Source organism: Aythya ferina, assembly GCF_964211825.1.
Source record: "Aythya ferina genome assembly, chromosome: 3".
NCBI classification, from domain to species: domain Eukaryota; kingdom Metazoa; phylum Chordata; class Aves; order Anseriformes; family Anatidae; genus Aythya; species Aythya ferina.
In genome coordinates, this window is record NC_140298.1 from 34,037,050 (window position 1) to 34,286,180 (window position 249,131).

The following is a 249,131-nucleotide window of genomic DNA, read 5'->3' on the forward strand; positions in this document are numbered from 1 at the left end:
GGCAAGCAAAGAGCAGCAAAGCCAAGATGAGAACCTCGCAGCCTATTCCACTTTGCTGCCTCTCTTTCTGGAGCACCAGCAGAGGCATACAGAGGAAGTGTAATTGCCCTTTTTCAGGCAAGTTGGGCCCAAAACTGCTGTCTTTCCTGATACTCTGCCTGACCCGACGCTGAGAGATAACAATTCCAAGCAATCTCCAGGCTATCTAGAAGGAGGGATGTGCATCAAGAATTGTCCCTGAACCCAAGCAGGTCCCAAAACACCCACAGAGCTTGGGAGACCCATGAGAAAAGGATTTAAGGAGGCTTTGGCACAGGATTCAGGGCCAAAAGCATCAGAGGGGAGACACCAGAGGGACACACTGGCACAGCTTGCTTTGCCTGGGAAGTTTCTGGTATGGATGGGCTTGAATAATACGTTGGGCACATATCTGTCAGGAGAGACTGGCCCTGACTGACTCTGCTGGTGTATGAGGATGGACCATCAGATCTCATAAGGTCCTTTTTACTGCCATTTTTCTGCCATTGCTGTGAAACCGGCTTCTTTGTGACTAAAACAAAGCATCACCTTAATTTTTCAAAAACCATAAAACAGGCTTAAGCAGAGCAAATAGATTTAGATATAAAACCCAAGGGACTGGCAGCTCTATTGGAGACCATAGCTTTATCCAGAAACCCCAGCCACTTCCTCCCCTGCTGAATAATTCAGAGCTTCATTTTCTTATCTGCTTTAATCTGGGTTTGTACAAACCAGCCCTGCTGTTAAGTAACATGAGCGAGATAAAGAACAACAAGGCGTCGCTGTGCAGGGGGAGCCTCAGCAGGCAACACACATCTCTTCTTTGCACTGCCACACTCTGCAAGAGAGGAACTGGCATCTCCACTCCACTCTGGCCCACTTGTTTTCCTCCATCTTCTCTCCAAGCTCCTTTCCCCACAAGGATTCAGTAGGTGCCTGCCTGGACCGGCCTCTACCTGGAGCAGGGAAAGCCAAGCAGCGCTAGGGAACAAAAAAAAAAAAAAGCCCCCAAGCTCTGTAATAGACTTTTCATGACATTTACTAAATCTTTTAGAAGTTTTCCTTCTTTCTGCACTAAATATCGGTTGCTTAAGATAATCTGCAAACCTGTAGAACGGCCATTAGGAGCTCCCTGGTGACTAGGTTAATTCACAGTAAATTACAGTCACTGCCAAGGAGATTGCAGGGAGGTTAGGAGGAGATTGGAAGCGGCAGGCAGTAAAGCACTGTAGCATTTACCAAAAAAAAAAAAAAAAAAACAAAAACAAACAAAAAAAAACAAAAACAAAAACAAACAAACAAACAAACAAAAAAACAATAATCAAAACTCTCCCTTGTAAGGAAGGTACAAGGAAGCCAGACACTGAATGCATGTTGGGATACAGAGATGCTGGTAAATACTGGGATCGACCCTGGGCAAGTTCTCTGAGTGACAGACCAGCAGCTGCCATGCCTGGGAAATGTGAGGAACAGCCACAGAGAGACTACCCCTTTCCTGACATTTTTATTTTAAATGAGGTAGCACCCAGTAGTGCCAGGCAAGAACCAGAACCTCAGCTGCACCGGGCACTGTACACATGGGAAGATGTTCTTCAGACAAACAACCTTTTCCACCTTCCTTTCCCCTTCCCATCCTTCCATCTTTTCCGTTTTCACTGTTTAAATGGTGGCAGTGACCTCTCTCCAACCCCAGTGAATCCTAGAATCATTAAGGTTGGAAAAGACCTCCAAGATCACAGAATCACAGAATCACAGATCATCCGGTCCAACCATCCCCCTACCACCAATGACACCCACTTGTGTTGCTGTGAGTACACGGGCTATTTAATAGCCCAAATGTTTGCTAGTGCACTGAGAACACCACAGCTTAGAGGCAGGTCCTCTAAGTTCCTGATCCTGGCAACAACAATGTATTTTTAAGTATAAAACAGCACATTCCCTGTGCAAGTCACAGCTCACTTTACCTTCTTTCTTCTAACTCATTTCAGAGCCCAAATCTTTCTCATCCATTTGGCTACCTTGATGTTGAGAATAAATACATTTCCATAATCATACCTCAGAGGGGAAAAAAAACACAATCCAGGCAGCCTCCATATTACACAAAAGGTTATTTGAGCCACATGCAACACTTAAGCTCTGTGACAAAATTGTGCCTGGAGAGCTTCTTAGAAGATGCCAAACAGGGGTCTCCACTGTAGGACCGTCCCCAGGACCACCACCCTACCGTGCCTTCTCTTCAGCCTCCCACCCAAAATCCATTTCCCTTCCCTTGATATTTCCAAGGTGTCTTGCACCAGCTGCTGCTCCGGCTGACAGTCAACATTCAGATCCCTCCAATACTCTGGCTGTGGCTTCCTTGCTTACAAAGCCCTGGTATTCAACACAGTCATGTTAAGTTGGTAGTAGGCCATCCTCCACAGTGCTATGGTCTCCTGCACAATTCACCTGGATTCATACCTCTGCCATCTACCCCAGGAAGATGTACCAGGCAGCTGCTTTAGAAAGAATTTAGAAAATTCCCTGACTGCAGACAACAACCTCTTCTCTAAAATGGACACCAGGCAGCAAGGTGTAGAGGCCCTGGAAATGCAGACATCCACTCTTCACTCTCTCCCTTCACTCCCTCTCTCTCCAACAGCCTCTGGTTCTTTGATGACAAACTTTCATTTCTGCTGCTACTAAAATTTAACTGTACCAAAAACTAATTTGTGCCTTTTTGTTCTCTTCCTGAAAATATACATATTAACCTATCAGAAAAGCTTCCTTTCTGCTGCCAACCGGTATCAACAGTCAATCAGAATCTGTCAACATAGCAATTTTATCATCTCAAACTCTGGTAGCAATGCAGTCGTCATGGGAACCAAAATAGTAACTATGGAATAGCTGCCTTAGTAACAACAACAACAAAAAATGTGTTGGCATAAAATTGCATTTGTAGTAAATTTCAGTTAACACTTCAGAAATTAAACAGTCGCTGTGTGAATCCTGGAGACTGTAAATTCAAGGGCCCTCTCCAGGGGAACGGTGGCTTTCAGAGTTCCCTGAGATCTAATCTTGCTGCTGGTCCATTGTGCTGCGAGTTGAAAGAGGAGGAACAGAGAGAAATGGGTCTTTTTTTTGATATGGACATCTGTGTAACATGAGATTAAGGATGCAGCAGCTTTATCCTGCTTGAAGAGGCAACCTGCATCTCTTATGTAGAGTTAAATTTGTGATGCTGGGCAGAACTGCTAACTACAGAGACTTTAAAGGCAGCCTGCTTTAGTCTGTGTGAAGATCCGAAAGAACATGACCATGGGCAAATAGCAGGAAGAGAAACATGAAAACTGCTGTACCAGAACAGACCCATGGCCCAATGCTCTGGGGTGTATCAACATTTCAAAGTGAAATGCATATTCTCCAAATGCTTTTGGTCACATATGCATAGATATTCATCTTTGCAGGGTGGTGGGTCATTCCTCTAGCCCATTTGATGCTCACGCTGTATTCCCAAAAGCAAGAGAACAGAAAGGCAGATTATGTCTGAGAAGAGCACTTGCTGAGTTTTTCTTTTCAGTGTAGGTTTAATACACTTGGTGCTTTTATCCCCTCCAGACCTCTGGTTTCTGTCCTGTAACACCTTTGGAAATGGAAAAAGTCAATCCTAGTTTTATTTTGTATGTGGCCTCTGAAGATTCTGCCAGATCTCTTTGCATTGCATAAATGACCAGGACTCTTTTAACAGCGAAGATGAATAGCTAATTTCCAGGACTGTTTTTTAAATTATTTGTCAAGGAGCTGAACATCAGGACCACCCAGAACAGCAGGTTCAAATCCCTGCATTGTCTTCTCTTCCCTGTATCTGCTAATGGATAAGTCGTATTCCCTGCCACTGAAGACATTCTGGACAGTTGAGGGATGAGGGTCATAAGAGTCCTCAAAAGAGTCAAGAAGTTCCTTATGAATGGTTTCAAGGTCCTTTTTGAAATGAAAGCACCGTTTGATGCAGTTTGCCAACATCACCAAATAAATAGAAACCACATCTGGCACTAGAAGTGTTGAGCCGTAGGAGGTTGGAGGCTGGAGAAGAGGCAGGGAAGTATCACTAGCTGCTTACACCAATTTTATGTTCTTCAGAAGTCCAACTTTTGTTTCTTGACAGAGAAAAGATACTATGCTATATAGATCTTTGGACAGGCAGTTTACGTTTTTTAATACTCTTGCATTCACATGACTAGTTTGTTATTGGCCTCCATCCAAGGAACAGTTTTATTTAATCTGTGCTGTATTAAAATTGTAAAACCATTCTGATAAAATGGGATGGATAGCTAGTTAATATTAATGTTTGTCTGCCTAGAATAAGAGGTAGTTTAAAAGTTTGTATAATTGATGCATCACAAGATTACAATCCGTTCACTTTAGCTTCAAGACTTGTTCTTCGGAACAAGGCCATTGAGATTGCTGACTTGCAACAAGGGCCAGTGACCCAACCATCAACCTCCTGCTCCAGCAGACGATGGTCTCAAACAAAACACAATCATTTAGAATCATATAAGTGGAGTACACAACTTAAGTGACCTTTTAACCAGATGAGTTTGTCCTAGTGACTAGTTACCTGGAGAGAGCACGTCCAGAGGAGAGAAATGGTCAGAAAGGTCAAGGAAACTTTCCACTCGTCACTGTTCTGATATCTTTTTGAAGCCTAAAGATGTGAGGGTGTCTTGAGATGCTCCAGAGAAATCAATAAGAAAATCTGCTGGAGCAGTAACAAAATCTGTGTCATGTAAAGTGAATTTAGACCTAAGGTTTAATGTCTTTATCTTAAAGGGCATCTCTCTACATTCTTCCCAGCACTGTGATAATACAGTGAAGAATGGTCAGAAAAGGTGTTTCTCAAGAAGAGATGTGAGTGCTGGAGGGTTTGGAGGATTAACCTTTCAGTTCTGGACACCAGGGCTCAAATACAGGCTTTGGCATTAGAAGTGGCTACGAGTAAGTAAGGGCTGTAACATTACCAGCATGGACAGAGCTGACGAGGTTACAAAACAGTTTGTGTGATTAGCCAGGAGCCACAGCAGAATCAGGGACAGAAGTGAAAACAGATTAGAAACGATGCAGCTTTGAAGACAGGAACAGGGACATTGGGTAGAGAATAAGGTTAGTTTTCTCAGATGTGTTCCTGTATAAATAAACAGGAGACAGGGGATGGGGTTGAGGTGGTAAAGCTGATCCCAAAGTAAAACTGAATGTGAGAGAAGGATTGGCCTTGGGGGCAGTAGCAGGCCTAGGAGGCATTAGCAGGCCTAGAGTGTCCCCATGTAAGATAAGTTTATGACCATTATTTCTTTATTTGACACTTTTACCAGTCTCTCTCTGTCACTTGTCCCTACTCCCTATCATCCTCACATACGGAAACATTTTTTCAAGCAAAGGTGGGGGTGAGGTGAGACACTTTCCCAAACATACCATTCAGGAGAGTGGAACACTAACCAGAGGGGTTGTATGAAACCTTGAAGGACCATTCAGCTTCAGTGACTGTTTGCCAATCTTATTGTGCTCTCCTGTGTATATGAACCATGCCCCTACAACCCCTGAAAGAGGACTGCTACCATTCTCACTTCCAAAATGTAAAAGAGAATCACGACTTCTTGTTGTGTCAGGGAGTTCAGGGTTGCCCCTGGTGTTAAGGGTGCCTCGCTACTGCCTACACTGCTCACATCTAATCCTTGAAGGTTTCTATATCCCCTATACACCTCAATTAAAAGGTTTTATAGAGAGATTTAACTCCAAGCAAAAAGAGGTGGGAATACTCCATAACCCCACTAAAATCTACCAGGATGAAGAAGGCTTCAGGAAGGGCAAATGAAGAAAACAAAATCAGAGCTATTTTAGGAGACAAATGGTACATGTGAACAACAACCAGTTTGTCACTGGTCCTCAGTGCTACCCCTGGCTCAGGAGGTACTCTAGCTGCAGAGCACAGACAGCTGAAGACAGAGCACGAAGGAACATCATCACCTAATGGTTTATTGCTGATACTCTTCTCCAGGCATCAGCTACTGTCATATACTGGATTCTGAGTGAAGTGGCTCTTGAGTTGCACCCAGAGCAGCTGTTTGGGTGGTGGTCGCATCCTGAATTCCTGGAAGACAGTACTGACTACATGAGCTAGAAAGGAAATATCTCAGTCCAAGATGAAATGCTGTAAGTAGTTTGTACTGACTGCTGTCTAAAAGTGTGGGTTTACCTTTGACATTTCCAAGAAAATGATGCTGAAATCAGGTCTGCAACTGCTTACTTACATTTGCAGTTACAGAACATGTGATTTTTGAGGAAAACTGACCAATTGGTGGCAATTTTCCCTTATTTCAAAGTAAGAAACCAAACTGGGAAGGCATCTCTAAAACACTCTACATGGCTATGAACAATAATCCCTGCGATGCAGCAGCACTCAGGTGAGGGAGAGGGCATGAATCCCCGTCTCAGCCATGCACCCACCCCAGCAAAGGCACAGACCCCAGCTCCAGTTGGGTGACAAGCTGTCTGAATGCCACAGTGAGAGGAAACCCAGGCCTGAAATGGTCTCCCTGCCTTGCTTTGTGCGGCACCATACTTATCATTTGATGCAATTATGTCATTAACTAATTTGCAAATTTGCATAGAACCATTAATTTAATCTTTAAATAAATAGTATGGATTTAGCGCTGGTGAAAGCGATCCAGATTAACTGCTCCATGAATGAAGCCCCCTGCTTATCTGTGAGACAGCAGCAGGACAAGCTTTATCCACACACTGCCCTGCCAGCAGACTGCAATGCTGATTTGACAGATACACGCACAGCTTCATCTGAGGACTTTGAGGAAGGAGCTCGGCTCCACGGCTCAGGCACCTCACCATCTCTCTTGGGCCAATTAGTGCACATAAAGGCAGAAAGTTTGCAAGGAGGGCGGTTGGAACCGAGCCTCACTGCTTGAATTTCAAAATCGTCGGAATTAAAGTGATGAGCAAGTTGTCACAGGGAGCCAGAAATGGCCCCTCTACAAAACGAGCCCTACACAGCTGTGAGCAGCCACAGCAGAATAACGCTTTCACACATCCTCCCGCTGCCTTATTGTCCTATGCCACCCACCTCACCGGAGCTATTTATACCCTGCTCCACACAAGATGCTCACACCTCCCTAGAGACAGGGAAGACAGACAAGGCATCTGATGGGTGCATTATGACAGCTCAACTGATCGGATTACCCTGGCTGCTGGGGAGCTGCCCCCGCAGCCACTGCTCTCTTGCCAGTTGCACAGAGGCAGCAGTTGGGTTGAGGAGGGGCAGAAGATCCATAGATAGCTGCCTGCTGGCGGATGGAGATGGATTCCCTCATCTACATGTAATAGCTGGGTGGACTGACAACTAACAGCCCTTCTCCCTTCAGCTGGAAAAAATCACAGGGCACGAGGAGGAGGATCCATGCTCTTGCTCCAGTGCATTCATGAAATTCCAGGGCAGTGACATAACCATGACAACTACTGCTCTGCAATCACAGCCGTAAGGACTAGGAGACAGCTGTGGCCAGCCATGAGGAATGGCAGACAAAACCAGAGGAAGAAAATTGACAGGAAGGGAGTGAACTCACAGCATGTGCTGTGAAAGCAGACCTGGCTTCCTTGCACTGCTGCCGAGGAGGCGTGCTCAGTGGCAGGGCACACCTGGACCAGCCAGTTGGCTCTCGGCTGCACTTGTTATTCTCTGCGACCTTTCAACATGACTCTTGACAGAAAAATTACCAAATGCAATGCACTTGTGACTTAGTTAATTTGCACCTGCATCTAATTTCAGACTTGCTAGAATAAAGAGCGGTTCCATAATCAAAACAGGAGGAAAAAAAAAATAATAACAAAATAAAGTCAGGTCTGCTACACACCAGCATCCGTGGTGGAAACTGTCCCTGCTACATGCACAGCCTGGTGCAGGAGCTTTGCACTGCTGGCAGACAAGGCAAAGAAGGGATGAGGTGAGACCCTGGGACTCAGGCACGACCTTCTGGGGGTTCACAGTGGTTCCTGTTGGTGCCACGCTCCTCCCTGGTTTCTGAGGTAGAAATTGCTTTGGACTTCTGAATACCTCTGCATTTTCTTTTGGGGACATTGTTGTGAGTGGTTTACAATGGCAAGAAAGTCAAGAACACTTTGGATTTGGCAGTTCTTGCATGACTCTCAGGCCTCGTGGCACCTGCCCCCAGGCTGCTCCTGTGCTGGCCCTGTGGAACCCAGGGCTGGCCTCAGCCCACCCAGCCAGCCACCTCTCCTTCAGAGCCTGGGGCAGAACTGTGACAGCAAAAGTGCTCTTTCTGAAGGAAAACAACAAGGATGATCTTTTATTTTCCTCTTATCCAACTCCTGTATCCAGCTCTCCCTGAAGAGGGCCTATCTACCTTGTGTCCTGCAGTATCCTCCCTGCACAGACCCTCCTGCAATGTCTCCAGACACCCTTTGCATCTTAATGACCCCATACCACATGGCCTAGCTCCAGCCCTGCCCAGAGGCTGTCATACGAGTCCCTGTCAGGCTCCATGCTCCCAACCCATACCCAGCCTCCTTCCTACAGCCCACCTTCCCTCAGTGGCTCCAATGGCTCCGTTGCTCCTTTGTCGCAGTCGCCCAGCTCCCTCCCCAGTGAGAGCAGTGACTAACCCCTGCCACCTCCTCCCTGCGGGGAGCTGGAGGCCATACGGATACACACACAGTACAGAGAAGCCTGCACTTTTCCCCTCTGGACAACCATAAGCCTACAATAAAGCTGCATGGGGAAAGCAAATCAGGACATAAAACATTTTGAGATCTTCAGATGAAAGGGGTTAGTACATCATTAACATCAATTTCTTTGCCTGAGACACATGTTAAGCACAGGATTGGGAATATGTAAGTCTGATGTTTCAACCTTGGCTTTCTCACTGACCCCTCATCTCTAACCCTGGTCATGCATTTTAATACCATTGCCTCCATTTCGTTTCTAAAGGAAGGTGATCCTAACTGCCCTGCCTTGCAAGGCTGCTGCAATTGTGTAATTAGGTATGGCCTGTGGGTCACCGTAAATGTAAAGAGCAATATGTAAGCATTATCTATTTATAATAGCTTCAAAATGCAGTGTCCTATGACAGCGGGTGTACCACTGCAATGTGCTCCCAGAGGAAATCAGTCCTTCCACCTCATGGCCTTGCTTCTCTCCACACTAAAGTGCAGTCTTCGGCAGTCTGTGCAGGGAATTTCCACCCATTACACCTGAAGCAATCAAGAAAAAGGAATTTCAGATGCTGTCTCAGGATGTCCTCATACCACAAATGCATTTATCGTGCTGTTATCCAAAGGGATCTCTCTGCACTAGAATACACTCCCAGGAGGCAGTTGCTCACTCACCGAGGGAGAACTGTGCAAAGCATAACCACTGACCCATGCTGATCTTCCCATCAGTGCTGAAATTTCCTACCAGTGATATCCTGCAGCAACAGAGCTTGGAGGAAAAGTCTGGGTGAAGGATATGCGCTTCTGTCTTCAAAGTAACAGTTGAAGCAGACTGAGGCAGATCTCACACCAGAATCATGAGAGAGAAAGACTACAGGGAGCAAGGCAAACTCAGGGCACTGCCTGGTGTAGAAGACTTTCTTCATAATGCAATTGACTCTAGCAAAGCCTTCGCTTTGGTCAGCTTTTGAACTGTTTCACATTCACGGCGCTTGTGCTGAAATTCTTTCTTTTGTGGTTTCTGTGCCAATTAGCCTTTATGTGATATGCTCTGAGTGTTTAGAACAACTTGCACGGAGATACTGGAGTCTTCTCAAGCCACTGTTACTCCTGCCTAGGTAATTACCTACAGACCTGCTCCTGTGAGACGAGCACCCACCTTCCAGTTGGCATCCATCCGTCCTCCTTCAGTCTTAGCAGAGGCCAGGCCCTGAATACACCGAGCAAACCAAACATCTAATCCCTCGAGGTGGTGCCTCCTGGGTGAGGTTGAAGGCGTATTAGCGATGCAGTGTGGGAGAGCTTTAGTTTATCTCAGGTTCCAGAGCTATCAATCCAGCGCTGCGGTTGTGAGATGCAAAATCTTTAATTAACTTCTGCTCACTTGCTACCAGCGCTGGTGGAGGTGGGTGGATGTGATTGTCGCTCAGGGGAGGATTCTCCCCTCCCCCTTCTTTTGAATTCCCTGGCAATTAGTGCTCTGTATAGAGCAACATAAATAGAGCTCCTCCAACCCCAAGGGTTTAGCTTGGTTTTGTTTTGTTTGGGGTGGGTTTGCCCTCCTACCTGTTCTATCAAATACCAAGCAATTTATGGGCCACTTTACATTTATTTGCACACCCTTTTGCATCTTAACTGACAACCTACGTGCTTTTCTAATTAAAATTTTATTGGCTTTTCTATAAGTGATATACCTACAGTAAGTGAGCACAGTTCAGTACAGATAACATGTGGTTTGTTTAGCTATCTTGCGGGAGATTATTTCTGTTATCATTGTAAGTTGATTATTGTAATTATTGAAAGAGAGAAGGCTGAGAGAAAGAGCATACAGAAGGAAAATGGGGGGGGTATTAAAAGATAATAATAAAAGATAATAACAGTCTCCTTTGTTCTTACTTCTTTCTCTTGACAGCCTACTGTACATGCTAAATTCCAGTTTAATGTTAGAGTCAATCCCTCCTGTTGCTAACACACCCCCATCAATAACACAAGGTCTTTAAACCCTCAATGCCTGCAATTAACTTCAATACCAAAGAATACTGGGGATTGTCTCTCCCCTCAGTACTGCCAGCCCTACTAGTGTCACAGAAGGCTTCTTTTCACCTCCTTATTCTGAATTCACTTGATAATTTTAACACTCTCTAGAAAGTGTATGGCTTAAAGATACATGTAATTGAAGATAAGAGTTACATAGGGGGGCATAAAAAGATGGGGGGGGAGACAAAGATTATATACTGAATCAATAACCATGCTATTGGGCCATTACTTTGGGGCCAGCATGTGTGATGTAGAAACCCATGAAGGCCCTGAAGTCTCAAGCAGTTAATGAAACACTGCTCTACCTTGCTGTAGTCACGAGGGACCTATTTTTCAGAGGCACTTACATCCCCTGCTCTTGTAAAGTACAAAGCAATTGGAAGATGCTGGGCAGCTCTGCAAGGAAAATCCTAACTGTCCCAAGTGAGAAGATTTTTTTGCACGCTTCAGATGGATGCTGGCCAGTGCTTAAACATCTGGGGGAGGATATCAGAGAGCCACCTTTTCCCCACCTTGCTTTTTGCTCTCGTGGGAAGTGGAGAGATCCTCTTATAATTCAGGTGGTGTTGATAAGTTGACTTTTTTAGATGCTTTGATCAAGGCTGCTGAGGTTTTCAAGGTCCCAGACTTTGAACTTGACAATGTGTCCTCTTAAAACTTGAGGGGAAGATATGGCACAGTGAGCTTGTGCTCTTGAAGCGGTTGGGACTGCATCGGTGTTTCTCACACCCTGATGACTTTGTGCCCAAGTGGGTCAGCAGAAAAAGGAAAAGCATACATCCCTGTAGGGCAGCACCACAGTTAGCAGTGGGGGTGCATGTTCGCATCACTATGAACTGGGTATGTCCCTCCAAACCTTCCCCATCAGTCTGCAACCCCCCTCCTCAACAAGGGCTAGCATGAGGTCATGGTCAACAGAGTCAAACGCTGCAGAGACATACAGCATCTCCCTGCAGGAGGTCTGTCCTCCGGCCGTCAGAAGCAGAAGTGCCACAAAAGCAGCTTCATTTAATGTCCTGGCCTGACTCCAGACGGAGCCCCTGTGTCATTCCAGGAATACTGCGAGCAGCAAACCTCCCTCAGGTCAGGGGGTCAGCGCTGAAGCTATTCAGCCATCAGCTATTCAGATGTTTCTCAGAAAATCCTCCCAACAGGCCAAGCCCCGTGAAACCAACCTGAAAAATAAAAACCAAGAAATCAATGCTGTGCTCTTTACGGTTTCTTTGCGGTAAATAAATACTGCATTACCTACACTGTGCTCACATGAAAGGATTTTCTTCACTATGGGTAGTTACTTGCCTCAGAATATTCAGCATTTGCTTCTCCTCTTTGCCAGAGGACCTGATTTGTGATGTCGCATGAAACTTCAAAATGAACTGCTCCCACACACAGAAAAGGAGACTAACAAGCTGCATACCCTTGCCCACCTCTCACAGAGAGGGAGAGCTACAGCCCGTGTTATTGCTTTATAATGACACGACTATTTATGGTTGCAAAGGTTCTTGCCAGGGTTCTTCTAGTGAGGAGGAGACGGGCAAGGCAGTGCTTTGAAGGTCAAAATAAAATGGGCAAACCAGACGAGTGTTTGTTCCGGGCAGTGTGGTGGGAACATAAGCCCCTTGAGATCATCTGTGAACCATAAAAAGCACCAGGATCAAAATATAATTTTCATTTGAGAGGTAGAAATCTGAAGAACAGACTGAAAATAATGTAAAGAATAACCAATTTTACCATGTTTCTTTATATAGCAGTGCCCATCCTGACCTACATGCAGGAAGCAAAGGAAAATAAGAAAGTGAAGGGAAAATACTTTTAAATTAACCCAGCTTTCTCAAACCATTTCGAATAATCAAACAAACAAGAAAGCCTGAACCGTCACTCACTCTTTGGATGCAAGCTCACGTCAACTTTTATTTTTCTGAATTGATTTGCTTGTTTGTATTCCTTGCCATTTTTATTTTTTTGTCCCTGAAAGTACCGTAAAAGCCAACTAATAGGGGTACAAAACGGTAATGTTTATGTTCATTGCAGAAACTTGTATATGATGCAATTTGTTAAGATCTTTGCCATTCCCCCAGCAGTGCGTCAGGTTTGTCTAACACCCAGCCCTTGAGTTACGGTTTTACAGTGCCGATTTACAGCGTTATAAGTTTAATATAGTGGTGCATTGTAAAAGGGCTTTTTTTTTTTTTTTTCTTTAATTAATATTTTAGATCCCCCGAGGAAAACACCACAGGGGCACGTGGCAGGAGCGGCGGCACGGTTTAGGGCGCCTGGAGCGCAGCCACGGAAAAATCACCTCCTAGGGGAGCTCCGGGACGAGTCCCGGGGCACGGCTCGGCCCGGCTCGGCCCGGCTCGGCTGCCCGGGGCAGCGCTGCCCCCTGCCGGCCCGGCTCGGAGCCTCGGCTCCCGCTGCAGCGGCTGCGGCTCCGCTCCCAGCGCCGTGCGCCCGCTGCGCGCACCGGGGTCGTGGCGGTGCCCAGGGACAGCGGCAACACATCCCTCCTGCCCTCGGGGGACCGAGCGAGCATCCTTCGCAACCCACAATCGGTTTTAAAAGCGCGCTCTCGTTAATGGAAAAATTACTGACCCCACCCAAGATTATAGCAACCAGAAAATGAGAAGAAATCCACAGGCGCATCCCCTTAATTCCCTGTCATCGCCAATGCTAGCATTAAATTGTAAACAAGTAAACAAGCTCGCAATTTAAAAGGTGCCAGCCTGTGTGTGCAGGATGTAAAACACCAGCCCTAAGCTCTGGAGTTATCTCCTTCGTGGGTCTGGTGCTCCTGGGAAGACCTTGCTGCCAGGCTTGTGCCAAGCGCTTGGGGTCCCTCTGTGAAGCCTCCACCTCTCCAGAGCTCACCTCCAGCCTGACAGCCCTGATAGACCTCCTCTGAGACAGCTGGCAACATCTGGGCAGCCCAGGGAAAAGCAGCAGCATCGCCAGTACTTTTTTTAGCCTCTTAATTTGCCATTCTCCAGCGGGTTGTTTTCCCAACAGACTAGTGGGATCTAACAATCATGCTTGCAAAACCAAGCTGTATTATCTCACAGTGGAGGTGGTGCTGCAGAAACAAATTGCAGAGTGCGCTTCAGGGATGGAAGAAAGAAGAAATGCTTTGGCTTTTTCTGTAGTCCTTCTTCCATTGAGCCCCCCCAGTCCAAACAGCACCCACCACCAGCCGGGTCTCTCATTGGAGTCGGCTCCAGCTTCAGTCCTCACTTCTCTGTCACCCTTCTCTCCTTCCCTAGAACACCAATTTGTCTGATTGTTTGTAATTAACTGCAGATTATTGTGCACAGAAGTCCAAAGAGGATAATTAAAAACAGCTCAACCAGCGGCAGTGGAAAGAGCCGGCTGCCAAGGAAGAGAGAGCAGCGCACAGCAAGCACACCCACGCTTTCTGTGCACCCAAGTGAGCTGGCAAGGACCAGTGATGCTGGTAGGCACGGGCAGGCTGCAGGGTGCTCCCATCCCATTAAACAATGAGACCAGCGGCCCTGCGAGCATAACACGCACCTAGGTCCATGGCAGCAGCCTCGAAGCCCTGAGCAATTTCCTCAAAAAGTCCACCAAGCGGATTGGAGAAACCCAGCTTTTCTGCTTTCCCTAGCAGCATCTCTTTTCAGACAAATTGTCGGTGGAAAACCTTTCAAGAAACCGTCTCGCTGTGAAATACGCTTTGGTTGTTTGAAATAAAGGACATGGGCAAATGCTGGAGCTGATAATACAAAGTGCCCACTCAGTCCTGTGTCAACACAGATCATTTTTATACACAGTAACAGACAACTTGAAGTGTTGAGGAAAAGCCTGAGCAGGAGAAAAGTACACATGATAAATTTAAACCTTGGAGGACAGAGAGCTGGAAGTGGAGTTTTATTGTAGTAGAAGGATTTTTTCGCCTCTTCGTTTATACCAAAAAGAATTGCAGGTCAATTAGAATGAAGAAAAGTCTTTCCAGTTGTATATGGAAAGCTGGCTCTAAACTCGGAGCTCAGAGCCTCTCTAAGATGCCACCTGTGAAAAGGAACAGCCTATGAGTGTGCAAAAGGAAGGAGGATGAAGGAGTAGAGAAGAAGGGGATGTTTTCAGGGAGGACTGCCATTTACCTCTACTAGTATGTCAGAAATAATTAAAATAGCTTTTCCACTTAAAAAAAATGAACCATTTATTTAGAAGGGGCTACTGAACTTGCCCCACTATAGGCATGGTCAGGGTTTGGTTCAGGGACAGCTGAGACAAGGCAGTTGTTTCTGCCAAAAGGAAGGGACTTTTTGCCTTGCCCTCTTTCTGTTTCTTTCTCTCTCCCCTTCTCCTGGCCCTGTGGGAATGCCTTTTCCCTCGAGACAATTTCTTTTGCTTACCAAACCCTCCAGTGTATTATGTGAATTGTTAACCCAGCAGGATATGATCCTATTTTCTGCAGTGTTTTCCTGCTGTCTTGGTGAGTTAAGGTCACTCAGGGTATGACGCTGGCAAAGTAAGAAACTAAACAAGAATCTTTCTCCAAAGGAATACCAAAAATATGCCAAAGCCTGGTAAAATGGTTCAGTATTTTGCTAGAAATAGACCTTGAGTTAATCCCAACCCTGATCTGTATTTTGGTGATCGTCTTGTTCCCCAGATAAAACCAGCAACGCAGAAGTGACAAAAATGAAGAATAAAAAGAATAATTGAACTGCTTTGATTATCAAAGAGAGGTTCAGGATGGTCCAGCTGTGAATATAATGAGCATCTTTTGTTTCCTCCATAGGAGACCTGTAGGGATACTGTTGGTATAAAGGTACCAGCTCAACAAACCAATAAGGCATGACTACAGGAACTGTGCCATGCTGCTACAACAAAGTGTACTTCAAGACACAGACATAATATTTTCTCTGAGAAAGGTGGAGCTAATTGCAAATTCTCTTAGTTACACTGAAATCTGCTTCTTGGCTTCATTTCTTAAAGCTGGAGCCAAGGAACTCTGAACAGCTGGGATACCGGGGGCAGAATGGAAAGAAACGGGAATTCTGTGCAGGAGAAAATGCAAAAATCGAAACTGAATAAGGCTTAATACATCAAGGATGAACTCTGCTTTGACATTTTTTAAATAATATCCCACAGCCTGAAGACACAATGCTAGATGCTGTGAGAAAATAGCTCTCCTCTGAAGCTCCATGTTTCAAAAGAAGCAAGGCTTATAATCCCATTGGATGTTTGTTTAAGAACTAACACATTTAGTAGCTGTAAAACCTTACTATAATGTATTGCTGTTTGTCCACTAAATCACATTACACTCTAGCAGTGGGATGTATATTCTGCTTTGCCATCCTGCCTGTCCTCAAAACTGGAGCTTTTTCACTGAGTGTACCACCAGCATTGTACTGACCGTGTTCTAGACCTTGTATTTAGGGCTGGTCAAAAGGGTTGTAAGAAACATCTCTGAAAAGTCTGACCTCCTGCCAGGCAGCTTGGGAGCAAAAAGGCAAGACTTGAGCTGAGGTTAAAAAAAAAAAAAAGGATTGGTTTTGTTTTTGTTAGAATTCAAGAAGCAAAGCTGACTCCTGAAATAGGCGACTGTGGGCTGCTCATTGATTCCAGTGATGCAGTGCCTTCCTCACAGGCTGCTGCTCTGTGCCATGCTACAATGGGCAGGTCTGAGCCCTGAACCAACAGGCTTCATTTACAAGGAGATTCTCCCTCTTGAAGCCACCCTGCTTTGTTGCATTTGCATGGATCTTTTCCACTGAAGACTACTGCAAGAGTCACTGATGCTCAGCTACACACTGAATCTGTTCTTGGGTGGACTGGTAAGTCCTGATGTCCCAGCATCTGGGCTGCTAAAATGTGACAGTTTGAAGCCTCAGATCTTCAGGTCAAGCTTCTCATTTACACCACTCCCTGACAGGCTTTCATCCCATCCAGAGAAGCTGCTCTCAGTGCTTAGAAAGTCATCCTCACAGCCCAGTCTTCAGTCCCTCTGATGAGCTTCATAGCCAGTTGATGATTTTATAGCTCCGTCCCTTGCTGTGGATGTGCCAGATCCAGAACTGACAGTCCTCAGTATTCAAATCAATAAACAGTGCCCCGAAGTCGTGAGTTTTGTCCAAAAGTTCCACGCTCAAATAGACTACTTAGAGATTATTTCAATTCACCTCAGTCCCTATTTCCCTATGAGTAGTTGGCTGGAGGTTTGCTTTTTTAGACAGAAGAAAAGAACAAAGGCATTAATTCCTTGTAATCACCCGGCTCCAGGAGACAGACCTGCAAGACATCAGAGATCCAGCAAAATCCTGAGCTGGCAACACCCCAGCTCTGTGGCCTCTGAAGCGCCGCTGGGTGAAAGCAGGCTTCATAGCTCATCAGCATGGAGCAAATACAAACTTTATTATGTAACCATTGTAGCTGGAAGAATTATCTATTCTTTATCTCAGTAAGAGCGGGAGAGATTAAGCTTGGAAGCCTATTAGCCACCACTGAAATGCCATTGTTATCATTCGCAGTTAATCATCACGCCCAGCTCGAGTACACTTCATCAGAGCAGCTGACACTTGGGCTCTAAATGAAAGTCAGCCAAGCGGGAGAGAGGAGGAAAATGCCCATGGCTGTTGCATGGGTCTGGCATCTTCTGCTCATGGCAGCTTTCGATTCAAATAAACACCCCGGCAGCAGGGTGGGAACTCCTGGCACATTTTTCCAGATCCATGACTGATTACAGCTGGTCTTGGCAGTACAATTAAATGGCATAGAGAAGTTAGCAGAAAGGCTCCCTGTCGCAAAACATCCAACGCAGGACTAACAGACACGTTTAGGAAGCCAGCCCCTGGTCGAGGAAAACACTTTTTTAGGGTCTTTTTGGAAACTCCTGCCTGCCAGCTGTTAATGGCTGGGGTTGAACTGCAGTCTGAATGTTAATGAGCTTATTATGAAGAGCACTTTATCTTGTGACAAAGGTGGATTTAATGGAGTTGAAAGGTTTCCCAGAGTAAATTTCAAAATGTCCTAATAATGCAATGAAGAGTCCATTAGTGCATTTATTAATTACATTGCTGCCACATTTCAGCAAGGCTGCTTCAGCAACCCAGGATGTGAATCTCCCAGCAGAGGAAGCTCATGTGGAAGTGACCTGCAACCTGAAGATGTGGATGTGAGGGTCTGTGTCACAACGCAAAGGAGCTCCTCATGGTCCTAGGCCTTACTGAAGGACTGCAATAACAAAGTATCATCTCCAAATTTACCTTAAAATGTTTCACTTGAGCAGAGCAAACCAGAGGGTGGAGAAGCCCTCTCTATCCTGCACAAACGTGGAATCCGAGGCCAGAAGAGACTATTAAATAGTTCAGTATGACCTTCTAGAAGCCCTTAACAAAATGTTTCTTATTTCTTCTTCCACCTTTACTTCCAGTCTGCTTTGTTTTGTGATAATTCTGGCCTTGATACTTGCCATGCACTCTGGACTCTTATCATCCAAACACTTCTAAAATACCTGCTCAGCCGATCTGTCACTGATATGGATTTGGAGTGGGATGAGTCCCTGTCTTATATAGGTTTGCAGGTTAGGTCCAAATCTCGCAGCTCCCTAAGCATAGCTCTGAGCTATTTTGGCTACACCTTTGCCTCTATCATGAATCTTCCAGCAAAAGTGATAGTCAAGTCAACCTCTCTGGTGCCTGCTTTTAAGAGCTAATGCAACACGTATCGATACTTTTTCTCCACATGCCTTGGCTCAGATCCTTTAAAGAAAAGGTCAGTCTCAAGGCTAAGATGAATCCCTTTGTCTCAGGATTGATGCTGTCCTTTTGACCCTGCTGGTCAGAGGTCTCTTCTATCTTAGATGCTCTCGCCTGCTTTTCGTGAAGATTGTCCTGAGAGGTAGGGAGCATGTTTATTGTTTTACAGCACTGTCAGGTAGAGGACATCTCCCTCTGCCTTTCAGCTTATGGTCTGTGTTAATAGTCAAGTGTGAATGACTGCAGGCTTTCTGTGAGTTTGATGGAGTCAAGCTTTTGAACTCTTTCCTCTCCTAAGAACTAGCACACTCGGAGGTGAGGAAAACAAGTCATGCAATTAACATAAAATTCTGGCACAACATCATGATTCACAGTATCACCTTTTATTTTCTGTGCTCATCACCTCTGTCTCTTACTGAATGTCTTACCTCTACAGAAGAACACCTGTGTTGTCAGGCTGTAATCCACATCTCATTCAGCAAACACAGACCAGATAAAAATAACAACAACAAAAAAAAAGCCAACAAACAAAAATTTCAACTCAACTTTTTACTGTCAAGGAAAATGTGATCTTTCCTACTTCAACCAAAATCTCCAGCTGAACCCTTCTCTCTGAAATAAGTTGCACCAATCTAACAGGAGACACTCTCCTTCATGCTACCTGGCTCATTACTCATTTTAAAGCAGGGTTTTTAAAGGCTATTTCAGTTGAAAAAGGGGACTAAAGTTTTCTTCAACCCAGTCTCACTCCAAGCACTCAGCTGCATGGTAATTACCTTCACTATCTCCTGCAATCAAAGGGCATCTTCAGTCAGAATAAGAAATAATACTTTTTCTATAGTACTTTCTGTCCGAGACTGCTAAAATCCCAGAATTATTTCTCATATCATCCTAGTCTCTATAACCTTCCTTTTGCAGATGGAAGAGCTAATTCAAGGTGATATGAAGCAGCTTGTCTCCACTGTGGTGGGACAGTCAGACTCCATCTCACTGGCCCTGACTCACTTCCCATTCCTATACACTAATGTTTGCTGTCTCATTTGAAGACACCGTGAAAGAAGCCACGGTGTGTGAACTCCATTTTTTGGTGATTTTCCAGGTCTCATCAGAGATCTAGCAAGTATTAATCTAGTTTCCGGAAGAAAAATGACTGCATTTTTGTTTTCTAATGGGAAAAACAGGAAGAAAAGTTGCCTCATTCAATCCTTTCCTCACATGGAAGAAGTTACTCTGAGAATGCAAAGGACTCTGTCCATACCATCTGGCTCACATGCCATCATGCAGTAAGAGTGAACTTCAACATCATTACAGAGGGGTATCATTAGAGGAGGTGGTCCTGGTTAACATAAGCATCCACACACCTCTGAGAAACAAAAGGACTGTGACAGGTCTGGAAATCTGTCTTACACACTGCTCCAGGTGTGAATCACAGGAGCCTTGGCAGACTTCATGAGGAAAACTCTAAGTGTGTTAATGTTTGTCATAAGTGACTAGAGAAGCACATAAAACACAAATAAAACCATTTGTATTGCTAAATGTGTCCTGAACATGGTGTTTTTCTAGAAAACACTAATAATAGAAATTAATTTGTCATCTCTTGTTTAGGCCCAAGCCTGTTCTACAGCAAAACATTGAGGAAAGCTGGTTGAAATAATTATTCTTGATTTACGCAATCATTCTTTTTATTTCTGAAGGCTAATGGAGTGAAAACATGCTTTCCAGACCTTTGCTAATGACAGAGTCAGAAATAATGATCAGGGACCCTTATGTTCCTCTCATAATGAGGAAAGCAACATGAAATGATAGGGATGCAAGTCCTCAACAATCACTTATTTTTTATTTAAAAGGCAAATGGAGAATTCAGATGAGTTATTTAGGTTAATGGAGCCACAAATAAGGTTTGGGGGCAAGAATTTTTCATAGATAATGCAGCATGGGCAATACCTTCTCTGGAGATTGTTGAGATTTCACCAACGTAGAGAGGCAATGTAGTCCCTCAGGGTGCTGAGGCACTGTGTGCTCAGCCTGGGTATCAGGTGCTGACACAGTGCAGGAAGGTCACAGACAATCCCAGCCCCTAACCAGGGTCACAGAAGGAGCCACAGCAAGTATGAAAATTACTCCCCACATGCTGGTCACCCTAACCTCACATGCCCCACGTGCACTTTCCTGCTCACTACTACATACCCTTGCCTAAGACACAGATGCCGGCACAAGACCCAGACTACATAATAACCCCTTCAAGAAGAAATGACCCGGTGTCTCCTGCTCCACTGATGTTTGCTGTGGGTGGCAGGTTTGGACTGGCCAAGTCCAAGAGCAGCAAGCAGCAGCTCCAGCAGTTTTACCCCACATCCATCCACAACATGTTCAGCTGATGATCAGGTAACTGACAATCAGGTAGGAAACAGCTACAAATCAGCTACAAACAACTGGAAGGAGAAGAGAGAGCCTGGGAAGACTTGTGTCCTGCAAGGTCCTTCTTGCTTCATGACATTTGTAGCTGCTGCCTGCCTACAGGCTGGTGAAGACAGCAGCAGAGCGGAGCCCCCCTAACCTTGGGATGGCAGTTCAGGTCCAGGTCTCCAGTGGGATTTATTTTTTCACCACATCACCACATGAAGGAGGTTCATGTTTCCATCCTGGTTCTTTTCATACTCATCAGTTCTCCTGTGAAAAGATCTGGCACAACAGCAGCAGACAGAGGACTTTTAAAGAGAGAGACCTTAACTCCTTTGTCACTAGCACATAAATTAATTTTACACCACTGCTTTCACTTCTGGTGTTGCAAGAGGACAGCCAGGCTTAGACATGATCTCTGCCACAGAGTCCTGAGTCACTGCTTTCTACAGAAACACAGGAGGAAATACAAATTCCCTCCTCCACTCTTAAAAAGCCTATCATGCAATGGAAGAATCATCACAATCCTCAGGCTGCTGGTTCAGACAGTTAAAAAAATCCAGATATGGGTACATTGATACCACTGATTACTCAGAAGTAGGAAGCAGTACATAATCTACCAAATAAGTTCTGAAAGATGCATAATTAGTACAATTAACAGTCTCTCATTCCTTTCAATATGAGACCATCACAAGGGAATAACAAAATTTAACAACCACTGTGATATTTATATCACAGTATGTATCGTGAAGCAGTCTCCTGGAAGGAAACAGATAATAGTTCACGGATACATTTGGTTGTTTTATCAAAGCCTGTGCAGCATTTATACATTAGAAAGAAATTTAAACCCATTGATCTGTCAGGGTTAATGACAAGAGAACCAAATTTGAGAAATTGGTTTGATTCTCAAGTCCTTATTTTAATAAAGCTAACTGCTTTCCCAGGCTGTGATCTCATCAGTTCTCACAAGTTCAGTGGCAGGAGCTTTGTCAATGTGTTCAAGACCATGATCGTGCTGGCAAGAACCTTGTAGTGATGGAGGAAATCTTCCCCACCCTGCAAGCCAGGATTTGAGCCCAGCAGCCTCAGTGACATTTACCTGGTATAGTCATCCATGAAAAGAGATGTGAAAACAATGTCCTAAAAATCTGTGTCTAAAAGAATTTAGTAGGATTTTATCTGTACAAGGTTTTGTCTGTACAAGTGATGTTTGATTTTAACAAACAAACAAACAAAAAACTTCTAAAATTTAGCATCTACCAATGGATCCAACCTTCAAATGCACAAATTCTCCCTTAACAATTTTTTTGACTTCACTGGAGTTCCTGGGTGAAATCAACATATTCCTTAATATTTAACAGGAAGCAGATTCCCCTTCTATCGTCTTTATGTTGTTCTATAGAAATATGTCTTTGATGCTGCAGAGCAAGCACCAGCTGGAGAAATTCTGCTCCTATGACTTTCTCTCCCTACTCTGACCAAGACAGTATGAAATGCTAATCACCCTTCAAACCTCACAGCATGAAGATCGACTCCTGAGAGTCTATTAATGAAGGCCCAGCTGCAGTAAGCTGGGCTCATGGTTTGGACAGATGGTACAAGAATGCCCAAATAATGAACTGGGAAGGGCAGTTGTCCAAGAAAGTACTTGAAGAAACTTTACATGCACATATGACTACGTGTAATTTATCAGCCAACACATGAATCTTCAGTCACAAGCACCAAGCTCGAGGAAGATATAAGCCACTTAGATCAGCTTGCCCCTGGGCAGAAAAAGCACATAAGGAAGAGGATATCATCACTAGCAGAGTGACACATGCTGAGAGTACAATAGGTCTCAACAGTCACCTACACCCCCACCAAGTCTGATTCACTCGTCACTTGAATGACACTGTCACCCTCACCTGTAAGAGACTAACACTGACATATGCAACCAGTGAAAACAGCCTGTGCTGGCAAAGACCATTGGCAACACCATCAGTGATAAGATCCAAATGCATTACCCTCATGTAACAGAAATTTCAAGGGAGATAAATAAATAAGTAAATAAACTATGTTATGGCTGCCATGAATAAGAGTCGACCAGACCAGAACGACTCCTTGTTCCTGGAGCCCAGGTGAATGACCTGGCATTTGGCAACATTAAAAAACATTTCATTGAAATGGGCACTGTGCACTGCACCATCCTATCACGCTGTGCAACCACTGTCCCCATCTTTATTGGCTACTACATCAGTTTGTGTGTCATCCTCAGATTTTATCTGCAGCAATTTTATATTTATTTCCAGATCACTGGTAGAGAAATTGAAATAACACCAGACACAGACTATTTTATATAAACCTCTCTCCCATCAGTCAGCGTGCTCTGCCTCTTTTGACTCAAGTCAAAATGTTGTGTTGGGCTATGTTGAACACATTGCAGCAGCATATTATCTCTCTGCAGTCACAGTTGACAACTAAATTTGTAAACACAAAAATGAAAGCCATTCTGTTTAGCAGGCCCTACCTTCTTATGTTACCTGGTGTTAATTATATTTCTAGCTAGCAACTGAGTGTCATTTTCCTGTGCATTATTTTGACAGGTATTGACATCAGGTTGCTTAGCATATAATTATCTTAAACACTCCTCAAACTCGTCTGAAGTACTGGCAAAACCTAAGACCTTTGCAGTCCTCTGTAATACTGCCAGCACTCCCAGGTTCATTAAAACCCAGCGTTTCCTCAGCCAATTCTCTTAAGACTCTTAGGTATATGTTATCCTAACAGATTATGTTTAACGAACTCTTTGGTTACCTCTTCTTGGAAGTAATCATCCTTATCCAGGCCCATATGCTGTAGCTTTTAAAATACAGAGTGGAAATCATGACACAATGCTTTTGACTCCTTGGCTTCATTACAGTATCTTTAATTATTGCTGCCTGATAATGCCAGAGCTCCTGCTTTTCCTGAGCCTACTGAAAGTCCTTTACCTCCTTTTGTTGCCTTTACCTCCTCTTGCATTTATGTGCTGTGTTTATCTGTCGATGTCTCCAGCAATCTCTTTTCATGGGTGTCATGGACAAGGAACAAAAAGTGTATCCTGGAGGAGGATCAACAAGGTGTCCCAATAGCTGCCTACAGATTTGGAGGTTTTCTGTAATTCACCTAAAAGTTAATAGGGCCAAAAGCCCTGTCTGCAATTAGGGGAAAATTGCATGAGGACTAAAATTTGCTCCCATCCTAAGAGTCTCCAGATTGTTGTATAGGGTTTCTCACTTTCCTGACCTTTTTGTGGAAGGAAAGGTAAGAGCTGGCACAGAGCCCATAACAAAGACAGGAGCAGAAGTCACCACTCTGAACTACTAATTTTGAGTCTTTTTCCTACTCCATTTTTTTTTTTTCCAAATTACCTGCCCCATCTTGTCTATGCTGCCACACGCACAAGTGAACTAAAAGCCTTGCACTCAGAATAAATATCTACTATGAGGAGAAGCTTGTTATAGTAATAACACATTCTCTGCACACACACCGCATTCTAATAACTATGGTTGTGCAGAGAAATCCTCTTAAACCAAAGAAATACCACAACGAATAATGAGAATGTTCAACAAAACTCTCTGAAGCAAACAGGGAAATAGAAAGATTGTTTGACCTTTTAATACTGTAAATACATCTACAGTGCCCAAGGAATAGCTGTGTCCCACAGCCTCCTGAACAAATACCTGATCCCCCTAATAACACCGCTCTCCTGCACGTCTCTGTAACAGCCACATGGTTCCTCTTAGCAGCAGGACAAGATAGTTGGGATTAGATGAAGAATCATTTCTCAGGTTTTGGTTTTGTTTTGTTTTGTTTTATTCTTGGTTTAGATTTTGTTCTGTTTTGTTTTGCTCTGTTTTCTGCTGCAGGAACTCTCTCCATTGAGTAGGCTAGGACATCAGATGGAGCATCCACTTCTTTTCTGAGTCTACCTTGTTCCCAAGCTGCCTGCAGAGGCTGAGCTGCTTCACAGCTAAACTTGTGGTTAGTGCTGGGCTAGAAAACAAGTCGATAGAGTTAGGCACTAGCAGGACACCAGGCATCCACAGGTCTGCATTCCTAGTCACAACAGCCTGAAGAACCAGCTGCAATGAAACACGAGTCCCATCAGACAAACCACCCTCCGCTGGGAGAAGCAGAATTAACGGTCTGATATTAAAGGTCTCACATGCCTGAAGATGCCTGACAGAAGCCCTGAGGGTCAGAGGGGAATTTTGATGAGTGCCTGGGGCAATGACATCCAGCACCTCCTCAGTCTCCCTTGGCTGACAGCGGAGACAGCCACCATCAATTTTGGGGTTTACTCCATGCAGAAACAGTTGAGGAAAAAGGTTCCTCTTTATCTGGGACAAGGGTGAGCCTATCTATACACACCCAAATCATTTTATGTGAGCATCTACATGGCAGTGGTAGATACAAAGCATAAACTTGTCTTCTCCATGCATGGGGCAAAGGTCATCAAGATAATTCTACTGCAGCTAATTCTCAGGCTGGAAGCAGAAGAATAGCTGTGAAGCTGCCTTGCCCTACAGAAAGGCTAATTTACTGGGTACTGAAAGATCTATCAGATCTCCAGGAGCTGAGCTGTTATCTGCGCAGAGCCACACTGTGCCATGAAGACTCACCAGCTTGTTAAGAGGTGTCACCGCACAGCCCTGGGTCAGATTTCCAAACAGGTCTGTGAAACTCTAGTCCCAGGTATGAGTACTGATCTGTTTGGAAAATCAAGCCTTAAGCTCCTGAAATCTGCCCTTTCTCATGTTCTTTCAATTACTACTGAACTCATTTAAAAGCCTGGTAGTGCTGAGGGATGGCGTGATCAGCACTGTAATAGAAACAGGTTTTTGGAGTCTGCAAAGCTACCTCTGGTCAGAATATATTAGCCATTCTTCTTTGAAAATAACATTAAGGACAGGAAAAAATAGTGTTTAGCATGATGCTCACAGAAAGCAAAACTGCCTCACTAATCTCTCAGAATTTGCTGGCCATGTTAAGGGAAAGCCATGACTTGTTCAGACTGATAAAATGCTTTTGAGCAAATGTGACACAAAGAGAAACTATAGGAATTAAGACATCTTTGGGAAAGGGGTAAAATATATTTTGGATGAAATTCTAGAGAAGAGGAAAAAGCTAAGTGACTTATCGGATGGCCCAATTTTCACCTTGGCAAACATTGTATGCCTGAAGGCTCCACCCAGGATCCCACACTGCTCAATTTGCATGTGTTTATGAATGGTCTAAAAAGGGATTGAACTGAAATAACAAAAATGGCACCAGACACATTTTTTTTTTAGATGGGTCAGTACCAGGGACAATTATGATGACATTCAGGAAGACCTTAGACAAACAGATGACTGGCCAATGTAATCAAACAGCAGTGCTGAAAACACCAAAGATAACAGCAGGGCAACATCTCCCCTGCACACCTCACCTCCCTGGATCACAGCATGGATCTCTGCTGGCTCATGGAGGTGGGTGCTCCTCTGCCTTCTCTCACCCACCACACATATGCACATGGGTCCCTTGGGTCCCTCTTGGCCTCTGTCCTAGCCACGAGCACAAAGAAGGAAAGTGGAGAAGGATGGAGGCTGCATCAAGAAAGAGAAAGGCTGCAAGGTTTAGTGGGGACTGTTAGCGTTAGGTCAGAGGTTGGACTCGATGATCTTGAGGTCTCTTCCAACCTAGAAATTCTGTGATTCTGTGAAGGAGAAGGAGAAAAAAAGGACATAGAGCAGGGAGTAGGTATGTTAAACAGGTGGGGCTACAGAGAGGATGTTGCACTGCAGGTGGTACAAGGATGCAATGTGGGTAACGCAATGAAATACTCCAGGACACCACCATAGATGTATTCATGTACACTCAATATGTGCACAAATAATAGCAGAGAGACAATATGAATTAGAAATAAAAGACTAGAAAGTGTTTGAGCTGTTCTACATAAGCACTACAGACCCAGCTGAAATGCCACACAAAACGGCATCACTTCATAGGCTCTAAAAAGTTCCTCAGAAATACTGCACAAGTTAAGTAGGGTTATGACAAGAGAAAAAATATCAAAAAAATCCCATTATAGCAAAGTATTAAGAAGGCATTCTAGGAAAAGAACAGCAGATGAGACTAATGGCTAGGGTTGGGGTTTAAAAGAAAAACAATAAAAGAGTTACAGATAGAGTAGGGCTCAAAAAAAAAAAAAGCCAAAGGAACAGGGAGGCTGCAAATGTGTTCTCCACTGAGAGCCTTTACACTTTGGAGGTGCCTGAGAGTCTGGGGTAAGGCTGTGCTGACAAATAGGGCAAGGGCGAGGGTAAGGGTGAATGCTGGGAGAGAGACAAGAACTACTGCTCTAGATGGACTAGGGCAGAAAGAGGGCTACCAAGGGACAGGCAGCAAAAAAATAAAAGCTCTCCTCTGAGAGCTTGCTCATCATAGCCATGACTGGAAAAGCTGGAACAAAAGCCAGCCAAAATCTGTAACTAGGATTAAGATACAGATTAAGTTAGGGTTGGGAGCCGTGCAAAGACTCCCTCTATTTTTGAGATACCAAACTGGTGCTTAGGCAGCCGAAAAAATTCATCCCCTGAGACCTTTTTTCACAGTAATGTGATGAAGGAATGTATCATCTTTAGAGTATACTGAGTTTATTCCTACTCCTTATTTCGTAATGGCTGTAGAAGGGACATAGAGTGAAGAAAAATCACAGGGAAATAACCACAGATAAAACCTATGTATTCATTGCCGTACTAGACCAAGGACACAGAATGATTCAAAATGAAAATATATTTGTCTATGGACAACATTAGTTTCCAGAGTCATGGGAGTTAATGATAACAACAATTTTCAGAGAGTATTAAATGCAGTACTTCAAGGCTTAATCCAACCTCGAACTATTTAGGGATCAGGATGAGATCTAATGGGGCTTGAGAACAAGGTTGAAAGGATTGATTATCCTGCATCTGCCTGCTGTGAGGTTCTTACATCTTCCTCTGAAGCAGGTAGTGCTGGCCAGGGTCAGAGGCAGGATGCAGAACTGGAAGGCACCCTGGATTAGCTTGTTTGTACTCCCTCTGCTCTGCCTTGGCTGCTAGCTATGCAAAGGTTTTATGTCTGTAATCCACAGCTCTCCTTGAGGAACACAGAGGGCCTCTGAAATGCTAAACAATCCAGGGAAAGAAGCTTACCTGAAGCCATGAGTAAACCCAGCAGTCAAACCTCTGGCAGAGATTTTGGCTTCTTCCTCTTCTAAATGGCTCAAGGTTTGGATGTCTTTGTTTTCAGCCCTGTATCTGAAAGATAAAGGAATTAACAGGATTTCTTTAATCTTCGTGTTCTCCCAGATAAGTGTATTAGAGGAATTTTGTAGCCTATGAAAATATTTATTTTGAATTAAAATTAAAGCTGCACCACACTGTGTTTTATTATATCTCAGTGTAGGACACGGCTGAGTCATGCAGTCTCCCATACCCTGACTGCAGCAACATCATTTCCTTTGCCCAGACCTGCATAAAGGAAAAAAAGATGCTCTCTTTCCAGCAAAACCCAGTGTATATCTGTTGTGACATGGTATAAATGAGGTCCAAAAATTCTCCTGAAATCTGTATTTTATTTTCAAAATTTCATAGGGAAATTGATTTTGGCTTTCAAACAGCAAAGAACTAGATATGTAACCTAGGGCACTCTAGAGTCGGTGTGCCCTGTTATTGACAGAGGAGACCAATAATTGTATTTCTGTGTAAACTTCTTTTAGTGAATATAAAAATATTTTAATTGGCTTTACCTGAGTTCTCTCCAGACCCATTTTACTCTGATTTAACTGGAGGGAAGGTTGCTGTTACCTTCTACCTAAAAGAAAGTAGAAAAATGCTAGTTTTGAAGTCAATGACCATGCACACATGCTTCCTCACTGCAGGCAGAGCCGGTGCTGGTGTCTACAAATTTCACAGAATCACAGAACAGCCCAGTTTGGAAGTGACCTCAAAAGCTCATCAAGTCCAAACTGTCATGAGAAAAGGGAGTATAGATGAGATCACCTAGCACCTTTCCTTCCCTCCTTCAAAAGAAATATAGATCTTAGAAAAGATCAAGCCCAAAACGTGCTCTAAACTTCAGAGGCAAAGACTCGTGAACAAAGAAAAGCTATTTCTCTGGAACAGGGGTTCTGGACAGAAGGATATGGGGAAGGTGGGAAACTTGGTAGATCTCTTTCCCATTTCAGCAGCTATGAGCTTCTCTGTTTCCTTCTCGTGATCATATGAAGCCCTCTCTGAACATAGCCACGCACCAAACAGTGTAACTCCAGTACCAGCCAAACCATATACCTACAGCCATGCAACCCTGTCAGAGCCTTCAGCAAACCTCTTTCACTCTTAGCCCAGGCTAGCCTGGGAAATGCAGTTTCATTAAGCCTTTCTCACAAAGACTGCATTCAAACACTCCATCCTGATGTTGGCTCGAGTCCTGCTGCACAGTATTTCTATGCCTCAGTTTCTCCTGCCACTTTTTTTTTTTTTTTTTTTTTTTTTCCCTTCTGCTTTCAGTAAGCAGAAGAATTCAAGCACTTATCTCAGGCCATTTTTTTTATTATTATTTCAAAGCTGTATTACTGCATTAACTCCGTCTCCCCATTTTTCTACCACTTATCTCAATGCTCTCTGACTGTGAGGATGTAACACAGCAACAAAGGAACAGGAAAAGACAAGGGATTAAAGTATAAATGAATCTAAATTCTTAATAGCTGGAAGGAACAAAAGTGTGACCTACATTAATCAGAGGCAAAATAATGACAATAGGCTTCAGCTGGTTGTGTACCTTATATATATATATGTATATTTAAAAGGCCAGGTAGCAGAAAAGATGCTTGGAAAGATTTCATTCAAATGTGAATTCAGCCATAATTTGGAATTTTTCTATGCCTTGGAAACAATCTGACAGCATATGAGAAAAAAAAATATATCAAAAATACTATCACCTTTATGAGGACCAGCACACCAGGCAAGAGACAGCCAAGAGTTGCAGACTGAGCCCTCCCGTGTGTAAATTACTGAGATTTCTGTTTAATTTCACCATGAGGATCCTTGCTGCCATTTCTTGCAACTTCCTCCACATGTCTTTCAAACTGCAGCTTAAAGCTCCAGGCCCTGGAGTCAAGAGATGATATGAGAGTCTCTGTTTCTATTACAAACTAAATTGAAGCCTGGCCCTTGTGATAGTGAAGAGAATGTTGAATGGAGGAAAGGTTCAGAAATCAAAAGAAAAAATACTCTTCCATATTTCTTGACTTCTGATTCTTAAGGCAAACCCATAGAGATGGGATATCAACTTGTTTTCTGAGTTGCTGGAGTGAGCAGTGCAGTAAGCAGAAGGCTGCTGTTAGCATGCAGATCCCTCAAGGATGTTGGCTGCATCCTTTTATTTCTCACTCCAGCTGCTTCTGGGAGAAAAGACAGAAAATGCAAATGGCCAGTGCAAAGAGCTGGGTATGTGCCATCCGTTCCCTTCTGGGAAGTCTGGGAAGACTTGCCTTGCTGAAACTTCTTGGCCATTCTAAACAAATGGTTTATTTGGGGTCCCCAAGCCTGAAGCAGTGAACAGCTGGGGATGATGCATTAATAGCTTCAGTTTATATCTTATCTGCTCCCCTCCTTGGAAACATTACAGCTCGAGACGTTGACTGTACTCTTGCCCCAGCAGCCTCTTGAGCTCTGAACTGGATTGGTTTTCCTTTAACAAATCAGCCTCCTAGCCCCCGTTTTAACATTAATTGATTGGAGATGCTTTTAACTGTTCCTTCTGGGTGTATTAATTTTTTACAGATTGAATTTGGTTTGATGAGGCAGGAAACATGAAACTATTCCTGGCATCTCCTGCATACTCAGAATAGCCACTGTAATGCATTCAGAGAAGCACACAGCAGCAGGGTGGTAACAGAGCAGGGTGGGGAGGGGGGCTACGTAGTCACCTATCCATTTCCAAAAGACATCAGTAAGTGATTGCTTACCCGTGTCATCTTTTATATTAAACATTTTTTCCCGGCAATGCAGGTATTTCGATCAGGCTGGGGCTCCTGACATTAACAGATATTAAATACACTCAGGAGAAATATGATCAAATGTTTGAAGTGTCTAGTAAATGTGCTGTTAACCGCCCTCCCAGGGAGGCTTAGAGCAAGCTATTGTGTTTTGCTGAGCGAGAGAAAGGCTGGAATATTAGACAAGGAATCCAAAGGCAATTTTATCAGCAGTGTTATGCAGCTCTGGAACACATTGCTAAAGGATTGGAAGCTTTTCTATTACAGTCATCAAATTACTTGCTATTCTTAAACATTGAAATGCCATTTTGCATTTTAAACCCTTCTAGCTGGCACCTGTAATGTATTGCCATGCTCAGCAACAAAACCTCCTTATTCTGACACTGTGGCAAAGCTCTGGGCAGGGCTGGACTTTGACACCCTATTAGACCAGGCAAAGGCTTCATCCTCCTTGCTCACCCATACAGAAGTGGAAGATACACTTGGCCAAGCCCCTCTCTCTTGTAACTCTTCTCAACTCAGCACGTTTAACCCATGGATGAGGTTGACCAATTCCATTCTTATCCACATGTCCTGGATCATCAAACAGGCCTTTTCCATCTCAGAGAGCTTTCATTTCTTCCTCCAACAAGATTTTCTATATTTTTACTTCCAGAGATGTCATACCACCAAACTCCATCATCACAGCTCAACTGTTCTTCTCCTGGAGCAGAGCAAATATTAGATGGGAAGAAGACAAAGGGCAGGGAAGAAAGGGGGGGATTATGTGAAAGAGCAGAAGGAAAAAGCACTGGGAGAAGATCCTCCCTGAAAGTATCGTGTTATACTGTGGCTATTTCTCTTCCATTTTTCAGATTTCGGTTTCATGAGAAGGAGCCTGAGGCTGTTCTTTCCTCTTGACAAATCGGGTGTACTGTGTCTGAGCCTGTGAGACCTTTGTTAGGCTGGGCAATGTAAACACTCCCTTGCAGAGGTTTTCTTATTCTTCGAAGAGCCTCTTGATCCCACAGGACTCTTCCACAGGGTCACAAAAAAGAAAACAAACAGAAAATAAAAGGCCACTTTCTTTGGTAAAAAGCCAGGTTCCCCTGGCCTTTTGGTCATAGTTTACCAAAGAGATGCCATTGATCACTAATAAATAAGTTACCCAGATTAGTGACATATAGAGTTTTCTATCCTGGAAAGCATCCTCATTCTTTAAATCTCTTCAGTATACAGGAATCAGTTCATCTAAATACAGTCACATTCAGACTAGATAGAGCATCTCAAAACACTCCTCTCCGGCCCCAGCCAAATGGGTTTTCAGTTCAATTCAACTAAATTAAAGAAGCAACTTTTTTTTTTTTTTTTTTTTAGATAAAGAAATTGAACGACATGTTTCTAGAATACATCCACACCTTAACATACGTTATTGGTGCTACACCAGTGCTGCATAGCCAAGCACCCTTGCACATGAATTGACTTCAGACTACGACACATAAATGTTACCTGTCCTTCCAGCAGGCAATGTTAGTGTCCTGCTGGGAAGGACTTGGACTATTTCATCTGCCCAGCTTGTTATGTGATGTTGCCACAAGGCAGATGAGATACACAAGGAGAGCTGGACCATGCACATCATGCTGGGGTCTCCAGGTCTGCTCACCCTTTAGCACACATGCCATGTCTCCTTTCTCCCTTGACCCTACAACCCTGAGATGAACAGGACATCTTACTTCAGAAGTACCCCAAGGTAGCAATTCAACAGGCTAGGCAGTCAATACATTTAGCTTCAGTCAAGGCTTTGAGGCCAGTCGTTAATTTGACCAGCTGTGATGGTCAAAAAGTAATTGGTAAATGCACTGCAGAGGATTTTAACCCACCATTGAAGCACTGGGTACCAACTGCTGCTGGCTTCGGTGAACTGGTGGTGTCATTCAGCAAAGCAAGCCCTAGGCCCTCCTGTTTGTTAGAATACTGTGGTTGTTTTAAATTCAAACCTGCTGTCTTTTTCCTCCCTTCTTTTTCTATTGCTAAAAATGGTTTTATGACAGATCTTGATGGATATGAATTGTCTGCCATATGCTGTTTCCTTTCCTGACTGTTATCTCCATATGTCAAATGTACTTGCATCTGATGATCTCCATACAAACGATAACAAAACAAACAGACAAGGAGAGGCCAGACTGCAGGGGAAACAGAATCCCAATCAGGGAACTGAAATACCAGCAGACAGGCTTTCTACTGGAGACTGTACAGTTTACAAGCTGTCACTCAAAAACAGTGACGAGTTTCTCCTTCCAGGCATTCTTGCACATTAGTTGCTCTCTGACTGCCGAGAAAGGATGTGTATGAGGGGGAATTCCCCAGGGACCCACCATCCCAGTTAGGATACAGACAGTCTAGCAAGAGACCTTGCAAGTAAAGGTTGTTTTGCCTACAGCATAATCATTGCCAAGCTTATATCCTGTTTTTATTTTTTTCCTGCTAAATTGGGTAAATTATGAGAATCACCCCCAGTGACTTCAACCTACAAGAGATTTGATCTCATAAGTCCCTTAGACACTTAGGAAAATTGGATCTCTTCTCTGTTACGGTGGTTGCCTTTCTTTTCATTTTCTCCTCACCACTTTCACATTATTCTCAGTCTCTTTGAGGTTCCTCTCATAATCCAAGAGGTCCAACATTAAGGATCATTTAGAAAGCAGAGGATGATAAATATCTGATAATCCAAGACAGTGTAAGGGGGGGGGGTGGTACCATGTTGTCCTTAACTACTTTTTCCCTGTTGACCCCAGGCTAGGCTGTTCCCAGGGAGGCTGGTGACAGTGAGGACGGGTAAAGCCATTCTCTACAAAGTTTTCATCTTTGTGGTGAGCTCCCCACAATGTTTGTGCGGTATGCAGTCCAGGGACCTTCACAGAGACACCATCCACACCAGAGGGGGCTTTCTCTTAGGTAACACAGATCCAAAGTCATACTGTGCAGCCCCCTGTGACAGCATCACTGCAAGGAATCATCTTTCAGAGGAGAAGTAAGACTGCAGCCCTGTCCCCTTGCTCCTGTTTTGCTTTCTGCACAAGAGCAAAATGCAGTGCCTTGCATCACAGCTGAGTCCACTAGGAGTGAAGTTCTTCCTTCCTGGCCAAGGCAAATCTGTGCAGTTCCTGAGAACAAATTCACCAGCAAAGTAAGTATTAAAAACTCACATTCTAAATATGATAGTTCTTGACTTCCTCAACTTCTACTTCTCTGAATTCTTCCTTCTTCCACCCCATGGCCAAGAAAAAAAGCACTTTTCTTCCCCTCACAGTTATTGCCCAGATAAACTGCTCAAGGAATGAAGAGAAGTGTTGGAAGTGAGATCCTTGCAAGGTTAAAGAAGACACCTTTCACTTTAACAGATGATGGTCTCTATCTGCTTAGTATCCCTCTCATGTGTCAGTAACAGATACAGGCAGAATTGATTATCTTTACTTCAGACCTGCTAATTAAAGCCCTCTTCTGATGTAATGGTACTACTAAAATTTCCACTTGGGTCATCTGTGCTTTTCTGTGGAACCTATATTTTTTCCAGGACAGAGAAGCTAACATTTAAGTATATATCTATTTATCTATCTCTCTATATATATTAAGGGGAGGGGTGGCAAGGGGGGTGGGGGGACCAGGGAGAGAAGAAATTTAAAAGAGCTGATGAGTCAAAACAATCAACACAGACACGAAGTTTTAAGATTTAGAGTAATATAGATTGGAGGGATTTGAGTCTATTTAATCCAATAACAATCTTAAAGTCAGCTTCAGAAGTAGATTATGTTGCTCAGGGCCTCATCCAGAAGAGCTTTAAAACTTCCAGGGATGGAGATCCCACAGCTTCTCCGGACACTTGTTTCAGTGCTTGACCACTCAACTTGCAGACTGATATAGCAGCTGAATAAAGGCTTTTATGGTTAGTATCTGTCTTGAGCTGTCCTTTCAAGGAGAAACATGGAAAGCACACCTGGCTGTGGTCAGTATTTGCTTGGGGCTCAGCATCTACTCAAAAAAAAAAAACAAAAAACAAAAAACTCTAGGGCATACAAAGGAGCTGGTGATGTTGTTTCAGGTCTTTGTTATACACAGAATGTGTCCAGGATGCCCGCTCATGGGGAAGCATTAGTCAGCCTGTACAGCCATTTGGTGAACAGTGCTGAGAGAAAAAGGTCTGTAACACAATTCACCTTGGAAGGTCCATTGCTGTTAGTCTGACACTTCCCAGAGCATCCCTTACCAGGGGACTAGCCACAATGCACTTCAAAACCAAGAGGATTTGGGGATTCACCCATGTCCCTGATGCTTCCAATGTTTCTTTTAGGCTTATAGTCACACACACTTGCTTTGGTGCAAAAGGTATCTGAAGAAGATTTCCTAGCATCCCCCCTCCCCTTTATCTTTTCAGAATCTTAGTGAGCGGTCCAGGCCTGCAGTACAACCAAGAGGGCAGTCAGCTTCCATACAGAGGCAGAAATGAGCAAAAATGAGCAGACCAGGTCAGAGAAAATAGAACAGGCTATGCAAGCTTCAGTGCCAAAGCTGACGTTCAAAATATGGTCCAAGCATTAAACCTCAGCTGGGGGAGATCTCAGCAGCTCCTTGGACCTGTCCCATGGAAGGAAAGGAGAGGGCACAGGCTGCAGCAGACCTTTAAATGCATGGGGAAAACAGATTTGTTTAAGAAGCTTCAATACATGTGTATTTGTCAATGCAGTAATGCCTGAGATAACAAAGAGCTTGCTGCTACTCTAAAAATTTTACTAAAATACTAAAATTTTAGTGGTTGTCTTAGGCCAGTACTGTAGCAGATCAGTTGGGTTACTACCATTCTACATAAGCATTGTTACTAAATGTGTATTTAGAATATTTTTTAAAAGGAACATGATTCATTCTTCTGGGTTAACTGAAACAATGACTTGACACAGGCAGAGTGATTAGACAGTACACCACCCTTGCACACACTGGATATTTTCTTTATCTGAGTAATTCTAGCATCAACCAAGCCTAAGATTCCAGATTTTAGCAGTAAAGCTCACGCTTTTCAGAATTCAAGTCTTCTAGGTCACTTGCTCATTAGCCACAAAAGTGCTCTGCTCAGAAATGCAGTATAAATAAATAAAAGATAATGAAAGTAATTCAATTTCAATTCAAGAAACATGAATCTGAAGAAAATTTTTCTTTTTGAAGTCTTTCAGCTTTCCAGGACTCTGGTCTTCTAACTGCACTTTAACAACTGGTGTTAAAGAAACAAGTAGTTTAGCAAGAGACACTGGAATATGAGAAGGACTGAGGACAAGGAAGAGAACAGTTTGGGGGGATGATGGCCATCTCAGCATTAGATCTGAAAGAAAGCAGCAATTTCAGACCCTCCTTCACCACAGCTCCAGGTATCAGAAGCCTGTCTGTAAGGATTTACGTAGTAAATAACTCCTACTTTTGTCTCTTGTACATCTCTGGCCATTAAGTACCAGTATCATTGCCCTTGGGGAGCACTTAATGTCTCCATCTATTTTAATTTCATATCATTTCGCACTGGTTCTTTAGAAATGCAATTGCATGGTTTTCTTTGTTTCAGTCAATATCACCTAGACAGCTTGAAGTCAGTACACAAACTCCTTAAAGATAATAATGCCCTGAGATAAAAAGAAAATATTTCATTGCTTCATACGCTTGAATAGGAAGGAATTGAAAGGACCTCTACCAACATCAGACAAGCTCACCATTTAATGTTATATTTTAAGAGTCTGATTATATTTTGTTGTCAAACTCTTGTAGTTCAATTCCATACAGAATTTTCTGACAGACAGAGCACTTCAAAGCTGCTAGTGCAATTGTTTCTATTTAGATGATGCTCTTTAATCAACATAAGATCTAGTGTTACAAACAGCATATACATGTATGTAGAACTCATAGAAACCTTACCAAATCAGAGCTTGTGAACCTCCACAATCTCTGAAAGAAAGCAGGCCTGTTTCTGACTGGAAAATAATAGAAACCATAAAGCTTCCCTAATTAGTGCATTCAGTTTTGGTGCCATCTAAAGACTGAAGCACGTAAGTCTCCTTGTTTAAAGTTAACTCTACAGGACACGGAGGAATCACAGCAGTGCACAATGCAGAACCAGAAAACGTGAGAGAAAAGCAACTTGATCAGCCAAATGACCATGTCACTAATGATTGTGACTAATGACAAGATGTTGCAAGACCTAAATCATCCAGAGTGAGTGATCCAATGAGCGTGTGTGTGTGTATGTGCACACATGTATGAGTTCATGGGGCTAGAATAAAAAGGGTGGACTGCTAAGTGTCAGTGGAGTTGAGCAAATTATTTAATGTACATAAGTTTTTGAATGTAGTTTATCTTTTACTCTATTTACTCTTTATGGTGTGTGTCCTCACTGATGTGAGATTTTCCAGAAATAAATTCAACATTTGAAATTGTATCCGGAAACCTTTAAAAAATTCAAGTGATCTGTAGTTCATTCACAAGTTGTTTGTTGCAAAAATTATGTAGCTGAAATTGTGCTGGTTATATTTAGATTTCTAGATAACTTAATATTCATGTCTATCCCTAATTCCTGCCTCCCATTAATTGCTAAAACAGGTTTTCAAAGCCAAGTTCTATTATTAATTCAAAATTTGTGCTCTCTAAAAAATTCACACACCAGGTAAATTTTCCAGTAAAATATATCCAAGGAAGCTCTTCCTTTTTACCAAATTTCTGTCTGCACGTGCACTACTGGGAACTGTCTCTTCCAGCTTCCCATGGCAGAACATGGGAGGAACAATGACAACCAAGTCCTATACTGAGAAGGAGTTCTCAACATCACAGAAAGGACTAGGGAAATCAAAATGAAGGGTACACTTGTGAGGAGAGCAGACATTTGAGCTTACACTGAGTGGCTTCTCTTAAAATTGGAGATATTTCAGATAGATGTTTTGGATACCCTGAAGAGACATTCTAAGCAAAGACAATCCCAGCAAACTGATTTGAAACTACAAATGTTGAAGACAAGTTGATTAAAGGAATCCCTTAACTGGTTGATTTTGCTCTGGTAGTAATGACTGGAGTCATAGTAATGACTATCTTGAGTCTAAGTGCTACATTTCTCTTGTACAAGAGGAGGATGATTAGATCCCATCCCCCTAATGCAATAAATCTCTAAATGACATGATATTTGGGATAATTACATCAATAGGGATACTTCAGCAAGTGGCCACAACTCTGCTGATGCCATATTTTGTTAAGTGACACCTAAGGAGGACAAAATAACTGCCTGCACATATTTGAAGTTCATTTATAGCACAGTTGAAAAGGGACAGTGTGAGAGGTACCTAAATATAGCAATATATCTGTTTTGTGCTAAGACAAATAAGTCATTGAATCCAGTTGTGACCCAGCGAGGACTCATGCATGCCATATGTTCCAGCTACATTACGGGTGAGCTCCCTGACTCAGCTGCTTAGATGGGCTGTAAAACTAAAGTATTGAAATCCTACAGAGGATATGTAATGCTAGGTATCAGGAAACAAAGAGCTTGTAATAATGAGATCTGCCAAGCCAAGGGACAGAATCGTAGAAGAAGAGATAGGAACCACATTTTCTGAGACACAGGCATCGAGTTTGATAGCTGCTCTGCACAGAGGTGACTGGAGGGATGCTGAGTCAGTCTTTTCCATGTATAGCTATGATTTTGTTTCTAGCAGCCAATGTGAGTGAAAAAGAAAGTTGTTTTCCTCAGAATGAAGAAATATTCCTTTTCAAATTCAATTTCTGGGACAACATTAGTGAATGCTAATGAATGGACAGACAAGTTCCCCACTCCTGTCAGTGACCCTTCATCAGATGATATTTCCAATGTCGGGCACCTCTTTTTGGTACATACTACTCCCTTGTCAACAATAAACCTACATCCATTGCTGCTGCTGTTTCTGGATAGGTTTGGGCATCAGTCAGGACTCCCAGCATGAGAGCAAACCCATGGAGGCATGACTGACAATAGGCAAAATTTTAAATTAATTGAGATTTCCCTCCTCATTTGGAAACAACTCAGCAAAAACATAAACCTTGTCATATCTGAAGGACGGCTTAATACTACACTTCTAAATGAGACATGACTGAGTCTTAATCCCACTGAGTGAAACTTGACTAGTTCCTATTAATAGTTTATTATTATCTCTGATACTTTTCCCCACTCCAAATCCTTTGTGCATGATTTACATGGGATTTTTAAGCGGTAAAGCAAAACCCATTTGGAGAGACATTTTCCCATTTTAATAACATTTTCACACACATCAGCTAAGTCAGTCACTGTTGCAAATTCAGCCTCCTTTTTCTGCAGTGATCAAAATTAAATGCCAGCTGATCCCCAGGGAGGCTACAGACTGAGCCAAGAACAGCAAGCTCCTCTGGTATATACCAATGCTCTTGGTGAATCCCCTCACTACTTATTCGTGTATTTAGTGGTAATTCAACACCATATTTTTACACAAATCACAGGATCCCAGCAATCTGAGCACAGTTTCTCCATACCCTGAGATCTGTCCTCAAGCCTCCTCACTTCAGCCTCACCATTACTTAGTGCATAGTTAGATCCTTTCTCCACACTGGTTTGAGTGAAGAAGCGGCCACAGAGTTTGCACATGAATTTACAGTTAAAATGTGTGCTCTTTCAGGTCAGAAACCTAAAAATAAAATGTCAAATTCAGGCTTTGCTGTTGCATGGACAAGCTCAACAAGAAGGGGCAGGATATAACTACCTTGCCAGAATTTATTCATTCTCACTGATAGAAGAGGTGAGGGCAGAAGTCTCCCTTTATTTTGCCTTGCTACAGAACAGGCCTCTGCCTGTCTCTGCTGGGAGGAGCTGAAAGGAGAACAACAGACATCCTGCAACCTCTGTAATAGCCATGGCCAGCACCACCTGGGGTAACCACATCTGGCCAGGATTCATCCAGGAAGGCGCTGGGGACTGATGGCACTAGCTGTGTCTTTGTACAGGTGAGGTCCTTCTTCCTAAAGGCTATGATCCCATAGAACACTTTCCAAAAGATAATGACCTTTCATAAAGATAATGATCCATCTTGCTAAAGATAATGACCCACAACACCAAACAATTCAAGACCTTCTGTTATCGGGATCTCCAAACCCAGCCAGGCAGACCGTATGCACACATCCTTCTGAGGACACCAGAGGGAGATAACACTGTTATCAGAAGGAGGAAATACACCCTTTCTAGGAGTTCTTCCACAACAACTGGTCCCCTTGAGAATATCTTGCTTCTTAATAACCTGAGCCCCAGCCCCTTCTGTGCTACAACATGGAGCTCTTGCTTGGAAAGTAATTCTTAAGGGAAGGCACACTGCTGTCAGCACTGCCATCACCCAGAACATTTTGCAGGACTATAAACCAGTTGGGAAAAAAAATAATATGGGACTACTGTGTAACAAAAACCTTTCATTCCCTATTAGGTATGAAAATGATGGGTTGTAGAGGGTATTTTAATTGTAACTGCATTGTTTGCCAACCATTCTGTGCTCAGATATAGGTGATCACAGGACACCTGAAAACTACTGAGGAAATAAACTGGCAATGTTACAATTCCCATACGGGCCCAGCTTTGAAAAATTAAATTGTATTTGTAGGTTGCAAGTGAGCAAGACCACAGGTAGTGCTGTTTTACACTTAGCTTTCTGAACGTATGCCAGTTTGGTGGGGTGAGGATTACGATCAGTTTCAGTGATCCTGTTTTCAGACAAGAGGCAGAAGAACTAAGGAAATGTGCTGCCCCATTTCAGCATTTGCTAGTAACATTCTCTGATTGGGACTGTTGTAGCATCTGAGCTAGTCTTGCTTTGCACCTTGCACAGGCATTCATGCCTGAACAAAGAACATACAAAATGCTACTCTCTGGATTTGGCAGCATGTTATAAGCATTTGGCACAAGCATACATTTCAGTGTAAAGTGCAAGGCAACAAAGAACCCAATCCCATTCACTTCAAAAAGAAAAATAAATAAATAAATAAAGAGAGTATTTTGTACTTACCTAATGACAAAATTTGCCAGGTCTGAAGAGTCTTTTTTTTTTTTTTTTTTTTTTTTAATGTTCCTATCAGCCCTGCTTTTAAAACAGGAAGAATGGTAGCTGAGGGCAACTAATAGCCTACAGGGTCAATCTCAGCATTAGGATTTGAATGAAGTGATGAAAGAGGTCTAAAGGGAATGAAATCCCTGGACACAGAACTATGATCCTTTTGGGAATCATTCCCATGGGGCCACTTAGCAACAGGCCACCATCCAAACACAACACCCCTGAGAGCAGAGTAAAAACTTTCTTCTTTGTATTTTGCCCTCTCTGCTGAAAATACTGTTTCAGGCTCATTCCCTGGGGAGTCAGTGCCTCATCAGGAAGAAATAAAGCTGGCCAGTCTGAGAGTGATTGTGTCTCATGCTCTGCAAAGGCACACATTTCTCTTATCCCCAGGAAGAAAATTGCCTCATTTCATATTCAGAATCAAATGTACCGAAATTATAAGTGGTGGAATAATTACGTTCAACACGACACACTAGATCTGACCTTAATAAGACAGCCCGGTAGCCTTAACGGTTATGAGACTGGCTGCTTCCATTTGAAGACCTGGGCATCATTTCTGCTTTTTCCCTCCAGCAAAAATAAGTTATGTGTTTCTTGCACATGTCCATGGGCTCTGTGTGACCCTGGGGGCTGCAGCAATAACTCGTTTCATTCTGATGCATCTGAGTGTTGACTTGGCCAGTGCCACTGACATAGAAACAAAGAGAGTAAACATTTACTTAGAGAGAGGAATAGACCCAGCTGTGGAGTTATTTTTAACCTTTAATTGTTTGATATTGAATTTTAGCAAATCTAGAGGAAACTGTGGTTCCTCTGACAGAATGAAGTTGCCCTGAGTGTTGATGGCGCCGATGCAGCAAGGACATACCTCTTTGATAAAGGTATTTGGTATCAAAATCTGTCACAAACCAAAATCTGTCAGCAGCCCTCAATTCTGACCTTCAGGTCACATTGGTATTCAAGTGCCACCCTCACACATCTCTGCCGATGCTTCTCAGTCATGACCTACACCCCCTACCATTAGAGCACCAAGCACCCAATGCAATCCAGAAAACACATTTTTCAGATGGGATAACTATATCACAAAACCATTACACAACTTGGAATTGTTTGCCTTTGCTCAGAAACCTCCCTGCACTTAGATGATAGAAGGTCACAGGATGGGAGGAAAGGGGAAATGTCTCTGTCCAGGACATTTCCTTGGCAGCCTGCAGACATGGCTTTTTATCCCTCTTTTCCTTTGGGATCAGTCAATCAAAAGCACATAAGAGATGAAAATCAACATCCCATCTTTCTGCTGAGTAACAGCAGCAGCTGGAGAGAAAACTGTGGATATAATTGAGAGCTAACAACTATGTGCAACTTCTATTCCCCAGAGAGGTACAAACATGAAAGTTTGATGGAGAGTCTGGCCCCTCCCCTGGCAGAAGACTTATTAAGGTTTCTGCATCTAAATATCCAATATCAGGTTACTACACTGATTTGTTGCAGGACTTGTTCAACCATTATTTATACCAGTTCAACTTTCTATATAATCTAGGATTTCAACACATTAAAGGCAACAGCACAAACCTTAAACCCCCTGCACTGTTATTCCTCAACTATTAAAGAAGCACTCTAGTACTTCCTTCACAGGGATGCTGGAAGGAAAGCACTACAAATGCTTGGGAGGTGTCCAGAAGCTGTGGATGTAGATGTTGTACACCATAAGGACATACAAAAAGAACTGACTTGTGTCTTTATCAGGAAATTGCATGTGAAGGGTTAGACCCGGAGACCTGGAGAAAGATATCCATGTTATTTTCCCAAGTCTGTCCTTGATCTTCTAGGTGACCCTGGGAAAAACACTTTTCTTTCCAGGACATCCATTTCCCCAGCCATAGTATGGGAACAGTAATACTGACCTTACAACTCAAGACATCAGAAAAAATGAATTCACTCATGTAGATTGCTTCACAATTTCCATCACAGATTGTGGCTGAGAATTAGTAATCTTGTCCTGGTACAGCCCCAGTGCAGCTGTTTCTGAGCCTCTCAAACTCCAGTGCTAAAGAAAGGAAAGAAAAAGTCCTTGTAGTCTTAACCACCCTTGTGCAAAACCTGCCTGCACACCTTAGATGACGTGGCTCATTGTAGCCCATGTTGCATGGGGCCCCATCCTTGTGCAATGAGCTCTGAAAAACAAACCATAAGCAGAAACAAAGACTGTAAGAGAAACCCCATTGTACTTTTGTCCCCCAGAACCTCCTCTGCTCACCCTGTGCCTGTGAGCTGCCTTGGAGGATGGGGCAGGACAGAGAACATCTCATGGCAGTTTGTCACTCAGCGCCGCAGGTCAGGGACTCACATTCCCTTCTCCGTGGTGTAATCCTTTGTCCCTGAGGAAGGTCCATAACCTGAAGTAAGAGAGGGCCTCCTACACAGCAGGAACTATTCAGTGCCCTGCTGCTTCCCAACAGCAGGCTTTTGCTCCTTGTGTTATTTAGCATGGCTTTAGCGTTTATGGTCTGTAGCCCTCTATACACCCTGCTCTTTGCAGTGCCACCATGGAAATGTCTATATAAATGTGAATTTCAATAGCCATTATACTTCCAGCAGCAGCAATCTGTGTTCGGTACCTCAGAGCCTGTTAATCTGTAGTAGTCATAAGGCTACTTATCTCCTGCTCTTTTCAAATACCTCAGCAATGGATACAAAAGGGAAATGGCATGAGCAATTCTCCTCTGGAGTCTGAAAGGGTGTGTGTTTTTTTTTTCCTTTCTTTTTTTTTTTTTTTCTCTACGCTCTACTGTTGCTACATTACCAAATGTCACATTCAAAACTGATGGCAAAGTTTGGAGAGAGATAAGAGATGACAATCTCCTAAGTTTCTGCTCGTGTAAGACTCCTGGCCTAAGAGAGCAGCTAGCTGCAGGATGAGGTCGCAAGGGCCCAGTGCTTAGCTATCTGCTAGCAAATTAAAGCACCATGGTAAGAAAGCTTTGAAAGATTCAGTTCAGATCACCTTTGGGCTCATTTTTAGCTCTACTGTCTATTTGCTGGTGAATCTTCAGCTCCAGCCTACAGGCGCTGTGCTACAAAAGAAAGGTGGGAAAGGTGTGCTGGTACGCCATGGACATAGGCATTGTCATAAGACAAAGAGAGGCACGGTTCCAGAGAGACTTCTAGTGAAGATAACAAGAGCTAAAAATGTGAAAGAAACTATGAAATAAAATTATCATCTCAATTGGATTTGGGCTGCTGCTTCTAGAGCTTTCTGGTGAAAAATCTTTGGTGCTGATTCACTTAGCCTCTACCACTGCTGAGATCCAAAGCTGAAGCCATTTCAGCAGCCAAAATCTGGAAAACAGCTTTCCCTGAGAGTCAGACATCATTCCTTTTTGCACTCCCAGGTGGAAGGCCATGGGGAATAGAGCACATTACCCAGCCCCAGAACTCACCACATGGCCAAGGCCTTTTGGTCCACAACACAGCCACAAAAAAGAGCAATAAAGGCACAAAGCCCATGATTAACCTGCTAGGTAAATTGGATGCACTATGTTTAATGAGGGACAGAAGAGCATTTACCTGGAGGATGAAGTGTCCCAGGTGAGAGAAGAGCTCTGTCAGGCACTATCACTATTTAAGCTGTGGCATCAGCTTTGCAAAAACAAAGAGTCCAAACGTTTCTGGGCAGGGAAGAAAAAGGAGAAAAAGTAGAGCTGAGTCCTGCAAATGAAGAACAATTATGCCAACTAAGGCAGGACAGACTAATCCAGATGTGAGGAAAAGAAGAGGTTGCTGCAGGCAAAGAGCCCCAAAAGATGGGGATGCCTGGTTCTTCTGAGGAGATGGTAACAAAACAACTTTATTTTCTATGTATAGTAATGAAGATACTCATCAATTCTTTCAGGTCAGTTTTAGTAAGTTGGTAGACAAGAGGCCCTCACTCAAGAGACAGAATGCCAGGAATTAAATCTTTAATACTTATTGTTCATCACCCAATCTTTGCTCTGCTGGCTCATTTATCACAAGGTATTAGTGAAATCAGCTGTCTCACAGACCACAGTGGAGAAAGGTTCAGGAGCACATGCCAGAAAGACCAATACAGAGAGGGATCTTTGCAACTTTCTGCTTGGACTTGCAGGAATACTTCAGCACTGGCAGATCACCCTCAAACTCTTTATCTTCTTCCACCTTGGAAATAAATCCTTAGGTCTTTCCCCACCTACATGTTTGCCATTTTTTTCCTAATTGTCATGAAGGTAAATGGATCCCATCACTACCAGCTGAGGAGATTAACTGCCTGTACAGCTGGGACTGGAAATCTCCAGGACCTAATTGCTTGGAATTTGCTGAAACAGAGGAAAAGAAAGGGCCAAGGACAGCCAGTTTATAGTGCAACAGCAGGCAGCTTCCTACACTGCCTGATGTAAACAAGACATTGCTCAAATACTCCTTTTTTTGTGCTACCTCTCATACCTTTATACATCCCTGAAAAGCATCCTCATTCTGCAGGTTTTGCTGGAAGGTGCAATCTTAGAAATAAATCCTAGATTAGCAAAATGGGAAGCTTTTCAAGTGCTGACTGCCAGAGGCTGGGGAGATGAACCAGGCAAGGCATAGATGCTCTGTTCTTACATTCATATCGGAGCATCCACCACTGCTACTGATAGAAAGGCTGCTGGACTGAATAGGCTTTTGATGCAATGCATTGCAGCTGTTTCTCTTTATGGAAGGGGTCAATAAGTAAATTTATGTGCTAAAAGTTAATAGCTTGAAATTTCATTCAGATTTCCCTTGCCAAGACAGCTAATGATAAATTTGTCTTTTAAGCAGGAGAACAAGCTTGTAAACCTCTCCTAATTAGAGGAATAGAAAGGCACACTGTTGCTTTCACTTAATCCAGTCTGCAAATCTAAACAGAAATTCTGCCTTTCATGAGCAGGGATCCATGTAGACCAAAATATTCATAGAGCTTCACTGATCTTTTATTTATTTATTTATTTTTGTTAAAACTGTCTTTCACTGCTGTCACCTGTGCAACTCTACCAGTGGCAGCAACAGGGCTAGAAAAGACAGAGCAGCAGAGCTGCCTATGCCCTATTACCACATTATTTTGGCCCCCACAAATCAATTTGAGGTGATATTACAGTGCAAATGTCAGCAGCCAGGGCTGTACTGTTGGGAAAATTTAGGGAGAAAGCATGGGGAAGCAGTCATGGTTTCTGCAGAGTCGAACTGGCATTTTACACCAGGGATAATGAACAATGGGACAGCACAGGATCTTCTCTCTTCCTGCTGCCCCAGGTGCAAGAATATTCAGTAAAGGACAAGGCTGGGCTCCTTGGAATGTACCTCTAATTCCTATTGAATTTTTGCAGGCACAGCCATATATAACAATAATCAAGACAAGACAAAATAAAAGCCAAAAGCAAGGCCCGGCAACCTAAGATAAACTGTGCTCTTCTTGGTATTGATCACCTCAACTCGGCACTTTCATTCCTAGTCAAATGTGAACAAAACATTTGAGAGAGAAGTAACTCCAAGAGTTCTGAGAAAACAGGACAAATACCATATACTTGGGGATATACTTGGGGAAAAAAAAAAAAAAAAAAAAAAAAAAAAAAGTCTATTTGGAAATCCATTGGCCAGGAGCAAAGGAATAAAGTTGAATCAAAATCTGTCTTTCTTCAACCCTACTCACCCTTCTGCCACTGCTCCACTGAGCTAGGAAGTTTACAGCATCATCTGCTTATGGGAAGGCAAAGGCTTCAGGCACCCTCCGTAGTCTGTGCTGTATCATTGTAATTACATGAGCAACCATCAGCGTAGTAAAGCAGTCTTGCATTTTCTTCAGTGAGTCAGTCTCTTTGTCCAAACTGGAAGAAATGTGATTTTAGTGTCTTTCCACATGCATCCACATTTACAGCCCACTGTGACTTCACTGTTATTTGCCTTCCCTGCCTCACGGGGACAGGAGGAAGTGGAAAAGTGCCCAAGGTGTTTCAAAATATGGTTGGTTTGACTTCTGAATGATTGCTGCCAGAAGCCAATGAGCGTTTCACCCCAGACTCATCTCACAAGGCCAGAAAACTCACTTGGTTTAACAAGATTTTCCACATGCCTGTTGTTGTGTAAACAGACTACCCAAAGCAGAACTGAGACATAATTTCTCAGTTTAGAGCAGCCACACGAAAGCAAGAGAAGCTTTTGCAGAAACCAGGAGATGCAGCGAATGAGCTCAGATTTGCATTCAGACTTAACCTTCCATTGTCAAAGCGAGAGAAATTTGAGGTGATCTTTCCAGCATGTTTCCTTGACGCCTGTTGGCAGTTCAAGTGCATGAGTACAATCTTGTGGCATGTGCATGGGTGTGTATACACCTGCTGATTATTTATGTGAACTCCGGCGTGTGCATTTACGCATATACTCAGGGCTTGCTCCTACCCATTTGACAATACCAGTAAACTTATTTTCCAGTGTTTGCCTATGCAAAGAAATAATCCAGTTGTAGCATTTTGCAGCCAGGACACTTGGGGCACTGTAGAACAACAGTAGGAACAATTCAGAGCACAATACAAACACAGTATTAAAATCATCTTATAACTCAAACAAAGCATGCTGAGTTCCTGAGGGGCAGAGCAATGGAGATGTCAGAAAGGAATAAATGTGTGGTTACAATTGTTTTGTTTCAAAGCACACTGCCAGAAAAGTGTGTTTTAGATGGATTCTGCACTGATGTGATGGCGGGGTGAGCTCTAGTGCCGGAGCCCTTTCTGACAAAGACTCTTTCTAAAAGCTAAGCTGTGTCTGGGCACTGACACACCGTCAAATTAAGCTTGAAGGAAGCAAGGCTGGAGTACTGCAAGGATCTGTGGTGAAGGGCTTTCAAGCCACAGCACCAGCAAGTGACAGTCACTCTGGCCCAGAGGATGCTGCTCTTGTGCTGAGCACAGGGCACGGGGGATTTGAGCAGTGCTCATTTCACATCCTAGCTGGTACTGGGGAAATGACCTCATCACACTGAGGGCTGCTCCACCAGCCAGCAAAGCATGTGGCCCATCACCATGACAAAGCAGAAGCCCCCTGCCTCTTTTATTACACCTGAGCCTTATGCCCCCATGATTTTGCCCATCAGGAGCCATCTCCCCAGGTTGCCTGCCGAGTGGCGGAGGGGTCCCCAGTGAAAGTGGTGGGAGCTGTTATCATTCCTCACATGATTCTGAGCACAGCACAGAGATACAAAGCCAGCAGGAGCCCTGCAGACCAGGGGCTCGTGATTCACTGAGAGCCTTCTCCAAGGCTAGCGCTACGTAGAGGGAGCTGCATCTGGTGATAAGCGCCTAGCTCCAAGGCTACTGAAAGCTAAATAAACCTATGTTTGTTTTGCAGCAAGCAGAGCTCAAAGCCAGCCTCCCACTGCTGCCCGGTGCCTTCCCCATGTAAATCGGGGAATTCCTGCTCAGATGCTGAACATTAGAGCTGCCTTTAAGTGCCTGACATTGATTTCAATGGGATGTAATCGCTGGATCTTGGCTCTCAGTGAACAAATTGAAAGACCTAAGCAAAGTCATGCCTGGTGGAGCTGAGTGGTGTAGCAAGAGAAAGGCTGAACACTGCCCTCTGGCTTTTCAGCTCTACGCAATAGGCACTTCACACTCCCACACAGGCTCCCATAGCGTCTGCAGCAGTATTCCAGGAAAAATGCCAGGACACTCAGAAGAAAGAATTTGGGGTCAGGGCTGAGACCTGCTGTTGGTATGCACAGTGATCTAGGAACACTGGTGGGAGTAAAGAGTACTGGTTAGGCAAAAAACACCAGAAAACAGTAGTTCATACTGCTTTGCTCTGGGAGGTAGCAGGAGGCTGTGGATCTTGTTCTCTGTCCCACGGGAGTCCCAGTGCCATCACAGCAAAGGACCCCACAGCAACCTGTCTGGCTGTTTTGACAACTGTGTGTCAGAGTCCCGCAGTGCATGAGGCTTGATGTAGTGTAAAAATAAACCCAACCATTTAATATAATCCCACTGACATAAATACAATCATGAATTTCACGTGCCAGTTCAATCACGAATGTGACACCTGTATTTTCCCTCTAATTTAAAGCACATCAAATGATCCTGGTCCGAACTTTAATTTAATATTACCAGATAGGGAAAGAGCCTTCAGTGTATAAACAAAATTACTTGTTTGCTTTATCAGTATAGCACAGAATACAAATTAGTTACCAATATTTGTACAGTGCTTAGACAAGACAATGGCTCAATGCTTGGATAAAAATCCTCTTGGAGTATCCACTCAAGAAAAAGAGACAAAAGGCACTGTTCTGCCCACTTTGTCTTCCCTCCTGCAGCTGTCCTTGTGTGATGGGTAGGATGTGGGTCTGGCTGGCAGGGACCATACTGCAATTTATTTTCTCCACAACAGCCGTACCTCAAAATGCCTAATTGTTACCTGGAAGTGAAGGGTGCTGTGTATCTCAGGGACAGAGCCCAGAAGTGGTACTCCCAATGAAGTCATCAGTGGCTGAGAGGATGAGACCTTAAGGTACTATTGAGTAAGAAACCAGAAAATCTTAAAATGTATAGTATCGGAGTTATTACCAAGCTTCTTCAGACAGGAAGAAGCTGTCTTCTTTAGCTGGAAAAGTTCCCGTGGCAGTAAAAACAGCATCCCTACAAGATTTGGACAGAGCCTGAGACTCGAAGCAGACCCACTCTAGTCTCAATTTATTAGGCAGGACTATGCAAGAACAGCTACAGCTGCTCTGTCCTTTCAAGGTTAAACATTTGAAATGATCTAATATATCAAAGGAGGTGAAACATCAGGATAAATTGGACCAATTTTTGTAATTAACCCCCAAAGGACAACTGAATTCCACCTGTCCAGAATCCCTTAAGTGCTGCCTTTCTCTCCAAAGACCTCCTGTTATGCTGCCTCATGTATTATTAGTGACATTAGACCTATATCAATGGCCTCTCTCCCTGACACTGTACATATCACACGCTGACACTGTCCTTTCCTCCCAGCTTTCATAAAGAGTGACATTTTTGACATCAAGCTATGAGGAAGAAGTAAAGAAGTAGAAGCAGCAAAGAAGCAAGCTATTCCTGGATGAAAACACATGGGTCCAACTAGCTAGTGATCTGATACTTTAGAAGATGGGTGATGTCTCCTATAGATTCTATCTTCAAATGGAAGGAAAAAGGCTATGTGGGGGACTGTCTCTCACAGTCTGGGGCACCTGGTGAGAAAGCGATTGAGAATGTCCAAAATTTGTTTCTTATAGGGCATGCCTATACTTTTGGAGTATTTGAATTAAAAATCTTCCTGAGGCTCCCTTGCCCAGTTTGAGAAAGTCCTTTCTTCTGTGAAATGCTTCCTTCAAGCATTTGGGAATGAGGAATTGTGAAAAATGTACAGCCTGGGAGAGAAGCTGATGATCAGCAATAACACAAATAGCACAAAATGACAATACCCAGAAATTTAAAGAGGACGCACTTTTCAGGGACTGGTCTGGAATCCAGTGTTGGAAGTCACAGTAGAGCCTGACTGCAATGTTGCTCAAACCTCTTGGTGTCAGTTTCTCACCTTATGTTTCCTTGCTATCAGCACTATACCTATATGACAGTGTTATATGTAAATGAACAAAGAGAACATTTAGTGCTGCCTAAATTTCTGAGGTCATAACTCAGTTTTGACTCAGTCTTTCCTTAGACTCCTTCCGGAGAAAGAGCTGAATCATGATTAAATAAGGAGCACGTAAATAGGCAATGGATAAACAGAGTGTGATGTGTTTCTCCTAGAACTTTGTTCATTCTTCAGCCATTGCCCTCCATCTATGTACAGAGGTGTAAGGTTGGGTACAAATGTGTTCCAGGCTAGACAAAGTAAAATTGATGAAGACTACAGATGCCAGAGCAAATGAGATCTCTGAGGGGTCTGAAAGAAGCTCACTGACATATCCACTAAATATTCATTGAAATGAGCTTGGGGAACTTCGCTTCATTAAAGTCTGGCTGTGGGGGGAAAGCAGATCCCAGCTGAACTCAGAAGTGTTTTTCTGGACCTGGGAGGTCTAGGTCAAAAGAGACATAACTGGCCAAGGGATGCAATATATTACAATGACATTTTCCTGAAACGGTGTTTTGGAGCACTCCAGCTTAATGATGCTCATCTCTCATAGTTATACCAGTGATGCAGCTTAGTATCAGAGCTTTACCTGTAAATGCAGACTCCCACAGACAAAGGGGACTTTTGACCCTACTAGTCAGTGAATAACAATTAGGACAGTCTATGGTCTTAGTGACAGTAAATCTGGAATAAATCCATTTAATTCCTTGAAACTTCTGCAGATTTACAGTAACATAAACTGTTTTCACATATTCAGTTGTGATACTGCAGGTTATATCGATATCATCATAAAGCCTGTGTCCATTTCATTTGGAAAGAGGAAGCTACAGACAACTGGAGTCAGCATTACTCACTACCTCCCTAGACATGCATAAAAGCTACAGAGCAAGCATGACTTTACCAGTGAAGGTGAAGCAAACAATGCCCTCTGCATTATCATTCTGAACAATGCTTCCCTCATGGTACAAAGCCATATTGATACAGTCAATTGCAATAACATCTTACAGTTCTGTAGCACCTTTTATCCCAAAGGAGCCAGTGAGGGATCCAGTTTAGAGGTTTTGGTGAAATTCTTTGAGTTGCCTTTGCTACATATAAGCTTATTAATTAAAGATTTCTAAATCAGCACCTGCAGCCTTGCTCTGCCCATGGAGCCCTTTCCTGGAGTCTACACAGCTCAGTCTGAAGCTCTGAACAAGAACATCACCAAATGACCATCCAGAAAATACTTTCAATGGAATCTCTGAATGCATGTCAAAGACTGTCAGAAGAGCCACGCTTTGTAGGTGGAAGTCATAATCCCAGACTAATCCCACTGCTGGAGCTGTACTGTGAAGTATAGGTGGGTGACAAATCTCCACACAATGAATAGATGGCCTGACCTATCAAATATAAAATTAGAAGAAGCACATTCAGACACAGTCTGAGAGAGAATCTAGGTCAGATGGAGGCCAGGCAAACGTTGTGCATTTCTATGAGGCTGCATTCTCAGATTAAGCTGTGAATATCCAGTGTGGGAAGGAAAATCTTCCATGTAGGATATGACTCTCCTCTGCCTCCATTTTGGATAAACAGTTCTCATGGCAGTGAAGGCAGAATATCGTTTAAGTAAATATGATACCAAACTCTGGAAATAAAGAAATTAGAGCCATTCATAAATCTTCTCACCTCAGAACTTAAACAAACAGGATCAAATTGCTATCTGGTGTAATCTAATTGAATTTCATGGATTTACAACCAGAGACAAATTTAGCCAATAAAGAGAAGAATATAAATGTTTTATTCGACATTTGTGACATCATAAAGTTAATATAGCTGTGCAATGAAAGGAAGATTTTCTGAGCACATTTCTCTAATTTAGGTCTCATTTATAATAGAAAGTAATTAAATACATTCCATGAAATTGGAGAAAGCAGAAGAGAATGCTGAAGAATGTTGTTTCATTCCTGGGACAGAGATGTACTTTGTTGTTTCCTGCTGTTTATCTTTCTCTTTGCAAGCGGGAGTTCCCAATTATGTTCAGCTATCAGCTGCCAACCCAGAGCCCACTGGAAGATGCATGTCATTTCCTGAAGGATCTTAATAAACACCACCAGTAGAGACATTTACACTTGGCAGTTTATATGTCAGAGCAAGAAATAACTTCAAATAATTTCCATGACCATTCTGCAAGTATTTGTGGAAGGATGCTAACACCGAGAAAATAATACTTATGGAAGATGCAAAGCTAGGAAGAACTCACTGGCTTGATTAGGTGAGAGCACGATTCAATGAGCTTAGGGGTGACACTCATCTCACCGTTGATTTACTACACCAAATTCATCAGGACAGTGAATAAAATGGAAGTAAATGAACTTCCTTGTAATGAACAGCACGGTGCTACCAATGGTATCCCACAGCTTTGGGGTGCCACTGCCAAATGTCCCTTAACAAGGAGCTGAACCTCATTGTGAAGGGCAGAGCATTTGTGGGAGGAGGTAGGACCAGACAAGCATTGGAAAGGTAAGAAATCATCCCTCAGCCCCCATAAGATCCTTCCTCCACAACAGTATCAGAAAGATAGACTTCTCTTTCTCTCAGAAGCTCTGGAAGGTGCTGAAGATGCTCCAGCTTAATTATAAGGCCATGCAGCAAACATTCTCAGGAAAGGTGTGCGTATATGTAGTGTGTCTAAGGAAAAGCATGACCGAGAGGCTTTCTCCTGCAGCCATCTGGCAGAAGCTCCTGGCAGCATTCCCCATGGCACAGCACTCCTTCAGCAGCTTTCCCTGCAGCGTGGCTCCGCAACCTGCCCTGGGCTGTGCTGCCTTAGCTTGGGGGTGTGCACCACAGTCCTAGCCAGCAGTGCTGAATTTTGGTTCCTGCTGTGCTACTCAGGAGCAGGGATGAGAGCAGGGAGAGGAGCAGAGCACAGGCCCAGCTTGGGTCCTCTCCTGGAGGGGCTTTATTCCTTGCACATCCTTGTATTTGGGCTTATGTGCACATGGAGCCCAGCATTGCTGAGCAGGGAGTCCGTGCATGTAAGGTTTTTGCTCTGGTTTTGACTAAACCTAGTAAGTGGGTTCTCTCTGACCAGGATTGACCGTTATTTAGGAGAAAGGGCTTGATATTGAGTATGCAGCCGCAGACTTTTGGTTTTGGAAGTAGGGTTGCTGGGAATTTTTTCAGCCTTTGTTCTTTGCTCACAACCCTTGCTAGTGCAACCGCTCCAAGCACAGCATGTCCATTCACACAGCTTTCTGCTCAGTGCCCCCACAGCACTGCAAAGCAGCACCAGTCCTTGTGACATAGGAGCTCCATAATTCTGGGCACGTATCCCAGAGGGTTTATTCCTCCTCTGCTTATGCCCATGGACGTCATTACATCATTAAACTGCAAAAACGTCTTGCAGCTACTACTAGCTGGGAACTACCCAGCATGGGGTTAGAGGAGCAGGTGCTGGTGTTGCTGTCAGGGAAGCATGTATTGCTGTGGGAATGGTGCTGACAGTCCAAAGCAGGCAGCTGGGTGATGCACAGGTTTCTGACAGATTTGTACAGCTAAGCTTTCTGATTGCAGCAGAGCTGCTGAGAAGACCCAGCTGATGAGTCTTCACACACACATACACAGATACTCGCACAGAGCAGCTGTAAGAGTTCACCCAAAAGCATAAATCAAGAGCCTGGATCATCACTAGAGAAGGTCTGCCCATGTTTATATGGTGCGGCTAGCAGAGACCTAGGATGCCAGGACCTACCAAAAGCTAGACCTGTTTCATCTAATGAAAAATGTAGCTCTTACTCCAACAGCTTTGACAGCAAGGGTCACGCGATTTTTTTTCTGTTCTCAGAAAATGATCCCCCCATCAGCTTTCTCAGCTCATGGAACTTTTCCCTGGGCATTTCTATGAGACTGGCTCCATTCTACCAAGAGTTAATGTGGAATGAGTAGAAAGTATATACTTGGAAGGCTGACAAGGATATGACAAAGCTGGATGCTACTGAGTGATATCTGGTCCTGTGAAATGTGAACCTCCTGTATTTTTTGCCCCATAGCTAATCCTAGCCCTGAAGACTCAATGACTGGTAGAAAGGAGAAGCCCAGGGTCTTGAATGTGTTAAGGTCAGCAAAATGCAGCAACTCATGGCTCAAAAGGGAAGGGGGTTTTGTGTTTCTTCCTTAAAGGTAGGTGCTAACCATGCTGAAATGCAATGTTATTATGCAGCCTGGCAAGATTTCAGTGATTTTATTGACAGGGCATTTTGTTATGTTTATTAGATTTGTCAAAAAGGCATTTTACAATGTTTATGAGCTAGCATATAAATTTATAAAACTTTAACACTTTTGTCAAAAATAGCCTTTACTGAAAATCAAATACTGCAAGTAGTGAAACCTCCTATCAGGCAAACCCAGGCAAAATTTTCCAAGAGCCCAGGCACGGACTCATCCACAGAAGAGTCTGTCAAGCACTGTTGGCAAAACCTGTACTGTAAAGCACTTGAATAGCTGCTGGGTACACCCTGCAAGGCTGCAAGGCTCCCAGGTGGGTGTTCTGGCACAGCTCTTAGATGTGGCACTTCTGTCTGATGGCCTTGCCTAAATACAAGCGTGGGAGTCACAGGGCATTTGCTGGTTTTGTTGCTGTAGCCTTGCAGGAGGAAGGAAAGAGCTTCTGGGTTGTGTTTTGGCGTGGGTACTGCTGTCCTCAATAACAGCTTGTCCCTGTGGACTCTAGAGCGCAACAGGACTGGGGCTGATGTACTGCACAGGAACAAGCCACAGGCACATCCTGCACCAGCTCTCTGCTTCTGTTTCCACTCTAGAAGCCCCTTCTGCAGGCTTTTTTTCATTACTGTTGTAGCTTTTAATTTTCTGCAGTTCAATTCTGTCTTCTGCCCCTTTCAAGGAAAAAAAAAAAAATCAGCAAGCTCCCCTCTTTTTGCTTTGTTCATCCTCTGCAATACCATCAAGAGGATGTGAAACACTGGTTCTCTTCCCTTCCCCTTCTTTCTTAGGAGGTTTATCTGGCACTCTGCCAGTGATACTTTCCCCATTCTTGTGGGCTGTGATATGGCAGCAAGGAAGGCTGAAGAAATGAGTAAATCATTACTGTGTCAGCTGGGATCTCTGTAGCAGCCATGACAACACTTTCAAAGTGATAATTTTGGAATGCCATCATCAAGTCTCTTCTTCACGCAGGGGGAGGCTTATTGGCAATAAAATGTTCCCCATACTGCTTCCCTTTAGAAAAAGAGTCCTAAAAGGAAGGCAAGGTGGAGGGGGTGAGAGGTATTGGGAGGTTATCCGTGGAGAAATCTGTGGAGTAAAGGGCTGGAAGAAGAGTGAGAAGCAGGAGTCAATGAAGGCACCCTTGCATGTGTGTTGAAGCAGGTTGTCTTTATGCTGGAGGAGTTCACCATGGCATGAATGGGGTCCTAGAAAACAGAGAATCTTCATAACCCTGGCCAAGTTAGGACTAGTCTCCCCTTTGCCACCAGCACAGGCCAAAGTCTGCACACCCCCTTCAGTACCAAGTATCAGACCCAAAGCCTTGGAAAAGAGAAAGGTACCCAGAGCATTGCCAGAGACTTTGTTTATGGCCTTGGGGATTTTCCTCCATTTCTGCCAGAACTCTATTCCTTCATTGTTGCAATGAGCTATGTCCTAAGGGGATTCTTCTCCACTCGTTCATTTTGGTATATACTCATATAATTCCAGATCGCAGGCATCAAGTTTAGGGCAAATCCAAGCAGCCTGCTCGTCCCCCTGGGTGTAGGATGACCCATGACTTTTGGATGGTACCTCATGTATGCTGGGCAATGACATTGCAAGGCGTGGCACTGTATATGAGATTTTGAGAGTAAGATTTTTACAGCCTACTGTCGGGTGCACACACCATTAGCCAAATCACATTAGCTTCACCTTTGATCTGGTGAGACCCTACAGGTGAACAGTGAAACAGCCTTAGTGTGAAGCAATATCACATGGGACATCAGCAAGATGCTCTACAGAAGGGTTCAAAGTATAAATGTGCCCACACAAACCTTTATAGGCTAGAGCTCATACAAAGATTTTTGCAAAAGACATTTTTGTATTGAATCCAATCAATGAAAAATGAACATTGACTTTCTGTAGTTCACTGTGAGAATTCAAAGTGTTTCGGGTTTGTAAGAAGAGCGTAGTACAAAAGCATAAATAAAATAAACTGGCCATTAGGTAGCGTTTGTCATGTGGCTGTGAATAACTGAAAGCATGTGAGCAGCACATGCAAGACAGCCACATAACAAAGGATTTGGGAGAAAGGGTTGATCTCTGGGAGAAGATCAGAAAAAAATGTTAGAGCTTATTCGTCTTATGAATTTATTTAACCCTCTGACTGCTTGTTTTTTAAATCAAAATAAAAGATTACTGGTAGACCTCCATGATCCATGGATGATGTACTCAGGACACCTCATTCAGCACTTTAGGATGGACCCTTTGGACTGAATATGTTCTTGGCATAATCCCAGTGACTTCCACAAAGATGTACCCCATTTCCACAGTGCTGATTTTGTCCACTCTTGTTGACCCCACATAACTGCACACTGCACTCTCACAGTAGGGAAGAAGCATATTGCGTGCCAAGACTGCAGATTTAAGGGGTAAACAGAATGAAAGGCATGACTGCAATTTCATTAATTTTACTTATGTCTGGACAAACTCAGAAAGCTTTCTAGGCATGGTTTTGAAATGAGGAAATATTAAACCACTTTCTTTATTTTATTATTATTTTTTTTAATCTATCAACTCTGCCCCTGATTGAATATTTTCCACGTCATTTCAGACTCCAGGATACATAGTCAGTCAGACAGGACTTTCAGAGAAGGCTGTCCAAGTACCTGGAGGTCAAAGCATAAAAGTCTTGGAAATGAACTCTCCTTGATATCTGAATGTTGTTAGCAATTCAGAAATGTTTCTTGTCCACTGGCAACCACACTGTGCCTATGGTCTTCATGATTTCAACTACCTCAACAAAGAAATTTTGCTTCACATGTAGAGGTGGCTAATGCCATAACTGATGAAGGCCTGAGATCCATTCACGTTTGGAGCAGTGTTTACTGTGGAAACAACTCTACTGCATTATCCTTTAGGGCTTATAGAAACAAACCAACAGGGGTGGAAGAAAATAAAAGCTGATCAGCCCTCCCCAGGGCAGCTTTCATGACTTGTGGTGGGATAGGAATGAGTCTGTGTAAGCTCAGTCCCACTTCCCTCTTCCTTCCCTGTGTGCTGTCCAAGATACTTGTGCATCTTTTCCCTGAGTCGTTGAATTCTCTGTCTGTATATGATGAAGTCCTTGATGCTCCTGTAAATTATGCAGAACGAGTATGTGAGAGACTGAAAGTACTCCTAACTACTCCCTGGGCTGGCAGCTTGAAGCAGAGCAGCTTGCAGGGGAACAGACGGCAGCGTTCAAAATATTTGGGCTCCCCAGAGCCAGAGGTTTGAGTCCCAGCAGGGCCAATTCAGCTACTTGTTCCCAGTTGCTTTACTGCAGTCCACAAATCTTCTTGTCCCTAATGCTCTAGACAAGACCTTCAAATCCTGAGACCGTGCCTGGTTTGTATGCCTGCAATACATTTTGTAGCACTCCTGGTGAAGGCTGGGGTTTCCCCAGTGTTTTGGGGTAATGTTTGCACCAGGAAAGATCCAAATATCTAATTGGCAGGAATCCTAGACCTTCTGGGGAATACATTTCCTGGGGAGGTATTCAACAGATAAAATGCTCTGCCATGTATATATCAATATTTACAATTCCTAGGACCAAATCTGGAGTATCTTCTTGCATAATTAGAACTCACACATATTTTGACAGTACTAAGTAAGCACGTTGGGCCTCAGCTACAATTTATAATGTGCTTTGGGATTAAAGGTGTCCTATAAATGTAAGATTATTATTAATAACAATATCATTGCAAATCCCAGAACAGTGAGCTAGGAGCAGATACACAGTATTTTGCATGTTTGTTAAACCAAATATAACCACTACAGGAGACTGAGTTATTCTCACCTTTTATTAGACTGAAGCAGAGAAGCAGTGTGAACAAATATGATTAAAAAGACCCTCTGGATTAAATGTACCCCTGATTGCTCTTGCAAGCCAGATATCAAATTTTGTGCTGTTTTGTAGACGTTTTTTACTCTACAGTCTTCATCTGATTTTACAGTCAGCACTACTTCAAGCTTATTACATTTGTAACAGGATACAAATACAGCACCATTAATTTAATTTTATTTACATTTCAGAGTTATTCAGATAGAATAAATTGAATGGAATTTGATTGAAACTGTCCTGCAGGACTGACTTTAAGCACATTCAACAAGAGTGCTTGATAAATAATGGCAGCAGTTAGTACACAAAAGACACCCCCTTGGACTGGAGGATTTGCAGCAGTCATTAACAGATGAGAGAAAAGAAACACTGCCAAGAACAGAGCTAAGCTGAACACTTCCTTTTGAAGTCCAGTTCTTACTGCAGCCATCTTCAGATGAGACCTCTCCTACAGAGGATGGTGACCTTCCACATACAGCTCTGTCTGCGACCTACAGAAAGCAGTCGCTATCCTGGGTGTTTCACTAGCACAGCACTCAGTGTTCAAGTGAACATTTATATAAGAGGAAGGAGAAATATCAGTGCTCGTTTTGCAGTGACCCTTGGAAATCCTAGTTAATGATGGAGAAGCTGTTGTATAGACACTTTGCGGAACCAACACGCATTCCCAAATTCAAATCAAAAGGACAATGGATGTGTCTGGGCAGACAGGGAAGCGGAAAGGATGAATGGACTCGTGTTTGTCAACGTGATGGGGAGTGGCCAAACCACTGTCAAGCTCTTCATAGGCAGCATGGTAAAGGTAGGGTTTTAGAAGAGGTTTTGCAAAAGGATAATGAGGGGGTTTCACACTTCTTTACCAAGATTCCTCCCAGTATCACCAGGGAAGACAGCACAGAAGTGTTTCTATAAAAATGTTAGCAAGTGAGAAATAGAGACTGACAGAATGATAAGAAGGGAAACGACATTGTCATAGCAAAGGAGAGCTCTTTGGCAGGGTGGGAAGGGCCTGACAGGAAAGATAAATAGCTTGTGTTTGATGGGGTAAAGAGGAGGAATGTAGTAGGGGAGCAAAGAATGTATAAAATCCTCAAGCTGATGGATTAGGAGGATGATCTTTACAGCAGTATTTTGCAGGGATGTGCACAGACTGAAATTACACTTGGCAAGACCAAAGAGAAGGGTGTTTCAGTAATCAAGATGCAAGGCAGTTTAGTTTTAGCCAGGTTAGATGAGGCCTTCTGATGCTTTTAAACAGGGAGGCTAGGCTACTGACTGCCATGATCTTTCCTATCTTGCCGGGAAGTGAAAGGCAGAGTTTTGAACCATTTTTTTCCTATTAATTATTTTTGTTTAATTCTTAGCTGAATGTGTTTTGTTCCTGCTCCTGTCTGCCTGTAGCATTCGTAAGACAATCCCATTCACATGTGTGGGAGAAGGACATACCCTCAAAAGCTGTGGGCTGTAGAGTGTTTGGCATCCAGCCACCCCTCTAACTGATCTCATGTAAGCCCTGCAGGAGATTTTGAAGGTATCACAGTTAGGATAGACACATGAGATGTGTTAGTGACTATTTGGTGGTACCTAAGAGGTAGCGCTCCAGATCAACCTTCTTACAGAGCTAGCAGAAGGACAAAGAGGTTCTGTTTCAGACCACTAGGATTTTTGTGATCTGTCACAGTGGGGCATCTGGTTATGAAGAACTGAAACTGCTTTGCAATACCAAACAAATTGTCCATATAGTTTAATAATCCCTCTGTGATAGTGCCTGGTGAAATGCTTCTGATTAAATACAGGAAATGAAGCAGAAGACAAGTAGGAATGACTTGCCAACAGGGAAAGTTTCTTTCTAATTCTTATCAGTTAACAACTGGCCTAGGTCCTGAAGCAAGAGGGTTTATATCCTTTCATAACAAAAGAAAATATGTATTCTATTTAATGAGAACATCCCCAATTACATTATCCGTATAAATGTCTAATCCTTTTTTTGAATCCTACTAATCTCTTCGGCTTAATGTTATCTTATGGGAATGAGCTAATTAGGCATTGTATAAAATGTATTTCCTTTTAACAGTTTTATATGTGGTGCTTTTTATTTCCATTGAAAGTCCCCTCATCCTGGTATTCTGGAAGGGTGAATAGGACTGTCTATTTTTCCTCTTTCTACCACCCGCATTTTCCACAACCCAACCAGGAACCAGCTTCCTGATGTGTAACTTTTGGTGTTTTCCATCATTCCTCTGCTGAATAAAACATTCATTCACATCCTTTTACAATCTCTGCCACTTGTATCTGGGAGCCTTATTCAGTATCCTTACTGAAACAGGAAACCAGGGCAGGACAAGATCATGCTGCTTTCTTCAGCAACAGCATTACCATGATTGCAAACTGACTTGCCCCATACTCTAGGTAGATGTACTTTATTTGCATATTTGCTCACCCCGTTATGCCCTGAGCAAGTGAATCGCTTAAGCTGTCCCTTAATTCCCTTCCTGTGATGTTACAGCTCAAGCAAAACTCATGGAGGTGTCTGGGTAGTTTCCATGACCCCTTCTGGAGCATCGCTGTGTGCCTGCTGGTGTGGGAGCTGGCCCACCACCACTGCCTGCTGCCAGGGATTGCCTCTGCCATTGCTCCATCTCTGCCAGGTTTACGGAGACTATGGCAGCATCAGATCCACCTCTTACACCTCACGTTTCCCTCCCCTTTCCAAACCAGTGAATCATTGTCAGCTCAAAAACCGATTGCTTGTTCCTATGTTTTGTTTCCAGCTCTTTTGCAGGTGTCTGATGGCTCCTCCTCTCACCTTTCACTTGCTTTTTTAACAGTGTCATGGTATGGGGTTTTGAAAAGCATTTTTAAAGATCCAAATAAAATCTGACAACTTGTTCATATCCTATAACCCTGCAGTGGTGCTGGAGTCATGAGAGCAAAGCTTAGTTCTCACTAGAATATAAAGAGCCTGTATGGAGCAGAATATAGAAATTGTGAAGGATTTCTATACTCTGGATTGAGTACAGCACTTCTGGCTCTCATCCAAGTATCCTCACATCGATTTTTTTTTTTTTTTCAGAGTTTGTACAGGAAGCCAAACAACCTTTCCATTGAACCTAGAAGTAAACTGATCACAAGCCAAAGATGAGTCCTCTCTTTGCAGCTATCTGAACCATTGCAGCAACATTTGTTGAGTTTGCCTTTATTTTTCTGGTTTTAATCTACAATGTGTTGACAGCCCCAGAAAGATCCTTATTAATGGATTTTAATAGCAATGCAGCACTAAACATATATAGCACCTGCCACACCAAGGCATCCCAGTAGACCTCCCAAATAATAGAGTTTAAAGCTTCTGCTTTCAGGAGCCAAAGGCAAGGCTCAAGAGAGCAAAATTAAGTCTGGGTTTTAAAATATTGACAAGCTCGCCATTATTAATTTCAAGAGGAGAATTAATCACTGATGGACTGGATTGCAGAGGAGAAAGCAGGGCAGGATCGGCAGAGACAGCACTGATGAACTTGGAACCACACTGCTGGATGGGAACCTTTCAAACCCCAGGAACAAAAACCTGTGTTCAACATGCAACAATTGCATGATTACAACCACTTAGCACACTGTAATTAAAATTAGTCATGCAGAAAAGTGACAAGAAGTCTGAAGTTGGCCTCACTGTATGCCTTTTTGAGCTTTCATGGGGTGCCTTCTATGCAGTGGTCTCAAAGCATTCTACAACTACTAATAGGTTACACCACTCTGGTAGCAAAAGCATTAGAGCTATTGCAATCCAACACACACAAAGATCAAATGATCTGTGCAAATGAACTCATAGCAGTACTAACAGTGAAAATCCAAGAGCTGTGATTCTGTTTCCTCATCTGCCCGTTAGACAATGAAGCTTCCTGAAACTCCAAGAGGTTGAAGCATCACTTGCATGACTTCTCTTTCACTTTGCTCCTAATCCTAGGAACGGTTATATGTGTGCTATTAAGGCTATTATAACATAAATTATGGTAGCCTTATCTGACATAAAGCAGGAACCATTTCCTTTCATCACTAGAATGTCATGGTTTTAAAGCCAAAGAAGCAGGAGAAGAATCAAAACTTGTTTTTCCTGAGCTGCCTGATCCTTCAGCAAAAAAAAATTAGAAAGTTAGAAACAGCTTGCAGGCCATCTGAAAAAAAAATACAGGGGGAAGCTGAAATGTTTAGAACATTTATGAACACAGCTTAACAGACCCTGGTAAGAGATTTTACCCTTTTCAATGGAATATGAAATCTATTTCTTAGCTATCTGCATGAGCTCATGAAAGCTGCTTCTGAACTACAGCTGCACAATTCTAGACAGGTCACCCATTCCAGTAGGAAATAGGGCACATGCACTCTGAATATTACAGACAATATATACTTTTTGCTTCCATATCTTTAAAACTTAAATGCATCTTCAAATGATTACAGCTATCTTCTTATTCTCAAGTTACTTATCACGTCTAATAAATCTGTGAGCACCAATCTGTGCATCAAGCCACAAGTTCCCATTTGAAACTCTTAAAATATTTTTTTTTATAATGGCAATAAATGATTTTGATTCAGGCAGCATAAGTAACTGTAACTTATAGATATTATGCAGAACTGAGCTTGGAAAAAGGCATTTTTATTTCTCTACTGTAAGATTGCCCTCCTTGATTTTCAAACTATTCTCAGACATTTTGCTGCCAGGCAAAAGGTGACATGTAAAATAAGTTATTGGAAGAAAAGGGTATGACTGAGCGAAAAGTACACAGAGAAAAGACAAAAAGAGCTTTTCTTGCCAAAGAAAGTTTATAACTAAACTCAAGCAGTGCAAAAAAAACAATAACTAGTCTGGGGATTCAAACTAGTTTTGTCATCCAGTACACGAACTTCACCCGTCTTCAAGGTCATTCTCTCCTTCTGTCTCCTAAGAAGCCTACTTACAATCCTTTTTTTTTTTTTTTCTTTTCAGCCTCTGTTGAAGGTGTGAGTAGGAACATAGCTCTGACTGAGCTCTTTTTGGCTAGGAACCAGTTAGTGCCCTTGAGCTTATCTACAAATCTGTAGCATGACTATGACTTCCTTTCACCTAGAGAGCATCTGACTCTGGAAACTAAAATGCTGAACTGGTGCTCTTGGGCTCTGCCACAGTTGTTTGGTGTCAGGAGAATCCAGTTGGGTAAATCAGGTAACAATTAGCAAAGACACACTTCTGTCATCTTCAGTTCAAGAAATTATAGGACCAGTGTCAATGTTGCCTAATGAAGAAGGTACAACTCAAAATAGGATGTGTTACAGTTAGTTCCTTCCAGCATTCAGATGAGAAAATGTAGATGTGTGTGTTTTTCTAAATTCCTAAGCACCACAGATGTGCGACATAAAACATGAGGCACACTGTATGTCAGAGCTCCCCCTGGTTCATGCACCATCCTGCGCAAGCCACGAAACAAGCAGTAAAAAAACTGCATGCTGTCCTTTCTGTCACCACATCCAAAGCTGGTGCAGTCATCAAAAACAGCTGACACTGATACTGAGTAGAGGAAAAAAAAACAGTCTAGTATGGATCACAAACATCCAAAGGGTCAAACAGATGAAGGGACAAAGAATATTCATAAGTATTGCATCAGACTGATGTGCCTATTCGGCTGGCCCTTCCTGAGGATGCTGCCCTCTGGGCAGGTGGTTTAGCAAGGAACTGAGAAGCAGCTTTTGCACCTTGCAGCTTAAGGGAGGAGAAGGGATGCTCACTGATTCTCTGGGAAAGAGCTGAGCTTTTTGTTAGAGGTTATTCAGGGCTAGCATGGCATGAGAGAGGAAGAGAAGGGAGAGTGAGTTTAATAAGTGGGTGCTTTATCCTCTTTTCTTTGATGGTTTTATACATGAAGAGGACTGTGTGTGTTTCATTCAACAGCCCAGTACTGCTAAGCGTTGTCATAACATAAAACACCAAGGCAGTTCTGCCTTGATAAAGTTACCAGCCAGAAACAGCGAGCGCAGAACAGATCAATATATAATGTGGGAGTCATCGGCAAACCACCTGCTTAGCCAATGTCTAGCAGCCTGTCTCCAGAAATAGACTACATGAGGCAAACACGGATGTAAGAGGTTCTGCAGTAAATAACTCTAGATGAAGCTCGAGCTAACTACTGGGAGTTTGTCTCTCACCCATTTTTCTACTGCCCCACCTGTGGCTGTAGTCCTTGTGCATTTTGCTTCAAGGTCGATTTTCAGCCCCATGGAAAGAAAAGAACAGAACAGAACAGAACAGAACAGAACAGAACAGAACAGAACAGAAAAGAAAAGAAAAGAAAAGAAAAGAAAAGAAAAGAAAAGAAAAGAAAAGAAAAGAAAAGAAAAGAAAAGAAAAGAAAAGAAAAGAAAAGAAAAGAAAAAAGAAAACCTATACATATTTTAGGATTAAAAAGTAGAGCCTAGGTTTCAGTGTAAGCTGAATCCAAACTGGACACAGCTGAAACCTAGAGAGCGGAGTTTAATTTTAGTAGTCCTTCAATGCCACCACACAGCCTCCTAAGCCTGTGCTTTCCTGTCCCTCTATTGGCCCTGCTTCTTCACCGGCACACTAGAAGCCACCTGCTAGTTTCTAGCAAAGCTTGAACCCAAAATATCACAACATGCTCTATTTCTTCACTGCTCAGCTCTCTACAACAGCCTGAAATGACACGATCTGAATGGGTGGCTCGCTGGGCTGAGCACTCAGCCCTCAGTGCTCGCTGGTGAGAGAAGGAGAAAAAGTGCATGGCTGGGGACATGCACCGACACCTTCATGAAAACAGCCATGGAGGCTGGCAAAGGAAAGCTTTGGGCAGGTGGATATCCTGCATGGGGGTAGGTTAAATACAGTACCACCACCCCACTGCCTGCTTTGCAACAGCAACAGTGGCCACGAGGTTTTCCCACAGCAAGGAGGTGCATGGCCAGGTGCTGGTAGAGGGTCGAAGAAAAGAGAGAGCAGACTACCTTGAGAGAGACCTTGGCAACAGGAGGACCAAAAAAAGCAGGAACAGACCTTGGGACAGATTGTGTGATCAAGTGGAGCTGGAGATAATTGTATTTTAAAGATCTCCTGGGGAATGGGCTTAGAATAGAAGTAGCAGCAGGGTTGGATCTGTAGCTATGTAAATAGCTAAAGCTGCATTTGTTAGCAGGGAGAGGGAAATGGAGAGCTGGGTCTAAATAGGTAAATTTCTTTGTAACAGGTCAGTGCGCTGTTAGACAGATGTGCCAATACTAGTGGTGTAACACTGTCCCACACAGGCTGTTATAAGTCCCAGGGCTATACTAAATGAAATTGTTGACAGAAATACCAGTCTCCAGGGCTTATTTGTTCACAGCCTGCTGTTTGGGAATAATGCAGGAAGCTGGAGAAGAGATAATTTTGTAACCATCTTCTGGTATCTCAGTTCAGCACCATCTGGATGTTCACCCCAGTTTTTCCTTATTCCTGACTGAACGCTTCAGATTTTTTTACAGAGGAGAGACTTGCTGCAAGCTGTGATATTCATAAGCAGGATAAATGTCCAACAGCTGCCAGTGAGCTCTCCCAATTCATTCATATGCTGATCACTCAATAGGTGCCGAAATCTCTCTTCAGAATAAGAAGGTGGTTTTCTGTCAAAAGCCCAAGAAGAGTCATGCCGTCTCTTTTTTAGGGCTCTATAGGAAAATGGCATCCTGGAGGGTTTCTGTAGGCTAGAGAAGCATTAGAGCAGCAGTGGTAATGAGCCACACACCTGTTTTCAATCTGCCCTCTCCTTTTTTTCCTAAATTTGTTTAATTAAACCATTTGAAACCAACATAGTGGCATACGTGTGGCTGGTATTGGTAAGTAGGCTACTAATATCTTTTGAAAAGTTTAAGCGATTAAATGAAGGCAAAAACACAAAACAGTGGCCATTCCATGCTGTAGGAATTAAAACACAACTTTCATTCTTTCTCTGGACAAATAATAATAAAAATAATGATTTTTTTTAAAAGTATGTTGTTGTGCATGTGCTGAGCTCTTCTCCATTTTTCTTGGGTATGCATACTGCTTACTGGCAGCTGTGAAAACCTGTGGTATCACATCTGTTATTTTAAAACTTTGTGATTTCTTCATAAATTGGTCAGATTGTACCATGGATCTGTACATACATGCTGCAGAAAGAAGGAAGAATAAAGATGTTGCACCCAAAGCTTGTAATGAAATATTTAACTCTTGTAATGATAGAAAGAAGGGTAACACCTTCCTCTGCACTTGACAGACAGCTCTACAGAGCATCACCTACCCCATCACAGCATGGCACAGCCTTCCTGTGATGGTGATTGTGAGGACACGGGTCCCCACTTTGTCATTTCAGTCCAGCCACAGCACAGACAAGTGCATTTGCTAGCTGCCCCTGCATGCATGCAAACCAACAAGGTTTTGAACCCCTTGCTGGAGAGCCCTCCCCATCTTCTCACAGACGTTGCACAGATGCAGTGTGCTGCAGAAAATAGGAGCCGCATCCAGCAGGCCTTGCAGGCAGCACAGCCATGCCTTCAGTGCACCAGATGTGTGCTCCAGCGATGGCTCAGCATGCATCCAGGTGCTTTGATTTCGGCATTTAACTTCTTGAACCAGAGCAGTGCATCTGGTTTTCTTTAAAAAGGGATGCTTGGCCTGACTGTGCTGATCCTGGATGCAAGAGCAGCTATCTCACTCCATGCAATAAGTCAGCATGGCCAGAAAGCACTGGGGTAGAAGGGAGAGGGACACAGTGTGTGGCCTTCCCTCTGGGCCCAAAGGAGGGAGGTGATGGGCCCACCCCAGAGAGGCAGGAAACCACCACTGAGCATGATTAATGGCTATCAAGACTTACTCACAATCATGCTGTCTGGAGGATTTGTCTGACCTCTTGATCAGAGAGATGAATGAGTTCATGTTAAGAAGACCCTTCTATGAATTGCAGGTAATGATAGCACTTCACTAATTAGCGCAGGCAGCTCCCACCTCAGAGCTCTTGTCTATAAATTGCCTCCAAAAGCCAGTAGAAATTCCTGGATAAGGTTTTTTAAGCTTTTCTCTGAAACCAGGAAAGCAGAAGCCTTTCTTGCTTGCTAGAGAAATGATTAGAAATAGACCAATAGAATAGGAAAACAAAGCTGTTTGACCCAAATCCCATTTTGAGGTGTCAAAGAGAAACTGTTGTATCACTTCAGAAATATACACTACTACAGACAAAGCCACTATTTCAGCTTTTCCCTCGGCCTCCTTGTGCTTCTCACATCCCCGTTAGCCACTGCTGTGGGGGTTAATAAAGGAACGAGTAAGCTCAGCAGCAGGCAGTGCAAGTGACGGTCCCAAACGTGCAGACCAGCGTCAGGAGGCTAATTGCAACAGTATGAGCTTGAGGATCCCTGCTCAGAAGTCTCGCAACTCTAGTATTGCTTGCCAAGAGCTCACTGATACCTTCTCTTTTCCTGTCCTCCTGTTACTCTTTTCTGCATTGCCATGGTTTCAGCCTGTGGTATTTCACTGAACTATTTCCAGCTTGTTAACCATTGACCTGTCCCTATGGTACACCTCCTCCTGTCTCCTGCCTTCAAAATCTACCCTGTAACCTGTCCCTCTGTTTAAAAGTTGTCTGTAAAATACAATAAACCTTCCCAAAAGCCATTTACCTACACAAATAGTGACTCATGCTCTCTCCCCTACAAGACAGAAGGGTGGCTAGACATACATGATCATCCAGTCTCTCCTTCCTGTGTCAGCCATCAGCTCCAAACCTCAGCGTGGGTATTTGCACTGCTCTTCTGGCCAAATGTAACGCCAGACCCTTACTCCATTCACATTATCATTTGTCCTGTGAATCCACACATTTGTAGCCTGAACAGGCCAGAGTCACTCCTGAATTCAAAGAAGGGTTTGGGAAGCTGAAGGGGTGAGTGCACGTTCAGCAGGTGAAGATAAGAAGATGTAAAGAATCCATCTCCCCTCACCACCCCAGGACCTTTACATCCTCCAACCACGCACAGACATGTAGAGCTACTTTCCCTCTTACCTGCTTATAAGCAATCCTCCCTCTTGCAGGAGCTGACTGCCTCTGGGACCATCTGTGTAACTGGAGTGTGTATTATCTGCCATGCAGTTTGGGACAGAGAATCCAAGAGCCTTTGAGCCAAGGCTTGCCATGCCTGCTGCTGCAGAAAGAAACGGAGGGTGCTCCTTGTGCTATGGGGAGACATCAGCCCCCCCGCAGCATCCCCACACCACCCATTCCTCTTTCTGCACTGGTGGCAGCTTCAGCAGAGCTGCACAGGACCAAAACAAGGGCCAGCAGCTGGAGTATTGCCTGCTGCTCACACAGGGTGCTTCGGCCATTCAGCTCAGTCACTGCAGCTCTTCCCTCTCCCAGCCTGCTCTCTGCTTTCCATCTCATCTATAACTACAATGTTGTTGGGCAACCCAACTTCTTTCTCATTCGTCATGGGTGAAAGCTCCTTCCCGTCTCCATTCTCAGCCTGGAGACAGAAGAACAGAGCACATCGTGAGTGCATTACTGCTGGAGGGGGAACAGGACTTAGCAGCAGCCCTCACCAATTCACCTCCTCTTCCTCCCTCTTCAGCCTCAGTCCAAATCCCACCTGCAAGTGCACCCAGAGTCTGCCAGCCATTTGCAGCCAGCAGCTGGCATGATGTTCCTCAGAGGTGACCTGAAAAGCAAGTGTACTGAGCACAAATGTGACTGCCCGGTCATATAGCATAAAGGAAAGCTCTAGGCATGCACACAGCAAAGGAAATTTTGCCATGGGTACAACTGTTAACACTTTAAAGTTGTTTTATAACAGCGTCAGACAAATTTGAAACAGCTGCTCTGTATGCTATTCATTTCCAGCGGCAATGTCTGTTTTTTTTTTACTTGCTATAAAAGAAATTGGTGCTGCTGTTGTTTACAAAATTACCCAGGCTGCACTTATGACTTCTAACTACTGATCTTGCTGTGCTCACAGGGACACCAGAAATGGCAAGATCAGGATTTTCTCAGCTAATGTTGGGGCCGCATCCCTGGAAAAGCTAACTGTTGAGTGCACTGTGGAAGGGAGCAAGCAGGGGCAGAAGGGGAGAATCACAGCTCCCAATTCACATTTTCCTCAGACCTTTTGTCATTGAACTACTGAGCACTTTCTCATGCCGCTAAGCAATTAAGCCTCCCTGACATTGTGGCGCTTATGAGGGAATTGCTGCTCATCTCAGCTGTGCTCAGAAACACCAGGTCAGGAGTCAGAGAACTGATAAACCCACTGAGGGGCCTGGAAACGCGTTCTGATGCAGATTTCCCTATCCAACATCTTCAGAGATGCTGAGGAAAGAGCAGGAACAGCTTCTCTTCAAACAGATTGCTAGGGGCAGGCACCTTCCAGTTTAATGAAGATCTGACTGCTTTATATTTATACAAGGTCAAGGCTTTATTATGCTTGTTTATCTACCTTAGAGTAGGACCCAGAAGACCTACGTGCAGACGAGGACCCTTTGGTCTACTATTGTGCAAATACTGAAGAGAAGCCAGGAAGCAAAATAAATAAATAAATATCACGCATCTTCCACCTTTCCATTTCATTATATTCTTTTGCCCTAAGTTCCCTTTTCAAATGAAAGGAAGTTTCTAGTGCTTTATTTACTTTTAACTCTTTCATTTATAAACCAAGTAGTTGCATCAAAGATGATTTGGGATGCTGCTGTTAAGGGATGCTGAACCCAGGGCAAAGGAGGAAGGTCTTGAGGGTTGCAAAGGAAGCAGCCATGGCACTAAGGATGCTTTTCTCCTGGGTAAAACTGCTGTGATAATGCCTTTTTTTTTTTTTTAAAAAAAAAAAAAAGTGCTTGGAGATCATTTGCTAAAAAGAGCTCTCAAAGGCTAAGAATGGTTTTTGCTGAATCTGCTGTCTATGATTAGGAAATGCCTAGCATGATGTGACCATCATTACACATTCATGAATCTCACTGTTTATAACAAAAAAAAAAAAAAAAAAAAAAAAAAAGTATAAGCTTATATAGAACATCTGCAGGTTTATTTTTCTGTGAATGATTTCATTCTTAGTCACTGTCACATCTGTGTGGGGTCACTATTATCCCCTCACCTTTCATTAAATCACGACAAAAGTTTTGCTGTTGTTGTTTTAATATTTGATTTGTAATTTTTCAGATTAGCCTAGAATGTTTTGTTTAATTGCACTATATATATATATGTATTCTATATATACATATATATGTATATATATATATATACATAATATACATAATACACATATATATATATGTATTTTATTTATTTTTTGCATTTGTGCTTTTCTCAAAGTGTCCTGGATTACATAAAGGGCAGGAAGAGGAAGTAATACATATGTGAAATAAATAAAAGTATTTTAATAATAATTGCCTCCGGGTTAGTCATATCCTTGCAAATTACATCTGGCTGTGTTAAGAGTTATTGCTTTCACCTTGGATTCTCCGTCCAGCCATTAATTGCAAAGAAATGTCACTCTTTTAGTTAGAGCAATAATAACAACAAATTCTCATTTCTAAAAATGCCACCCAATAAAGATTCTGCTTCCAGACTGTTGATGAGATGTATAAGCATTTCCATTCGGAAAGCAAAACTGAGAGATTTAAAACAACAGAGATTTAAAAGAACATGGAAAAAACGTCAAAGTTCTGACTCCAAATTCTGTGCTGTGACAATTTAAACCTTTCCTTTAGCGCTCAAACTTATGTTTTATGTTTCAAAAAGACGTAGCTATGAAAACCTTCTAATCTACATGACTCATAAGTTGATAATTCACATATGATTCTATTTCTTTTGCTTCGTCAACACAACCAATGTTGAGAGCCAAGATGAACTCAGCTTGCCTTCTTTAATCTGGAGGCCTCCTCTGAGTAGCAAAGAAGCCTGGAGTCAGATTCATCGAGGCCCAAGCCAGAGGCTAAGGTGCGGGCATTTCTGTCTTCAGATTGCTTGCACTGACACCTAACTCAGACTAAACGAATAAGCAAATCTTGAGGCACTCAGCTGGATCACACCCTGCTATGCCAGCTGCATACAAAGAACCAAGACATGCTTTTCTAATGTAGAAAATGAGATGAGCTAAGCATTGCAAAGCAGGCATTTGAAAGGCTGACAGCCCTGGTCCTGATTCAGCCAAAAGGATGTGTGCCAGTCTCAAGCAGGGTTCATTCGCCTTTTGCAGGGTCTCATCTGTGATGCTGACTTGCTGCAGGTTAATTTCTTCATGGGCGATAGCCTATGCCCCTGGGCTCCTGCGAATCATTGTAATTGTTCATCTTTATAGCTAGATATGACTACGGCTCAGACATGTCGTCTCCATCGCCCTTTTCCACATGCTCGTTTTACTTTTCAACCTCAGTAGAGGGTTTAACAAGAATGATCTTCCAAAAGAAAAGATTTTGCTACGAAGCATATCAGCCTACTGGAGAGGAATAAAAAGTGGTGATTATTTCAATCAGCTCAAGAGTCTCTCTAACAGATTGGCACCACATGAGTCACTTTTATCATTTTATGGTAATTTAGATCTCAAGATGAGAAGGAAGATGTACAATACTTGTGACATTCTCCACCTGCTCTACTTCACGGTTGTGCACATGTATCTCAATCGGACAATCATGTTTATACCAAAATAAACATCCCAAAACGTTCTGACTGTACACAGGTACAACTCTTTCTAGTACATATGAAGAAAGGGAACACTTGAAAAACAACGATACTTAATTGTTGCTTCTAAATCTGGTAGGGTTCTGCCTCCTGATCCTGAGAAGTCTGTTACCTCATCTAATCCTGCATTGTGGCCCCACTGAGAATGAGCCCGAAGCACCTCAGTAAGAGGTAAAAAATCAGACTTCACTGTGAGAACATTTTCCTTATTTGACCTAAGTATTTTTTCCCTTGGAAACATATCTTTTACATCTTTTACTAAACTCTGTGTGTCCTGCTGGTAAATACCTTCCATGTTTGTTATTTTAAATATGAGTAAATGGCTATGACCTCTTTCCAAACGTAATCATTCCCTGAGCAAACAGTAAACATTACATTTTTTAAGCATTTCATTGCCTGCAGACTACATGCATTTTGGTTGCTCTTCTCTGCATTCTGTGATTTTTCTGCAGTAAGATGCCCAGAGAAAAGCTACAGGGGTGGCTACAGTCTCATTAAACATTACTACCTTCCCCATCCATTTCATGCATTTGGATACGCAGAACTAAAATTACATTAGCTGTTTCTGTTGGCATAGAGTTAAACTGTTGCTCACTGCTCTTCTGACATAACCACTTTTCAAGTTACTTTCCTACTACTAAATAGTTTTGTTTTTTTTCCCCAACTAAATACATATTTCCTCACCAGGGTTGAAACATGCCTCCTTATAACTGGACCATATGATGACTTCCTGAGCATGAATGTCCCCACCCCTATCCAACTAATGTCTTGCATAAGCTTCCTAGGTGCTGCTTATCCATTTGGTTGCACATGCTTGTACATTAGTTCAGAAAGCATCCAGGGCTTGGATTCCCTGGATATAAAAAATAATAATAAAGAAAATGTCAGTAACGAAGCTCCTCAGGACACCAGAGGCCTGGCTCAATAGATGTGTTGGAAGAATGGCTCACACACTGCATGGAGGTTGTGAGGCCCTGTTCATGACTGTATTAATTTTAGATCAGCTGAACTGGTTTTCTCCCAGCCAGCTTCCAAAGAAGCATCGCACACCAGGACTTTCCCTTGCTGTGATGTTGCACTACAGAAACACTTTCTGGTGGTTGCAAACGGACTGATAAGACTAGAAGAAACATGGCACAAACCAAAACATTTAATGGTTTAGAGAAGCAAGTTCAGATTAAAGTAATATTTTTTTCCAGAAGCAATTCTGAATGATACATCAGTAATTTATACCTTCTGCTACTTAAATAAAATAGGAAATACCATGATTATTGAAAAACAGTGTGGCAGAAGTTATTCTTTAAAAAATTCCAAAATATTGTTTTAGACATAAGACATTACAGCACCAAGCACACATGCTCTCTCTGTTCTGTTCCAGAGTGTTGAAGAATACTAGAATCCTAACGATTTTTTCCCCTTCAGATTATTCCTCCATAGGGCATCAGTGTTGGGCAGAGCTAAATTGTTGTTGAGGTGTCCTCACTGTCATCATGTTAAATATATAGATACTTCTTGTAATCCCATTATGTCTGAACTCATGCTTTTCTTGTGTTTAACTTGGAATGAATTACCAAACCACTATAGGATTTTTAAAAATCTGAATTGCTTCCCAAACCAGAACTTGGACATTAAACCCAACATAACTTTACAAAATCAAGTTTATTTGGAATGACACAAGCATACTGAGCAAGATGACCACAGAGAATGCTTCTCCATGACATTTGTAATGGCTGAAAGCTGACTCCATCTTAATTGCAAATCAGGATGTATGAACTAGCTATCAAATCATCTTTAAAAAAAGACAGAATGTACTGCTTAACTGAGGGGAGTTTACAGCCTCCGGTAGCACTATAGGTAGCCAGCACATAAGGCACAATTTTAATATTCAGTTGACTTACAGGTTTAAAGGACTGAGTTAACGAAGCCGGGACTATTTTGTTCAAGTACTCACTTCTGCCAGTGCACTCGCAGTGCTGCCTCAGCAGCAAGGCTCCTCGAAGAGCTGTGCCAAGAGGAAGCTCTCACACCCCAGCGCACAGGGCGCTCGCTACGCAGCCACAGACTACTTCCAGAGGGCTTGCACCAGTTAATCTGTCAATGAAAACTCTCAACACAGGTCCTGTCTCCATCGTACCACTTCAATCTTACACTCAGTGATGTTTTTGCCTTCAAAGTTTCTGCTGAGGAAGAGCAAGGCCTGGCTGAGCTGCAGCCCGGCTGGTTCACCGACAGGGAGTCAGTCGGTCAGCCTGAGCCTCAATGGCTGTTGGATAAACCAACTGCTGCTAGTGAGCTCCGTCACAAGCCTCTCTTCAGAAGCAGGCTGTTTACATTGGTTTAATTAAATTTCAACACGTAAAGAAGTTTTAGGCTCGTCTCTGTGCATTCCATAACTAGTTTTTTTCCCTCTTTGATACAAAATTCTTAAAGATGATCTGTATTTAAGCCAAAAGGGTTTTGGCAGAATTAATTAGCTGTTCACCAAGACCTACATGCTCCAGGGTTTGTTAACAATGTTTATTACTTTCGATGTTAACCATCTTTGGGTTTAGGTTCAAAGTCGAACCCTAAGATAACAGCACCTCAAGAACGTGTTACAGTTCCAACTGCAGAATTACCACACGCCATTTTTTCCACAAAGAGGTCAGAAGAGCCATTTCTGGCAGGGGGCCGGTGTTATTTCCCCTTCACAGGGGCAACCAAGGCACCGTGAGGCTGCCACTGAGGCCGCCTTCACCCCGGCCATTCCCCCCCCAACCCGGGGCCAGCACAGCAGGGCCGCGCTGCCCCCATTCCCACTGCTGAGGCCAGCCCTCAGCTCAGCCGCGCACAGAACACAGGACAGCAGAGTGCTTTAGGAACGGGGCCGTTTATTATTTGCTGTAATTATTATTTGCCCACAGAGGGGCGGGCAGCAGCCGAGCGGCCGCCGAGGGGCTGCGGGCTGACAGCGGCGCGGCCCCACCGGGCCCCGCCGGGCCACCAGCCCGCTTCCGCGTCGCGGGCCTACTGCGCATGCGCCGCCACGGCCGGCCCCCCTCCTTTCCTCCCTCCCTCCCCCGGCGTTCGCCGGCTGTACCACTACGGCGTAACGTGTGGGTGGAGGTGAACGTGGGGTAGAGGAGCCAGCCGGCCCTGATGGCCCTCATGGCCTCTTTATAGAGATACCCGTTCCCTTCTAGAGTGTGCGGGTGTTTCCTAAGCTCGCTTTCCCCCTCATTCCCACTCCCTTTCGACGCCGTCTCCCCCCGGGGCACCACATTGGTACGGGCCGCTCCCAGCTGATCCGGCGGCTGGGCGCAACCATCGCGCTCAGGCCGGGGGGGAGGCGAGGTGCCGGGGCCGGACCCGTGCCTGCGGGGAGGGGAGGGGAGGGGAGGGGAGAGGAGGGGCGGGGAGGGGAGGGGAGGGGAGGGGGGCGCATTGTTGAGTCAGGGGCCGAGCGGCGCGGACGGGCGCACCTCTCCGCGGCGCCGGGGGGGGGGACGTCACAGCGGGCGGGCGGCACCGCGGGCCCTGCCGCTAGGGCGCGGCCGCCCCCCCCCGGGAGGACACCCCTCCGCCGCCTCCCCGGTGGTGGCGCCCGGCTCCAGCTGACCGGCCTGGAATCCCGGCTCCCAGCCCCGCCGCCCCCCCCCCCCTCCTCCTCCTCCTCCTCCTCCCCCCCCCACCGCCCGCCCGCCGCCGCCCCGGCCCCGGCCTCGGCCTCGGCCCCGGCCCCGGCCCCGGCCCCGTCATGGGAGACGCCGGCAGCGAGCGCAGCAAGGCGCCCAGCCTGCCGCCGCGCTGCCCCTGCGGCTTCTGGGGGTAAGCCAGGGCCCCGCGGGGCCGGGAGGGGCGGCGGTGGGGGGGGGGGTGGGGGTAGGGGGTGCGTTGTGGCCCCCTCAGTGTGTGTGTGGGGCCGGGGCGGGCTGGTTGTGGCCCTCAGGTGGGGGCAGGCCCGGCTGTGAGCCCCCCCCGGGTCCCTCCGGGTCCCCCTGCCCAGCCCCACAGGGAGCCGGGGGGTGTAGGGGGGGTGTGGGGGGTATGGGGGGGGCAGGTGGCGTTGCTGCCCTCATGTCAAGGGGCAAACGCCGTGTGAAATGGTGGTCCCGGCCCCTCCGGCAGCCCCACGGCCTGCCTGGCTGCTGGCCGGCCTCCTGCCAGGAAGGGAGAGGTAGGGCCGCTGCCACAGAGCCGAAAGTGGGGTGGAAATGCAAAGCCGGGCCCGCACTCACCCCTTACCCACCCTAGGGTGCTGGGTGCGCTCCCATCGCCGATCATTTATAGTTAATATCAGGGGTAGCGTGGCAGGTGGTTTGCTGCCAGGCACACGCCATCACAAACCGCCCCTAATACACACACATATATCCATATATATATCCCCTATTAGTCCCTAACGCTCCCGCTGACGAAATGCTCAAAACCTACAGGACTGTGCAGGCTTCTGGGGGCTCACCTGAGCTTTGGGCTTGCCCCTGGTTGTGCCTTCCTGGGATCTGTGGCGTGCAATGTAAGGTGCTGGGAGGAAGGAGGTGCGATGAGGGCGATTTAGCGGTGTCGCTGTACCTGGGGTGCGCCCACTGGAGTGGCAGGATTTCATGTGAAATCCATTTTCGTGAGTTATGACCAAAAACATGGAGTGCAACGTACGCCGTGGCCCTGCCGGGAGTGATTATGCAAGACATATTACAAATATGCAGTAAATTGTTTTTGTTAATTCCTGTTTTCTTAGGCTCCCATGTTTGGAGCTGATGCTTGCTTTCTGCAGCGTGGTGGGGAGCAAGTCGCTGCTGTCTCTAAGGCAGCGCACCACCCGCCTGGTGTAACCTGATCTTGGCGTGAAGGGAGAGTCACCGAAAGTTGAAAGTGAACTTTTCCTCTGGGCTGAACTTTGGGGCTAGTTCAGAGGGTTGTGATAACGAGACAAAAATCTGGTGCATCGTGTTTGAGGATCTGGTTAATGGTGACAGGAGGCCCTCAAGAAAACCCATTGCCCTTTAAAGCCATTACTCTTTTCTTAAAACCTACATTTCCCTTGAACAAACAATTACCAAAATGCTATTTGTTGCTCCCTTTCTACCAGGTGCCTTTCAATACTCATTGGCAAGCTTTACATCTATATTTTCACTGCAAAAAATGAGTAAATTGCACCATCAGCTTCCAGTCTGATGGCTTGTTGTGCTTCTCTGTCTTGAAGAAACTTAAGTGATGTCTTCTCCTTATTCACCTGGGCCTTGGCAGTGCTTGAAAAGATCTGCTGGTAAATCTGCATGGACATGCCCTTGTAGCAGCGTTGCACTGGCAGGAGTACTCATGGTGTCACAGTTTTATGCCAGCATTCTGAAGAAAGTAAGTCATGCTAGGATAAAGAGCTGTATGCCTCTGAAGCTGGAGTTCTGCTGCTCTTGGTGTCAGTTAGGGTTGTGCCAGCAACGTGTCTTAAAGAGGATGGAGTCTTCCTGGTGACCTGTATGTCGATTTGACACATGGAATAACAGGGCCATGCTTGCCTTTCTCTGCAAGATTATAGCATTTAATCCTATGAAAAATTCTAAAACTTGTAACTTGATGAAATAATTTCAGTAAATTTTCTAAAGAAAGGCATGTAGAGGGATAGCTTTGCTTTGTTTCCTGGTCTGCATCACTCCAGTGGTGGAGAATCTTCAGATGCCCACTCTTGAGTGCTCCTGCACCACGCAGGCTGCGTAAGAGTTCGTTGCCAGCAGATCAGACCGTGGGGTCTAGATGTTACGTCTTGTGGCTGAGTGTAAAAGATAGCATTGGGGCTCGGTGCTGGCAGTTTTGTTTGTTTTATTTTGGCTTGAATTTTATTTACTGCTAGCAGTACCATTTATGGTGAGGTGAATACTTTTCTGCAGTAATCCACAAACAGCCCTAAGGAAAATATTGAGAAAAGCAATAAGAAGGCCACTGAAGTAAGCTGTGGATCTGTGGGCTGAACTTTGCCTATCGATGCACAGTCATAAAGTAGCTCCTGAAGTACACGTTGGTCTAGTGGTGGTATGTGAAGGGTTAGTGAGAGGACTGTACATACTATTGCATTAAAGTTGGAGGGGTTCTTTTAAAATGCTGGGTTTTACATTAGAAATTCAGATCCTGTAGGTTGCAGGAATCTCTGGTGACTGGAAAACTACTAAACTCTTGATGTTTCAAGATCTAAGAGACTGAAAAATGAACAACTGAAAGAAGGGACTTGAGTGAGCCTGTTCAGAACTTCTGAAACATCTGCTTAAGGTCAACAACTAACGTTTTCTTACCTTTTGTGGAAGATCACAGAAGCCATCTTTAAATCTTCTGCAGACTTCCCCTTCTCTTTAGTATGTCCAGTCTGTCATTTTTGCTCCAGTGAGGTTCAGATGGAACACGGAGATCATCTTTATATTTTTACAAAATCATCTCGCACAGATAGCCTCAATTGGGCAAGCCTCATCTGTATTGATTTATTTATGAAAAATTCACACAGCTTGCTGTTTGGAAATATTTTACCCCCTGCTCTTTCTATTTTTATATCTTAAACTTCAGTTAGTTGCAACTGTTTCACTTTTTATTGGAATAGTTTTTGTGTATAAAGGTTGGAAAGGGTGCAGTGTGCAAGATGTTATTTTAGATTACTTCATTTAGGGTTTATGCTGTGCTTAGCTTCTCATTCTTATGATCTGGAAAAATTCTTCTTTTTCTGATTAACAGACCATGTAACATTTTTTTCTTAGATGAGTGGATTTCAGAAACCATCCTTTTCTGACATATATAAAATCTTCAGCTCCGTGTTAATAAATACATGAAAATACTACTATATATATATATTCCAGTTAAGCCACTTTGCTTATTAGAGATGAGGCATAATCCTTTAATGAACTTCATGTTGGCAGTTCCCCATCGGCTTCTGAAGGGCTCCACGAAGGTTTCACTTGAGTATAGCTCATCAAAGGGCTGGGGCTTTTACTATTATACTGTTACATGCGTGGATGAGACTTGAGAGCTAAAATACTCCTTGGCTGGTAGAAATGCACATTGTGAAGGAGCGAGTCAGAGGGCAACGCTGCTGGGATTCAGATTGTACCATAGTGAATGCTACTTGGTTTTCTTACGGTCCAGATGATGCCAGACCATCGTGCTTAGTGCCTTCGAACCAGGAAAGAAGGGAATATGCTAATGGACATAAAAGAAATGAATTCCACTCTTGAAATGGTGGCAACCAGCAGGAAGTTGATTGAAAACACAGTATGATTAGTTTCATCTCATCTTATTTCTGGCACTATAAGGTACTGTAGTCAGCTGAAACTGATGGCGATGCTGTTTGAGAACACGCCAGCAGGGGTTTTGCAGGATGATACCATTTGTTCTGCCTTCTCTGACGCTGCATGCATCATAGGCATGGTGAGGCATTGTGCCCCAAGCATGGTGTGCAGACCCAGTCCGGAGTTTATTTCGGAGTCTGGATTTTCCAGTTACTTGTGTATCACCAGGGCCCTGCCATGCCAAACTGGCTCTTCTCTCAATTTTGTTTCCTAAAATTAAAACACTTGATGAAATGGTGCATCATTTAACCTAAGCATGATTAGCTTGTGACTATATATCACCAAAGCTTTTTTTTTTTTTGCTTATAAGCAACCAATGACATGTATGTATGTATGTATGTATGTGCCGTTAACGAGCTGCCTCTTTGGCTAATCTTTTCCTTCTTTTTTTATGGGTGATTGCAGCTGTTCATTCCATAGGAGCTCTCAGTGACTGTCCATTTATACTTTCTAATCTCATAGGCTGTGTACGTCATCCTCAATGAATAATGCCTTCATAAACCTAATTTGAAGTACTGTTGAGACACTCCATAGATGTTCCGAAGTGAGGCTTGATGAAACTGTAGAAATAGGCCCCTTTCCCTCTGAGAATTAGTTTTTGCTGGCCTTGAATCATGCAGTTACTTAGGCTTTCACTTACTCTATCTTTGGATCAGATGCTAGAAAAAGTAACGAAGTTGGCAGCTTATGCAAGTCAGTGCATCCAGTACCAAACAAGTTAGCGTTTATTAGCCCTCGGTACTAACTGAGGTCTTTGAGTGCCCAGGGAGGACACAACAAGTGCCTGGGGTAGCCGTGTGTGGGTAGTGCTGTGCGAGGGGCAGGGTGTCTCTGCAGTGCTACTGCTGACAAGAAATGCCAATTCTTTCAATTGTGATATGCTGATTTGAATCAATAAATACATTAACGATGCTTGTGTTTTAGGAAGGCTAATTCTTACTGTGCTGTACAAGACCCAAAACGTGTTTTTCTAAGAATAAAAGCTTACTTGCTTTTATTACTTTCCAGTGTGCTATAATACAAGTAAAATTAACTTCCATAGAATTACACGAACATTTATAGGCCATCTATTTCAGTGAGCTAGAGCTGGTTTGAATCAGGTAATTAATTTGCCTGAAGTGGTCCTTATATTTTGTTTTGGCTTTAGCTTATGGCTAAAATACTTGAATTTCTTTTTATATACTATAAATGAACTTATTAAATACTATGTTAAATTCTTGGGTGAAAGTGAGTGGAGCAGTTTGTAGTTAAAGCCATCATTAACTGCTGTGAGGTACGTGTATTGCACAAATTGGAAGAAGAAATTATTTAACTAACAGAAACAAAAGGCCTAATGAGGAATTGGTCTAGTCACAGCTTTTCCAAGGAAATGCTGCAGAGGATGTTGAGAGACTTTGGACAGACAATGATTTTTTTTGCTTGGATTTAAATTGTAGAAGATACTGAGGATTATGAGACATGGAGAAACTTCAATCCAAGGAGACAGCGGAGAGAAAAATTAGACTTTGTCACGTTCCCTGTTTGAGTAACAATATACAGAATGAAGAACAAAAGCTTGTGAGGTTCTTGGGACTTCCCTCAGTCGTAATACAGCTAGCAGAGCATCTCAACTAAAGTCAAAAGGTAGACGTTTTCTATCCAGCGAACAATTTCTTTTTGCAACCACAGTCACCAGGAAGATACTCCATTTTGGATCGAGGCTTAGTTTTCTTTTTGCTGCAGAAGCTGACCTTTGGGAGTAGGGGTTACTGGCACTTGAAGTAAAAGCAGATGAATTGGATTTGATATTTTAACTGTAATAAGCTCTCTTCTAGGAATGTGAAAACAATGCTTTCTTCTGCAGTGCTTAGCAGAATAGACAAAACAGAAAGGAGATTTTGTTATTTAATAGAAAACAGCTGTTCTGGATCATGCCAGGGATGCATCCAGCCCCAACTCTGATTTTGGGTGATAAGTGATGCTGGGGAGTAAGTGTAAGAACAGAGCAGGCATGCAGCGATGCTTATCTTGGTATATTCCTCCTTTATGTCTGGCAGTCTGACATGGGGCTGTCCTCCGTTTTATAGGTGTATGGCTTAGCATGTCTTAATTATTTTTATGAATTTGCATAATGACTTCTTGAATCCTTATGTACTCTTGACCCTCACAACATCCTGCAACAAGTAGTTTCATAATCTAGCCATGCTCTTTATGGGGGGGGGGGGGGGGGGGGGGGGGAGTAGTTGATTTTCTTTCCTTTAATCTTGCTATGTGATAATTTTAAGGAGTGAATAAATTCAAGCAGCTGGTGTATGAGGGTGTTTTGTTTAAGAAGATCCAAAAATAGGCCTGCTTGATTAAAACTGTCTGTTTACTTCTTCAGGGAAGCCAGAATTTGAGAAAACAAACACTTGTTTAAACTATGAGTTTATTCAAAATCTTTATATAAAATGTTGTAGAAATACTTCCTAATTATAGATCGATGTACTGCTAATTATAGACAGCTGTATCCAGCACCTTTTAATCTAACCGAATTCCTCAGTGGTCAGAATGAAATTTGGTTTCATTCTGCTGCTTCTACTGGTGGAGCAAAGAGGGATGAAGCAGGTTTTGTGTGCTGCTTTTGGAAGGTTGGAGGAGTTGAGAGTAACAAGTTGCTGTGTCTGCGTCACCGGCCAGGTGTCCATCTTTGTGTCAGTTAGTGTCATCTTCGTTTTGTTTGTAAACTGTGATTAGCTGAAGGTATTGGCAATGATTATTCCTCAGGTAATGCTACGAAATATCTGTCATGCTAGTAAAACGTTCAACTGTTGTGTGGCTGCATAGATGTATCGTGTTTTGTGTATTGCTTCACTTCACTGAGCGTGCTTCAGGTTGTCTGGCGTTCCTGATGGTAAGCCCAGGCTGTTTGAAGGTTAGAACACAGGTATCGGTTTTGAGGACATCCTGCTCTTGTCCTTCATTGCGTAAGCTTTAACCATTTCAACATCAAACTTCCACAGAAATGTTAATGTCACTGCTGCGTGTCGGGCCCACGGGGCCCAACGTGTAATATTAAAGCCTCAAAATGATGGAAGCCTCACAAGCCAATGTTTCCTTTAAGATGTTGAAATCGCAGCGATGCAAAGCATTAACTTCAGAGAGTGATCCATGATGGATGCATGCATTGGAGATGTTTGGTTTGGACTGGAATATTTTCATTAACATGCTATGCCAATTATTAATGGGTTTTAAAATTATTTTAAATTAGAAGTTTGTGTATGTAAATAAACACAGGCTTCTTAAGAGGCAGTTGGTGGAAATTACCAATGTGATATGTTTTCTCAATTAAATGATGCTTATATTCTTTGAAGTTTTAAATGCTACAGTGCTCCTCTATCTCCTCAAATATACAATCCTGCCTGGCTCGCTTTGTGTCTTCAAAGTGTTGGCACAGTATCTCATGGCAGTTTTTGGACAATATTTGACCTTGACTACAGCGAAACTCTTATCTGGATCTCAGAGAGAAGCTTCATATTCAGTTCAGGCAGGTAAATCAGAATGATCTGTTCTCTCCCCCCTTTTGCTCAGATGGCACTATAGACGCCCTTGCTGTCTGTTCAGTGTCATCAGGGCTCACTAGCATGGAGTCTGTCCTTTATTTTTGGAAGAAGAATTAAAAATCAGGCATATATGCAGCATGGATTTACTTTCCTAGTTGACAGATTTGTGGAGGACTTTAGGTTTAAGCGGGGGTTTAAAATAATTTTTTAACACTTCTCTTGTTATACATGATTTAAAAAAAGAAGTCAAACAGCTATGTATACATAGATCCATTTACAATAAATTATTCTTTACCTGTATTTAGGAAGATGTCTTAAATGAAGGATTTTAACATTCCAAGAATTGGAGACCCAAGACACTTGTAGACTGTTCAGTTTCTCTGTTAACAGTATCTGAACAGTAGCATCGTGGAAAGTGCAGCAATACGTATATGGAGAAGTTGTATTAGGAACTTGTGGATGGGTTTTTACATTGAATGGGTTCTCTGGGGTCTTCCAGTTATGAGCAGCAGCGACCTGCCCTATGCCAGGCTCACAGGGATTTGGTTCAGTTCCTGCCACTTAACCTGGCCACCATATGCCTGCTCTGAACTTGAATGATGTAGGTCAATGCGAGGAAGGTAAATTTCAGTTTCTTAATGATGTAATATTTTCATTAGTGTGCTAGGGGAATTCATTTTTAAAGTGACTTTCATTGACATTGTCATTTAATCTATATACGTTGGCTAGTGTTAGATTTACAATGTTTATTTGGTGCAAATTAGAGTAATCGTAAGTAATGAACAAATTTGAATGGAGCTGAAAAGTGGCTTTCTATAATTTTAATAAGCAGTGAGACAAACTGCGAGAAAGAGAGGGTTGGTGATTACCACCTGTACTTTCTGACTCTACTGCTGCAGTGTGCTGCTGGGTGAGTTGTTTGAATTGGGGCCTGTTTTGCAATGTATGCACTTAACTTCTTGTTTGAATGAAGAAATTCTATTTAATTTCTAAGCACGGAAAATAGCCTCCTAATTGTGCAGGATCCAAAGCCATGTCCTCATGGACTTAATGTGACTTTTTGAGATCAGCCCTGTCGCCGTAACAGCCGTGTTTGGATCCCTAATGATATGTTGGAGGTGTCTCGGGGGAAGTTGTGTGTACAAAGGAGGTAAAATGCTGCCTTTTGGAAAGGGTCCCTCGGTGCTGGAGGCTGCGTTGTCCTTCTAACCGTTGATCAGATTGATTTCTGGTCAAAGGTACTATCAATATTAGTCTAGACTCTTGATGAATCAGTTCTGGGTCTTCAAAACTTTTCTTCAGCAAATATCCAGTATTGCTCAATAAAATGCATTTTTAGCTAGACAAAGGTGAATCTTAGGTCAGGTATTGCTGACAAGAGTTTAATGTCAGCTGTAGTAATGCTTGCTCATTGTTAATGTCCTAGGGGGACTTTTTTAATCTCGGTCAGGGAACTAATGGACAAGAATGGTTTCTTAAACTGTCCAAGTGTTAACACATGCTGAAGATAGATTTCTAGTGTTGCCCTGAATCATTAACACATTAATCTATTCAAAATTTAATAATTCCTATTTTTAGAATCAATTTTTGACTGCATAGTTCTTTGAAGGAATGAAACATTGGATGTATTTTAACGTAGTGTGATTCTGTAATAAAAGCGCCTTCCAATTTTAATTTTATGTTCGTCTAATTCAGTTTTTAATGGCAAAACTCGTATGGAAAATATTAGGGTTTCATTTTTAAAAATGCTCACAGTGTTAGGGGATTGAAAATACGGTAGTTCTTTGGAGCAGCTGAAATCTTGGGCTTTGTTTTTAGATAGGAGTGTGGAGCCGAGCTATAATTGATAAAGGGCTATTAGGAATAGTCCACATATACTCAATAATTTACCTCATTAACCTAGGTGCTCATTCTTCTTTTGAGCTTTTAAAAGAAAACAATTAAGAATAGTACCTGAACACTTAAGATTTCTTCACATTGGAGCTTTGTGATTAATACTTCATTACAAAGTCATTGAAATTAAACTTGCCTTGGAAATAATTAACTGCAGATGTAACAAACTGACTCTGCATTAGATTTAAGGAAGTAGACCGACTGATGTTTGTAACTCCTGGTCCAATGCACGGAGTGTTTGTGAACCTCTAAAACAGACGTGGTAGAAGTGTTTCTTCTCTAGAACTAGTTATTCTAAGTCCATTATAACTGGAAGTGTTCAGTGTCACTACATCCTCTTCTCTTCTTTTGCCTGTAGTTTCTTAGTAGAGTCATTGGTTTTATTTTGGGCACTAGCATATTGCAGTTTCAACTTCGTGCTTGGGTACGGTGATTCCAGATCTACAGATATTATTCCCCTAATGCTAAGTGCCATCCCCTTTTGTCTTCCGTGTATTTAATAGCTAGAAGTCCTTGGCATTGAAGTTTGTTGGACCATATTTTTTCACATGCATGTTTTCCTTCATTAATGAATCATGTAATCACTCTTCATTTAATTCCACAGTGGTTTAGGAGCCCTGAATGGAAGTCCTGGTAGCGGGGAGTGTTTACAGCTTCCCAAGCCCTGTCCTCCATAGAGAGGTGTTTGTTTTAAATCAGCACTTGCTGTAAAACAACGCTGACCCATTGACATGTTGTTTCCAAGGATATCCGTGTTGAAGGAAGTGTTTGTGGTGGGTGGAGGAAGCTTCTTTCAATCAGAAGAGTTGCTATGCAATTAGGAGGGCAAGAACCGCCTGCATTACACATCTGCAAGGCTCAGGTGGTTTCATAGCACGCTCCTGATGAAGATAGGGCCCCATTATTATCCATTATTCTGTGATGCAGTGTTTCCTTTTGCTATTAATGTTCTCATGTGACTAATTCAGGCACGACCAGAAATCTTTCTGGTGAATAATTAACGCTTCCTGTCCTGCTCAAGTGGCTTGTAAGGATGGATTCAGATAGTAAAGGAAAAAACACCGTGATGTATGTCATTAGGTAGTAAGTTAAGCAAATGCATTGCATCATTCTTTCAAAATAAAGTAAAATACTGGAAATTTCATCACTTACTGGCATAGCAGGAACTTTACTATTACAGGTTAGAATTCGGTTGCCTGAGCTGACATGTCCTCTGAAATGCATCTGAAATTCAGATAACTGCAATTACTGCTTGCTTTTGTAACCACTAATTGGAAAGCCAAACTAAACAGCACTAGGCCAGGGCTCTCAGCAACTGAAATCTGCAGCTTTCAGACAGTGTAGCAGAGCTTGCTGTAGTTGTTGGTTTCCTGTTCTGTGTGTGTCCTCAGATCAGTTTCCCAGCACATTGCTAGGTGTCTAGATGACAAAAAGTGATTGAGCCACTTTCCTATTGGTGTTCTTTCTGTCATTACTGTTTCTGTTGGCTGAATTACTAGTGGCTTGCTGACTTCTTTAGCAACATGTTTGTTGCAAACTTTGGCACAGAAATGCTTTTAAGTAGTCTTTATGTTGCAACTTTATGTGCATATAATTCTTGGAAGTGTTTTATGTGTATACACAGAGAATTAATAATTTCTTTGCAGTTTTTGATATAAAAAAAATAAAAACTGAAATGATTTGTCCTGAAGTAGTCATCATATAGTTAGTGTAGCTGATGACTTGACTGTAGCATAGAAGACTGCTCATACACATTTATGAGTTTTGAGGATTAAAGTCTCTCTAAGTATCTTTTCTCTGTTGGACCAACTATTCTAGTAGTATTTTTCTTGATACAAATAAATGTCATACAAAATAAAAGAGAAGGTTTGGGGATTTTAGTTAGTTTTGAGGACTACTTAAGGCCATTCAGCCAGTAACTATTTCAGTGATTTTAGGGGCCATATATATTTGCACCACTAAGGTTTACGTGGTGAGACCAGACCGGTGCTCCAAAAACAGGGTTGCTCCTGAGGCTTGTATTCTCTGGGCATGGTGATGGCAGTTGGAGACAAGGGTAGGGGGAATGGTGTAGATGATCCTTATCTTGGGTTTTATGGTTATTTGATTAATCAGCAGTGCTTTCCTTTCTTCTGCTTAGCTTTCTTGTCCCTTATCATCTGTGCGAAACAAATTCTGAAGGTAGATTTTACATTTTTATTACATCAACTTGATACCCAGCATGGAAAACGTAGACCAACTGTTTGGACACACCAGCTCCCTTCAGTATATGGGGAAGCTGCTCTGCTTTTTCCCAGTATATATCAAGGCATCACCTCTGTCTCCAAAATCAGTTCTGCCTGTATGCTTATGTTATCATGGCTTCAGCAGCGCTGCTGGTAGGAAATAGAAGATGTTTTCTACAAGCTAGATGAATAGATGACCTTAGTTATTGCTTGCGTGGCTGCTGTCAGTTGGTATTTGTAGGTATGGTTCAGAAACTGTTGTTTCTGCTACAATCAGCTAGCAAGCACTGAACGTGGTATTACTTTCATCGCAAAACATATTAGCTGATAGTTCAATTTGTCCATGTAAAGAAAGCTATGGACTTGTTTGATTCACTTTGATTCTGGTTGAATTAGTCAAATGTAAATGTTTCCTGTGAAAGTATAGGTGGTGTTTTCCTTTCCCATAATGGAAAGAAAACATCTCCTTATTTGAGTTGACTCAAGGCAAAGTAACGCTTAGATAGCAAGAAGGTCCAAATTATTTGTTTGCCAGGCTAATGTTTGAAGGAGCAGTGTGTTAGGTGAAAGTACTAGGAAGTAAGGGGGCCAGAAAATCATGTACATGAAGTTCATAGTGCACATATTTGCTATTCATTAGTTTAATTGTTAGAGATCCCTTTATTTGTCCTGTACCAGTTTCTCAAACTACTGCGGTGGAAGTGGAGAGGGAGGATTGTGTGCTGCCCTTACAGAAGGGGCCCTCCATGAGTAAGGATGGAAAAGGTGCATGGATGTTTGATGAAAAACTTTTCCATGATTCTGCTTGACTTTTTATTATTTAAAAAAAAAAAAAAAAAAACAAAAAAAAAAAAAACCACGATACTTTTTTTCTCTTGGAGATTAGAGATGACTGAAGAGATATGAGTTGCTGCTGCTGCTTGCTCACTTAAAAATTTTAAATCCCTTTTAACTACTGCTTCTATTTAGGATTCACCATTAATTTGACGTGGATGATTGAGCAGTAGACTTGCAGTGTACAGCTCCAGCCTGGGACAGTGGTTAGGTGGTTAAAACTTGCTTGTTCTCCTTGTGTACGACGAGGTTACACATACCTTGGATAAGTGTTCAGGATGAGGTAACGTTATGGGGCTCGTTTTTTTTAACCTGCTGTTAATGATCACTCAGTGCTTGGTTATGGGGCCTTTCCCTGAGATTACCGTCAGAAATGCCTCAATAGCTGATCCACCGAAGGGGCCTTTGCTGTTTGCTCTGTGTGCGTGTGAACAAAATATTTAACTTGGCCCTGATTTCCCCCAGCCTGAATGAGATGCAGTAAGTGTGCTGATTGTGATTTATCCCTTCGGTCTCAATTAGCAAAGGGAAATTGTAAGGAGCTGAAGCATTTTCCCACGTCTTCTCTATGTTATTTCAAAACAGGAAAATGATGCAGATAACATAATGGTTTCTGTGAGTGCTGCGATACCCTTGGTTTTGTTCATGTAAATAAATGTAGGCTGTCTGCTCTAAACACTTACAAAGCAGTAAGAGCTACCTTGTGAAAATGACAACTGTGAAGATTGCAGTTTGCGTTTGCATTAATCTGGATCACCGAAGACGGCAAAGCCAAAATACCAGTCTGTGTAAAGGTTTCCTTCTCCTGTCACGGGATGAAGGATTGTTTTTTCACTAGATGTTTAAAACCCTTGAACTTTAAGCAGAACGTGCGTGCTGAATGCTTTCCGTACTGGTAATTGAAATGCGATTGCCTGAGAAGTGGGAGTGCGCTGCGGGAAACATGAGAAAGGACCGATGCGTCGCACAGAGGGTCTCACCCCAACGGGGCGCCTGGCACCCTTCTGGAAAGCGCTGCTCTCTGCTCTGTCACCCATCAAATGGCACACACAGCACCCGTTTCTCATGGCTAGCATGCTGGCGTATGGTCCTTAAGGGCTGTGCATTTATACCCAATGACTAGAACTGTTGTGGGGGAAAGCGAGCTGCCTGCTCAGTGGGGTCTCCCACCCCAGCAGTGTGATGGGGGCCCCCAAAATGGGCATTTGAGGCGCAGAGGGGGACAGGATGGTGAAGCACATTCCCATTCTGATTATTCGTTTAGTTTCCTTGCTACCTTTTTCCTTCCAAGTCCTCGCAAGCAGGAAAGAAATACCAGGTTGTTTTATTTTTGTCAAAGAATAAAATTTACTATTTTGGGGTGACCTTGTTCTCTGCCCTCCAGCCATTTCTCAGAACTGCTATACCTGCATAAAGGCTCTAGTTACAAATCTGTAAGGAAAATGTCAAGTGGCTGGGCACAAAGTCTGATCTATCTTATTAATTAAATAGACACTGCAAGCTTCTCCACGTACTGTTTAAAATTCTTTAAAAAAAAATCCCACTGTTTATGTGCGACTGTATTATGACAAAACGATTGGACTTTGAGTGAACAAGTAACATATTGGGGGTGATGTTTAAGATTTTGAGATCCTGGTAATTTATTTTCTTAAGGAAGTTGCTAATTGGCTTTACGTTGTTGAGAAGGATAAGCTAATGCTTGTCTTGATTTAGTTGTACGAATCAGCATCTTTAATTCTCATGTTTAAAACACAAAAGTCAACTGATGTAGGTAAAGCTGGTTGAATTTGGAGTTAGGATTTGTGGGTCACCGAGTACCTCAACAGATTGGTTTGGCAGCGTTGTTTCCAAGCAGGACTCTGTGCTCTTGGTACCATGTTCACCCATGAACACCCTGCTTTACAGAGCTGCCACAGGGACTGAAGAATAAGATAAATACACTTCTGCTTGAAACTTAGGTTGTACTAGACCTAAACTTGGAACAGCAATATATCCGTCTACATCATTACAACTACAATATGAAAATGTTCAAAACAGCAATAGCTCTCTGTCTTTCATAGGTAACAAGGCAAACATGGTTTGTGTAACCAAGTGTCCTTCACTGAAAGTCCAAATATAAGAAAGGATTTCGAAGCATTTAAATGACTTGGGTCTCAAATCCCATTGACACTCAGGAGCATTTGAAAACGTTAGGTTGCCATCCATATGTACGTAATATGATCAGATGGTGATTGTGAGCTTGTAGGACTGGAGCCAAAGCCAAAAATGTTGCGAGTAACTTAGTGGGGTGATTGCTTAGTAGTAGAGTCAGCATTCGATAGGCTTGTGCGTGTTCACTTCATTTAATTGCATTTTAAATGTAATTGTGTAGCTCTTTTCTCCTATATACATATACTCATATATACTTCTAATAGTGCACCACTTCTTAACAGCTTTGAAATGAGTTACATGTTGGAATAAATAAGAGTTTTACCTTCAGGTATTTTCACCAACTGGGAGGACAGCAGAACAAAACGTGCTGTTGATGTACCCGATAGGTAGCATTCGGCATTGCAATAAAACTTGAGAACATCTGAATGAGGGGATGCCATAAACCAGGCTGAATTACCAACCTTAGCTCTGTCCGCAGTTTGCACGTGTGAATGCGGGTCATAAACACATTGGGGACTGATTAGCGTTCTATATATCAATAGCAAGTGTTGTGTTGTTTTTTTTTTTTGTGGCCATGGACAGAAATGAAACTATTTTCATTGTAGACATACAATGATTCCTTGGTGTCGTTGAGCAGTACTTTTTTGACTTGTTATTGGCAACTCTTTTATGTCTTCTTTAATTACCAGCAGAACTTATCTTTTATATTAAAAAATATTTTCCTCCATAGTGAGAGTCATCACTCCACAGTAATTTATTATTGTTCCTGCACACAAACTGTCGGGGGGGGGGAAGTATGGGCTCAGAATTACATTTGCACTGCATTTATGACTCTGACCGACTGTAGCATATAGCTAACTTTTGTGTGTTGTGACCTATTTCCAAATAGTTTTGAGCTGGGACCTTCAGGTATTTGTTGTGCTTCACAAACGTAGGGTCACTGTTTTTTGTAAAAGAGGAGGACTCAGCACATCAGGATTTTTAGAGCCCACGCAGTGGTCTGCAAGCTTAAGGAAAAAAAAATGGAAATCCAAAGTTTTCTATGTCTGTAATCCAGATGTTCTCCTGTTTATGTACAGTCATGCTGTGCAATGTTTAACTGTCTCATGACAACTTTCTCCAGTCCTTAACCCATTTTAAGGACATACGCTGTAACAGCGTGTCAGGAGCCTTGGTGGCCATAGGATTTTCGCTGAATAGGGTAATCGAGTATATTGCTCTAAGGAGGGAACAGGATAGGATTACTGAACCCAGTGGCAAGGCTCTGGGGAGCAATTTAGATGGTGGTAATGGTGGTAAAAAATAAAAATAAAAAATAGTGCTTAAAATACAAGTTAAGTTCAGGTGTCCTGAATCAGCAGGTTCTCAAATTCGCATACGTTCCTGTTAAATTCAGTAGAGACTTGGCAGGGCTATAGCTGTCATTAGTATGGACTTATAACATTCAATGCTATGAACTTAAAAGTAGTTTGCAGTATTTCTACTTTTATCACCAGTCTTTGCCATGAGAAACAGTTGATCTATACACCCAAAAAAAGCTTTAGTTTCAATGAAACCTGGGTGCATGCCCTCTGTAAGACAGAAAGCTGCTCTTAGTCCAGAACAAGCAGTAAGCTCTCACGTCCCAGGGTGTGATGCTTGGTGTAGGACAGCTGCAGAAGCCTCAGTAACTTGGAAGATGAGTCAGGGATGACCAAATCAGTTATTCCATCCACACAAACTCTGCCTTTGTAAATACAAGCAAAGTCAGTAGAATGTAAAGCTTTCATACAACGTAGCTTTTATGGAGCAGACTAATGTTTTTAGAGGTGTTCTGCTGTCCCTTAACCAGCCTTTCAATTTTTTGAGACTTTTCTCTGAACTCATACAGCTTTGTTCATATTACATACTATAAATGCCAGAAATCCAGCTGCAGTCACTGACCTTACGTGCTGTAATGGCAAGACAAAAAAAATTCAAAACCCTTGGTTCTGTTGTATAAAGGGTAATGCTTTGTACATCAGGAAACTTCGCTTAAGACCAGAATATTTAGCTGGTTAGTCAGGCCAGTTCATAGGCTTTTTTTTAAACATGTAATACTTCTGTTCCAACTAAAAAGTAATAACTCAAAATAAAAGGCTTACCTTAAAGGAACAGAAAATGGCACAAGGAAAGACAGATATGACTGACTCATTGGCATCTGAGAAGATGGTTTGTTCAGACACTTTTTTTCTTTCCCTGGACTGTTCTGTTCCTATTACTGGGGAGGCTTCTGGTCTTTCTTGTGAAATGTTTGTGGAGATGAAATGTTTGTGGTGTGTTACAGAAACAAACCCTGCCCTCATCTTAAGAACAGCTTTATGATAGGTGTTACAAAAAAGAAAAAGGAAGGAAAAATGAATGCTACTGCAGTGTATTCACAAGTTTCTTACACTATAGCAAAAAAAAAAACAAAAATAATAATAAAAAAAAGAATCTTTTTTTCCTTTGAAACTGTTGACACAGCAGCAGTTGCATTGCTGTAGCTGATAGGTGAACTCTGCCAGGTGAGCTAGATAAATGAAAGTTAGTACTCTGTGTTGAAACTCTAAGGAAAGCGTTGGTTGCTGAAATGCAATGAATGAAAAAAAATGTAGTTTTAGTTGCAAAAATAGTGTGAGATTACTGGGGAGATGGGAGGATATGGGGTTTCCTCCTTTGTACTTTTTTTTTTTTTTTTTTTCCCCCAAGGAAGTGTATTTTAATGGGGACTAACTTGTGTTATAAAGCTCAGGCATTTCATTTCAAATGCAAGGGCATAATAGCCATGTGGTTTGTGAGTGTGTTCAGAAAGCTGTCCCGAGCAATGCCTGGCCAAGCAGTGTGCCTTTCCTTCTGGGCAGAACCGAGAGCTGACTGCATGAGTGTGACAGTTGCAGTCTCTTGTACCACTTCTAATGAGATTAGGGCTTTCAGACAGCGTGTTTCAGATGCCATAAATGGATGATGATAACAGAATCTATTATCCTTGTATCCTTACCAATATTCTTACAGTGAAGCAATGGACATTGTTGTTTTCTTATTAACTCAAACAATTAATTTACCTAATGGACTTCCAAAAAAGCTAATGTGGCTTTTTTGCTGAACTTTAGGATACAGGGGAACAAGATTTGGTCATTTCTTGTGCAAGGCATAGAAAATGAGAAGCTTTAATCAGAGTTCAGCAGTTTGGATAATTCTTGTTCTCAGACGAAATTTACATTTTGAGGAAAGCTTAATTCTGAAGTCCAAAGTTTCTGCTCATTAAAAGTCTGAGGTCTTCGCTAGGCTTTCAAAAGGGGACTTCTGAAAGGAAAAGAATCTCTTTGCTTTTTTTTTCTGTTGCTGTTTTAACCTTTATAGAGAAACTTACAAGCTTTGAAATCTGTTTTATCAATTGAACTGTTGGGACTGTCAAGCCACTTCTTGGCTTCTGTTGAATTTAATAAAGTCTCAGGAGCAGAAGTGGGAGCTCTCTCCAACCTTTACTGAGGGATCAGGAAGTGAATTGAAATACCCAGCATTGTTCGCTTTAGCTTTGCTCAAGCATTTTGTGAATGCCTCTCTTATTCTGTTTAAATAGGTTAAATATTCATGTTGTATTTGATTTCCTGGGTATTTATTTTTTTAATAATAGTCCTTCCCAATGTGTTCATTCTCCTGCCTTCTGAATTACTAGCACTTGTGCTGAAAAGAGAAACAGCGAAAGACAGCCCAGAATTCTTGTAGTGGAAAAAGGAGGCAAACAAATACATTTCTTTATTATTACTCATACTTTCTTTTATTTTCCATGGAAGCATTGTGGGTTATTTTGCACATGTCGTACTGAACCCCATAATAAGATAAGCTTTAAGATTTATCCTATTTCTGTTATCGCAGCAGTCAGCATTTGCCCTTGTGTGAATGATGTGCAAGACCACCCCATCAGTAGATGCTGTTGGTTGTAACGTACCACTGCTGTGGTGTTAAGTGTCCATTCCCTATTTGGAGAGTAGTTGTTTGTAGATTTATGGATTTATTTGGATATATAAATTGGTATAATATAATATAAATACAGATAAATATAGACATAATATAAACAGATTTATTTTCAGACATTGCAGGCTGGATTGTGATCTAGCAGTGCCCATTGCAGCTGAAATTGACTGCGGCCCTGCATTAAACGTAAGCAGGCTGTGATTTAAGTTAACTTCTGTAGAGTTGAGGGTCGGTCTTTTGAATACGGAGCAAGGCTTAGCGTGACTCATCTGCTGGTACTGATGTGCGGTAACCCGTTTCTGTAAACCATTTCCTTTATGCAGTAAATTCTCACCAGCGCTGCTAGTAGTTCAGCTGATTCAGTGTTAACAGCAGCAGGAACCCTGTGTGCAGAGCGTCTGAGTTATAAAATGCTTCGCAGATGTTAGAGTACCTGGAGAATTACAACTGTGCCATGGAAACTGGCAGAGACCCATGGAGAGCAGGGGTTGCAGCGCACCCAAAAGGCAGCGTGCTGCATGCTTTTGTCCTGTGGTGGTACTTCTCTGTAATGCCTCGTCACCTCTGTCCTCTTGGGTAGAAGCTATTAGGTGCTTATATCTACGGTATATTTGAAGGTATGGGGTCATCGGAGTTTTTATTGAATAAAGCGTCAATTTGGTTTTATGGCTTTGGCTGTGTGTGAAGGCGGAGGGAGGTTAGCACCACCTAGTACATGAGGCAGGCAATCTCTTCCTAATTTCCTTTACCATTTTCCTGTTGCAATGTGTAACTTCTTTTCTTAAAGAGTTCTGTGGACAGTTTTTCAGCCAAGAGCTGAACCAAGATGTGGAGCACTCTTTCTCTCAGAACAGTGATTAGACATTGAACGTGCCAGTTCTCCATAGGATGTGCTCAGGAAAAGACTAGGTGGGGTACTGGCTATTAAATGCCCTCCTGTATCAGCTCCAGGTTGTAGATAATTGATTTAAATTTTCCCAGAGTGGATTAGAGCGGAACTAACTGACAGCGTAAGGAATTACGTACAGGTTTTTGTTCCTTGCCAAGGATAATAGTAGCAGCACAGAAACTTTTACGGTGAGATAAAAAAAAATTATTTTCAAACAGGGAGTCTTTTAGGCCTATGAGATAAGTACGCACTAAAATGTCAGCTCTTCAGTCTTGCTTTTAATGTCCATGTTGTTTTAACTTTCACTTCATACGCTCTGTTTAGAAGACCACATGTGAAACTTGGATGGAAAAGTGCATATCCCAGTGTTAGTCATAATCTAATGTATGCTTCAGTTTGTATGATCTCATTTGTTAGTAAATAACCCGGGAGCTATGCTAACTGGCATAGTAGCAGATTGAGTATTCCTGCTATTGCTTATTTTTCCAGTCCCTTCCACTTTCAGCTGATAGAATGGGGTTTGTCCTGCCTCAGTTCACGTCTTCCACCTCCACAAGCAGGTTGTATAGGTGAGAGTACTGTTCCCAACTGTTCCATGTGCCCAATGAGTTGCACACAAGATTTGTGTCCTGTTCCCCTTACTCCATTCATTTATTTTACTAATTGCCTAAAATTTGTGGACAGGGTTAAACAGTGTTTGCTGATGTGTTTCTTTTGTATCCCGTTCAGTCTTCTGCCTTATCTACTATATCTACTTTTCTGACAGTAAGACTTGTGAGTGAAGAACACCGGAGGAGAACTTTCCCGATTCTTATTGCTATCATGCAAAAGACAGGCTCTCTGGGGAGAGATATCTGAAAAGTATCTGTGCAGTTGTTCATTTCCTCTGATCTTTTCTGTCTTCCCCGGGCACCCATACTCATACTGGAATGTAAGGAATTAGTTTTCAGGTATGCTGCATTTGGACATGCGGAAAACAGAAGAGTTCTTGATCACAGTCAGAGGAAGGAAAAAAAATAATTGAGGTCTTTGATGAGGTACAGCACTCTGGGCATTTTAACTAAGAATGTTTTACAGGGATCACTAGTTGTATTAACTACCCGATCTCGAATATGTTTGAATGAATTGCTGTTGTTTCCTTTTGGAAGTTTGAGAAATAGTTTTAAATGTTTTGAAGAGATGTGAACAGCATAAAAGATAGAAAAAATCAGAGAATATGGACACTTTAAGACACACAGATTAGTGTAAAAATGCCTGCGCAGCTCTCTAAGGAACAAACTCTTATCTGTTGGATCTAATTCTGCACTGGTGATGTTGGTCTGGGCTGGTTTTCGTGTACCATGCTTGTTGTATTTCAGTGCCTATGGAAGATAACTTCATACTGTGGACTTTTTGGTCGATGCAGTGGCAGTGCCCGTACAGGTGTCATAGCTGCAAAAGAGAAGGAAGCTCTCAAACAACTCGGGATGAATGTCTACAGCTTCATGGCTCTTGGCCAGGTGTTTGACTGTAGTTAAGAAAGCCAATATTAATAGCCATCATTGCCTCTTAACGTCAGTGTAACGCGCAAGGCAGGGGCCTGAAATTTGCACAAATGTGCTTTTCTCTATGACTTTGATCATTGCTAGGATTTGGTTGAGCCAGGTACTCTACTAAAAGGCATTGAGAAGCTTGTAGAGAAGCCCAAAAAAGTTTGGAACATGGTAGAAAAAGCTGATTGCTGGGACTGAGGAAGGAACTGGAAGATTGACTTACTAGGCTGTGAGGAAAACAGTTTGAAGCTCATTGAAATATGGTGTAATTCTTTTTAGTTAGTTTTAGTTGACATAAAAAATCTTTCCACTTTTACCTATTTTTTTGCCTATTTAAAAGAAAGGAAAAGCATCTGGATTATTGTTAACATTCATGTGTTATGACTCAAAATGTTTTTGTTTAATTGTATCCTTTCATTTTAATTGTTTCATTATTTACAGTGTTAAAATATACAGACATCTGTGTTGTCAGCTTTCCTGTTACAGAAAGTTACTCTTTTATTAGGTGTTTTTTTTTTTTTTCCCCCAAGAGCTTGTTTTCTCTATGGAAGAAATTCATAAGCACAGATGTGCTAATATGCCAGTTTTGTTCAGTGAATCAGATGCGTGATGTCCTTCATTAACTTGTGATAAAATACAATGCCTAAGACCGGAATGCTGCATTGTAAAAGAATGCACAGGATGCTCTTCATCTGGCTTTTGAAGCAGCTTTACTGATCCTTAGGTCTCCTGTATTTGAACCATGTTGTACTGTTACAAGGACAGAAAGACAAGTAGTTAGACCTATGGGCTAGCTTTAGCTAATGAGAAGATAACTCAGTATTTGCTCTCAGGTCAGAAATTGGCAGGTTTTAAATGCGTATTTTGAAAGTAATTTTTTTCTCTCTGGAATTGGGGCAGAGCATTTAATGTACTTTTTCTTCCTGGAAATAGTTGAATAGTACATCTTCTATTTGCATGCTGGAGATCGTGTATTTGCACTTAGAATGATTTAAAAAAAAAGAACGACTTTGACACCATGACACATTACCTTATTTTAAAGGGGTTTCCTGTTTCAGGTCACACGAGTTCAGGACGCTGAAGCTGAAGTGATGTCGGCTCAGAATGACCATTACAGAGGTCTTACACTTTTTTACTGCATAGTTGGTTAGCCCAGTTAAATGTATGTGAAGTATTTTTCTATTCAGAGTAAAAGTTAAGGAATAACGTATCTGGATAAAGTGCGAAGCTGAGGCAGCTGTTGCTCCTGGGCACAAGTCATAGGATTCGAGGGACGCAGGCCTCTCTGGCATCATCGAGTCGTGAACTTTCCAGCATCCTTTACTCAGAAAGAGAATGGAGTAGACCAGTGTGTCCCAGGTCAAGCTCAGATCTCAGAAATCATATTGAAAATGTAGGGGGCAGTTGGGGTTTTCAGACATAGAAAAAATATTTCGGTGCTTAATGTTTTAATTATGGCTTTTTATTAAAAAATAAAAATAAAAAGGAAAAGGAGGGGGGAAAAAAGCACAGCCAACCACTAACAAAAAACCTGTACAAAAGTAGCTGTTAGCTATCATGAGGAATATGTTGTGTGTGGATCAAAAGTGACAGGGGAGGCAGTGAATCTTTACAGGGTTAGCAGGAAGAAAACAAGCTTAATGATGTAGTGATGTAGTGCATGCTCTTTTCTGTAAAGCATTCAAAACTTACATAGCTGCCGTGTTCCATCTGCTGCTACTCCTTTCAGGCACTTCCATTTCATTTGTATTTCTTGACTTAACTGTGCAGATTTTTTTTTTTTTTATTTTTAGCATTTGTCTTTAGTGGGGTGGTTTGGGAATGTTTTATAGATCCATATATCGTTCACACAGGTGAAGGGTCTGAGAGGCTGCAGGAGTTTTTATGACCAGCATCCACTGTCCTAGAAGAACCAGAGAAGGCAACATTACAGAGCAGACTTCTCTTAAGAGAAGATGCTACTTTTTTTATAAACTATTGATTGAGCTGTAGGTGACAACTTTCACTGAACTAATGATGCTTAGTGTGTGTATATATATTTTAAAAACTTGTCATTGTGCCTTGGTGCACATTCATGAAAAAAATCCCAGCTTTTTCTAGGAGCAGATTAATATCTGGCTTTGTATACAGCTTTGTTTGTCACTATCAGCCTAACTCTTGTTTATACTGTTTCTTCTATTATTATTATTTTTGTTTGCTTTTTAAAGTTGTGTTGTCAAAGCTTTGTTTATAATAGTTTGTTCCTTGAACTCTTCATTATAATGAATTTTACCGGATTTATTTTGATTTTTCAAAAACCTCAGAAGTTGCATGTTTAATACAAACATCTTGAGGGTAATGTTGATAAACAGCTTTATGCTGTTTAGAAATGCCGTGTTCATTTGAATCACACTGAACTCTGGCTTTGCAGTTAACAAAAAAAATAAATATATATTAAAAAGGCAAAAGTTACATATGAGAAAAGAACTGTTTGATCTCCTAGGTTAAAATATGCAAAGTGGTGTTCTGGGCCAAGACTTAGTATAAGGTGTTTAGTTCTGTTTAGTTTACATTATTTTAGTTTAGCTTATATGTATAAACTTTATCTTAAAAAAAATAAGTTTAAATTAATATAAGTATATTATAACTTTATTTTATAAATTTATAAAGATGTTTATTTTATGGCATTATAAAATTATTACAATATTTACTTTATACTATATACACTATACTTGCTGTAGTATAACAATCAAGTGGTAGAACTCTTTCTCTACTCTGGGATGGTTTTTGAGGCAGGGAGTTTCTAGTCTCTTCCTCAGAGATGAAAAATCTGATACAAATTTGTATCTGGGAGCTATTAGAAAGTTAACCAAAATTTCTGGGTGACTGGGAGAAGCATTCGGACCTGTTTGTGCTACTGGTAAGGTAGTTTTGGGTAGGTGAAATGCAGGTGATGGAAGTGTGCTAGAAAAAACCTTGTGGGTTTGTTTGTTTTTGCAATGGTTACGATGAGTTACCAGTGTTTTCACAGAATCACAGAATTTTCTAGGTTGGAAGAGACCTCAAGGTCATCGAGTCCAACCTCCAACCTAACGCTAACAGCCCTTTATTTCACTTCTGAAAGTGACTTTTCCCATAACTTTTTTTTTCCTTTTCTTTAACTTTTCTTTAAACGTACCAACAGGGCAGAATAGGTGGCTCTTAGGAATGTTTTGTTTAAATAACTACCTGGAAATTTGCTCCTAGTATAGATATATCCTATATACAGTTCACTGCAAATTCTTGCAGAAAGAAAGGAAGTACTCTTATTCCCTAGAACAGTATCATGAGACATGGCTGCAATGGTGTTTCCCAGGTGAGAACAGAAAATGAGTGCCTGTAATCAGGTACAGAGGCAGCACTGGTCAAAGCAAGAACCGTGTTGCTTCATGACTGGATGAGTGGGTTCAAGGCTCACTGGGATGGAAGAATGTGAATTTTGGTGATGAATGCGACGCAGCTCCTACCGGTCCAGGATGAGGAATGTTTTCTTGCGTTATCCAAGGGGATACTTTTTCCTGTTCTTTCTGCTTTATTTCTAACTCTAGCTTCACGTGGTTTCCTAACTTGTAGAAATTAATCTTCAGAATAATTCTTGGGGTTCTGACTCTTCTTGTCCTATCTTTTGTGGATAGCGCGCTTGTGTTTCTCCCTCTGTACTTGGGATGGTCAACACTTTAAACATCTTTTTGCCAGTGTAATGTTTGACCAGTTAACAATCTCTCTGTGACAAAGGAGTTTAGATTATAATTTTGGTATTCTGCTAGCTTTTGAGAGAATGCATGGCACAGTACTCAACAGAATACGCTTAAAAAGTTGAATCCTGTGCAACAGCATTTATAACTGGTTTAAATAAGTTGTTGTAAATGTTACACAGTCATACAAACAGGCAAGGTCTTTGAAATACTTTGCAAGGCGTTTTTGTCATTCCCAAGTTCTACCCATTCTAGGCAATTATCATACCAATTAGCATTATAATACCAATCAAGAGTTTTCTAGTAAGAAAAATAATTTTGATTTAAAAAATAAACACACAACCAAAAAACCTCTTGCAAATCCAGATTTGTTTCTTCTCATGCAGTTCTTTTCATCGGTTATCTTTCCCTGTTTTAGTTCCACAGTTGGCTGCAGGCCGCTCTGGATTCCAGAAGAATTCTCATGCTAAGTCCTGATGATGTGGGAATTGGTTGCCAGAGCAGAAATAGTAGTACAGCCTAGTAACAGAGGGGTGAGACTGAGCTAGTTTTATAGGTTGTTGAATATTTTTTTCCAGTTGTTTAGTCCTTTTTTAAAAAAAAAAAAAAAAAAACAAAAACAAAAACAAAAAAACACATATATATATTTTTATATATATATACACTTGTCTTTTTTTCTCTTCTTCAGAAACTAGTATTATAGACAGCTATAATCTTGATTGCACAGGTATAGTCTTGATTTAGAAATCAGGAATACTGCTAGAGACATCAATGTTAAGTTTTCTCTTATCCTCAGCTTTGTTAAAGCTGCCGTTATAGTCCAGGTCCAATTTGCCCACTGTAGTTAGACAAGGTATGGATGAATGGGAAGAAATAAAGAAAAGCTCAAGAATGATCATGGTGTTAGAAAAGGAGATCTCTTAATTGCCATAACTTTGATTGTTTTGTCCTTACATGAGTAGGGGGCCATGAATCTTCAAGGCTGTTCAAAGTTTTTGCAATAACGAAGAGCTTAAATTCAACAAGAAGGGAAAGGTTTTGTATTTTTTTCTAATCTAAATGCAGTTATTTGGGTCCTAAAATGTTGGAATAGGATTCCTGGGGAAGTTTGATATGAAGGTAGCCATGCCTTGAAGTTAGAGGGCAAAATAGATGCTTTCTTGATGTCTCTCCCAACTTCTTTTTTCTTAGAAAGATTTTATATTTATTATCTATTCCTTACCTTGTGGTTTAGGTTTTTGAGTGCTACTTATCAGTGGAGCATTGGATTGCCTGATCTGAAGAAAAAGCTAAATTTGCTACTACTTAATATTGTAAAATCTGAAAGTGATTTGTTGTCATAGGGCAAAGTTATTTATTACCTGCAACGCATGTAAACAGCAATGTCTTCAAGAACTGGTGGAAGGTGGCTGGATCAGAACTTTCAAATTTTATTCCTACTTTTCAACTGAAGACCTTTCAGAGTCTACTAATACTTAGTATTTCAACCTTCGTACTGTCCTTAAAACAACAGGCTACGCATTGTTGTGAAAAATACTCAGGTGATTTGCAGGGGAATGCTTGCTATAGAATTGTGCTGATGAGTTTCTTTTTTTAAGAAAGTTTAGACATGTATTTATGGAGCATTTACCTTTGACTGGAGGGCAACAACTTTGTACACTCAGCTAAAAACCTAAATGAATCTTATTTAAGTTGTTACAACCCTTCTTCTCTGGTTAAGATGCATTGGATTCTTTGTGGTTTATTGTATGAATTGTTTGGATAAGGCTTTACATTTGAACTCCATCAGTGCTTTTGTGTCAGAGCCCAAGATATGTCTTGTAAGGTAAGGAGCTACTTTGTTGCTGTATTTTCCTTGTTTTCCCCTCTTGTGTATTTGTTCTGTTCTCTGGCCTTATTATAAATAAAGCATTTCAATGTCTCTGTATATTTAAAAATATAAGAAGTGCTTCAGTTGAAGAGTTTTAAAAGAAGGCTTTAGTGTAGCTATTGGAAAAATAATAAATCAAAGTTCAGCTACTTCATTGGGATGCATTGGCATATCTTTTGACTGTGGAAAGTTGCCAAAAGGGCATTGCACTCGTACGCTGTGCTGGGCATGAAGTTTACTCTCCATTTCATCTCAAATTGAAGTCAGGATGATGCAGTCAGTCCCTGCTGGCAAGTGACTGACTAACTGAAGCATCACTTAATGCCATGTTCCAAAAATCTTGCAATGGTAAGGGACACTAAATTGTTCATTGTCAAAATGAGCAGTCCAGAAATGAGCACCAGCAGATTAATGTGTTTTCCAAGCAAGGAAAACCTGTAGTAACAGTAATAAAATCTTCCTGATAACAGTTTCCAATTGAATTAGAATTCCTGTAATTGGTAAATGCCCCAAGCATGTGGGTATACAACAGCTGATGAAGTAGAAGACATAGACCATGTTTGTGGGATATTTAATTTCAGATTTTAGTTCACTGAAGAGTCTGAGTGTATGCGAATGTTTCTGTTTGCCAGGTTCTTTGCAAGTCCACCTGCATTTGACACGCTTCACTTCTGCTCTTCTATGTGAACAGAATTTGGCATCCATCAGTCTTTCGGAATTACTGAGCCACCTCAGTCTAAAAACGTAAATAATTGTTTAAACTGTCCAAAATCCCCTCGACTGTATCCCATTAGCGAGATTACAAAGTCAGGTGGAACTGAAATATCAAATATATAACACATGTGAAATCTATGAGGTGACAGTGGATTTAGACCAGTAAAATGGCTTTCTTGAGAAGCTAGTGTACAGCTAATACAGAACTTCCAAAGGGATGATGGAGGGTCTTATTAATACAGTCTAATTAACCTCCTTTCTGTGCAAGGTGAAGTGTTATATGCTCAGAGTAAATGATGAAAACTGTAAGGGAAATACAGAATTGGATCAATTTTCTTTTAATGATGAATAATCCTCCAAGTCTGGTTGGATGAAAGTAAACATGTGTGGGCTATGGTTTTGCTTTTACTGTGTGCCAGGATTCAGCTCGGAGTGAATTCTTCAGCAGAGTTATAAACCTTTGAAAATTGCTTTATAATGGAAATTGTGACAGACCATTAACTACAGTAGTATAAATGCATTGCTTTAACATATGTTATAGCTGTCCTGAAGTTGCCAAATACATGAAACAGTATGTGAGGAACATGTAGGGTGGAGCCTTCTGTGTGGTTTTAACTAATTAATAACATGACTCATTACATGTTAATGTTTCTCAGACATACAGCCCATGACGTACTGGACGGGTATCATTCAGGAGCTAGGATATATTTGGCTGCAGCGACACGGAGATCCCACTCTAATTGCTGTACTGGAAGAGGCCCAAGAAGCATTTAACATGATGTGTTTAATCACCACTGCAATTATAGTGCCACTGAAGCAGATATGTTTTCCTACTACCAAGTCACAGAACTTCTAAATCATAAAGAATCATTACTAGATACGCTAAAAACTCTTGTTCCCAATAACAAACAAAACCAAAAATGCAAACTCATTCTTAATTTGCACCTGTGGGGTTAAATACATTTAAAAATAAGTATCTAATGCATACATCCCATACAAAACCTTTCTTTTTTCTTCAAATTCCATATTATTCCATTCCCGAAAGACAACTGAAGAAAAATTATTTCCAGAAATTACTATTGCTCTGTGGATTTCTTAAGCCCTGAGAACACCTATGCTAGAATCTTTACTTATTTTTACTCGTGTGCAGCCGTACCAGCCTTGACATTGGTGAGCATTTGCATTAATAATGCTATTTCACTATGGCCTTAAAATGTGTGGGAGTTATCATAATATAGACCAAATTGAACACTTCGTATTGCTCTTTGGCACTTTAGTGTGAAGTTTAGCTTGTATTAGTTTTTAGTGTTTCTGGTTAGCTTCTTCATCTTTCTTCTTAAAGATGGGAATGGGGAAGCTAGGAAGTGCCTGACAGTCTGCTGGATAATGTAAGATTTTTTTTACAAAACCTTCAGTATTTATTAGGTATGCCTATCCAAGTTTCGTGGCAGCAAATTGTTTTCATTAGGAAGTCTGAAGATGCTGAGACGAAGTGGGTTTCTGTACAATTCTTTTAAACTCTCTTCCAGTGCTCAAAGTTTCTGCATGCAATTTATTCTTGAATCTTCAGACAGAGATTCTCTTTTAGATTCTGGCTATTTGAATGAATTGCGATACATCTAGCAACCTTTGGAGATTTACAGCAAGAATTCTAACTTCTTTCTCTAGCTGTGGTTTCGTATTGATAAAGTTATTTATTGGGAGAGGGCAAAGGAAGAGCAGGCTTCCAGTGAAGACAGAAGAGTAGAAGGCACATTGATTTGGATGGTATCTTGCAATGGTATGCTGCCAAATGGCAAGAAATAAAAGGAATAATTAGTACATTAGGGTATATATTTGTAGTGGAAATAAATTTGAGTGCTTTTAGTGAAGTAGATAAGGCCATACCTTCATATGCTTGTAATATATGAAAAGGGAATCAAGGAAGCAGAGTGGCTGAATAAGAGTCTTAGTTTTCAATTTTATTAATTAGTTACAGTATATCAATACGCAGGAGTCAAAGAATGGTATTTTTGGAATTCAGTGCTTCTCACTTCCAATTATGCATGTTTAATCTGAGATGCAGATGTTAATCTCACTGGAGTTAAGACTCTGTGTGTGTTCTTCTATCTATAGGTTCAAATAGCTTCATTTGCTATAGAAATTTGCAGGCACAACCATCCAAGTAAGGGATGATGGTTTGAATATCCTGAAATGAGCTTTTTTATTTTTACCCTTACATATCATTTATTTAATGCTTGTAGCACAAATATGCTATAGTTTCTGGGATGTCCTGTTTCTGTAAATTTCTTCCTTTTTCCAAATCCCTGCATCATTGTTAGTACTTTCAAGGCTGTGTTTTCAAGGCAGTTTTTGTTTGTTCTTGGAAATGGAAACACTTTTGATAACTAAACTTACTGTAGACCAAGTCCTGTGGAATAGTTGCATGCAATTTATTTGGTAGCCTCTGGGATTTTTCCAGCTGGCTTGAAGATCCTCTGCCTCTGGTTTGCTCTGCCACTTGACCTTCTGAGCATGCTTCACCTTGTGGTTTCCAAATCTACATAATAATTTTGTATCACCCTTTAGTTAAATGGTGTCTTTTTGACAGATGGAAGTACCTTCAAGTAGGGTTTAACTTTATATTCTGCCTCGAGATAATACCATTCTATTTGACTTGATTTATCCATAAATATGGATGTCTTTCTGAATATCAGCTTAAATTATGTACAAGTGGAGATTGTAAATTACTAATGCAAAACTGGCTTTGTAGGGATATTGTACAGATAAAATGGATGGTGTAGTAACTCTGGATTAGGTGCTGTTGAGCATGAAGCTGACTTTTATGAGGGAAATCTGGGAACTACTTTAGTATGTCCAGTTAAAACCAGCAATTTAGTAAGTGATTCATCAGCGTGTTGAATACCCCAACCAAACTGGGACAAAAAGGTGCGGAAGCGTTGGGGTTAGCCATAAAAAAACTGCAGTCTAAAACATCCAATTCTCTTTGCCAGGGTTGACTTGGACTTTGAGCTGCCTATGCCTTACTCACCTTTACACTCATTTTTGTGAATGTTCCTAGAAATCTGCAGTGTACTGTTTTTCCTAGAAGTCTTCTCTCTAAGTAGAGTTGACCATGAAGTGGAAACAAAGAGGGCTTTCTCATGCCCACATGTCCTGACCATTTGATGCCTTAGCGCTTTGAGCATTGCAAATAAAATTACCTGGAGAAAGAACAGATATTACAGCCATATATTTGAAAAGACTGTCAGGAACATAAGAGAACTTATGTTTTTGGTGTTGTTGGCCGGTGACGTGCTTCTGGTGAATGCTGGAGTCACTAGGAAGTAATGTAAAATAGCAATGTGGCTAACACGACTTACATGAGGAAAAACAGCATATATGGGTGTGCTCAGTTTTAAAGGGGTGGTGAGAGGAAAGAGGAAATCCTAGTGATGAGGGGAGGAATTTGCAGTGTACCAAAGAGCTGTCAAACATACCTTTTACTTGACAGACATGGGCATGTCTTTCAGATGATACCTACTAATGTGGACATACGTAAACTGCTTGATATATTTTCTTTGTAAAAACTTTTGCTCTAATTAAATATTGTACTTTCCAAAAGGGGTGATGGTTAATCAGCACTGCTACTGTCTTTAGTACTTGTTTTTTTATTAAAAAAAAAAAAAAAGCATTATCTTAGTATTGGTTTAATGTCAGTGCCTCTGCAGTGACCTAAGTGTCTAAATCTAGATTCTCATCCAATGCTGCAGCCTCAGACAAACTGTGATGCCTTAAAAATGTGTATAAAAGGATCAGAAAGTGAAACTTGAAAGAATAACAGTGAACTGAAGATATTTAGCTTGTGTAGTTGCTTGTCCGGTAGCACTGTCCTTTCTGAAATAAAACGTTTTTGTGTTATGAGTAAATGGCAGCATTTTTCTTTTTTCATGTGGCTGTATGTTGTGTGTGCGCATGTGTTTTTATTGTTGGTGTGTCAACAAGTAAATATTGTATGAGGATTCAGATTGATATTTAACAGCTGAGATGGTTGATGATACCAGTGAAAACATTTGTCGTTGCCCATTCCGATGTCATCAATATGAACCATCTGAACTCTACCTTTCTTTTTCTTTGCTGCCCCTGGGGTTTAATGGCTTTGCAGAGAACCTCCTGCCTGGCATATTGAGCTGCTCCAGAAGGTCTAACCCATAAGCAGTGAGTACTGAACTGCAGCACACTAATGCTGTAGGTGTTGACTCACCATGCTGTTTTTAATTGCAGTTCTTTTGAAGGTAGATAACCTGTGCAGACTGTCAACATAGATATTGAATCTTCTATACCGATATGATGATGTATTTGTATGGCTACAAATGCTGTTCTGCTTTTCTTTTCCTGGGAATTAACTTTTCTCCTGTGCACATACTGTTTGCATTTAAAAGTAGCTTTCATGTGTCTGTGGCTCCTGCTCTAGCTGGCAAATGCTTATGTCTCATATCTGCAGTGAACTGTGTTCTTCTAGAATCCTTGAGCCTGATATAAACCAGCTTTCAAATGTGCATGAATTGAAAAGCATCTGTAATGTTTTGATGTGACTAATACTAAGATATGATTGATCAAGTCTGGATTTAGTTTGTAACTGGAAAGTCATTCAAAATATCCATTTGCAAACTTTTTGGGAAAAAAAAAAAGTATAATTCTAATACGTGTTATTTGCGATCTAATTGCTTTGAAAAAAATATTTTCAAAGTTTTTGTCTTGAGTTTTGATTTTTATAATTTGTAATGGTAAGGTGCAGGCCTCATCTCAAATTCCATCCATGTTTGTCTGGATTTAGAAACCAAATGGTTTGGTAGTCTCAATTGTTTTCAAGCGTGCATATTTCCAAGGATAAAGATGCAATTGATGTGGCTAGATGAGATGTTGCAGCTAAGAGGCTGCCTCAAGGAGGGGAAAAAGGTCTTCTGGGCACGGACAATTGTGGTACGATCTTGCCTATTAACGTGTACTTTCAGGCCTGCTCAGGAGGATGCTAATGCTGATATAGAACAGCAGAGCTGATTCAGGAGCATTGACTGAACGAGCTATTGGGCAGTGTGCACAGAAACTGGGTTGCTCGTACCTAAAGGCGTTTCAGCGCTTAGAGGCATTTCGAGAACAGTCTCCGGCTGACATCCTGAAAGAGAAGTTGTGATATTAGAAGAGAACTTCTTGTAAGCTGGGAGAAGCTCATGCTCCCATAGTATATTGCTTTCAGTAGTTTCCTGGTAGCCCTAGAGAGGTCTGCAGCCTGAACTTTTGTTGTTGTTTGCCTGGGGGCCTACCAGCTTTCTCTGAGGGTGAGCGCTTGTGGCCTAATTGCACCGACACTTCGGAGACATCTGGGAGGCTTAAGATATTGCTGTCATTCTCCAGCTGTTTTTCTCTCAGCTGAAGGTTACTGCCCTGAAAGTCGAGCCACGCTAATGGATCATGTGAACTGTCCTAGTCCATGTCAGTGCAAAGTCAGCCAGGTTATTTTAAATTACTGCTGGATGCAGCTGCGGGTAGTAATGAACAGCTTGAGGTAATAACTCCTTAAACCATTCCAGCTATACTTCCAAGAGCACATCTGTCTATGTCCTTATAAGTGCAATACTTTAATCTCTCTATTGCTATGCTGCATTCAGGATTTGTCAGGCCTGCAAAGCTGCTGCCAAAGGGAGCTTTAATATCCAAGTGGAATGTATTGGCTCTTCCTGTCTATCATTATTATCAGATGGCAATAGAACGATCTGATTGATGGGTTTGCAAAAATACCTTGAATGGTAAAGGAAGCTTATTCTCCACTATGAGGTTAAATAAGTGAAAGGTGTGTTTTAAAAGCTCTGTAAAGAGGTTATCAGATGAAGTCTCTTCCCCATCCCCGTTCCTAGTTCAGCTACTTCGAGCCTATTGTTGTCTTTGACTCCCAGCCATTTAAGTTCTTCCCCTGTCTGTACCCTTGCTTCATTCCTGAAAAGCTTCCCTGTGTTGATTAGAATTATAATGAATTTTTTAGCTCTACTTTTTTTTTTTTTATTTTGCCCCAGGTCCAGCAAGACTATGAATCTCTGTTCCAAATGCTTTGCTGGTAAGTGCAGTAAAAGGTTTTGTGTTTTTTGTTTTTTGTTTTTTTTTTTTTTGTTAGATTATTGAAACCACATTGTTGGCATCTCCTTCAGGGTTTTTGCATGGGTTTCCCTTCCTTCAGTGTGTACGTGCAATCAGATTTTCCTCACTTTGTGCTTCATTTGTTTGCTAGTCAAGAATCTCTCGTGTAAATGCACCAATGAAGCCTTGCTCTTGAAGTTTATGGAAGTCAGGAATGCCCTTGAACTAAAGAGCTCCACTGTTAGCACAGCACTTGTATGGATAATGTAGCTTTCACAAATGCAAAACTCTGAATTTGGAATATTATAGGATTTATTTGGTAACATTCTCTGAAATATGGTATGGATTAGAAAAAAAAAAAAAGAAAAACTGCTATAGAAAACCTCTAGTTTCATTTGTTTTTAATTTTCAGCCCGTGGAAATTAAATCATCAGTAGCTCATTAGTAGTCTACTTATAATTGCTACATATTTTCTTATGCAAGGTCATTGCTACTGTGTAAGATGTTAGGAATTGCTACTGACCTTTTCCTGTTAGCATCTTCTGGCTTTGCCTTTTTGAAATTTTTGTGGTATTTTTTGGTGTTCTAACCTTATTTTTAATTGTAATTGAAGTCCTTTCCTAGTTCATGATTTCAATTTCTCTTGGGGAACAGCTACAGTATTAAAATGATGGAAAAAAAAGTTTTAGAAAATTTCAGTCGTTGGCTTGTCGATAAAATATTCCTTTTTAGAACTGAAGTTGGCCATAACATTTGGCTTGCACCTTTTATTTTTATTTTTAAGGTCACTGGTTTCCAGTGCAAAAGTGATAGAATCTTTGAAATTTAAGGCAAAGTGTACACCCCACTACCCCCCAAAAAATCAAATGTGTTTACTGAGGTTTGCACACAAAGAAAAATATTTTGACTTGTAGATTTCAGATCTCGGGTTCAGCATCACTTAATTAAACAAACACAAGGAAAATAAAGATTGTCCAAGACTGTTCAGCAAAATGATGTGCATATTCCTCTGGCTATTTTCCAAATGCATGGATCACTGCAAGGGTATACTGAAGAAAGTGTAAGCGCTTACATATACTCTTTCCCTACAGACCATGATAAGAAGTATGCTACTAGGTCTTTGATTTGACTCAGTACTGTTGTGTTCTTATTAGCATTATAAAATAGCTTTTGCTTGCATACTTTAGAAATGTGGATTTTCTAATTCTGAGATACCAAAATGGCCCATCCTTCATATTATGGGTTTACCAGAGTACCCAAAACTTTATAACCAGTGGGCCAGGCAATAAGTAAAAACATCTCTTTCATTTGGGCTTCATATTTTTTGTTTGTTTGTTTTTGAAGACATTTTATGATCCCTTCTTGGCTTCTGTTCTGTAGTTCTCCTGAAAAGCTGTTCCCTCTGATCAAGTTAATTTTCTGCTGTAAAAATACAAGATAATAACTAAAATGTGTGGTTTAGGGGGAAAAAAATAGCTTCTCCCTTAAAATTTTCAAGGTTTTCTATGCAATTGTTATAGCTTGTTTATTTTATTGAAATAGTAATTCTCAAAAGTTTGAGAAACTTAAAAAGCTACTGCTAATTGGAAAAAAAAAGAAAACATAGTATTTTTTTTATTTTTTGTTGTTGTTGGTTTTTTTAGTAGTTTTAGTATTAGATTTTAACTATGGTTCCTTCATCAACTAATAATGAAATAATGAGAACTCCAGTCCTGTTTGGGTAATAACTCAACCCGAACTGAGTCTCACAAGTCTTTTTCTCAGATATACTAAAAATATTTCAATAACATTTTTACTGGATTTCCAGTCACATACTTGTTTCTGTAAATTGAACCACCACAGACAGCAAGAAAGCTGTTGAAATGTTTTTAACTATTCCAGACACTCAGAAGATATGATGTGAAAAAAAAATAGCTTTTTTTCTTTTATTATGGCAGGTTATTTATTCAAATGTATTGAAGCAGATTTGTATACAGGGGGAAATTGGGAATTATTATTTCTCTTGACCATCGTTTCCTTTCTCTTTTATTTTAGAAAAAAGAAATCCACACAACGAAAAAGGTTAGTAACTTCATTAAATGACTTTTTCTTTCCTTTTTCAGATGTTTAGAATACAGACCTTTTTTTTCCTTTTAAAAAATAATTTTGCACATACACAGCAGCAAAGCCCCTTGCATCTGCATAAACCTTGTATTTTTATGTAAGTTATAAGGGAAGGGCAACAATTCAGCAAAAGATAAAACACTGTTGGGGTTAAGTTGAAATATAAGCTGTTATGTAGAACCTTACTATCTTTACAGGTTTCTCGGACTTTCTGAACTATATACCTGCTTGTACGTACATGATTGTGAGCTATTCTTTGCTTTTACCCTTCCTCTCCTCCCCATTCATGGGGAAAAGTGATCATAGATGCCTGTGATGGAAGGAAGGAGGGTTTAATAAACACAGAAACCGAGAAAAGGGAAATGGTCATGGGCTGTCCGTTTGCCTTCTTGTCTGGCCAAATACCAGTGATTTCTTAGTTATTTAAGATTTATTCAAGATAAATTCACTAAAAGTAATAGGGAGACTGGAGCTCATGGTTTTGGCTATCTTTGTAAGTTTTCTCACATGAAACAGGAAAATATTTTTCATAGGTTATTTTAGAGATTGGGTTGTTCAGTTCTCTGTGGCAAGGATGAGCTGGGTACTTCAGATACATGCAACCCTTTGCTTGGAGGAGCCCAGTGTGTTGACCTAGATCTATAAGGTTCACTGTGCTCTTCCACGCAAGGACAAATCTGCTGTTCCTCATATGCCGCCTTGGCTTGTGCATAAAGGTTGATAAATAGTGGAGAGGAGTTTGAAGTTAGCTGTACTTTTCAGCCCTCTGTGCCTCCTTCCACCCCATCTGCCTGTTCCAAGAAGGAATACCTGACTTGTTTTGCATAAACCTAGTAGAAGTAGCAGACCCTGAAACATTCAAAAGCCTCTGAAATCATCCAAAGTTAATTGTACTTCTGCAAAGTATTTTACAACGTTCTGTCTCCAATTCAGTGAGGACCATATGCTATTGATGCCTTGAAGTCTCCAGATACTGCACAAGTGTAATCCTGCATATTAAATTGCTTCACAGAAATTTGCTCTTGAGATAGTTAAGGCATAGTTGCTTTAGATGTCTTGAACATTCTGGATACGAATGCAATAAGGTGTAGGATTTCTTTAATCAGAATATAGGCTGGTAAGTGGAAAAAATGCAAATTATGGCTAGAGCATCTCCCTTAGTGACACCACATCTTTTGCTAATACCTCAGCCTCTCTTTCAATACAGTAAACTGCTAAATCTGAATGATGGTGATGAGTGAAATATTCCAAAAGCACTCTCTATTAATCTACTTTTGCTCCCACTAGGTTTAGGGAAGTTTTAATATCAACTTCAGGTAGGGACACTGAGTGCTTTTGAAACGCCACTTCTTTAAAGTAGACTCTTTCAAGTAGGAATTCTACAAACATTCACAAAAACAACACCTGGTACCGCAAGAACTCGATTTTAATTGGAGCCAGTGGGACCAGTCACTGAACAAACTACTACAGCGTAAGAATAAATATTTAAATACAGAAAACTGTAAAACTACACTTTCCACTTAAATAGCTCAAAAAACCCACACTCTGCCTTTAGTCCATTTGGTTGGGAATCTGGAAAGTTTAATTTTTGTGATGGTGCAGTCAGCCTTGGCCGGAGGAATGCAGGAAGTGGATTTCAGGTTGTTCAATTATGTGTGAAGCTAAAGGTAAGTGCAGCACTGGAAGGTTTGGTGTGAAGATGTGCTTGGAAAGCTGGAAGAAGATGAAATAATAATTAGGGTATTCACGGGTTTGTGAATCAATTTCGTAGCATTTGTGTGATAATGTAATTGAAACTTTCTAGAGGTGGATGTCCATATCCTTTCTTAATCCAGCTATCCAATGTTGATATTCTGTGAAGCACTTGTGAAGTATAAAAAAAATTAAAGAATTTTCATCTCCATCCATCAAGTGGGAAGTCAGTATTGCTGGTAATCACATAGGCATTTTCAGTACGTGTGCTTGGCTTTGTGCCAGATGATAAAGTTTTGTAAATTCAACAGTATATTTTCCCTGGAGCTTCAGAGATCTGATAAGGCGAAAAAAGAATAAAAATGGACATTTATATCTTCTATATATCAACTGAATTCTAGAAGTATTGGATTATTTGCTATTCTTTCTATTTCCCAAACTCACTCAGATGTCTGACTGGAGTTATTGCATGTTTTTGTGTGTCTTAAACCTTCTGTTTTGTTGAGCAGACCTTTATTTTGTCTTGCCCAAGTCATACACAATTTTCAGAGCATACAGAACTGTGTTTTTTGTGTGACTCAGAGTCGCTGAGTAACGCAGTTTCCTCTTTTTGCTGTCTTTGTAAATCCTGGGAACTATTTAGATTGCTGCCTTGCATGGTTGTGATAACACCTACTTTAAGGATGATCTGGCAAAAACCAGCATTCCTGTCTAAAGAGATTTTGCTGTTAATCAGCTGCTAACTTGACTGCCAGTCAGACTTTCAGGCTACTGAAAACATTTTCAAAAGTTGCATCTTGCATTTTGCTAGTTAATATTTTGTAATTCTTACTGTATCCTGTTGTATGATGAATAATAATGCATAACTCAGCTCTTCATAAAATTTTCATTGAACAATGACTCAGTCATACTTACATTTTCCATATCCTTCTAATATCTGATGTGGGTCCCTGGTTTTTAGTACTTTATTACTGGAAAAGACAGAGCACTTTCAAAAGTGTTGTGTGGATTTTTGTTTTGGTTTGGTTTTAAAAAGCACTGCGTACTAGTTTTCTTTATGTGCACACAAAATGCATCTCTTTCAGGAAGGCTGCAGTATGTTGTTACCTTTGTTGGTTCCTAATGGAAGCTAGTGCCTCAATTTGTTGCTTCATTAGGCTAGAATTGTTGCTGTATCGTGTCTGGCTTTGTATTTTGAAGTACATGGACTGCTTGCTGCAAAAAGCAGCACTCACTGGCTAGCACTTGAGACTAGTAGAGTTTCATTTTCCACTTTTAGTGCACACTCAGGCTTGAAGCTAAACAATTCTTTGAAAAATTGTTGAGCTGTTTACAGTGGCAATAAAGATACTGCTAATTCTTAGAGCACCTGCTAATAATGTACTGTAGCATTCCAGATATAAACAGAGAATTTATTTGACATGCATTTAATTTCTCTTACTCTGTGCCCAAAGAATTTTTAAAAGGAGAAGACTGGTAGGGAAAGGAGGTCTTAACATAGACTTAAAAAGTCAGATGTATTCTAAGCTTGAGAAAGATAGCAGTAATGAAATGGAATGAAAGAATTAGACAAATGACTTCATGTGGTTTTCACTTATAAATAAGCTTGATTTGCACTGCTGACCTTAACAATTCTTTTTACTCTGTTAGCTTGCATTATTCTGAAGCTTTAAAAAGTGTGAAGATCTGAGTAATAGCTCTGTTGTGGGTTGTTGGGGCGATATTTTGAGAAAGGAATGTGAAAGGAGTTTTATGTTTTTAATTTACTCCCTTTCCCCTAACCTGCCTTAAAGTTTCAGTGGAGAAATATAAATTAATGGGAAAAAATGAGTTAGGTCAAGTATAGTTGTACTACCTAAACTTAGGACTAATAGTTGTAGTTCTGTCAGAAATAGTCCCACCAGCCAAATCATCCAGCGTATTTATGCTACTTGTTCTTAGTTTGCTATGTATAAACTGGAAATGTGGGAGAAAAGGGTACCTGAAACCATCTAGACCTGCTGTGCTTCTAAAAGTTAAGTAGAGATTGCATTTTAAGTTACTAAATCTGTGTATTATTTTTATACATATGGCCTATAAATGGATAGGAGGGGCCTTTTTTTTCTGTCTATACCATCATGGCATGGAAGTAGCACAGAATACAGAGCTCCTGTGTTGTTTTGGTCTGATTTTGCTGGGCATTCTATAGAGGGGCATTAAAGATGCCCTATGAAAGAGTCTTTATCTGCTTGCCACTTGTCTGTGCAATGGTGTTATGTGCATGGCGGTGCAATAGAGGTTATCAGTAGGGTCGATGGCTCGGCTGCTGGTTTGATTTCTTCAATTGTTTTTCTCCTTTTTCCTCCTCTTTCATCTTCCCCCATATATAGTAGTGAGGAGGGTTAATGCGCTGATGGAGGACAGACCCATGAATCATTTCTGTTTCTGTGTGGGCAGAAGAGTTAGTGGAAGAAAGGATTTCTTTCACAGCTGGCACTGAGATTTTGTTTCCTTTGTTCCTTCTTATGTTTCTAACTTCAAGTTCGCTTTTTTTTTTTTTTTCCAGTAATGTTTGAAAGTGTGTTTTCACCAACACAGTCTGGGAAAACTGAATGCCTTTTAATTAAGAACTTTTTTTTACAGACAGTCCTATCAGTAGACTACCCTGTAGGCCATTAGTGGCTGTTCCATCACACTGCATCTTGTTAAATTCACAGCCTAGTAATCTGGAGCTCATTTGTTTAAAAAAAACAAAAAAAAAAAACAAAAAAAAAACATAAATTACACTCAGCATCTGACAAAAACAATATGACGACATCTCAGTACTGGCTCACTGAACAGACTACCAAATATCTTTAATTTATATTTTTCTTCTAGCTTAACTAGATAAGACATGAAAAAATATCAGTAATTTCTTTTTCTTGTCTCAGGGGATTGCCATACCCATTATACAGGTTGTTGAGCTACAAGCAAATGAGAGTTCAATCTCTTTTTGTCTTAGGCTTCCATTATTTGTAGTTGGCTTCATAGTTGTGTTATCTAGTAAATTTTCCTCCTTGTGTTAGTCCTGTTTTCTTTCTGTTTCTTTGATATATTGTTCACCTTCCGAGTCATAACCTTTCCAAATGGCTTGTTGAAACACCAGCTGTAATTTAGTCTCTGGTGTATAGGTTCCCTGATCATATTTAAAAAATAAAAAAAAAAGTTGAGATACGACTTAATTGCTATGATGTTTGCACATTGCCAGCATGAAAGCAGAGTTACCTATTCAGAATGTGCAACCCACAGGTTTCATTTATTAAATTTCCGTGTAACACCATTCTCCTATAAATGCATGCATAAGATACGAGAAGGAATGTTTCTCTTTTTTTTCACATTTAGCAATTTGCTTGAGTTATAGAAAAGTCTGTGCTCTGCTTTGTGTATTTGCTCGTTTGGAAACCTTCTGTAGTTTATAGAGACACTAGTGATTTGTTCCTTAGCCTCCCTGTGGAGTTTGTTCCATATTACAATCTAATTCCATGTCCGTGTCGTGCACTCCTGAGTTGTTAATTTGTACATTTCGATGCAGTTTGTTTCATCGTGTTTTTGTAATCCAAACTGAGTGTAACGAGCTATGTGCTTTGGGGACCCAGCCTTGCCTTGCCAATTAGAACAAGTGGTTACTGAGAGAGAGCATGTTTTAAATAAAACATGGCACCTCTGCGTGGGACCAGCAGCCTCTGGGGATTAAGGAAATCTGTTTAACTCTTTCTCTCTGAGAAGAAAGGTCAGTATCAGTGAGTACATTTGAGAAGCGTTCAACTCATTCCTTTGAGAAGTGTAATCCAGATTCATGTTTCATCTCACAAATAAAATTTAGTTTGTCACTGGAGACATGTTACGCAGTACAGCTCGCAGAGTATTTAGAAATGCACAAGGACAGCTGTCAAGTTTCTTGCTTGCTTTCTAGGATTCTAATCACTAATGCCACGAGCAAATTGTAGAGAACTACCAGCGAACCTTTCTGTTTCCCCTTGTACTGCTACCCAACAGGCTGCGGTAGGGCAGTAAGAGAGCCAGGTGGCAAAAGAGCTAGTTTCAAAACGTATTATACAAGTGAAGGAATCTAGAAACAACACTTATACATAACCCTAGTACACTTATTTAGTGAGGTGACCATGAGGAAAGGCTCGCTGTTCTGCCATTTTGAGGTAGCTGGGAACGGGTACAGCTATGACCATCAATCCTAATCTTTGGGACTGTTGCAGAAGTTATCCAGCACTCTGCTGTTCTTTATACAAAGCTCCTGATGAACTCAAGCAAGACACAACAAAGATTTTAGAAGTTAACTTTATTTTTTAATACTCTTTCGTACTTTCCACCCAAACATTTTTGTTGCTCTCTCTTCACTTGAACTTGCACATCCTATGCACTTGTGCACCTTGGAAGGGAAGAAGCTACTCTCCACCAACAACCTTCAGCTAAGGACGCTGGAAAATAATTTAGGTGAGCAGTCATGGTGATGGACTAAGACAACATTTTAACAGCTGTTGCATACACAAGCAAGGCAAGACCAAGAAAAACATCCCTCGTAAAAACCTTCTAGCTCAGCAGCTAGGTGCAAAGGAAGTACAGCTGTTTGCTAAGGTGATTTAAGCTGTTAGGTAAGCAGATGTACAGAACAAATGTGATCTGGATAACAGAATAATATGTAACTGACTTTTCAATTGTCTATCTATTTTATATGAAAAGAACACGATCTAGCAGCTAGACAGCTAGATAGGAACTTGAGACCTGATTTCATTTTCCACAGTAAATAAGCGTTGCTTTCTGATAGACAAGTCTCTTTTTTGTCTTCCACTTCTGTGCCTCTGTTCCTCATTAGTTAGTGAAAGGTGACAATATTTCACTGCTTCACTGGAATGTTTGTGAAGATCAAATAGATGTGATATTCAGTACAGTAGCAGTGGTCAACTAAGGAGTTGAGATAAATCTAGAGCTTCATCTTGGGAAGCAAAAATTCATTTTGAGGAACAATATCTGTATTTTCCTCTTCCAAATCAGCTTGAAGTAAGCATACCATTAGCATATATTAGCTTAAATTGCAAAATGGATGCCTTCAAAGATAGCCAAGCCCCTCCAGCTGATTAAATTGCACAAACTGGTAATAGAAGCTTTATCCTTTATCTCTACAAAAGGCAGATCCATGCGCCATCCCCAACTCTGAGTGTTAGTGATAATGCAGGAAATTAGTGTAACATAACTCAGTGTCAGATCTTATGGAGAAAGGCAATTTGTTTTCACAAAATCTGCAATTAAATTGATTTTGTCTATTTATGCTTTCATAGCCACATACAAGCCCTAGGACGCATGTCCAAGTACTCCAGGTGAGATGACCTGTGCACAACGTGGAGAGAAAGGAGTTTTAGCTATTGAGCCCTCGCTATAAGCTGATTTTTGACTTGCCTTTTATACTCTCAAGGTGTGGAGGCTGTGTGGAACCATTTGCTTCATTATTTTGTTCTAACCCTTAGAAGTCTTAGGCAAAATTCCGGAATTTCAGTTCTCTTCTGTACCTTCTATAGATGTTCTATGGCTGCTGCTCTGTTCTTCTTGACATTTTATCTTTAGTTCAGTACTTTTCTGTATTTGAATGCAATCACATTGCACTGTTGCAATTAATGCATACCATTTTTTTTTTAACCCTTTTAAAGCTGTTTGTTCTAGGGCTTGCAAATGTTCCATTCATTCTTTATTCATACTGGTCTTCATATATCTGGTATAAACCTTGTATGTCCTCACAGAGTTAGTCACCAGAGGGCAAACTGCTCATGCAGTTATACATACAGAATACAGCTATAACCTTTAATTTCTCTGATGTGTTGTCTATGCATGAGTTGCCATCTAATTAATGCTATATGTAAAGTGAAAAGCATAATGACTGCCTTCTTCAGAGATACAGAAGTTAGTATTTTACATTGAACAAGAATTTTTATGGTAGCATTCAAACTGCTGAACCTGAATTGAAAAGCTTGAGGAGAAAAAAATCCCTCTTTAGGTTAAAAAAAAAAAAAAAAGAAAAAAATCACTGGTCACATAAATATAATCTATTAGTCAAGAAGAATAATAAGGTGCACATGCATTTAAGGTGCACGTAAATATAAAACTAAAACATCCTTCCTGTTTTAAAGATCTAACAGTTTAAGCAGAGCTGTGAGCTGTAGGATATATATGGCTGTTGAAAGTTTGTTGTGATGCAAGAGTTCCCATCTTACAGCTTTGAATTTTGTGATCAGTAAGAGAAGTGGAGGATCCCTCAATTCTCCCATTTTTGTATTTGACTGTTGTTGACCCCTTTCAAAGTGCTGCTTAGGAAACTCTTGTGTTCTCAGCGGGAGATGGTGTATCCTGCCAGCTAACCTGACCCAGTGTGGCATTTGTAAATATGGAAATAGGAAAATACAGAAACAATAAGAGGAGGACTATTGCTCTTACTCTCTGCATATCATGATGACCACTCACCATACTAGCTATCTCACCAATTTCAAGTTTAGAAATAGTTTACAGGGCATGTTAAGCTTATTTAGCACTAGGCTCATTGCCCTCAAGTTGTAATGGAACTTCTTAAAATTGTATTGATTGTCATCCTGTCTAGTGTTTTACTGATAATCTAAAAAAATATATTCTGCTCTTCACCAGTTGTTTCTGATAATTAATGTCTGGGGAAAACTGCATAGCCTTGTCTGACAATGCAGCTGATAGGTCATTTTGTATATGGCTACATGCTTATGCATTCGTATATATGACTAGGTGCAAATATATACACATAAACATATACTTATACACACAAATAATACATGTGCACAGGTGTTTGTGTACAAATACACATACCAGGTTTGAGCACTTAAGATTTAGGAAATAACAAGACAGGTTATGTTCCCCTAATTAATCCAATCTGTGTGTATGCATTACAACTATTTTTAAATTATGCTAAAAGGATTGAAGAGTACAAGAAAGCATAAGATCACTGGCCTGGTCTCCTCATTTAAATCACAGGTCATCCAGGTAAGATCTGTTTGCTGAAAATGTCTAAATATCTCCTTTAAACAAATATCCTGCCCTGCTGTGAAGATATTGGTAGTTCTGCATACACAATAGGCATTAATATTTCTAATGATGAACATTCCTCACTATTAAGTAAGAAATATGATGCACATTTTAATTTTAACACTACTAGGAGGTTTCCACAGAGTTGTACACTCATTATTTAGTATGATATACTGAATAGGAAGCAAAGTAAACTATTGTCTTACTCTTTTTCTTCTTAGTATGACATTTGTACATTGGCCTAAATGGTGAGCTATTAATTTCTTCAAAGAACTCATTAACCCTCTAGTGTTTCAGGAAGATAAGTTACTTACCACTTCTCTGAGTAATTTAACACTTCTCTGAGTCAAGGTGGTGATACTCTTGTTCAATATACATACATCAGAATCAAAAGCATGAATGTCCAACATCCAGAGATTCTGGATATTCCCTTTGAGAAGCATGGAGATTGTAGCCCCTTCCTAGTCTCCCTCCTTTAAGATATATAATTTTATGGTGCTTTAAGCATTGAAAGTACAGATATCACTTCCAGCCTCAAGGGAACTAGAAGGGTACAGAATAGTTCTGCTCGTGAAGACCCAAGAATATCTATTTGAACATCCTTTGAATAAGTATGGGTTGGAGGCACTTAGAAAAGCCAAGTAGCAATTTTGTGGCAGAGGTGGTGGTTGGAATCTGATTCTCTGATCGCTCTTCAGAACTTTCTTTGGGGTTAAGACTATGTCCAGAGTCTAGCAGAAAAAAAAAAAAAAAAAAAACCACTTTGCTTTCTGGAAAGTTCTGATTTCATGGTTTGAACTGCCTTCATTCCTTCATTTTATCAAGTAAGAGAGCTAAAGGTCTTGAGTGTACAAAAGTCGTTAGCTACGATATTTCCTGATTACTGTCTACTTGACTATTCAAACTTAGCAAAGAACATTGCCAAGCGGGAAAAAAAATAAAAATAAAAAAATAAATAAAAAAAACCACCATGCTACAACCTTTTAGATGGTGTCTGTGGAGGTAAATTTCAATTTCTGGTTCTTTTCCAGCCTGAAAATGAAATATACTTGTGCTTTCTACCACTGTGTTTTAGTTGGGCGTAGTAAAGTTTTATGGCTTTTAATAGAGAAGCTTTAGTTCACCTTTGTTGACACGTCCTGCCCAGCAATATGTGAAGAAATAGGAAGTTGATCTCAGTATAGGTGAGTGCACTGTTTCACGATGACATTTTCTGTGTTTCAGCAGTCTGTGCATCACTTCAAGTCTTCAGTGAAGCTGCCTTCCACTGAAGAGCTTTGAGCAGCGATTTATAAGCTACATTTTGACGTTGTTGGCTCATTTTTACTTATTTTTCTTGTATGAGACTCACTAGTATCTAGAGAAAACTGTGATAGATGTTAAATAATCCTAGAAATGTAGAGGAATGGATGTTTACATTTACCTTGTTGACAAAGGTAAGATAATATTTAGAAATACTCCAATATTAGCCATTATTCAGTATTTTTGTTAGTGTAGCTATTTTAAAGTAGTTTTCAGTTATATGATAATGAAAGATGTAAGATAATAGTAGTTGTGGGGTTTTTTTTGATAATCACTGTGAAATTCACAGCTGATGCATGACTGCTAGTGAAAGGTAATGAGATGGGTTCCAGTATTGATAACTTTTTTTTTTTTTTTTTAATTGGGTTCTTGAATCCATGAACAACTAAGCTGATGCAAAGGTTGTCTCTGAATCCAAAATCAAGATGGCTAATGTTATTTTCCAAATCAATATATCTGGTAGCAGTGGGTTACTGGTGCATTCTGGTCTTTCAGTTCTTTTTTTTTTTCCTTTACCCCTCCAAAAGGCTCTTGTTGGGTGCCAGGGCAAAATACATAGGAGTATTCATCAAATAGATTTAGAAACTTAAAGTTGCTGGAAGCTTTCGTAACAGAACCGGTGTTTTGTTTTTTTTTTGTGTTTTTTTTTTTTTGGTGGCAACCAAAAGAGCTTTTTTCGATGTAAAGGTCAGATTTCATGTTCTTGTTCCCGCTTGAGCTCTTTTTGACAGAATGAAAGCTATTTTGCTCTTGATTTATAAGATATTTACTGTGAGTTAGTACTGCATAAACATCTGATGTTGCGAGCAGCTCCATGTTCTGCTGACCGTGCCCTAGTAAATAGCGAAAGGGATTTAAAGATACTTATTGTGGCCTCTTCTGTAGGTAGCGTAGCAAAGTACAGAGTGTCCATTTACAGGAGAACAAAAATAATAGTTTTGTTTTTAATGTGAAACCGTTTTCTTTTCCAATAGCAAGTTGCAATGACTAACTCCCTGCAGAGAGAGAATGAATAGTCAGTTGTGGTTCTCTCCATACACACACCTGAGCCTGGGAAATTAAATCATGCCTTAACCTACAGGGAAGGAAAATTTACAACACACTCCCTTTGACTTACGAAGAAGCTCTCAGCTGTACTTGAGACTTTATCTCTTTCTAGTGAACTTCAGGAAAAGACAAAGTATTGAGCCATATGTAATGTTATGGTGGCTTGTTCAGTAGTTACGCTTGCAAAGGCATTCAAATGAGTCTACGTGTTTAAAAGAGAAAAAGTAGACAACCTTACTGGTCTGAGGACACAGTTTGTATAAACTCCCATTGAAGAAGATTTCTGTGAAGAACAAGAACAGTTTGTAACCCTTTCTGCACCCCCAGTAAAATTGATTAGAAATCATTTAAGAACGTGTTTTGTAAAGGTTTGATTGCAAAGAAAACTTTGAAACCATCCTAGAGGTTTAAAGATTTCAGCATATTTACCTAAATAAATGTGTGCACGAGGGTGGCATTTCAAGGCTTGCTTTATCAAGCAGAAGTCTTGCATCTTTAGACTACACTTGATTAATACAAGGTTAAATCCTCTTCTTTATATTGCTTTAAAATACTATTCTTCAGTGTGTAGAAAAACTTAGAAGTTCCTCACTCATTTCTCTTCCCTACAGTGTTGTTCAATAAGGGTCAGGAATAAAAATCTGTTAATTTGGACCTTTTTTCTTTCTTTTTTGGTGTGTGTCTACCTATTTAGTGGGGAAATAAACTAATATCAGTATTTATTTAAAGATGTACTCTGTAATAACATCTATACAATAGATGTTCTCTGTTTTTATATGCATATATTCTCTCTAGATGTGCCCTGTGTTATATCTAAGTGCTCTGAAGTGACTTTTTTCCCCTGAATCTTATGTTGATTCTCTCCTGTTACGAAATTACTTTACTTTTTAGAATTTTATGTTGACTCATCACATTCCTAATCAAAATAGTACTTCAGAAATGGAAATACCTTAGTGATGAGCCTATCCCCACAAATGTTCTTTAGAAGCAACTGACTTCTACCTGTTAGGTGCTACAAAAGGAGCAAATGAGGCATGAAGTTACAGAAGTCACCAGCTAAGCTGTATGGAAATAGAAAACGATCTTGTCGTAGTAAACTCTTCTGGAGGTATAGAAAAAGTATTTTATTAGTTTTGGTTTGTGTCATTACTTTAATGGCAAATGTGAAATTCTGAAATAGTTAAAATGAAAATTAGCTTTCTGGCTTCCTTGCTTTCGTGTGTGAATGGGGGTGTTGGGAAGCAATATCCTGGAGGATGTGGCACTCGGAGCTGTCATTTTTAGTAACAGGCAGTACACACAAATAAGTACAAAGCATGTCTTTAACTCCAAAGCATTACAGGTAACTTCTTATCTAACCAAGTAATCAATTTTAATTTCCTCTATTTGTGAATTTTCCCTTGAGTTCCAGTTTGCATTCAGATGTATTCCCAAACTGTGAATAGACAAATAAGGTAGCAAACAAGAAATGTCCAACAAATCAGGACAAATACTAAGCCAAATTGTTATGTAAATCACGTACATATCCTTAGTTTCTTAGTTAACAGAACCATTAAGCTTTATATAAAACCATTTTTTATTGCAAGTTGGTGTGTTTAAATGCAGACGGTGGCAAAGAATCAACCTTTAAACTGATTGTCGATTTTAAAAACATTTTGGTCTAAATCAGTGTTTTGTGAAACAGGATTAGGATAACACAAAGTTTAAAATCTCATAATTCTTGCTGGAGCTGCCAGGTTAGAAGCAATTTATTCCATTTCTCCTTTCCCAGTGAAATTCTAAGGGATTCAGGACATGAGAATTGACAAAAGGTGTAAGCTATTGTGAGGGTGTCTTACTGAGCAGGTGAGGAAATCCTCTGTTCCGTTCTCTGGCTTCTATAAAGCATTAGGCTGAATAGCCATACAATTTGTGTAAACATCAAACTGCAGGGATTAAGGTGTTTGCTATTTTCTGCCCAATCTTCCTGTTCACTTAGCTGAAAGGAATTGAGTATTCTTCAGCTTTGAAACCTGAGGTGGTTTCCCTTCAGCATGCAGCTTTGTGCAGGCTGGGGCACCTCCTGGCCTTTCCAGCCCTGTTCTCTGACATGGGAAGCATTGGTCGGGGGAGAAGTTACAGTGGCATTGCTCTGTTATGGCTCTCTAGTTACAACTTTCTTTGCTAAAACGTTTCTGTAGTACTGTGAAGTGACACTTATTAGTAACTTAACATGGAAATGAATTTTGTGGTTAACTACAACTCATTTTCTGCCTTTTACTTAAAGCAAAGCAAGTATGAGGCTTGCTGCCTTGTTTCCCAGTTCTACTGCTTGTTGAGGGGAACTGAGATGCTGCAATGTGAGCTGATACCAGTTTGTAGAGCAAGGCATTAACTGGCTTTCGGTTGTGCCCTAGTCACTTAGTAGAAGTACACAGTGATACGGGAACTAATTTATTATGAATTCTGTGCCTCCGTGACCTATTGTAGAACGTTATCCTGCTGCAGTGTTATTAAGTCATTTTTCATCTACTCTTAAATTAACGTTGACGTTCTATTACTGGATTTGTTCTTGTCTTCAGATTAGAAGATAAAGGAAAAAATCTTACTCCTGCAATATTAAAATTAATTGTTTGATAAGCAGTACCTTGCTTGAAGTAGAATCCTCCTAGAAAGACTGTAATGTGGACATCAATCTGCTTTCCATTTGCTTTCGTGCATGAAAAAGTGCTTTCAGAGCACATTGTTCAGGGCATCAGGAGAATGTGGGAGGTAAGGATGAGTTAAAATCATGATGAGAAAGGGCAAGCAGCAGAAGATACCAGTGTCCTCCTGTGCTGGTTTTACAAGGGATCGTAACCATTCAGAGACTTCTGCCATTAATGAGCATTATAATGCTGTTTCAATAACTGCATTGTGAGAGTGTTTGCTATTTGATGGTGTGAATTTTATGTGACACATTTAGAGATGGGAAGGATGTCTGAAACTAAATGCCAGTTCTGTTTGCAGCTTTTTGTTTGTTTGTTTTGAAAGCAGCACTTTTTTTTTCTTTTTTTTTTCTTTTTTTTTTTTTTTTTTTTTCCAAAACTGAGTGCTTGTTTGACACTGGTGTTTTTACAAGTGCTTTCATTACAGATTTTCACTCTAATTCAACTTAGGTCAGCCCTTACTGCAAGTTATCAACAAGGAATAGCACTTCTACCTGTGGAAGACAAATTAGCCTTATAATACATTTTATATTTAACATTTTTATCAGAGTTTCAGAATTCTCCATGTGAAACATTTGCTTTTAACCTTGGGAAAGAGGTAGATCTACAGGAATAGAGTGATCAGCTGGGGGTGGGAAAGTAGGAAGAAATTCCTTGTTTCACTTTTAAGATAATTTCGACACCCTACATGGAGACTTCTGTCCTTCAGACAAAGCTGAGACACAAATGTAGGTAACAGGGTATCTGACGGAAGTAGTGGAGCACAGATTTCTGCCAAGAGGGATGACTCAACACTTTCACAAAAAAAAAAAAGGGGGTGGGGCAAATAATACAGTAATTAGCAGACATAGGCAGAGGCACTCAGTTTTCTAAGAGATGCTTTTTAGACTGGTCATTTCATTCACTAGGCAAGTGATCATATATTTTTACTGTTTGGTTTATTTTTCTCTTGATGGGATGGCCAGTAGTGCATGATAGCTGAGGAAGACTATTATCTTCAGATTGTTCTGGGGGCACAGGCATGTTCTTCAAGGCTATTTTTTCCATTGTCTTGTGTTTTACGTGCTCTAATATAGAGTGGTAGCAGGATCACATAGGGTATATTTTTTAACCTGTTGGGTTAATGGCTTCAAATTATGTTCATCTGGTTTACATTGGCTTCATTTTTGTCTGTAAAGCAGATTTCAGTCCTTTTGTGCCAATCTAAAACATTTCAAGTTGGTGTGAACTGCCGGTTAAACTAGAGCCATGCAGCAGCAGAAGTGGGTTGATACCTGAGAGAGTTAACTTCTTTCAACTCAGGCTGCAGAGATTTAGCTAAAGGGATAAATTGGAAAGTTTTCTGCTGAAAGTATGAGTTGTGCATCTCATCTGGTAAGACTGACTCTTCCTGTAATGGTAGTTATGAAGAGGAATGCTTTGGTTTGTCAGAAGTCATAAACTGCTGAAGTACAACTGGTTTGATCACCTAGTCCATCTGTAGATGATACAGCATTTCTAACGTGGGCGACAGAAACTGCTTTCAGCACAAAAGGCAAATAAGCTAATGGGATTGCTTTATCTTTACAAGGAACAAAGGAAAAATGCTCATTTTCCAGATGTCTACCAAATGAGGTACCAAGGAGAACTGAAAGACATGTACTTAAAATCTGAGCATCATTCAGAAAGAAAATAGCATTTTCTCCTTTTATTTCTCAGCATGTCAAATGCCATGATATCTTTGCAGCTAGACTTGATCCTAGAGGCTTCCAGGGAGTTTGTAAAGTAAAAACATTGGGTTTACTCTGTGTTTGCGCATACGTTAGCTTACCAAAAAAAGTGCAAGGGAGGAGTGTGAGCTTCCTAGGGTTCATGTAAGGGTAGCACTGATTTCCTTTTATCTGCCTCCTTTCTTCTGAGAACTGAGACCATCACAGGATGTCAGGTGTAGTTTGGCTCCCAATAGAGGTGAGGACTCCCATAGGTTTTCCTTCGGACCTGCCTTTTGTCATAAGTTCTGGTAGTGTAACTACAGATACTGCCTTAAGCAGAGTGTAATTGTGATTGTCCCAGCTCAGAATGGATTAGTAGTAGTAGAAGAAAGTTGTTGGTTGGTTTTATAATATTTGTGTAAAAGCTGAAAATAACGTTTTGATCTGCAGAAACGCAGAGAAGAATATGAGGGATACTTTGGCTTTTAGCATCCTTCTCATGAATAGAAACTGCATGCTTGCTTTGCTTGAAATCAGTTGTAGTAGTGCACACCATCTTCTTTAGTGTGATAACACTAGTTAGGGTGATCTGGACATATTTGAACTTGGCAAGTTTGGGGATTTGATGATACCCTTGGATCTCTGTAATTCCTCTGAAATCAGGTTATAAATTGCCATAGATCTTGCTTTTTAAGCAACTGTTAAAAAATAAAAATAATAAAAAAATCTCTAGCATGGTAATGTTTTGTATTTCGCAGTAAAAGCCAGGAACTGTACAAAATTAGACCTTGGCTTAAATCATGCTGCAAAATTCAGTATAAACATCCAGTTTTTGACTGGTTGCCAAGGGTATCTGCATAGTAGGAAAACTCTCCCACCTGTTTGAGCAAAAGAACTTCATTGAATGAGGGACCAAGTTGGAGATCTCTGCGGTCCAGCTGGCAGTGGTTGATGCTGCCACCTGCCAGCCCTACAGGTGTCCGCTGGAAATGGCTTCCTGATACTAGAGAGCACTTTGGCTTTTTTTCCTTTTTTTTTTTTTTTTTTTCCCCCCTCAGTTTGACTCAGAAGATGAGTGATAGATACGCATCTGTCTGTGTGGTAGTGCCTTCCAGAAAGCAGTACAAGCGTTAAAGGCAAGTGTCTGCATCTCTGATACCTTTTTGCGAAGCAGTTTTAATCCCTAGGGTGTGTCGTGATGCCTGTCTTGTATTGTCAGTGATGAGCGTTCTCTCCCAGTCAGGTGTTCTGGGGCAAACTCTACATTCTTGAAATCAAACCCACAGTGTTCAAGAATTGTAAAACCAATATTATGAAGCTTCTGTAAGAAGCAGATGTGTATTAAGACGTTAAGCAGCAGGCTCCTAGTGCCTTTCATGGAGGGAAAATAAGTGAAACATTAGCAGTTTTTATTCTGTGTTAACATAAGTCATTTGTGATGATGCTTTTCCCTTCCTTATGTCATCTCTTCTTCCATATAGGTATAAGCGGTAAATGTGAGCCACATTTTTGAAGCAGTTTTCTGCATCCGTGCCGTCTGCTGTTTAAATTGATTGGATCTTTTCTTTTAACCTCTTATAATGAGTTTTCAGAACTGTTTCAGTTTCTGATTAAGGCTTTCAAATATGTTCATGCTTGAAGTGTATTGGGTTATGAGTAAATATTTTTCCGTAGATATGCTTTTTACCTTTTCAAAGGAATTGAAAATACATCTTAACTCTAACCTGGCAGCATTGTATTCGTGTGATATTGGACTCCTCTATGATTAAAAATTCAGAGTAAGTTTAAGTTACTCCATACTGAAAGAGAAATTGTGGAAGGCATGGTACCTAACTGGAAGCAATTCCCTAGGGAAGGTATGCTCACTTTTAATTTTTCTTTCTGTTCAGTAGCAGCCATCTGGCTCCCCCATGCAGTTGAATGAAAGTGAATCCACTTCTTGTCTGGCAGTGGATATGCAGAGCTCCATCAGCGGGGCAGAAGAGATGATTAGTGTGTGTAAAATTAAAATAAGAGATTGGAGAATTCATATTAAATCTCCTCAGGATTCAGCCTAAACAACCTAACAAAAATCCAAATTGCTGTTCATTTAGAATAGGTCAGTATGTCATGCTGCTCCTGTCAAATTTCTTAAAAGCACTAAACAATAATGCTGTGCTTACTCATGTAGAGTTGTCAGCTGTGTAGGAAAAATCACTACTTTTTTGGAGCCCATCAAAGCTATTCAGTAATTAGTACATTTTAAAGTAATTGAATCTGCATGATGGTTGTACCATGGGATACTGCAAGTGATGAAAAGTTGTTAGCAAGCCTGAAAAAATTCATGGCTACTTTACTCCCTAATGCTTTAGTCACTATAATAAATCTTTTCGATGATCTTCAGTAAAAACAATGATAAAAGCTGCATGCTAATTGCAATTTAATTTCACTTTAATTTTACAAAGATAATAGCCTTCTTGGAATTTTGTTGTGGGTTTATTTATTTATTTAACTGTTTAGGCAATTGGCTTTGTAATTTCCATGTGCTTCAGGCAGTGTGCTTTCTTTCTCGATCGAAGGGCACCATGCATTTTGGATTCACTGAAGTGAGGTGCTTTGAAACGATATGTTCTGATGCTTGCTTTCTGAACACTAGACCCTTTAGTAAGTGTGGGAATTCCCTTGCATCGACCAAAACAGGGAATTGTCAGAGAAATGGAAGTGCTGGGCTCGGCGTAGGTGATGGTGGGAAAGGGTGCTCTGCCTGAGGCTGTAAAAGGCAGGCTTGTCTTGTGAAACCATGCAGGTCGTAATAACTTCTGAAAACACTAAAGAACACAAACCAGTCCAACTGTTGCCCTTTCTTTTTCAGAGGTCATAACATACTGCTTTTTAATTCTGTGAGAGCAGCTTCTTTCCAAAGGCTGTTCATTGGGCCTGATTTGATGTAATAGTTTTCCTTCTAGTTTTCAAATGATATGGGCCTGACCTTGCTGACTTTGAAGAAATAAAGAAGCGTGCGTACACATTTATTGATATTTATTTCTGTAGCAATTGTGTAGAGACACTTCTTAGTCCTTTTTCCACATCTGTTCTGGCTATGCTTCCATAGAAATCAGTGCTACCTACCCTAGTTTCAGTAGAAAGACCAAGTAGTCCTGTTTCAAGTCTCATTCCTTGATTGAAGGTCTCCTTTCCAGGAATAAGTACTGGATGGTTTTCTTTTCGTTACCTATTTGTCATTGTGCTTTGCAGTAATGAGTGTCTTAGCAGTAAAATATCTTTTTGTCTGCTTTCTAGCCTATTTCTAACAACATATATGAAACGCTTGACAGAATAAAACGTGTTTATAGTTCATCTCTTACTGGCATTCTGGATGGACTTTTGCAAAAACACACTATCTGGTGTGTGTTTTCCCATACATAAATATATATTTGTACATTTATATCTTGTCCCTGGCAAAAGACTCCTCAAGCATGTTGGTGTGTCATGCAGTTGTTTAAAAAGGGAGGGGAAAATGTGCTGGGTATGGCTTGAAATCTGTGTCCTCTACTATTACAATGCTTCTAAGTGAAAAATCTCTCTTGCTGCTGCTCAAAAAGAACTGATCAGCTGTATTGAATGTGGCAGTGAATGAAAGGGAGAGTAAAAGGTGAAAACAGCAAAAGGAGGATGACAGTATCATAATGCTGGAGTTACTTGTAAAAGAATATTTGGTCTATTGATGTTCTGTGCTGTGTCAGGGCCATAGAGGAAACTATTGACTCTTGCACAGATTCCATTAACCACATTTTGCTCAATTTAGGAAGTTTCTCAGTAGAAATTTAATTTGTTAACCTGGCACAGACCTTTCCGTTGAATTGGTGTGAGAAAATTAATTTGTATCAAATGCTTTATTCAGACTTTTAGTTCGAGTTCTTGGAAATAAATCTCTATTTCAGTTTCATTAGGCAAATCAAGCTAAAAATTTCTGCAGTGAGTTCTATTTGGTGCTGTCTCTAGCATGTATTTGTTCTGTGTATGACTGTAGGTACTAGCTGCTAGCAGCTTTTCTCATTTGGAATTCATGATTCAGGTATGGAACACATTAAAAAATGTATCTATCAGAAATACTTAGATAGTAAAGACAAGAAAAATACCATGTTATTTGTGTAATAACCTCAACATAAATACTAAGTCAGAATTTATGCTCTTTTACCAAGTCTGCAGACATAGAAATATGCATAATTTGAAGCTGTTTTTACATTGATGATGGCGATATAGCTTAAAGTGTGCTTTTGACTTTGTTTTTAGTGGCACATTTAAAAAGCAAACTTATACAACTTTTATAGCATTTAATATCATTGTGTTACCAAAATAGTCTCATCCATGCAGTATCCATTTGGTTTTGTATCCTTCTTTCACTGTGTGTATTTCTAGTTTAAATCACCTATTATTTTATTTGGCACTTCATATATAGCACTTGTCGTTGCGTTGCTGGTTGGACAATACAAAAATGTTAACAGATCAAAACTGTTAAAAAGCCAAGAATTAACTAAAATTTTAATAATTTAATAATAATTTTAAAATGTCATTCCAAAAGTGAAATTTTCATCATCTGAAAGATGAGAGTAGTGGTGGGAGAAGATGGCATCAATCACTGTGACTGAAGATGCAGAAAATCCCAAAGTAGGAAGAGAGCTCTGAAGGGTAATGATGGTGTTGAGTCTTACTGTTAACCACGTGCTAAACAAAATGAATGTGTGGTTAATGTTAAGTGTATCTATAAAATAACTTTCTATGCTAAGATGAAGAATAGAACAAAACAAATGCTCTTGCCTATTTTTAAGATAAGAGACTCTTAAATATCCTTTTGCTTTAATTCATTAATTGACAAACCCTAGTATTGAATGCAGAATATGGGATAGAACACTTTTTGTTATGAAGTATAAATATGCAGATCATTTGCTTTTGTGAAAGCCTTTCAATTTTTGCACTTACACTCCATATACTTTTAGTGCTTGTCAATATTACAAGACAAAAATTAGAGTTAATTTCCAGTGTAATAGATGTGGAACAACAACAACAAAAAAAAAAATAATAATCCAATTTTAACTGAAGAGCATGAGCCAGAGGAGAACAAGTTAAGATTCATAATGAGAAAAATTAAACAACATCACATGGTGTCTTAGAGAATATTTCAGATAGATTTGTTCAGATGAACTCTGTTTCTCAGCAATAAAGTACTTGGATTCTTTTTTTTTTTTTTGTACAGTATACTTATTATGGAGCATTCAAAGAATTAGAAATACTCTTGCCTGACTTGTTTAAAGTGTGTGTGTGTGTTTAAATATCTATAAAATAATGCTTCCAAGCTGTTGGCACCCATTCATGCTAATGCTCAACCCAGCAAGACTACAGGTGCTGTCTTAATTTTCTGTGGCACTGCATGATCTTCTAGAGGATATTGTGTTCCCACGTAGCTACTTGTCTGCCTTAAACATTTTCATACTGCCCATACTGCAGTTGTATTGGCTCAAATGTGGCATTTTATTATAGGTTTGACTCCTTGGTATGGGTTTTTTGTTTGTTTCATATAGAGTTGTCCTTATGCTTGCTTAATTTCAGGCATTACAATGTGATTAACGTTTCTTACGGGTGGTTCATTCTTCTTTTCTCCAAGGGCAAATCCTGTAGTGCTGTTATTAAATGCATTACTTTATTTTCTACTCCGTAGTTGCTAGTGACAGCCACATCACCTAAGTGTACCTAGCCTTTGGAGAAGATGATAATATTTGCAGGGGTTGTAGTTTTTGTAGGAATTTATTATGCAGATTTGAAATCAATGTGGGAAGAGTTCGCTGTGCAGGTGAGGAGCCTCACCCTTGCTTTAGGCAGTTTGTGGTGTGTCAGTTCACTGCAGGCTTCTCTTCAGATGCCTTCTAGTACCACGTTGGCAGATAACTCTGTTTCATGAAGATCTTGCTCAAGCAGGGCCACCTAGGGCCAGGTGCCCAGGACCGTGTCCAGATGACATCAGAGGGCTTTTGAGTATCACCATGGATGGAAATGCTTGTGCCAGTGCCCGGTCACCCTCACAGCCAAAGTGTTTCCTGAGATGTTCAGGTGGAGCTTTCTATGCTTCAGGTTGTGCCCATGATGTGTGTTTGGAGAAGTGTAGCTGTCAGGGAAGGAGGAGGATGGGCAAGCGGCCCAAATAAATATCCCTGCTATACCAAACTAAGTATTCGCTAAGAAGGAGTAAAAGTATAATTACATTCTTAATTGTTCAGGACTGCTTCAAGGAATGTTTTCTGTTTCCTTGGACTGTCGTATTTTGATGCCATTATGTAAAAAGAACATAAGTATTAAAATTCTGTTTGCTTTGATGTGGTCGTATATCTAAATGTATAGAGGTATGCCAGTCAAATATTGCTGAATCTTTCTATGGTCTATGATGATATTCCTTTTCTCCTGACTTGTTTTGTCTTAGAGGTCAGTCAAGCAAGAATAGAGCTCTTAGCTGATGAAAAGTTCAAGTAAATTCTTGAGATCTCAGGTGTTAAAGGCCATTTGCTAAGAAACAGGAGAATTTGTATTCATAACTCCCAAGCAGTCTTTCATTCCCCATACTTTGTGGGGATCTGAATATATCAAATGAAGTAATTATCAAATAATTGGTCTAGATGTGATGATGGATTTCAGAAGTCATTTTAATTTACATGCAATTATTGTGATATACATATACATAGTTAATGTTGTAGCTTGCCATATTGGTAAAATCCGTATTTGATCAAATTCTCAGCGTTTTAATATTTCCAGGCAGAGGATTAAAAACAGTGGCACAGCATTGTGTGCTGTCATTTCCAGAAGCTATTGAAGCATATTTAGAAGAACAGGCGAAAGATGTCATGTGAATTGCATGCAACAGTTCATTATAGCAACAGTGTAAAACAGTACGTCTGGCTTTTTCTTGCTAGGATTTTCAATTCCCAGGTTCACGGGACTGTTTTATAATACTGTAATCTGTCACTCTGCTTTTTTCCCTTTTTTTTTCCCTCCAGTGTCCATTAACTTCATGGTGATTGTAATAAGGAAACAATAAGGCGGATGACTGGCACTCAGCAGCTCACCTATTATGGATGTAACTGTAAAATCTGACACTAGAAGAACAGCCAATATACCATTTTCGTTTTGTATTTGAATGGCTTTGAGCAGGAATGTATCATGCCCTAGAGAAAGGTCGAGTTAATCCTCTGTATTGTGGATACTATGTAATTTATATAGTGTTTCCAGTAGAAAAGCAGTTAAATGGATCTGCAGGTAATGTTTAATAACTGAGAATGTAAGTTAAATTGACCATCTGTTACATGTCTCTGCCTTGCCACAATGGCCTGTGAGATGGCAGAGAAATTTCACACTCATTTTGTTTCAGATTGTTCTAATTGTTTCTTTTCCGTGAAAAGCTTGAAAAGGCTCTTGCAATTAAGAGAATACCCATTTATTCAAACTAATTGCCGAAGTACATTCACTCCTCTTCAGTGATATGCCTGGAAGGGACTGTGTGTAACTTCCTAACTTCTCTGCAATTGGTGCCTCTGAGGTACCTGCTGAGCTGCTGCTGTCTCATTTCTCAACCAATTTGCTCTCAATAGCAGACTGCAGTTTGTCCTGGATTGTTTTACTTTGGATAGTTGCATAACTTGCTGGGTTTCTTAAAATCCTGGTAACTTGCCTTTACGTGGCATTTTTGGACCAGTGTTTTGAGGTCACAGGGATAACTAGAGGCTCTGTGGAAGGAGTCAGCAGGAAATGAAATCCTGAAGAATTGTGTCCATATACAAAATATGATGATGAAAGTGTTAATTTTGGAGACTTTAAATAATTAGTTGGTATCACCCCTTGGTAATTCTTGCATTTCTCAATGGGCAGCAGGGAGGGTGCTCCCAGTGCTAGCGGAATAAATAGCACTTCCTCATTATAAGAAGCTGTAGCATCTCAATGTCAGCTAACTTGAAAAATGTCCAGAATGAAGTCATGCACCATAAATAAGAGTGTTCTTGAGGTAATTGCCAACTGCAATAAAAGAACAGTTTTTAAAATCAAAGTTACTTCAGGGATCAACACGGGAGTTGAAAAGTGCCCTCAAACAGACATATATTGGAGGGGAAATCAAACCAAGTTTAGAGTTACTTTGGAAGTGTTAGTACCAAAATCGTGTTCATTTCTTCAGTATACCTAGAGTTAAATGGAAACTTGTCTTATATATATGTAATACCTATTATATTTATATATATATATATATATATATATATATATATAAAATACATATTTTATATATATATATATATATATAAACATGCTGTGAGCATAGTTTATCATTTACAGTGTTAAACCTGAGCTGTTAGTGGTTCAAATGAACAAAAGTAAGCTATATATGGGATTACTGTGTACAGAAGTGAGGCTTGGCATAAATGTGAACTGACTTTTGAGTAAAGTTTCATGTGTTGTTTTTTTTAAACTACCTACATGGTTATAGGTGATTTGTAACTGAGAAAATATTTTATTAGGAGCTGAGAATGCAGTTTTTCAGTAACATGAAGTCAAGGTTGGGGAGGGACAACCGAAGTCCACATTCTTGGTTGAAGTATTAAATAATTCTTATAAACTATTTTGACCTAGTACTCAGTTGGTCAGATAGCGATTAAACTGGCTTTACGATGTAGAGAACTGCAGCAAAACCAGTTAAAAGTCATCAGATTTGGTTCAGAAACACCAACACTGGAAGAGGAAAATACTTTTAAAGGGTGCTCCTCTTTTTTTGGGGGGTGAGCAAAGTACAAGTACTCTTCATTTCAGTTAATACATGTGTTTATATAAACCTTTTTTGTCCTCACCGCTCCCCCGGCCCCCACCACAACAGCCTGTCCACCTGATGAGCAGCAGAAGTCATCATCTCTTGCTACCTTGATGCAAAACTTCAGACCATTAAATCCTGGCTGCTGTGCATTACGTACCAGAATGTACTTCAAGCAGTGCAGGGTAGCTGTGCCACCAAACAACTGCTGATCGTGGGTGGTGTGAAGCATTGGCCTTGTTCCTCCCTAATGGAAAGCTGACGTGATGTTGGCTGTTTTCCAGAGAAGCTGATGATTGTATTAGCCAGACGTAATGCGGTCGGCTCCTTCCTGATGGAGGAATAGGAAGTGTTTCTGTGCCAAGTACTGCAAGAGGGGGAGTCCATGCTGCCTTTCCTAAGTTGTACTCTGATGATGTATTTGTTCAGTTACCTACCTTGTCTTCTGACTGAGCAGAATTGCAGTACAAAAGCATCTTAAATTTACTAGACTCAGTATATTTGTAGAACAGAAACACTTTACTTATCAAGAAGCTGGTGTAATAGCTGTCAGTCCTTTAATTTGAATTCCCCTTTTTTGCAAAGTGGTAGGAACAAGTTCTCAGGTGCTTCTGTTTTTTTATTTTTTTGGCCTTGCAGAAGGCAGTTAAGTGCTGCAGGGGCTGCCTTCTCAGAATTTTTGCAAGAATGAAACATGACTTAATCTGCTCGGTTTTCTAGCATAGAAATATCATCCCTTTAAGGTAAATTACTGTTGATTCTTTCAAACTTGTTATCCAAAGTTTACTTGTTACTGTGCGTAATGTCAGAATACCAGAAATAAGTGGAAGCTGCTGCATCTGTACCTTGGAAGTCAGAATAGCCAGTCAACCATCATTGGTATGAGAATTCTTACTGTTTATTTGAGCGTCTTTAGTATTATGCCACGGGGAAAATATTTGCCTCTGCCCAGTTCGCAAATGATGGAAGCAGTGTCTTGTATAATCTGTCTTGCATGCACAAGTATTTGTTAGTTACAGATGAGATTTCGTAATCCATTTCTGTGGAGCTACTGCTTTGCAAAATGCAGCCGTGCATCTGTTGAGAACAGTATGTGTCTCCCAGCTCACCAAATGCAACTCAAGTGCACTGTGAATTGTAATAACAGGTGAAACAATACAATACTTATAAATCTCTATTTTACATCTGTTGGTTTTGCAGCAGCCTGACAAAACAGGTTTCTATGCTTTGAGACTTCTGTTGCAGTCATTAATGGTCCCGTAAGCTCGTAATTCTGTTTAGGAAACCCCAGCTTTCTCATCTGTCATCATGCTTTGTACTACTAATGCAATAAATATTTGAACGGTTAACAAAATCTTGTAACTCACACTGCTTTCCGTACTTGAAATTTTAATTTTACTTTATGCTGAGTGCCAATACATTTCACCAACTATGAATAATGAATCCTTGAATTCCTGCCGCTGTAAAGATCACATACACTTCTGAACCCAAAATTTTCTCCCAGAAAACAGTTTATAACTCAAGTGACCGACAGTGCTGTACTTTATAGTATGCTAATTAATATTAATAATGTTGAAGAGATGATCCTGCTTTCACTGCTAGTTGCTAATTCTCTTGCTTTTCATGTGTCTTCTCATGGCTGTCCCATGCTGTAAGACATTATGTGTTTTTTGAGAGCAGGGAATGACTTTCCGGTTAAGGAGCTGAGATGTGTGTTTGGGGTTCTGCTGTAACCTACACAGTTATACATCTCTTCATTCCCACTGCTCTGCTATATCTGTTTAAAAATACTTTTGCTGACCACACCAATACAGACTTTGATACTTGCGAAGCAGGGTTTGACTCTTTCCCTTCCAACTTTCATCATGTAATGCTGTCAGGATGGTGTGGTCAGCTCAGCTCAGGAACTAGCTCTGATGGCAGACTCGCTGCAGCATGCCTAGCGAGAGCATGCTGCGACGCAGGTATCCCAGCTTGTTCTTTAGACAATTAAATTAAGACTCTAGCAGCGGTTTATGACTCATGTGAACGTGGAAGCACCGGGGACAGGTCATTTTGACCTTTATGGATACAGAGAAAAGAAAAATAAAATTTTTACTATAGTGCTCCTAACTTTAAAGAAATAAGTTTTATCCAGATTCAGAAGAGTTCAGTAAATATGACTTTGTTTTAGAACAGTGGTCAACGCTTTCTGAATCAGCCAAAACAATAGAGTACCGGGGTACTTTTTGAGAAGCGTAACCCAGGTCATTAGCTTGTGCGCTAAATAATTCTGAAGTCTTCCACTTAGAGAAGTTTGTGTATATCAGTTTTCGATATGATAAATTAGATGGAGGGCAAATAGTAGAGACTCTATTGTGGCGTTTGTAGACAAGCAAGTAGGAGTAATGGAAAAATAAGCTGTTTTTCCTGCTTGACATTCATTTAGTTAGGCTGTCTTTCCATTATAGAGCTACTTCAGTTGGTATTTGAAGTTGGTTATTAGTGTGCCCAGCCAGCCATGTATTCAGTGCTTTTAAAATACAGTCTGAAAGCTTGATCTGCTTAGTTCCACTATATCAATGTTCCTGTTTCTGAAAACACTTAACTGCCTCTTCTCGCTTTGTGCATACAGGGATTCGAGATAAATTCTGAAATGTATATTTATTTTTAAAGCTTTTTCTGTTGTCTTTCGTGATGCAGAAGCAATAGGAGCAAAACGAAATTCCACATCTTTGTAGCTATAGCCTAACCTGCAGGGAAAACTGAAAATCGCATAATCTGCAAAGCTGTGGAGCTCACTGCTTAGGTTTCTCCTACCATTGTCCTTTGAGTTGGACAGACAACGACATACAAATTTTTCTGCTGACAGCAAGGTGACACTGATGTGTTTTTTTTATATCTTAAAGATAACACCATCTCCTAGAGGCATAATGTTATGTTTTGTGTTCCTACTTTTCCTAAAAATCACTTCCAGAAGGCCTAAGCTGTCTCCTGATTTAACAGCTGAATTTACCTCATATCTTTCCACTATAAACTGTTTTTTTCTGATTTTGTTTTAATTTCGGACATCACTTTTTTCATGCAGAACTAGACAAACAGTAGTACAGATTGTTTTACTAGATTTTATGTATTTTGTTTCATTGCTTTTTACCGTTTTTACCTGCCAACCAGTAAATGTGCCTCAAAGAAGTGCTTAAGCTCTCAGGTTCTCAAGTTTTTATTTTGTGAAGTTTTTCAATATTTGGACCAATCTTGGCCCCTAGGCTCCTGGTCAGTAGTTCCAGACTCAGGGTTGGGAAGTTTCATCTGAAGCTTGATTAAACTGATGAATGATGAAAGAATTAAAATAAATGAATGAAGTCAGGCTAGCTCAAATCTAGCTCAAAATGGAAGTTTCAATTTGGAGTTCCACCAGCAATAGGAAGGGGTATAGGTAAGCCAAAACAGAAAGCCTCACTTGCTTTTTCCCTCTGCTGGCATGGCTGTTTTGGCCACACAGAAGACTGGTCTTGTGGAATAGTAGCCCATCAAAAAATACCAGCTCCTGGATGAGTTCTCTATGTCAGTATATTGTGCTTGCAAAGCTCTGTGAGGTGGTACAAGGGAGGGAACAGTTACGCATTAGCCATACTGAACAGACAGTGGAAATAAACTAATAAAATAATAAATTAAATAAACTAATAAAAATAATGATGTTGTCAAGTTGTCTGAAAGTCAATTCAGGAGTAAGTAGAGATGTCTTGGTTTTGGGATCTCTTCATTCTAGAAAAAAGGAATCCATGCCAATGACATGCTAAAATGTTGTTTTGGACAGGGAAATGCTTAGAGATGCCTTCCAACCAAAGTGTGCAGCACTGAAAGCACGAAGATAAAAATAAATTCATGCATTCCCTTCATTATTGCTGAGAAAAATTCAGGAATATCATCGAAATTACTGCACTGAATCCAATAGCATTCAGGATCTTCTCTGGAGCAGGAGATGTCCAGGAATTCTGCTAGGAGAAGGAGCAAAGAAGCACAAAATGGACAACTAGCTAACAACTGATAGGAAAGGGAGGCTTCTTTTTGCCCCTCGCTGGCTACTGATATCCCTCCAGAGCAGACGGGTTTCATTTGTAATTTATGTATTCTCTCAGAAGCAGTGCCAATGTTGCCTCTTTTAAATCTTTCTAAAATTTTAGCTCCCTTGATACTTCTGGCAAAGGCATGCATGGTTACAAAGGAAAGAATTTTGTCCTTTAGTTTAAAAAAAAAAAAAAAAAAAAAAAAAAGGAAGAAGGGATATTTGTGGAAGGTGTGGGGCTTGTTTTAGGATGTTTGTTACAAATACTTAACTCTCTTAGAGAGGGAGAGAAATGCTTGTGCTTTCTACAGTTACTTCTAAATGAGAAGTGCACTGAAACATGTTCCAGACGTGTCAAAGGGAAAATGCACTCTGAAGTTTGGGTTTTAGAAAGCTGATTGAGCTGTATGGAGAAGGAGATAAAAGGTATTGATGCATCATCTGCAAGTATAGCACGTTCGTGGATATTAAAATATATATGCCTCTACAGGAAGAAGGTTTCATTTAAGAAAGCTTTCCTGTAAAGCTACTAAAGCAAAGACAACTAGGCTACTGGATTTTGCAAACAGCTTTAAATGTTCAGGACATGACCTCTGAAAACCGGAGCAGTGTTCACTCTTCGGATACCTGAAACTAAAGCCAGGATTTCAGGACACCCTTGTTTGCTCCCTCATCAGCATCACCCCTCCAGTTCTGCTATGCAACTGGCTGGCAACTACGTCCTGCTCGCTGGTGTCCAAAAAGTTTGACAGCAAAACTGGGTTTGTTCTGGTGTATGAGGCTCTTTGGGATGAGAGGGGGTGTTTGTATTTCTTCCAAATTCAGCTCGGTTTTCTGGTGTGGTTCATCGTGCAGTCACACTGGCACAGCTGAAAGCACGGTGTGGGACGGTCAGCTGAGGAACAGGCAGTGAAAGCTGCTTAAACTGCCACAGCTGTTAGAAGAAATGTTACCCCAACTGTGGTGTGTTCCTGTCTGCAGTAGGAGATTTTTAAACGATGCAGTCATCTTGTTTTGGATACATTTTGGTCGGAAAGTGCTGAGGTTATTTTTGCGTTGGACAGTATTTCAGACTTTTGGCTCATGTAAGAAATTGAATGGGATAGGTCGAGGGTTCTCTTTTTCCAGTTTTTGGAATAAAATCGTCATCAACTAGAGATCAGAAGAACTGTGTTTGAAAACTGATTTTTGAAAAAAGTAAAGCGAGGTTTATTTTTGCTGAGGTTAAACTTTTTTCATTACTGCAGCCTGTAAAAGATTTTTTCCCATTTAATGACACGTAAGATGGGTGCATAATTCTAAAAGTTTATTGTTGGTTCTTTATGCCATTATAATATTTGGGGGTTTACAGACTTTTTTTAAGCTCTTGGTACACAGATATTTCAAAGAAGAGATCTGGAGGAGGAGAGGATGTAGTGGATTTACAGGTCACCAGGTGTTTGTGTTCGGTGGTGGGAAATGTCAGGTTCCAGAAAACAGACAGCTTGACATTTTCCTCATTTTGATTATTGCAAAGGATTCGTGGGCTTGAAATTTTATTAGTCTGCAATAAGGACCATGCTCGCAGCGCCACAGAAAATTGCTCGGGAATATACTAATTGACAGAATGATTGCCCCTTGTGCTGAATCATAAAAGAGGGCAATCTGATCTTCTTAGTCACCACAAAGGTGAATCGCACAAATTCAGTGGAGGACCTTGGACTTTGGTGATTTTATTACAATATTTGAAGGGCGCTGTAGCATTCCAAATATACTTTTTTTAGCCTGGTCTCTGCATGTTCTCTTCTGTGTACACCGCACCTTGCACAACAGCCCTGTTTCTGCTGTAGTTGCTACTGCAGAATGAATAGATAAATAATTCTGCTTTTTTCTTGCTTGCTTAAAAATGAAGTAAGGATTTTTCTTAATTACTATTTATAGGTCTTTCTCTTTATTTCCCACTGCCAATAAGTTGGTTTCAGTCAATATACTGGTTAACTCTTCTGTCAGTAGTTGCACACAATAGGGCTGTCAGCGGATGAAATTCGGATTTTGAAATGGGCATAATGTGAGCCAGACCGTCATTTATATTACAACCACGTTCTGAAGTGTCTGAAGAAAACGTGGTATGGTGGCAGTGTTATTAACATGAAAATCTCCTTTAAACTCGAGCAAGTCTGTGACATGCTCTATCCAGGGAGCTTACAGATCTGTACAAAAGCATTTGCTTTGCAAAGCAGAGGCAACGGTTTGTGCACTGAAGCAACAAGGCTAAATAAAATGACTTGTGAAATTAAAGACTGCCATCTCCGTGAAGAAATGCATCTTCTTGTTTTCCCTCTCCCAACCTTTACACAGTCTTGTATTGTCCAGGTTGCTGTGGGTCTCTTTGTTAAATGAGCTTTGTATCTCTCAGTTAATTTTCTGCCACTATCACTCTAGGCTGATGACTGGAGGTGTTTGTGTATCCATTAAGTGCACTGCCAGGACATGTCCACCACTTTCCACCTCTCCCATTAAACAGCTGTCAGCAGGTTTGCAGAGCAGCTTTCTTGCTTTGCATTAATTGCTGCAGCTCACTAGGTGCAGTGAAGAGCACCTATAAAGAGAGAAGACAGCTTGCGGTAAAATTTCTAAAGGTAAATAGAAATGCCATGAGCACTTAAGTCAGGTTTCATATGCAGTCATATCAATATGATTAGCAGGAAGGAAGTGTCACTTCTTTTAAAAGTTCTTTTTTTTTTTTTTCCAACTAACCTTTCTCCTTGAGCTCTCACCCCCATATGGAAAATACTGCAACTATAAACAAGTGCCTGTCAGCAGATTCTTGGATGAGACTGTCTCATTGGAGTTGTATACAATCCCATGCTGAGAGTTACAATTGGTTCTGAAACAGAAATCTGTTACAATCAGATCAAACATCATCCTAGCTGAGATGAGCATTGTGGGGAAGATGAATGATTTGGACACCAAAGTCAGAATGTAGTAGGTTTACTGGTGTAAGGCTTTCCGAGACAAGTACTCTGTATGGAAGAAGAGTGCTAGGTTAATGTATTGGTCTTCAGCTAGTCCTTTAATTTGCTAGTCCTTTAATTAAATATTAATATTGTATGTTTGTGCAGAATAGGAAATACTAATTCTTTGGACAAGCTTTTTGGAATAAGAATTTCTTCAGTACTACGTGACGCAGTAAAAACAACAATTAATAAATAATTAATAAAGCAGTGTTTTTTTTTCTATCCAGACTTGTTTTAAAGCACTGTTTGGAGATCTGCTGGCAAATAGAAGGCCAACACAAGATATGGGAGAAGTTAAGTGTATTGACTTGTGGCTTGAAGTTTAATCTAAAGATTCGGTATGTCTGCTTGAGAAATCTGTGATGCTTTACTGTACTTAGCCTTATTGTCATTGACTTCAGACTTCTCAACTTGCTGGTCTTGTCAAACCAAGAAGCGGAAGGAAATTCTGTTCAACTGACTTGTGCACCATCATCCAGAAAGCATGTTAAGGAGCAGAACAGGTCCCAAGTGCTCTGACACAAATGCGTATCCTGCGCGCTGGATGGTGTGGTCTTGTGAAAGAAAATGACTGTAATATAAATTCTCCTGTTCATTCTTCTACTTATTCTGTTTTCTCTGACTTCTCACGCCATGAATTTTTTAGCTGGTAATGTTCTTGCCAGAATCCGTGTTGTTTGTACTCCTTGCCGAGTATCGCCAAATTGGTCTTTTGAGGGCTCTTGTGTGTTGCCTTTCGAGCAGCCGACCAAGAGCACTATCAAGTGATCAGATTCTTACCTCTCCTGCCAAACCTGCTGGGGGTAAGCTTTCTATGTCCAGTGGTCACAGCATATTAGTGTAACAAGCAGTTTTTAAAGACAATTAAGATCTTTTCCTGCTCACGTTTGTGTTCCGTGTTTTATCCCAATGCTGCATTTTTCTCAACCCAATATCTCTGTGCAATGTACGACTGGCTATATAAACCTAATCCCAGTGCAGGCATAAAATCAGCTTTGTCACTAGGCATATTCTGTTCTCAACAGTTTCTAGGCTTCTTGCATATACCTGTATAAAATGTTCTTCATCTGACTTGCACATTTGGAGTTCCTTTCTGTTCCTTAGAAATCATTGCATTGTTGCTCATGTGAAGTTCTGATGAAAATTAACAAAATTGCTTTCACTGCTGAATTGTAAGATGTTTTTAAGGTATGTGTCATTGTCATTTTCACAGAGAAAAAGAAAAAACCCTGCCTTTTAAATATACCACTAAAAAAAAATAAAAATGTAGTCTCTCTTCCTTACTTTCGCTCTCCATCCCATATATTCTCCTCATCATCCTGGTAGGACTTGCTCTCTTAACAGAAAATAAATATTATCTCTTGGGAATTCTGTAATTTTTCATAGTTATTCTTGGTGGTTTTATCCATTTAACATAGTTGGTGATTTGTTTCTGTCCTCTAAGGAAGCCAATAGTTTAATGGATGAAACATGATAGATAATGAAGAAAAATGTTTGTGCAGCATGCACCGATTTGAGAAATGTATCATGTGAATGTTATGTACTCAGATTTTGATATAACAAAAAAGGACCACTCAAGTTCCTAAATGTTGTTGGACGAGCTTAAACATTGTGTTGCGCTCTACTCCCATACAATTAAAGGATTGTTTTGTTATTTTAAATAATTGATATTGCGTAAACTTTCTTGTGATTTATGTAGCCTCTCAGTCTTTGGTGTGCCTCCTCCATCTTGTCCAGCACCAGTTAGAATTAAATCAGTGAACTGGTAGTGGTTCATGGTTTCTAAGGGAGTTTGTTGCAGATTTTGGCCAATAACTTTCCCCCTGCGTTTCACGTATCTGATTTTTATTACTAGTATATATGTGATCCAGTGCATAGAAGACAAACAGATAATGAAAACCAGGACAGTTTTCCACTGCGATGGGACAAATTCTGCTAGTCATTAGAAAATGATAGAAATAATAACTGTTACTTCCTATTGAGGTCCCTTGGAGATGAGAGGAGGAAAGCAGAGCTCTGAGTGCAATCAAATTGTCAATTTGGAGTAGAAAAGTCACATTTTCTTAAATTTCTTAAAGATAGTGGGCCACATGTTTGTAGTTATTTAGGGCTTTAAACTTATTTTCTATTTTTTACTTTTAATGTGGAAATTTATATGTACATACTCAATATTTAGGATATTATCAAAGCACCTAAGTCTTTAAAGTGATGTTGAACCCAATGTGGTAGAAGAAAGAAATACAAGTGGGAAAGGAAAAAAATCTGAAGATGTAGGATTAGTTTGGAATTTCCCACAAAAGGACTTTAACCTGTCAAAATTAATTTTCTACTTCTCATTTTTAAAGTGTGCAATAGGAGAAATCAGTAGTATTTAAATATCTAAGAGAGAAACTCGGGTCCCCATAGCATTGAGTGCCGTGTAAACAGCAGTAAAGTGGTCCTTGTGCTAAACGTTACACCATCTCAACACCCAGAAAAACCATCTTTAACACTTGCTTTTATTCCAAACTTGTGACCCTGGTGTTTTATGCCAAAGGTTGATATATATATATATATATATTCAGCTACATGGAGATTAAGTCATTTGTTCAAATGTCGTTGGGACTTGAAGAACATTTGAGAACTTCGGGAATTGTAAGCAAGAGGAGTGAGTTAAGGCTTTCTAACTCTTGTGTATAAATAGCAAGCCACCAAATTACAATATGTTAATCAAAGATCCCTGAGACTGTAGCGCAAGGAAGCAAGATACTTCACAAGTACAATGACTTGTTGTGAAGGTGTAAGGTACTAATTCACACTAAGCCTGTCTCTGGTTAGACACTCGAACTGGAAGTTCTGTATGTTTGACTGATGGCTGGTGCAGCTCCATCAAGCTACTGATGGGAACGTGGAAGTTGCTGGTCAGATCTCAAAGCAAAGTATTGACTCTAAATGGGTCAGACACATCGTGTAATTTGTCAGTTCTGAGGATTTTGTCAGTATAATCACGGTATTTACGTGTTTTCCGAATTGTTTTTTCTTCTCTTTTTCTCCTTCAGCAGATCTTAACTCACTTAGTGCTATGCACGTGTAGTGGCTGTGCTGAATGTAAATGTCAGAAGATGTTCTGAATAGTTAAGTTATTCCCAAATTTCAAAAATCTGCAAGTGAATGGTGTAAGTCAGAAAACAGTGAGTGACAATCAAGAGGTTACTTTGCTCTTTTGAGAGTCTGGTGAAATGAGGACTGAAGAAAACTAACTTGAAGGCATGTTTCTCCTCAGTGTCTGGAAGTGTCATTGCAGAGCTCTTTGCCAAACAGTATCTCCTAAAGCATATTTAATACACAAACACTTAAAGTGCATACAGCCTTTTATCCTCAGTATTAAGTATTTAAAATATAAATGAACATAAAGATGAAAACCCTACTGGAATCTTGAGGCTAACCCAATTTATGCGAGATTGGGTGGAGCCACAGAAAATCAAAACAAAGATTTTTGAAGAAAAACCGTTCTTCACGGCTGGCTGCCTTTGTCGATATAAAACATTAATATTTATACAAATGACTGCTGTTTTCAGTGGAGACTATACAACTGTGTGGATATCTGAGGGAGAAGGTTCTTAATCAGTAAAAGTAAGATTTCATGAAGTCAGCAAAACCAGCGCAAGTAGTGGAGCTTTTTGAAGCCAGTAAATTGCTGCTCTTCTGTGCATTTTGTTGGTGTTGCTCTGGCTTCTTACCACTTCAGTGGAAAAGTTTAAGATTTGCGTTTGAGTATGGTTGTGGATCTTAAAAAGGGCAGAATAGCATCTCTTGCATTGTACTTCATGTCGTTACTGAGAGCAAGGCCTGACAGCATGCTGTGTGTCCCAGTCTGACAGTAACTGCCTGTCATGGTACTGGATTAAAATAACTCAGTGGTGGTTTTGGTTTGTTTTCTGTCTTTTGCCAACATGTTGATTAGAAGAAGCAATGTTACACTGGCTGGAGAACCCAGGAATTGTTGCCTTCTTACTCAGTAAGGCCCTAATTAGGGTGAACGATCTTGGAAAACAGATAATGAAATAGAGGATTTAAAGGTAATACTGTGCCACAAGAGTAAAGCTTTCATCATTGTGACTAAATTCTGGCACATGAAAAAATACTGAGAGGATTAAATGGGAGAATGGCATGGTCAAGTGATAGTTCTGTTCTCAAGGCACCATTTCCATTTGAAAAGAAGAGCTACGGGTAGGGTGTAGATGAGGAGGGATGTCTCAGCCTGCTCAAAACCTCTACAGGGAAAGCAGAGGAGAGAAAGGACCCAGTGGATGTCCTCACAAAAATTTTGCTTGCCAAATCATTCTTAGGAGAGCAGCAGCTATTCATAAAGTTAATGAAGTTTAAGGTGTATTTATCAGTGTATTTTGCTATAAATTGAACTAACCAAACCAAATGACTTGTTGAGTTAGTTCAGTGGGAACCTGGCATGTATACTACTCTCATAATTTTGAATCATAATTGATCTAAGTTTATATAATGCATTATTAAAAATGAATATTTTTAAAATAAAAGCAGTATGTAAATTGCATGCTGTTATTACATCTCATTTTGAGGCCCATTCTGATTTTTATTTTCTGATAAAAATTACTTTCACGTGCATGTTATCTTGGGAGCATCCTTTCTCTCCCTGTGTAGCGATTTATTTTCTATTCACTCTACTCTCGTTATATTTACTTGCTGAACAGAATTTTAAATAAATATCATTTTTAGTCTGCAATTGCAGGTTTAGCTGGAAAAAGCACTTGAAGTTGCTATCATACGCTTGCTTTTCCGTTTGCATCCACAGATCTGTTCTAGATGAATAATTGAATTACGGAGCAATCTGAGTGGTGGTTTTTAAAGAAATTGCATAAGGTATTGTTACCTCCACTGGACACTTTCAAGAAATAGTAACTGTTCTTAAGTAGATAAATATATATTCTAGTGTTCTGTATTTTTCTGATGTGATTTCTAGTGCTGTATTTGAAACAGGATTTACAAAAATCTCTTGTGCAGATGGTTTTGTTTGCATCTGTTTTTTGCAGTTGCGTACAGAACAGATGTTATCTTTTGCCTAATCAAGGCATGTAACCTCGGTTTAAAAATTTCAGAAATTCCCAGCTGTGGATTTCCTCCTTCCTGTTCATTGTTCCCACTCATTCGGGAAAACTGAGCAAGTGCAGCCACCGAGCACAGGAGTGTGGAGAAACTCCTGGCACTAGTGATAGGTCTGTGGCATAACCTGCTGTAGATGGTTCTTCTCCTCTTGTGAAAAATTGCAATGTAAAAATAACTTGTAGCTTGTCAGTAAGACAGAAATCTACACAGTAGTTTTAGCTTGGCAGTTTTGGATCAGTTTCATTTGAACTTCAGTTAGGCAGGCATTTTGTGTTAGAGAGCTACGCTTCCAACAATTTTTCCAAGCAATTTTTAACAGCTGATGCTTTTGCAGATATTTTAGTACTAATCAGGCATCCAGGTGGAAAGCTGAAGCCTTCTGTTCTTCACCACATGAGATATGATGAAAGCCTTTCAGTCAGCTGTCATTGAACAGGTAATGAAGATAATAGAAACTCCGCTTTCTCAGCATCAGAAGAGCAGGCTGTGATTTGTTTCCGTGTTTTGTTTTGAAAGAAACTATGAAGATGTATTCAGAACTGCAGAGGGATAGCTCTGTACCTTACTGAACTTCCAGATCTTCCTAAACATGTTACTGTCAGCGTTCTCTGCTTTTGACAGGATTCAGGTGCATTGGGACGGCTTTCCATTTACTCAGCACTAGCATCTTTAGCTAATGCAACGTATTAAGGATAAAGTTACTCTTACTTGCTTTTAGCTATGTGGTTTCTTTTTTTTTTTTTTGTCCTCGTTGGCAGAAGAGAATGACTAAAGGAAATGAAAGAAGAATGATGTTTAGGTGAGAAGACAGTACAAATATAGCTAGCAATAGTATACCTTGCAGAGTACTAAAAGAAGAGGTCTGGCACGTAGGTAATGCAGAAAATCATAAACACAAGTCTGCAGCCTGGAAGTTGGTGACACATCATTCATGGCATGTACAACTGCTGCTCCCCACTGACCTGTGTCTGCCTCAGTCTGTAGCATGAATTAGGCAATGAATCGCAATGAATCTGACAGACGAGACTGTTCCTAGCAGTCTTTGTGACTATAGTGCATTTTTAAAATGATTACTTTTCTGCTACGTAATTTTGATGTAAAAACAGTCTGAAAATCTTTCAGAGTAGTGTCATGCCTTCGACATGAAGGACTGCTGCTGACTTCGGACTAACACAGTTATTCTCGTGGCATTGCAGATCAATATTTTGCAGTGTTCTTGCAAAGCAGATTTGATGAGAAATATATACTGTGGATTAAACCATCTTTAAATTGACCTAAGAACACAAGTTTCATGTTTCTAAAACAGCTTTTTTTGAGAGAGTATAGAGAAAGGAAGAGACTTCAGATTTGATAAGCAGGGATAAGAGGAAGAAGCTCTAGAACCAGAAAGTGGTAACTTTACACGTCTCGTGATGTGCTACATCAGGGTCTTCTGGAAAAGGAGAGCAAAAGTCAAGGGCTGAAAAGCTCCTGATGTCAGTCGTGGCATTATTTTGCTTGAACTTAAACTAGCCACATCTGCACAATAGCAGGCTATGTAAATATTCTGTAAGTGCAGTTTCTTTTCAGCAGGATTGGATGAGCTCTTTTTCAGAGATGGTCATAAAAAAAAAAACAGGTTTTCCTCGTCTAGGAGGGTCAGTGTGATTAAGCAAGATATAAATGTCAAACTTTACAATCTGTGAGCAAAATGACCAGTATTTGGAATATTGATTTTTAATTGATTTGTGGTGTTAGAACATTCCTTTACATAGAATAGTCCAAACTATTTTCTTTACATAAAATATTCCTAACTATATTCTTTCTTTGCTGATTTTTTTTCCTCTGCTTTCTTCAGTTCCATTCTCTGTACAGTGTTGCTGTTCTTGCTATCTTCAAGCTGTTTCCTGTGCTCAAGTGAATAATTCCTAAGTGCTTCGTGGACCTGGGTAAAAGAATGTCTGTGCAGAGCCAGCCAAAGCTCTGGCTAGGCAGCACCCCGTCACCAATAATGGCCAAGAGTGCAAGACTAAGAAAACAGGGCAAACTGTTCTCACAGCTTCTAAAAATACTCGTGGAGAGAAAAAAAAAAAAAAAAAAAAAAAAACTTCCCAAATTTGAGATGAATGTAGGCTTCCTGACTTTGTCATGCATCTCTCCAGCATGAAATTGAAGAAGTGGCTTAATTTTCTTGATGCACAGCTTTTCCCTATCTGTAAAGGCAGTTGGATACCTTTACAAAATGGCTACAGAAATGTAACTAACAGCATTCAAAGTCCATTTCCAAATACCAAAAGGATGATTCAACTGTAAGCACAAACTTTACCTTCAGGCATATTACATGGGACATTTCTCACTCTAAATGGTGTATATTTCAGTATAAAGCAGACTGAAATATTCCAGTTGAACATACTATAGAAGCTTGGATATCATCTGTCACCTCTGCAACTGTGGTCTCTTTGGGTCACTGATTTGTCTTTGTTTTTCAGAACTTCTTGTAAATGTGTAAATTGAAATCTCTTGAGCAGCAGTACTAGGTTTGGTGGTGATTTAATAATGCAGAATTTGACTCAAGACAGACCAGGCAGAATAGAATTACGACAGCTGTTAGTGTAAATGTCTGCAAAATAGAAAAAGGAGTGCTCTTCATAATATTAAATATGAAATAGTACAATCTTGTAATTGAAAGTTGAGCTTCTGTAGCCATATTGTTTATCCCAGATGCAGCTGACAAGTTTCAATATAGCCTGGGGAACTTGGAAATGAAGGAATAAGCAGGAAGTCAGGCCAGAGTTGCAGTCCAGATTGAATTATGTTCTGAGCTGGGAACTAGAGGAGACTGCAGATAGACGTCCCACTGTGTGTTGCAGAGGTCACAAATTAATTAGCAAGGGAGTATGTTGATGGAATTGAATGCATGGGTTTGATATCAGCGTCTTTGTAGAGCTAATGTGTTCTTAGTCTTTGCTGAATTTGGCAGGAAGGAGATAGGATGTAACTAGGGACACTCTTGGGTCTTTGTGAAATTGGGTGTAGGAGACTTGCCTTTATGAAACAAGATTTAAGATTCAAATGTATTTAACTAGATATGAGATCCTGTGGAATATCAGTGCAGTTAGCATGGAAGTCCGTGAATTAATTTCTTAGTTAAAATCTTGGAGAAAACATGTATCAGCTTGGAATCTATTTCTAGGGGGAGAAACAAACAAACAAAAAAGCAATAGGTTATGGATAGATGTAATAACCTGAAATACCCTTATTTTACTTCTCTTTTCAGTTGAGCTGCTACTATTATATGCTGAGAATCTTAATATATTAATGTTTACTTAAACATTAGGCAAATAAGAGAAACGTTTCTTAAAACAGACTTTAAATTAGTGCTGCACGTTTTTTATTTAAATAAAAACTTTTTGTTTGTGCAAGTAGTGGGTCTAGAGATAATCCAAGCCATGGTATGAATAAAACTTATGATTCTGGTGTTCCTTTCTCATGAGGAAAAAAAAAAGCCTTTTTCTTCCATTTTGACCTGTGCTAAATATATGTATTTTCATGAAGGTAATTTCATATACGGGCATAAAAAATGTAGTACATATAGCATTATAGCCACCACTACGGTTCTGATGATTATGAGAATAAAATCCATCCTTCAGAAGGAGAACTTCTGAAATTGTTTATCGCAAAATTATTTTAATATAAAGACAATTAGGCAGCATTAAAATGTTGCCTTACAGCAGTTTAGGTGAGAAAGAACGGTGGAAAGGCAGCCACAGAACATTACCTGTTAGATTTCCTGTTGCTGTTTCCAAGCAAAATCCATTTAATAGGGAAAACTTTGCTCTTTATTCCTAGATACATTTTTGTTTTTCCAGCAAGATTTAACACTGGAGTGTCTCCTGATAAAATACACCACCTGAAGTTCTGATGTTGAAGAACTTAGACTTTACTTTAGGTAGAAATAGCCAATGCAGTGGATAGCACAGATTTGTTGGTTGGTTTGTCTCCTGAAGGCAGGAATCAGTGTACCCTGTATTTGAAATGATACACACCAAAAACCCTAATGCTCTCTTTTTCATAAAGATTTTTATTTTTTTGTTGTTTAGTCTTGCAGATAGTAGCTGTTCAGCTCTTCAGTGTAGGAAGCCTACAGCTCTCTTCTGGAACACAAGGGGCTTGCTTTTATTCCTTACTTCTGCAGAATAAGTGAAACAGTTGTAAAGAGAGATGGCTGGTTTGTGGGATATTTTTTCCCTATGCATAACTGAGTTGCCAAGTGTAGTCAGCAGAGACAAGTAGGTATTTCAAGAGAGTGAGTTAGACACTTAATATTGCAGTAGTTTTTCTCTTAATGTTGATATTCTGAATCTTTTTCCAGAGGTGTCTGCCCACTCAGTCATGCACAAATTAAATGCCTGCAGTTAGGCTTTGTCAGTACCACTCCTTTGTCTTTCAGGAAACCGTAATATTGGTTATTCCCACAAATTTTTGCAGCAGAATTTACAAAGATGAAATAACATTGGTCTTGCTACTGTAAATCTCCCTCTCCCCTTTTTAATTTGTGTGTCTTTCAAGCTTGATGGCTTGCTGAAGTGACTCAGCCAACAGAGCAAGGTGATGCCACTTCATTTTTCTCTCCCCACTGAAGAAAGATGAAATAGTTTCTGGTTTGTAAAAAATCTCAAATTTTTCCTGGTCAGATGGAAGATGAGAATTTCTATTGTTATCACATTATGGGTCAGAAAGAGAGGATAAAGGGCAGGGTTTTCTGCTGACAGTTTGAGTTGGAAATGTTGGATTAGTTACTGAGTTGCTTCTGTTAAGTAGAAAATCAAATTTACCAGAGCAGTAATTAGTCTAAAGTGGATGTGCATAACAAGAGACTCTTCAAAGTGCCTTTAAAGAAGTAAGGAAGCTTGTTCCCCACTGGTGATGATTAAATAACGTTGAAATCAATGTGCAGGGAAGGAAGTCTTTGGAAAATGCAATCTAATAGAACACCTCCCTCTGCTGGTAGACATCACATAGTTTAATGTGCCGCATCACGCACTCAACTAGAAATTTCCTGGTGGGGGCATGCCTCTTAGCTCCTGAAGGCTAAGAAGAACTTTTCAAAAGAAAATTGGGTTGCACAGGGAGGTTCCTGCCATTCTTATTCTTTGTGAACGATGGTGGAGAGGTTGGGCTGCTTGTCCCAGGTTTGCTCTGAGTTTCTCAGCTAATGAGACTTTTCGGCTACCTGCCCTCTTGCTGTTGGAGTTGGTTGTGTTCTGCTGTCCTACTAAGGATAGGCTCTGGATGCTCATGCTTTAATCAGGTAATCAGAACAGAGTGCACGAAACAGCTATTAGCTTCTAGTAATCATTCAGCTCTTCCTGAAAAATTATGTATCCTTTAGTTTATTCATATTTTGTTATTTGATCTGAGGTTTACGTGCCAATCCTCACTTAGTTTCCAAAGGAATGTCTGGAGTTACTTGCTTTTGAAACAGAATTAGCCACCATAACTTGAGGATAAAGCTTATCTGTTAACTGTTTATCTTCTAGCTTACTAACACCAAAAAGCAGATAATTTCTAATATTTTCCCTACAAACTTTTCAGGGGTGGGTTCAATGATATGCTGTTTCTATACAGTGCAAGCTCTTGTAGAAGCGATACTGTGTTATTTCCAGCTCTATTTAAGCATAACAAAAACACTTGAAAGAATGCTTTCAAACACTTCTGGAAAGTACATTTTTGTTCCTTGCATTTCCTGGGTATTGCACTTCAGATGCGAGCAAACTAGCTGAATGCATGAGAATAGTGTTTTTCATCCTCGCTTTCCTTTTTGTTGGTAAGCATTTGGGGATGATTTGTCCTGTTCTTTCTGGTAAATACATTGAAAATTGCGCTTTCTGCACCCCTACCCCTACTTGAACACTCAAAATAGTTTTTCCCTGTTTTGTGTTGTTAATAGAAGAACTTGTGTAATCCTGTAAATTTTCTCTGAGCCTCTAGACGGAAAGCAAAACTGGAGCCTTTAGGTGAGGAGGAGTCCCAATCATGTGGCCATGAAGCTGTTGATCTCCTTGGAACAAAGCTTGGAACATGGAGAACTGGTCACAGAATCTGTTTTCACATGCAGGATCCCACCTTACCAGCATTTAATTAATATATTGTTATAGGTCTACATATCACTGCTGTGATATAGAGATTTTGTTATTATTATTTACTCATGAAGACTCCTGTCTAAGTGATTGTAAATCTCCCATGCCTAATAACCTTATGCAACCCAGAGCTCTGGAAACAGCACTGGCAAAAGACTACCTTTCTTATCTCCAGTAATTTGCAAGTGGTGGCACAAGAAGTCAGAAGTCAAAAATCATGGATTTATGAAGCAAAAGGGTTATTTTCATTTTTTGTTTGTTTATTGCACTTTTTTTTTCAATTAGGACATAGACAAGATTGTTTTATCAGGTTTCAGCAGTGATCCTCCAGCAATGAGATGCAGAAGGATCACTTCATTGTGGCAGGAGATGCTTTAAGTTCACATGTATTTGCTGTATAAAAATAAGTGGAGTCTATTTATCCATTGATCCCACTGGAGGGACAGAAATGTATCATTCTGAAGACAGTAGTTTTTCCATTCCTCTCAGTTTCTGCACTTCTTTGAATGCAAAGAAAGCAGAGAAGTGTGGAAATTTTGAAATAGTCAGCATTTGTAAGTGGAAAAAAAAATCCCTAAGGTTTAGAAATGAGCATAACTAGATGACTTAACTTTGCGGCCATTTCACAATAATTCCATATTTTAGGTTGGGTTCCAGCTATGTTGTTTAGGATTAACTGGCTACTAATGCAAATGCCTGTTGTCATTGACTTGAATTCAACATTCCTGCTATCTGCAAGAAGACAATTTGAATAAGTAGAAATAAAATATTTGTTTTCATTAACTCAAAATTTTGTTGTTTTGTTGCTCGCCAAAGTTTAAGCAATGTTTATTTTATGTAAGCAGTTCTCTGATATCTGCATATTCATGTATTTTTCCCTAAAAGACTGCACAGGGAAATACATATATACCTCAAGTATGTTGAAAGTCAGCAAAGAGGGCTGAAATTGGTTTTGTGTCTGTGAGCCATGCTGTTCCATGCTCAGAGTTCAATGATCATGCAGCAGCTTGTGGCAACTGCATCCAGTGACAGTTTGCTGTGTTTGACCTTTTGGATTCATAAATCTAGATCATCTTTCCTTTCCTTGCGCCTTGAATAGTCTCACTTTGGCACTTTCTTCCTTGGCAGATTGACCACTGTGCTCTTGTGCATTTCTGTATGATTGCAGAGTGAGGAGGAGGGAGGATGATAAGTGGGGAGAGTACAGCTACTCCTTCAAGTTCCCGGACTCCTTTAGGAAGTTACTAAACTGCAGAGCTTGAAGCTAAGGCACAACTGTGTGAGTTGAGTTTCCTGTGAGCTTTCTCATTCGTGTGATTAAAACATGACCTGCTGTTGGTTATTATTGTAGACTATCACAGCCACGAGTTTCTCACGTGGGCTCCAACCATAGCGAAGTTTAGCCTGCACACCTGAGGCCTGTTGCACTTGGTGTTCCCTCTCTCCACACTTCTCTTCAGGTGCTGTATATGAAAGGCAGGTATTTATTGCAACAATAAGCATCAGATTCCAGTGACATTTTGAAGAGCGGAAAGAAACTCCTAACATTTCATCTTGCAATTCATTGATTTGGTGGTTAAACCTAAGTAGCGATAAAATATGAAATCTTCTCCTCAGACAGGTATTTCCTCCCCCTCCTTTCCTTTAGAAAGGAAAATGAGATCTGCCTGCTTTTCCATCGTGTGGTGACTGTGTGGAGGCTTTTGAAGCCGGATGGTTCTGCTGTGCTCTCAGCAGATGGGTTAGTGGCATGGAAATGAAACGGGACTAAGAGGCCCTGCTCCCCTTCCTCTTCTAGAAAGAGCCTTAGATCTGCCTCGTGGTTGTACTATGAGTACTGGGGAAAATTGGCCAAGAAATAAGTAACTCTTAAGGGATGTTTTCAGAGCTTGGACAAAGGTAGTTTTTAAGGTGCCTGAACTTGGCGATGAGGGAGACGGAAACGATGAGGAGTTCGTGGGTTAGTGCTAGAAAGATTTAATTTGCTGCAGGGGCCTTTTATCCCACGTGAAAATCCTGGCAGTTTATAGAATAGACAACTTTATGAGAACGCTTCAACACGTGACTATTATTGACAGAAAATGAGCCGTGTGTTCAGTTTAATTGCAACCACATAATTTGGACTGGAGGAATTAATTAAAAAAAAATAGACATATGTTTTGAAATTGGAAGGTTCTCTCTAGGTATTGGAAAGGGCATGATAAGGTGAGTGGCAAAGATAGCTCCAGTACAAGAGAACCTAATTGAAGCATTTCCTTTATTAAAACAATATTAGTTCCTACGTGTCTTGTGAATGAAGTGTCCAAAATAAATATGAATGGTAATTAAAATCTATTTCTATCAGTTAACAGTCATGTTTTCAAGATCTCTCATTTATTATAAAAGTGCCTCTAGAAGTTCACTTCATTAGTTTACTTCATATAACTCGCTGCTGTTGCAAAGTGCTTGTTTTATGGGTTTACTTATGAGATTCTAATCAAAATGAACATTTCTTCCCCTTGGTGAGCATAGATTTTGATGTATCATCAATCTGAATTTAATTTGAAATGGGACTTTTCTTAATAATTTATTCAATTTCATAAAGTACTACTAGTTCTAAGTATTCAAGTGATGAAGATACAGAAGTTTAGGGGAATGGCAGAGCTGCAAGAGCTGCAGCTTTTTGTCAGTTTTCTTCTTTTCTTAGTCACTACAAAACTTTTGTGTATTTTTTAGAATTTATCTTGCCTATTTTTAAATGTTCATGTTACAGATTTTCTAATTGTGCTTTGAGAATAAGTTCTGTAGATCACAGCTGCTTAGATGTTTTCCCCAGGTACTTTTTTTTTTTTTTTTTTTTTTCCAGACTCTCCTGTATTTAGTTCTGTTATATCCCCAGTGTTGTACTGCACTCGGATCACGTTAAATGATTATTTCTTCTAAGTGGCATGTGGATCTTTAAAGAAGTGCAGTCGCTTAGTTTTACAGACTAATTTCTTAACCTTTTATCAGTTTATTTTTCCTGTTGGGTACCAGGATTTGCTCTTGATGTTCCTCTCTAGAATTGGTCAAACCATCATTACCGTCAATTTTTGTAGTGGCAGCACTTAAGACTCCACGGCAAGCTGCCTGATGGACTGGGTGTTTTCTTAGCAGTCTATTTCGGTAGGTGTTCTTCCTGATAAATTCACTCTCTCTACCTATCAGTGAAAAATAAGACATTTCTCACAGTCATGATCAAGAAGTGGTTGCTTTATGTTTTCCAGAGTTTCTTTAAAGTTCATGGTTTTGCTGTGGGTTGGGTTATTACAGATATTCTCTGACAGACACTGAAGAACCTACACAGTCCCAAGTAGTTCAGTGATAAATTGTTTTAATTTCCTAGCTCTGCTGTCAGGTGCAGGTGCTATAGAGCTAGACCTTCACTGGGTGGGGTTTTCGTGATGCGATGATACCTTTATATAGTAGCTCCTCGCTGTCTGTTCTCAGTACAGGATTAAAGCTCAGATGCTAACCATGGACGTGAGGGATTCTGTACCAGGAAAGGTAGAGTGGCTGTTCAAATAGTAGGTTACATCGTAGCTTCAGTACTTTGGATGCCGTGGTGATGGGCAGTAATATACTTCTGTGTTGGTGAGTTTTACGGAATAATAATGAAATTTTATATGAGATAAGCATGCTACTGAAAGTAACAACAGGAAATGTGATGGAAGGGTTTTTAAAATGCTTCCTCCAAGGCTTTCGGTGACCTTGTTGCTGGTCAGCACTGAAGCATCTCCAGTAAGCAAATTGCTGTGGTCAGACAGAGCAAGGAGTGTGTTCGGTGGGGAAGCTTCTCTCAGAGGCTGCTTCTCTAGGTGATAATGAAATTCCTCTTTCATCATTTCAGTATTTCACAGCTACTTTGGGGATGGTGGGATCATGTGCTGTGGAAATGGCATGTTTTTTCATGGCAGAATTGGGAGGTGTTACAAGCCTGCTTAATAGAGTTGCTGCAGATTCTTCTGCTCGCTCCCATACAAAGTTGCATTTCTCTTCCTTAACCATGCAATATGCATATGTGTTTGTTAACAACTTGGATCTTAAAATGAAGGTTATTTGTAATAATGCTATGCTTGTTGGCTTGCTAGTCTGTTTAGTCGTCATTTTTGAATTTTCCTGATAAACAGTAAGCAAAATGGTAGTCATATCTGAAACTTCCCACGTAAGCATGGGGGAGAGTCATTGCATGCAGCCAGGGCCTGTTTGGGGATGTTACCCTTAAGCAAGGGTGTCACTTTTAGGAGCTATGGTAGGACTTTACTCAACAAATGATGTCACCAGATTTAATGAACTTAAAGAAAATATTCATGTTAAATGTCCCTGTAGCTTTACAAATATGGGGGTCATATATAACTTGATCCTGGTTCTTGAATGACAAATACGTGTAACTGCAGCAGGGTTTTAACCAATTGCCGCCTTTGCAGACACTTTTTTTTTTTCATATTTATTTTACCCTTTTTCTAGTGTTTCTGCTTATTGGAAAAGAAAACCAAATCTATATGAAAAGCTTGATGTCTGTAACATCCAAATCACATTATCTGAAACTCCTATTAATGTGTTGATGTTTTTAAAACATGCTCACAATTCTAAAGTTCAGTTGTACAGAAAATCATTTTTCTAATATTTTTCATGGTGTTAGTTCTCCCTGTACTTTGTGCTCAGCTGTGAAAGTGATGAGCTGAGCTGACAGTTCGTGTAAAAATGTTCCTACTCCCCAGTCTATTATTCAATTCCTCCACGTATTTTTGCTATTACTATAACTGTGTACTTATTAGGAAACACCTTTCTAAAATGTGTGTACATGTTGTATTTATAAATGTAATTTTTTACAGTACTTACCTTTGATGCCATTTTATGACTTTGGCTGTCTTCTTCAATACTTGTTCCGTAGTGCATTCCCCTTACTAATTACTTTCACATTAATTTATTATGCAAAATATAGGTATAAATGAATGCCACTTCAAATGCCTTCAGTAGGCTATGAACCAGAAAAACGCAGTGAAGAGTTCTCAATAAAAAAGTAAATAAAATCTTTAGGTCTTGTAGTGAATATATCATGGTCATCATATATGACCAGGCATATGAAGAAGAAAAAATGAAATGATAGGGAAACATTTGTTTTAAGTTATTCCACAGCAGTTTCAGTGTCATAATATTTGTGTTACTTCCCAAAGTACTTTTAAAATGCACTTTCTTTGAAGTGTGAAACTGTTTTCTGATCAGAGGAAGGTAAAAGTCTTTTGTGTGCAGTGTTGTGATGCTAATGGACATTTGATGTAACACTAACATGTTAATTTATGCTCTGTAAAAGAACAAGATGCTCTGGTAACAAGCAATGTGCAGCCTGCACATTTAATGCAGTGCAAGAAGCAAACACTCTCCAAATAACTTTTTTTTGCTAGTTCACACTGCAAAGTTATGGGAGCTGTAGGACTGGAGAGTAAGGAAGTGGTGTGCTATCGCCTGTCAACTGAAATTATTCTAAAGGCTCTAATTTTCTCATCTTAGCATGCTGTTTACTCTGACACTTCTTGCAACATACATCATTTATTTCAATGAGCCCGTTCTTTATTAATGACAACATCTCTTGTAGACCGGAGAATAGGAGGTGTTGGTAACCTTGATCCTTAAACTAGGCTGAAAGGAGAGTGTATTAAATTTAAGACCATTTGTGAGTGTCATAAATGTGCAAATGAGGGGAAAAATGGCTTAGTGTTAAGTCATTGTATATAATATTGTGACATACATATATTTTTCAGAATTAAATGCTTAATGGTATATTGGTATGGCTCATATTTGACTGTACGTCAAGTTTCCACAGTCTCTAATCACAGAAATTAGCAGAAGTTAAAGGGTTCTTCTTCCCTGTTCAACTACAGACCCCTTACAGTTAAACAAAAGTCTAGGACTCACAATTATCTTATGTGTTTTGTCAGATATTGATGGCTGTAATATCAGAAGCTATAAACGTGCTGGTTTTCATTATCAATGTTATTTTAGAAATATGAAAGGGCGTAAGATTGTCTTACAAAAGAACTTGTCTTCTGATGTTTGGGAACAAATCTGGCTTCTTGCTTTCATTTGAATCTTATCTGTTTGGATTTATTGTATATAGAAATTATGATTTTTTTGTATCATGTCTGTATATGCACAGAGTCCTTGTGTTGTTTACACATAAATCCTAATCAACAAAACAAAATTAACTCTCTTATTATTAACATCAGTGCATCAGAGCCCTGCCTGAGATTTTCTGCTTTCACTCGGCTAGTTGGGATGCGGGGTGCAGCCCTTAGACACAGCACAGCAAAAGGATTTTGGAGCTCAAAAACTGGCAGTGTTGCTGCTTGCTACTAGCAGCTTCTCTACCATACAGCACATTTTTTTTTTTGATTGATTTTGCACGTTTTATTGAGATCTTTTCTCAAGTTGTCTTTTAGTGCTGGCTCCCCCTGATAACAAAAAAATAATCTGAAACCTGAAGGCAATGGAGGAAGGGGGACAGTTGAGCAGGAAAAGAAAACATTCTGTCAAATGGAGAAAGTTTTAACTAAACCTGTATACCAGTTGAAGGTTCTGTAAAAAGTTATAAAATTGCATTTTATTAACAGGGAAAGGGAAACATTGGGAGATTTGATGGATTTGGGGTCATAACATTGTGCGTTTTGGCACTGCTTTTGCTAGCATAGTGAAAGTCTCAGTAAAAATGGAGGAGACAAGTTAATGAAGGTGTTTTTGCATGCTTCTGTAGTTAAACAGAAACTTCTGGGAATGATAAATTCCTTGCCAGCTCTTGTTCTGGTTTGTTTTTTCCCCCCACATTGAGTCTGTTAGGGAGGTCATTGTTCTGTCAATAGTTATGTTCTGATTTTAATCAGAGTAAAGCCTCCCCTTCAAAACTTGCCAGGATCTTGCCTGGATTGTGCATGTATTTCTGTTTTGTTTTATTTGTTAAGTAGTTAAGGCTTAACTGGATCCATTCAGACACAATTGCTCCCGTAATTGTTGCCAGCTTTTATTGTGTTTGAGGGAGATCAAGGTGGTCTGCAAATTATTTGTGTTAACAGGTGTCCTGGTTAAAAAAAAAGGCTGAATGGTGTCCACCAAAGCAGAGAAAAAGTATAATACAGCTCATCCAATATATCGTTAGATACATATTTGCAAAAATAAAATATTGGGCCACAAATCAGAAAGCGGTATTTCAGAAATCTGTTGATAATTTAGGTCAAATTTATAATATAGATTATATTACTGAATGGGTCTTGTATTGCTGTTGATGTTACTGCAAGTTGCCTCAGTAATGCAATTTGAAGTAAGATGGCAATATTTAGTAATAAACCAGTGTGTGTAAGTAATACAGGTTGAGTTACAGTTAGTGTGTCTCAGGGTACACCAGTTTCAGTCTTTTCCTCAAGTACTCTCTTCTGCAATGAAAAAGTAAAAGGATGGACAGGAGATGTTCCCAGGTTCCAGCCAACTGAGCAGGGTAAGACTTTTTTGAAAGGTAATTGATCTGCAGACTGAATAAAAACTTGTTCTGGATACAACATAAAGGCAGAAAGGATGCAGATGCTGTGGTGGATTTTGCTGCTGTGTGGCAACTCAGACAATGTCATTTGGAAGCTTGTTGTGAAACACAAACACTGAGCGAGGATTTTTCACAGCCTTTTGTGCTCTCTTTTAAGTTGGAGAATTTATCAATAGGTTGCAAATATGAATAGTTCTTCAGAAAAAAATCAGCTTGGTTTATGCACATCTTAAATGTACAGCTTTGGGAGGTACTGCATAGCATTAACATCTACCATTCTGTCACTGAGCAACTGTCAGGACTTTTGTTATTTAGACTATTTCCTTAAAAAATGTTTTACATTCATCTGAAAATGCCCTTTGTGGATGACACTGAGCTAGTCCAACCGAAGTATTTGCATGTTATCTAGGGAAAAAAAAAATACAGTGGCTGAGAATTTTTAACTTGCTGAATTTTAATAAACTCCATAGTATCTATTGTTGTTCTGCAACTCTGCACTCGTTTTTTTTAATGGATTTTGTAGATAGCTCACAGTGTATAATATTGAGTGGAACCATTTGCTTGTTCAGCTCATTGGAAATGGAAGTGCTCCCATTTCTGATACACGTACATAATACGGCTTCATTTTGTGCCCTGCCTTGGGTGCAGTCTCACATAAAACACTCCCTGTGGCCACCTTTGCAGGCAACGTGCACTTCTCATTTATTTTCTCGACGGGTTATTTGTAGCCCAGTGGTTCCCAGGATGTCTTTGGCTGTGAGCTCCCCCTTGCCCACAGTGTGGCCTCAGTATAGGTGTGAAAAGTTGGGGATCTCCTAAACTCTTAGGTCCAGGTCTCATTGCTGTAGCTGTCAGCTCGTGTCTGGTGCAGAATCCCACGTGCTTGAATCTTTCTTGATTGCAAGAACACTACTGATATTCAGGAGCCTGGCTTACATGAAACTGTGGTAATAAGTGAGGCCCGAGTAGGGCATATCCCCAGCTCTGTTATGACCCCGACAAACTGCATCCCACCAGTTGTTGAGATTTTGTTGTTGAGGCAGATGAATTCCTATCTGCCTCCTCCCCCCTCCTCCCTGGCTTTGAGCTCTTTTCCTATCCAAGCTTGGCTTCTGGCTGAGTCTTCCACAGCAGAAGTTACAGCTTCGTTTCTCTGGCAAATTACTTTTAAATCCTAAGTCAGCAATTAGGGACTGTTGGACTGCCGTGCTTCCCAGCCCCAGTGAGTCATGTTGGCAACCAACGTTTCATCATCTGCAAATATTTGTGGACTGCTCCGTTTTTTTTCTGTCATGACATAACGAGCAACCTTTACTGATGTATGTGTATTTGCATAATAAATAAATTCTGCCTTTTTATTTCTTCTTTAAAAAAAAAAAAAAGTGTTAGGAATGCCAGGAGATGATGCAGTCATCTTCAGCAATCTTTATGAGGAAGAGATGTCTCGTGTTGTGGGAATAACTGGATGTCAAGCACACCAAAATCCGCTTGGCTGGGAGGGGTGTTCTTGGAGGGTGTCCGAGGGCAGAGCTGTGTCAGACTGAAATCAGTGGTGTAGCGGGTAGGAACTGAGACCAACGCTATTGCTAATCAAGTATCAGGACTGTGGGTTTTGGAAAGCCCTCAAGAGAAGCTTAGCACTTGGAAAGACTTCACCTCAAACGCTAATCTGGTTTGGAGCCAGGGTAGGCCTGAGGATGGGATCTATCCAACGTGTGGAGGTTGGACTGTGGGGGCAGTTCTGAGACTTGGCACTTGCTGACAAGAAGAGAAGAAAAGGAAGACTTTGAAGCCAAATCAGCTGTATGTAGTTTTAATGTCCTGGAGGGATTTACCTCCTGAACCAAACTCCATGGACATAGGTCAATCTAACGCCAGCATTGGAGTTGGCAGTGGTGTTCAACTGACGGATCCATAGTGCCTTGATGTAGGTGTGTTGGCTGGTTTTTGTTGCTGCTGTCTTCTGAGGTGGTTTTATTTCCTCATCTGGTTCAATGCTGTCCCCTCCACAGCTCGGTTCTCCACTCGGTTGGGCACTGCAGGAGGAGGGAATTGGGAAGGGGAGAGAGGCAGCTGCCTCAGCCAGCTCGAGGTGTACTAACCACTACTGATGGTGGCTTTGTTAATCTTGCCTGTTGGGGTAAAATACATGTCTTGGCACCCCTGTGGCAGGACTCCTTGAAAACCTACCCTCTGATTTGACTAGCAGAGGGAGCTTTATTGTCTGGTGCATTTGAAGTGTGCTTTAAACTATTGAAATTATTGTCAGAAAACTGGTAAAATGTATTAGTTTGCCAATCACATTTGCAAATAGTTAAGCTGTGCTGCAAAACATGCATTGGCTTAAGTGTTGCAAAACAGTTGTCTTTTTTTTTTTTTCTGTTTTTTATTTATTATCCCTCTCTCCCCCCAGTCAACTGGGCTATATCTTGGTAGGTACAGAAAGGCAAGAGAGGATCTGCAAGGGGGATGGGATTGCTTAAATATTCCCAGATTCATTTCAGTCAGAGCATGGAAAAAGAAGACAGTGTAGGCACAAAAGGAAGAAGATACCACAGGCAGACTGAAGCATACAGAGGCAAGACATGGACAAGTCAGGTGAAAATAGAAGTTAATGTGGCCTGAATGGGAACCTGGGAAAGAGTTTTGTCCTCTGGTTGGTATACATATGCTTTTTTTTTTTTTTCCTAAACTTGCTGCTACAATAGTTTAAGATTTCATTGTATGCTCATAGGACTCTGTTCTTTTTTCTTTTCATTGTCATAATGTTGTGATAACAGTGTATTTTATTACTTAACTGGAGTGTGAAGCATTATTATTTCATTTTTGGTTCTACTTTGAAGTTAAGTATGTAGGAGAGAATTGCTTTGCATAAATAACTTTGTCATATTTGCTTTTAATATTAAACGCAAAGTGGAAGGTTAAAAATTACGTTTCCCACACACTAAGAAATTTTTACTTTTCTGTTGTTTTAATGGAAACTGTAAACATAAAGGATTTTCTCTTTCAGACAGCTTACTGCACAATTTAACAAAAAGCCAACATCACAATGCCTTAACTTCTCAATTTTTTTGTGGACTATGTAGAATAATGTTTTTCTAAGTGTTTTTAAATTATTGAAAGCCACAGTTTGAAAGAAAAAAAAGTAGGTATGCTATTCATTATGATGATGCATGGTCTTTGAGTGAACATCTAAGAGTATGGTTTAGGTGTTTTCAGAAATGTCAAATGGCAGGCTGGTTAAATATTAAAGGGAATATTGTAAAGAGAAACCATTTTCCTTTCAGAGGACTGCCTTCATTGGTACCTAAGCTTCTAAAGCCTCCCTGGGTGGTCACTGCTAGCTCAGGGATGGGCATAATGGGATAGGCACAGTGTAAATACAGCTCTAAGGTGCCCCTTGCAGACTTCATACCTGCCTTCTTAAGCAAGGCTGGAGCATGTGGTGTCTGCAGCCATGCTGTGGTGAGCTGATCCTGGCTGGCAGTGAAGACCCACACAGTCAGTTGCTGTTGGGGACAGCTCCCAGGGGACAAGGCAGAGACAGGAAAAAGCAACAGCAAGAAAACTTCTGGGCCTAGATAAAGATAGTTTGGTAAGTGAAGAAAAGATTAAGAAAATAACATAACCACTAAACAAGTGATGCAAAACCCAGCTCCCACATGCTAACCTAGAACCACGGTTGTCTACACGAGCTTTTCCAGAGCTGCTACACTGGTAGGGTTTTAGGTAATGGCAGTGAGAAGCATTGTTTTTAGAGAAATCTAACGTTTCCTTGTACTGCATACATTAGTTCTTCCTCAGTCAGATGTTTGCTCCTTTATGCTGTTATAAGTGCTTTGTGCAAGCAGTTATTAAAATGATACCACCGTGTGGTATATTCTGATACACGCAGTATTAAGCATTGGATGCTCTTGAACAGATGTAAAAACAAGAACTTTGTATAGTTCTGAAATTGGTGGTGGTTCTTTAGCATTAAATAAGTCTTAAGATACTTTGAAATAATGAAAAGCTACTCTAACTTTGTGTTATGAGATTTAAAAACTATCAGGATGATAATGCCTCTGACAGTCTTTGGGGGTTGTTTTCGTTATGCTACTTTTTGTACAAAATTGATTAGGTTGAGCAATTGAGATGACATATGGATCTTGGTTTTGATAGATTTCCAGAAGAAGCAGCCAGATGATGACTCTACTCCCAGCACAAGCAACAGCCAGACAGATTTGTTCTCTGGAGAAACGAACAGTGACAACAGCAATACCTCTCTAACCACGCAGGCCGCTAACTCCAACCAGCAACTTTTGACAGAACTGAATGTAACTTCACCGAGCAAAGAGGAATGTAAGTGCACAAGTCCACAGTGAGAGCAAGGGAGGCATAAATGTTTTGCTTTGTTCTCCATTTTAGGTTTCACAGACTTCTTTCTGAAAGTAAAGAAGGACCCTTTGAGACCCTTTGCTTCTTTGAGAGCAAAGGGAGAGGTTAGAAGTGATTCACGAAATACAAAGCTGTTGGTTTTAATAGAAGAGCAAATTAAAAGGGGTCACAGGAGTTTCTAACTTCTACAGATGTCTGAACTGCAACATGCAATTTAATTATGATTTTGAGGTATTCTTATTTTGAGAAATTCTTTCTCACATTGGTAGTAAATTAATATACATGTTCTAGGATAAACAGCAGTATCTTGTGAATTTTGGCTTTAAAACATTTTTAGTGGTTTTTGATCCTTGCAATTGCAAATAGCACTGACTGTAATGCATGTTTGTCTAGATTCCTGCTAGGTCACTTAGATAACTAAGCTTCATGTGGTAATCTGTCTCTTATTTTATGGTCTTTATTGTGCTGTTTCAGGCTAAATTAGCCTTAAGCTAAGCTAAGATGTTAAAAATTAACCAACACATAGTATGATAAAATCATCCTTATTCTAAACTTATGAGTTCAACCTGTATATAATATATTGAGTTTTAAAATCTGCATTCTAACAACTTAAGCTTAAATGTGTCATTTGTAGTTTAATCTTGCTCAAATTGTAGCTTCATTTTAAAATGATTTTTTATGGAGGGAGGGAATCCTTCTTGAGATGAGTTTGCTTGTACATTGTGGCCAGTAGATAGATGTGTTCATTGCAAGAAAAACATACTCATTTAGTATGCTAGACTAAACTAGAGCTGCTGTTATTTCTCTGCTGGAAATAAGAACGCTGACAAAGCAGTAGGACTGAGAGATCTTTGATATGGCACATTTGCTTTCAGTTGTCTTCACTGTTTGTATAGGATGGTTTGAAGCGAATTCCCCAAATATTTATTCTGTTTACAGGTAGATAGGCTTCACATTTATGTTGTTTTTACTTGTGCAGCATGGCTGTGGACAAAGCAGGAAGTGTCATTTTGGGATTGTAGTTGTCTATTAGACTTAAAATAAAATGTTTAATTTTAAATTATGGTTTTCTACCTGTATATGGGAATATTTTCAGAAATAGAGCCCAAAGTAATAGGCACTTTGTGTTGTTTAAGCTGACCTTTCTGATATAAGTTATTTGTAATAAGAGTAATTTGCCATGTAACTCTTGTCTCTCCTTCACATGTACAGTTGCTGCTGACCACCCATCTCTTCCTTCTGTCCAGCGCTTCTTCAGGGGAAACTTGCAGTATGCTGTAAAAACAAAGCCTTATTTTGTCCTTTCAGTAGAATGTTGTGCTTCAGCAACACATTTGAATTTTCACAGGGCAGTGGGGCTCAGCACCTTTGCTGGCTTATGAGCCAAGATCTACTATTTGGCAGCAGAGGTTGCTTCTCCAGTGCTTACTGGGTCAGGTTTTATGAAAATGTGTTCAGTGATGAATTAGATTATGTTCAAGTGTTTTTGTTGTGGCTGAGAAGGACTTGGGGGTAAGTGGGAAGGTGATTACAGGGATGGGAAAGAGGGAGGGAAATAAAATAATGTCCTTCATCCTGGATTGCGCTGTGCTTGTGAACATACACTCAAGGTGATGGATATTAGGCAGCACAGCCTGCAGAGCATTTGAAAATATTACCTATAAAAAAATTCTTTATGACTTCCTGCTGGGGTGATTTTAAGTGAAACACAGTGGAGAGATTTATGTACAGCTTGAGCTCTCTCTGTCTTCTCTCACATCGTCACTACCTCTTTAATGAAGCTTAATATCATTTATCAGAAATAATTATACACTGATGGAGCTCTTCTGATGGATAATGGCCTCAGGGTGGAAGATTCTTTCCTGTAATGAAGAATGCCCAAACTTTAAATGTCTTTTTGATTTTAATTTAAGGGTGTATTTTTTCTGTGCAATATTTATTTATTTTGCAACAAGTTCTATAAAGCATGCACTGCTCTCATTACAGCTGTGTTCTTCAGAGATTGATACTTTGCAGTGCTGTGTGGTTATGTACAGCTATGTGCTGTTCTGCATAGAATTGCACTAATTCACCAGAAATCAATGTACGGGATCATTAAGGTAATCCCTATCAAAGAATGGAAAGATTGGAGTGCTCAGGAAGGCTTCTGTGGTGCACTCAATTTCTCTTTCTTCCCTTTCAAGCTTTTAAGAGTCTCACATCAAGGCATTTCCATAGCAGTTGAGTCCATAGGGTAAACAGATTGAACAGATAAGACAAAGTGAAGGTGGTTTTTTTTGATTATTTGTTTTGTTTCATGTAGCCATTTCCTTTTTAAACACTCAATGGGTGATGAAGGAGAAAAGCTCCTTGGACTGGATTTTACAGGAGTTCAGTCTGACAATATGCAAGTATGATCTCTGCCATTTTGTGTTTTGATATTCCGTGAGGGTTGCACTAAATTCCTGGTAGTGACCTTCCTCCTCCTGCCACCATCGCTTCTGAACAATCACCTACCCAAATGGCTGCTTTCCTGGTTAATCTTTCTGTTGTAGATGGAAGGTAGTTCTCAGTATTACAATTGCAGTCAACAAAAATGTGTTAAAAGTTCACACCTGGTGACAGTGGCACAAGCTTCAGGACATTTTTTTCCCCTCTCCTCTCAAGTTTTGGTTTTGTCATTGATTTCAAAAAAATACTGTTACAGTTTAGGGAAGGAAACCATACTAAGATCATTCTGTTTGTTTTATTTTCCCTATACACTACTCTAGCTGCCTTTTTCCATCTCAAATCATCTTGCCTATCGTATTGTCAGTTGCAATAAGTTTTCTGAAATAAGCTTTTGCAGATAAGGAACATATTGGTATTGCTTTAGTAAGTCTAGATCTGAATGGATTTTAATGATCTGTTTCCTAACAGATAGGAACAAAAATTAGACTGATTTAACTGTGCTTCTTTATATGCAGATACATTTCTCTGTGCTCAAGTTCTGTCTAATTTTTATCTATTCTTATTTTTCTCTTTGGCCTCCTTTCTTCATGTAGGATGTCCAGGCAGAAGTTACTTCAGTGTTAGTCACCATATCAGCTGTTTGCACTGGCAGTGATTTCCTTTTTTTTTTATATTTTATTTTTTTATTTTTACTGGAAGGGAGACTTGTTTGTTTTCAATAGGGAGGAAAAGGGGAATTTGTCAATGACCTTGTGTTTCTTTCTCTGCCCCCCACCTCCATCGACTAGCACTCTTTAAAAGAAAAAAAAAATAAATCAGCTTGTTAAGGAAGGTTCTATGTATTTTGGTAAAGAAAAGGTCACACTGAATATGGAATAATTTTTGCTTGGTTTCAGGCCTTCATTGCTTTCTTTGGGGATGTCACATTATATTTCTGTCACTGTGTGAGTAGACCCAAAGTTGATGCTGTGCAGGTTTAAAACTAACTGTGTTGTTATGTGACAGGAGAAATGTCAGTTTGAACAACTCCAGCTCTGGCAGCTGGATCAGATTTTAAATTTCAGTAGTTCTTTGCTTCAGCTGACATGATTTTATTTTAATTATCTGCTTAACTCTTCCTGGCCTCCTTGAATTAGCAAGAACCACAATTGAAAAAGGACAAAAAGAATAACTGATGTTTCTAGAACAGTTAAGTGCTCTACGTTTCTACATTGAAGACTTCATAAGAAGATACACAAAGATGTGAGGTATTGCTGTAAAAAAATACATTGGAGATTTCAGCCCAGAAAGAAGGTGGTAATTACTGTTCACACCTTACCTCTGTGTGCTGAATTTTAGAAGCCTAAATGTGATTTTCAGGACTGAATGTCTGTAAATTTTCTCTAGTTATTATATAGCCTCCAAGATTTAAACTGTTGCATGTCAAGCAAAGCATTTACAACACCATTAATTTATCTCAAATGTTTAAATGCACAATTTGCAAGTCGAATTGAAAGAATGCTTTGAAACATTGTTGATTTTATTAAGCATTTCTGTGTGCTGCAAACACTGAGTTACACTCAATTATGAAGTTATTTTGCCAGATTTACTTTGTGTACATAAAGGGTACTACATTTGAGATGTAGATGCACCAGGCTTCCGTAAAAGATCTTTGGCTGAAAGGTGAGAGATTCTTTTTTCTACTGTACCTATTGGATGTTTATCCTCTGAATTTCATGGCTTGTTGAAGCATGACTGTGTAAAAAGCAATACAGGCTACAGTACTAGAAAAGTAATGATATTTTTCTGTCTTATGAGTAATAATAATAATATAAAAAAATCCTCTGTCAGTTTTTTCAACATAACCTCATGAAAATCGGATAAACAAGCAAATCCTTTTTTTCCCCTCTGTTGAATAGCCTGTTCTCTGACACCATGCAAAAGGTTTCTACCAACTTAAAACTACTTTACAGCTTTTGTATTTTTGTTTGGGCTTGTCAGGGGAGTCAACGATGTCAACTTTCACATGCACGCTCTCAAAATACGAAGTATTATATGAAATAGTTTGAGTTCTTATTGTGATATACTTAATTGTCTTTTGTGCCTTTTAAATGAGAACAGTGATTTTTTGAAATGACAGTTGCTCATAGATTCCATGCATTGTATGCATTTAAAATAGCCTGGCTTTGAGAATTCACTTGTTCATTGCGATACAAGTCATTTCTGCGGGTTTTTTTTGCCTTTTGTCTAATTCTGGCTGCAGGGAAATTCTTCAGGCTCATATTTGAAAGTTATGTGTGTGCCCGCTTTTATAATGCATTGAATGTATAAACAAACCAAGCTAGCAGTCTCTCTTTTTCTCTTGGTTGTTATAGATGGTTGTTGAAATTAATTTGTTTTGCTGCTAACCTGATTTATTCAGATACCAATTTGTAGGGATTTTTTTCTGATACAAAAGAATGCAGTAACTGCTGACATTATGCTGGGCTACAAAACTAACATGCCTGACCCACATTATTTAATACTGCAATTAAACTTGTAACCTCACATAACGAACAAAGCTACTGCTAGATGATGGTGATGATGAGTAATTCTGATTTTCCTTATAAACTCAGAAGATCGTTACGTGTTCCTTGTTCTTGTACTCAATTTTGTGTCTTGTATCAGAGCAAAAGAAAACTCACACCTCTAGTATAGAATATGTGTCTGGCTGTAGTTTGATATCACAGTCATTTGGCATCTGTATACCACAAGAACTAGCTGTTTTCTCAGTTGTTGTTTTTTTTGTTTTTTTTTTTAATTTATTCTAAAGTCACATAATGGTAGATGTTCTTCATCTTAAGAGTTTTTAAACATACTGTGTATGAAGATCCTTTTGGTGCTGTTTAATGTTAAATTAACAGAACTTCAATTTTTCATTTGATTTATCATCAAACCTGGATTTTTTTTTGAGTATTTATTGCAAAGTACACTTTTTTAAAAGTATTTATTCAAACCAACTTTCTACAAGAATGCTTTGAAATATAGAACTGTTCTGAGCTTGATGCTATTGGAGTTTTGCTTTGAGAAATGCAGCTAGTATTAGGTACCCATGCAGAACATACAGGCAGCTAGAAATCTGAAAGAAAAAAAAAATGTCTGGTAGAAGTGTTGCCGTTTTCATTAATTCATGATTGAGGATCTTTGTCTAAGTTTTAATCTAATCTTTACAGTCCCAGTTTCATCTAAAGAACACTTCTGGTTGCTCTTATGGCTTAAGCATATAAACTGGAGAGGTCTGGCATGTAGATTTATGAAATGAACACTTCTTTCCACGTCTGTGGCATGATAATTTTGAAACATAATGAAGACCAGCAGAGTAGTACCACTGTTAATTGTTCAGTCTGATTTATAGTCACTTCACACTGCAGAGCAGACAGTGTATCCTAGGGTCCCATTTATTAAAGTGAAAGGACCTCATGGAATGTGAAACAGAAACACAGTCATATAATAAAAATGTGGGCTAGAGCAGCACAGCTATCAAGGCTATATAAAAATTATTTCTAATAATATAACTTAACTGCCAGTTTCAAAAGCCCGTTTTTGCACTTCAAATTACAGCTGTAAAGTGGGAAAGTATCATGTCTACTTTACAAACGGGGAAACTGAGGAAAAGCAGGTAAAAGAGTCAGACAATGTTAGGGAATAAAGTGGAATCTGAATCCTGCCAGTTTACTTCATTACAGTTGTTAAATGTAACTGGACTGCTTTGCTACTACTGGTTTTGTTTCTTTCTCAAAAAGCCATTTGTATATAAAAATTCATAAAAGTAAATAATGGCAGATTTGTACAACTAGATTTTTAGAAGCTTATATTTGTATGTGATTAGATATATAATCCTCTTACCTGTTTTAGTAATGATGTGACATAAATTACCATGCAGTTTACATGTTCTACAGCAGATAAGTAGTTAAATGTTGTAAAATTCTCTTGCTTTTATTTCCTTAAAGGCTATTCTGTCTGTGCAGACTGAATTTCAAGATTTACATTCCCGTTTATGTATTTGTGTTTGTAATCAATGTCTGTTTTCAAACTCAATTGTGTAGATTAATTAGATTATGTCTCTACCAATTCAGCAAATGCAAATGCACAGCTAATTTACTGGTTTGGACGGGTTTCCAAAGTTGTGTTCTTTCCCATGTTGTGTATAGCCATAACATTCCTCTCTGTCATGGCTACAACGCTGCTGTCCAAGGATATTCAGCCCTTATATGATTACCCTTTTCCTGCCTGTTACATACACAGAGCTGGTCTACTATTTCTGAGGAGGAAGAACCATCACAGTACTGAAGGCTCAAAGCAGCAATCAAGTGTGTTTTTGCCACTGCGAACAAATCTTACTAAGCTTCAGGCTCTGTAACTTATTTTCCACTTTCATTCATTATCTGGCTTACAGATTTTGTGTTATCTATAATTGTTTCAATGTGTTATTGTACTCTTAGGCTTTGTACTCTTGTATAAGCACGGCTTCACTCCATTCTGCATCTCTTCCTCCGGTTAATAGGTGCTGTTCCGAGTGCTGTACTTTGCAGTGCTATTCTAATACACCTGGCTCAAATATTCTGGGTTCAAAGAGAGGTTACCCTAGGACTTTGCTCTTTCCTGCACAGGAAAGTCTGACTCAATGAAGTCACTCTGCTTTACAGAAACTCCAGAAATGGGGAAATAACAAGTTACCGTGACTCAGGCCGTGTCCTGCAAGATCGGTGCTACTTGGCAATCATTAGTCTTTCAGGAGGAGAGATGGTCAATACAGAAAAACATTCAGAAAGTCAATTTAAACATAAATAAAAAATTATACTAGTTAATAGTATTAACACATATATAGAAATACAAGTAATAAAGAATAAAATTTTACTACTTAAGAGATGTTCCGGAGAAAATGGCTTTGAAATGTTTACTTATTTATTGAGCTGCACAGTTCTTAGTAATTTGATAACCTGTTTTTCCCAATTGATGTATAAAGTTTGTCATAAGAATCTAGTGGTATCAGAAATCAAACACATAGCAGCTACATTAACAAGACCTTTTATATGTATTACAGTGTTCAAAGTAAAGGATCTTGTATTGTCTGTTCCTAACTCTGCTTTTCAACTTGCAGACTTGGTGATGCTTACAATTATTTCTTTAGTATTTTTGCATTTTTAATGTTTGGTTCTTGGAATTAGATTATGGCTGGGCAGCAGCTGCTTTTGTTTGGAAAGGGAGTTGCAAATGTCAGAAGGCACACACTGGAAAAAAAAAAAAACGGAACAGAAGCTATTGTTTAATCTGTTAGTTGGATATAGAATAGCAAGATATCTTTATTCTTCTATTTTAATCTCTTGCTTGTACTGAGAAAATATAGTAGCCTGTACAGCCCTGTGGGTTATGTTAGAAGCTAGACGTGTGGCCTTTTGCTGTGCACTGAAGTGTTTTGTGTATCACAGTCAAATTCCCTGGAAACAATTATTTTCGGGAACAATGGTATAGATATTTCCTGAAATATGCTAAGTAATAAGCCTACCTTTATGTATAGCAAAGAAGAACTGGTGCTCTACTGTATCTGACTTTGCTTTGCTCTCATGCAGAATTTTTATCAAAACTATGGAAAATGTGCTGCTGTTTCCAATAATATGTCTGTATTGGATGTTATGTATACCAAAAAATTCAATATAATGACTTCCATGAAGAATTACACAGTCAGGCCCATGCTACGTAGTATTGAATTATGCATGACATTTTTAATGATGGAACAAAAACAATAGCAGAAGGGAGGACAGGAAGCCTTCACTGGTTATTAGGCAGTGTGCGTGCCTACTGTCATTAGGCATGTATGTGCATGCAAATCCCCAAATATTCTTTGTTGAAACCTTAATGTTGTGCTATACAAATCAAAGCTCTATGAAGGTAATACCTAATGAGAGAAGATTAAATAAAACAAAAACTCTAATGCAGAGAAGTGCAGAATAGATACAAACTCATTGTACTTTAGGGACTGAAAAGTACAAAGATCTTATATTTAGTCAGATGCTGAAAATATAAACTAATGGAAATAATTATTGTACAGTAATTGCAAAGATCAGTCTTAATGGAGAGTCGATGGTGATGGTGCCTGCCAATGCCTATTCAGTGAAACTGGAGGAATGTAACTAAGTAATTAAAGAAGAGCTGTTGCATCTTAAGAGGTAGCTGTGGTCAAAGCTCAGTTCATTGAAATCCCATATCCTGTTGTATATTTTGTGTGTATGCAACCACTGTATACTTGATCTTTAGAAGTTGAGACTGACTTAACAAATGGGCAGTGCATTTTTCAGCATGAATATCCAAAAGGTTCCAATAGATAATATGGTAAATAATTTTTTCCAATAGAAAATTTGGCATTGTTGCACTCACTATTGATACGGGAAACAGAAACGCATCTTTGCTTCCCAGATGCACCTAATCCTAGAGTAGGCCTTTTTTTGAGCCTTTTGCGGTAGTATTGCTAGCATAGATCGATCTGATACTTCCATTTTTTTACATTCTAGAAGAATTCTGTAAGAAGATACGTTACAAACACTGGTTTGAGCTTATTTGACCGCTTCTAATGGTTACAAAGCTTGGCAATGCTGTCAGGCCTGGAATGGGCACCAGCATGGTGATACCAGGGTGCTTGCTCCATCTGTCCTGGATGTTTTCCTGTTGGCCGGGGAAGGCATCCAGCCCATGCCTCCCAGTCCTCTGGACAGCAACAGCAGTTTGGCTCTTCTTGTATGCTAAGACAATAGGTTTGGTTTATTATATCATTTCTCACAAAACCATCTTTCGAAACCTGAAAAATCCAGCCACCCCTTACAACACTGGCTGTAACTTCTCTCAGCTGCTTATGTAGGTGTCTGTCACATGCAGCATATTTCTTTTGTCGCCTTCGGTAGTTCTCTGTCCTGTTTGGTTAGCAGAACCCCAGGCCAGGCCCTAATCCATGGCCTAGTGTCTGCCTGCAGGCTGAACCCTCACCAGGTTGCCTTTGTAACCATCACTTTAAAGATTATCTCTTGTGTGATTACAAGATGCTGTATGTTGCCAGTGGGATTCTTTTTTTTTTTGTTTTGGAAGAACAAAAAAAACTCAGGAAGCTTATCAGTCTTTCTCTGAAAAACTGCAATTGTAAAACTAGTGAGATCTTTGCTCCCAAATGCATTTAATTTAAATCAAATGCATCAAATTAATTTCCTCACCTCTTTCCCTCCCTATTGGTTAAGTTTCTTTTCTTTTTTTATAGTGTTACGATGCTACAAGTATTATAGTGCAGAGAAAGTTACCTAAAAGCAGATACTGAGAGAAATAGATATAAAAGAAAAAAATGAAGGGGAGAGGGGGAGGGAGGGACAGGACATCTCTGAGAGAGTCAAAAAGAAATGGTTTACTACCAGGTCAAATTTAAAAAATATTTTAAAAGACAAAAAGATTGCCAAAGACCAGCCTGCTTTCTGGATGCTCATAAACTGGAGGGGGGGAAAAAAGAGGAAAAAGTGTTTCTCAGTGGGTAAAGACTTATGTTAAAGCTTACCCTGTCACAATACTCAGCTCTTGTATTGTCAGCATGGTACTACTATATTACCAGCAGTCCAGTGCAAACTTGATTATTGGTATTTTGCTAGCCAAACCTCTACTAGATCTAACTTAATTTCAGGCTCTCTAGCATCATCCAATTTATAATATCCAATTATCAAAGCTATGATGTATCATTACCACTGGCAATGCTACTCTCAGGTTGTCTTGGCTTCACTGTGTAGGTTTTATTTTTATTTATTTATTACTGCTGCAAGTTGCTGAATACACTGAATTGGTTGCTATTTTAACAAGATCTCTGGAGAACTCTTCAATGATGATGCATGATGAGAAGAAAGCCAGAAAGCAATTTACTACCAAGTAGATACCAGATGAGTGGGCAAGAGTCCAGAGTTCAACAAAAAACTTCAGCATAGAAAGAGGTCATTAGCATATGCTTGTGCCACACTTTGAAAACGTAATGAGAACAAGATAAGAGGCAAAGTCATTATCTGACTGGAGACAGTGACAGGATTTCTGTTGCCATAAGGGAAGTGATCAGTTCCTCCAGTGTGTTAGTTGTGGGTTGGTTAGATAAGTTTTTAGCTTTGTTCCAACATAACCAGCACCTTTTGTCAATGATGGAAAAATTGCAATTACGATGTATATTTTCCTAAAACTGTCTCTTAAAATATTTGTGAAGTAATAACATAAATTGTCTCTTCTCCCCCACTTCTCATCTGTTTTTTTTTTCAGCTGAAGATGTATTCAGACTTGGGTGGGAAGGAGATACTGAGAATAGTAGAATACTTCTATATGTGCATTCCAAAGACAAGTCCTCCTAAGTTTTTTCTACATTCCTAAGTATAATTGTGATGTGGTTTTAAGTGTTAAATATAGGTGGTATTTAAGAGACTTACAATCCTCTCTGTTTCCAGGTGGGCCATGCACAGGTACAGCTCATGCCTCATTAACCACACCAACCAAAAGATCTTGCGACTCAGGTACGTGTTTTGTGGGGGTTGACAAGTTGGGTTTCGCGTAACATGTGGCTGTACATATATAGTTTAATGATCAAGGGTAGCAACTGTACCTGGAGAATGTCAAATAAAAATAAACGTTTTCGATTTGCTGTCAGAAAAATGTGTATGAACATAAAAGGATGTGTATGGCAGATGGTCCATGAGAGAGTCTGGTCAAAAGTAATTCCCTAAGTGCACTATGTTTCCAGTTAACCTTTGTAGACCTAAGAAACACATAAGTAATTAGTTTGATTTAAGTGTAATGATTTTTGTAATATTCTGGAAATCCCTGCATTAAATGTGAAGTATCAAAGGAGGAAACTTCTTCGAGTTTTCTAATTGAAGATGCAGTAGAGACAGGTGATGTTTACTTTAAGCAAGACTAAATTTTACCTGCTTTGGGTCTTTTTGGTGATGTTTATTTCTACATGGAGGCTATAGATTAGATGATCTCTCTCAGAGCTAGTGATATGTTAGATCATTGCAAGGCTGAAGGTGCTGCTTCTGCAGCAGATCTGTCATAAAGAATCATACCAGCACTTTCAGGCAGGCAACCAAACTATCTGTGTTGGCTCAGATGTTTTTCAGGCTTTGGTTTTTCAGTGGGTTAAGGAGAACTCCTACGATCCTTTCCACCAACACTGTTTTGGAAAGCCATAATCTCCTGTGGAGAGGCACTGACAGGCATCTAGGTAGTGTTAATGTTCTAGCAGTCTGTGTTTCCAAAATAGGTTTTGCCTATATTTGCATTAAAATACTAATTTAGCTGGATTGAATGCAGAAAGGAAATGTCTGCCCGTTTGATTAAGGACTCTTGCTCTTTCAGGAGTTTTAAGGTAAATTTCCTCTAAGGTCATTCTATCAAAAATTGTTTCAAGCTACTATACATTTGACTGAACTGTGGTTATTCTATGTGTGTGTGGTATTAGCTTGCTTGGTCTTCAGTGAAGGAAGTTTAAGAGAAGCTACAGTAACGTGCTTGCTGAAGGTGCAGAGCTCTCAAATGATGCAGGATAATCTGTGACAATGTTGTAAAGACTGTTTATCAAAGAACTTTATACGTTTGGCCCTGGAAGGTGCTGGATTCAGCTTCTCCAGAATATGAAGACTGTGGATTCTTTTTCATGTAGATATGGAAGCATACCTAAACAACGAGGGGTGTTTGCCACTGTTTCCCTTGCAAATGAATCTGCATCACAATGGTGTTACTAAATTGTGTATTCTTTGTGTTAGTGGTTGTAGCATTTAACTCTGATTTTCATTGCAGGGTATTTTAAAAGCTTTCGTTGATGTTATACATATTGAAAACTAAGAGCACTATGTGAATATTAAAAATAAAAAATGTGATTAGCAAAAAGAAAAAATCCACTGTTTGCGGTGCCATACAGGACGGTAAAAGCTCCTGAGAGTAAAGCCATTGAAACTACTAGACATGTTGAAAAGTAGCCATTAAATGGTTGGCTAACTTCGCTCAGTAGTTCTCTTATTTTTAGTTTATGCTAATATTTGCTATCCTACATGCCTGTATGTTAATCATCTGATGTGTTTAACAAGAAAATAAGGAGATCTTTAATTTGATGCCACAAGTTTAATCTTCAGTCTACTAATTCTAGTGGCTTCATATTGTATCATTTTTCCCCATTTTTTTTCACTATATGCTCGGTAATTTGCATATTTTGTTTGTAGTCCCCTACACTAATAAACCTGTTAACAGGAGTGCCACTTTTCTTCAGAGCTTGTGTTTTCAGCAAAGTTTTCAGTGCCGTTTGGAAAAGAAATAAATATCTTTGCAAAGTCTGCATTTGAGAATCGAGATAAATATGGGAATTGACAGGAAAACATTGGCTATAACATACTTGCCAGAAATGTTATGATATCTTCAGGCTTAGGAAGCAGACTATGTAGGTCAGTATTTCACACTACATTCACTTCAATGTAGTCTCCTTTCCTAGGATATTATTTAGGTGAATATGAGCAATGTTTTTCAACACCACATATTACATAGAAACCTCTCTTCAGTAAGAATTCAACATTTCTTCTGCTCTAGAGTGCTTTGAAGAAAGAATGTTTTGGTGGAATTCATCTGTGTAATTTTTTCCCTTCAAGCATAGTTTTTCCCTGAAGTCTGCCATATATCAGCATTTGAGACAGAAAATTAGAAATTTGACCTACATATGTTGCATGCAGGTTCCCATCAGGAGGATATTAAGGAAGGCATAAACCTTTCATATTTTATTAGCATTAATATAACCATTGAAGAAAGATCAAAACAATAAATCTGTCAAGACTCAGGAAAAGTTCTTTTACGAAAAACAGTTTTTACCTCATGCACTTGTCAGCTTGCGTGCTGGAGGAGCTGTTCAGATAAAAAATTGTATTGTGACACCAAATAGTGGTGGGTGTTTTTTCCCTCCTCTTTGCCAGAGTCACTGCTGTGGTAAAAAGTATTTATATTCTGAAGTGTGCCCATAGGACAAGGATTATAATGAAAAGAATGAGTAAGGACTTGCAATCATTAGTTTGGATTATGCCTTGAAGGTTTCGGAGAACCAGTGGTCTGAAGGTTTTGTAGGGAAAAAGATGGGACTGTGGCATGGCATATAGCTTTTTATGTATTTTGATTTGTTTCTTAATAGTTTAGTAATGTTCTGATTGATGGCAGATACTCTGAGGCTTGCTCTAGTCAGTAGGGCATCCAGATCCCATTTATATTGGGTGCCTGTGTTGTGAAAGTGCAGTACTAAGTAGCATATTACTCTTATTTTTCTGCTGTGGAACCTAAAGATGATTGAATATGCAATTCAAAAGAGCCGGATTTTAAAACATTTTCATGCAGCTTAAAGAAACCTGGAAAAAGTCACTGGAACTGTTTGAGTGCGCTCAGTTAATTTTTAATTGTGTGGTAGAGAGAGTAATAGAAGCAGACTGTTAAAATGCAGTAATGATACAGTCAATCCATAGATTATATCCATAAAGTTGGTGAGTTTTTAAATACTTTATTTCTCAGTGGTGGTTCTTGAGAAACATGTATCTGTAATACTCTGTGTAGATATATGTGCAGAGAGCTTACATTTTATGAGGATATCTGTCCTAGATGAGTATGGTGGTATTTATTTTGTGTATGATCTCCCATATGCTCTGTGTCTTCTCTAGTTTAAAGTTTGAGTCTAGAAGATGCAAAGGGTTCTTCAGCAAAGCAGTTAAGCAGATGCACAGTCCTTTTTTGGAGTTTCAGGTTTATTGATGTTCACATACTGACACTCTGAGGCTGAACCTTGACTATCAAGACAGCCTTTTAGGAGTTACAGAAAGGGCAGGCTCCAGAAATACAAATCCCACAAATTTTTAGCCACAGCGGACTCCAAGAAACCATTGCTTTTGTGTGATCGTTTTCTTAATCCGCATGTGTTGAGTAAAGACAAAAAGACCTGGTCTACCACTAACCAGATTTTTTTTATTCCTCTGATGTGCGTAAGTGCCTTTGCAAAGACTGTACGAAAGATTAGTGAACAGAGTTTATAACGTTAAAACAACTTAGAGTTATTTTGTTATTGTTGCTTGTAGGGACTTCAAAGGTATTCTTCAGCGTTTGACTTTTGAAGGACACAGTGTTAGAAATCCAACCTTCTTAGAGCTCTCACACCAAGAGGAAAGTGATGATAGAACAGCCTTCAAAAACCATTATAAATCACCCAGCCCTGGCAATAATAGTGCCCATTAGAGATGCTCTTTTTTTTCCCCTGCTCAGTTTCCAGCTGTACTAATAGAACACCGCATCAAGCAAGGCTGTAAATAAAAGTTATAACCTAATAGGTGGGCACTGAAGTGGAACGGACAGGAACTGAGGCATGGAGGCCTTATTACTGCTCATCAGCAATTATAAACAGGATAAAGTGTCTGGGACTTGCACTGATGCAGCAAGAGCTAATAGAGGCTGGGAAATGACACTATACCATGATCAGATGATGTATGTTGATGGGTTTTTACTATCTCATCTTATTACCTATTTCTGTGATGTGTTGTATTATCTGTTCTGCGCTTCCATATGCATCTGGATAGACACGTTGGTTTCCCCTGCTGCTCGGACGAGTTTGGTGTTTTTTGCACGCACGCTTTGCATCAGTTTCCAGTAGTGGCTATCCGAGAGCCTTCTCAAACTGATGATTATGATTATTGTAGATTAAAATGTGCCTAATGGTAAGGATCATAGTAGTCACATCTGTAAACAACTTTAAAGACTCGCTGCAGTTGTAGGATTTATTCTCAGTATCACAGTGTTCAGTTTTACAAAATCACCCTCATTCATTATGATACGGTCGTCTTTCCTTTCATTATGGATATGGTTGTCTTTTGCACTGAAAACCTCCTGTGCATTTTTAGACTAAATTTATCATAACCAAGTGTCTCTCACTGGAGAGTCTGAAGAGATGGGTTTGGGGTCAACATATCAAAAAGTCTGTTACGAGTCAGCTGTAGGTGTGATGATCCTTGCCTATGAGTTATAAAAACTTCAGCAGTTCCTGGGAAGGTTTTTAAGAGCTTGTTAGCACACAGTAATTGGTAATATTCACAGAAAAGTCTTTCATGATCTTTTATCTATCACAGTGTCTAGCACATTTCTGTGCTAGACATCTAAATCATCTCTTTACAAAGCCACAGAGAAAAAAAAATGCCTTGAAATTTAGCCTGTACTTGCTTTAATCTAAAGAGAAGTTTTGCAAGCATCTTCATAGTTCATACATTAATCACTCATGCCGTTTACTTCTGAACAGAATTTTTGTCTATAGTAGTGGGAAAAATACAACATTCAGAAATGAAAAGGTGTGTAGCAGTATGATGGCAGCGTGTGAAAACACTGGTTTCTATCCTTGTCTATTCAGTAAACCCAGGATAAAATAAATAGATTATTTTTCTGTCATGTTAAGAATTTAGGACAGGAATACTTACATCTGCCTATGTCAAAATACACTAAGCTAAGACAAATAGAAACCCATTCTGATCATGGTTGGTATTTATTTGAAATTAACTTTCACACATACTGGTTCCTAGGTGCACCTTTCCTCCTATGCATTGTGCATAAAGTGAGGATGCCAGACAGTTGAAGTGGTCAACTTGACAACAAATGTAACGTGGCTGTGGAAGCACTATTTCATATGCTATATAGAAGGGATTAGAAATACCCACAGGCAATGTTTTGAGGATGTTTATAAATGTGCTAGTAATTCCTACTTTGGGAATAATCCCCTTTTTCTAATCTTTCTGTTAAAGTCATTTATGACAGGCTAACACAGGTCTTAAAAAGAAAATAAAACTACTGTTTTAGAACAGGATAAGTAGATGAATACGATAATAACTTAATAACTTAATAATATACTTAATAACATTTGCCATTTTGTTCCATTGTATTGCCCAAAGTTGTACCAAAACAAATGAATGTTCTTATGAGCACATAGGGCAGTCAAATGTGATATCCATGTCAGTGGTGCATCCTTTATGAAGACAAAAAAAAAAAAAAAAACAACTTGGAAACAAAAGATTGCTACTTTGCCATTGGGTGGTCTGTCAGCATAGCTTTATATTCAGGGGCCTTGTGCAGAAGGTGAGATTTGGTGCATACTGGTTTAAGTGGCAGAAAAATGTACTGATTTAAGTAGGTTTGGATTATACAGGGGTGTATAGCTGATGAGAAACTAGCTTTTTCTCCCCTGTGAGGAGTGGAAGAAAAGCACTTCAATACTATAAAATTAAAAAATAATAATTCAAACCTTTATCAGGAAAAGAACAAAAGGTCTCCTGGCCTGTATAACATTTCAGCAGATGGTGAGGTACATCCTTCTCTGCAACTCCAACTATTTGATAGCTGTCCCATGCTGTCAGTTCTTTCAGAGTCAGACTGAAATTTTTCAGATCCAGCATCTTAATGGAGAAGGTCTTCCATATACTTTGCTGCCCTTATTTATTCTCTTAAATCACGCAAATTTATCCTCTTATATTCTTCGTGCTCTTTAGGTACATACTCGAACCTTCCTTTTTCACTTCTACTTCACAAAATAACCTGTGTTCAGCTTTTTTGATTACTTCTAAGTCCATTCCTCATCTTTCGCTTGTCTTAATCTCTTTTTGCTGCTCTGATTCAAATTTTTCATCTGTTTTCGTAATGGAATTTGGGGTATGAAAATAGAAAGCTGCATTGGAAGTCGAACAACTTTGAGGATAATGTGCATAAGTCGAGAGGACAGGCTGATCTCCTGGAAGGAGTTCACATTAATTTGTAAGCCAATAGGAAAATGATTTCAAATGCCAAATTAAGGGCAGTACCAGAAGATGGGAGAATAAGATCAGCTGTGTTAGGAAGAGCATAGCTGACAGATGAAGGAAAGAGGGTTTTGCCCTCTCATTAGCCCTGGAACAGGCACCTATGAAGGCTGTGAAATGTGTATCTTTTGATGAGTTTGTTAAGCAGGGACTGTGCAAGCCTCTCAGCAACCTGACCTGGGTTTTAGGGTTACCCTGCTTAAAGCAGGAGGCTGGGCTGGGGGACCCACTGGGTCTGATAGGTGGTTTTCAGTTTGGTGGGCGATATGCTTGTCAACTACCAAGCTGTAGGTTTTCAAGATTTTTACCTTTTAAAATCCAGATATGAGTACATGTTTGTATTAAAGTCTTGCAGAGTTGTGACAAAGGATTTGTCCTAGGATCTGTTGAAACAGTAGTTAACTTTATTCTTTATATATATATATATATTGAATAAAATGAAACAAACTTTTATATCCATTTTTGGTAGTTTCAGGCCATGATTAGTTTTCTAAACTATCATGACCTCTCTGTGATCAGTTTAACTGACCTTTGACAGCTGGTTAGTATTTATTATTAGAGAATATACAAATAAGCTTATTTGGCTTTATGATCCCAGCAGCTCTTAATTCTTTTTTGCATTGCCAGCATCCACCCACAGACTGTTAGAAAGCCATCATCCCCAAATAACAAAATCACAGCTGAAAACTTCAAATAACCTGCATTTGCGTTCATTTTAGGGACAGAGGAGTTGGGGTCCTACGTCCTGCATTTCCCACCTATAACCCCATCTTAAAACCTGGTAAGAATATCTGTTGGAACAGGACTGTAGGAGATGGGGTTTGCTTTATTCCCCTTTGGGTTTGTCCAGTGACCAGACGATAGGGAGAATGCTGCAGAGAACTATGGCAATCGCTGACTTCAGAACCTGCAAGGGCCTCTGCTCCTGCCAACCTGAAGAATCGAGCTGTTCCCACCCCAGTGTGTTGCAGTTACTAAGCAGCACCTCGATCTGATCTGTTCAGATTCAGAAGACGACTTTCTTATTGGTGGGCTTGAGCAAATGAGACAGAGAGCTTTGATAATTTTTCTTTTGGTATTTTATTGCACTCGAGGCTTGTTCAACCAGTTCAGCATTAACTAACTGGCCCAACACATATTTAAAAGCACATGGCCACTTAAATTTGCTAACTACTGATTTCAGTGAGCATCAGAGAGCTTCAAGTACAAGGTTTCACTATTTTCTGTTTAGAAATTAATTTTCATGAGGACCTTAAAATTATATGGAAGTAGTTTTAGTCTCTTGGAATTATGCTAAGCATGAACAGGGGAAAGTATGTATCTTAACACAAAATGAGAATTTTCTTTCATTCTTTTTATGTTCACTGGTTGTTATGCAAATAAGTTGCTTAATTTTCCTATTCCAGTTCCAAATTATTATCCATAACAGAAACTTCAGGGAGTAACTGAGGAGACCAGCATCCTGGGGCAAAAGAAGGTTGAAAACGAGCTAGGTGTAAGACACAAGACAGGATACCAGGGCATGTAGTGTTGCATCTTCTTATGGTTGTTGATCTGTTCTACATCCCTCTTTGTGGAGATCTGGTCTTCAGGTTAGTGTAGATGCTCCCAGATATCCCCTTTCTAAACAGTAAGAGTTTCCCATAAAAGCCTGACTTCTGGTGTATCGGAGACAGCAATAAGGTGTGCAGAAACTGTATTCTGTGCCAGGACAGGTTGTGTTTTCCCCATGGAATTGCTAGGAAAAATAACAATCCAAATATAAACTGCTTTTTATGTTTTGTTTAAAATAACTGAATTGAAAACAAACTTGCAGGTAGATAAACTGTACTTTTCAGAATTCACAGTTAATGCATTCGGTAAAGTACTTATCAAAATACAAGAGCTTTCAGGTATTTTTCTTAACATTAGTCAGACAAAGTCCTTGGAATGATAGTCTCTCATCGCAAAATTTCGGTTGCTATTGGCATCACCCAGGTTCTGCAGTTAATGACAAATAAGGTTTTTTTGAAAGATAAATATTGAAAATACATATTTTTTCACTGCTAGCAGGCAAGAGTTCTTTACAATTCCTCTTCTGAATCGGTGTCTTAGCCTTGGAAAACCCTCATTATGCCAATGGGGGAAGGGTGTGCTCAGAAAAACTCGGTGTATGAGTGAAAAATAACAGAGCAAGTAGTTTCTATATAGAACGGGGTTTAGGCTATTAGTTTGAAGAATTACTTTCCTGAATACTGTGTACCGCTTGATTGATGAGGACATAGCTGGAGTATACTACTAGTATTTTGGAGCAGAGCAGCACTGCTTATTTATGCGCTCTTGAATTGACTAGCAAATCTGCAATATTTATAGCATTACCTATTCATGTTAATCCAATTTTAGAGAACTTCACAAAGCATAAGAGGGCTCTCAATTAAGTCAGCAAAAACAAAACAGCTTTTGAATTTCCCATTTTACCAGAGCCAGTGTAAGCTTATTTGTACATTTGCACAAATGTATTCATATATGTAAATATGCATATTTGGATACTAGAAAGTAGGCTTCAGGTGCTCTGGAATGCCTGGGATGTTTGATTTGCTTTCATAACTTTTTCGTTGCGTGTTGTAGCTTTTTTCTTCCTTTTTTTTGTGGTTCTGTTTTTCCACTTAGCTCTCTATACTTGTTCATTATTCCTTCATTTTATAATCCCGTTCTTATGATTCAGAGTTCAACGTCACCAGAATCTGTCATTGTCCCTCTCCCAGCCCTAACCCTAAATTGCTAAAATACGTTATTTAAAATGCATGAAATATAAACATTTTCTTCACATGTTTACGCTCCCAGCAGGAGAAATGGGCAGCAAGCAGGCTGAGTGCTCAGCAGGACAGGCTAGCCTCTTCAGCCTGCACAAACTGCTCTGATGTTGTGGGCTCCAGAAGTTTACAGACCTCACTCTTTGACGTGACTCAGGGAATGACCCCCATTGGCCTAGGTCTTTAAATGAGCAAGATCCTTCCTCTTCTCGGCAGCAATATGGGTGGCCAGTGCCTTACAAACTGTTCCAATGAGTTGAAAAATGCACTATGCTAATCCATCAAAGGAACTGGACAGCGCGGGTGCCCGAGTCCATTCAAATACTGCACTTGTTTGAATTAATGGGTGTATTAGTAAAAATGCTTAAGAAATAAATTAGCATTTTCCATTAACTGAAGCCATGCTGACATCTGAGAGTGTATAGGGAATGGAGTAAGGCAAGAATTTAACCATGAGGCAGATGTAGTACAGGAGCCTAAATACGAGATGAAAACTAATTCACTTCTTGCTTAATTTAGCAATTATGAAATTTCATGACAAGAAAGAATAATATGCATTTTCTCACTCTAATTATAACTTGCATAAAATGCATGCAGTATCCTATGTAGTTCACTGTCTGTCATGCTATTTTCAACTTGCGTTTTGTTCATCTAAGTTACCAGATTAGTCTCTTCCGTTTCATTAGAGATGGCAGTTAATAGCCTCATTAAGTTACCCTGCAGTTACAGCATGCTTCCTTTTGACTGATGGTAGTACCAACAACACAGGCTTGGAGGAAAAAATGTAAGAGAGCTGAGAAGGAATTAGTGCATATATTTATATATTAGTGCAATATATATATATATATATATTCATCTTTCCATCCAGAAATTACATAATTACAGGATAACTGAGGGTGGAAGGGGCCTATGGAGATCATGTAGTCCTCACTGAGAGCAGGGTCACCTACAGCAAGCTAGGCACCATGTCTAGTCAGACTTTGATCACCTCTGAGGATGGAGCATCCATAACCCTTCTGGGCAACCTGTCCCAGTGCTGGATCCTACCCTACAGTTTAAAAAATAAAAATAAAATGCTTTATGTGTAAATGGATAGTTACTAAAATTAATGTTTTGGCAGAGGGAGGCGGGAAGGGGAGTTTTGCTAGCAGAGTCTGAAGAACATCAGTGATATTTCAGATGTGGAATGTCTTACAGGAACTCTTTCCATTGTGTATCTCAAAGAGCAAGGTTTAAAGTTGTTGGTTTAATTGCTGTAGGGTGGTTGGTAGGTTTTGCTCATTAGGGCTGTAGGAAACAACTGGTGTTGACTGGTTTTGTTAATTGGCACGGAAATCATAGTTTCTGTAAAGCAGCTTTTGGGGGTTACTTACAGTCTTCAGTGTGATTTCACTGGGAGCCTCCTGAGGCACAGAAGGGGTTGGTAGGACTTGACTTCCATAGGGGGTATCCTATAGCCTCTTGACTCCACCTCGTGATGGGACAAATGAGCTTTACATCATCGTAACTGCTTTTAAACTCTACGTGGGGGGGGGGGGGAATGAGTGAAATGGGGATGCTAAAGGTACTGCAGTGATGGTAGAAAAGAGGTTGTGTGGTTAAACGTTCCTGAAGGGCCTATGGGCGTATTTGAGACATCTGTCTGCAGTGTTTTAAGAAAAGCTGAGGTGAATTCACACAACAGATTCCTTGTGAGTGCTTCCAGAGAGGTGTACGCTTCAGTTTGTGACACAGCTCCGACGTGCAGCCTTGATTGCACAAGGGAACAAGATGCTCATCTCGATGTAAATACCAGAGTTTCAAAATAAGTGTTTTCACAGCATGAAACAGCAATGGGGAGGAATTGTTGGGGTCATCGCTGGCAAACTGCTCGGAAGATGTTAATCTTGAATTTCTCTCTCTTCATTAATAGTCAACAAGCAAATGTGTTTTGGAGTAACTGTGTTAATTTTAGGTTCATTTGAAGTAGAGGAGATGATTTTAAATAATGATTCTGGTAAATGTAATAGGAAAGATTTGTAAAGATGCAGTTTCCTCTAGATTAAATTTCTAATGCATAGTCAACATGCCGGGGAATTAAATAATCCCTCATCTAAAAATGGAATAATGAAGAAGAAAAGGGGGGGGGGGGGGCAAGAAACTGGAGACAAGACATTGCTCAAACTTAAGTTAATCCCTGTTACATGGTTATTGGCTGTGACTGTGTGAGGTTCTTCATGGACAGGGGTTTTAACAGCTCAAGCTCCTTTTAAAATGGTTTCAGAGTAGATGGCAGTGATGTTGGAGGGTTCATTAATTATTGCTGTTACTGGTGTTTGGACAGGCAGTCAAGATCATAAATGTCAGTCTGTCAGTGTGACGGGTTCTTTATGAAAAGAAGAAAACGTGATTGAGTGCCTCAAAAGCTGTCATCAAACCAGAGATGAAACAGATTCATTTCATTCTTGAAGCAAGCAGCAACAGAGGAGGGCTTCTTTTTCCCTTACTAGTCTCCCATCTCTTTCTTCCTGCCTGTTACCTTTTCTGTGCACATGTCTCTGCTGGGCTTACAGCTCCCCACCTCTCCCCAAAATGCCATGAAAGAGCCACCGTGATTGTTAGCGAAGCCAGGGGCATGCAGCCCGCACGCTCCACCTTGACAGGAGATTGAAAGATACTGGGATTTGGCTCTGACAATTGTAACACAATTTATTTGGAAGATTTTGAGGGGGAACATGAATAATGAAGACAAGAACAGTGACAGTGAGGAGCAAATGTGAGCTGCTGTCCAAGGCACAACACAATTTCTAAGAACGGTACTCATCATTTCTAGTCAAGCCTCCAGTTTAAATCTTGCTCAGATGAATTCATCCTCGTATTTCAAATGGGAGCTCAATAAAAAACACCATAATGAGACATACCTGCATCCTCAGACATAGATTAGAATAATAATCCTTATTTCTTGACTCCAAAATTAAAGTTGCAACAGGGAAGTGATGATGGCAGAGTTACTTTAGCTGAGAAATTTCTTTGTGAAATTTCTTATGTCTATTGTTGTTTCTCTTCAGAAAAAAAAATAAGTTACAATTTTTGACAATTGGAGGTAAAAGGAAAGCATCCCTTTTTTATCTCAGAGGATTTGTTGGTTTAGGTGTAAGCCTAAAATGCAAGTTGAACGTGGAAAATGTTTCTTAAAAGCAGAGGAAGAGGTAATTCTTGTTTCTCGAATCAGCCTTCTAAGGAAAACCGTCACTAACTGAAAGAATCCTCTTCCTTAGCCATTTTTGATTGCTTAATAGTTTATACTGAGAGTCTACTCTTAACTCTAGTTGCAGCACTTTATCCTGTTCCTATTTTTTTCTGCAATCCAGGTAGTAAAGCTGGGAATGATAATTGCCATTATCCATCAGCTCTCTGAAATCTCGTGTTGCAAGATTGCAGGTGCTGGAAGCTGTATTTTGCATCCAGTATTGTTTGCGTCAGTATTGTGAAAGGCAACGTGATGTGCAAGGAAAAGCACACTAAAAGTTCTGATTTCTGCTCTGTGCTTTCTCTTCGCTCCTTGTACCTACCCATAAGAAGATGTATGCACATGTATTGGTCCATTTTGCAGTGAGTATTAGCTTGTGCGTTGAGGGCGTTGTGCAGTTGGTAGCGGGACTGCTGGAGCTGTCCCTGAGAGTTAGGCTAAGTTAGCTCAGTGTTAGCTCAGATGCACATTTAAAAATTAGATATGTAATCTTTCATTTCTATCATATTAGTCAACTTCTGTTAATATTCAATTAGTCATTGCCAATTAACAGGAAATGTATAATTGAATATTGTAATTAAAGGGCTACTAGCATGACTTGAGGTAGCTATTTTTCTCATTAAGGCACATGACTTCATTAACTGATGAGGCACTGGTTGGCTCACATACATGAATTCCATATTTGGACTTATAACAGGCACAGCACCGTGTTTTCCATGGACTCAGTACAGAATGCAAAATACACTTTTGAGAAGTACGAGATCGGCGTGTGCTTCCAAAAGGAGAGCAGTGTGGGAGGCACCTATTTCAAAATAGCATCGTATCTGTTTCCCTGAGTGATGAATTAACTACAAACTGTGTAGCTCCCCACCTTTGGCAAGGGGGTGGGCTGTGGCAGCGTTTTCCTGAACCCTGCCTCTCAGCTCAGTGACAGTGTATGAGTTGTGTATTGAAAGGTGCACCCTGCTACATTCAAAGCTAGCCCACTTCCCTAGGCACTCGGAAAATAGTTTATATACGATAGGATGGCTGCCTCAGAGTGTGAGTCGGGATCTCTGCAGTCTATTCAGAGGAACTCTCTCTTAAATCGTCTTCTGCAGAGATTTAATTAAAGCCAGGACCAGTTGTTCCATAAATGTGTTAATTCATTAGGTGCTACTTTTCATTGTCAGCGTTCCTGCACAGCCAGGCATGCAGAGGTGGAATAAGTTAGGTACTGAATGTTAGTTTAGCCCACATAAATGTATTTTGTAAGGTGTAAGCTGTAATCTATGACAGTGATCAAAAAGAAGGCTATATTGAGACATACATCAGATAGAATTATTGCAGCTTAATAAAAACTTATCACCTGTATACAGTGCAGAGAAAGCTGCTCACTTTTCTGTGAAATGTGAGATGTGGGGAGTTTGTATGTATTGAAAAACCAGGCACATTTTCAGCATGTCTTAGCAGTATGACAGAAAGAAAGAAGACCCAAGTGAGGCAAGTTGCATATTTATAATGGCTGTAACACTGGATTCCAACAACTGTAAAAATGCTTGAGATCTGAAACACAAGTAAGAAAAGTGAGTTAGTTTCTATTGCATGTGAGGAACCAGGGAAAGTTAATGGAGCGTACCCTGGAGAGGGAGAGGCTAGCAGGTGTTCCTGGTCCAGCTGCAGTAGATACTTGGTTTGGTAGAAGTGCGTAAGCAGTGGACCAGATAAAATCATTGAAATAACAAGGATATGGGCGGTGTTTTAGCCACAGCAGTTATTTCTGCAGAGTGATACCTGGAAAATTACTGTCTTTCTCAGCTCCTGCATTGGAACGTACTTTGCAAGAGGTATTCAAGTTAGCCTTAAGGAAAGCACTTCAAATTCTGAAAAATGTTCATGGATAAGCCAGGACAGATAACACAAAGCAGACATCTCTTCCGTAATCACAGGACACCATGCAACAGAAATCTGAAATAAAGGCAAAAACAAGTTTGATAGGGTAGAGTCCTGACAGAAAGACAAAGTTACTGTGTTATTTGTAGATTACTTTCCTTTAAAAACAGGTTTAAATGAACTACTGCTTTGTTTTTTTCCTTGATCACCATCTTGCGCTGGAATGCTGACCCATTGCAGCAATGGCTTTCAGCAATTGGTCTCCTTGCAACACTACTACAGACAATGTAACTTTTTAGTACAGTTGGGATTAAAATTATTCTCAGTTTCTATTAAAAAGAAATACAGACTTGAGTCAGCTCTGCACAGCCTTGGGAGGGGAAATGCCTGTCCGACCTGACTCAGACTGCAGAGCAGCAGATCTGCTGAAATCCACTGCCTCCAATATGCCACAAAAATAAGGTCTGGGCATTGCAGGTTCCAGCCAATACTGCACTTTTCCTTCAGGACTCTAGAGCCCCAGCCAAAACACTGTACATTGTTTGGAAAAAAAATAAAATAATAATTTTATATATATATATATATATATATATATATATATATATATATATATATATATATAAATAAAAGAAAAAAGCAGCCCTGTGTTGCCTGGAGTAATCACATTCCTGAACTTTAACTTCTTCAAGAAACATGCTTTAAAAGGGCCTTTCTTAGGTTAAAGGCTAAATTTGAGAGTGGTAGCAGCATACCTTGAACTCTTTGTTAGCACCTGTGTGGCAACTCTTACCCACAACAAAATACCAGCATGGATCACTGATTTGCTTGTTTTTAATTAAAGCAGCACCTCTTGATTTGTGTCTTCGCAGAGAAGGATGTTTTCCATAACTATTTTCTTACAAGCAGAATATATAGATCAAGTTTTTAATGCAAATGGTATTCTGACTAATTCTTTCAAAATGGCTGGCACTTTGGATTTAGAGCATGCATGTACAGGTTGGTCTTCATTTGTATTGTTGGTGTATACTAATTTACATTTAAATTGTTATCCATGTGGAAAGAGGGGGAAGCATGGTATGGTGCTTTCATGTAATGCCTTCAGTCATAAGAGAGACAGTTTACATGCTGTGCCTTAAAAATCTTCCTTCTGCCCAGGAAGGAAATAGGTCGAATCTGCTTTTGATTGTTTTTCATCAGAAGCCTAGTTCAGTTTGTTTGTAGAGGGAGAACGAAGGCACATAGGAGAAACTAAATGAGATGACAAATGAAGCCTGCAATTGTTTAGGATGGTTGCTACTCTACATGCATCTGTATGCAACCTAGCCATGGCTGGAAGGAAGTTAATCAGTTCACTTTCTGTTCGGTATTGTCGACAAGGAGAGGTTCTTACAGGGAACAAAAATAATTTGTCCCTTACTTGATGCTGATGGTGATTGTTCAGAAAATGTATGCATGCGATAGAATGGGAAGTATCAAGCTGCTTGGTGGTGACCCCAGCTGAAAGCAATATACCTTCAATCTGCCCGAAGGGATGCCTCAGCGAGGAAGTTCTAATGTTTTTCCTAAAATATTTGTGAATACAACAGATTCACAGTCGGAGAGTGAGGCTTCTCCTGTGAAACGGCCACGGCTACTGGATGACAGTAATGACAGGCCTGAAGAAACCAGTCGATCCAAACAGAAGAGTAGACGCCGATGCTTCCAGTGCCAAACAAAACTGGAGCTAGTACAGCAGGAACTGGGATCATGTCGCTGTGGTGAGTACTGTCTGTCAGTAACCTCTGGCTTTCTACCACAGCGGTGCTCAAATCCATATTAAGAGGTGGAAATACAGGGAATCCTTGCGTTTTACATCTTTCAAAGGTATCTTAAATAGAAGCTATAACTTCCACTGGTGGCAAAAAGTTATAATTAGTTCCTGTCTGTCTAATTTTCCCTTTAAAATTTTAGCCCTGCTGTACTGTCTTGTCTCAAGAGATCTTAGATATTAATGAATTAAGCTTCAGAAGTCCCTGTAAGGCAGAGGAGTGCCATGCTCACTTGACAGAAGAAACACAAAGCGCATCAGTGGATATGCAGAGATGACAGGTTTCTTACAGAGCTTAAAGAAACATAGGTCAGCACCTACATTATGCATTTTATAATTACATTAGTATTAAAAAGTTGAAACAAAAAAAAAAAAAACTTCTAATTGAAAATGTTTTTCTTCTTATGATCAGCTAAAGAGATGGGTGGGAGAAGAATTGTTCACGATACACTTAATATCTCTCAGCCTGACTTCCGTAGTTGATGACGTTGTTCAGCTAATTGAACTGAGGGTGGTAATCTCATGCTGGTAGCTAATGTGGGGTTTCATATTAGATACAAAGAATTTTTCTGGAACAGTAAATGTGACTAGATTCCAGAGGAGATGCTCTCTCCTTTATGCAACAGTTGTGCCCATAACTGGTTTATAATGTGCTCATCGGAGCTAGTGATAATGCACATGGTAGTTTTACCTGCCAATTATTTTTTTTCATATAGTCATGTATTGAAAGCTTACACTTGCACTTTCTGACCATGTTTGCATTGATACATTTGGAGAATTTTCAGTTGCTTTATCATGTCTCAGCAGGGGGATAATTGCCAAAAGATTTGCATACGCAGGTGCAATTCACATTGCGTCTGTGCTATGTAGAATATTGTATGAAAATGTTTTCTGAGTAGAAGGCAAGTCCATCTGAACAAAGTGGGAAAAGAAAGGATTGGCTAAGCTGTTTACAAAGACTGAGATAATGAACTCTCTATTGAATAAGTAACATCAAGTGGAATGATAGAAAGCTGAAAAAAATCTATGTCATCCTTTGTTCTTTTCTTCAATGTCTGTCTGTCTGTAACCATTAGAGATAACTGCTGTATGCTCTTTTGGACATAAGACAGGCTTTATTTCAAACACTGGAGCACCACCATAGAACTAACACACATTCTCTCTGAAGCCACCAAACATGAAACTAATGACTGTAATACTGAAATTCTTATTACGGAAATCATGTCTGGATACTTTGAAGTATCCAGTGAGAAATATATATATATATATGTGTGTGTGTGTGTGTGTATATATATATGTATACATACATGTATACATATATATGTATATATATATATATAAGTATTTTAATCAAACTGTAGAAATTCAGTACTATCAATGACAGTTTGGTTTGACTCTTTCTACTTAGACTTATGGCAGCTGTTTCTGCTCTTCATCTGCTTATGTCACATATCAAATGAATGAGGGTGCCTGCAAGTACCTTACTGACATAGACAGAAGAATCTTCCCTAATATTGGGAGTAAGAGAGCAGTACAAGTTTGGGGAGAACTGGAGAGAAAATGACTTATGTTATTGTATATGTTACATCATTAATCTTTCCTTCACTCTAAAAAATGGGAGCTATGCAAGAGCAATGAAGTTGAAAGCAACTTTCAGAAGTCCCTCCATTGATTAATAATGTTTTTAAACTTTATTAAATAAGACCCTTTTGTCTTGTCAAACAGGGCACAACCTGCTTAAAACAGAGCAGCGAGGGGGCTCATTCTTTAAACCTAAGACTTTATGCCTGATCCTGAGTTATTTGGGGAACTGCTGTGTTGGGTCTACTGTTTCTTGTAAGACCTGTCCAGAGAAAGGTGGTGCTGTTGAACCCGTTCCCTTGACGCTATGGGGAATTTTATGCAGATTTGACAGTGCCTCAGGGCTTTGCCTTGAAGAAAAACAATTTACTACTGAGTAGGGAGTTCCAGTAAGGTTTCTTTAATATCAAACTCAACATTTTTCAGCTGTAGAAAGGATTGTTTATTTTTGTGCACGCATACACACATACTTGCAAGAACTCTTTTCATTCTGCTTCCGCTCTGTACAAGATATTAACTGCTGACAAGAAATTCACATCTCATAAATAATGCTTAAGAACCATTGCTATATAAATTGAATGTGTTATGAATTGTGATGGGCCTTTTTGTAGCGTTCTGTGCCTAGAGCAGGAAGAACAGAGGATGTCATTTTCATTAATTTCTAATGAGGTGCCAATTAAAGGCAAGGAAGGAACTCAGAAGGGAAGAGTCACAGAGCTCCCCTGAATCCTGTGCCCTGGGGCTGTCAAATGAGCGTGCTGCCAAGCCTTCTCTGAAAGTTCCAGTAAATTACAAACTCATCTAGAGCACACACAGACAAATTCAGCTTCCTTTTGATCTTCAAAAGAGCAATTTGTAAGACGAGTTCTGAGCCTTTTCACACAGCGAACTGGGAGAAGTGATAGGAATTGTTAATTGCTGATGCACTTTGCAAGCTTCAGTGAGAAAGAGAAATTTTAAAATGAGTTCTCATTTTGTGCCTCTCTGACTGGGTAACCTTTAAATCAACACTACTAGAACAAAACCAGTTTCATCTGAAACATTTCTAGATGACAATTACACCAGGCATGTTTTCCAGACAGCAAGATTCTCTAGTTTGGGTTGGACCTTTCAATAGTTTTGTGTCTTACGATTTATAATGCCTATATTGAAATAATGTATTTATTTAATACTAGCTGTAGCAGGCAATTGGCTTTCATCAAGGAATTACAAGGGTCATATTCTTAAAGTTGCATTCTATTATAGCATTTCCATTGGAAGTATAATAAGTCGTTTGAAATCGATCAGCTAACACTTGATCTCAAAATTAAGTCATCAGTTCAGCGATGTGATAAGCAGGCAGACATCACAAACTCGGTTTAAAACTAGGAGCAGTGAATTTGGCAGTAAAAGTAGCTATATAACACGTTCCTGGAAATGTAATTTGGACAAGGCAGGTTTTTACACTATATATTTATGGGCCTTATCTTAATTATCTGACTCGATAAATATCGCTACTAAATAAAGTTGTATACATTTTTTAAAGACTCCAAGTTGTAAATTTCTAAGCCATGGAAGCTACTTGCACTGGAAACACTGCTTAATTTTATGGTAGAGGCGTAGTATTGTACAGCAAAAAAATAGTTCTGGTATCACTTGCTTTTTAAGGGCAAAACACAGAAGTCCTTAGTGGTCTTTAGTAGTGTTGGAATTATGTGAGGCATACAAGGATGTTCTAGGAGCTCATTAAAGGACTTCCACATCTGTCATGTTAGATCCAGTCCAAGTCAGCAATTAAAGAGAGATGAATACAGTGTGCTGGCTCTTCGGCAGTTTGGTATAGAATGATTTGCTATTTACAGGCCACATCCTAATAGGCATGTCTGTAGCTCAGGCTCCACCTATGCAGAGCTGGGTTTAGTTGTATCTTGCAGTCAATGGAGTGGCCAAGATAATGTGCCCTGGAAACTAAGTATATCTATATTCTGGTAGCAGTGCCTTGGAGAGATGTTGCTGATCTGGTCGTGTGCTTCTCTGATAGGAATCTATTTTTCTCTGTTTTTTTTTTGTTTTTTTTTTTTTTATCCTGCCTGTTTTAGGCTTTGCAGTATACAACGTGCTGGGCTTGTCAGAGATGGCATTGAATGTGACTTTAATGCAAACTGGATAAATTCCTTATTAAAGTTTTATTAGAAGTTGGTGAAATGCTTCATCAAGACGTGATCAAAGTGGATAAGATTGCCTTGCTAAAATGGTTTCTAGTTCTAACATGTTTAATAGCAAGGTGATTGCTGCAGCCACAGCTTAGCAGCACAGAAAATCAAAAGATTGCTTGAATAGTTTATAACTCAATTTGTACCAGACTAATTTGTGGTTTGTTTCCCATAAAGTCGTTGCATACAAACACTGACAATTGTGCATCCTTTTCTGAGAGGGAACAGAGAGAAAGGAAAATACAGAAAAAAGGCCACAGTAGTACAGGGTGCACATGCTGCATAGTGCAGATGGCTAGAATGACAAATTCATTTATACAGAAAAAATGAAAGAAAGTAAAGAGAAGCTAACAATTCATGTCAGGTCGCTGCATTAATGTCTACACAGGTATCAATGCACCATGTCCCTTTGTATGTGAACAGTGATCATGAGGGAAGCTACTCATAGGAACAAAATTGCAAACTTGATAAGTCATTTGAAGAAAGTAGTTCAAAGGAAAGCTGACCTTCAGGTGATGAGGGACTAAACCTGTTGGAAACACATTTATCTTGCACAAGAGAAAAACTAAAACCAAACCAACATTGCATCTGTTACAAAACATCTTGCATCCTAAGCCATCTCCTGACTTAAGTCTGCTGGGGTTCTACAGATAATTTGCCACTTGCCAACATTTGAAAAATATATGTATATTTTGTTAGCAATGCAAATAATTTAGGTGGCATTTACTCATTAATGTTTTCAAAGGAGATCGACCATCACAAGAAAACATTATGAATGTAAAAATCTGAAGGGAAAGAAACAATGCTTTGTTTTTGTTTGTTTGTTCATTGTAAATATTTGTAACATTTTCTTTCCTATTTCAAAAGCTTGTCTCATATACATATATACCTATACTTGTATACATACATGTACACCCAAAAAGCATAGTTAACAGGTATAAAAAAGAGAGTTCTGGTTTGTTAATATGCTTATTTTTACACATCCTTATTTGTATTTCATATCTGTATAAATATACAGCAGCTTGGTAGGCTTCTTTTTCTTGCCACTGTTTAAAAGTGTTACTTCACTTCTGTTCACTCAGCGGAGAGGTAAGAGGGAGATAGGAACAGACAGGCTCCTATCAAGCACTGAGCATTTCTGTTAGCTATCAGAAACAAAACGCATTCACGCAGAAGAGATTTTACCATTTTAACAGATACTGTGGCAGCGAGTCTCACTGTGATTCAGTAACAAAACAGGTGGAAGAAAAACAGCTGCAGATTCTTAACTTGTATAACAGGGCTGCTTGTTCATAAACACAGGAGATGAGGCACTTGTTTGGATTGTGCCAGAATAAATTTGGAATGATTTGATTTACTCAGTTAATTTAGAAATTATCTTCAAAAGGACAGGAAGAAAGAAACAAACTTGAATAGATAAGCAAAAAGAAAAAAATGCTCTGACAATTGCTCGATCTCTGTACAAAATAGTCCAACATGTATTGAAAATAATGCTTCTCTTAAAAGTTACTAAAATACTAAATTATGGTTCCATTACTCTGGAACCTTTTTGTATGCAGAAGAATTTGCAATGGTACTGGTAAATTCACTTTCCAGATGGGTAAGGTTTATCTGGTACAAGCCAAAATGTCTTCAGGACATGATTATATATTGCTATAACAGATGTATAGTACTTCCATGGATTAAAATTAAATACACGCATTGCTTCTGGAGGTTGAGTCAACCCGCTCATTAATAAGTACTGAAGGAAAAATAAATCTTATTAGTAACTGGCGACATGCTATAATTCTGCCTTTGCTGACAAGCCTTGCTGCTGTGACTTGAGATGTGCCATATTCAGCTGACTGATGTTGGCTGGGCACCTCAGCGGTTTGCTCCCAGAATAGTACTTCTGTTTCAGCCACTCCAGGAATGCCTAGCATCTTAGCTTACATTGCTGCAAGCATTTTAAGAGTTTGAATTCAACCTCAAAGGAATTTTTTCTTTTGTTTTATTTTATGAAGATAAATACTGAAAAGATGGGGACTAGGAACTGTTAACTCGTATTGGTCTCTCGCAGTAACACGTGTTCTGAAAATCCTAGAAATGAACGGTGAAAAGCAGTTAATTTGCTGGCGTGTCGTGGGTCCCAAAGATGGGACTCAGAAAAATGCTGTAGTGTCTTTGTTTCAGAAAAGCTGTCCGCAGATTTAGAAGTGCAAAGGGACTTCATGATCTGCTTGTAGTTAGGAATCAAAAGATCCCATTTGAAAAGGTCCTGGTATATTCCCCCTGTTTGTTCAGCTAGTGGGGGTTGTATTGCAGCAGGTACTGATCTTGATTTCTTCCACTGCGCTACCTAAAGATCTGCAACAGGCAACTCCTTTGATTTAGTAACGCACATTGAACCTGCTGGTTACCTTCCTACAGTCCCGATCAATAAATGTAATTGAAATGGGTCAGTTGATCTCTTAAGTCTTCCTTATATAAAACAAGTTAGCAGGTTCCTTGTTTTCTTTAAAAAAAAAAAAAAAAAAGTTTTATTTTGCTACTGATGTAGTAAGTCCTTCAGCATATAACCTTTAGGGAGTTTTTGCAGAGATGGTACAATCGTGAGGAAAAAATAAGAGTTTTGTTAATGTTAGGTCTCTGCTGTCAGTACCCATACTGCGGTAAGAAAAGAAAGAAGCTATGCATAAAGTAAAAGATGATACATTTTTTTAATTGTCTTTTATACCCAAGAGATACGTGGCCTAGTGAACCTGAACATAAAAATCTAGCTGAGACTACCTTATTTCTAATTCAATCTTTTTCAGTAGCTTTAGGGAAGTAATTGGCTCAGTCTCTAGTTGTTTTTTTCTTATCAGAAAAAAAATGAAGATAAAAGCCACTTACCTGCCAGATGTTAAGGGAATTGGTTTTTGAAGGTTAAAATGCTCTACCTTTTCTAAACAAAGCTCTTCCTTTACACTGATGGTATTTATCCAGCATCTCACAGGCAGGTGTAGCTGCACCAGGACCGTGCACTTAGAAAGCTGCTGGTGGTTGGCAGGAGTCCGCAGCAGCCTCTTCTCGGAAGGAAGGATATGGCCTAGAAAGCATCTCCCTGAAAGTGAATCAAACGTGCTCTGTCTGTGTGCTAACAATAGCTACACGCTTAACATGAAATGAAAAGGTTCACCTACAGAGCTGCTCGCAGCCATTAAGTGTTCCTGACTTTTTGAAGTCTTGCCCAAATATGTGAATAAATGGGGCATGGGGCATCCTGCCATATTCTGAACAAGCAGGAGGGCAGGGATTGTTGTGTAAGCCTTAAAAAAAAAAAAAAAAAAAAAAAGAGAGAGAGAGAGACGCAGAGGGGTGGAAATGTGCATCGTTAAGTCTTTGTATTCCTTTATGGTATAAATACATCTTCTGAATGGAGCCCTGTTTTTCTCTGAGAGGAATTACTTGTGATACAGATTGCAAGAGGGTACAGGAATAAAGACTTAGATGGAGCAGAAGGGGTAATCTAAGAGACACTGGAAGTAAGGTGTAAGTAGGGGATAAAGACCTAAAATAAATTTAATCTAGGTTTAAAAAAAATAAATAAAATAAAATAGAACTGCTCCTCTCCTTCTCTCTAGTGATTTGGCCAACAAGTGGAGCTGTCAGCCTGTGGATCAATATGGTGCAACCTCTAGAAAGCTATTACAACCCAAGGCATAAATAATATAAGTCAGGAAGTATACTGAAAGTCAAACCCAGTACCGTATTCAGCACATAATGGTTTGAAGTCAAAATGTGTGAAGGATCGGGAAGAAGTGTTAGAATTAATGCAACACGTACAGTATGTTACTATAGAGCCTTTCATTATTTAATCCAGTTCTTTATTAGAAGCTGTATCTTTCTTGCAGTTTCATTGGTCCAAACAAAATGATACACATGCATTATTAAATCACTCAGTATTGTTTGCTATTTTAATTAAATTACTGGATACACTTTGGCTCTTAATTAAATCCTTAGCTTCTGGGATGAGCATATTAGCTCCAGTGGGCTTGGTGTACAGAGACTTCTAGAATTATTAATACCAATCTATCTCTTGAAAAAGTCCAACCCTATACACAAGGCCCTTTTACAATGTCAGGGCAGCATCCACCTGCCCTTTTTCAAGAGATATTAGAGGCACTTTTTTAGGATTTCACATTACTCTAAAATGTAAATATTCTGCCTAGGAAACAGATACTTGCATATATGCTCGTATAGGCTATGGAAATAATATATGATAATAAAAAAATAATAAAATATATAACATTTGCAATAGTGTTACCTCTTTATATCTCAGTTTTATTGGGTGTCTAGTCTTAGACACCGAGATGCCTTTTTGGCACAACTCTGCTTTCCTACTATGTGTCTCCCAACCTCCATTCTGTTCTTTGGGTTCATTCTCCCACATCCTACAGGATATAACCTTACAAACCTGGGAATGATAGGCAAGGTGTGGTGTTGCTTCAGTTTGTTCCTGGGCTTACAAACTTAGCAGTCAATGTTCCTTTTATTAATATAGTGGTAATATTAAGTCCTCCAGAATGTATTACTTTCAAGATCATGTGATTATTCAAAAAAGGAAATTCTTTAAAGCTACATAACATGTAACTTTTTTAATTTTGTACAAAACTCTCCCCCGCTCCCCTAAGTTATTTGTACAGTAGTGTTACCTGTCGGGTACTGCTGTTGGGGGCAAAGTGTTTGATTTAAAAATTGTCTTGTTAAATTAAACCAGTTTTTAGCTTCAGTGCTTTAACAACTGCATAAGTCTCTTGAAAAATAATAATTTATATCAAGTTGAAAAAGGATAGATTTCTCTCCCACCCTTTTTAAAATAGCTTTTTTGCTGGTATCACTTCCAACAAATTAAGCTAACCTTCCAGTTGGAAGGGACAGGGGAGATGCATAAACATTGTTTCGGGGATAATTACACTCTTTGGGGAAGTGATGTCCAATTACCGTGAGCAGTGCTGCAGCAGCATGTGTCACTGCATGAGCTAATCTTCTCTGTTGGTTAATCTGTGTGATTTTGCTGTTTTGCCTAATATCCCGTAGATATGTTTACCTTTTAAAGATATGTTAAAATCTATTCTTGTACTTTGTGTGGTACACAGACTCTATGTAGAAACCTGTATATAGGCTCACATGTACCATATTAGATGATACATCTTCAGCAGAGAATTTTTGCAGCGCCCTCATCTCTTAAGGCTACAAGGTGCTTTTAAGTTATGTTTGAAACTCTGTTGATTGGAATTTCAAATCAGCAAGAAAGGTAAAATTTCTTAGGAAGCACATGAAGAAGCCAAAGCATACAGCGTACAATTCTGTACAGGAGTAAGCCTTTGCCATTATTGAGGATACTTTTGAAGAATCTCTGTATAGATCTACACAAATTGTTTATTAAATGAAATTTGGAAATGGCCTAAGCTGCAAATTCTGGTGGTTTTGAGAGTTTGACCGGGGAATGAAATTTATAAATGCTGCCAGCATGCAGGTAAGATGGTTTTAAAGTTTTAGTAACTCTGGTGTTGTGTGGTAGTATTGACCTTCTTTTCCTTTACCTGCCATTGGTAGCTTCTTCAAACAAATTGGAAAGGGATTGGTATGGTATGTAAGAGAGTCTTCAAATGCAATGAAAGTAAATGTCTAGCTTGAACAATTAAGAAGATTGATAGTTGGTGGTAATCAGAGATTTCATATTTTCATGCCAGCAGTTATATTTTTGTATCTGAATGGCTTGTATCTTTCTAGAAATGCAGAAATATACCTGTACATAAGTGGGGTTCGGTTTTCGTCAGTAAATGGATCTGCCATATTAAGTATATGACACGTACTGTATGGAAAAGTCTAAATATGCTCTTTATTCTTACAACAGTAAGAATGTGAGGCAGTTATTAAAGGGTAATTGTGGGAGCACGTAACTACTTCTTAGGTAATATACAGCACGATCTTTCAAATAGGGACACCGTTAAATGTGTTTAAGCCACTTTGTAAATATGTAAGCTTCGTAAATATTTAATAATCTTACTTGGCATTTCCACCACTTCTCAAAACATGCTCACAAATAAGAAATCAGTTTTCTTTTAGCATCTTGCTGAACGTTTCATCAGTAAGATCAAGACCAGAATCTTGGTGGGGGTGGGAAGAGTTTCCTTTCTATTATGTTGCTATTCGAGTAACAGGGATCATTAGATTTTCCTGTATGTTCTGTAACAGTATGGTGTTCTGCAGCTGTGTGTTAGAAGAGACCAGGACATCACGCCTGGCCAAGTATCTCCACTTGAGTGTTCCCACCATGTGCTGTGCCTCTCTGGTGGTTTACGGTAGTCTGCTTAATGGGCATTTGTGCCATGGTCCAGAGAGTCTGACCACATTTTGTTGAGTTTACAAAGAGAAAAATTTAAAAAAAAAAAAAAAAAAAAAGAAAAACAGGGACCCCCTCCAGAATTACAATTTGGTTTTGTGTTGTGGATTATCATGCCATTTTGTTTAATTGTTTCTGATGCTTCATGTATTTTGCTGATATTTTAACAGTTTCCTACTTTCAGAATTTGAAGGCAAAGTTATGAATTGAATTCAGGTTTCAGTTTAAATATTTTTCTTACTATCAATCCATATTCTAGTCTTGTCAGTGCTCTTGAATGTAAGAACGAGGAAAATGCAGTCTGGTTTTGGTATCACCCCTACCCAACAAATTAGGTTTGTTGTACTCTGGCAATCTTAGACTTCTTTGACTGATGTTTTTTTGCATGTCCTATGCAAAAGATTCACCTACAGGGTTACAAGTAAGGCAGAGCTGATGCGCTCATGGCTTTAGCCATTGATGCTCTGGTGATGAAATGGAAGTGAATTTTTGATGATCAATCATGAAGTAGTTTCCAAGGTACCTAAAGGAACTTAAAGGTTTTGGTGCACTAAATAATGTTTTCCCAAGATGTTTGCATTAGTGGCCTGAGGTGTAGATGATTCATAGTCTACTTCTAACATCAGAAAACAATTGCAATTCTGTGAGATGTATTATTGCATTTACTAGATTGACATCTTCTGTGGTTGAAGTGAGAGTCTAGCATATTTTGGTTGATGACTACGGTAAACTAACTTTAGTTGGAAGATTGATTCCCTTTTCCAGTGCTCTTTTCCCTAGCAGAAAGTTATTTATTTTGCCTCTTAGCTATGGTGTGGTGAAAGAAGCATTTCTGCAATAAAATCCTTTAGGAGAAACAGCCCATATTTGATATCTTCCAATAATGAACTTAACAGTAAATATACTGCAAGAGCTCATTAATCTAACTCTCCTTTATAACCATAAAAAGCAGACTTCTCAGGACACAAAGTTTCATCTCTAAATCTGGGTTGGTTTTAAGGATCAAAACAGAAGCAAATATATTGACCACCTGTCCCAGTGCACATGAGTTAATAATTTAACTGTTGTAAAAGCTGATGGTCCTGAGACTAGACAAGGCATTAGTGCACATGCAGACTGCAGAATGTCCACCCTGATGTCTAGACGAGAGAAGAAGCCAGGAATGAATAGAGCAGTTATAACTTAATTGAAGAAATCCGCTCTAAACTAATGAAAAAATGTTCCAAACTACTGTTACTCAACTAGCTACCATGTAGCACTATTCAAATCCTCTAAATTCTAAATAAAACTTAATAAATAAATAAATAAAAGTTCCAATCTTCAAAGTCACTTAGGCATTTGGTATAATGGGACTAAAGATCTGAAGTCTGGTTTAGAAATGAGGCTTTAGAAGATCCCTATTGCTATTTTGAAAAGAATAAACTCCTTCATTAAGAACAGCTAATATATGCAAACCTGTCCTTAGTGATGTTGAAAATGCTTGGGTACTCTTTCATTTATTAGGTATTATCAGTTCTAGTTAGCTATTCATATTTAAATAGATACATGAATAGCAGGTTTAGATCATTTAGTTGCTGCAATTAGAAATATTTTTCCCTCAGACTGTAAATTAGCAGGATCAAAAACGAAAATCGCCTGTCATTCTTTGGGCAGTTATTGAAATTCTGTTCAGGAATAAGGAAATATTTGATGAACAGAAGAAATAAATAGCATGTTTCATCTGGAATGAATATAGTATACTGTACGGCTTTTCCTGTATGAGAACAGGTACTCTAAGAAGAACTGAAAGGTGTTTGATAAAGATATGACAAAGTAGAGAATAGATAATATTTTCTTGGGGGAAGCAAAGTAGAAGGAACATCGTGAAGCTACTGTCGTCTAAAAAGGGCCAGGAGGCTTTGTAGAAGGTGAGGAGATAGTGCAGCGGAAAGGCTGTGTTCAAAATTGATAAATCATCTTCTAAATGTATTTCCTTAATAGATTTGTTGAACTTGTCAAAAGGGTCTTACTGAAGCTGTGCAGGGGGTTGTGTATATATTCGGTATCTCCTTTAAATCACACTAAATAGCATTTCTACATGTGCTTGTTAACCAAGTGGAGAGGATCTGTAAAATAAATAAATAAATTATCAGGATTTGAAACCAGCCTTTACCTATTGGGGACTGAAATGACTTCAGCCCGATCCTTATCTGCAGGATTTCTTGCATCTGCTTCTGTCACATCCACTGCAGATAAGGTGATGGACTTAATCAATTTTTGAGCTGATCTAGTTGGGTGTTGATGTGTTCTTGTGCCTACAGTGGACACTGGTTCAGTAATTTGAAATCTTATTTCAAAAGTAATGAAGGGAAGCCTTCAGTTCTTGCTTTCTGTAAGAGAGAATTGAGTGAAAATGCCTATTCAGCATTGAAACCAGAGTCTGAGGACATTTTCATTTTGACAATCAAACCTTGAATTTCTGGCACCTCACGGAAGATATTCATCACGTTTCAGTGTGGTATGACCAGATTGAGATTGAAGTAGAGGCAATGATGACAAGGAGAGAGTGTTATCTCAATTCAGTCTGCATCACATCTGTATTCCTGAACTTGCATGTACCGATACAGAAAACTTGTCTTTTTTACTTTGTTTCTAGAACTGGGTTTCAAAATCAGATAATAGACATGTATTTTTGTAGCTGGTGCTATTGAAACAAAGAGCAAAGATGAATCAATTTTTCTTCAGTTGTTTTTTTTTTTTTGAACATAATTCTGTGTGTGATACTTTGTCCTTTTCCATTTTCATAACAATGGTATTAACATAAAGGTAACCTGTTGTTCTCTCATACAATTGATGTTTTGTAGTTCAGGAGCTTGAAATATTTTGCATACGCGTGTATACAACAAACACAGCTATATGCATATACTCTGTCATTCACTCATTTTTATTCTTTTCCATCTCTCAAATGTCATCACTTTGTGGCTTTAATGTCTTTTGAGCATTCAAGGAGAGGCAGTAATGTAAAGCATTCAGTGGGAGGCAGTGTGATGTTCTTTGCACCCATTATTCAGGCAAGCTATTGCAGCATAGGCAATAGCATACCTCATTTCATGTACAGTGGGCTACATAAACCCTCTGGCTGTGTAAGTCTTCTCGCTACTTTATCATCCTAATACTACTTATCACATTCATCTTAGAGGTAAGGAATTTGAGACAATTTCTGTACTGCTCTAAAGTCAAAAAGCTGATTTTCTTTGTAGACTAGAAGGAGGTGGCTGCTGGAGATGACCTCCTGGATAACTAGGCAATGTTGACTAGCATTAGACAGAGAGACAGTAACCTACATCTTCTCAGCTACAGAGCAAGATGATGTGGCATGACGTGTCCCTGTGTCAAATGCCTGAGGACTTCCTCTTAAATATAAGAGGATGGCAAAAAAACACATTAGTGTGACTTGGGCTTTGGATTGTGTTGATAAATATGCAAGAAAATGCAGTAAATAATTAGATATTTATTAATGCCGTGTCAGGAAAGTAAGTAAAAACTTGATTTTTGAGAACCGAGTGATGCCTCGGTAGGCAGTACCTCCCTTCTGATTCAGGTAAGATCCTGCCACTTTCTTCAAGTCCTTAACTTTGTGTTTTGTTTTTTTTCTTTCCCCTTTCCATGGTAGGTTATGTGTTCTGTATGTTACATCGCCTGCCTGAACAACATGACTGCACATTTGACCACATGGGACGTGGGCGTGAGGAAGCCATTATGAAAATGGTGAAACTGGATCGGAAAGTAGGAAGATCTTGCCAACGCATCGGCGAAGGATGTTCCTGAGTGCAAGACTGCAACCAAATGCTGTTCTCTTAGTTCACTAATGTTAGCCTTATTTAGGACAAAGTCAGCCAGACACCTTGTACTAGGCAAGTTTCAGACTACAGCCAATCAGTTTCCTTTCTTTAGCCAACCGTCCTGGTACTGTAGTTTAGGGGATGATGGTGGTTGAAATTGATTTCTGGCTGGTTACTAAGGTGCCTGCTAGCCACCGTATAAAATTAAAACATGAAGAAATATTATTTTTTGAGCATGGCTAGTGGATTTAAACAAAACGAGAAAAATCCAAAGGCTTCTGTTATTGCTGGAGTCACTGTAAAAGCCTTACGCTGGAAACATTCCAGCTGCAGAGTTAAAACAAATAGTTGTGTAGAAGCTGGTGTAAAAGTTTGCTATGCACATGGCTTTCAGACAAACTGTTTAATGTGCAGCCTTTCACCTCTTCACTTCTAGTTAATCCTGAGGAGGTGAAATACTACTAAGAGCAGCAACTGCTGCTGCTTAAGCCCAGAAGACCTGACTGGTCACTCGTGCCTTCATCGCGTGTGGCTTTTGAGTTAGGCAGTGTCACCAGCATCAGGGATTCTGTTGGGGTAGGAACATCTTTCTGGTTCTTCCCAGGAAGCCAAAAAGAAAGGGGGACAGAGATTCTTATGAAAAATTTTTATATCTATCTTACTATAAGGAACCTATCAGGGTTTTTTTGTTTTATGTTTTTTTTTCTTCTCGGTTAAATTATGATCTCACTTTAAAGCCAACTCCATCCCAGAGCAGTAAATGGTGCATACATTTTACATGGCATCCACAGAGATTCTGAGTCGTGTGAAGATTGCACATACATTGAGCAGTGCAGCCGTTCCCACCGGCCGAAACCTGATTGGCTCTCGTTTGCCTTTTGCTAAGTGCAGGTATCTGATAATTGATCAAATAAGGCTAATTCACAGCACAGTAGCCATGGCTGGATTCTACAGACTGACTTTCTGTAGCTAGACTTATATATTGGGGAAAAAAAAAAAGGACATTTTGTAGCAAACGGAATTCAGTAACAGTATTGGGGAACAACCGGTGAAACACCCTGTGTCAGATTGAGTTTGTATTCCTCGCTTCCAGAGTGTCAATGAGATAATCAAATGGGCTTCGTCAGCCCTGTTTCTATGCAGCTGAACGCTCTCATGAAAATCTCTGCCCGCATCTATTGCAAAGCAAGTATAGCAAGTGAACGTGAGAAGCATTACGTGGAGTAGGATGTTTTGGCTCTGTTTAGACCTATGGTTCCGTATTACGGTATGTCGCATTGAGCTGAGCTGAGCTGAACTGAATTGCACCGGTCTCGTCAGTTTGTGAACAAAAAAAAAAGCAAAAATAATATTCAGCATGTCTCCTGCTGCACACAGGGTTACACAAGTAAAAAGGATTTGTACTCACGTGGCCCAGCTAAATCCCGAGTGAATTTCCCAGTCCATTGGTAAGGTATTAACAATCAGGTAAATGTGTAAGAAAACCTGAGGGAGGAAAAGATTTTGTCTCATCTTGAATACTGGGCAGACAGAAAACATCAGAGAGGTGCAGTAACAAGTCACTTGAAAAACCCCAGTGTTTTGGGAGAAGGTTTGTATGAGTCATCCTCCATTCTACTTGTCGCAGGTAACTAACTCCTTATCGGCCAAATCATATTATTACACTGGTAGAAGCATTTAACAAGGAGAACTAATTCCAAAACCAACAACGAACAACAACAACAACCCACATCTCCACACACATTCAGCATCTGACTGTATTAGCATAAATTAACCACGAATCAGAAGTGTCCCATCAGTAGAAAACACAAGCTATCCAAAAGGCAAGAGTTTTTTTAATTATTATTATTATTATTGTTGTTATTCAAGAATATGAAACCAGCAGCAAAATCGTCTGTAATGTGTTGCATTTTCAGGAAATGGTCCTGTTGAAAGGGACTGTCCAAGGATATTATTTACATTTGCCATGAAGAATTTATAAAAGCATGGATTTCAGCTGCTGCTGTGAAACGCACTTTCTTTTCCTACAAAACCCTACTCATAACATTTGATGGGCATTCTGATTGATACACGAGACTTTTCTGCATTAATACTGAAGATGCTATTTTGTTCCTCCTTAATATTCTCTTTAAGCTTGTTACAAGTGCACAGATGGTTTCAAGGTGGCTCTTGTGAGAACACTACTTAAAAGTTCATGTGAATTATGGACAATGTTCACTTTAAACAAACAAGTTGGGGACGGGGTTGTTCCTTTGCAGTATCTGTTCTGTGAAGTTTGTTAAACGTAAAGAAAGCTTAAGTTCTTGTATCTTAAAAGAAGATCTTATTTAACCCTTTTGTGTTCTAGATTTACTTACACATGTAGCCTAGAGCTCAGTTTTAGTTTAACATTGTGAAAATATTAAAAGAATCTTGTAACTTTATTCTTTTTCCTCCTGCTAAAAAATTAAACCAATCAGATTAAAGTTTGAATTCCTTTCTGCCTATTCCAACAGGTCTTGCTATTTTGCACCATTTCTGCTGCAAGCTCATGTAATAAATACGAATGGGGAAAATGCCAATGTTAGACCAATGACTTAGAGCTGAATTTACAGTTGGTAGAAAATGAACAGGATTTTCTGCCGGATTAAAAGGGGAGGATGGCGTTTTTGCTGCGTTCAAGTTTATTGATTTATTTTGTAAGCAAATCTGGCTAAATCTACTGTAGCCTGAGTATTGGTCAGCTTAATCATGAGGTTAGATACAGCAATCAAATGAACAAGTTGTTCTTATCAAGTCAAATCTATACAGTGCACTGTGTGATTGGCATGGAAGTTTTAAAACGTCCTACATGTTCTTTCATACATTTTGGCAACTTCTGCACCTACAGTAGCAGTATTCCAAATCGTAGTGGGCTGTATTCACAGTGGGTAACTAGAGGAGTAGCAATAGTTTCTTAATCATTTAGAAGCTAGACGCTCAAAGGTAATAACAACTGAATGTATTAAAGAAGAAAGAACAGCAAGGTCATTATTTACAGCAACTTTTAAAATTGTTTGGAATTGAAATTCTTCCTCATTTATGAAACATGTACCCCCCTTATTTCCTCTCAAATTAATATGGTACTTTCAGTTATAAATTTGTGTGTGATTCTTGAACATGGCTGGGAGATAGAAAAGGTAAGTTGTGTAAGACAGCTCTACATGTTTTGTCAAGTTCCCAACCTGTAGCTGGCTGCAAGCCAAGGCTTTGAGGAAAAGTAAGAATTGTCCATTGAGTTTGCTACACTGGAGTTTGTCTTTGGTTGCACCTGGTTTCTGTTTTGAAGCAGTTCAGTGTCTTGAGTGAGAGGTGATGTAACTGAAATGCGAGAACGGGAGCTCCTCTGCAGTAATGCACAGGCAACACCCTGACGGAGCCCTGGTGCAATTGTAGCAGTCCCAAAGTAACTTTAACTGCTTTTTTTCTACTTCATGGAACGTGATTAATAGGTTCAAACCTTGAATTTTGCATGACTGCCTTCTTTTGGAACATCTGTAATCCACTGGCCTCTCGAATACACCATCCTGTTTATATTTAACTTTGTGCTCATTGTGTTCATGCTGCAATCAATGCAGTTCCTTCTGTGACTGTGCTACAGCTTGTGTGTAAGTCTCTGAAGGGTAAAGGCACGTTTTTTAATCTTACGCTGACTCTTTCAGTGCAGAGACCCACCAAGGAAGAAAACTGATATTAATGGTGTCACTAAAAATACAGGTTTTACAACAGCCTTAAAAAATGCATCAGTGGGATAATCAGCAGCACCCATGCTCGTAGTGATGCGTACGCAGTTAAGTGCCCAGACAAATGAATTGACATTTTCTTTGTCGTATTGTAGTTACTGCAATTGTCAGTCATCAGTGGAACAGCAAAGAGAAAGTCTAATTGAAGTAATTCCTTAATGTCACAATGAGATTACAGCCAATTTGTGCTGGAAATAATTTTGTATGCTCCTGGGTACTTTAAAACCTAGAAAACAAATGGAACTGTTTTAGGCAATGCTACTTAAAAAGATCTGTATTTATTGGCACCAGATGTTTATTTCATCACTCAAATACCTGGTTCTAATTCTGCTCACAAAATAAAAGTAATGTAAGCATTGAGCAGTGGTTCAACATGAAAGCTGACATGGCAGGAGCTGCTGTATAAAGATACAGTTTTAGTGCAACCAGGTCACAAACTTACAGGTGAGTGAGAGTATGTGTCTGTTTACATTTTATTGCAAAGGAGCACACTGGAAAAAAACAGTGTTTAGATTAAAATACTCAAAAATATTCACAAGGCATGTTTTACATGCTGGACTTGTGCAACAATAGGTTTTATAGCTCACTATTAGCAGCTTTTCCAGGAAAGCAAACATTAATGATGCTGGAAAGAGCCACTCTTAAATAACAGGTCTCAAAGACAGCAGTTACGAGGACATACTTTTCTGTCTCTCCTACTCTTTATTTACTTTTCACTGAGGCGTTCAGCATGTGCAGCTGGTCATTTGGAAGTAGTCGTGCTTGAAAGTTGCTCTTCCTGGATTCTCGGCTTTGGTCCTTTTGCAAGCCCCTGTGCAGTACTTCAAGCAGATTGAAATCTGGATGATGGGTTGTAAAAGTAGTGAAGTACATGAGGAGGTTTTCACAGTGACAGGCGATTTTGTCTCCATTAAGTTTCAGTTAATTGATGTGACTGACTTGTTAGGATGTCAGGTTTCTTCAAACCATCCTTTGAAGGGGGTAGGACACAACCACAGCTCACGTGCTACTTCTGTTTTATTGCTCGCATCCACTTTCCTGTAAACTCTGCGTGTCTCACCTTCCAGGCCGAAGCTGAGTCAGGAGGAAAGAAGGCACAAAAGGAGGAGGCAGAGGCTGCTAAGCGACCGGTGCTTACTGATCACATCCACCTGCCTCTTAAGTCAGCTCAGATCATAAAATGGTGAAGAGACAAATAATTACTTGCCAAACTGTACTAACTGTCTTGAGTTGGTACTGCAGTACACTGTTTTGCTTCCTCTTTGTGAATATATCACGTTAGAGTTCAATTCCACAACATATGTTATATGCAAAGAAATGAAACAGGACTGTCATAATTAGAAAACATTTTTGATGGATTATTTAGTTAAACTATGTATTTTGCTACAGGACCTTCCTATTTTGCAATATGCTGCTATTTTCTGTGAAAGAAAACAAGCAGAGCTTTGTAAGACTAACAGTAAACAATTTCAATACGTGCTGCTGAAGCATTCAGAAAAGATTACTGAAATTACAAATAGTTTTCAAAAATGACTGCATCCTCTAGCAAGGGTTTTGTTCTGCAGCTAGTAGCACGTGTTAATGGCAAGGGTTTAACCAAAAGCAGACGGTTCCTTCTGCTAGGGTTGTGCAAAGCTAACAACATGCAATAGGATGCTTTGTGTTAATAGCTTGTGGCACAGTACAGTGACTGTAAGTAATGAGAATAAAATTATAGAGACCTACTCCAGTCTGTTGGCTCTCCCTTTAAGCAAGAGGACAGAAGCTGGTGCCCACAGTTTCCTGCTTGCTCAGTCCATTTTATTCTCTTCTGAGTTGCAGATGCCTCCTTCCTTCTCTCTTCCAGCTCTGCTCAGGGAGGATGGGAGACCACAGTCTAACTAGAGTACTAAGTACTTCAACGATTAAAAAGAAAAGAATTGACATCTCTGAAACTGAAGTGTTGAAGAGAAGCCATCCTCTGTATCTGAGATGCAGCACCAGAAGGACATCTCTTCTGGGTGCTCAGAACACTTGGCAGTGTTCTTTTTTCATTTCTCTTAACGTGTTCAGGGTCTGTTTGAAGTAAAGTAGCAATCTTTTTTTTTTTTTTTTTTTTTAAAAAAAAGGCATGTCATTGTATCATCTTTTGAAAGGAAGTTCTGCATGATCAGCACTTCTGCATTAAGAAAACCAACTGAGAGATTCATTGTTAACTCCTGAAGTGCTTGGTCTCAGCTTTACTTTTCAAAGAAGCAAAGACAAGTTCATTCTTAACTCCAGCAATAGCTTGGTTTTTAGTTATATATATATATATTTTTCTTATGTAAATTATATGACACTTACTTTACACTCCTAGAAGCTGTCAGTAGATCTGTTTCTGGAGACCTGCTAGGACATACTGCAGTCAGCAGCATGAGCTGAAGGCTATGAGCTCCAGGAACAAGCTAAATTTTAAGTTAGCCTCTGTTGGCTGGCACCACTGGTCTTGTCTACATTAATGTTTTAAAATGATGAGTAGCTAAAAATGTTTAAGTCACGCTCCTTTGGATAGTCTGCCCTGTGCTCAACCACCTGAGGTTCCCCCTTCATTACCCTCCACCCTAAATAGATTTAGGTACTCATCGGTGAAGCAGCAATTAGTTACAGAAGTCTATAGCTGTCTTCGAGTCACACCGCTCACCCATTGTTTTCTCTTTCTGACTGTTTGGCCTCAGGCCTTGCCAGAAGTCATAGTTCCAAGCAGGTATTTCCATACACCAGCACGCGCGCACACAAATCTGCTGGCAAGTCAAATTATGTTTCTGGGCTAAAACACCCACGCACGTATAATCAGTCCTTCTGGGCCAACGTAGCAGGTCCCAGTGTCTGAATTTGCCTGCGTAGTAGTAGCTGGCATTCCAGCATTATCACTTACTGTAGCCTCAGCCCTGGAAGCACTGTTACGCTCATTTGCAGTGCCATTAAAAATCCACCAACCCCAAACAGCTGAGAAGGCTGAGGGGATGCCAAGAGCTGCAGAAGTGGGCACGCTGCTGGGTTACAGGCATTACTCAGGGGTTTGTCTCATGCTGTTCCTGGCACTAGGGGCACAGGCCGCTGTGACAGGAGGGTGTGTAGGGGGGCTGAGAGTGTGCACATGTAGGTATAGGATTAGACCGGTGCTGCTGACCTTATTCCAGCTGCTACCTCAACAGCCACGCTTCACCTCTGTTTGAGGCAGCCACTCCTGCGAAATTCAGCCCGTAGTGGGAGCAGGGAAATACCTGCTCTTTGACACTTGGTTCCAGGTACTCCATCAGCCTCTGTTCTGGCACCCACCCAGGTCCTCATTTCTCTGCTCCCTGGCTTCTGTGTTCACCGTGATTTCCACAGACGTGCTGCAGCCTCCCTTTGCAGACTCTCCCTCATCAACTGCAACGCTCAGCCGTGTCCCCCAAACTGCTATATTCAAAGAGTCCACGTGAAGACAACATAACAGTAGAGATGATCGCTTCTGGAGGTATCAAGGCATGTATTGCCAGGAAGCTGTTGCTGGCTGTAATGAAAATGTTTTTAAGCATTAAGTGAGTGCTGCTGTTTACTATACAAAATTCCTAGAGCTGTCTCTTAACACTGTAAAGCTGAGTTGTGTTTCAAATGTGTATTTCCAGTTCCTCAGTGCTCTTAACTTTCTCTGTGGGCTTTGTCAATACAAGGACTCTGGAGGCTAGCTTGGTGCTACAGCCACAGCAGACACGCAAGTGGTGTTTCAGAGTTACCTCCGCAGGTACTGACAGCCCATCCAGCCCAAGCCTCCAAGCATCTTTTTTGTCATTTTGTTCTGCCTGTTGTTATCCCAACGTTGTTATTCTGCAGACAAAACATAAAGCTTGCACTCATTTTCCAAGCAACACTCCAGGTCTATCAGGCAGATATAGAATTACAGCCACGTGGTTGATACCGTGGGTTTGTTTGGTTTCTTTACATCAAGCTTCCCAAAAACAATTCCCGGCTGCCACAGCTACTGGAACAGGCTGACTTGATTGATGTAGAAACCACGGGGCACGCGGACCACGTCCAAAGCATTATGTAAATCAGAACCAGCTCCTTGCCTGTGCCCATCTCAGCCTGGTGATGAAGGCAAAGCCAATCACGCTGCCTCAGCTGCGTCCACGCACGAACTGCCCTAGCCCCATAGCTGCAGCAGAGCTCTGCGCTCTTCACCCCAGGCTCTGCAAGACCTCAGGACTCACCAAACTGAGCAGCCAGGCATTCCTGAAGTGATCAAGTTGTGTATCGTACCTGCTCTTTCTAACCACGTTTGTCGTGCAAAACAATAAAATTGTTTATAAAGAGACACGATGTATTAAAGCCGGTGCTGGTCTGTGCTTGGATGGCTTGTTCCTACCAGCCTTTGCCCCTAGCAGGAAGGCAGGGAGGAGAGGAGCAGCCTGTGGCACCCACACCGCTCACGGGGATGGAAACAGCTGCATGCAGCCCACAGGGCAGGGAGGTTAAGGCAGCACCGGCAGCCCGACCCTTGTTGTCCTTATTTTTATGGCTTTCTTGCTGTAATTCTAATTAAAAAAAAGTTTGAGAGGGCTTAACCGTGAGCTACTGAGCTACTGTTTGTGGGTACTGCCTAACACCATCACCAGATAACTGCTGCTCCAGAGCCTACGAGAAGATGGAAGAATTAGCCCTAGAATGGCTAATTTTTACTCTCTGTTTTTAAAGCACATAAATAAGCGTTTGGGACTAGGACACTCCCAGGACAGGCTCACTCACATACCCAAGCATTACTTATCTCAGAGATGACAGGCTGTGCAACCTTCACCTGCAGACAGCTCAGCAATTTGTTCGTGTAACTCAGCAAGGATAGAGAAGTGGTACTCGGCTCTGAAGTATCCATTTATCCCCAGCTCATTTAAGTGTGGAAGCCACCTCTGATAAGGAGGCAGAGTCCAAGCTCCCCACACACAAGAACCATGCTCCACTAGTGCATTTGTGCACACTGAATGTGGCAAACCAGAAAAGAGCTGGCATCCCCAGTGGGATCAGCACACAGGTTGTACCCCCTTGCAACATCATCCCCCCAGGCAAGTGGCAGCTGAGCACAGCCAAAGGGGATGTGTGACTTGGAGGGGAATATCCTCTTGGTATGTAATGAGGGCAACATTTGGCTGCTTTTTAGGGTTAGCACTCACCAGCCCCCCTTGGAAACCAGGCTGTGGGCAGAACTTGATTCCAGGAGCTGATGATGCCCACCTCATCACCGTGGGCACAGAGCTTGCAGAATCAGCAGATCTCTCTGCCACGTTGCATTCTGTGTGCTCAGGACGAGCCCTGGGCCCCGTTATTTCACAGGTCACACCTGGCCAGTCCAAGCACAGGATGGTGCTGTGCAGTGCCTGATGTAGGGCCCGACACAGGACACAATTTAACTGCTCCGGGCTGAGCTAACGCTTTGGCTCAGTACCCAATTTTCACAAGACATGGAAAACAGACGTGTAAGATTAGTAAAAGGACGCAACGCTAGCCAGGGTGACTGTGCACTACACCAACTTCTTACAATTTAAGTTTCCTAAGCCTAGCTGAAGTTCCATTCTCTTTCTCGCACTAAGATGCTGTTCGATTTCATTTGGGATGTTGCAGATGTGGCTGTTTCCTCCTGAGGCATTTGCCCTTTGGGAAGGGGATCAGAGCATGCAATCCTATTTGTAAAGCACCAAAATACACGTAAAAAGTGTTAAATACAGACTATTGAGAGGTCATCTGTCAGTGTTAACTTCAGAATTTCATAAAGAACCTTTTCTGTCAGAAATAAGCTGCCCGCACATAGGAGAAAGGGTCACACATTTATTTTACCCAGTATAAGTAAAGCCAGTATGTGGCTCCTGGAAGGGAACATGAACAAAGTAAACCCAGGAGCTGAAGGTCAGGGTTTAAAGGAATTTCCTTTCATTTAAGTTTTAGCAGCCTTGAAAGCAGAAATTCTCCTCCAGCTCCCATGGCTACCTCCTCCCCAGGCCAGGTCCTTGGCAGCGGCCCGGTTTCACGTCTATATTTATCTAGTGATTGATGGATGTTTATCGAGCTGCAGCATTTAGGGCTGAGAAGTGAAGCTGAGAAGTAAAGGATGTATCAAAGGAGTACGAAGACCTAGGTATCTGGCTGAAATGAAACTTGCTTCCAGATAAATCAGCAGCTCCTACTTTCTGACCATTATGATTCCTTCCCTTTCCATTGGTATTTTAAAAAACCTCTCTGGAAATGCTGCAACATCAGGGAAACTGCACAAAGGCTTGTAAATTTCTGGGCTGCTAGCGAAAGCTTCAAGAAAAACGCCCCACCACTGCTTTCAAATGAGCACAACAGGTACACCAAGAAGCTCCCAATCTATGAACCAAAACACGTTCTAGTTTGTCAGGCTCTAAAATAAGCCTAAAGAGAGAAAAAACAGAGCAGTCAATATCAAAGCCACCAAAAGCTGAGGTTTTCCACTCATCGCTTTGTCCTTGTGGAAAAAGAGAGGAACTCTGCCTCTTCTGCTGGAAACTCCCCTTCCGTGTCTCTGCTCTCTTCCCTCCACAAGGTTTTCCTAACTGCTAACAGCTATTTTATTTTATTTTTTCCTCTGAGGGAAGTACAAGGTTCTTCTCCTTCCCCAGGGCTTCACCTGAGCGCAGCTACAGCAGGATAAGTGGGCAGCTCTCCACTGCTGCTCCTCTGCTACAGCACACAGTGCTTAAAACAAACCGGACAGAGCAAGCAGCTATTCCCTGGGTTACACAGAGCCATCCAGCTGGTGCCATTCGCATGTAACAAAGAAACAAAGAATTGTCCTAGCACAGCTCAGCTGATGGGCCCCAATTCTGCAGTACTACAGCACATCCAGGACAATGAATTTCCTTCATCCAAGGGTAAGCAAAAAACAAATTGAACAGAAGACCTGGGAATGAGAGCCAGCTAAGTCTAATTCAAAGGGTGTTAAACTTTCATTTTTGTTGCAGATTTGATGCACCCACAATGGCTCTGTGAGATGCCTCTGTGGTGTCTCTGTGCACCCACGATGGTTTCTCCTGCCATGGGATGTAAGCAGGACACGGCCAGACAGGAATCAGAGGGAGATGATTTGTGCCACAGCTCCAGGGGGGTTGTTTCATTTTAAAATGAGATGTGTGAACCTGTAATCAAAATGTTTTTGATTTACTCCCTTTGTAGTGCTTCCCTTCCCAGTTACCAGCTCGCTTCATACCTGTAAGCTTTGCAAACGCTCACGAGTGCTGGATGAAATGGCTGCGCCAGCAGCTGTGGGGCCGCTCGCTGCTCACGGACACATCCAATTAGTTAGCACGGGGCTGGCCTCAGCGCCTAATTTGTTTGATCTCTGCCTCCTCCGATACATGGCTGCTGAGATCAGAATGCCAGCAACAGGCTCAACAAGCCAATCAATGATGCCAGGCACTGAACCCTGCAGGTGAAGCTGTAAGAAATGCCTTTTGAACCGCAAAAATAGATTTCTGGGGGTAATCACAGCTGTGCTGCACCCCTCTACCTCCACCTCTCCACCAACCAAAGATTGGGCGAGGCTGCTTTTCTCTCATTTGGGATCATTTCACTGACTTTACCAAACAGGCCCCCAGCCTCCTGCATTATCTTCGTGATCATTGTGTATTTTGAGAGGAAAGTAACACAGGTCCTTTGGTCCAGCACATCTGTAGAAATGCAGACTCAGACTGCGTATCAGTGGGAAAATAACAAAGCCATTTGGCAGGGGACCTAAATTCCACATTTAGGTGCCATGAGAGTCTCAAGATCCCCATTCAAATACCAGGAGTCAACCTCAAAGTGCAGAAACCTCCCCTTGCAATGCATGGACAGCCTTGCTTGGACCAGAGATCACACCAAGTGTGAAGGCGCTTCATAATCAGCTGTTGCAGAGAAATTAATGCAGCTAGCACATATTTCTCAGTGGTAGCTGAGCTGTCCTACACTGTTTATGCCATTTTTCCCTCCCTGTTCCAAGTGCATAATAGTATTTTACCCTCAGTAATACAAAGGGAAGGTCAGATTAATTAATATTGAAAGAAAAAAAAAAGTTTTATCTTGTGTAGGAGGAGAGCAAGGACTGCACAGATTAGGTAGCCCATTATGTTCTTTTTTATCTTAGCTTTTAAGAGGCAGAAAAACACTGAAATGTCATCAGAAGCATTGGGGATGAGTCTGTACAAACACACCAAGTCGAAATGCAACCAAGAAGCATAGAAACCCCATAAAAAACCTTGGTACCCAACAACACCAGGCATCAGTACATCTCATTATCAAAACGCTACAAAAATCAACACGTTCACCCCACTGCTGAAAATTTACATAGCCTGCCCACGAAGAATTTGCTGTCACAGAAAGAAAAATGTGACCACAAGGATCCCTTTCCTCCTGCTGAGTTTCCTACACTTAGGTAAACAAAGTCCAACCATCTTCACCCAGAAAGCCCCTCGATGTGTGGATTAAAGACAGATTAATCGCTACCCTCCCTCCATCCAGACCATGACTGTGAGTGATTGAGCTACCAGGGCACACAGCAGATCACAGCTCGTCAGCTGAGCACAGTAGCCAAGGCCATGTGTGCTTTTAGCCCATCACAAGTGCAAAATAAGACCATTTTCATGTTGGTTTAAGCAAAAACCTTGTGCTCTAAGTTACCATTTATCACCAGCGCCTCAGTAACACTTCAGATGCATTCCCCTCATCTTGCAAATATAGTCCTTCACACGCTGTGCCTCAAACACTTGTTACCATACTAACATAGATTTAGGGAGGCAGCACTGAAGTTGTTTACATGGAAATCTGAAGAGTTTGAGCAGAATAAGAATCCCAGTGCCTTGGGATGTTTAAACTGCAGCACAGACTGGATGCAGTGTTCACGCCATGCGTGATTGATGGCAATTCCAGCAGGACAATGTCCCCTGCTATCACACCAAGGTAATGAGTCAGTCCTTGAAGAGAGAGGAATGCCACCTCCTCTGCCAGTGACAGCAACAAAAAAAAACACCTCGCAGCACCTAAGAACTGACCGAGCCTGAACCTGTGTTCCCTCACAGAAATTAGGAGAATCGCAGCCTACAGCAGCCTGCCAGCAGGCCAATAAAGTGCTGCTCTGTGTCTGTTTGTTTGTTTTTCCCCAACCTGTCTGCCTTTGAGCTGGATGCTCAGCTTCAGTGACACCTTCAGGGAGAGCAGCAGCTACGAAGTATTGCACGGATTACTGCAACAGGCTAGGACCAAACCTGCATCAGAGCTACACGGGTGTTACAGCCCAGCGCAGAGGCGTGGGCTGGGATAGATAAACAAGACATGCAAAAGAAACACACCAAAGGAAGAGCATACAGTCTAGGCCTGCACAGAGATCTCTGCGGGTTTGTTCTGCTGGGTGGAGGGCAGCAGAAGCAGCATGACACATACCTCAGAAACATCCAGGATCCAGGAGTCCTGACCTGCTTACGGGCAGAGGCTGTCGTGAGGGCTTTGTTCCGGACACAGATGCTTGTAGTCTGCAGACAGCTGCACTTTCAACATTACAGGCTTCTGCTCATCTGTGCTGTCACATCAGGGATGACCTGGGCCTGTCCATGCTGCCAAAAGGAGCCAGGTATTAGAGGCACTCTACTCTAAAGGCAGACCACTGTCTAGACTTGCACAACGAAGCAAATTCTGCCTCTGCTTTACTAAGAACAGCCAGAAGACTGGAGGAACAATGAGAAAAAGAGGTGAGATCACGAGCTGAAATGAGATAATGGGGGTCTACTCCAACGTAAGCTGCATAGGGGTGTCACCCACACTCCGCTCTTGCAGGTGTGCTCATCAGCTGGGGGCAATTGGAGGTGCAGTTGCTGCCCTTTATGAGGTTAGAGCACGACATGCACATGTGCATCTCAGGAATGGAGCTGATTTCAGAGTAAAGCAAACAGTTTTGCTGTAGATATGCCTTAGCCTTTGCATTAGTACAAAGAATGAAAGGGTAAGCCTGAACAAGAAGGCTTATAGATCACCACACAGCCTAAATTTGCCAGACACTGCTTCCTAAAACTGCCTCTTCAGTTGCTGAATCACCAGAGCTGCTCTCTCCACACCTGCTGCAATTTAGTGTCTGACCACAGGTGACTGGGCTGTATGCAATATTCTGTATGTGTCAATGTAGTCTCAGCGCTTCCCTTCTTCTGCTGAAAAATCCTTTACGTCTGGGAAAAAAGGACACCACAAAGCAGCTTTAAACAGGAATACAATGTTGAGATCGTCCCACAGCCCAGATACTGCAAGCTGCCCTAATACCCGCTATCCACATTCAGTTTGTTGGCCATTCTCTTAGGGCAAGGAGCTGGCTACTCTGTGCTCCTCTTTTCCTCAACCCTCTGCTTCCATTTTCATTGCTACCACACAGAAAGCAATGGCCTTCACTCCTTCACAGCTCAGTTACCTCCACCCTACAATTTTTTCCTCCTAATATTGAGGCAAACCTTATCACTCCTCAAGCCAAACGTGCCTTAGGCAGACATTTCCTCAGATCTTACCTTCACTGCACTGCCCAGAAGATGCAGGACAACAGCAGGACAGACCATGCTGTTCCAACACTGGGCAATTTCTTTTTTTTTTTTTTTTAATTTTCTTTTCCTTCTCCTGTTCTTGTGTTCCTCCAGTCTCTTGTATCCCACTCCTATTTTTCTCTCTTTATAATTGTTCAAAGGTCTTTGGGATGGGGCTTAGCTTTTCATTATGTACACAGTAAAGTCTTCAATCTGATGCGATGATACAAATTAATAACAATAGCTACAGAACGGTGGTAATACCCTCCAGTTGTGATGGGCATGCTGGAAAGATTACTTGATGTTTATAAAGCTCTTTGAGACTCTTGGATGAAAGTCAAGCTAGTGATGCACAGGATTTATTATTCTATTCAGCACTTCAGTATCCAAGGCTAGCATCTATTCTAGTTGAAAAAGATTTTTACTGTATTGTAAAATGGAAACAAAATGAAATATATACAGCGCCTGGTGCTTTATATATAAGGCACAGGCAGCACGGAAACAGAATCTCATTATTGAAATGGATGTAGCTGAAGCTGTTACGCGCAGTAGGTAAAAGACCAGATTCAATGACCTCTTATTCCATTTAATCAAAATTGTTAGTATATGGTTTTCCAATGGCCAGCACAAAAAAGTGTGTGTTTTTTTTTTTTTCCCCTCTTCATCAGGTATTTCAACAGTTTGTAATAAGCCTTTGTAGCTGCTTATGATGTGAATCTTAGGCAGACTTGACCAGTGGTGAAATGAAAATAAAGTGGATGTGTGTCTAACAAACAAAATCACAGCTCCTCTGTAACACCCCGTGCACTTAACCACCACATCTTAACCATTCAGCAAGGCTGCTCTCCCTCTTTCCCTTCCCCACCACAAGCTTTTGTTCACTTCACAGCCTCCCCCACTGCTCTATTTAGATGCGGGTCCCCAGAAAGTTCCCCCCTCCAGTTCTGCACTTTCAGAGCACAGAGGGGAGATGATGCTGTTTTAATGGTGCTAGTTATGCTATATGTGGTCTTGCTGTTTCTAGGAATAGACATGTTCAGACATCAATTAACATCTAATTGCTGGAATTAATCTTGTTCCTCCGCTACAGATGCCACAGAGATCAAACCAAGCCCATTTGCAGCTCTATTTTTAATTTAGTGGAATGACAGATTTTCCATCCAGTGAAAAATAATTAAGTGACATGCTGTCCAGAGAGTACACAGTTCAGGGAGCAGGATGTTTATTAAGAAATGAAACAAGCAGGAAGAGATCATAATTGTTTGTGTCAAAGCAAAAGTATCTTTGTTACTGCAAGTCTTTCCTCTTCTTCAAACCTTCTCACCAGTATTTCTCCTCACTCCTTCCTGCTTGAGTGATCCCCACGGAGACAGTGAGGCTCACGAGAGTGACGAGAGTGGCTTGGGAAGGAACTGAACTTGTCACCCTGGCAGACATCCCCTAGTTCTCAGGGCCAGCCTGTGCATAAGATGAAAAAAAAAAAAAAAAAAGAAGAAGAAAGGCCTGGAGAGTAGATAAAACAAGGAAGTGGAGAGAAGGGATGAAAAAGCAATATATCAAGATATCAAGCAAAATATTTTTCCAGCACTCCCTTGAAGCAGCATGACACATCCCATCCTCTTTATTACCTGCTGGAGAGAGAAGTTGCAGGCCCCAGATAAGGCCTACAGATACTGTATATTGCAAGGCTTTGTGCTGAATGAAGCCAAGCAGCCTTCAGCAGACAGCTCCCAGTCTTAAGCTACTGCTCCAGTTTCGTATGTGCATGGCAAGGAAGACTTGAGCCTGGCTGGTGAAGTCAGTGTGGAAACAGGCTGGAGCATTCAGCAGGAGAAAGCTGAATCCTTTACAGTATGAGCGAGCCTGCAGCAGGTCCAGGTCAGAAAGCTGTCTGAGCATGAGCCTCTTACAGGACTGTGTGAGATAGTCCAGGCCTGAGACTGCTCCCTGGGGCTGGGTCACACCAGCCTAAGAAAGCTGAAGCAGGTGAAGTTCACAGAGAAGTGAACCGCATTTCTTACTGTATCAAAAGGCGCTGTGATACTTCCTCCAGTTTTCAGAAAGATCCGAACCCCTGCTTCCCTGTTCCTGTCCCAGTTGTAGCAACATCTTGCTGGTAAGCAGGTCCTGAAACATCTGCCCCCTTCCTGGAGGAGCATCAGCTGTCAGAGCTGGACACGGTGAAAGAGGCTGAGGACACAACAGTGAAGCGCCAACAGCAGACAGCAGGGTTTCCCAGGAAGCATGGAAGAACAGTAGGGTGTGGGGAGGGAAGGGGATCTAAAAGAGTCCGTGATTTGCACTGGTTTAGGGCATCCTTTGTGGGGGAAGGTCAACTGGCACGACATACAGCTTCACTCATTTCCAGTTTGTGTCAGTCCAATTGCTCTCTTGGTTCTTCAGCACCAGTGACTAGATCAGAGTTGATCTCACCCAAGTCCACCAGCCCCTTGCTTCTGTTTTTGTCATTTTTGAAATACAGCATACCCTGTAACAAAAACCACCAAACCCCACCTTTTGCTCCCTCCTTCTTTCTGTGTAGAACATTCCCCCTTCAATGCCTTCATAACAGCTCAAACTCCTTCCAGATATGCAGCTCAAGGAAAAGGTGCATGTGTGAAGCTTTCCGATACCTTTACAGTAGGTTACTCCCTTTGTGAGGAGCCCATTTGGAGTGAATGAGCACCAGCCAGCTCTGCACCCAAAGAAATTGCAGAAATTTCCAAGAAATGAAGAGTGGTGGAAGAGCACTGCCATTCCATCTGCTCTCACAGGCTTTCAAATCCCACTCTCTTGCTTTAAAAGGGGAGTGGTGCCCAGAGCTTTGGCAACCAGACCCATCCTTTCCACACTCTGTGGCTGTCCTAAGGGTGATAAGTGTCGGTGGAGACTTGACACACTTGATTCAAGAAACTCCTGGTTGCTGTAGAAAGGGAAGATGCTCAAAATGAGACTCAGTTTGATAAGACTTTCCTAGGAATAGTTCACAGTTATACATAGTTATATGTGGGTGAAAGAGAGAGGCAGGCTGTTTGTAGCAATCTGCAGTAAGAAGTAAGACAACAAAACCAAACCCATTTCTTCAACGCGCATCATTAGTTACTTAATTTACATTCCTGCCAAGCAGCAATAAATATCCTTCTGCTGCTTCCCATTCCCCCCCCCCGCAACCTTTCCATTAGGAGCTCAGCTGGAGGCAGGGAGGGAGAGGAGAGGAACAGAGAACCTATGGCATAAACTAAGTCTTGGTTCTCAAAATACTGATACATAATTCTGCCAACGCATGTCAATCCTGACTTATAACCTCTGTGCCCCCTGCGGTCCTTACTCATCCCTGACAGCGCAGCTCCAAACCACTAACACCACAACTCCCAACCAATTTGACTTGTTTGCCACTACTTCTGCTTACCTTATTCCCGGAGTTTTCCGCTGTCCCTCCCAATAGTAGCCTGACAAATTATTCCTCAACCACAATTCTGGCTGCTAGGATCAATACCATGATGATACAGGACTTTTCTGAATCAAAATAAAATTGTATGACCATTGGGAGAGCTGAACGAGTCTATTCCATACTGTTTCATTCTACTCTACAGTGAACATACTTTCTTTAAGAGACTGACACTGCAATATGACAAGAACATAAAGAAAATTGAACCCCCCCCAGCACAAAGGCCTTAACGCTCCGTCCAGCTGAAAGCCCCACAGAACACAGCAAGCAAAAACTTTCCAACTGGATGGCAATTACATCATTTGCAAATTATTTTCTGGTAAGGAAAAGCATTTGCCATCACACCTTGGAAATATATCCTATGGTGTGGAAGAAAAGAAAATGCAGAATTGAAACTTGCAAATAAAGAAATTAGCTTTAATGTAATTCCTCTGCATAGAAACAGTACTTAGAAAAGTAAGACATGCTCAAACACAAACACACTCACATTCAGAGATCTCCTTTCTTCACACATCTCAAAGGCAGTGACAGAGATACTGAGACCCAGGAGCAATCAGCTTCCTTCTGCAGGGTAACAGCTACAGACCCCAGCTCAACAGTAACAAACAGCTACAATTAGGGCAGTTCAAACATGAGGAAAGAATTCAGATTGCAAAGCACAACAGAGGTTTGGGGAGCATATCACAAGTACAGAAGTAATGCCAAAAGACACCAGCAGACCCTGCATTAGACTTTGAAGTCACTTTACACATCATTTGTAAATAACAACCATGATTTTACTAAGTAGAAGAAAGGGTACATAGACGAAAGAAGGCAGTATCCAGTTTCTGCCTTTTATATTGCTGCAAAGCAAACTGAAACGTGACTTACATTGCTGCCTCAGTTTCCCATCTATATTAATGATGATACTAACATTCAGACACTTAAAAAAAAATATATTTACTATCTTGGTTTGACAAATGCAACACTAATTGTGTTTATCCATGCTAGTCACTTCTATCATACTCATTAGCTCTACTTGAGGACATCACAGCTTTATTAGAGACACCAAAACTGCTTCATAAATTTCAATTACCCAGTACAAATCATTACTACTATTTTATTAACTCTTGTGTAATTGCCTGTTGTGTATGCAATTACAAAGTTAATATATGTAAATCCCACTTTAGAAGCTCTTTCTGTACCTTTTATCTTCATACCTAGCATGCTCATGCTTACATTTTTTTTTTCATTAGCTTCTTCATCATCCAGAAACTTTCTCAGTACTTAAGCATACTGGTGTGATTTTAGACATTGAACTATATTTTTGTTGGTGATATTGCTTACTTCCAAAGCAGCCATTTGAGTTTCTAAAGTATAGATATATAGTCATCTTGCCATTTAGATGTATATAGAAACATTTACAAAAAAAAAAAAAAAAAAAAAAGAGGATCATATTTTTTTTTTTTTTTTTTTTTCCAAAAGGGGGAGAAAAAGAAGTCACCAAGTTGAGTCTCGGGCATAACTAAGGTATTGAGATCTCAAATACAAAAAGCCTTGACTCAGCTGTTGTGTGTTGATACAAGGGTCTCCTCTGACAGAACACCTGAGGACTTAAAACATGCACCTGGGGAAGGCAGCATTTGGTACTGAGCACTACTCCAAGGACCATTAGTAATCGGAAAAATGCCTCTGCAGTTCCTGAGGCAGGGATCAGAACTCTGGACTCCCAGGCTGTCTGAGTACTTCATGCAGAAGTCACATTTCCTTTTCCCATGTGTTATTTTCTGCATGAAGACATAGGTAGCAAGTACTGCAGTTCTTTCCCAGCAAGCTACAGGGTTACTTCTGGGAACAGCAACAGATCTGACTTTGGGAGTCATGAGCTTGCAAAGTAAATATCTCTCACTTACTGCAGACTTTCTCTAACAAGATGTTACATACCACAGTGACACCTCCATCTCCTCTCCCCAGTGATGATACATAAAGGAAAAACTAAGAGCTCTCTTCTCTTTGCAGGCACCTATGCTCAGTAAAGAGCTCCAGACCACATCCCAAGTGTGTGAAGGCGCCTTTCTGTGCTAAACACCCAAACTCCAGAGAGAGACGGGATGGCTGCCATACCTTTCTGCTCAGTGTTTTCTCCCGGACGGGCCCATCCTGTGCCCAACACAACATCCTGGCATTCGCTGTGCCACAGCTAGCTCTAAGGTCTTTTCCAACCTTAATGTTTCTGTGATTCTGTGATTCCTACGCCTCACTCAAGGAGAGCAAGCAGGAGCTGATCCAGGCTCCAGACTCGGCTCCAAGAGCAGGTGATTAAAATTAAAGCTTTCTGACATTTGAAGTGCCGCACTTCATTGTGATGAATTGTTTTCGGTATCTAACTCTTCGAAACTGACATAATGAAGCTGCACTTGCCTTCCTCAAAAATTAACAAGCACCTGAAGGCAAACACAGCAAGTTAATTAAGAAAAAAAAAAAAAAAAAAAAAAAAAAAAAGTTTGGGGGGAAAAAAAAAGTGCAAAACTAAACTGAGGGAAAGCAGAAAACATCTGTAGGAGCTATGAAGGCATTTCAGACCACAGCAAGAGGGGAAAGGGTGGGCAGGTCCCGTAGAGACCCCAGCCTTTCCTAGAGCGTGGTGCAAGGACGAGAGCAGCACTTTGGGGCCGGGACACCTGGCAGCGCCCAAGAGCTGCCCCACGCGTTAGGGTCGCAGAATGGCAGAGTGGTTTGGGTTGGAAGGGACCTTAAAGACCACCCGGTTCCAGCCCCCTGCTATAGGCAGGGACCCCCTGCCACTAGAGCAGGCTGCCCCAAGCCCCATCCAGCCTCGCAGCCCCGCAGTGAGGGCAGCCCGGCGGTCTCCGGCTCCCCCTGCCGGGGCCGCGCCGCCACCATTCCGCTGCCTTCCCTCAGGCCCCGCGGCCGCCGCCGCCATGACGGGCGCGGCCCCAGCCCCGGGCAGCTCCCGGCTCCTTCAGCGGAGGGGACCCGGGGCGGCGGCCAGGAGCCCGCTGTTGGCGGAGGGAGGAAGAGGGGAGGCGGCAGGCAAAGCTCATGGGGCCGGAGGGAGCCCTTCGAAGGGACGGGGAAGCCGGCATGAGGATGAGCGTGCAGGCTGCTGCTGGCTTGGGGTATCCCGAGGCAGAGGGGTCGGAGCCCCGGCTGGGTGCGGAGCTGCCCCCGGGTCGCTCGACATGGTGCCGGGGGATTTCCAGGCATTTCTCGGCCGGGCCACGGAGCTGGTGGAGCTCCAAGGAGCTCTGAAGGTCGGGAGATGGCCGCTGCAGGGAATTGTCTGTGGTTCGCCAGCAGCCGCCTTGCGAGGCTCTCCTAGGAGAGGCTGCTTTGTTGGCTCTGTCAAGTGGTATCTGATGAGGGCGAGACACCGCTCCCTAGGAGAGATCAGCCACCTTTCTTGTAAAGAGTAATCTCGTTTTAAATTTGAATGGTCTCCTTTAATAGAATAAGTTGTTTTTATCGTTTTTTTCCGTCTGTACAAAACACGCCAGATTTGTTGCTAGAGATAAAGCTATAGCAAAGGACAGTGTTTAACAAAAGTATCAAAGGATTTCTCACAAAGCAATACGCAATATACGCTTCACATTACTAATACCAAGGAAAGAAATAGATGGCCATTGTAGATCATCCATCTCCAGAGGAAAAAGGACTTTCCACAGCAGGTTTTGTGTAAAACTTGTGGCACTCAGAAGGTCCAGGTGTGTTATTTCAACTGTGTTTCACTGAGGATCATACAACAAAATAGTGAACAAACTAGTGAATAGATGTGCTTGCCTTATGCTCACAATGTCAACCATTACCCACCTGGATGGCTGTCTGGAAATCAGAAAGCATTAAAAATTTTTTAGGTTGCTTTCCCTTCACTCTTTGCTCACCCAGCAGCTTGGCAACGCTTGCTCGGGATTCTCTGCAACAAATTATGTGGAAGAAGCAAAACTAAATATTGCCTCAGCTTCCATAGCAGCGTGAAGCTCATACTGTAGCTCAGATAAATCTTCCTTTGAGGTCTTGGCCAGAGAAACCATTATTTAACTCACCTGGTTTTATTTTTTTTAATAAAATTGTTTTTAAAATCTATGAGGCACATCAGAGGGGACAAGGTGTACAAGGACAGCAAATCTGCTGTCAGCCAAATAAGCATCTAAATGCAGTAAGTAACCAGAGGAAGCAGAAGTTCCTGAAAACAGGCCTGTAAAGGTGTTGGAAGGCCCAAGACAGCACTCTTGACCACACAGTAGTCAGACAGAAGCTAGCTGAAGGTCACAAGTGAAAGGAGAATCCAGTCCTACTTACAATGTGACTGTCGTACAGGGCTTAGATAGCCTGCCATTTCAGTTCACTGAAAGTACTTGGCATCATTCAGTAATGACTGAGGCCAATTCAAGCAAATCTGGAATTGACCCCTCATCTTCCTTTCCCTTCCCCAGGATGACACAGGCAACACTCACCTTTCTCTGATGCCATGTGTCCAGTAAATCTGAGGCACATGGCAGCATTTCTAAACCTTTACAGAAGGGACAGTAAGGAACGTGCCCAGGCTGCTTGCCTGCACATAATAAAAATTAAAGTGAAAATGGAGATTAGGGAAGGAACATGACTGTGATGTGCCATAACTAGTACATTCAGAAATGCACGAGGAAAAATCCCAACATCCATTTGCTGGAAAGCGACACTGTTGTAAAACTGTTAAATCTGAGTTGATGCCATTATTCCCAAATGTTTCATTGATTTCTTACATTGCCAAAAACATTATTAACTGCCCAGATCACTGTGTGCCTTTGCTTTTGCATTTCTCCATTTAAATAGACAGAGACTGTGGGAGATCCTTTCAAATAGTGTAGCTGTAAATTTAAGCACTATTTGATTTTCAGAAGTGCTGAGGTTTCTTAACTGCCAGTGAAATGAATCAGAGGGGCATTTGCTCAGTACTGCTAAAAATTAGGGTGGTTTTGCTCAGGTAGTACATTAACATAAAATAAATAAATAAATAAATAAATAAATAAATAAATAAATAAATAAAAGCCTTGCACGCACACCCAGGTTGAAGATTTTGACCATGATTTTTATCAAATGTCAGCTAAGGCCAGGTGCAAGATCCTTGTGGCACATGAAGAAAATCCTCATTGCATTCTTCACAAATGTTAAGAGTAGCAATTTCGACACAGCTTTTCTTTCTCAGTAGCACACTGTTCTGGAGATTAGTGGGTCTGCTCTTTTAGAATTTAGATGCTCCTTAAATTGTCCCTGTTGGGGCAGAGGTGGGGTGTGGCAGGGGATTGATGCCTAAAATTTCTGACCCTGGCAGTGGAAAGCCCTTTTTTTTTTGTTTCTTAGGAGGGGAAAACCTATAAATAGATTTGTTTACCATGAAAATGCAAAAGGGCCTGTGGTACATTAATTTTTCATATGGAAAAAGATATAAACAGGTTGCAAGTTTAAATAATTTACTTAGAAGAGGTAACAGCCTCCCTTTTATCTGACTCATTCATTTTTCAAATACAGATGATTCTGTGAAACAGACTGCTGCTGGCTCCTGAGCATTTTGCAGTGGTGTGGTTTTATTGGCTCAGTGGAAACCCCAAGTGATCAGTCCCTAATGCCCACATCATCATTAGGATCAGCCCCGAGGATCAGCCCCTTCTTGCCGAAGCTGGACCAGGTGAACAACAGGGTGTGAGGGAAGAAAGGCCCTGCTGGTCAAGACGTCTGTAGTACAACGCACAGGTGAAACGCAAAGAACTGTCACTAAAGCAGACTAAAGCTCTGTGGTGATGCCCTTATGAATTTATTCTCAAACCTTTTGGGAATACTGTTTCCCACTGCAGTTATTAGATGGACAGCATGTTTTGCAGGGCTTTAGTCATCCTGCTTTTTGGTGTAAACTCTATATCAGGAAGAGGAATGGCACCCAAACCTTTTCTGGCTACATATTACAGTATTGTTGAATTTGATAATTATGATTAATACTGTGCAGAGGGTTATAAACACAACAGTGCTAAGTACAGATCAAGAATAGAAAATGTTTGCAATGCACCCAAAGCATTCAAAATACTTCACAATATCAGAAAAATGAAAAACTGTTTACAAGCAGTACACATTTTCAGAAATCTCCATCCAAATATCAATGTTGGAAATCTTTCTTTGCCAAGTATTAACTCTAGTTAGAGACTGTATCAGAAAACAAAATCTGCTGCTGCTTTCAGCACCTTTCCCAATGAGAAAGAGCATCAAAAGTGTAACGATAAAGAGTTTTTTTTTTTTTTATAAGGCATTGTTTTCACACTAGGGAAAGAAGTTTGGGAAACACCACCACCTCCAGCCTCTACCCCGTCAGGAATGGTATTAGCAACAAAACTGGCAGAAGAAGAGAGTCTCAATCTCTGCTGAGCAGCATTGGGGTGTAACCACTCACAAAACTATCTACAGTGCAAGGTCTACTAATAAGAAACTAGATCAGTGTCTCTTGTCTTTCACTACAGAACGTCCCTTTTAAAAGGAAGTGCGTAGTGAAATAATTGTCTTCAAAATTCCACGTTACAAAGCCACCAGACAGATGGCACCTGATGGGGAATGTGGCTGTTTTGACCTAACTTACGCATCTGAGGGGCAGAGCATTCTGCATTTTGGGTGGATGGTTAAACCATGCTTATACTATTTGCTAATGATTAGTTTACGAGAGCTGATTATTTAAGATACTAGCTATTTTCCAACAGCTATATGACTTCACAGGACAGGCCCATATCAGCCTGATTTCAGATTGCAAACACTATAGTGCCAACCAGTAATGAGTGTGAGTGCAGTCCCTCTGCTAAAATTTATTCTCACAAAATACTCAGTGAGTGAGCTCCACTTACAGAAGCTGTTCTCTGTTCAGAAACAAAATTCCAACTCAGTGGGTAAATAATTTGCTGCAGACAGCTTGTGTAGATTGACTGTGGCAGGCTGGCCATGCTGTCACTGTTCTCTTGTACCCACAAAAAGCACTTGTAAGGGTACGTGCTGCAGATCAACATAACGGAGAAGCAGAACATCAAATATTTTCTGTATGGAAAAAGTGAATGTGATGCTTTTGTCAGCTGCTTCCAGTAGACGACATGAAGCTGTGGGCAGGAAATGGGAAGCTCTAATATTACAAAGCTTTTCTAAAGGGCAAGTCAGCCAAGCACTCTGAAATTTCCAAAAGAACAAACACACATATTCCAGGTAAATCTGCTGTCTGGATGGATCTGTTTACAACATGCCTTATCTCGGAGGCACAGCTGAAATAATAACAAGGATTTTGATGCTGGTGAGTTACTTTACATATGCCTTATTTAAACTCAGGGTGACTTGGGAATGTGAAATATTTGCTGTAAGACACAGTCGTGTCAGTACCAGGGACTGACACGTAACAATGCCCCCATTGCTGGCCAGCTTATGGCTGCGTGCTCAAGGGGGGTAAAGTATAATTTGTTTAATGGAGGAGGGGGCTTGAGGAGGTTGTGGGAAAAGGGAGAATATGTTTAAATCACAAAAGTTGTGGGTGGACAACCTAGTCTACTGTCTACATCTGTGTCAGTGTCACTGTCACTTGAGATGGTAGCAAAGATACGATTTATTATTTCAGAGGTTTTATAAGGAGCTGAAGCCTCCAAGCAGGCTGGAGAGGGAACTGCAGGGGGATCTGGTACAACGTAGTGCTTTTCTTATTAAAGACACATGATTAGCCTGTTGCTTACTGCACTTTCTAACCTTGGAGGTTTGAAGCCTTTTCGTGCTGACCATGCCAGGCTACAATCCCAGTGCACAGATCCTTGCTGAGAAGGCAGTCAGATACCCAGTGGGGATAGTTTGCGGCTCCCTCCACCTCCTTCACCCAGGAGAGGAAAGTAGCTTCATCTACACTCTGCAGAACACCTGAAGCTTCCAGCAGACTTCACAGCAAAAGAAACCAGATACTGAAACAGCAGGAACCTTGCCCCAGGCATCTCTGGTCCACTCCTACCTGCCATCAGAGCACAGTTGGCTCTTGCACCCTCCAAGGAAGACCTGCATGTTTCCACCAGCTCCTGAATGATCTGTGTGTCATCACAAACATAACAGTGTGAATGATTATTCACTGAAGCTGGGGGCTTTTCACCAGGACTTGTCTATTAACATTCACTCTCAATCCATATCCACAAAGGTGAAATGTCAAGGGGAGAGAGGGCTCATATTCTTTACAGCTTCACATTAAGTAGAACAATTGATTCGTTGTGGAACAGCAATACTGGCACAGAGGTATCAATCAAAATCCCGCTCTCTAGCCCACAAGTGTGTTAGCATGTGGGTATCAGAAGAACATGCCAAAAGAAGCAACGTGACTTTACTTTTCATTATATAGTAACAAAGAATTTCTGATCCTCCATCTGACTCCATCTTCTGCTTTTTGTCTCTGAAGCAGGGCAACAGAACATCCATGCACTGAATTACTCACATCCAGTGTTTGAGAACGTAGAAAACTGATTACAGTACTATGCTCTGCCAGTTCTCCAGACATCTGACAACACTTCGTAAATGCTAATTCAGCCTCAGAAATTCCACTAAGATAGGCTGGAGTCAGGATGTTCATTTTTAAATATGGGAAGACCAAGGCACAGCGGAAGGCTATGATTCATACAGTATTGCATCAGGAAGAGATCTCAGAAATACGAAATTGCTGCCGCAGAGCAGACTGGTTGGTGAAGGCTGGGTGCCCATTCTCACTGAACTCCTATGCAATTTACGTGCTTGTCCTGTAGGTGTTGGTCACACATTGGCAGTTGCCACCACCAGATAAATAAGAGAAAGGCATAAAATCCCAGGACTCATCATTCTGAGGGCATACATTCCCAGGTCTGTTGTGTCTGGTTCCTGTTGTATCACTGAGGGCATTATAATTCTGGATAATCTTTGAAGGGTAAAATGAAGACTTCCTGTGAATTTTTGTGTCCCCACAAATGGACAGGTATTGGAAAAGAAGGCTGGTTTTTCTTTTGCTTTCTACTGCTGTAACTGAAGTGCCTGAAGTTGGACACCTAAAATCCTTCTTTTGCAGTACCACATCTTGAGTCAAAGGGAGGAAAGAAAAGTGTCCTCTACCTTCAAACTCCATGAAAATAAATTAGTCCTTTATTAGGAAAAACAAACAAACAAACATAATTTCAACTTCCGTTCCTATATTTTTCCAGGAACACATAGATATTGAAATCCATAACGTTTTGGGTTGTTTGCTTTGTCTGAGAGCCATTTTTAACTTATTACTTCCTAAAATCTTCTTTTATTCCAGTCTGTAGGATAGGTGCAAGTTAAGTAATTCTTGGCAGAGGGTTGCTGGTGTTCAATTTTCCCTTAGTCATTAGAGAATCAGGATGGTCTATTAGTGTAGTTGTAGTGAAAATACAGTTCTCCTTCATAGTCTTTGGAATGACAAAGCAGCTGATTTTAGCAGTTGGTTACATATTCATTTTAATGGATTTTTCCTTCCTCCCCCATTAACCAAGAAGAGGAACATTTCAGAATACTGCTGTCCCCTGCAGTTTTCCACGTTCTCTCAGGAGGTGAATGTATCCAGAAGGCGAGTGAAACCTGCTTTGGTTCTCTAAAAATATTTGAGTACACCGAATTTCGTTCAATAATTTTTCATTTAGCTGCCTTTTCTTCAGCATATGCTGAAGGAAATCACAGAGCTATTTTGTGTGGCATGGAGCCCCAACTGCAAACCTTGGCACACTGAAACCTCTCAGCGCCTGAGCCACACTGGCAGGCCCAGGTGGGCAGGCAGGACAGCATGCAGGGACAATTTCCAGAGCCACAGGGAGTAAGCCAGAGCACAGCTGTGCACAGTAGCTCCCCTCTGCTGGATTTAAGCTAACACCATGCAGAACTGCTGTCTCACACCTGCGGCTCCGTGCTCCTGCTTCCAGGGCTCGCTGCTTCCAGCCACGATGTAGCTGTGGACCTAGAGCAGGGCCAGCACTGCACTGGATCAATGAATCCTCTCTCTGGAGGTCTGGGGAACACCTGAGTGACTCTGCAAGAGCCAACCTAGGTCTGGTATGGCCAGAAACAATACGCTTGGCTTTACTCAGACCTGCACTGGACACGGACATTGGGTTTGTTACATTGTGCTCTCAAGTGCCCCCAGCAGCACCTGTATGATCTAGGTTTCTCATCTCACAGGTTTCCCCTTTACCTTTGCTAATGGAGGTTTTACTACAGGATCTATCTCCCATCTCCTATCCAATAGGATTTTTGTGTGCACAAAGAAGGATAAGTATGGCAGATGAGATCTGCAATTTGCTAAACAGTGTAACTGCAGCAACTCAGCACGCACTTCCCCACTCCTACTTGCATGCATTTTGCATGAGATTCTAAAGATGAAAAACCTTACAGATATGACTTTATCAAACACAGCCTTGTTCTTGGCTCGTTTGGTGTCCCAGATGCTTTATTTACTTGCACAGAGACAAGACAGACAGACTGAACCTGGAGCAGCACCTGCCTTCCATTTCCAGGAGGCTTGGGAGTGACCAGGCGGAGTGCCAAGGCCGAGGAAGATACTGAAGTGGCCACCTGACACCAAGAAAAATGGACTGGTTTCTCCAGCAGGGGTGTTAAATTAATTAACTGTAGTTTGCAGTATATTTAGTAGACTTTGGGCCTTTCATGTTCAGAAGAAGCAGCACTTTGGAGGGAAATAACAGTAAATAATTTTAAACTAGCTGATTATGACTACTATTTCTCCTCTTCTAGCTATTCTCCCAAGACCTTGGCTGTCTTTTTCGATTCAGTTGTGTGCATGATTTCCTTCAAACTGATTTAATAGGAAGTGTATTTGCATGCACATTTCGTTTCACTTCAACGTCTCCAAAACTAAACTTCTCTGGAAATTTTGGCTTCCTGAATCTCTCTTTTTTTTTTTTTTTTTCCCTCTACCACAGTTTCTCAATTTTCTCTTTGCTTATTTTTTTTTTTTGCTTTGGCTGAGATACAAATTCTGAGGCTCAAGCAACTTCGCTTATTAAAGTTTCACTTTTTGAAAGAACCAGAAAATAACTTCTGCACTGCCTTTTTTATTTATCCTAGTTCCCACCTCTTTTTTTTTTTTTTTCTTTTTTTTTTCTTTTTTTTCTCTTATTCTTCATCACTTACACCTCTCTAATCTTTCTTTTTCTTTTCCTTTCCAGCTTCTCTCCACTGTGGAGTAGAAACTCCTGTTCTTCTCTGTGGTCTGGCAAGTTTTTCCTCTTAGCCATGCTGGGTGGATGTTTAAAATGAAAACTATGTCTTGGCAAATAAACATACCTCAATAAAATGTGAGCCTCCATCTTTCCATTTGCAGTCAAGTTACAGTCATCAATTATAGATGACTGTATCCTCCACCTGACTGCAGGGACAGTCTGGCAGTCAGAAATGCAAGTTCACTTTGAGTTTCACTTTTTAACCTATCTGCTGAGGCCCAACTCTGCCACTTCTGAGCTTCTATCCTACAGAGAGCTTAAACTGTCCTCCATCTCTAGACTGTAAATACTTGACCTGGCATTGTGTTGAAGGATACTGGTTTGCTATTTTGCTGCTACAACCCTCAAAAAGGGCTTTTTCTTGATCAGAGTCCACAAAATTAATTCCTACAGGTCTCAGCCTAGCTGGTGGGTTAGTAAGCCGTCTTGCTTCCTGACATCAGAAGGATATGACATGAATACAAAGTGGCCATGAACATGGAGAGCACTGCAGTTATTTCCAGTTCATATCTTTACCAGCTGTTAATCATGCCAGCAGTTTCCTCCCACTCTGCTTCACGTGGTGAGCCTCCTCATTTCCTTTAATCACAAATTAGTGCACTTGTCAAGCAAAAGTATTCTCACAAAGTCCAAGGCTGCTCTGAATTCAGTGATTGTCAGCCCCGACAGCCTTTCAGCTAAGTTTATTGGGTACGTTTTAGCAACTCCATTCACGGAAAAACACTTTGTCACCAAGCTGAGATACCATATTGATCCCTGCTGGTTATATTGTAGAGTAGCCACTTTCCTGACACATGCTAGTGCCAAAGGGATGCTTGCAGCAAATGCACGCTGTTAAATGATTGCCCAAAAGAGCAGGAGCAAGGCCCAGGAAAGAGGAGACAATGTGCAGAGCTTTGAATTTATTCATCTAAGATGCCCTGCTTCGCTTGTTGGTTTCCCCACCCTGTCTCAGCACATTTTTCCCCTTAACATGGATGTTCCTCCCTACCTTCATAAATTGTAAATCTTATTTCCCAGACTGAAAATAGCCGTGCTGTTTAGTGGAAGCACACCAAGCTGAGCATCAGTACAAGTACACAGACTTGTATAAATGTCTTGATTTTTTCCCTTAGGGAAGCCATAAGTCTTGCCTGGTAATCCAAACCCTGTTAAAGGGATATTTAGACAAAACATTTTTTATATTTTGAAACACAGACGTACTATTAGAAAGACACCTGTTTTAATCTCTTTTGCCTCTTTGTATGAATGAAAAAATCAACGCCCCAAGTTAAATTTCTTATGTTGGCAGATAGCTGGAGCAAATCTCTATTAAAGGCCATAGCAGGACTGAATACACTGGCTGCCTTCTGTAGTTTTAAAAATGTAATGAATGTAGCATACTATGTTTTCTACTGATAGAGACCACTGCTCTGTGGATTCAATTTTCATGTAATAGACATTTGGGCAAATCATTTTAAATCCATGATACAGTGTCTGGTATACAAAAATCTCTCTGTATATTTTTTCACTATAATTGCCCTACCTTACCTATTATGCTGTTTTTGGAATTAAGAGCTCAAGTTCCTTAATGCAGGGATCCCATAAACTTTTTGCATTGTATAGGTGTTTAGAATTAGAGTGACTTAAATTTATATATATAAAAGAAGAGAACAACATGGCACTGATTCCAACTTTGAGAGGCCCTCATGCATGTCTCTACCAGCTTTTACTTCCCATATAATGTATTCTGGATTAGACTTGGAATTAAAGACTGCAGGTGGGTCAACTGTGAGTGAAAACTATATGCTCAACAATTTTTACAATGTTTTATTTATATGGCTCTTCTGGTAGGCTGTTGCCCATATAAAGCAAGTTTAAAGCACCTATCTAACTGATCAGAAAACGGTGTTTTTACCATAGACACTTAAGCACTGAAGTTGCTAGCTCAGCAGGCTTTTCACAGAATCATCTAGGTTGGAAGAGACCTCCAAGATCACCGAGTCCAACCTCTGACCTAACACTAACAGTCCTCCACTAAACCATATCCCTAAGCTCTACATCTAAACGTCTTTTAAAGACCTCCAGGGATGGTGACTCCACCACTTCCCTGGGCAGCCCGTTCCAATGCCTCACAACCCTTTCAGTGAAGAAGTTCTTCCTAACATCTAACCTAAAACTCCCCTGGTGCAACTTTAGCCCATTCCCCCTCATCCTGTCACCAGGCACGCGGGAGAACAGACCAACCCCCACCTCACTACAGCCTCCTTTAAGGTACTTGCAGGGTGCGATAAGGTCGCCCCTGAGCCTCCTCTTCTCCAGGCTGAACAAACCAGCTCCCTCAGCCGCTCCTCGTAGGACTTGTTCTCCAGACCCCTCACCAGCTTTGTTGCCCTTCTCTGGACTCGCTCAAGCACCTCCATGTCCTTCCTGTAGTGAGGGGCCCAAAACTGAACACAGTACTCGAGGTGCGGTCTCACCAGAGCTCAGTACAGGGGGACAATCACTTCCCTAGCCCTGCTGGCCACACTGTTTCTTATACAAGCCAGGATGCCGTTGGCCTTCTTGGCCACCTGAGCACACTGCTGGCTCATATTCAGCCAACTATCAACCATCACTCCCAGGTCCTTCTCCGCCAGGCAGCTCTCCAACCACTCATCTCCCAGCCTGTAGCTCTGCTTGGAGTTATTGCGCCCCTGGTGCAGGACCTGGCACTTGGCCTTGTTGAACTTCATACAGTTGACCTCAGCCCATCGGTGCAGCCTATCCAGATCCTCCTGCAGAGCTTTCCTACCCTCAAGCAGACCGACACACGCACCTAACTTGGTGTCATCTGCGAACTTACTGAGGGTACACTCGATGCCCTCGTCCAGATCATCAATGAAGATATTAAAGAGGACCGGCCCCAGCACCGAGCCCTGGGGGACGCCACTAGTGACTGGCCTCCAGCTGGATCTGACTCCATTCACCACAACTCTTTGGGCCCGGCTATCCAGCCAGTTTCTAACCCAACTGTCCTGGTTTCAGTTAGAACAGAATTTTCTTCCTAGTAGCTGGTGGAATGCTGTGTTTTGGCTTAGGATGAGAAGAGTGCTGATAACACCCCGATGTTTTAATTGTTGCCGAGCAGTGCTTATACCAAGCCAAGGACATCTCAGCCTTTTGCTCTGTCCTGCCAACAGGCAGGCTGGGGGTGCAGTAAGAGCTGGGAGGGGACAGACCCAGGACAGGTGACCCAAACTAGCCAAAGGGGTATTCCATACCATCTGACGTCATGCTAAACAATATATAGGGGTGGCTAGCCGGGGGGGGGGGGCCGGACTGCTCGGGGTTAAGCTGGGCATCGGTCAGCGGGTGGTGAGCAATTGCATTGTGCATCACTTGTCTGTACATATTATTATTAGTAGTATTATCACAATTGTATTATTATTATTGTTATTATTATTTTCCTGTCTTAATAAACTGTCTTTATCTCAACTCACGGGCTTCACTTTCCCTTTCTCTCCCCCATCCCAGAGAGGGAGGGGGAGGGTGAGCGAACGGCTGCGTGGTGTTTAGCTGCCAGCCGGGCTAAACCACAACACCAATGAAGCGTACGCCAGTCCAAGCCACAAGCAGCCAGTTTCTTGAGGAGAATGCTGTGGGAAATGGTGTCAAAAGCCTTGCTGAAGTCAAGGTAGACCACATCCACAGCCTTTCCCTCATCCACCCAGCGCGTCACTTTGTCATAGAAGGAGATCAGGTTTGTCAAGCAGGATCTGCCTTTCATAAACCCATGCTGACTGCACCTGATCGCCTGCTTGCCCTGTAAGTGCTGCGTGATGACACTCAAGATAATCTGCTCCATGAGCTTCCCTGGCACTGAGGTCAAACTGACAGGCCTGTAGTTTCCCGGGTCTGCCCTCCGGCCCTTCTTGTAGATGGGCATCACGTTTGCTAGCCACCAGTCAACTGGGACCTCCCCCGATCGCCAGGACTGCTGATAAATGATGGACAGTGGCTTGGCCAGCTCTCTCTGCCAGTTCTCTCAGTACCCTCGGGTGGATCCCATCCGTCCCCATCGACTTGTGCACATCCAAGTGCCGTAGCAGGTCACCAACCAGTTCTTTGTGGATAGTGAGGGCCACATCCTGCTCCCCATCCCCTTCCGCCAGCTCAGGGTACTGGGTATCCAGAGAACAACCGGTATTGCCGCTAAAGGCTGAGGCAAAGAAGGCATTAAGCACCTCCGCCTTTTCCTCATCTTTTGTAACTAGGTTTCCCCCCCGCATCCAGTAAAGGATGGAGATTCTCCTTAGTCCTCCATTTTGCGTTGATGTATTTGTAAAAAGATTTTTTGTTGTTTTTAAGGGCAGTAGCCAGATTGAGCTCCAGATGAGCTTTGGCCTTCCTAATTTTGTCCCTGCACAGCCTCGCAACACCCTTATAGTCCTCCCTAGTGGCCTGCCCACTTTTCCAAAGATTATAAACCCTCTTTTTTCTCCTAAGATCAAGCCACAATTCTCTGTTGAGCCAGGCTGGTCTTCTTCCCCGCCAGCTCGTCTTTGGGCACGTGGGGACAGACCGTTCCTGCGCCATTAAGATTTCCCTCTTGAAGAGCGCCCAGCCTTCCTGGACCCCTCTGCCCTTCAGAACCGCCTCCCAAGGGACTCTGCCAACCAGTGTCCTGAGCAGCTCAAAGTCAGCCTTCCGGAAGTCCAACACAGCGGTTTTACTGGTCCCCTTCCTGGCCTCACCAAGAATAGAGAACTACACCATTTCGTGGTCACTCTGCCCAAGACAGCTTCTGACCACCACATATCCCACCAGTCCTTCTCTGTTTGTGAAGAGAAGGTCTAGCGGGGCACCACCCCTGGTAGGCTCACTAACCAGCTGCGTCAGGAAGCGATCTTCCACTCTCTCCAGAAACCTCCTAGACTGCTTTCTCTGAGCTGTGTTGTGCTTCCAGGATATGTCAGGGAAGTTGAAGTTCCCCACGAGAACAAGCACCGACGATTTTGCAACTTCTGTCAGCTGCCTGTAGAATTCCTCATCTGTCTCCTTATCCTGGTTCGGTGGTCTATAGCAGACCCCGACCAGGACGCTAGCCTTGTTGTCCCTGCTGATCCTAACCCAAAGGGACTCAACCTTGTCATTCCCAGCCTCGAGTTCTACAACATCGAAAGATTCTCTAATATAGAGAGCCACACCACCACCCCTTCTGTGCTGCCTGTCCCTTCTGAAGAGCTTATAGCCAGTCATTGCAGCACTCCAGTCATGAGAGTGGTCCCACCACGTCTCCGTGATGGCAACCAAGTCATAGCCTGCCTGCTGCACGATGGCTTCCAGCTCCTCCTGTTTGTTACCCATGCTGCGTGCATTGGTGTAGATGCACTCCAGCTGGGCCATTGCCTTATCCCCCGGCCTTGCCATTGTTCCCCCTGGCACAGCTCCAACAAGCCTTGAGTGAACAAACGGCTGTGCGAATGGCTGTGTGGTGCTTAGCTGCCAGCTGGGGGAAACCACGATGACAGCAATATAGTCATGTAACCAAATTAAAGCCAAAACTTTCAGCCCGGTCCTTGACCTGAATAGGGAGTGAGGATCCGGAGCCTGGCATTTACAAGTGATAGTTTATATGCAGCCAAAGTAAATACTGCAGTTGGAGGTCATGGCGCTACATTTTGAAAAGCCTGGCATAAAGAAGAGATCTCAGAAAAGCAAATTTAAGCAACATCAATGTCAAGAAAAGTCATTCTGATTGCTATATTCTTTATCTGTCATGACTAGACAGATGAAAATCCAGGACAGCAATTTTGCCTTTTAGGTCATTTTCTTTTTTTTTCTTTTTTTTATTTCGTCTCTTTATTTTGATTTATCTTATTTTAACAGGCTCTGTACTAGTTTTCCTCACAGAATGACTAGCAGAAATATGACCCACGTGCACCTTTTGTAGTTAATTAATTAGGTCAACTCTAACCACTGAGCCCCTTGTCAGGCTCTTTCTGTTAGCAATAAGGAGCAATTGAACCTTAAACATTGAAACAAGGTTGATGAGCCTATTCCACAAGGCCTCATGACTCCACACATGTGAAGTGAAATCTGCCAGGTGGGGATCATTTGACCTTTGCTATATAGGAAGCATGAGGAGGCATGGGAAGACTTGCCACTCCAGGGGAGTTTAAGGTTCAGGTTACTTAGGGTGCTTTTCTACTTTCCTGGTGAAATGGACTCAGTGTTCCAAGATAGACTGCTTTTTTTTCTGTGTTTTCTGCCATCTCTGAGAAATAGATTTGGAGAATCTATGAGCTAGTAACATCGGCGGTGACTACTCAGAACAGGAAAACCCTGGAGGTGCTACTTCCCTGTGAAGTTCTTCGTCAGTGAGTCAAATTCAGAAGCTGGCAGGTAAGTGCTTTGGGGTTAAAAACTTGATATGGGCTGGGGGGCTGGAGGACTTCTTTCACCTTGTCTGGTCCCTCGATCCTGCGCCTCGATCCTGCGCCTCGATCCTGCGCCTCGATCCTGCGCCTCGATCCTGCGCCTCGATCCTGCGCCTCGATCCTGCGCCTCGATCCTGCGCCTCGATCCTGCGCCTCGATCCTGCGCCTCGATCCTGCGCCTCGATCCTGCGCCTCGATCCTGCGCCTCGATCCTGCGCCTCGATCCTGCGCCTCGATCCTGCGCCTCGATCCTGCGCCTCGATCCTGCGCCTCGATCCTGCGCCTCGATCCTGCGCCTCGATCCTGCGCCTCGATCCTGCGCCTCGATCCTGCGCCTCGATCCTGCGCCTCGATCCTGCGCCTCGATCCTGCGCCTCGATCCTGCGCCTCGATCCTGCGCCTCGATCCTGCGCCTCGATCCTGCGCCTCGATCCTGCGCCTCGATCCTGCGCCTCGATCCTGCGCCTCGATCCTGCGCCTCGATCCTGCGCCTCGATCCTGCGCCTCGATCCTGCGCCTCGATCCTGCGCCTCGATCCTGCGCCTCGATCCTGCGCCTCTAATGTCATCTTTCTTGCACAGAAAGACGCTTACCCCTGATAGCTGAGACTCTGGTTCTTAGAGCTTGAGAGGAAGTTCAATTCTCTTCAAGTTGCTGGACCTGTTCAGGAAGCAGTCCCCAGCTGAGACCCAGGCCTGAAGGGAAGAAGACAGACTTTCTTCATACTGCCTTTGACCTGCATATTGTGAAAACAGTATTTCTTTTATGAACAACAGCACATTCTCACGATTTCCACTTAGTCAAAGTAGCACTCTTTCCACCAGTATCCATCCCAACCTGTTTCTACTTACCACAAGGCAAAATCTGCATTCACATTAAGGCACCTTTTTCGCAAAGCCCGTTTTTAAATCTTCCAAATACTTAAGAACCTTCTTCAACATCAGGCTGACCTGTGTGCACTTGGGCTTCTGAGGCCTTTTCTTTTTTTTTCCTCCAGTGCTTGGAAGGGAGCTTAGAATCCACCTAAGTAATTTCACAGAAAACAGATAAGGTGAAGGAAGTACTCAGACTCCTCAACAGTAACAACCACAGAACCCAGGAACACTTACCTGCTGTCTTCTGAACTCGAGTCACTTCCAAAGTGCTTCGCCACCAGGGTTTTTCTGAATACGGCACCACCAATGTAACTAGCTCATAGAGTCTCTAAAACTATTTCACAGAGAGGGCAGAAAACATGAAGGAAAAGCAGCCTAGTAGGGAATACTGAGCCCAATTCACCACAAGAGAAAAACACCCTAGGCTACCCAAGCCTCAGTCTCTCCTGGGGAGACAATTCCCCCACACGTCCTCAGGCTTCTGATATAGCAAAGGTCAAATGACCCACACCTGGCAGGTTTCACTTAACAAGGGTGGAGCCAAGAGACCTTGTGGAATAAGCTCGTCTACCTGGCTTCAAAGTTTTAAGGTCTATTGCTCCTTATCGCTAGTAGAAATAACCTGACAAGGGGCTTAGTGGTTACAGTTGACCTAATGAATTAACTACAAAAGGTGCACAAGGGTCATATTTCTGTTAGTCATTCTGTGAGGAAAATTAGTACAGAGCCTGTTAAAAAATAAATACAAATAAATAAAAGAAATGAATAAAAAAGAAAATGACCTTAAAGGCAAACTTGCCATCATAGATTTTCATCTGTCTAGTCATGACAGATAAAGAATTTAGCAATCAGAATTCCTTTTCTTGATATTAATGTTATTTACATTTTCTTCTCTGAGATCCCTTCTTTATGCAGGACTTTTCTAAATCTAGCCCCATGACCTCTGACTACACTATTTATAGAATCATAGAATATCCTGAGCTGGAAGGGACCCCTAAGGATCATCAGGTCCAACTCCTGGCACCACACAGGTCTACCCAAAAGTTTAGACCACGTGACTAAGTGCACAGTCCAATCGCTTCTTAAATTCAGACAGGCTTGGTGCAGTGACTAGTTCCCTGGGGAGCCTGTTCCAGTGTGCGACCACCCTCCTCTCGGTGAAGAACCTCTTGCTGATGTCCAGCCTAAACCTTCCCTGCCTCAGCTTAACACCGTTCCCGTGGGTCCTATCACTGGTGATTACGGAGAATAGGTCAGCACCTGCCTCTGCACTCCCCCACGCGGGGAAGTTGTACGCTGCAATGAGGTCCCCCCTCAGCCTCCTCTTCCCCAGGCTGAAGAGGCCCGGTGACCTCAGCCGCTCCTCATACGGCTTCCCCTCTAGGCCCTTCACTATCTTTGTCGCCCTCCTCTTAACACTCTCCAGCAGTTTAATGTCCTTCTTGTACTGTGGTGCCCAGAACTTCATGCAGTACTCGAAGTGAGGCCGCACCAGCGCAGAGTAGATCTTCCCTCGATCGACCGGCAATGCCGTGCTTGATGCACCCCAGGATATGGTTGGCCCTCCTGGCTGCTGGCTCATGTTCAACTTGCTGTCAACCACCACCCCCGGATCCCTCTCTGCGGGGCTGCTCTCCAGCATCTCGTCACCCAGTTGGTACGTATAGCCAGGGTGGCCCCGTCCCAGGTGCAGGACCCGGCACTTGCTCTTGTTAATCTTCATGCGGTTGGTGATCGCCCAGCTCTCCAGTCTGCCCAGATCTCTTTGCAAGGCCTTTCCACCCTCATCTGAGTCTACAACTCCTCCAAGTTTGGTGCCATCAGCAAATTTGCTCAAAACACCTTCTAGTCCTACATCTAAATCGTTTATAAAAACATTGAAGAGGACCGGCCCTAAATTGGAGCCTTGAGGGACCCCACTAGTGACCATGCGCCAGCCTGATGTGGCCCCATTTACCACAAGCCCTTGAGCCCTGCCTGTCAGCCAATTGCTCACCCACCGTATGATGTGTTTGTTATGTTGTATGCTGGACATTTTGTCCAGTAGGATCCCACAGGAAACCGTGTCAAAAGCTTTGCTCAAGTCCAAAAAGATCACGTCATCTGGTTTCCCTTGATCAGCTAGATGGGTGGTCTTATCATAAAAGGAATTCAGATTTGTTAGGCGGGACCTACCCCTCATGAACCCGTGTTGGCTGGGAACAATGACTGCATTGTCCCCCAGGTGCGCTTCAAGAACTTCAAGGATCATCTTCTCCAGAATTTTACTAGGCGCTGATGTGAGACTGACAGGCCTGTAGTTGCCACGGTCTATTTTCTTGCCCTTCTTGAAAATTGGTATGACATTTGCCAGCTTCCAGTCCACTGGGACCTCTCCAGATTCACAAGATCATTGAAAAATAATTGAGAGAGGTCCCGCGATGGCGTCAGCCAGCTCCTTAAGCACCCTGGGATGAATCCCACCCAGTCCCACAGACTTGTATAGATCCAGGTGGAGCAGCAAATCCCGCACATGTTCAGGGTTGGTTGGGAGTTGATCATTCCCACCATCATGGTCCTCCAGCTCAGGGCACTTGGGGTGTATTTGCTTCGGCTGCGTAGAAGCTATCACGCATAAATGCCAGGCTCCGGATCCTCACTCACTATTCAGGTCAAGGACCGGGCTGCAAGTTTTGGCTTTAATTTGGTTATGTGCCTACATTGCTGTTTCCTGGCAGGTCATGGGAAGGAGGTCGGCTGGCTTGCGGCAGCTTACGTGCACGTGGCTTTTAGGCTGCAGCCAAAGCGTTCCTCTAGATCTGGAAGTTTGAAGATGGTTGGAAAAGCCATCTGAGTGGTTAGAAAGCTGCCTGGCAGAGAAGGACCTGGGAGTACTGGTGGCTAGTCGACTGAATATGAGCCAGCAGTGTGCTCAGGTGGCCAAGAAGGCCAAGAGCATCCTGGCTCGTACAAGAAACGGCGTGGCCAGCAGGACTAAGGAAGCCATTGTGCCCCTGTACTTGGCTCTGGTGAGGCCGCACCCCAAGTACTATGTTCAGTTCTGGGCCCCTCGCTACAAGAAGGATATTGAGGGGCTCCAGTGAGTCCAGGGAAGGGCAACAAAGCTGGTGAGGGATCTGGAGAACAAGTCTTATGAGGAGCGGCTGAGGGAGCTGGGATTGTTTGGTCTGGAGAAGAGGAGGCTCAGGGGCGACCTTATCGCACTCTACAGATACCTTAAAGGAGGCTGTAGTGAGGTGGGGGTTGGTCTGTTCTCCCACGTGCCTGGTGATAGGACGAGGGGGAATGGGCTAAAGTTGCACCAGGGGAGGTGTAGGCTGGATGTTAGGAAGAACTTCTTCACCAAAAGGGTCGTTAGGCATTGGAACGGGCTGCCCAGGGGAGTGGTGGAGTCACCATCCCTGGAGGTCTTTAAAAGACGTTTAGGTGTGGAGCTTAGGGATACGGCTTAGCGGAGGACTGGTTAGTGTTACGTCAGAGGTTGGACTACGTGGTCTTGGAGGTTTCTTCCAACCTAGGTGATTCTGTGTTGCGGTCTCCAAGCTGGGATACAACCACCTGTTAGTTCGGCATAACTGAATTTTGTGTTCCTTGCACTAGCTGTTCCTTCACCTCCTCTTCAGAGACAAGGACATGCATCTCTTTCACGCTGCTTCATTAGTAAACAAACCAGGATAGATTAAAGCCCCTTTCTTCACGTCAGTAAGATACCTGCCTTTGGTTTCAGTGAAAATTCAGGCCCTGGCACCTGAAGTTTCTTCTGGATGGTGTTTCTTCTGTATAGGGTAATTTCATTTCCCTGTTGAAGACTTACAAGGACGTAGTAACAAAAGCAAAGGCATAAAACAGGCCAGGAGGCATAGGCTGTTTTTGAGCCTGCAGCAGACTATAGGTATGATATTATCATTTCAGACAAATACAGTCTACGTAACGTGAACAGTTTCAGCACGCTTGCACTCTGCCAAAAGCCAGAAAACGCGACCTTCATTTTATGACCAGATGGAAAAGAAAAACAACAATGACAAAAATTAAGAGAAGGAACTTTTCCTTCACCTAAATTTTATTATTTTGCAACTCCTTCAGGTGTCCACAAGGAATTATCAACACCCTCCTCTCCCCTCCCCACACCCCCCCCCCCCCACCAAAAAAAAATAAAAAATAGAGGGACATTGTGGCATAGAGGTACAATTTCAGTTCACACCAGAAGACATTCTTCTCACTGAAGTACAGCTAAGCCCCACAAAGTATCAAAACAAAACAAAACAAAACAAAACAAAAAGAGATGTATTTATGAGTTAGTTTTATGTGCCGGCATTATTTCCTTGTCTGGTCTCGTATTCAGGGCAAGATCTATCTGGGGGGGAACGTGTAATGCCGTGCAAGGTTGTTTGGTGGTATGAGCGACAACATGACTTTAAAATTTTGAGCTGTTTGTATAGAAGCAAAGTACAGAAGAGTACACTATCCCCGAGGGCAATGTAGAAACTACCTGTTGCTTCTCAGGTTTAAAAGTTAAAAGGTGTAAGCACCTGTTTGAGTACCATACTGACGTATACGTGAACATTTTCCTCTCCAATGTCCAAGTTGGAGTGCAACATTTTTCATCGTGCTCTCAGATCAGGATTCTGATTCTAACAATGGTTCCTAGTGCAAATTCCCAGAGAAGGGGGAAGCAAAGCAGTCCTGACTGCTTTGAATGAGATGGAGAGAGCAAACAAACGTAGACGAAGCAGATAAACCTGTAGGAATGTTTTCAGATAATTGCCACTGTCCAAAAGCTTTAGAGTGGTTGAATCCTTCAAAGTTCATTACTGAAAACTCCGGCAGCATCACTGAATTTGAAGGAGTAAGATAGACTTGCACCATCGCAGAGCCTCAGCCACAGTTTAAATGGGCACTGCCTCTAACTTCACAAGAATGAAAGATGTCATCTTTCTACCTTGTCAGCTACTGGCAGACCTAGAGAAAGAAAAAACAAGAGTTGTTAACATTAGGATTTAATGCTTTTTTTAGGACATCTCACCAAATGTGTAATATTGAGTAGTAACCGGACAACAAATGAAAGGGAAGAAGAAGGAGTAGAAGGTACTTGCATGGCCTTAATTTCCGTGGCAATTGACAACAACCACAATGCGCAATGATTTCTAAGTGCCTTACACCATTGACCCTTGAGGCACAAAAACGGGATTCCCACATTAGGTAAGGGGAGTAGATTCCGTCTCAAAACACGAGAGTCTGGGGACCACGACTGAGTACTGAAAATCTTAAGGCTAGGATGTTCACGTACCAGAAAGGAAACTCACATTTTAGCACTAAACAACTACCTTTTGAGGCAGGCTGGGAACCGGTTCTTTTTAACCCAGGGTCCATTTCAGCATCTTCAAAGCTAAAGAAATGGTTGACTGCTCTGTTGAATTGTGCTCCAGGCAGAAAGACTCATGTTCCTATTAACAGAAAGAGCTTAATACCTTGCTTCCATCCTAAAGATGAGTTTTGGATTCAAACATACCCCATCCAAGATGAACAACTACCTTAACTTCGTGGGGTTTATATTCTGCATAAGAGATTTGTAACGTCAAGCTTCACAGCTTCTCCTCTGGATGCAGGAAGGAGGCTACAGATGTAGAAAAGGGCAAGACAACTTCCAAAACTAAATTGCATTGCCACAAAACTAATGTAAAGTATCCCTGCAAGCACAGAAACTCCTTTGCAAGCCACAACAGATTAGACATTAGGGCTAAAGAGTGCGGAAAAGATTGTTTAACAACTGTATGCATACTGCCAACTTTATGAGCCAGTCAAACGGAGATGAGAACTTGAGATGCCAACTGTGGCTTGGATATGCTGTGCACCATAGATTTGGAAGCGCCTCAATTCTGCGCCTCAATTCTGCGGTCCCCTGTCCCGGTCCCCTGTCCCGGTCCGTTGTGGCATCCCAAGCAAGCTGCTCCAATACCTTTCTATGGACAGCGGTGAGGCTTACTTGTAGTATCCTGGATCTTTCTTCCTGCGCTTCTTGAAGACAGGGGTGATATTGGCTATCCTCCTGTCTTATTGTCTTTATCCTCCTTATCTGGAGTCTTGTAGTAGACTCCCACCACTGTGTCTCCCATAGCAGCCTACCCTTTAATTTTTACTGAC

General features: G+C 40.9%; 2 protein-coding genes and 5 long non-coding RNA genes across 9 annotated transcripts; 3 read left to right on the forward strand and 4 right to left on the reverse strand.

The window, feature by feature from the left end:
- Positions 1-11,061: 11,061 nt before the first annotated feature.
- On the reverse strand, positions 11,062-71,023 carry LOC311434725 (uncharacterized protein). Of its 2 annotated transcripts, XM_084515051.1 has the most exons (5): positions 70,983-71,023; positions 69,059-70,946; positions 68,757-68,895; positions 28,082-28,186; positions 11,062-11,942 (listed from the first exon to the last, which is right to left on the reverse strand). In XM_084515051.1, the coding sequence occupies exons 2-5, from the start codon at positions 69,132-69,134 to the stop codon at positions 11,891-11,893; spliced, it is 372 nt and encodes a 123-aa protein (XP_084371177.1). In that variant the 5' UTR covers positions 69,135-70,946; positions 70,983-71,023; the 3' UTR covers positions 11,062-11,890. The 2 variants fall into 2 exon arrangements, 1 of the variants encoding a protein (XP_084371177.1); XR_014691677.1 differs by lacking the exons at positions 11,062-11,942; positions 28,082-28,186; positions 70,983-71,023 and adding an exon at positions 65,875-66,426 and having other exon boundaries at positions 68,757-70,958.
- LOC311434727 lies at positions 52,615-62,353 on the forward strand. Of its 2 annotated transcripts, XR_014691680.1 has the most exons (3): positions 52,689-53,144; positions 58,908-59,515; positions 61,787-62,353. It is a non-coding gene; the product is annotated as an uncharacterized lncRNA (long non-coding RNA). The 2 variants fall into 2 exon arrangements; XR_014691679.1 differs by lacking the exon at positions 61,787-62,353 and having other exon boundaries at positions 52,615-53,144; positions 58,908-60,986.
- Positions 71,024-72,498: 1,475 nt separating the features above from the next.
- Positions 72,499-74,775, forward strand: LOC311434728. Its single transcript, XR_014691681.1, has 2 exons — positions 72,499-72,590; positions 73,107-74,775. It is a non-coding gene; the product is annotated as an uncharacterized lncRNA (long non-coding RNA).
- Positions 74,776-76,079: 1,304 nt separating this feature from the next.
- Positions 76,080-209,362, forward strand: ZFAND3 (zinc finger AN1-type containing 3). The gene is made up of 7 exons (XM_084515049.1): positions 76,080-76,226; positions 109,088-109,128; positions 111,183-111,209; positions 165,539-165,718; positions 176,653-176,718; positions 192,531-192,701; positions 206,547-209,362. Exons 1-7 carry the CDS (start codon positions 76,156-76,158, stop codon positions 206,699-206,701), a joined length of 711 nt encoding a protein of 236 aa, XP_084371175.1. The 5' UTR covers positions 76,080-76,155; the 3' UTR covers positions 206,702-209,362.
- On the reverse strand, positions 198,426-205,588 carry LOC311434848. The gene is made up of 3 exons (XR_014691769.1): positions 205,047-205,588; positions 199,399-199,609; positions 198,426-198,603 (listed from the first exon to the last, which is right to left on the reverse strand). It is a non-coding gene; the product is annotated as an uncharacterized lncRNA (long non-coding RNA).
- Positions 209,363-213,441: 4,079 nt separating the features above from the next.
- Positions 213,442-220,315, reverse strand: LOC311434726. The gene is made up of 2 exons (XR_014691678.1): positions 219,903-220,315; positions 213,442-213,993 (listed from the first exon to the last, which is right to left on the reverse strand). It is a non-coding gene; the product is annotated as an uncharacterized lncRNA (long non-coding RNA).
- A 22,310-nt stretch (positions 220,316-242,625) lies between these two features.
- Positions 242,626-243,429, reverse strand: LOC311434413. Its single transcript, XR_014691465.1, has 3 exons — positions 243,225-243,429; positions 242,967-243,138; positions 242,626-242,851 (listed from the first exon to the last, which is right to left on the reverse strand). It is a non-coding gene; the product is annotated as an uncharacterized lncRNA (long non-coding RNA).
- Positions 243,430-249,131: the final 5,702 nt, after the last annotated feature.

Coding starts and splice junctions, on each gene's coding strand:
- LOC311434725 (XM_084515051.1), bottom strand. CDS start 69,134: ATGAGATGGAAAGCAGAGAGCAGGCTGGGAGAGGGAAGAGCTGCAGTG. Junction 28,187..68,756: donor GGAGGATTGCTTATAAGCAG/GTAAGAGGGAAA, acceptor TTTATCTTTCAG/ATACAGGGCTGAAAACAAAG. Junction 11,943..28,081: donor GGGTTTACTCATGGCTTCAG/GTAAGCTTCTTT, acceptor TTTATTTTTCAG/GTTGGTTTCACGGGGCTTGG.
- ZFAND3 (XM_084515049.1), top strand. CDS start 76,156: ATGGGAGACGCCGGCAGCGAGCGCAGCAAGGCGCCCAGCCTGCCGCCG. Junction 109,129..111,182: donor CTGTTCCAAATGCTTTGCTG/GTAAGTGCAGTA, acceptor CTTTTATTTTAG/AAAAAAGAAATCCACACAAC. Junction 165,719..176,652: donor TTCACCGAGCAAAGAGGAAT/GTAAGTGCACAA, acceptor CTCTGTTTCCAG/GTGGGCCATGCACAGGTACA.